A 288358-nucleotide genomic window follows, 5' to 3' on the forward strand; every position below is an offset into this window, starting at 1 on the left:
CTTGATAGGGCGTTGATCTAGGGAACTAGTCTGATTGCCGTATGGAGTCAGGAAGGAATTTTTTTCCCCAATGTGGAGCTTAGTGTTTGCCACATGTTTTTTTTTTGCCTTACTCTGGATCAACATGTTAGGCTATGGGTTGAAATAGATGGACTTAGTCTTCCTTCAACCTTAAAAACTATGTTACTATGTTACTATGTTACTTTGTCGGGCCTGGATCAACTGAAAAAAAATTTGGGCATTGCTACACATGCTTTCCCCCTGTTGAGTCTGTGAAGCTTTGGATCAGACCTCTGATGCCCTGGAATAGAATGTGTGAATAGCTCTGCAGACTCGCCCATCTGTGCTTCCCCACAGTCAGTTGGCCAGTTGGAGAATTGTGACATGGGTTGTGACATGAAAACAAGGGTAATTGGGGTGCCACCTCTGAGGACTGTACTGTGTGTGATGTTAAGGTGGAGGAAGAGGAGCAGAGGCCACTTGATGCAGTGCTTGTCATCTACTGGAGCACATGTTCTTCCTGCCCCTAATCTACAAAGTGTACTGCTGTGCGACTGCCAAAGAAAGGGAGTGGAGTCCAGTAACAGAAGTTTTAATAATGCTGCACAATTGCTCATTGCAGCAAAACAAACCTACTTCTCATCTCTCATATCATACGTGTCTCACAACCCTAAATAGCTATTCAGTACTTTCAAGTCCCTCCTCTGTCCAGCTCTCCCTCCCTCTCCTCTCCTTTCATCTCAGCTGAACACTTAGCCCCATTCTTCAGGCAGAAGGTTGACAACATTGGGCAAAGCTTTTGCTTAAAGTCCCAACAGCCCCTTCTCATAACGACTCAACTCTCCTCCAAAACCAGCTTCTCCGCCATCACAGAAGATCATCTTTACGCTCCAAATCACATCTCATCACCTGTGAACTTGACTTAATACCATCCCACCTCATTCCAAACCGTATCACAGTCTTCATCCCAAGCCTAACCCTCCTCTTCAATCTGTCACTAACAACTGGCGTCTTCTCCTCGTAATTCAAACATACCTCGATCACACCCATCCTCCAAAAGCCCTCCCTCCACTCATCCTATGTTTAGCTATCAACCCATCTCACTTCTCCCCTATGCCTCCAAACTACTGGATCAACACGTCTATTTTGAACTGTCCTCCCACCTCTCCTCCTTCTCCCTCTTTGACCGCTTACAATCTGGCTTCTGACCTCACCATTCCACTGAAACTGCCCTGACTAATGTCACCAATGAATACTAACTGCCAAATCCAAGCAAGACTACTCTGTCCTCCTCCTCCAAGACCTGTCATCTACCTTCAACACAGTAGACCATTCCCTCTTACTACAGACTCTCATTTCTTGGCATCACAGACTTGGCCCTTTCTTGGATCTTTTCATACCTAACCGACAGGACATTCAGTTTCTCCCATTCACACACCACCTCCTTATCTCACCCTCTATGTGTAGGTGTCCCCCAAGGTTCAGTTCTAGGACCCAAGATCTTCTTCTTCTACACCTTCGGCCTGGGATAGCTCATAGTGTCATGGCTTTCAGTATCACCTCTATACTGATGACACACAGATCTACCTCTCTAGACCTGATATCACCTCCTTACTAACCAGAATCCCACAATGTGTATCCTATATTTCATTTTTCTTCTCTGCTAGATTTGTAAAAATTAACATGGATAAAACAGAATGCATCATCCCCCCCATCTGACCTATCCATCAAAGTGAAAGGCTGCCCACTCTCCTCAGTCCCACAAGCTTGTCCTTCAAACGTCAGATCCAAGCCCTTTCCACTTGCTGCTGGCTCCAACTCCAAAGTATCTTTGGGATCCGCACATTCCTCAACCATGAATTTAGAAAAACACCAGTGCACGCCCTCATCATCTCCCACTTTGACTACTACAACTCCTGCTCTGTGGCCTTCCTTTTACCACTCTCGCATAGTGATGAGCAAGCACTAAAATGCTCGGGTACTCGTTGCTCGGGTCAAGCAAATTGGAATACTCGGGTGCTCTACCCGAGCAACGAGCCCAATGTAAGTCTATGGGAAACTCAAGCATTTTTCAGGCGGCTCCCCCTGGCGGTCTGCAGAGGGCTTAAAAATTGCCCAAATCGATGGGAACAGTGCTCAAATGACATGGGAACAGCATGGGGAAGACCCCTGGAAGCATTTCTGACTCCCAGGTCACTGCTGTCAACAATGTTGTCAGAGGTATTATGCCACTTTTACGGACTCACAATAAAACATACCAAAACTAAACCAAAATGGATTCTCCTGGGAAATATGTTAAGGAACATCCATTCCATGACATGTACAATGTACATAAAGCAAAATAAATAACCAAAAACAAAAATACTCCTCCACTCCTTGGGCTATGTTCACACGTAGCGTTTTTCATGCGTTTTTGCACTTTTGCATTGCTTTCAACAAAGACAAATGCATTCACTGGGAAATGTAATTTTAACATTTTACAACCTTATCTGGCCATGTGGTGTGTGATAAATCATCACACAGATGCATACAGTGCTGAAAAGACATGGGAACAGCATGGGGAAGACCTCTGGAAGCATTTCTGACTCCCAGGTCACTGCCTAAAAGCATGCCCATCATAAGTGATCCTTGGCGCATGCAAAGATGCCTCCCACCATGCACCTGTCATTGCAGACTTGCAACAAACACCGTCCACGTCTTTGTCCCAGTGCAGCGTTCAGTTGTCCCGACCTCATTCCTTGGAATGCAAACTCAAGTATGCAGCCAGCCACCCACCCACCCACAGGCTGCAATACTATACTGCCAAATTTTTGACAGCTGCTTTCACTTGAATTGTGGCCTTTTAGGCTCGTGGAGGCGGAAGCTTTTCATAACCACATGCCGGCGACGGCCGGGTGTCCATACTAGGTCCCCAGCCGCCACTGTTTCTCCCGGTGTCGCCTCCATAAGCACGGGTCCCACAATATTACCCGTGCCCTCCCCAGTGCACTTACTGGGAAGGACCTCCTAACCACAAACAATTGGACAGGTGAATGTGGCCAGGGACGGTACGGAGCCAGTCCACAACTTTTTTTTGCTGAGTTGTATTTCACCACAGCCATATTCTTTAGCTTGGTGAAAGGACTTGGGAAACCACATCTCGGTGAAAGGACTGGCATAGAGGGAAACCGTATTTACCCTGCGTGTCATTTCTCCCAGGAAGTCCTCTAATGCAGCTAGTTGCAGAAGCAATGGCAGCCCGTCCAACATCAACTCGCACTTGTCGGTGGTGCTTTGACACACACACATCTTTCTTTGCGCATTTAATTTCTTGAATACAGAGTTGGACAATGGCCTTATCTGTAATGCGGTTTAAGAAATAACATGCATAAGCATGGCCGATCCACATTAAAAAAGCAGCCATAGAGTGTCCGGGAACCTTCCGCCACACTTTTCTTAGCCAGGCCTGTTTCTCGGCAGGGTTAGACGGGCCCACCAGAGAACCGGAGACTCCTCCGGCGGGCCCTGGCTTCTCCTTCAGGAGAGTTCATAGTGCCGAGGTGAGGACATGATGATGATAGAGGCCACCATCTGCTTAGTTTTCTGTTACTTGGAATGCAAGTGCAAGTATGCAGCCAGCCATCCACCCACAAGCCGCAACACTAAACTGCCAGATTTCTGGGCAGCTGTTTGCACTTGAAATATGGCCTTTTAAGCTCGTGGATGCGGAAGCTTTTCACAACCTCATGCCGGCGACGGCCGGGTGTCCATACTTGGTCCCCAGCCGCCACTGTTTCTCCCGGTGTCGCCTCCGCCTTCCACAGGCATGGGTCCCACAACATTACCCGTGCTCTCCCCAGTGCACTTACTGGGAAGGAATGCCTAACCACAAACACGTGGACAGGTAAATGTGGCCAGGGACGGTATGGCGCCAGTCCACATCTTTTTTTGCTGAGAGTTGAATTTAGCTCAGTGAAAGGACTGGCATAGAGGGAAACCGTATCTTCCCTGCGTGTCATTTCTCCTAGGAAGTCCTCTAATGCAGCTTGTTGCAGAAGCAATGGCAGCCCCTCCAACATCAACTCGCACTTGTCGGTGGTGCTTTGACACACACACATCTTTCTTTGCGCATTTAATTTCTTGAATACAGAGTTGGACAATGGCCTGATCTGTAATGCGGTTTAAGAAATAACATGCATAAACATTGCCGATCCACATTAAAAAAGCAGCCATAGAGTGTCCGGGAACCTCCCACCACACTTTTATTAGCCAGGGCTGCTTCTCGGCAGGGTTGGACGGGACCACCAGAGAAGTGGAGACTCCTCCTGCGGGCCCTGGCTTCTCCTTCAAGAGAGTTCATAGTGCCGAGGTGAGGCCATGATGATGATAGAGGCCACCATCTGCTTAGTTTTCTGTTACTTGGAATGCAAGTGCAAGTATGCAGCCAGCCATCCACCCACCCACCCACAGGCCGCAAGACTAAACTGCCAGATTTCTGGGCAGCTGCTTTCACTTGAATATGGCCTATTAAGCTCGTGGAGGCGGAAGCTTTTCACAACCTCATGCTGGCGGCGGCCAGGTGTCCATACTTGGTCCACAGCTGCCATTGTTTCTCCCGGTGTCGCCTCTGCCTTCCACAAGCACGGGTCCCACAACATTACCCGTGCCCTCCACAGTGCACTTACTGGGAAGGACCGCCTAACCACAAACACGTGGACAGGTGAATGTGGCCAGGGATGGTACGGAGCCAGTCCACAACTTTTTTTGCTGAGAGTTGTATTTAGCTCGGTGAAAGGACTGGAGGGAAATCGTATCTACTCCGGCGGTCTTTTCTCCATCACCAAGTCCCGCCCATTGTCACACACGACCATGCCTGGCTGTTTGTTCAGCAGTGAGAGCCACAGATCAGGCTGCTGTGTTACAGCTTTCAACAACTCTGCAGCGCGGTTTGTCAATTAAGCATTAAGCATGTTATCTTCAGCACAGCCTGTTGCCGCTTGGCCAAGTCAGTGCTGCAGTGCTGTCAGCTTGTAACTTATGTGGTCATTTCGGAGACGGAGGAGGAGGTTCATGAGCTGAGAAATGTGATTACATTGAGGTTAAATTGGTGACGCTGTTTTTTAAACTAAAGAAAGATCCTATTGTTTTGGTTTTTTTACGTTATTTTTTAAGACAAATGCATTCACTGGGAAATGTCATTTTAACATTTTACAACCTTATCTGGCAATGTGGTGTGTGACACATCATCAAACACATCCTGTTTTATTTATGATGGAGGGACTCTGAAAGTCATAAAGTCTATTTTTATAGGGACCTCAGGCGGCCCTTACTATTCTTAAAAGGCCAGCAGTCAGCCCTCACTATTGTTAGAGAGCGATCAGCCGGCTATGCTTTGTTGTTCCCATTATTAACAAGTGGGTCTCCTATACTATTATTGCATATACAGTGACTGCAATGGCTGCCAAAAATTTGGACGCAACCCAATACCAACCCTTTGAAGAGACATAGAGGAGGGTCTCAGTAAAAAAAATGTTCCTGTTATAAAGCAGCGGGTCTCCTATAGTGGTAATGCCCATGCTGTGACTGCAAGGGCTGCCAAAATTTGGGAAAAACCCCACTAAGAATTTAAAGACACATAGAGTAGGGCAACAGTAACGAAAAATTCCCATAAGAAAGGAGAGAGTCTGCAATACAGTTATAGGGTATGCAGTGAGTCCAACGGCTGACCAAATTTAGGAAAAACCCCACTAAGAATTTAAAGACACATAGAGCAAGGCCACAGTAACAAGTACGACATGTTCCCATTAGAAAGGAAAGAGTCTGCTATACAGTTATAGGGTATGCAGTGAGTCCAACGGCTGACCAAATTTAGGAAAAACCCCACTAAGAATTTAAAGACACATAGAGCAAGGCCACAGTAATGACAAATTCCCATAAGAAAGGAGAGAGTCTGCTATACAGTTATAGGGTATGCAGTGAGTCCAACGGCTGACCAAATATAGGAAAAACCACACTAAGAATTTAAAGACACATAGAGCAGGGCCACAGTAATGAAAAATTCCCATAAGAAAGGAGAGAGTCTACTATACAGTTATAGGGTATGCAGTGAGTCCAACGGCTGACCAATTTTAGGAAAAACCCCACTAAGAATTTAAAGACACACAAAGCAGGGCCACAGTAACGAGTACGACATGTTCCCATTAGAAAGGAAAGAGTCTGCTATACAGTTATAGGGCATGCAGTGAGTCCAACGGCTGACCAATTTTAGGAAAAACCCCACTAAGAATTTAAAGACACACAGAGCAGGGCCACAGTAACAAGTACGACATGTTCCCATTAGAAAGGAGAGAGTCTGCTATACAGTTATAGGGTATGCAGTGAGTCCAACGGCAGACCAATTTTAGGAAAAACCCCACTAAGAATTTAAAGACACATAGAGCAGGGCCACAGTAATGAGTACGACATGTTCCCATTAGAAAGGAGAGAGTCTGCTATACAGTTATAGGGTATGCATTGAGTCCAACAGCTGACTAATTTTAGGAAAAACCCCACTAAGATTTTAAAGACACACAGAGCAGGACCACAGTAACGACAACTTCCCATTAGAAAGGAGAGAGTCTGCTATACAGTTATAGGGTATGCAGTGAGTCCAACGGCTGACCAAATATAGGAAAAACCCCACTAAGAATTTAAAGACACATAGAGCAGGGCCACAGTAATGACAAATTCCCATAAGAAAGGAGAGAGTCTACTATACAGTTATAGGGTATGCAGTGAGTCCAACGGCTGACCAATTTTAGGAAAAACCCCACTAAGAATTTAAAGACACACAAAGCAGGGCCACAGTAACGAGTACGACATGTTCCCATTAGAAAGGAAAGAGTCTGCTATACAGTTATAGGGCATGCAGTGAGTCCAACGGCTGACCAATTTTAGGAAAAACCCCACTAAGAATTTAAAGACACACAGAGCAAGGCCACAGTAACAAGTACGACATGTTCCCATTAGAAAGGAGAGAGTCTGCTATACAGTTATAGGGTATGCAGTGAGTCCAACGGCAGACCAATTTTAGGAAAAACCCCACTAAGAATTTAAAGACACATAGAGCAGGGCCACAGTAATGAGTACGACATGTTCCCATTAGAAAGGAGAGAGTCTGCTATACAGTTATAGGGTATGCATTGAGTCCAACAGCTGACTAATTTTAGGAAAAACCCCACTAAGATTTTAAAGACACACAGAGCAGGGCCACAGTAATGACAACTTCCCATTAGAAAGGAGAAGTCTCCCATAGTGTTGGCCTATGCTGTTAATGCAAGGGCTGCCAAAAATTTGGAGGCACTTCAATGCCCTTGGAAGAGATGTGGAGGAGGGCCTCCTATACTTTTAATGCACAAGCACTAAATGTATGGGCTGACAAACATTTACCCCTGGAGGGTATACATGAACATACTGTATAAAAAATTTTTTTTACAGGCATCATAAACACCCTTTAAAAAAATTAAGTGGGTGTTTCATCAAGGACCATGGTCACCCTGATGATATGGTGGTGGAGGATGAGGAGATGGAGGAGGACAAGAGCAAATAGCCAAAATCAGGAAGCGTATACCCATGTCTGGATGTGAAAAGGTGCATGGGAATACACCTCCCAAGAAAAGACACTGGATTTGAGTTGATGTTACACTGCTATCATTCGGTGGTGATGAGAAGTCTGGCCCAATCCAGCCCTTGTTCATTTTTATAAGAGTCAGCCTGTCAGCATTTTCAGTTGACAGGCGGATGCGCTTATCAGTTATAATTCCACCAGCGGTGCTAAAAACCCGCTGTGATAAAATGCTGGCGGCAGGGCAGTCCAAGACCTCCAAGGCATAGAGAGCCAGTTCATTCCACTTATCCAGCTTGGATACCCAATAATTATAAGGCACAGAGGAATCACGGAAGACGTTGGTACGGTCGGCAAGGTACTCCCTCAGCATCTTCCAAAATTTTGCACTACTTGTGAGAGTACCCCGCGCCTCAGGGCTTGTGCGATGGGAGGGGCTGAGAAAACTCTCCCAGAACTTTGACAGTGTTCCCCTGTCTCTGCTGGATTGGAGCTGTGTCTCTCTCGCCTGTACTCCTTGGTTTTCTAACGAAGTGTGCCCTCTGCCGCCAGCATTTTCAGATGGGAATTTTTTTAATAGTTTCGCAACAAGGGCCTTCTGGTACAGCCCCATTTTTGTAGACCTGTCCGCCTCAGGAATAAGAGATATAAAGTTCTCCTTGTAGCATGGGTCTAGAAGTGTCACCAACCAGTAATGACTGTCACCCAAAATTTTGAGAATGCGAGGGTCATGGGAAAGGCAGCATAACATAAACTCAGCCATTCGTGCCAGACTACTAAAAGGCAACACTTCCGTGTCCTCACCAAGAGGATGACTGACCATGCTCTCCTCCTCCTCTCTGTCCTCTGGCCATCCACGCTGAACAGATGGACAACTGTGCAGGTAGTACCCTCTATAGTGCATGAAACTAGCTCCTGTCCTTCCTCCTCCTCTTCCTCTTCCTCATAGTCACCCAATCCACGTTGGGATGAGATGAGGCTTGGCTCTGTGTAATCACCCTGTATGGTTCCTTGCTCCATCTCATAGTGCTCCGCCTGCAATGCATCCTCTTTGATTGTGAGCAGAGAGCGTTTCAGAAGACAGAGAAGCGGGATGGTGATGCTAATTATGGCGTCATCGCCGCTCACCATCTTGATGGAGTCCTCAAAGTTTTGGAGGATGGTACATATGTCTGACATCCATGTCCACTCCTGAGGTCTTATGTGTGGAGTCTGAACTGAATACCGACGGCCTTGTTGATGCTGGTACTCCACAACTGCCCTCTTCTGCTCACAAATCCTTCCCAGCATCTGCAGTGTAGAGTTCCAACGCGTGGGGACATCACACACAATTCTGTGAGCCGGAAGCTGCCAATGCTACTGAAACACTGCAAGGGCGGCGGAAGCTGTAGTTGACTTTCTAAAATGGGCACACAGGCGGCGTACTTTAACAAGCAGATCCGGCAGCTCTGGGTAGGATTTGAGAAACCGCTGAACCACAAGGTTAAGCACATGGGCCAGGCATGGTACGTGTGTGAGCTCACCTCGCCTCAGAGCCGCCACCAAGTTCCCGCGATTGTCACACACGACCATGCCTGGCCGTTGTTTCAGCGGTGTGAGCCACAGATCTGCCTGCTCTTTCAGAGCTGTCCACAACTCTTCAGCATTGTGCGGTTTTTCACCTAAGCATATTAGCTTCAGCACAGCCTGTTGCCGCTTGGCCGAGGCAGTGCTGCAGTGCCTCCAGCTTGTGACTGATGTGGTCATTTCAGAGATAGAGGCTGAAGAGGAGGAGGCTAAGGAGGATGAGGTGCAGGAGCTGTAGATCGTGGGGGCAACCTTGATTGACCTAGGGCCAGCAATCCTTGGTGTCGGGAGGACGTGTTCCTTCCCAAGGTCCGACAGGGTCCCGGCTTCCACTATGTTAACCCAGTATGCCGTCAGCAAGATGTACCGTCTCTGCCCACATGCACTTGTCCACGTGTCCGTGGCTAGGTGGACTTTACCGGTAACTGGGTTGTTGAGGGCATGGCTAATGTTTTGGGACACGTGCTTGTATAATGCGGGGACGGCACACTGGGAGAAATAGTGGCAGCTGGGGACCGAGTACCGAGGGACGGCCGCCGCCATCAGGTTGCGGAATGCTTCTGTCTCCACGAGCCTAAAAGGCAACATTTCAAGCGCAAGCAGTCGTGAAATGTGAGAGTTTAGTAGTGTGGCCTGTGGGGCATTGGCTGCATATTTGCTCTTGCGTTCCAAGAACTGGGATATGGACAACTGAACACTGTGCTGGGACAAGGACATGGACATGCTTCCTGATGCTGCTACTTGAGAGTGTGCAACGACAGGTGCAGGGCAGGAGGCATCTTCGCATGCACCATGGACAGGGGATTGGCTTGCATGCACAACAGCGGAAGAAGTAATGGTGCCACCCGCAGACACTGTTCCTGGACCCTGGGGTTCAGCCCACAAAGTCGGGTAATTTGCTGCCATGTGCCTGATCATGCTGGTGGTGGTCAGGCTGGTCGTTTTGCCACCCCTGCTGATGCTGGCCTGGCAGGTGGTGCAAATGGCCTTTTTGGGGTTATCGGCAGAGTCTTTAAAAAACAACCAGACTCGGGAAGACCTAACAGTTGTACTGGCAACTTCCTTCGTGTTGGTGTTACGGGGAACGCTTGTCTGCCTTCTGTCTACGGCCACCACACTGCTTCTTTCTGCCTGTTGGGGTGCTCTGCCTCCCTCCCCCTGTGTGCTGCTGTCCTCGCTCTGCATGTCCTCCTGCCAGGTTGCATCAGTTACTATATCATCCACCACCTCGTCTTCCTCTTCCGCACCCTGGTCCTCCTCCTGACATTCTGGCAATTATGTCTCATCATTGTCCACATCTTGTGACAATTTCCCACCGTCGCCTTCATGTGACCGTTGCTGCTCAAATATTTGGGCATCACTACACGCGATCTCCTCTTGCCCCGCTTCAAGTGGACTGGATGAGAGGCCCAAATCTATAAATGGAAAAGTGAACAGCTCTTCAGAGTGTCCAAGTGTGGGATCAGTTGTCTCTGGGTACTCGGCATGGTGGGAGGAAGGAGGATCAGGGTGAGGAATATGCGGTCCAGACTCAAGGCTACTGAGACTTGACCGTGTGGAAGATAGGGTGGTGGTGGTGGTGGCTAAGTGACTGGAAGCATTATCCGCTTTCCAACCAGCAACCTTTTGACACTGCTCTGGGTTCAATAGTGGTATGCTGCGGTCCCCTAGAAATTGGGACAGGAAGATCAGGCAAGAAGATGTGGATGTTTATTGTGGCACAATTTGGGCTTGCCCACGGCCTTGTCCTCGGCCTCTGCATGCACTATTACCATCACGTCCAGTGACCCGTTCCTTGCCACGTGCCTTGCCCATTTTAAATGGAGGACAGTATCTTCCATGCTCACTACAAATGACTGAGTTTTAAATACCTGGCCTGTAGGCAAGTAATTTGAACAGCAAACTGCTGTGAATTGCTTCACTGACATACTAAAGGAAATTTTTAATGGAGGCCAGAAATGGCAGTATTTTCTGACAACGTATATGTGATCCGTGTGATGAAAAAAACAGAGTTTTAAATACCTGGCCTATAGGTAAGTAGTTTGAACAGCAAACTGCTGTGAATTGCTTCACTGACACACTAAAGGAAATTTTTAATGGAGGCCAGAAATGGCAGTATTTTCTGACAACGTATATGTTATCCGTTTGACGGAAAAAACACAGCTGTAAATAGCTTGATTTCTAGCGCTGTAATATGGAAAGGACCTGGCTGTATTCTGCAGTGCCAACAAGCAAATGGCACAGAAAAACATTGTTCTCTGGATTGCTTTTTAAGCAAATAATGAGGATTAAGATCCAAAGAAAAGTATTCCTGGCCCCTGAGACCTGGGCCTTTGTATAGAAATATCTAACAGCAGCAGAAGGCAGAATTGGAATGGAGCCTCTTGTGCTATATGCACTGCAGTCTGCTATAAACACTGCCTGTCCATACACCCTGCCTGCCTGATATCTCTGCAGATGGATTAGTCCTCAGAAGACTTGTTTGTTAAGATGGATATATGTAATGTATGGTTTTTCTCCCTACACTACCTAATACACAAGCAAATCTCTCCCTGACACAGCAGCAGCTCTCCCTACACTGTCTGATCCGGAGTGACTGTGATGAGCATGGCGGCACCAGGTCTGATATAGACCTGATGACGCTGGGCGGAAAGCCAATCACTGTAATGCCCACAACCAACATGGCTACAGCATTACAGTGCATGGCAGGCAATCCCTGCATTTTCATTGGCTCTCTAAAGAGCGCCAAACATGCAGGGAGGGGACCCGAGTTCCCACCCGAGCAACTAGGAAATACTCGGCGAGCGCCGAGCATCTCGAGCAGTGAGATTCTTGGGCAAGCACCGAGCAGTAGCGAGCATGCTCGCTCATCACTACTCTCGCACCCCTCCAATCTATCTTAAACTGTGCTAGTTGATTAATCCACCTGTCACCCTGCTATTCCCAGGCTTCTCCCCTCTGTCAATCCCTGCGCTGGCTCCCTGTTGCCCAGAGACTCCAGTTGAAAAGCCTAACTTCGGCATACCAAGCCATCGAAAACCTGTCTCCTCCATACATATGTGACCTAGTCTCCCTGTACTAGTTACCTGCGTGCAACCTCCCATCCTTCCAAGATCTCCTTCTCCACTTCCCTCTTATCTCTTCTTGTCACAATCGTATACAAGATTTGTCCCGTGCATTTCACCTACTGTGTAATGCTGAAGACCCACTCCTTGTGACAAACGTACAATCTGCGATAACCCTCGCTCCAGCATACCGCTGCACGACTACCAGTACCCTGACCTACTGTACCTTCACCCATCCCTTGTACATTGTTTGTGCTCCCTCGCGGGCAGGGTCCTCTCTCCTCTTGTACCAGTCGGTGACCCCTTTTCACATGTAACGCACCACAAAATAAATGTTGCTTTAATAATAATTATAGTACTTGTACTCTGGGTCAATTAATGGCACTTTCCTGGTATCTACCCCCTAGTTGATGTGTTTTGGCAGCTTTTGGGCCCGTTTGAAGGTGTTGCATATGCTATTTTTTTGTCCCCCCCATTGAATCCTATTGCGTTCGAAAATGTTCGACGAACATTCGACGAATAAATTTGGTGAATGTCTAAATATTCGGCGAACATTTCCGAACCGAACATTGAAATGTTCTCTCATCTCTACTAGGCATATGGTATATTTGAGGTCTCACAAAAATAGTGATTGCCAGCCACACTATTATACTCATTAATTACCTGTCAGTGTGACAAGTGTGATGTGGATCTACACAACCAGCAAACTCTACAGTAACCGCATGTCCAGACATGGGTTTTGGAGTCGGCAAGAAAGTAGGTACCCAAGCTGTTTACTTTGACGAAAGGGAGTTACAGGATAGATCAAGCAAATCAGGTCCTAAATTAAAGCTCAGACAGGGGAGTCAAACACTACTGCACTATAAGACTACTTTGACTATAAGCTGCGGGGACTCTTCGGCAAGCCTTTTTTTTTGCTAGAAAAAAAGTGCATCTTTTAGTCTGAAAAATACCATAGGACACAAATATGTGAGGTGCTCTTTCACCACAAAATGGCATCGTTTCTTGGGGGCTTCCACTGTACAAATAAGCAATTTAGATACACATATGTGGTATTGCTGTACTGTGAGATATAAAGTAAAGAGGGTGATATTTTCTTTGATATATAATTTGCCCAAAGACGATATATTTTAACCTAAAAATAGATATTACCTAGTATATTCAGTTCTCATTGTCTTTCACTTACATATTCTCATCGACTGAGGAAAGAGATGAGATAGAGCCCGAGTATGTTTGTATGTTAGTATGAGATATAGATCTCATACTAGTATAAGATTTCCTCCACCTATAAACTCAATTATTCTAAGTCCAATAAATCGTGTTGGTATTTTTAAGTTTTGACCATCACAATCTCCTCCCAGTTTTGGAACTTGTTCTCCACTTCACTATTCAATTTAGAGACTAGTTCAGGGGCAAGTTATTTATTTATATCATCATGGACAGTATTAATCTCCTTGTCAATATCCTTCAATGAGGTAATAAGGTATCATTGTATTGAAAAAGGATTTCAAGACATTGCACTATTTGATGCTTTTTGGCAGAAGAGAGATCTTTTTTCCCCCATATTGCTTGAAACCTGTGGCCTGCTTAATAATGTGGAACGTTCTTCTTATGTAGTTTTCCTTTAATTGGGCTCACCTGGCAAACTAATTATCACAAGTGTTTGAGATTGACTTCAGTGATCCAAAGAGCCCTGAGACACAAAACCATCCAGGAGTTTATTTGAAAAATAAAATATCACATCTTTATGACACTTAAATCCATTTTGCATTATAATTTGGAACATGGCATATTAGCAAACTAGCATATATTCTCTTATATTAACTGTTTGCCAGTGTTTTTTTTTTTTTTTTTTTATATCAGGTCTATTAATATGTTTACTATATGTGTAAGAGTGGTGCACTGTATTGTCACGTTCCTACTCCTGAAGACACCACTCGTGTCATGTATATAATGACATGCGTTTTATACATATAATGTATTAAGTGAAATGTGAACTAGGTCGCATGGTTTTAGTAAATATTATGAATAGACTGTGATATGGTAGTGAACAGCATAGGGTAAATATATAGATTAGGATCTAGGACATAATATAAGGGCAATAGTCTTAGTACATACTATTATAAGATAGTAAATGTAGTTAATTGAAGGTATAGGATAAGATACAGTTAATGTTTGAGACTAGCCCACAGTGGGAGGTGATAGTGATAGTGAGAAGCAGACATTGACTGACAGTCAGATACAGAAGTACAGTAACCAAGGTCAAGTTCAAGTGCAGTGAGCTGCTAGCGTCAGCAAGTATCTATCGTTCATGGCAGTGGGAGGCCTTCCTAGAATCCCTTCCAGAAATGGAGACTATGGAGAGTGCCGTATCCTCTGGCCTACAAGAGACAATGGTCGTGGAACCGCGAGAAGGAAAGGTAAAGGATCCCAGGAGGACGGCGGGACTGGTCAAGAAATCCCAGGTGCTGAGGGAGCTAGTGAGCGTGGGGATAGTCCAGGAGGAACGGATAGCGATGCTGAGGGCGTGCTGTACTAAGGAAGCAAGGAATAAAAAAGTGTTATGCCCAATACTGCGTGTTACAATCTGATGAACTTGAACTGTTCAGTAAACTTTTGCTTGTTGAAACAAACTACGTGTCCCCTGAGTTATGCGCGGCGGCTCCGGTAGATGGAGGCCTGCAGCCTACAAGTGAGTGTGTTCCACCCCACACATGATAGCACATTGGGAAGGAGACACGATTTTCCTGTAAATTGACAGGGAGCAGCAGCTCGGCCATGGCTACTTGATCTCTTTACATATGATGCTTATATACAATATTTGATTATCATTAAAGGTATAGCTTCCAACCTTCCCTGTTTATGCAGGACTGTCCCATCACGGATCAGCTGTTTTCCTAGCATCTATTCTTACTAGTGTTGAGCCACCCCCGTAGTGTTCGAGTTCGGTTCGGTTCGTCGAACACCCGTGTGTTCGCCGAACTGTTCGTCGAACACCTGCGAACACCGTTAAAACCAATGGCAGGCAAACAAAAACACATAGAAACACATAGAAAACACCTTCAAAGGTGTCCAAAAGCTGACAAACTGCTCAGAAGACACAACTAACACATGGAAAAGTGACAAGTACATATAGTCATGCGAAAAGAAAAGAGGTGGAGGAGTAAAAGGAGGGGGAGACACAGATATAGGCATGTCATGCCCTTCTAAAATCCAAAAAGTGAGAAGCCGACACGTTCAGTCCGCTCCTGCCCGTGCCACCTCCGTGTCGCCGGGTTTGTGCCAGAGCCGCGGTGAACCCTGACGGCCAGCCCCCTTCTCCCAATACTGGTGCCTGTCCGCTGGTGGGTCGAGCGAGCCCCCCTGTGGTGGAGGCAGCTCTAAGCTTTTTAATTTAAATTGTCTCTCTAATTTGAATAAATACACTTTAAATCCATTTACAAGGATCTATTGGAGGGCAAGTCTCATGCCAGCAGCCGCGTAATTCCAGCTCCAGTAGCGTCCACTAAAGCTGCTGCAGTTAAAAAGCTTTTATAAGGATCGAGCTCGGCTGTCCACCGCAAGGCATCCTACTGCCAGTCCGAGCCCCTATGCCTTGGGGTGCCTCCTGATGCTCTTCACTGAGTATCCCGTGGTCCCGAAGCATTTCCTTTGAAAAAATGAAGTGTCCAAACTACAGGTGGTGTAGCTTGCTTAACAGCCGGGATAATCCACTGACTAGCAGACCCTGCTACTAGGCACAAAGTATTTCCTGGGCTAGATGCAGTTAAAAATTTGTAATTAGATACTCTCGTTGGATGCTGAGAAAGCATTCCATAGAGTCTCCTGGCACGCCATATATGATTCTCTTAAAAAGCTTGGGGTAGGGGTCTAGGGGACCCTTTTATAGCCAAAATCACGGCCCTGTATCGCAATACGTCACCTAGGCTGAAGATAAATGGAACTGTAGCACCCTGAGGGCTCGGTTGCTACAGAGGTATTGCACCTCACCCAGAGGTGTGATATCTCACTCTCAGGTAAGGATGGAATGTGGATCAGGACCCGACACCTGCATGCATTACACCACATTGCCGTGGGGCAGGGCGACCAATATGCCTCTGAGATGGGCACGACAGTCCCTGTCCCTGGCTGGAGTGGGGGGAGGGAACACTGAGGAAGGGGAACCCTGTAGTGCAGGAGCAGGGAGGAAGCAGCTCCTGGGTGCATTGAGAAGGGAGTATAAAAGGTGGGCACCATCTTAGTTCAGTGCAGAGAAGTCTGAGCAGAAGTGGCAGGGAGCAGGGGCTCTGCATGAGCTCTGCTCCGGAGGCGGACCTAGTAACAGAGGCCCAGGCCTGGAAGAGGGAGAAGGAAGGAAGAGGAGCGGAGAAGGCTCCAGGAACGAGGAACGTAGGGATCTCAGGGGTGCGGACGGGCGAGTCGCCACCGCACGCCCGAATCCACCTGCGTGGAGGGGTCAGGCCAAAGGGGGAGACCGGTCCCCGAAACTAGTGGAGGCAGGAAACGACTCTCAGCTAGAAACAGGAGGCTGTGACATTTTATGTGGCGCAGCCCCTCGCTACACCCACTAGGAAGACACCACATAGGGTCAGGGAAACTGGCGCCAAGTTTACCAAGAGGAGGCCCGAGGCAGCCGGACAGAAGGGTTGGTAAGAAAGGCCAGACAAAGGACACACAAAGGGGGTCCTGTGAAGCACTCCAAAGTTATCTGGGAGTTGTCTGAGCCCCTCACCTGGTGAGCACAGTACGACGTGGGCAGCCGTTACCTGCAGACGTGGTCTGGATAATAAGAACTGTGAGTAAAGGCCCTGGACTGCATCACTGACTCTGTGTCATTACTGCTGCTGCCCTGCACCATCACCCCCATCCTCCGCATACACTGCCCTGAGGCTATACTCCTCCCGTGGGGAGTTATGCTACGCTCTGCTGCACCCACAACACCAGCCTCAGCGGTCTGCCCTGGAGCGGCGGTTCACTCTGACCGCAATCCACGGGTGGCATAGTCGGACATTTAAACATCAAAACCACATAAATAGTTCCGCCACTGGTTTGACCGCCCTGAGCCACGGAACCGGGTTGCCGCCACGGAGACTACAACCACCAGCATCCACCAAAAAGGGTCCGGCTCCGGGTGTCCCAAGGCCCAGGGGGCGCGTCAGAACATTTTCTTCACCTTTCACAATCACCAATGGGACAAGGCAGGGATGTTCTCTGTCCCCTCTCTTATACATCCTAGTGACGGAGCACCTGCTCTCATCAATTCGCCATAACCCCAATATTAGGTGGATTGAGGTGGGAGGCACCGAGTACAAGTGCTCTCTATTTGCTGATGATGTCCTAGTATATATCACTCAATCACATATATCCATCCATGCTGTTATGGCTGAAATAGATCACTTTGTTACATGGTCAAATTTTAAAATCAATGCAGCGAAGTCTGAGGCCCTCGATGTCTCCCTCCCCAAATCCATATAGGATTCCATCCAGTCCAACTTTCCCTTTGCCTGGCCCTCACAGGGTATCAAATACTTAGGAATTCCTATTCATAGAGACCTCTCCCATCTATGTTATCTTAATTTTGGGCCCTTTATTGAACAACTCCATACAGACCACGGTTGGCAAGTTAGAACTGTAAGATTCACTACGTGAACCACTGGTGTTTTGTGGAAAAGCACATGTACACTGTGTTCCAAATTATTATGCAAAAAGTGTTTAGGAGTGATAAGGGAAGAATTTGTTTGTTTGTCAGTTAAACTCATTGATGGTGATGTGTGTCAGGGCTCTTTATATCACTGTAAGCAATTGCAGACACCTGTGCTAATTAGTTTGGCAGGTGTGTCCAATGAAAGGCAAGACTACTTAAGAAGGCTGTCTCACATTATTAAGCAGCCTACATTTTCTGCCAAAATGGGAAAGAAAAAGGATGTGTCGGCTGCTGAGAAACAACAAATTGTGGAGTGTTTAGGTCAAGGCATGACTACAATCAACATTGTGCGATGATCAGGATGAAGTGTCTTGGCAATCAAGAAGTATGTAGCTGATTCACAGTACACACGTGTGCGTGCTGATAAGGGCAAATTGAGGACTCTTTCCTACAGGCAATTACGTCAGGTTGAAAGAGCAGCGGCAAAAAAGCCTTGTCATAGCAGCAGACAAGTTTTTGAAGCTGCTGGTGCCTCCAACGTCCCCCGAACAACAAGATGCAGGGTCCTTCAGAGGTTTGCAGCTGTGCATACGCCATCCTGTCGACCTCCTCTATCCACTTCACACAAGCAGAAACGGCTCCAGTGGGCCAAACATTACATGAAGACTGATTTCAAAACTGTTTTGTTCACGGATGAGTGCCATGCAGCGCTCGATGGTCCAGATGGATGGAGTGGAGGATGGCTGGTTGATGGACACCCCACGCAAACACGGCTACAGCGCCAACAAGGAGGAGGTGGAGTAATGTTTTGGGCTGGAATCATGGGGAGAGAGATTGTCGGCCCCTTTAGGATCCCTGAAGACGCTAAAGATGAACTCCATAATGTATGTGGATTTTCTCAAACAGCACTTCCTGCCATGGTTCAAGAAGAAGAACCGTGTATTTCACAGCAAGATCATTTTTTTGCATGATAATGCACCATCTCATGCTGCACATAAAACATCTGCATCTCTGGCTGATATGGGCATAAAAGGGGGCAAACTTATGGTGTGACCCCCATGCTCCCCTGACCTCTACCCCATTCAGAACCTTTGGAGCATCATTAAAAGGAGTGTCTATGATGGCGGGAGGCAGTTCACATCTAAGCAACAGCTCTGGGAGGGTATTCTGTCCTCATGCAAAACAATTGAAGCAGAAACCATCCAAAACCTGACAAATTCAATGGACGAGAGAGTTCAGAAGCTCCTTTCGAACAAGGGGTCCTATGTGAAAATGTAACATCACCTAGAATAAAGTTTTGAGTTGAAAACTGTTTGATTTCAGTTTCTAACAACCTGCTAATGCTTATAATTTCAAAAATGACCATTTTTTTGGTCTTTATTAAAATGAAAAGGTTGATCGAAAAGTTAGGGGGATCTAAGAGTGTGGCAACCCAGTAGTCATGATTACTTCGAATTCTGACAATATGAGGGTCATGCTGCAGGTAGTGCAGCAAGAAGGCACTTATGTGTCTTGCGCATCTCGGAGCCCCAAAATTATTTTCCGGGCTAGATGCAGCTAAAAATTATTATTAATTTTAAATCTGGTGAAGCTTTAGTATAGATGGCCTAATAGGATCAGTGCTGCACACTGCTACAAAGCCCAAATTATTTTCCAGTCAAGATACAGATAAACATGATTAGTAATTTTAAATCTGGTGGAGCTTATTATAGATGGCCTAATAGAATCAGTGCTGCACACTGCTACAAAGCCCAAATTATTTTCCAGCCAAGATACAGATAAACATGATTAGTAATTTGAAAGCTTAAAACGGTTGGTAGGGTGATTTTAACCAATCATCAAGCTTTTACTCTCCCCAGGATGACACAGGGGTAGAAAAGTCGTTTCGGATCCATGATTTGTTCATCTTTATGAACGTGAGTCTGTCTACATTATCAGTGGAGAGCCGCGTGCTCTTATCTGTCAGCACACCACCAGCAGCGCTGAACACACGTTCAGACAGAACGCTGGCTGCGGGGCATGACAAGATCTCCAAGGCGTAAGTGGCTAGCTCCGGCCATTTATCCAGATTGGAAGCCCAAAAAGAGCAAGTGTCTAGTGACACAGTCATGGCTTCAATGTTTACTTGGAGATACTCCTGTACCATCGTCTCTAGGCGTTGACTATGTGTCAGACTTCTTGTCTCCTGTGGCCTTGCAAAGAATGGGCTAAAAAAGTGGTGAAATGATTCCGCAAAATTGATGTTACCAGCAGATACTGTGGTTCTGTTACGGTTTGAGTGCTGAACACTTGACGGTCCCACGGTTGGCAAGTTGGAACTGTGAGATTCACTACGTGCACCACTGGTGTTTTGTGGAAAAGCACATGTAAGATTCTGCAACAGTCTCTGCTGATACTCCTGCATGCGTGCATCCCTTTCTATGGCAGGAATAATTTCTGCAAATTTACTTTTGTACCGGGGATCTAACAGTGTGGCAACCCAGTAGTCAGGATTATTTCTAATTCTCACAATTCGAGGGTCATGTTGCAGGTAGTGCAGCAAGAAGGCACTCATGTGTGTTGCGCATCCAGGAGCACCAAGTCCCTGTTGTGTTGGTGGCGAGGTAACAATCATGCTTCCTTCCTCTGTCCTCTCCCCCCAACCTCGCACAACAGAAATGTGATCAAGGTCTCCCTCATCTGATGAGTCTTCCATCAGTTCGTCCTCCACTTCTTCCTGGGCTCCTGCACCTTCCTCACTAGTTTGGCTGCTACCATGCGCCCTGGTAAAACTATCTCCCCCACCCTCACATGCCTGCCGCCTTGGTGCTGCCGACCGTCTGGACCTTGCAGATGTTAGCCCTTCCGCATACAACTCCTCCTCCTCTACTTCCTCCACCTCCTCTTGTGCCACCACCTGACTCCGAATTCTGTTTAACATGTGCTCCAGCATGTAAATCACCGGAATAGTCATGCTGATAATGGCATCGTCAGCACTAAACATCTTCGTCGCCATTTCAAAACTGTGCAGAAGGGTGCATAGGTCCCTGATCTGAGACCACTCCTCCAGCGTGATTTGCCCCACCTCTGGATCTCGTTGGCCCAGGCTATACATCAGAACGTATTGCACCAGGGCTTGTCGGTGCTGCCACAGTCGCTGCAACATGTGCAGAGTTGAATTCCACCGGGTAGGCACATCGCATTTTAGCCAGTGAAGTGGCAGGCCCAACGACTTCTGTAGAGATGTAAGTCACTGAGCTGCGGGATGCGAACGGCGGAAGTGAGCACACAGTGACCGTGCCCTCTGCAGAAGGCCATCTAGTCTGGGATAGTGGGCTAAAAATTGCTGGACAACCAGGTTCAACACGTGAGCCATACAAGGCACGTGTGTGACATTGCCCCGGCGAAGGGCCGCACCCAGGTTTGCAGCATTGTCGCACACGGCCTTCCCTGGTTTCAGGTCCAGTGGAGACAACCATTCATGAAATTGGTTCTCCAGAGCTGACCACAACTCCTCAGCTGTGTGACTCACATTTCCCAGACATTTCAAAGTAAAAACCGCCTGATGACGTTGAGCCCTACTGCCAGCATAGTAAGGAGGTGTGCAGGATCCCTTCTGCGCAGTTAGAAAGCTTGTGGCATGACCAGACAGGCTTTGGGTGCAGGTGGAAGACCGAGAGGAGGTTGAGGAGGCAGAAGCAGTGGAGGAACTTTGACATAAAGAGGATTGACGCACAACTCGTGGGGATGGCAAGACTTGGACAGCAGCCCCTTGTCCTGCTGTCACCATAGTAACCCAGTGCCCAGTCAGCGACATGTAACGCCCCTGTCCATGCCTACTCGTCCAAGTGTCTGTGGTGAAATGCACCCTGTCACACACAGAGTTTCTCAAAGAAGCGGTGATGTTGTGTGCGACATGCTGGTGGAGCGCAGGCACACCTTTCTTTGAGAAGTAGTGCCGACTGGGCATCTGGTACTGGGGCACTGCGACGGACATAAGGTCTCGAAAATCCTCTGTGTCCACCAGGCGGAAAGGCAGCATTTCTGTAGCCAAGAGCTTGCAGATGGTGAAATTCAACCTCTTAGCTTTCTCATGGCTAGGAGGAAATGGTCTTTTACTTGTCCACATCTGAGGGACCGAGGGCTGGCTATTGTGCTTAGACGGGGTTGTTAAGGGTGTCCCCGGCAAACTGCCGGTCTGTGAGGAAGATGCAGGCGGACATGTTAGGTTGCCTTGATCCAAAGGTGGTGCTATCGATGTCGGACAGCGCTCAACACCAGCTAGTGTTACCACCTCTAAAGAAAATGATGACCTGCCAATCACGCTGGCTGTTGCGGGTAAAGAGGTGGCAGGTCTGCGCCCCAAAACAGGTGTGACTGCTGTCCCCCCAGTCACAGAGGATGAAGAGGCCGCGGATGCACAAGATATGGCAGACGGTGGTTGGCCCGGCCGGCTAGGCTGCATTGTAGCACACTGAGCTTCCCACTGCAAATTATGCTTCATGTCCATGTGCCGGTTCATGCATGAAGTACTCAAACTATGTATTTTTTGGCCTCTACTTAGCTTTTGCTGACAAATGTTACAGATAACACGAGTTGGGTCATCTTTATCGATCTGAAAAAATGCCCAGGCTATGCAAGGCTTAGCACCCATGCGACCTGAAGAGCCACCACGACTTGTGGTGAGAGGCAGAGTTGTGTTTGAGGATGCAGTTGTTGACGTGCTTCCAGTACTACGTCTCTGTCCAGGAAGGCGCAACCTGACCTCGTCGTCACTAGCATCTTCCTCCACCTCCTCTGCTGACCTCATCTCTTGGCTGACTGTGGGTTGACAGTAAGTGGGATCTCCAACCTCATCATCATCACCCTGTGCGTTATCACACCCGTCGTCCTCAGAGCCAACCTGTTCCTGCCCTGACAAAAAACTAAAGTTGTCGCTCCAATCAGGTATTTGAGTCTTATCATCGTCTTCCTCATTTTCTGCACCAACAGGAGTTACAGTTTGGGAACGAGGGTCTACATTATGGTCAGAACCTTCTGCGTCTGGTCCTGGATCCGACTCATAAAGATTCTGGGCATCAGTGCAGATCATTTCCTCATCTGGATTCACAGAAGCGCTGGAGTCGACCTCTGATTCCCAGGCTATAGTATGAGTAAACAGCTCTGCAGACTCAACCATCTGTTCTACCTCATACTCAGACGGGCAGCTGGAGATTTGGGAGCTGTGAGGAAGCAAGTGCGATTGGGGTGACACCTTTGAGGACTGGAGTATTTGTGATGTTGAAGTTGATGTGGAGGAGAGCCCACTTAAAGGAGCACTTGATATCCGTTGAAGCACCTGCTGTTTTTGTGCCTCATCTGGAATTTGTAGCGATTGGCGTGGCCGTAAGACAGGGATCTTATCACATTGTCCGCTAAAAGAAGTAGACATTTTAGTTTGGCTGGAAGATGGTCTTTCTTCTGCAGATGTTACTGTTGCTTTAACACCTACCCCACGGACACAACCTTTTTTCCCCTTCCCAACACGCCTATTCCCCTTTCCACCAGCAGCAGGCCTTTTTCCACTCATTTTGGTGGTTAACTAATTCACAACTCTGGAGTTGTTTGCACAAAAAAACAATGGATGGGAACAGAGCAGAGCTGAGTGGCCACACTGTGGTATTAGGCCAAAACTATTGGCTGGGTTAGATGCAGAAAAAAATTATATTCAATTTGCAACCTGATGGAGGTCAGTATAGATGGACTAATAGAACAAGTCCCACACACAGCTAGAAGCCCAAATATTTTTTCAGAGGTAGATGCAGAAAAAAATTGTATTCAGTTTGCAACCTGATGGAGGTCAGTATAGATGGACTAATAGAACAAGTCCTACACACAGCTAGAAGCCCAAATATTTTTTCAGAGGTAGATGCAGAAAAAAAATATATTCAGTTTGCAACCTGATGGAGGTCAGTATAGATGGACTAATAGAGAAAGTCCCACACACTGCTAGAAGGCCAAATATTTTTTCAGAGCTAGATGCAGACAAAAAATTATTTTTAATTTGCAACCTGATGGAGGTCAGTATAGATGGACTAATAGAGAAAGTCCCACACACTGCTAGAAGGCCAAATATTTTTTCAGAGCTAAATGCAGATATAAATTATTTTTAATTTGCAACCTGATGGAGGTCAGTATAGATGGACTAATAGAGAAAGTCCCACACACTGCTAGAAGGCCAAATATTTTTTCAGAGCTAGATGCAGAAAAAAATTATATTCAGTTTGCAACATGATGGAGGTCAGTATAGATGGACTAATAGAACAAGTCCCACACACAGCTAGAAGGCCAAATATTTTTTCAGAGCTAGATGCAGAAAAAAAATTATTTTTAATTTGCAACCTGATGGAGGTCAGTATAGATGGACTAATAGAGAAAGTCCCACACACTGCTAGAAGGCCAAATATTTTTTCAGAGCTAGATGCAGACAAAAAATTATTTTTAATTTGCAACCTGATGGAGGTCAGTATAGATGGACTAATAGAGAAAGTCCCACACACTGCTAGAAGGCCAAATATTTTTTCAGAGCTAGATGCAGATAAAAATTATTTTTAATTTGCAACCTGAAGGAGGTCAGTATAGATGGACTAATAGAGAAAGTCCCACACACTGCTAGAAGGCCAAATATTTTTTCAGAGCTGGATGCAGAAAAAAATTATATTCAGTTTGCAACCTGATGGAGGTCAGTATAGATGGACTAATAGAACAAGTCCCACACACAGCTAGAAGGCCAAATATTTTTTCAGAGGTAGATGCAGATAAAAATTATTTTTAATTTGCAGCCTGATGGAGGTCAGTATAGATGGACTAATAGACAAAGTCCCACACACTGCTAGAAGGCCAAATAGTTTTTCAGAGCTAGATGCAGACAAAAAATTATTTTGAATTTTCAACCTGATGGAGGTCAGTATAGATGGACTAATAGAGAAAGTCCCACACACTGCTAGAAGGCCAAATATTTTTTCAGAGCTAGATGAAGACAAAAAAATATTTTTAATTTGCAACCTGATGGAGGTCAGTATAGATGAACTAATAGAGAAAGTCCCACACACTGCTAGAAGGCCAAATATTTTTTCAGAGCTAGATGCAGATAAAAATTATTTTTAATTTGCAACCTGATGGAGGTCAGTATAGATGGACTAATAGAGAAAGTCCCACACACTGCTAGAAGGCCAAATATTTTTTCAGAGCTAGATGCAGAAAAAAATATGTTCAGTTTGCAACCTGATGGAGGTCAGTATAGATGGACTAATAGAACAAGTCCCACACACAGCTAGAAGGCCAAATATTTTTCAGAGGTAGATGCAGATAAAAATTATTTTTAATTTGCAGCCTGATGGAGGTCAGTATAGATGGACTAATAGAGAAAGTCCCACACACTGCTAGAAGGCCAAATATTTTTTCAGAGCTAGATGCAGACAAAAAATTATTTTTAATTTGCAACCTGATGGAGGTCAGTATAGATGGACTAATAGAGAAAGTCCCACACACTGCTAGAAGGCCAAATATTTTTTCAGAGCTAGATGCAGATAAAATAATTTTTAATTTGCAACCTGATGGAGGTCAGTATAGATGGACTAATAGAGAAAGTCCCACACACTGCTAGAAGGCCAAATATTTTTTCAGAGCTAGATGCAGAAAAAAAATATATTCAGTTTGCAACCTGATGGAGGTCAGTATAGATGGACTAATAGAACAAGTCCCACACAAATCTAGAAGCCCAAATATTTTTTCAGAGGTAGATGCAGAAAATTTTTTTATTCAGTTTGCAACCTGATGGAGGTCTGTATAGATGGATTAATAGAACAAGTCCCACACACAGCTAGAAGCCCAAATATTTTTTCAGAGGTAGATGCAGAAAAAAAATATATTCAGTTTGCAACCTGATGGAGGTCAGTATAGATGGACTAATAGAACAAGTCCCACACACTGCTAGAAGCCCAATATTTTTTCAGAGGTAGATGCAGAAAAAAAATATATTCAGTTTGCAACCTGATGGAGGTCAGTATAGATGGACTAATAGAGAAAGTCCCACACACTGCTAGAAGGCCAAATATTTTTTCAGAGCTAGATGCAGACAAAAAATTATTTTTAATTTGCAACCTGATGGAGGTCAGTATAGATGGACTAATAGAGAAAGTCCCACACACTGCTAGAAGGCCAAATATTTTTTCAGAGCTAGATGCAGATATAAATTATTTTTAATTTGCAACCTGATGGAGGTCAGTATAGATGGACTAATAGAGAAAGTCCCACACACTGCTAGAAGGCCAAATATTTTTTCAGAGCTAGATGCAGAAAAAAATTATATTCAGTTTGCAACCTGATGGCGGTCAGTATAGATGGACTAATAGAACAAGTCCCACACACAGCTAGAAGCCCAAATATTTTTTCAGAGGTAGATGCAGAAAAAAATTATATTCAGTTTGCAACCTGATGGAGGTCTGTATAGATGGATTAATAGAACAAGTCCCACACACAGCTAGAAGCCCAATATTTTTTCAGAGGTAGATGCAGAAAAAAAATATATTCAGTTTGCAACCTGATGGAGGTCAGTATAGATGGACTAATAGAGAAAGTCCCACACACTGCTAGAAGGCCAAATATTTTTTCAGAGCTAGATGCAGACAAAAAATTATTTTTAATTTGCAACCTGATGGAGGTCAGTATAGATGGACTAATAGAGAAAGTCCCACACACTGCTAGAAGGCCAAATATTTTTTCAGAGCTAGATGCAGATATAAATTATTTTTAATTTGCAACCTGATGGAGGTCAGTATAGATGGACTAACAGAGAAAGTCCCACACACTGCTAGAAGGCCAAATATTTTTTCAGAGCTAGATGCAGATAAAAATTATTTTTAATTTGCAACCTGATGGAGGTCAGTATAGATGGACTAATAGAGAATGTCCCACACACTGCTAGAAGGCCAAATATTTTTTCAGAGCTAGATGCAGAAAAAAATTATATTCAGTTTGCAACCTGATGGAGGTCAGTATAGATGGACTAATAGAACAAGTCCCACACACAGCTAGAAGCCCAAATATTTTTTCAGAGGTAGATGCAGATAAAAATTATTTTTAATTTGCAACCTGATGGAGGTCAGTATAGATGGACTAATAGAGAAAGTCCCACACACTGCTAGAAGGCCAAATATTTTTTCAGAGCTAGATGCAGAAAAAAATTATATTCAATTTGCAACCTGATAGAGGTCAGTATAGATGGACTAATAGAATGATGCTATGCCCAAAAGATTTTACTTCACTAGGTGCAGTAAAAAAATTGGTATTCTATACACAGGTGGTATATCTTGCAACACAGATAGGTTACTCCACTGACTAACACAGTCTGCAATAGGCCAAAAAGGATTAGCTTTGCTAGATTCAGCCAAATGCTGTGAAAAAAACTTGCACAGCACTGGCACAGACCTGCCTGGCAAAAACTGATAGGAACTGATGTAACCTAGTCCTGAAAAGGACTGCAATTACAATTAGTCTTTACTCCCACAATCTATCTATTTAAGAGCACAGACCTGCCTGATAAAAGTCGTAGGAAATGCTGTAACCTAGTCCTTAAAAGGACTGCAATCACAGCTATTCCCTACTCCCAAGCTATCTGTAGATTTGTGCGAAAATTGGCTTGAAATTAACAAGGTATAGCGCACACAGCAACAGCGGTGCCGTCTAACACGCAGCTGCAGCAGTGAGAAAATGGTGGCGACGGGGAAAATGGCTTGGTCTTATAGGGCAAGGACATGTGACATACACTGCCAATGACACATGCCCTTGCTTGTGTGAATAAAAGCACTTCGCTCCGTGTGTGCGCTGCTGATAGGCTGACAGATTGCACCTCCCCACTGTAAATGCGGGAAAGAGAAAAAAAAATGGAGATCCTCATTATTCCTGCAGAGATCCATCTCCTGCCCATCCCCCCACCCCGCTATACACTCAAACTGCGTATTAACATTAATTTTCATCATTACTGAGAAAAAATCCAGTTATGATTTTGGTGCACGAACAGTTATCGAACATAACCTCGAACAGCCGAATTTTTCTCAAATCGTTCGTGTTCGCCGAACGGCTCGAACACCGCCCAAAACAGCTCGAATTTGAGATTGGCGAACAGTTCGAGTCGAACAACGCTCATCTCTAATAAACATAAGAGATTTTGGTTATCTTGACTCTACATTTCAATGAGTCCAGTAGCAGAGAATACAGCTCTATAGAAATACATTGTATATATAACAATGTATTTTTATGCTGGCTGTATACTGAGGTGAAGACAAATATTTACCTTGTTCCTATAAGTCTATAAGCCCACGCTCTTTAATGGCAGCGTTTTTGACTCCGCTCACCTGTGCTGCATCCAAAACGCTGCATTCTACAGTACAAGCACAGTGGATGGATTTATAGAAATCCCACGCCCACTGTGCTTCTATTTGACGCTGCGTAAACTCACAAGCGGTGCGGATTTACATAACGCATCACGCCAATTTCTGTTGCGGAGACGCTGGTATCCACTATGAAATTTCCACAATAGAATCATATTAGATGCGGTAACTCCACATGGTTCAGTGAACACATGGGGATTTACCAGCGTGATAACAACGCAGCGAGAATTCACTGGAAAGACGCTGCACGTGTCAATTTCCGCGGGTGTATGGACACGCATAGTAGGCATGGGATTTCTAGAAAACCATCCACTAAGCTGTAACATCGGACGCTGCAGGTTTGACGCTGCATAAATACACATTATGATTATAGCGTCTTTGCTGAATTTCTTTTATGCATTTTCCCGCTTATTTGATGCGATTTTGGATTAGATATGAAGCCGAGTTTTTAACACTTTTTAACAGTACAGATAAAATATTGTTGCATTGTTAACCCGCCTAGGTGATTACTTACAACCCACAACCGCACATCTTTACACCATGCATTCCAGGATGGGGATGAGGGCCACGTATACCAAGATGGGATGGGGGCCATGTATACCAGGGAGGAGGGGCCATACATACCAGGATGAAGGATATTAAAAGAATTGGAGGACATTACCCCAATACCAGTGTCAGCAGCAGACTCCCTCCCCTATAACAGGGCATCATGACTACATCTTTTGCTTAAATATTTTTTTTCCTATTTTCTCCTCTAAAACCTAGGTGCGTCTTATGGTCCGGTGTGTCTTATAGTCCGAAAAATACGGTAATTATGGATCATTATTACTATCCTTTTTTCCTGATGTATGTTTTTAGTCTGACCTCTCCCTAATATTTAATATTTATTTGTATTTGCTTACAAATAAACTTTATTTATTCAATTATTATATCTTTATCTGCACAAATTTGTCTCTATTTCCTTTCGTGGGCATATTGTTTATTGCTATTGTCCCAATTGGAAAATTAGTTTTGGTTTCATATTGTCAGTTTAGGGTATTTATTTAATGATGGAGATTTTGTATAGATCAGTAATAGTTATGAGCGAGCATGCTCGCTACTGCTCGTTGCTCGCCCGAGCATCTCACTGCTTGAGATGCTCGGCGCTTTCCGAGTATTTCCGGGGTTGCTCGGCGGGAGCTCGGATCTCCTCAATCCATGTTTGGTGCTCTTTACAGAGCCAATGAACATGCAGGGATTGCCTGCCACTCACTGTAATGCCGTAGCCATGTTGGTTGTGTTGGCAGTCACTCCGGAATCAGACAGTGTAGGGAGAGGTGCTGCTGAGCTAGGGAGAGATTTTCTTGTTTCTAGTTAGTGTAGGTGTACCAAACTATATTAGAGACACATATCCATCTTAACAATCAGTCCTTCTGACGACTAATCCATCTGCAGAGATATACATAGGACGGCAGGCAGGGTATATAGCAGACTACAGTGCACATAGCACAAGAGACTCCATTCCAGTTTTGTCTGCTGCTGCTGTTAGATATTTCTAGAAATAGGTCCAGGTCTCAGGGGCCAGGAATATTTTTTTTTGGATCTTAATCCTCATTATTTGCTTAAAAAGCAATCCAGAGAACACTGTTGTTCTGTGCCATTTGCATGTTGGCACTGCAGAATACAGCCAGGTTCTTTCCATATTACAGCACTAAAAATCCAGCTATATTAAACTGGTTTGTCCGTCACATGGATCACATATAATTGCGCTGAAAATACTGCCATTTCTTGCCTCCATTAAAAATTTGTTTCAATGTGTCAGTGAAGCAAATGACACCAGTTTGCTGTTCAAAATAGTTCCCTACCGGCCAGGTATTTAAAAACATGTTTTCTCTGTCACACGGATCACATATACGTTTTCAGAAAATACTGCCATTTATGACCTCTATTAAAAATTTCTTTCAGTGTGTCAGTGAAGCAATTGACACCAGTTTGCTGTTCAAAATAGTTACCTACAGGCCAGGTATTTAAAACTGTGTTTTCTCCGTTACACGGATCACATATATGTTGTCAGAAAATACTGCCATTTCTGGCCTCCATTAAACTTTTTTTTCAGTGTGTCAGTGAAGCATTTGACAACAGTTTGCTGTTTAAAATAGCTACCTACAGGCCAGCTATTTAAAACCGTGTTTTCTCCGTCACACGGATCACATATACGTTTTCAGAAAATACTGCCATTTCTGAAATCCATTAAAGTTTTTTTCAGTGTGTCAGTGAAGCAATTGACACCAGTTTGCTGTTCAAAATAGTTACCTACAGGCCAGGCATTTAAAACTGTTAAAACTGTGGTTTGTCCATCACACGGATCACATATACGTTTTCAGAAAATACTGCCATTTCTGACTTCCATTAAAAAATTGTTTCAGTGTGTCAGTGAAGCTATTGACACCAGATTGCTGTTCAAAATAGTTACCTACAGGCCAGGTATTTAAAACTGTGGTTCGTCCGTCACACGGATCCCATATACGTTGTCAGAAAATACTGCTATTGCTGACCTCCATTTAAAAGTTGTTTCAGTGTGTCAGTGACGCAATTGACACCAGTTTGCTGTTCAAAATAGTTCCCTACCGGACAGGTATTTGAAAACATGTTTTCTCTGTCACACGGATCACATATACGTTGTCAGAAAATACTGCCATTTCTGACCTCCATTAAAAATTTCTTTCAGTGTGTCAGTGAAGCAATTGACACCAGTTTGCTGTTGAAAATAGTTACCTACAGGCCAGCTATTTAAAACCGTGTTTACTCCGTCACACGGATCACATATACGTTTTCAGAAAATACTGCCATTTCTGGCCTCCATTAAATTTTTTTTCAGTGTGTCAGTGAAGCAATTGCCACCAGTTTGCTGTTCAAAATAGTTACCTACAGGCCAGGAATTTAAAAATATTTTTTCTTCGTCACACGGATCACATATAAGTTCGCTCCAAGTTCAGTCATTTGTAGTGAGCGTGGAAAATATTGTCCTCCATTTAAAATGGGCAAGGCACGTGGCAAGGGACAGGGAACTGGACTTGATGGTGATGGTGCATGCAGATGCCGAGACCGTGGGCTAGCTGAAATTGTGCCACAACAAACACCCACATCTTCTCGCTCGACCTTCCTGTCCCAATTAACAGGGGACCACAGAACACCACTATTGAACACAGAGCAGTGTGAAAAGGTTATTGGTTGGATAGCAGGTAATGCCTCCAGTCACTTAACCACCACCACCACCTTGTCTTCCACACGGTCAAGTCTCAGTAGCTGTGAGTCTGGACTGCATATTCCTCACCCTGAACCTACTTCCTCCCACCATGCCGAGTGCCCGGAGACAATTGATCCCAAACTTGGACACTCAGAAGAGCTGTTCAGTTTTCCATTTATAGATTCGGGTCTCTTGCCCGGTCCACTTGAAGCGGGGCAAGAGGAGATCGCATGTAGCGATGCCCAAATATTTGAGCAACCACGGTCACACGAAGGCGACGGTGGGAAAGTGTCACACGAGGTGGACGATGAGGAGACACAATTGCCAGAAATTCAGGAGGAGAACCAGAGTGCAGAAGTGGAAGACGAGGTGGTGGATGATATAGTAATTGACCTTACCTGGCAGGAGGACATGCAGAGCGAGGAGAACAGCACACAGGGGGAGGGGGACAGAGCACCCCAACAGGCAGGAAGAAGCAGTGTTGAGGCCACAGAAAGAAGGCAGGCAAGCATTCCCCGTAACACCAACATGAAGGAAGTTGCCAATACAACTGTTAGGTCTTCCCGAGTCTGGTTGTTTTTTAAAGACTCTGCCGATAAGCCCAAAAAGGCTATTTGCACCACCTGCCAGGCCAGCATCAGCAAGGGTGGCAAAATGACCAGCCTGACCACCACCAGCATGATCAGGCACATGGCAGAAAAGCACCCGACTTTGTGGGCCGAACCCAGGGTCCAGGAACAGTGTCTGCGGTTGGCACCACTGCTTCTTCCGCTGTTGTGCATGCAAGCCAATCCCCTGTCCATGGTGCATGCAAAGATGCCTCCTGCCCTGCACCTGTCATTGCACACTCTCAAGTAGCAGCATCAGGAAGCACGTCCACGTCGTTGTCCCAGTGCAGAGTTCAGTTGTCCATACCCCAGTCCTTGGTACGCAAGCACAAATACGCAGCCAACGCCCCACAGGCCACACTACTAAATTTCCACATTTCAAGACTGCTTGCACTAGAAATGTTGCCTTTTAGCCTAGTGGAGATGGAAGCATTCCGCAACCTGATGGCGCTGGCCATTCCTCGGTACTCGGTCCCCAGCCGCCACTATTTCTCCTGGTTTGCGGTCCCCGCATTTCACAAGCACGTGTCCCAAAACATTAGCTATGCCCCCAACAACGCAGTTACCGGGAAAGTTCACCTAACCCTGGACACATGGACAAGTGCTTGTGGGCAGGGACGGTACATCTCGCTGACGGCATACTGGGTTAACATAGAGGAAGCCGGGACCCAGTCGGACCTTGGGACGAAACACGTCCTCCCGATGCCAAGGATCACAGGCCCTAGGTCAATTAGGGTTGCCCCCACAGTCTACAGCTCCTGTACCTCATCCTCCTCAGCCTCCTCCTCCTCTTCAGCCTCCATCTCCGAAATGACCACATCAGTCACAAGCTGGAATCACTGCAGCACAGCCTCAGCCAAGCGGCAACAGGCTGTGTTGAAGCTAATATGTTTAGGTGACAAACCGCACAATGCTGAAGAGTTGTGGACAGCTCTGAAAGAGCAGGCAGATCTGTGGCTCAAACCGCTGAACCTACAGCCAGGCATGGTCGTGTGTGACAATAACCGGAACCTGGTGGCGGCTCTGAGGAGAAGCGAGCTCACACATGTACCATGCCTGGCCCATGTGCTTAACCTCGTGGTTCAGCGATTTCTCAAATCCTACCCGGAGCTGCCAGATCTGCTTGTCAAAGTACGCCACCTGTGTGCCCATTTTAGAAAGTCAACTACAGCTTACACCGCCCTTGCCATGCTTCAGCAGCGTTTGCAGCTTCTGGCTCAAAGACTGGTGTGTGATGTCTCCACGCTTTGGAACTCTACACTGCAGATGTTGGGAAGGATTTGTGAGCAGAAGAGGGCAGTTGTTGAGTACCAGCATCAACAAGGCTGCGGTATTCAGTTCATACTCCACACATAAGACCTCAGGAGTGGACATGGATGTCGGACATATATACCATCCTCCAAAACTTTGAGGACTCCACCAAGATGGTGAGCGGCGATGACGCCATAATTAGCATCACCATCCCGCTTCTCTGTCTTCTGAAACGCTCTCTGCTCACAATCAAAGAGGATGCATTGCAGGCGGAGCACGATGAGATGGAGCAAGGAACTATACAGGGTGATTACACACAGCCTAGCCTCATCTCATCCCAATGTGGATTGGGTGACAATGAGGAAGAGGAGTAGGAGGAGGTGGAAGAACAGGAACTAGTTTCATGCGCTATAGACGGTACTACCTGCACAACTGTCATGCCGTCTGTTCAGCGTGGATCCCCTGAGGAGAGGGAGGAGGAGAGTATGGTCTCTCGTCCTCATGGTGAGGAAACGGAAGTCTTGCCTGTTAGCACTCTGACATGCATGGGTGAGTTTATGTTACACTGCCTTTCCCATGACCCTCGTGTTCTCAAAATTTTGGGTTACAGTCATTACTAGTTGGTGACACTTCTAGACCCACGCTACAAGGAGAAATGTATATATTTTATTCCTGAGGCGGACAGGTCTACAAAAATGGGGCAGTACCAGAAGGACCGTGTTGCGGAACTATTAAAAAAATTCCCATCTGAAAATTCTATCGGCAGAGGTCATAGTTCATTGGACAACCAAGGACTACAGGCGAGAGAGACACAACTCCAATCCAGCAGAGGCAGGGGAACACTGTCAAAGTTCTGTGAGAATTTTCTCATCCCCTCCCATCGCACAAACCCTGAGGCACGGGGTACTCTCACAAGGAGTGCAAAGTTTAGGAAGATGCTGAGAGAGTACCTTGTCGACCGTACCAACATCCTCCATGATTCCTCTGTGCCTTATAATTATTGGGTATCCAAGGTGGATACGTGGAATGAACTGGCTCTCTATGCCTTGGAGGTCCTGGCCTGCCCTGCCGCCAGTGTTTTATCAGAGTGGGTTTTTAGTGCCGCTGGTGGAATTATAACTGATAAGTGCATCTGCCTGTCAACTGAAAATGCTGACAGGCTGACTCTTATAAAAATGAACAAGGGCTGGATTGGACCAGACTTCTCAACACCACCGAATTATAGCAGCGTAACATCAACTCATATCCAGTGTCTTTTTTTGGGAGGTATATTCCCGTGCACCTTTTCACACCCACACATGGGTATACTCTTCCTGATTTTGGCTATTTGCTCTTGTCCTCCTCCTACTCCTCATCCTCATCCTCCACTTCCATATCACCAGGGTGACCGTGGTCCGTGATGCAACACCCACATAATTTTTTTAAAGGGTGTTTATGATGCCCGTAAAAATTTTTTTTTATACAGTATGTTCATGTATACCCTCCAGGGGTAAATGTTTGTCAGCCCATACACTTAGTGCATGGGCATTACAAGTATAGGAGAACCAATCCTTTCTAATGGGAACATTTTTTTATGAGGCCCTCTAAGTCTCTTCCAAGGGGCATTGGAGTGCCTCCCAAATTTTGGCAACCCCTGCATTGACAGCATAGGCCAACACTATGGAAGACCCACTTCGTAATAATGGGAACATTTTTTCATGAGGCCCTGTACTTCTCTTCCATGGGGCATTGGAGTGCCTCCCAATTTTTGGCAGCCCTTGCATTCACTGCATAGGCCAACACTATGGGAGACCCTCTTCTTTCTAATGGGAATTTGTCATTACTGTGGCCCTGCTCTATGTGTCTTTAAATTCTTAGTAGGGTTTTTCCTAAATTTGGTTAGCCGTTGGACTCACTGCATACCCTATAACTGTATAGCAGACTCTCTCCTTTCTTATGGGAACATGTCATACTCATTACTGTGGCCCTGCTCTATGTGTCTTTAAATTCTTAGTGGGGTTTTCCAAAAATTTTGGCAGACCTTGCAGTCATGGTCATTACCACTATAGGAGACCCGCTAAATGAAACAGGATGTGTCTGATGATGTGTCACCCACCACATTGCCAGATAAGGTTGTAAAATGTTAAAATGACATTTCCCAGTGAATGCATTTGTACTAAAAAAATAACGTAAAATAAAAAACAGTAGGATCTTTCTTTAGTATAAAAAACATAGTTGCCAATGTAACCTCAATGTAATCACATTGTTCAGCTCCTGCACCTCCTCCTCCATCTCCGAAATGACCACATCAGTCACAAGCTGAAAGCACTGCAGCACTTCCTTGGCCAAATGACAACAGGCTGTGCAGAAGATAACATGCTTAATGCTTAGGTGACAAACCGTCCAGCGCTGCAGAGTTGTTGAAAGCTGTAACACAGCAGCCTGATCTGTTGCTCTCACCGCTGAACATACAGCCAGGCATGGTCATGTGTGACAATGGGTGGAACCTGGTAATGGAGAAATGACAGCTGGAGTAGATACGGTTTCCCTCTATGCCAGTCCTTTCACCGAGCTAAAGAATATGGCTGTGGTAAAATACAACTCCCACTGAGAAGCTGTTTCAGATTGAAAAACATTGGGCCCACCAGAGGATTTGATTCTGAGGGCTCACCTTTCTCCCCCACTCAAGGGCCCCATAGCAGCTGCAAAGTTAGCGCTATCATGAACTCTCGTGATGTAGAAGCCAGGGCACACTCTGGTGGGACCGTCCAACCCTGCCGAGAAGCAGTCCTGGCTAAGAAAAGTGTGTGGGATGGTTCCCGGAAACTCTATGGCTGCTTTTTTACTGAGATGGAAACCCACTCAAACACGGGGAGAACATACAAAATCCTTGCAGATGTTGTCCTTGCTGGGATTTGAAACCAGGATCCCAGCGCTGCAAGGCTTCAGTGCTAACCACTGATCCAATGTGTTGCCGTTCACCCTCTGATATCTAACAGGCTGGAGAAACTTGCACCTACTGCCACTCTATCTTCAGCTCCTTTGTGAGAAACTAATGTATTTGGGAAGCCACTCAGTCTACCAAATAAATTTCCTGAAAAGGAAATTGGGGATGGCTTTGCTACTGGTACTGGGGGCAGTGCTAATACCATGGCGTCGTACCATAGTTTACTGAAAATATTTCAGGCTGGTAGGAGGCAAGCAGATTCCCATAGAAAAGTTCCAGCAGTAATGTTCAGGGAACCGCGCTTGTAGAAGGCAGAGACAACACCAGGAGAAATAGTGGCGGCTGGGTACCGAGTATGGACACGAGGCAAGAGGCATGAGGTTGTGAAAAGCTTCCGCCTCCACGAGCCTAAAAGGCCACATTTCAAGTGAAAGCAGCTTTAGAGGACTTCCTGGGAGAAATGACAGCTGAAGTAGATATGGTTTCCCAAGTCCTTTCACCAAGCTAAAGAATATGGCTGTGGTGAAATACAACTCAGCAATAAAAGCTGTGGACTGGCTCCGTACCGTCCCTGGCCACAATAACTTGACCACGTGTTTGTGGGTAGGCGGTCCTTCCCAGTAAGTACACTGGGGAGTGCACAGGTAATGTTGTGAGACCCGTGTTTGTGGAAGGCGGAGATGACACCGGGAGAAATAGTGGCGGCTGGGGACAGAGTATGGACACCCGGCCGCCGCCGGCTTGAGGTTGTGAAAAACTTCCGCCTCCACTAGCCTAAAAGGCCACATTTCAAGTGCAAGCAGCTGACCAGAAATCTGGCAGTTTAGTATGGCGGCCTGTGGGTGGGTGGCTGGCTGGTTGCATACTTACGCTTGCATTCCAAGTAGCAGAAAACTAAGCAGATGGTGGCCTCTATCATCATCATGGCCTCAAATTGGCACTATGAACTCGCCTGAAGGAGAAGTCAGGGCCCACCAGAGGAGTCTCCGGTTTTCTGGTGCGCCTGTCCAACCCTGCCGAGCAGCAGCCCTGGCTAAGAAAAGTGTGGCGAAAAGTTCAAACCGCATTGCAGATCAGGCCATTGCCCAACTCTGTAGTCATGAAATTAAATGCGCAAAGAAAGATGTTTGTGTGTCAAAGCACCACCGACAAGTGCAAGCTGATGTTGGATGAGCTGCCATTGCTTCTGCAACAAGCTGCATTAGAGGACTTTCTGGGAGAAATGACACCCAGAGTAGATATGGTTTCCCTATATGCCAGTCCTTTCGCCGAGCTAAAGAATATGACTGTGGTTAAATACAACTCTCAGCAAAAAAGCTGTGGACTGGCTTCATATCGTCCCTGGCCACATTCACCTGTCCATGTTTTTGTGGTTAGGCGGTCCTTCCCAGTAAGTGCACTGGGTAGGGCACGGGTAATGTTGTGGGACTCATGCTTGTGGAAGGCGGAGACGATACTGGGAGAAATACTGGCGGCTGGTCACCGAGTATGGACACCCGGCCGCCGCCAGCATGAGGTTGTGAAAAGCTTCCGCCTCCATGAGCCTAAAAGGCAACATTTCAAGTGAAACAGGTTTAGAGAACTTCCTGCAAGAAATGAAAGATGGAGTAGATATGGTTTCCCAAGTCCTTTCACCAAGCTAAAGAATATGGCTGTGGTGAAATACAACTCAGCAATAAAAGCTGTGGACTGGCTCCGTACTATCCCTGGGCACATTCACTTGACCATGTGTTTGTGGGTAAGCGGTCCTTCCCTGTAAGTTCACTGGGGAGGGCACGGGTAATGTTGTGGGACTCGTGTTTGTGGAAGGTGGAGACGACACCGGGACAAATAGTGGTGGCTGGGGACCGAGTATGGATACTTAGTTGCTGCCACCATAAGATTGTGAACAGCTTCCGCCTCCACAAGCCTAAAAGGCCACATTTCAAGTGCAAGCAGCTGTCAAAAATTTGGCAGCATAGTATTGCAACCTGTGGGTGGGTGACTGGCTGGCTGCATACTTGCGCTTGCATTCCAAGGAATGGGGTAGGGACAACTGAACGCTGCACTGGGACAAGAACATGGACGGTGATTGTTGCAAGTCTGCAATGACAGGTGCATGGCGGGAGACATCTTTGCATGCGCCAAGGATCACTTATGATGGGCACACTTTTAGGCAGTCACTGGGGAGTCATAAATGCTTCCAGGGGTCTTCCCCATGCTGTTTCCATGTCTTTTCAGGACTGTATGCATGTGTATGATGATGTGTCATACACCACATGGCCAGATAAGGTTGTAAAATGTTAAAATGACATTTCCCAGTAAATGCATTTGTCACGGTTGAAAGCAATGCAAAAGTGCAAAAACGCATCAAAAGCGCTACGTGTGAACATAGCCCAAGGTGTGGAGGAGTATTTTTGGTTTTGGTTATTTATTTTGCCTTATATACAAGTCATTACCTTGGAAAGGATGTTCCTTAACATATTTCCCAGGAAAATCCATTTTGGATTCGTTTTTGTATGTTTTATTGTGAGTCTGTAAAAGTGGCGTAATACCTCTGACAACGTTGTTGACAGCAGTGACCTGGGAGTCAGAAATGCTTCCAGGGGTCTTCCCCAAGCTGTTCCCATGTCATTTGAGCACTGTTCCCATTAATTTGGCCAATTTTTAGGCCCTCTGCAGACCGCCGGGGGAGAGCCGCCTGAAAAATGCTCGAGTTTCCCATAGACTTACATTGGGCCCGTTGCTCGTGTCGATCACCCGAGTATTCCAATTTGCTCGACCCGAGCAACGAGTACCCGAGCATTTTAGTTCTCGCTCATCACTAATCAGTAAGTTAAAAAAGGCAATAATTGATTGTGGATGTCCCAGGGGTCCTAGAGAAGACAGACCAACATCATCTTTGTAAGAGCATACATTACTGGCTTACAAGTTTCTATTTATATTACTCACTTATATACCCCCATTAATTCTGCAGCGCTTTATAGACATAATCATAATTGTCCTCATTGTGGTTCACAATATAAATTCCCTATCATTATGTCTTTGGAGTGTGGGAGGAAACTGCGGAACCCAAAGGAAACCCATGTAGGCTTGTCCTTGCTGAGATTTGAACCAGGGGTATACCGTCCATAGCGACAGCACTGGCAACTGCTATGGGGCCCTTGAGACAGGGGGGCGTTAAGTTTAACAGTATCAGATCCCTCCATATCCCCCTCACAATTTCAACAGTATCTGCATCCTTGGAATGCAGATATAGTTGAAAACAAACAGGCTAGATGAGGACCTCCAGAGGATTCGGTGGCCCGGAGTCAGGTGAAAGATCTACCTCTGATCCTTTGGCTACACTGTGTCAGGCAGAGGATGCCTCACTGCTCTGGAAGTGCAGGAGAGGAGGCTCCTCGCAGCAGCCCCGGGCTCCAGCAGAGTTGCTGCTTACAGCATGGACCCTACTCTCTTGGATGCATCCCCTGTAGTTTACTTCTCCGTTCTCCACGCCTGCCTTCAACCCTGCAATTAAAACAAGAGAGCTCTGCAGTCGAGCCCTGGAGGATAGGAGGCTGCACCAGAGAGAAATGCATCATGTGCTATCATCTGCAGAGAGGGTAAGTCCATGTGTAATGTGTGTGCATATGTGTGTGTGTGCATATGTGTCTATATATGTCTGTGTGCATACGTGTGTATATATGTGTGTGTGCATATATGTGTGTATAATTGTGTGTGTGCATATGTGTGTGTGCATACATGTGTGTATAATTGTGTGTGCATACATGTGTGTATATATGTGTGTGTGTATATATGTGTGTGCGCATACATGTGTGTATATATGTGTGTGTGCACATACATATGTGTAAATATGTGTGTACATACATGTATATATATGTGTGCATACATGTGTACAGTATATATATGTGTGCATACATGTGTATTGTGACACTGGCTAAGAGGACTCTGTTATATTTTCATCTTTTGTTTCCCTGTTAACCCCAAGAGGGACTGTTTATTTTATTGGGACGCTGCTGGAGTTTATGCTGCACAATAAACCTGCAGGAAGCTTACCCAAACTGTGTGTCCTGTGTCTGCCTCCGGAGAGCCGAGGGAGTCGTCTTGCCACAGTTGGTGTGAGAGTGTGAGCAAGATCCCAGGAGCACGTGTGCCTGTTATAAGAAACGATGGATGTCCTGGGTGCAGGCCGCCACCCAGCCAGATAAGGCTGGCAGCATGGAGGAGCTCATTAAGCACCTGGTGCAGAGCCAACAACAGATGCACCAACAGCACTTGCAGAGCCAGCAGCAGCACCAGGAGACAACCAAGCTGTTGCTTCAGCAGGTCCAGTTGCAGCAAAAGGCGCAACAGCAGATACAGCTTCTGGCGGACACCATCCAAGGCAGGGCGACCGCCTCACCTCCAGGGCCGACTGATGATTCCCGCGTCAGAAAGGCGGTAAGACGGGCCATGCAGAAAATGACCCCTGGGGATGATGTAGAAGCATTTTTGACTGTGTTTGAGCGGTTGGCTGATCAGGAGAGACTTCCACCAGAACAGTGGGCAGAGGTTTTGGTGCCATATTTGTCTGGTGAATCCCAAAAGGCATATTACGACTTAGCGCTGCAGGATGCCAAGGAATATGCCAAACTAAAGACAGAGATCTTAGCACGCCTGGGAGTGAATATGGCGGTGAGAGTCCAACGAGTCCATCGCTGGCCGTATGCCAGTGACAAACCCCTTCGCTCGAAGATGTTTGACCTACTGCATCTCGTTCAGAAGTGGTTGTAGCCAGAGTCCCCCACTCTGGCCCAGATGGTTGAGCGGGTGGTGATTGACAGATTCGTGCATTCCCTTCCCAAACCAGTACAGACCTGGGTTGCCCAGGGCGATCCCCAGAGTGCAAATGACTTCATCGGCCTGGTAGAGAGGTACCAGGTGGTTGAGAAATCCCTCGGGAAACAGGATATAGTCATTTCACTATACTGGGATACCCAAAAGGTGGCGGGTTCACCACGGAAGGGGTCTAGAGACACTACTGGAGGGGCGTCCCACTCCCACTGAAGGTGCCACAAGGACTGGGGTTAAGGATATAGTCTGTTGGAGGTGTCACAACCCTGGACACTTAGCCGCCATGTGTCATATGACCCCTGAGCCCATGGACTGCAGCCTAGGCAGATGGGTCTCCTATTATGCATTACTTATGGCCGTATCCATTAATAGAGTTAAAGTGCTTGGACTGTTAGACTCTGTGAGTCTTGTGACATTAATCAGAGCTATCCTTCCCCACCAATTGATCCCTTCCGAAACTCTGGGCGTTCAGTGCATCCATGGAGATGCCAAGGACTATCCCGTGGCCACAGTGACAGTGGGAACAGACTGTGGTGCCCAATCCCACGAAGTCTGGGAGGTTAAGGACCTGATACATCCCATAATACAGGGCCGTGATTTTTCTTTATTTTGGGACTTGTGGGGGAAGGGAACTGGACTCAGTAATGTGGGCAAAAGCCAGATCCCTGGAGAAGAACACCTGATGAAGTCTCAGGTGGATGAGTTCCCACTGTGCGTCCTTGCCGGTGATGAGGGCGAGACGGTGACTGAGGAGGCCGACCTCCCTGAGTTAGATATGTCCGGAGAGAACTTTGGGACTGCTCAAATTCGAGACCTGACCTTACAGGGGGGCGTTTGACCAGGTTACTGTATGTAATGGGGTTGCCCAAGAGCCGGGGGCCGACACCAGGTTCCCCCCACTTTGCAGTGAAGGGGGAGTTGCTATATCGGGTGGCCAAACTAAGGGGCGGTGAGATAATGGAACAGTTGTTAGTGCCAGGGCCATACAGACGGAGGGTACTAGATATGGCCCATTCACATGTTCTGGGGGGACACCTGGGGGTCGAGAAAACTCAGGAGAGGACTGGTGTTGCGGACACTTCACAGGAATATCTACAGCCGGCAAAGGCCTTGCTGGCTGTAAGAGGACTCTGTTTCCCCATTAACCCCAAGAGGGACTGTTTATTTTATTGGGACGCTGCTGGAGTTTATGCTGCACGATAAACCCGCAGGAAGCTTACCCAAACCGTGTGTCCTGTGTCTGCCTCCGGAGAGCCGAGGGAGTCGTCATGCCACAGTATATATATGTGCATACATGTGTATTTATGTGTCTGTTCATACATGTGTATATATGTGGGTGTGCATACGTGTGTGTATATATGTGGGTGTGCATATGTGTGTGTGCATACGTGTGTATATATATGTGTGTGCATGCGCGTGTATATATGTGTATATATGTATGTGTGTGTATAATTGTGTGTGCATTCACACATGTGTGTGTGCATACATGTGCATACATGTGTGTGTGCAGACGCGTGCATATATGTGTGTGTGCATACACGTGTGTATATGTGTGTGCATACGTGTGTATATATATATGTGAGTGTGTATATATGTGTGTGTACATATGCGTATATATATGTGTGTGTGCATACATGTGTATATGTGTGTATGTGTGTGCGCGCATATGTGTGTGCATGTCTAATATGTTACTATATGTGTAATTGTGGCACCCCAGGGGTCTGGTTTCCACAGTAACAGCAATGTTATGTCTGAGAGCAGGTGGGAGGTCTCTTGGTCAGGAATCCTATGCATGCCACACCTCCTGCCCAGTCCTGGGAGGGGAAGAACTTCCCCTATATAAACCTGGGGCTGAGGCAGGGTTAGGGAGTTCAGAGGGAGAGTTAAGCCAGGAGGGCTGACAGGGAGCTGTGGCTCCGGCTGGGCCCAGCTCCTGGGCCATGCCAGAAGTAGAGACAGAGAAGAGAAGCAGCTATGGGAAGAAACAACAGGAGCTCTGTGGGAGCAGTGTTACAAGGAGTCAGGGGCTGGCAGCTGCAGAGCTCGCCCTGACTGAGAAGTTATCACCGGACACGGAGTCCGAGGCTGTGGGGACTAATCCTTACCCAGCAGCAGAAACCGACCGGCAGGGGATTGCAGGTCCTCTGGCCCAGAAACCCGAAGGCACGGTCACACGCATGGGACCAGCACCGCCGTCGTGGAGCGGAAGCTACTAGAAGGCCCCGAGTCACCGGCCATACGGGTGAGCACCACACGGTACACTCAGGGACGTGGGCTACTTATACCCGCCTCTAGCAAGGTAGTCAGAAGAGTACAGTTAGTTTGGGAGGCCTACAACTCCGCCTGGCCAGGGGAGATCCCATCTGCTCAAGGACTGACCAGGCCCCGATCGCTAGCAAGTACTCCGGGAGGGTCTATCTTTGTCACCAGTAAAGACCCTGAACTACACGCATCGTCTCTGAGTGGTTCCTGCTACCCCCATCATCCACGTCGGCTGCCCTGAGGCCATACCCCTCCCGTTGGGGGTTATACCATCTATGCTGCACTATCCTACCACCGGCCTCAGCGGTCTGCCCTGCAGCGGCAGCTCCTTCGCTGCATTCAACGGGTGGCGTAGTCGTCCAACATCTACCGCTAATACAGCGCCACTTAGTCTGACTCCCTGGGCACGGCCCGGGTCACCGCCACGAGACTACAACCCTCAACAGGTCCGGCTCCGGGTAAGTTCCCGCGTGCGCAACGCAGCGCGACACAGGCCCAGGGGTGCGTCAACTTTTGGCGTAGTCGGCAGGATCTCGTGCCCGCAACCACCGGGTACTGCGTGCCTGAAAAAGACTGTTCAAACTTACCTGTGGTGAAGATTCCCGCCATCCGGCGCCATCTTCCGCTTCCTTCCCGCCATCGGTGGAGTTTTCCCGCCATCCGGCGCCATCTTCTGCCTTCTTCCCGCCATCCGTGGAGTTTTCCCGCCGTTGGACGCCATCTTGAAGACGCCGCGCGGGAAGAAGAGGGGCGTGGACTCCGAAAGCGCGCGAGAACTGAAGCCCCGCCTCACGTCCGGACGTTGCGTAAGGTCCTGGAAGGAGCCCAGCAGACGCCGACGTCACAGGAGCGCGACGGAAGGTCCTCAACCCTGACGATCCACTGCGGAGCCGCGGCCTACGGAAGAGGATCATCGCAAGGTAGGCCACGGTCCACTAGGGGGGAGAAGGATGCCGGATACGGAGGAGAGCTTCACCGCTTCAATCCCCGCCAGCGCCACCGCTATTGCGGTCATGCCTTTCACCATGCCCTATATCCCGGGGGCAGCCTGGCTACCCCAGTACTCAGGGGAGTCACATACCCTGCATGACTTTAGAGAAAAGCTGGATAGCCTCTTCCAGGTGTACCCCCTCACAGAGGAGCAAAAAGTGAGCATCCTGGTGGCCCAATTAACCGGGGCAGCCCAAAGGGAGGTAAAGTCCTGGCCACCTGGGAGGAGGACTGTCGCAGAGATACTAACCCAGCTAACCGAGGAGGAGCTGCAGTACTACCAATACGAGGAAAGCCAAGAGGACCCGGACGGGTCTGAGGACTACCCTCAGGAGGGAGCACAAAGAGGACATAGCTACTGAAGGGAAGTAGCGTGAATAAAGAGCTGTAAATAGTTACCCGTAAGGGTACAAGGACTGCTGCTAATTAAAATATGGTCCCCGCTGGGATTAGTGAATTGTTCCCCATGTGCCCCTATCTTAAACCAGGCTGAGGACTGTGAGCAGCCATTCCTTATCCCCACTGGCCGAGGACTGAGAGCGGCCATATCCTGTAAATAATTATGTGTTTCTAGTAATTTATGGGAGTCTTTGGTGGATTTACCGGGAATCCTTTGTACATGGTTGGAGCGTAACCCAGGAATGGACTAAAGACTGTTAAGGACTCGGGGCAGGACAGACCCCTACCTGGTTACGTCTCCCTGTTTTGGTGAAATGGACATCTTGCTTTTCTTCAAAAACTGCACCCGGTTGCGGACACGCCGTGACCATCTTTATATGTTTTTCTTATTGTATTATTATTGTTTATACCTTGTTATGTTTTTCTAAAAATATGTTTAGTCCCGGAGTACTAAATTTCACTAGGGGGGAATGTGGCACCCCAGGGGTCTGGTTTCCACAGTAACAGCAATGTTATGTCTGAGAGCAGGTGGGAGGTCTCTTGGTCAGGAATCCTATGCATGCCACACCTCCTGCCCAGTCCTGGGAGGGGAAGAACTTCCCCTATATAAACCTGGGGCTGAGGCAGGGTTAGGGAGTTCAGAGGGAGAGTTCAGCCAGGAGGGCTGACAGGGAGCTGTGGCTCCGGCTGGGCCCAGCTCCTGGGCCATGCCAGAAGTAGAGACAGAGAAGAGAAGCAGCTATGGGAAGAAACAACAGGAGCTCTGTGGGAGCAGTGTTACAAGGAGTCAGGGGCTGGCAGCTGCAGAGCTCGCCCTGACTGAGAAGTTATCACCGGACACGGAGTCCGAGGCTGTGGGGACTAATCCTTACCCAGCAGCAGAAACCGACCGGCAGGGGATTGCAGGTCCTCTGGCCCAGAAACCCGAAGGCACGGTCACACGCATGGGACCAGCACCGCCGTCGTGGAGCGGAAGCTACTAGAAGGCCCCGAGTCACCGGCCATACGGGTGAGCACCACACGGTACACTCAGGGACGTGGGCTACTTATACCCGCCTCTAGCAAGGTAGCCAGAAGAGTACAGTTAGTTTGGGAGGCCTACAACTCCGCCTGGCCAGGGGAGATCCCATCTGCTCAAGGACTGACCAGGCCCCGATCGCTAGCAAGTACTCCGGGAGGGTCTATCTTTGTCACCAGTAAAGACCCTGAACTACACGCATCGTCTCTGAGTGGTTCCTGCTACCCCCATCATCCACGTCGGCTGCCCTGAGGCCATACCCCTCCCGTTGGGGGTTATACCATCTACGCTGCACTATCCTACCACCGGCCTCAGCGGTCTGCCCTGCAGCGGCAGCTCCTTCGCTGCATTCAACGGGTGGCGTAGTCGTCCAACATCTACCGCTAATACAGCGCCACTTAGTCTGACTCCCTGGGCACGGACCGGGTCACCGCCACGAGACTACAACCCTCAACAGATCCGGCTCCGGGTAAGCTCCCGCGTGCGCAACGCAGCGCGACACAGGCCCAGGGGCGCGTCATAATGTTCATGTATCTGTGTACATATGTGCATGTGATGCCCATATATTTAGTACATTCATATATTCACATATGGTCATATGCGGCATTTCAGCTCCATTACAATGTAAAGTGCCACATATGAACATATAGGTGAATAAATACATTTAAAGTGAACCTGATACATACTGCCAAACTGTGGGCCCCATGTATCCGGCACTGACTGCAGTGTCCCAACCAGGAATGTATGACTCTGAAAAGCTGTGGCATTTCAGAGAAAAATATACTTTTTTAGCAGCCAGGAACGGAACCGCACTGTAGACTAGTCATACAGGCGGGTCCCTGGCTGCTTCTCCCCGGCTGCTGACATTGACTAGCCGCTCTATACCTAAGGCCGATTTCACATGTCCTGATATCTCTGGTACTGTACTGAGCTCGGTGAGTGACACGACACCGCCCATGAGCTCAGCACAGTGCAGGAGCCCACTCGCTGCTGCGAATCATTCTGTGCTTCTTGTTAGGGTGAACACTTTGGTATGTTCACTAGTTGCCTGCTCCTGGCCTAATTGATATGATCAAGTGCATGCAAGAAAGAATAACATCAGACACACACACACAGTCGGATGTAAGCTCTCCTTGATCAGCTATGGCACAGCTCCAAGTGTCTTTATTCAACCCGAACATAGACTTATATAAACACTGTATGTGGGCTCGGTTAGCCCAGAATGTGAGTAACCAGATGTATTGATTGGTTAGTCCAGGGGGCGTGGTCCATGAGGTCATCAGGGGGCGTAGTCCATGAGGTCATCAGGGGGCATGATCCATGAGGCCATCAGGGAGCGAGATCCATGAGGTCATCAGGGGGTGTAGTCCTTGAGGTCATCAGGGGGGCGTAGTCCATGAGGTCATCAGGTGGCGTAGTCCATGAGGTCATCAAGGTGGGTTGGTCCATGAGGTCATCAGGGGGTGTAGTCCATGAGGTCATCAAGGTGGGTTAGTCCTTCTATAGAATGCACCTTCCTCCCAGAACAGAGCATGGTGTGATGAAACAGGAAATGGCAGCCATCTTTTGATCTAAACAACTTTATGTAAGGTGAAATAATACACTTTGTGGGTCATTTCTCTCAATCTCCTATGTCTTGAGGTTAATTAAGTATTTGAGCCTATAGCTCTCCTCAACAGTCCCCCCTAAATACTTTATTAACCTTTTGTCCCTACTGTGGTTCCCTCACCCATCATTGCGTGATCACTCCTCTTGCTTGGGTGATTGCGACCTGTTGTGCTCCTACAAATGAGTATAGAATGGCACAACACACAAAGTAGAGGATATGCAACATTATGTAGAAGGTTCTGATGGAGGCATAAACTTCTTTCAGTGGGAGGCATGTATACACGTCGAAGTAGGAGTTGTCAGGAGCACTTGGTAGGGACCCTCAAATCTCAATTCCAGGGATGTCTTTCTGGTGAACTTCTTTACCAGCACGTAGTCACCAGGTTGGAAAGTGTGAGTACCTTCACTGAAATCTGGATCTGGAATGGATGATAAAACTCGTACATGTGTTACTGACAATTCTTTAGTAAAAGCAATGACATAATTTACAAGAGTATCACTTCCTAAAGCTAGCTGTTGTGGAAAATATTGACCCAACCTTGGAGGCCCCCCAAAAAGAATCTCATATGGTGTAAGTTTAGTGGGACCCCTCAGAGTGTTTCTGACTGACTATAAGGCAATGGGCAAAATGTCTGTCCAAGGAAGTTTGACCTCCTGACTGGCCTTCAGTATTTTGTTTTTCAAGGTGCCATTTAGCCTTTCTACTTTACCACTGCTCTGGGGGTGATATGGAGTATGTAAATCTAAATCGGCCCATACTAATGTCCATAGTTCCTTAGTCAGTGCTGCAATGAATGCGGGTCCTTGGTCACTCTCAATCACCTCTGGGATTCCATATATGCACACTACCTCAGTCATCAGTCTCTTAGCAGTCATTCTGGCAGTCATGTTGGTTACTGGATAGGCTTCAGGCCATCCCGAGAACATGTCAGTCACTACCAGAACATACTCGTACTTCCCTACTTTTGGCATTTGAATATGATCGATTTGAATTCTTTGAAGAGTGGTTTAGCCAAATGTTTCTGAGTAACTTTCTGAGGCGGTGCTGGATTGCATGTTGCACACACAAAGCAGGACTTGCAATATTTTTGGGTGACAGCAGAAATTTCAGGTGCCATATAAGTCTTCCAAATCAAATTATTCATCTGATTCTTGCCTCTATGGGTGATACCGTGTGCCCATTCTGTCACTGAGGGGTACAGATTATGAGGTAGACAAATCTTTTTGTTCTTCCTCCAGACTCCATCTGTTATGATCTGCTACAAGCACTAAGGAAAGACAGGAGATCTGTCCCTACAATAGAACTAAGCTAGATCCCTACGATGTAACGGGGAACCTGATCCTGCGATCAGACCCGCTAAAGTCCTCAACTAGTCTGAACGAAGACCTATAGATGTGAGGGAGGGATCCCTACAAGAACTAGGGACTGGGAGAAAGATGGACACCTCCTAGCAGAAATTGTAGCAGTAAAAAGACAAACAAACAACATAAAACAAAGAGGTCAAAAGACCTAGCTAAACTGACATGTGATAAATCCTAAGAAAGCTTGTAATTGCTTAGGTCCTTTTGGTAGAGGAACGGTCTAAATAGCAGTTTTCCTTTCACCCGTTAGATGTTTCAGGTTTGGAGAGAGATAGTGGCCTAAAAACACAACTTTGGGCTGACACCACTGGATTTTGTTGACGGACACCTTGCAGTTTTGTTGTGCAAGATGAAGAAGAAGACTGAGGCTCGACTCTTCAGCCGTTGCCTGATCCGGACAACATAGTAGGAGGTCATCCACATACTGAAGAAGGACAACTTGATGGTTAGTCTCTCTCCACGGCTGTAAACAAGAGGCAAGGGCCTGAGAGAAATGACTTGGTGAGTTCTGTGCTCCTTGTGGTAAGACCGTCCAGGTGTATTGTGATCCTCTGTAAGTGAAGGCAAACAGTTACCAATCTTCTGTATTTAGTGGTACGCTGAAGAAAGCTTTGGCCAGATCGATGACAGTGAAACATTTTGCATCTGATGGTATTTCTGACAACAATGTATGTGGATTGGGCACAATGGGACTTTCTGGTACAGTTGCAGCATTAACAGCTCGGAGATCTTGAACTATACCGTACTTCTTGGCTTCTCCCTTTAATCTCCTTTTCTTTACTGGAAACAAGGGCGTGTTACAGCAAAAGTTACATTTGACTAATGCCCCATTTTCCAGGAGAGCCCTGATTTGAGTGCCTAAAGACTCTTCCTGGGCAGACTTGAGTGGGTATTGGGGCACCCTAGGGAGTTGACCTCCAGGTTTAAGAATGACCCGTACTGGAGGTACAGCAAGACGTCCAATATCTTCAGGGCTAGTAGACCATAGAGTAGATGGGACCTGTGATATTACTTCAGGCGGAACACTTGGGATGGTCTTAGCAGCTTCGTCCATCATCATGAGCAGAGGTGCGGCTTGAAGTTGACACTCTTCACTTGGATCGAGCGGGTCAGTGATGGTGATGGTGAGACCATCTGATGAATAGGCGATGGTTGCTCTTAACTTTTGAAGAAGCTCTGCTCCGAGAAGGTTAGTAGGACAAGTGGGGGACACCACAAGATGCATAAACACATCTTCGTATGGTCCAACCTGTATTTTGCGGGTGAGCTTGTTAGAAGTAGGCTTGCCATCTACTCCCACGCATGTCACGACTTCAGAGGATATCAGGTCGGGAAAAGGCAGGTCCTGTAATCTGATAACACTTCTGGCTGCACCGGTGTCCACAAGGAATGGTAAGGGTTTGCCTTGAACGTTGATAGTTACTTTTGCTATTGGACCAGATATAGAAGCCAAAGTAGTGGACACGGGCTTGCCCTTGTCCTATTGGATATTTAGATCCATCAGAGCAGCAGTGTGATTGGTATCTGGATGTATCCGAGCTTGTTGTGGTCGTTCGTAGTATTGGTCATTGCGTCGAGGATAGTTGAATCTGCGATTATCCTCATTGCGGTTTCTGAATCGCGTCCTTGAAGAGGGGCCCTACAATCCCGTCTTTGGTGACCCGGATTACCACAATTGAAACAGACATCTTTGGTACGAGATAATGGAGGTTTCTGGGTTTGGTGTTGCACATCAGTCCATAGAATATGGGTCTTTCTGTTTGAGGTTGTCATAGATTTCTCAGGGAGTGTTTTTTCGAATCCCTTAGCTATCGTTAAGACATCCTTAGGATCCAATGTAGCATATTCAGGTCTAATTGCTTGAAATTGCTTCCTCAGAGCTTCTCGAAGGCCCTCAACAAAAGAGGAAACGAGCAGTGTCCGTTGAACTTTTATTTGGTTACTGAAGCCAAGGTCATTAAACATTTGCATTAGACGAGCATGATATCTCTCCACCGATTCCCCTGGTTCTTGCATGACGTCCTTGAAAGATGTTGACTGATCAGCCAATTTATCCGAGGCCCATGTCTTAAGCTGTTGGCAGAACTGAACACCAGAGTCCCATATAGTGTCACTGACAAGTGAGGCATCATTAAATGCAGTGTCCATAACAGGCCAATATGCATCGCCTGCTTTAAGATTTGCCAGGGAAATGAGATCTTGCCATGTGGCTGAGTAATTCCTTTGGATTTGAAGTATGCTTCTATAGAAAGGCATCGGCTGTTTTTCTGGGTCTGGGAGTTGGTTCAGCAGAGTAGCAGCTTGCTGGGGTGTAAACTTGACATAAAGGGTGGGCTCCTCAGACGTGGGCGTTGGTACGGTTGGTGGTGGCACCTGAGGCGGGAGTAGAGATGGCACCAGAAGTACAGGTGTAATTACTTGTGTATGAGGAGCAGGAGGAGGTAACAGTCCTGGAATGAGGGGCTCTATTTGGGCAGCTCCTATATCATGGGGTGGAGTCCAGGTGATGCAGGCAGTCTCAAAAGCTTTAACAGTCCTGTCCTCATTACTAATTAACCTGATTTCAGAGAGGCAGCAAATGCTTGGGGGGCTACACTTGTTCATTATAATTCTAACAATCTCCAATGCACACGCATGAACAGGGAACCCGAAGATGCCAACACCAATGCCAGGAATTGTCAAGATCTCAATCTGCTCACTAATATTCGCATACTCTAAGATACGAGTTATTGCCGCAAGTAGTTGTCGAGCACTGACATCTGGATGAATAGGGTCAAAAGTAGGGATTACAGCGTGTATGATCATTCTACAAGGAAGGTTGCCAGATTTAGTCACTGCTATGTCCCCAACAGCTATCTGACCACGCGACTCAACAATGATTCGACTGTCAGTTTGAATAGTCGCCCCTCCTGCTTCCACTATAGCTCTAGCCACACCTCCATTGTACCCTAACCGAGGGTTGGCAGCATTAACAATAGCGTCCATTTCCATTGTCATTATGTCACTCTTACCCACCACTAACAAGGGTCCCTCATGAAGTTCCTTTTCAAAAATGGGTTGCCAACATTCCCCACACTTCGTGCTTCCTGTGATGTTGGTGTCCCCTCCCCAGATTGAGCCCCTCCTTGGTTCAGTGGCCACCGTTCCATACAGGTGTGCACTTGGCTGCGAGAGGGGCTGTGAGGTACTGGGAATAGAGTCAAGTAGACTGCCTGAGAGTGCTGTTGTAGCGGAAATGTTGGGAGGAGAAGTTGCTGCTTGAAGTAACTCGTGTGGACGTACGGCTGAGTTGCCAGTGGAAGTGACAGTGGAAAGGGTCGATGCTGGGGATGATCCAGGTGGGAGAATACCTGGGCTCACGATGGGAGTGTTAGGTGAAAGGGTCAGTGGCCCACTGGACACCGTTGTGACAGGGAACATGGGTAAAGCCTGTTCACTTCCCGAAGGAGTATAGTACTGGCCATTAGTGGTCATTACTGGGTAAAAAGGATCCGGTCTTGTGGTGTGTAGCATTTGCCTAGTATGTTCACCACTGAAAGTCGTGTGTATATTCCTGGATTGTGCCTCACTCGATTTAGCCAGATCTATGTCAGTTTCATGATGATATGGCTCAGTTTGTATGATCTGAGGCAACGTTCCAAGATGTGCCATCCACAAAATGGCTGCCGCAAGAAACAGCACATTTGCCATCCACAAAATGTCTGCCTCCAGAAACAGCACGTTTGCCATCCACAAAATGGCTGCCGCCAGAAACAGCACATTTTCCATCCACAAAATGGCTGCCGCCAGAAACAGTACATTTGCCATCCGCAAAATGTCTGCCGCCAGAAACAGCACATTTGCCATCCTCAAAATGGTTGCCGCCAGAAGGAGCACATGTGGCATCCACAAAATGGCCACCACCAGAAACAGCACATGGCAATGTGTCACCATCACCACCATTATACGGCGGTGGCCGCTCACAGGATAAATTTTTGTAATACACAACTCAAAACTCTGTCCTTTTTCCTTTCCTCTTCTACCCAATTTTCTCTATACAAACTTTCAGAGACTCTTTCCCATGCCCTGGCAGTAGACAACAATTCATTATCTTCTAAAGACCCTTTTCTTTGTTTTAAACAGTCTTCCACTCCAGGGGCTGTAACCTCCCCCCTTCTGGCATTCCACACAACTTCATAAGCTTTTTACATTGTTTGACATGACTTTTCCCTTCACAAGTCGCAACTAATGCACACGGGTCTAACTTGCCATCTGAATTTGGCTTAGTGCCAATACGACAAAACTTATTTAATTTCTCCATCTTTCTCTATATAGACCAAGATAAACACAAAACAAACAATAAGACTGGGGAGGATGACTCAAACCTGAGATTTTAAAGGAAAACTGAGTCTGCAGCACACACTTTCTATCTGTCTCCGTCCTGCCACGTGGTCCCTGTCTGATTTCCGTGTATATATATATATATATATATATATATATATATATATACAAAATAAATAAATAAAACACCTCGTATTAATCCAATTACCTGGCCCCGTACCGAGTCACTCACTCTAGGCTAAGTGCCGAAACTCAATTTAATAGGCTCTGGGCCGAGTGCCTCACTACAGGCTCCGTGCTGGTACCAGGCCGAGCCAAATCACTCTAGGCCACGCCGAGTCCATCACTCCAGGCTAAGTACCCCTACTTTCTCCACCAGAACAGAAATCGTATCACAGGCGACAAACGTGAACTATACCACAGACAATATCCTTTACTTCTCCAAACACCGCTCAAAAACCCACTTGCTCCCTTTAAATACCACTCAATCTCCCCTCAACATGACACATAACAGGCAGCAGGCAACTGAGCATGTGACGGTTCTTCCTCAATTAAAATGGCCAGCAGCGGAGAGACCCTTCTGCCGTCTTACAGATACCTCGAAAACCGGACACAGTCAGGCAATCTGCACATGATACCCCGAGGAACACAGGAAAAGACTACAGATTATAAAAAATCAGCAGACTTACCGTGTTTGGTTATGGAGGTGATCAGTCTCCTGGCTCGGAGTATTCAGTGCGTCCTGCCATTCCAATCGCCGGTCCTAAAGGTATAGGGCTCTCCATCTGCTGGCTCCACGTTGGGCAGCCAAAAATGTTAGGGTGAACACTTTGGTATGTTCACTAGTTGCCTGCTCCTGGCCTAATGGATATGATCAAGTACATGCAAGAAAGAATAACATCAGACACACACACACAGTCGGATGTAAGCTCTCCATGATCAGCTATGGCACAGCTCCAAGTGTCTTTATTCAACCCGAACATAGACTTATATAAACACTGTATGTGGGCTTGGTTAGCCCTGAATGTGAGTAACCAGATGTATTGATTGGTTAGTCCAGGGGGCATGGTCCATGAGGTCATCAGGGGCGTAGTCCATGAGGTCATGAGGGGGCGTGATCCATGAGGTCATCAGGGGGCGTAGTCCATGAGGTCATCAGGGGGCGTAGTCCATGAGGTCATCAAGGTGGGTTAGTCCTTCTATAGAATGCAGCTTCCTCCCAGAACAGAGCATGGTGTGATGAAACAGGAAAAGGCAGCCATATTTTGATCTAAACAACCTTATGTAAGGTGAAATAATACACTTTGTGGGTCATTTCTCTCAATCTCCTATGTCTTGAGGTTAATTAAGTATTTGAGCCTATAGCTCTCCTCAACACTGCTCAGCATGTGCGGTCAGATGGGTTACAGCGTGGGACACTTAGGACAGGTGAGTATAAGGATTTTTTTTTGTTTTATTCTTATTTTTACAGTTGGACACAGCGGGAGGAGAATGTTACTCTCAACATTGTCCCCTGTTGGTGCTGATCGCAGCGCAAGCAGGGGACAATGATTCAGCACCCGGCGCTCGGGAACAGCGCTAACTGTACTGCTGATTCCAAGGCGTCTGTACGTGTGATCCTGATGTGGCACATGGGTGCCGGTACGTGTCACACAGATGTCATCTATGTGTCATCAGTGTGACATGTTTTCCAGCCAGTGCATTGGATAAAAAAACGAAGATGTCAGTGTGTTTTGCACACAAACATACATGATCCATGGAAACACATTGACATGTGCACAGACCCATTCATTGACCTGTGTCTCCGATACGGGTGGAAACTGTCACCAAACATACTGGAGACACTGACGTGTGAAAGAGCCCTGCATATAGGCAGAGACCTGCCAGTCTCTTGTAGCAGGTGGGAGAAGCCACCAGGGACACTTCTGTCTGACTAGTCTCCCATGTGGATCTTTCCCCGGCGGCCTCTAAAGTATGTTTTTCTCTGAAATGCCGCAGCGTTTTAGAGTTCAACATCCCTGGCTGAGAATTGCAGTCAGTGCCTGATACATGCGGCCTGTGAACCATGGGTATGAGCTGTCAGGTTCCCTTTAACCCCTTCATGACATTATGTATTTTTACGTCATATGTAGTGCCCCTGCCTCTGATGCGGCTTGCACGCTAAGCCCACATCTCTCCCTGCACATAACAGCTGATGTAATCAGCCATCATGTGCCTTAACAGCCATGGGTGTTAACCTGTTAAATCCCAATTGTTAATCTCTGACAGCAGGATTTAACATGTGCCAGCAGGGAGTGCGTCATTCCACGCTCCCATCAGTGCACCCATGACATCCGCAAGCTGCACAGCTGCAACACATGAGGGGAACGTGTCTAGGAAAGTAGTATTTTCCTTTCTTTTATCAGTCAGTACTTATAGGGGGCCATCATGCTCTGTGGTGGTGGGGACCATTGTGGGAGTATTTATACTGTGAGGTGATATGGGGGTCTCATATTGTGTGGACATATTTACTGTGGGGACATCATGTGACATGCAGAAGTAGTGCTGTTGCTTTAAAATCATCCAGCAACTATTAGAAGTAACAGAAGCACAGGAGACAGGAAGAGTTGTGCTCCAGAAGCATCTAGCAACTAGAGGGATTACCATAGTGACAGGAGAAGGGGAGTGTTTTAGCAGAGCCCCAGAGGGATTGTGGGGAAGTTGTTTACTGTCTGGCTGGAGCGAAGAGAAAGGTGGTATGTGTTTTCTGTATCTCACAGAAGCTCCCCTGCAAGTGAAAAGGATTCAAGTCAGGAGTGAAGCTAAGTCAGGTGGAGTTCCTGAACTAGCAGTGCAGAGTATTGTCAAGCAGAAAGATAAGGACTGGAAGAAATGGTGTCACAGGGATCATCTCCCTCAGCAAACTCTCCCCCCTCCTCCATCTCACTGTGCTGTAAGGAATTCTGTGTTCATTAATGTGCCTTTGCATTAGAACTGTGCTGTCCTGTACTACTGGAAAGACTGTGAACTGCTGAGCTGCTAAGGAAACTGTACTGTTAGTCACTGGAGCCTGTTGCTCATAAGACTTAACTTGCACTGGCTGTGCGGCTTCTTATTAAATGCTACTGTTCTACCGTTTGTAAGGACTCTTGTCAAGTGTGTCTGGTCAGCAAGTGAAACAACCTACATGTCTAGTCTGTGCCTGGGGGTCAATACCCCTGTGTGCCTGAGAGAAGCGGCAGCACATGGTCTATTGTCACCCTGAGTAATGGTTTCCCCAGGATTCCAAAGAATTCATGTAACCTGTCTCGCCCCTATCTGAACCTAGCAGTGTGCATGTAACAATCATACTGTTTTGGGGACACTGGGGTCATATTGTGTGTGTGGGGGAATTCACTGCGCTTGGGGGTGTCATGCAATGTGTTTGATGCATTTTTGGAGGCATCAGACTCTGTGGGGCCATAAAAGGGATATAGTAGTGGGAGAGAACAGTTATGGACTTTAATAGCAGCAAAATTATTCTGTATGTGCAGCAATACATGCCCCTCTCCGTTTTTAAATTTATGAGGCATGCCATTCTGTGACTGCTCCATTGCGCCATGACCCCGCCTACTACAACAATAGGGAAGGGGGTGCACAATTAGGACTTTTGCTATGGGGCCCCATGGTTTCTATGTATGCCCCTGATTTGAACCCAGGACCCCAGCTCTGCGGGGCTACAGTGCTAACCACATATGAAAGAAGATTGTATCAAAGGTACACAATTATCTGAAAAGACCTCTGTCGCTATGATATGTGGTCTCCGTGGTAGGTACTACTTTTATTTCTCATCTTTATCTATTCCTTTTAGTAATAATTTTTATTACAAATAAATTTCCCTTTTAGACCGGAATTTTGCTAGGAGTGCAAATTTACATGTCAAGTGTTGGAGAATGTGGGACAAACGTTTGTTTCGCAACTGTCTCATGTGTATGGCCAGCTTTAGGCTACTTTGAGATAACTGTATTAATGAGTAACCAAAATTGGGGACATGACTGTCCGCTGCAGCTCTATGTGTTCATCCGCATCACAAATGGGCACAAACAGGTCTTACTGTGCTTCTTTTGACACAGACCAATGAAAATGCCTAATGTGAACCAGGTCTAGGGGGTAATGTTTCTCCTTGTGGAGAGTGACATATAAATGTTACTCCTTAGACCTCAGTCCAGAGCCTCTCATCTAGCCAAATCAGTTCTCATACTTTGCACTGACAAGGGCCAATAGCCCGAAACACCGAGTCTGCAAACTGAGATTCTGATTTGGCTTTTATCCTAAAGGGTTGATTGTGGCTCGTAGGATTGCTGCTTCCAATAGGTGGCGCTATAGAGTTCAAGTCCTCTTTTTCTCTGAAGAGGCAATTTGCATAATGTGAACCAGTCAACCGTTATACACACCTATAGTACACAGACATTCATCTGCATATATCATAAAAATTAATGTATTCAAATAATAGATTTAATTGACATCTACATTTCAAAAGCCAAGATGAACAATTTTACTCTAGTCTTTGAAGTGTTCCACCTGCTTGTGAGGCTTGTGTTCCTAAGGATACAGCAGCCACTGATACATGCTTTCAGTGCGAGCCATAGTCTGATGCATCACAGTAACATATGGGTAGACAAAGGTGTTGCGGTGATGTATGGGAGTCATGAATCTTCTAAACGAGTCACTGAGATGAGGCACTGCTGGAATGATAGTCTCATCCAGAGATATTAGCAGACATTAAATTCTACACAACCTGATACAAAACAGCAGAGAGGAAAATAATTCAAGAAATAAAAAATCCTGCTACAACGCTTTTTATTCCCTCCTCCCATTTACAAAAGCAACTGACACTTCTTAACCATCACAAAAGGCTGATGGACTGCGACAAGTGTTTAATTAGTTTATAGAAATTTCACTACTAGAGAATAACTGTGTTGTAAAGATTCCAGTTCTTTGGGATAAATACAAGAGTTATGTTATAGAATATATATTCTAAAGTTCTTTGTATTGTACAGTGGGTGAGTTCAGGCTTATTCTGTATACCTTATTTATTAATTGTTATGATCCCTAATTATTTTTATTCTCAACTTTACTTAAATAAACGTTACTTGGCACAAACTGAAAAATAAGTAAATTCAAATCTATTCTATTCTAGTAACTCATACAGTAATATCGTACAATATATAAGCACACTTTGCATATTTACCTTACTACATCAACCTTTGAGGATTTGCCCATTTTGGACCTTTAGGCCAAAGCTATTTTTTTTACATTTTTTCACTGTCATAGTCCAGGAGCCATAGTATTTTTTTCTTTTTTGTTGATGTTGCTGCATGAGGGCTTGTTTTTATTAGGACAAGTTTTATTTGTCAGCATTCACTGTCTATCCAATTGGAGTAAAATACTAAAATATAACCTTTATTGTTAAGATTTTAAAAACACAAAAAGCTCTCAAATCGATAATAGAACAAATACAAAAACTTACAGGGCAGATTGTCAAACAATAGTAGGTAGCGTGAGAGCAGGATTTATTTATTTATCTTGACTCCATTTTGGTTATTCTACATGCATCTCCTCCTTTGTGAAATGGAGTCTAAGCCAGCAGTGGCATAACGACTGCAGTTTCAACGGTCACCGCTACAACCGGGTCAAGCGGGTGACAGGTCCACCGACCACAGCCCTTTCGCTGGATGTGCAGATGCCCTGGAGGCGCACTCCTGTCGCTTGGACGCTGAAGTCAGCTGCCGGCTTCAGACAACAGTGCCGCATGGCGTGGGAGCGAAGGGAAGGTAAATAGGAGTGTTCTTTTTTTTTTTTTTTTTTTTTTTAATGCAATGAACAATAGAGGAGCCAGCAGCATGGGTGAACATTTACCAGAATGGGGGAACATATACAGTTGAAACCAGAAGTTTACATACACTATATAAAAAGACACATATGCATGTTTTTCTCAATATCTGACATGAAATCAGAATAAACCTTTCCTGTTTTAGGTCAGTTAGGATTACCATAATTTTTAATATTTGCCAAATGCCAGAATAATGAGAGAGATAATGTTTAAGGCATTTTTATTACTATACTATTATTGCATATGCAGTGACTGAAAGGGATGCCCAAATTTTGGAAAATAACCAATACCAATTTGAAGACATATAGAGGAGGATCTCAGTTAAAAAAATGTTTCCATTTTAAAGGAGTGGTTCTGCTATACAGTTATTGCATATGCAGTGACATAAAGGGCTGCCTAAAATTTGGAAAAACCCCAATACCAATTTGAAGACACATAGAGGAGGGCCTCAGTAAAAAAAATGTTCCCATTATAAAGGAGTAGTTATGCGATACAGTTATTGCGTATGCAGTGACTGAAAGGACTGACTAAATTTTGGAAAAACCCCAAAACCAATTTGAAGACACATAGAGGAGAGTCTCAGTTAAAAATAATGTTCCCATTGTAATAGTGGGGAAGTGTGTAACCTTCCCCTGGGACTGAAGTAGTTGGAATTACGTATCCCCATAGTTAGGCACTCTCTGAACTGCTATTAGGTCAAGTTACAAGGTTAATTTCAGTGACGCAGTCAATGGAGTAAGAGGGAAACGTAGTGACAGGGATAGACATTGGGCATGTCTAGAGGTTAAATATAATTCCTTGTGGGGCTGCAGTACTTTTTAATAGCCACAAGATGCCACTGCTGGGCACAGTTGTCAGTGAGAAGCAAGGCAGTTGCTAAGCAGATGGCTTAGTGGGTGGAGCCTCTGGGTGTGCTAAAAATAGCTGTAGCCATTATTTTTGAGTTCAGGTGAAGCCCTGTCAGGGATGTGACAGGAACTCTTATGTGCGGACTTCCAGGGAAATTGGCTGCTAGGGTAGACGGGGGCTCTCTACCCTCAGACAGTGAATCCGTAGTGTGAATATCTCCTCATGCAGGAGTCCCATTAGCCGGCCGGAGAAACTCAACGGAGGTATTGAGGACCCCGGGGCAGAGGAAAATAGGACTCTAGGATAAGCAGTGAGGGAGATAAAGGATCTGGGTACACTGTCGCTGGTGAGGAACCGTCTCTTAGGCTAAGAAATAGAAACAGAGAGATGCTTCACCTAAAGAGGGCACCATGGCTGAAGATGATTTTAGCACCTGTATGGCAGACAAGAACTGTTGAGGGAGTAATGACCCTTCACGGTTGACCAAGTGAGTGTCAAATTATTATGTTACAAGGTTGATTGCGCAATCCAACAGAAAACCAGACGGAGGCAAAGCTCTGTATGGGAGGATTCGAGAATCTCTAACCCCGTTTATTTCTACTTAGCATTTTATATTGTTTTGAGTATATCAATATCCAATCACCTACACCCATACTACAAACCAGGGGAGGAGTCCTGAGGAGATAATTTGCATATTCCCACTGCATTTTGGGGTAAGTGAAGAGTCTCCGCGAGCTCAAAGAACACTGGATTTTGGCTGTTGGAGCTGAAAAGAGGACATCGGTAAACCAGGGGAGGAGTCCTGAGGAGATAATTTGCATATTCCCACTGCATTTTGGGGTAAGTGAAGAGTCTCCGCGAGCTCAAAGAACACTGGATTTTGGCTGTTGGAGCTGAAAAGAGGACATCGGTAAACCGCGCGCCTACCGGCGCGCGCATTTTGAAGCTTTTTTTTAAGCTTTTTTCACTGTTTTCAGAACATTAACAATAAGAACATGGAAGAGTCCAGGAGCCATTTGGTGAGCTGCATATCCTGCTACATGTTCACAGACTTGCCAGTGGAAAAGCCAAACTTCACATGCCAGAAATGCAAGCTTGTGTCCCTGTTGGAGGAAAAGTTGCGAAATCTAGAAGAGAGGTTAACTACCTTGAAAATCATTAAGGAAGGTGAAGAGTTCTTAGACAGAGCAGAATTATCTCTTCATGATTCAGAAAGAGAAGAAATTCGAACTGCACCTGACGAAACAGAGGAATGGAAGCATGTGACCCACAGAAGCAGGAGGATCGAGAGGCAGTCAGCACCCATACTGCTCAGGAACCAGTACCAGGCTCTCACGCAGGAGAACCATGAAGAAATACAGCAAAATAAGACTTTGCCAGCAATGAATAACCTTGTAAGCCCTCAGAATCCTCCTGGATGGAGAAAGAAGAATGTTGTGAAGAAAAAACGGAGAGTGGTGGTTATGGGGGATTCCCTGTTAAGAGGAACAGAGGCCGCTATCTGCAGACCAGACATAACCTCAAGAGAAATGTGCTGTCTTCCAGGAGCAAAAATTAAAGATGTGTCTGACAGGATATCAAGACTCTTCAGACCTACAGATCACTACCCATTCCTGCTAATACATGTGGGGACAAATGACACCGCAAGAAAGGACCTGGAAACCATCTGCAGTGACTTTGAAGACTTAGGCAAGAAAGTGAAAGAATTGGGAGCGCAGGTGGTCTTCTCATCCATCCTCCCAGTGGATGGCCATGGAACAATGAGGTGGAAAAAGATTCTACAGGTGAACAACTGGCTACGTCGATGGTGCCGTCAACAAGGATTTGGATTACTGGATCACGGAATGAATTACCTATACGATGGACTACTTGCTAGAGATGGGGTGCACCTTACGAAGACTGGAAAACATGTATTTGGAAGTCGCCTTGCTACACTCATCAGAAGAGCTTTAAACTAGAACAATGTGGGAAGGGAAGCAAAAGGCCAGAAAAAGCCATACAGCTGACAAATACTATTGAGATCTCTGCTACTGGAAGTGGAAAAGAAGAACAAAGACAAAACAATTTAAATAATAAAAATATGGGAGGAAGAGAAACCAATCACAAACTAAAATGTTTTTATACAAATGCACAAAGCATGGGCAACAAACAAGGAGAATTGGAACTACTAATGCAGCAAAAGGAATATGATGTCATTGGAATCACTGAAACTTGGTGGGACGATACACATGATTGGAATAAAAGGCTAAAAGGATACAACTTATTTGCAAGAAACAGACTTGATAAACGAGGAGGAGGTGTTGCATTGTATGTTAGAAAAGCGTATATCTGCACAGAGATTGAAGCTTCAGAGACTGGGAGTTCTGTGGAAACTGTTTGGGTAAGAATACAAGGAGAGAACAACGGAAAGGACACCATTGTAGGCATTTACTACAGGCCACCTGGGCAAGCTGAAGATATGGATGAACTCTTTATGTATCAAATGACCAAGTTCTCCAAAAAATATGACGTAGTGGTCATGGGAGATTTCAACTATCCAGACATTTGTTGGGAATCTCTCTCAAGTAAAACTAACAGGTCAAGCAAATTCTTATCCTCTCTTGCTGACAACTTTATCTTCCAAAAGGTAGGGGAGAAAACAAGGGGATCTGCTACTTTGGATCTAATCCTTATAAACAGGGAGGAAATGGTTGAGGAGGTAAAGGTGGCTGGGACCCTAGGAGGCAGCGATCATGCTATTATAGAATTTTGGATAACTAGAGGAGGAAGACATGTGAAGACTCAAACTTCAAGGTTAGATTTTAGAAAGGCAGATTTTAAGAGACTCAGAAAGAGAATAGGAGGGATCCAATGGCTGGATGTCCTTAAGGACAAAAATGTCCAGGAAGGATGGGAAATTTTTAAAAATGAGATTCTCAAAGCACAATCGTTAACAATCCCGAAAAGTAGGAAGAATGGGAAGCATTTAAGGAAACCAGGATGGATGAACACAGAACTTAAACACATGCTAAAAAGAAAGAAAGAAATGTTTATTAAATGGAAAGAGGGAGGCATATCTAAAGAAGATTATAATGCAGTCTGCAGATCCTGTAGGGCACGTATCAGGTTAGCTAAAGCTGACAATGAATTAAGGCTTGCAAGAGATGTCAAAAGCAATAAAAAAGGATTTTGGGGGTATGTCAAAAGTAAAAGAAAAGTCAAAGATGCTATAGGATTTTTACAGGATGAAAATGGAGAAATGGTAAGAGAGGATGTTGAGAAGGCCGAACTTTTTAATTCCTATTTTGCATCTGTTTTCTCTCAGAAAGAAAATGTAACATCAACTGATCTTCACTGTCCTTTTAAAGGAATAGAGGAATCCAAGTTATCTGTAAACCGAAAGATTGTGAGGGAATATTTAGCTAACATAAATGAGTTCAAGTCTCCAGGTCCAGATGAATTACACCCCAGAGTACTGAAGGAGATCGTAGAAGAAATTTTAGAACCACTCTCCATAATCTTTGAAAATTCTTGGAGAACAGGAGAAGTCCCAGAAGACTGGAGAAGAGCAAATGTTGTTCCTATCTTCAAAAAGGGGAAGAAGGTGGACCCAGGGAACTATAGGCCGGTGAGTCTGACTTCTATACCAGGAAAGATCTTTGAACAAATTATTAAACAACATGTATGTAAGTACATGGATAAGAATGAAGTGATTAACCAGAGTCAGCATGGGTTTGTAACTAACAAGTCATGTCAGACTAACTTAATTTCCTTCTATGACAGAATCACTGACTGGGTGGATCAGGGAAATGCTGTAGATATAGTATATCTTGACTTCAGCAAAGCATTTGACAAAGTATCTCACACCATCCTTATTGAAAAAATGACCAAGTATGCAATGGACCAGGCAACTGTTAGGTGGATTCATAACTGGCTTAGTGATCGGACTCAAAGGGTGGTTGTAAATGGCTTCACATCCAGCTGGATGAATGTCTCAAGTGGGGTACCACAGGGCTCCGTCCTGGGACCTGTATTGTTCAACATCTTTATCAATGATTTAGATGAAGGAATTGAGGGTAAGCTGATTAAATTTGCTGATGACACAAAGCTAGGAGGGATAGCTAATACTAGAGAAGAGAGAGAGAGGATTCAAAAAGACCTAAATAAACTGGAGCAGTGGGCAGCAACCAACAGAATGGTTTTTAACAGGGAAAAATGCAAAGTACTACATCTGGGCAATAAAAATGAAAAAAGCATATACAGAATGGGAGGAATAGAGCTAAGCAACAGTACATGTGAAAAAGACTTAGGTATACTAATAGATCATAGACTGAACATGAGTCAACAGTGTGATGCAGCAGCAAAAAAGGCAAATACAATTCTGGGATGTATTAACAGAAGCATACAGTCTAGATCACGTGAAGTCATTATCGGTCTTTACTCCTCTTTGGTCAGACCTCATCTGGAATACTGTGTACAGTTTTGGGCACCACATTTTAAAAAAGACATAGACAAACTGGAGCAAGTTCAGAGAAGAGCGACCAGAATGGTGACTGGTCTGCAAACCATGTCCTATGAGGAACGGTTGCAGGATTTGGGAATGTTTAGCTTGCAAAAAAGAAGACTGAGAGGAGACTTAATAGCTGTCTACAAATATGTCAAGGGCTGTCACATTGTAGAAGGATCATCTTTATTCTCATTTGCACAAGGAAAGACTAGAAGCAATGGGATGAAACTAAATGGGAGGAGACACAGATTAGATATTAGAAAAAACTTTTTGACAGTTAGGGTGATTAATGAGTGGAACAAGCTGCCACGAGAGGTGGTGAGTTCCCCTTCAATGGACGTCTTCAAACAGAGGCTGGACAGACATCTGTCTGAGATGATTTAGTGAATCCTGCTTTGAGCAGGGGGTTGGACCAGATGACCCAGGAGGTCCCTTCCAACGCTACCATTCTATGATTCTATGATTCTATGATTCTACAAGCTTGAACCAATGTTAGTACAATTATTACGGAAATACACATATGGTAATATTATCGTTAGTTCGGTGGATGATGGAAAGTTACAAAGTTATACATCCCGGCTCAGACTAGCTAGATAACAGGAGCAGGGTATCTCATAGAATGTTCTTGAGAGAAAAGGTTAGTGTGGGAAAGTTGCATGTGAATCAAGAGGAAAGAAGGAAAGAATGTATCTTATGCAAAGAGTATAATAACATGATTTTGAAGCAAGCAGACAAAATGGAGTTGCCATAGCATGAATATCAATATGTCCTTTACAGAACCTGTTGGGCCTTATTCAATCTACCAGACTGTAAATATTGTAATTACTCCTTTCCCCCAAGTAAAACCCCAGTTATGGTTAATAACTTTGTGTCCTCTGAAATTATTACTGCCCTGGTCTCAGAAGAGAAATGTCTGAAGACAGCTGCGACCGGATGGTGTGAAGTAAGTGAAGAATTTCACATGCTCAGCCACACATCAGAGGGAGGACACGAATTGTCTGTAAGGTGCCAAAGCGAGCAGGGGCCACAACTCGCCCACGATTACCTCGCTGGGGCACCTTACACCATTATAAAGAAGCGGTTCTTATATACAGTTATTGCGTATCCAGTGACTGCAACGGCTGCCTAAATTTTGGAAAAACCCCAATAGCAATTTAAAGACACATAGAGGAGGGCCTCAGTTAAAATGTTCCCGTTATAAAGGAGCGGTTCTGCTATACAGTTATTGCATATGCAGTGTCCCATTATAAAGGAGGGGGTCTCCTATATATTTATTACGTATGCAGTGACTGCAAGGGCTGCCAAAAAGTAGGACGCACTCCAATACCCCTTTGAAGAGACATAGAGGAGGGCCTCAGTAAAAAATTTTTCCCATGTTAAAGGAGTGGGTCTCCTATACTGTTATTGCATATGCAGTGACTACAAGGGCTGCCAAAAATTAGGATGCACTCAAATACCTCTTTGAAGAGACATAGAGGAGGGCCTCAGTAAAAAAAAAAGTTCCCATTTTAAAGGACCGGGTCTACTATACTGGTATTGCATATGTAGTGACTGCAAGAGCTGCCAAAAATTGGGACGCACTCCAATACCCCTTTGAAGAGACAAAAAGGAGGGCCTCGGTAAAAAAAATGTTCCCATTATAAAGGAGCGGGTCTCCTATACTGTTATTGCGTATGCAGTGACTGCAAGGGCTGGCAAAAAATTGGACACACTCCAATACCCCTTTGAAGAGACGTAGAGGAGGTCTTCATTAAAAAAAATTGTTACCATTGTTAAAGAATGGGTCTAATATACTGGTAATGCCCATGCAGTGACTGCAAGGGCTGGCAAAAAATTGGATGCACTCCAATACCCCTTTTAAGAGACGTAGAGGAGGTCCTCATTAAAAAAATTGTTATCATTGTTAAGGAATGGGTCTCAAAACTGGTGGAACAAGAAGTCCCAGGATATCAATTGTCCTAAGCACAAAGAACTAACAAGGCAACTTAGCCAGAGAACAAGCGTATCAACACTGATGTCCAGCGAGAAATGGGAGACAGGTGCTGAGTAATAAAGAGTGAGGACATCACTTGACCAAGACACCCAGCACCAGAGGAAAAGACTAGAAGCCAGCAAACCACAAAAAGATGGCCGAAAAGTAAAACAACATAGATTCTAACTACCTCCCCTTTTACGAGGATTCTCTGGATCCTCTAGGCTGAGTCTTACCAGGAAATCTCATGTGAAAAGCCTTAATTAGCCTTGAGGTCGAGACGTCCTTGGCCTTCACCCAGGAATTATCCTCGGGGCCGAAACCTCTCCAGGACACAAGATACTGTAATCTCCCTCTATGCCTCCTGGAATCCAAAATGCAAGAAATCTCAAATTCACTGTCCTCATCAACAGGAGGAACAGTAGGCTTCGACTGCTTATCAAGCGTGTCTGCCTTCTTAAGTAACGACATATGAAACACAGAATTAATCCTCCAGGACGAGGGAATGCCCAACCTCACTGCTGACGAGTTGACAATCTGAACCACTTTGAAAGGACCCACAAATTTAGGCCCCAGTTTTTAGAAGGAATTTTCAAACCATGATTCCTAGAGGACAACCAAACCATGTCCCCAACAGCAAACAAGGACTCCTTTCTTTTGTTGTCAAAATACCTTTTTGATCTCCTGTTAGCCTCTTTAAGATTCAGGCGTACACTGGTCCAAACCCTCTCCAAATCACCTGAAAAATTGTCCTCCACCGGTACTGTGGCGCCCAGCTGCGCTTGGTACCACAGATCCTAGAGGGGTGCATTACCGGATTTCTCCACAAGAGGCCCCCACAGCATACACACACCTCCACCTTCCACCTCAGATCACCAGAGGGAGCCCGATAGGGATATAAATAGGGAAGGTGGAGCTAGGCAGCTCAGTGATTCAGCAGTTCCTGCTCAGGCACAGAAGGAGTCAGTGCAGTCAAGCCAGAGCCTAGCAGTTCCTGTAGAAAGAGTTCAGTATAGTCTGTAGAGTGAGTCCAGACTAGAACTCACAGAGCTCAGGATAGAGAGCTAAGAGTGTGCCGACACTCTGAGAGCGGCGAAGAAGAGCAGCATCCAGGCTGCAGTGTGTGTAGCCTAGTGAGGGCCCGAGCAAGGCCGAAGGCGAGTGGAAAGTGAGTAACATAGGGGGCAGAGGAGCTTAACCAGCTCACCCCGAAGCATATACCAGACACCAGGTCTGACTCTAGGTGGATCTTCATGACCAGTAGAAAACAACCGGAACCCCTGGCGAACTACATGTCCCAGGATCACCAAAAGCTGATACGTACCAGGGTCAGGAATCACGGAGACCCCAAAGAATAGGGAGAGTGATCTCCAACAGAAGGCCCTATCACCAAGTCAGCAGGTGCAGAACAGAAACCAAGTTAGGCCTAGCTCCAGGCAGGTCAGAAACTTACTACAGAGAGGCAAGAAACAGGATGCCCTACACCCGCTCACTGGGGAGAATCCAGACGTGCACCCCTCACCCTACAGTGCTCCGGGACGTGCCTGAATTTCCATCAGTAAAAGTTGTCCGCCCTGGGCCACGGACCGGGCCAGCCACCGTGATATCCCCCAAGCATCTGAGGGCCCGGCTGCCGAGTACCCCACGGCCCCGGGGGCGCGACAGTACAGCAGCCCCAACTTTGGAAAATGGACCAAAAGATGGATGCCTGCCAGTACAACAAAAAAAGGAGAACACCCAGCCGAGGAAGAAGTATGATTATTAAGGGCAAACTCCGCAAGTGGTAGAAATTCTGACCACATTTCCTGATTGTCTGCCACAAAACATCTCAAAAACTGCTCAACATCCTGGTTCTTCCTTTCAGTCTGTCCATTGGACTCTGGATGATACCCCGACGAGCATGACAAATGAATTTTCAATCTGTCACAAAAAGCATGCCAAAAGCGAGCCACAAACTGTGGTCCTCTATCGGAAACAATGTCCGTGGGAACACCATGAAGCCTGACAATCTTCTTCACAAAAGCCTTAGCAAGAGTCTTGGCGCAAGGTAACTTGTTGAAGGGAACCAGATGACACTTTTTACTAAACCGGTCCACAACAACCCAGATGACAGAAAACCCTCCAATACAGGCAGAGCGGTGATAAAATCCATGGCAAGGTGCGTCCATGGACAACTTGGAACTTCCAAGGGGCACAGCAGCCCTGCAGCCGGAGCTTGAGAGGCCTTCAACCTAGCGCACACAGAACACTGGGTGACCCGTCAACTGAGACTCATGACATTCAACAAACAACACTCTCCTTAAGGCTTTAGGCACAAACAATTTACCACAGTGTTAGTTGGTGCCGCACTCTGAGCTCCTAGGATGCTATTCTCCAACTCAGAATGTAATGTGACCACCACCACCCCTCTCTGCAAAATACACTCCTCCCTCTCAGCATTCACCGCTGGAGAGAAACTACGATACAAAGCGTCAGCCTTAACATTCTTTGTCGCTGGGACAAAGGTTACGAAAAAATTGAACCGGGTAAAAAACAGTGCTCACCTAGCCTGACGGGCATTCAAACATTTAGCTGCGTCCAGATAAATCAAATTCTTATGATCAGTGAAAACCTGTATAGGATGTCGAGCCCCTCCAAAAAAATGTCACCAATGCTCGAACATGAGTTTAATAGCCAACAACTCACGATTCCCAACATCATAGTTGAGCTCTTTCTCAGAAATTCTTTTTGAAAAGAAAGCACAGGGATGCACCCCATCCTCTCCCTCCTGGGACAGAACTTCCCCTACGCCTATAGATGAGGCATCCACCTCAACCAAAAATTACTTGGTCTCATCCATCTGGATAAGAACAGGAGCAGAGCTGAACCTCTCCCTGAGATACTCAAAAGCTTCAGTAGCCTCAGTGGACCATTGGACTGTATTAGCACCCTTCTTGGTGAGATCAGTAATGGGTTTATGAATTTATGAATTTCCTGTAATAATTGGCAAACCCTAAAATCCTCTGTACAGACTTCAAACCTTCAGGCCTCGGCCACTCCAGCACAGCCTGAACTTTCACCGGGTCCATCTCAAAACCATCACAAGAGACAAAGTAACCCAAAAAATGAATTTTCTGGACAGCAAACTGACACTTCTCCAATTTAGCAAACAGTGTGTTATCTCTCAGTATCTGAAGAACGTTGCAGACTCTTTGCCAATGAGACTCAAGATCTGATGAATAAATCAAAATGTCATCCAGATAAACAATAACACTCCTACCGATCAAGGGTCTCAGAATGTCATTGATGAAATTTTGAAAAAATGCAGGAGTGTTAGTAAGCCCAAAAGGCATCACCAAACACTCAAAATGACCTTCCGGGGAGTTAAAAGCTGTCTTGAATTCATCTCTGTCCTTCATCCGCAGCAAATTATGTGCCCCACGAAGGTCAATCTTAGAAAACCATTTAGCTCCGGTCAATTGGTTAAACAAATCCGGAATAAGTGGTAACGGGTAAGGATTGCGCACAGTGATTTTATTAATCTCCTGAAAATCCAGACATGGCCTAAGACCCCCATCGTTCTTTTTGACCAAAAAGAACCCAACCGCCACAGGAGACTTAGAGGATCTTATATGACCTGCAGCTAAACTAGTCTCAAGGTATTCTTTCAAAGCCTCCCTCTTGGGAATTGTCAGATTAAACAACCAACTCTTAGGGAGCTTAGCATCAGGGACGAACTCAATAGCACAATCGTAATCTCTATGAGGTGATAAAGCTTTCGACTCCACCTCCGAAAAAAAACTCCAAAAATCCTGAATGGGTTCAGGTAACTCCCCCATCACAACAGCTGCAATGTGAACATTACAACACTTACCATAAAACCCCTGACCCCAGGATCTTATGGAACCAGACGACCAGTCCAGCAAAGGATTACGCACTTTTAAGCAGGGCAACCCCAGGATGACCGGGGAAGGCAATTTAGCAAGTACAAATAAGTCAATCTGCTCCTGATGTTCCATATTCATAGTAAGCGGAAACCCAGTGGCCTTTCGAAGAATGCTCCCATGCTCCAGGGGAGTATTATCAACCGCCACCAAAGGAAAAGGAGACGACAAGGGTTCAGAACTTAACATACTTTTCAAGAAATTGTTGATCAATCAAATTAAGTGCAGAACCACAATCCACCATTACTTTAAACTCAATCGAACGACCCTGACAGGTGGTATTACCAGGAAAAAACACCCCAGCAGAACGTAAAAAAACGCAATGCGAATGGGAGTGTTATTTCTACTGACCATTTTTTTTTCTTTCCTTAAGCAAACCTCGCATTGCTTTAAAAAATGATCAGCATTACCGCAATACAAGCAAAGTACCTCAGAGAAACTCCTGTCCCTCTCCTTGGAACGGGATGACATGGCCCCCACCTGCATAGGTTCACCAGTGTCGGCAGGAATATCGTGAGAAACAGAATCCTGCAATATAGGAAACTTCTCCTCATTCTGTCTGGCCCTCAACCTTCTATCCACATGGATAGCTAACTGCATGGTAACTTGCAAAGCATCAGGTGCAGGGAATGCAATGAGCAAATCTTTAACTCAAGCCTGCCAGAAACTGAAACTTGAGTGCAGGGTCATTCCACCTGACCTCTGCAGACCATCGTCTGAACAGGGTGCAATAAGTCTCAGCATCAAGAGAACCCTGTTTGAGATGACTGAGCTCTGCCTCAGCTGATGTAACCCAATCAGGATTGTCATACAGCAAACCCATGGCATCAAAAAATGCCTCCACAGACCTCAAACAATGATCATCAGGAGACAAGGAAAATGCTCAGATTTGAGGTTCTTTACGCAATAGAGACATAATAATTAGTGTTGAGCCACCCCCGTAGTGTTCGAGTTCGGTTCGGTTCGTCGAACACCCGTGTGTTCGCCGAACTGTTCGTCGAACTGTTCGTCGAACACCTTCGAACACCATTAAAACCAATGGCAGGCAAACAAAAACACATAGAAACACATAGAAAACACCTTCAAAGGTGCCCAAAAGCTGACAAACTGCTCAGAAGACACAACTAACACATGGAAAAGTGACAAGTACATATAGTCATGCGAAAAGAAAAGAGGTGGAGGAGTAAAAGGAGGGGGAGACACAGATATAGGCATGTCATGCCCTTCTAAAATCCAAAAAGTGAGAAGCCGACACGTTCAGTCCGCTCCTGCCCGTGCCACCTCCGTGTCGCCGGGTTTGTGCCAGAGCCGCGGTGAACCCTGACGGCCAGCCCCCCTCTCCCAATACTGGTGCCTGTCCGCTGGTGGGTCGAGCAAGCCCCCCTGTGGTGGAGGCAGCTCTAAGCTTTTTAATTTAAATTGTCTCTCTAATTTGAATGAATACACTTTAAATCCATTTACAAGGATCTATTGGAGGGCAAGTCTCATGCCAGCAGCCGCGTAATTCCAGCTCCAGTAGCGTCCACTAAAGCTGCTGCAGTTAAAAAGCTTTTATAAGGATCGAGCTCGGCTGTCCACCGCAAGGCATCCTACTGCCAGTCCCAGCCCCTATGCCTTGGGGTGCCTCCTGATGCTCTTCACTGAGTATCCCGTGGTCCCGAAGCATTTCCTTTGAAAAAATTAAGTGTCCAAACTACAGGTGGTGTAGCTTGCTTAACAGCCGGGATAATCCGCTGACTAGCAGACACTGCTACTAGGCACAAAGTATTTCCTGGGCTAGATGCAGTTAAAAATTTGTAATTAGATACTCTCGTTGGATGCTGAGAAAGCATTCCATAGAGTCTCCTGGCACGCCATATATGATTCTCTTAAAAAGCTTGGGGTAGGGGTCTAGGGGACCCTTTTATAGCCAAAATCACGGCCCTGTATCACAATACATCACCTAGGCTGAAGATAAATGGAACTGTAGCACCCTGAGGGCTCGGTTGCTACAGACGTATTGCACCTCACCCAGAGGTGTGATATCTCACTCTCAGGTAAGGATGGAGTGTGGATCAGGACCCGACACCTGCATGCATTACACCACATTGCCGTGGGGCAGGGCGAAAAATATGCTTCTGAGATGGGCACGACAGTCCCTGTCCCTGGCTGGAGTGGGGGGAGGGAACACTGAGGAAGGGGAACCCTGTAGTGCAGGAGCAGGGAGGAAGCAGTTCCTGGGTGCATTGAGAAGGGAGTATAAAAGGTGGGCACCATCTTAGTTCAGTGCAGAGAAGTCTGAGCAGAAGTGGCAGGGAGCAGGGGCTCTGCATGAGCTCTGCTCCGGAGGCGGACCTAGTAACAGAGGCCCAGGCCTGGAAGAGGGAGAACGAAGGAAGAGGAGCGGAGAAGGCTCCAGGAACAAGGAATGAAGGGATCCCCGGGGTGCAGACGGGCGAGTCGCCACCGCACGCCCGAATCCACCTGCGTGGAGGGGTCAGGCCAAAGGGGGAGACCGGTCCCCGAAACTAGTGGAGGCAGGAAACGACCCTCAGCTAGAAACCGGAGGCTGTGACATTTTATGTGGCGCAGCCCCTCGCTACACCCGCTAGGAAGGCACCACATAGGGTCAGGGAAACTGGCGCCAAGTTTACCAAGAGGAGGCCCGAGGCAGCCGGACAGAAGGGTTGGTAAGAAAGGCCAGACAAAGGACACACAAAGGGGGTCCTGTGAAGCGCTCCAAAGTTATCTGGGAGTTGTCTGAGCCCCTCACCTGGTGAGCACAGTACGACGTGGGCAGCCGTTACCTGCAGACGTGGTCTGGATAATAAGAACTGTGAGTAAAGGCCCTGGACTGCATCACTGACTCCGTGTCGTTACTGCTGCTGCCCTGCACCATCACCCCCATCCTCCGCATACACTGCCCTGAGGCTATACTCCTCCCGTGGGGAGTTATGCTACGCTCTGCTGCACCCACAACACCAGCCTCAGCGGTCTGCCCTGCAGCGGCGGTTCACTCTGACCGCAATCCACGGGTGGCGTAGTCGGACATTTAAACATCAAAACCACATAAATAGTTCCGCCACTGGTTTGACCGCCCTGAGCCACGGAACCGGGTCGCCGCCATGGAGACTACAACCACCAGCATCCACCAAAAAGGGTCCGGCTCCGGGTGTCCCAAGGCCCAGGGGGCACGTCAGAGCATTTTCATCACCTTTCACAATCACCAATGGGACAAGGCAGGGATGTTCTCTGTCCCCTCTCTTATACATCCTAGTGATGGAGCACCTGCTCTCATCAATTCGCCATAACCCCAATATTAGGTGGATTGAGGTGGGAGGCACCGAGTACAAGTGCTCTCTATTTGCTGATGATGTCCTAGTATATATCACTCAATCACATATATCCATCCATGCTGTTATGGCTGAAATAGATCACTTTGTTACATGGTCAAATTTTAAAATCAATGCAGCGAAGTCTGAGGCCCTCGATGTCTCCCTCCCCAAATCCATATAAGATTCCATCCAGTCCAACTTTCCCTTTGCCTGGCCCTCACAGGGTATCAAATACTTAGGAATTCCTATTCATAGAGACCTCTCCCATCTATGTTATCTTAATTTTGGGCCCTTTATTGAACAACTCCATACAGACCACGGTTGGCAAGTTAGAACTGTAAGATTCACTACGTGAACCACTGGTGTTTTGTGGAAAAGCACATGTACACTGTGTTCCAAATTATTATGCAAAAAGTGTTTAGGAGTGATAAGGGAAGAATTTGTTTGTTTGTCAGTTAAACTCATTGATGGTGATGTGTGTCAGGGCTCTTTATATCACTGTAAGCAATTGCAGACACCTGTGCTAATTAGTTTGGCAGGTGTGTCCAATGAAAGGCAAGACTACTTAAGAAGGCTGTCTCACATTATTAAGCAGCCTACATTTTCTGCCAAAATGGGAAAGAAAAAGGATGTGTCGGCTGCTGAGAAGCAACAAACTGTGGAGTGTTTAGGTCAAGGCATGACTACAATCAACATTGTGCGATGATCAGGATGAAGTGTCTTGGCAATCAAGAAGTATGTAGCTGACTCACAGTACACACGTGTGCATGCTGATAAGGGCAAATTGAGGACTCTTTCCTACAGGCAATTACATCCGGTTGAAAGAGCAGCGGCAAAAAAGCCTTGTCATAGCAGCAGACAAGTTTTTGAAGCTGCTGGTGCCTCCAACGTCCCCCGAACAACAAGATGCAGGGTCCTTCAGAGGTTTGCAGCTTTGCATACGCCATCCTGTCGACCTCCTCTATCCACTTCACACAAGCAGAAACGGCTCCAGTGGGCCAAACATTACATGAAGACTGATTTCAAAACTGTTTTGTTCACGGATGAGTGCAGTGCAGCGCTCGATGGTCCAGATGGATGGAGTGGAGGATGGCTGGTTGATGGACACCCCACGCAAACACGGCTACAGCGCCAACAAGGAGGAGGTGGAGTAATGTTTTGGGCTGGAATCATGGGGAGAGAGATTGTCGGCCCCTTTAGGATCCCTGAAGGCGCTAAAGATGAACTCCATAATGTATGTGGATTTTCTCAAACAGCACTTCCTGCAATGGTTCAAGAAGAAGAACCGTGTATTTCACAGCAAGATCATTTTTTTGCATGATAATGCACCATCTCATGCTGCACATAAAACATCTGCATCTCTGGCTGATATGGGCATAAAAGGGGGCAATAAAAGGGGACAAACTTATGGTGTGACCCCCATGCTCCCCTGACCTCTACCCCATTCAGAACCTCTGGAGCATCATCAAAAGGAGTGTCTATGATGGCGGGAGGCAGTTCACATCTAAGCAACAGCTCTGGGAGGGTATTCTGTCCTCATGCAAAACAATTGAAGCAGAAACCATCCAAAACCTGACAACTTCAATGGACGAGAGAGTTCAGAAGCTCCTTTCGAACAAGGGGTCCTATGTGAAAATGTAACATCATCTAGAATAAAGTTTTGAGTTGAAAACTGTTTGATTTCAGTTTCTAATAACCTGCTAATGCTTATAATTTCAAAAATGACAATTTTTTTGGTCTTTATTAAAATGAAAAGGTTGATTGAAAAGTTTGGAGGATCTAAGAGTGTGGCAACCCAGTAGTCATGATTACTTCGAATTCTGACAATATGAGGGTCATGTTGCAGGTAGTGCAGCAAGAAGGCACTTATGTGTCTTGCGCATCTCGGAGCCCCAAAATTATTTTCCGGGCTAGATGCAGCTAAAAATTATTATTAATTTTAAATCTGGTGGAGCTTAGTATAGATGGCCTAATAGGATCAGTGCTGCACACTGCTACAAAGCCCAAATTATTTTCCAGCCAAGATACAGATAAACATGATTAGTAATTTTAAATCTGGTGGAGCTTATTATAGATGGCCTAATAGAATCAGTGCTGCACACTGCTACAAAGCCCAAATTATTTTCCAGCCAAGATACAGATAAACATGATTAGTAATTTGAAAGCTTAAAACGGTTGGTAGGGTGATTTTAACCAATCATCAAGCTTTTACTCTCCCCAGGATGACACAGGGGTAGAAAAGTCGTTTCGGATCCATGATTTGTTCATCTTTATGAACGTGAGTCTGTCTACATTATCAGTGGAGAGCCGCGTGCGCTTATCTGTCAGCACACCACCAGCAGCGCTGAACACACGTTCAGACAGAACGCTGGCTGCGGGGCATGACAAGATCTCCAAGGCGTAAGTGGCTAGCTCCGGCCATTTATCCAGATTGGAAGCCCAAAAAGAGCAAGGGTCCAGTGACACAGTCATGGCTTCAATGTTTACTTGGAGATACTCCTGTACCATCGTCTCTAGGCGTTGACTATGTGTCAGACTTCTTGTCTCCTGTGGCCTTGCAAAGGATGGGCTAAAAAAGTGGTGAAATGATTCCGCAAAATTGATGTTACCAGCAGATACTGTGGTTCTGTTACGGTTTGAGTGCTGAACACTTGACGGTCCCACGATTGGCAAGTTGGAACTGTGAGATTCACTACGTGCACCACTGGTATTTTGTGGAAAAACACATGTAAGATTCTGCAACAGTCTCTGCTGATACTCCTGCATGCGTGCATCCCTTTCTATGGCAGGAATAATTTCGGCAAATTTACTTTTGTATCGGGGATCTAACAGTGTGGCAACCCAGAAGTCAGGATTATTTCTAATTCTCACAATTCGAGGGTCATGTTGCAGGTAGTGCAGCAAGAAGGCACTCATGTGTGTTGCGCATCCAAGAGCACCAAGTCCCTGTTGTGTTGGTGGCGAGGTAACAATCATGCTTCCTTCCTCTGTCCTCTCCCCCCAACATCGCACAACAGAAATGTGATCAAGGTCTCCCTCATCTGATGAGTCTTCCATCAGTTCGTCCTCCACTTCTTCCTGGGCTCCTGCACCTTCCTCACTAGTTTGGCTGCTACCATGCGCCCTGGTAAAACCATCTCCCCCACCCTCACATGCCTGCCGCCTTGGTGCTGCCGACCGTCTGGACCTTGCAGATGTTAGCCCTTCCGCATACAACTCCTCCTCCTCTACTTCCTCCACCTCCTCTTGTGCCACCACCTGACTCCGAATTCTGTTTAACATGTGCTCCAGCATGTAAATCACCGGAATAGTCATGCTGATAATGGCATCGTCAGCACTAAACATCTTCGTCGCCATTTCAAAACTGTGCAGAAGGGTGCATAGGTCCCTGATCTGAGACCACTCCTCCAGCGTGATTTGCCCCACCTCTGGATCTCGTTGGCCCAGGCTATACGTCAGAACGTATTGCACCAGGGCTTGTCGGTGCTGCCACAGTCGCTGCAACATGTGCAGAGTTGAATTCCACCGGGTAGGCACATCGCATTTTAGCCGGTGAAGTGGCAGGCCCAACGACTTCTGTAGAGATGTAAGTCGCTGAGCTGCGGGATGCGAACGGCGGAAGTGAGCACACAGCGACCGTGCCCTCTGCAGAAGGCCATCTAGTCTGGGATAGTGGGCTAAAAATTGCTGGACAACCAGGTTCAACACGTGAGCCATACAAGGCACGTGTGTGACATTGCCCCGGCGAAGGGCCGCACCCAGGTTTGCAGCATTGTCGCACACGGCCTTCCCTGGTTTCAGGTCCAGTGGAGACAACCATTCATGAAATTGGTTCTCCAGAGCTGACCACAACTCCTCAGCTGTGTGACTCACATTTCCCAGACATTTCAAAGTAAAAACCGCCTGATGACGTTGAGCCCTACTGCCAGCATAGTAAGGAGGTGTGCAGGATCCCTTCTGCGCAGTTAGAAAGCTTGTGGCATGACCAGACAGGCTTTGGGTGCAGGTGGAAGACCGAGAGGAGGTTGAGGAGGCAGAAGCAGTGGAGGAACTTTGACATAAAGAGGATTGACGCACAACTCGTGGGGACCGCAAGACTTGGACAGCAGCCCCTTGTCCTGCTGTCACCATAGTTACCCAGTGCCCAGTCAGCGACATGTAACGCCCCTGTCCATGCCTACTCGTCCAAGTGTCTGTGGTGAAATGCACCCTGTCACACACAGAGTTTCTCAAAGAAGCGGTGATGTTGTGTGCGACATGCTGGTGGAGCGCAGGCACACCTTTCTTTGAGAAGTAGTGCCGACTGGGCATCTGGTACTGGGGCACTGCGACGGACATAAGCTCTTGAAAATCCTCTGTGTCCACCAGGCGGAAAGGCAGCATTTCTGTAGCCAAGAGCTTGCAGATGGTGAAATTCAACCTCTTAGCTTTCTCATGGCTAGGAGGAAATGGTCTTTTACTTGTCCACATCTGAGGGACCGAGGGCTGGCTATTGTGCTTAGACGGGGTTGATAAGGGTGTCCCCGGCAAACTGCCGGTCTGTGAGGAAGATGCAGGCGGACATGTTAGGTTGCCTTGATCCAAAGGTGGTGCTATCGATGTCGGACAGCGCTCAACACCAGCTGGTGTTACCACCTCCAAAGAAAATGATGACCTGCCAATCACGCTGGCTGTTGCGGGTAAAGAGGTGGCAGGTCTGCGCCCCAAAACAGGTGTGACTGCTGTCCCCCCAGTCAGAGAGGATGAAGAGGCCGCGGATGCACAAGATATGGCAGACGGTGGTTGGCCCGGCCGGCTAGGCCGCATTGTAGCACACTGAGCTTCCCACTGCAACTTATGCTTCATGTCCATGTGCCGGTTCATGCATGAAGTACTCAAACTATGTATTTTTTGGCCTCTACTTAGCTTTTGCTGACAAATGTTACAGATAACACGAGTTAGGTCATCTTTATCGATCTGAAAAAATGCCCAGGCTATGCAAGGCTTAGCACCCATGCGACCTGAAGAGCCACCACGACTTGTGGTGAGAGGCAGAGTTGTGTTTGAGGATGCAGTTGTTGACGTGCTTCCAGTACTACGTCTCTGTCCAGGAAGGAGCAACCTAACCTCGTCGTCACTAGCATCTTCCTCCACCTCCTCTGCTGACCTCATCTCTTGGCTGACTGTGGGTTGACAGTAAGTGGGATCTCCAACCTCATCATCATCACCCTGTGCGTTATCACACCCGTCGTCCTCAGAGCCAACCTGTTCCTGCCCTGACAAAAAACTAAAGTTGTCGCTCCAATCAGGTATTTGAGTCTTATCATCGTCTTCCTCATTGTCTCCACCAACAGGAGTTACAGTTTGGGAATGAGGGTCTACATTATGGTCAGAACCTTCTGCGTCTGGTCCTGGATCCGACTCATAAAGATTCTGGGCATCAGTGCAGATCATTTCCTCGTCTGGATTCACAGAAGCGCTGGAGTCGACCTCTGATTCCCAGGCTATAGTATGAGTAAACAGCTCTGCAGACTCAACCATCTGTTCTACCTCATACTCAGATGGGCAGCTGGAGATTTGGGAGCTGTGAGGAAGCAAATGCGATTGGGGTGACACCTTTGAGGACTGGAGTATTTGTGATGTTGAAGTTGATGTGGAGGAGAGCCCACTTAAAGGAGCACTTGATATCCATTGAAGCACCTGCTGTTTTTGTGCCTCATCTGGAATTTGTAGCGATTGGCGTGTCCGTAAGAAAGGGATCTTATCACATTGTCCGCTAAAAGAAGTAGACATTTTAGTTTGGCTGGAAGATGGTCTTTCTTCTGCAGATGTTACTGTTGCTTTAACACCTACCCCACGGACACAACCTTTTTTCCCCTTCCCAACACGCCTATTCCCCTTTCCACCAGCAGCAGGCCTTTTTCCACTCATTTTGGTGGTTAACTAATTCACAACTCTGGAGTTGTTTGCACAAAAAAACAATGGATGGGAACCCAGCAGAGCTGAGTGGCCAAACTGTGGTATTAGGCCAAAACTATTGGCTGGGTTAGATGCAGAAAAAAATTATATTCAATTTGCAACGTGATGGAGGTCAGTATAGATGGACTAATAGAGAAAGTCCCACACACTGCTAGAAGGCCAAATATTTTTTCAGAGCTAGATGCAGATAAAAATTATATTCAATTTGCAACCTGATGGAGGTCAGTATAGATGGACTAATAGAACAAGTTCCACACACAGCTAGAAGTCCAAATATTTTTTCAGAGGTACTGTAGATGCAGATAAAAATTATTTTTAATTTGCAACCTGATGGAGGTCAGTATAGATGGACTAATAGAGAAAGTCCCACACACTGCTAGAAGGCCAAATATTTTTTCAGAGCTAGATGCAGATAAAAATTATATTCAATTTGCAACCTGATGGAGGTCAGTATAGATGGACTAATAGAACAAGTCCCACACACAGCTAGAAGCCCAAATATTTTTTCAGAGGTACTGTAGATGCAGATAAAAAATATTTTTAATTTGCAACCTGATGGAGGTCAGTATAGATGGACTAATAGAGAAAGTCCCACACACTGCTAGAAGGCCAAATATTTTTTCAGAGCTAGATGCAGAAAAAATTATATTCAGTTTGCAACCTGATGGAGGTCAGTATAGATGGACTAATAGAGAAAGTCCTACACACTGCTAGAAGGCCAAATATTTTTTCAGAGCTAGATGCAGATAAAAAATATTTTTAATTTGCAACCTGATGAAGGTCAGTATAGATGGACTTATAGAGAAAGTCCCACACACTGCTAAAAGGCCAAATATTTTTTCAGAACTAGATGCAGATAAAAATTATATTCAATTTGCAACCTGATGGAGGTCAGTATAGATGGACTAATAGAACAAGTCCCACACAGAGCTAGAAGCCCAAATATTTTTTCAGAGGTACTGTAGATGCAGATAAAAATTATTTTTAATTTGCAACCTGATGGAGGTCAGTATAGATGGACTAATAGAGAAAGTCCCACACACTGCTAGAAGGCCAAATATTTTTTCAGAGCTAGATGCAGATAAAAATTATATTCAATTTGCAACCTGATGGAGGTCAGTATAGATGGACTAATAGAACAAGTCCCACACACAGCTAGAAGCCCAAATATTTTTTCAGAGGTACTGTAGATGCAGATAAAAATTATTTTCAATTTGCAACCTGATGGAGGTCAGTATAGATGGACTAATAGAGAAAGTCCCACACACTGCTAGAAGGCCAAATATTTTTTCAGAGCTAGATGCAGAAAAAAATTATATTCAGTTTGCAACCTGATGGAGGTCAGTATATATGGACTAATAGAGAAAGTCCCACACACTGCTAGAAGGCCACATATTTTTTCAGAGGTAGACGCAGAAAAAAATATATTCAGTTTGCAACCTGATGGAGGTCTGTATAAATGGATTAATAGAACAAGTCCCACACACAGCTAGAAGCCCAATATTTTTTCAGAGGTAGATGCAGAAAAAAATATATTCAGTTTGCAACCTGATGGAGGTCAGTATAGATGGACTAATACAACAAGTCCTACACACAGCTAGAAGCCCAATATTTTTTCAGAGGTAGATGCAGAAAAAAATATATTCAGTTTGCAACCTGATGGAGGTCTGTATAGATGGATTAATAGAACACGTCCCACACACAGCTAGAAGCCCAATATTTTTTCAGAGGTAGATGCAGAAAAAAATATATTCAGTTTGCAACCTGATGGAGGTCAGTATAGATGGACTAATACAACAAGTCCCACACACAGCTAGAAGCCCAATATTTTTTCAGAGCTAGATGCAGAAAAAAATTATATTCAATTTGCAACCTGATGGAGGTCAGTATAGATGGACTAATAGAATGATGCTATGCCCAAAAGATTTTACTTCACTAGGTGCAGTAAAAAAATTGGTATTCTATACACAGGTGGTATATCTTGCAACACAGATAGGCTACTCCACTGACTAACACACTCTGCAATAGGCCAAAAAGGATTAGCTTTGCTAGATTCAGCCAAATGCTGTGAAAAAAACTTGCACAGCACTGGCACAGACCTGCCTGGCAAAAACTGATAGGAACTGATGTAACCTAGTCCTGAAAAGGACTGCAATTACAATTAGTCTTTACTCCCACAATCTATCTATTTAAGAGCACAGACCTGCCTGATAAAAGTCGTAGGAAATGCTGTAACCTAGTCCATAAAAGGACTGCAATCACAACTATTCCCTACTCCCAAGCTATCTGTAGATTTGTGCGAAAATTGGCTTGAAATTAACAAGGTATAGCGCACACAGCAACAGCGGTGCCGTCTAACACGCAGCTGCAGCAGTGAGAAAATGGTGGCGATGGGGAAAATGGCTTGGTCTTATAGGGCAAGGACATGTGACATACACTGCCAATGACACATGCCCTTGCTTGTGTGAAAAAAAGCACTTCGCTCCGTGTGTGCGCTGCTGATAGGCTGACAGATTGCACCTCCCCACTGTAAATGCGGGAAAGAGAAAAAAAAATGGAGATCTTCATTGTTCCTGCAGAGATCCATCCCCTGCCCCTCCCCCCACCCCGCTGTACACTCAAACTGCGTATTAACATTAATTTTCATCATTACTGAGAAAAAATCCAGTTATGATTTTGGTGCACGAACAGTTATCGAACATAACCTCGAACAGCCGAATTTTTCTCAAATTGTTCATGTTCGCCGAACGGCTCGAATTTGAGATTGGCGAACAGTTCGAGTAGAACAACGCTCATCTCTAATGGACACCCCACGCAAACACGGCTACAGCGCCAACCAGGACGAGGTGGAGTAATGTTTTGGGCTGGAATCATGGGGAGAGAGATTGTCGGCCCCTTTAGGATCCCTGAAGGCGCTAAAGATGAAATCCATAATGTATGTGGATTTTCTCAAACAGCACTTCCTGCCATGGTTCAAGAAGAAGAACCGTGTATTTCACAGCAAGGTCATTTTTTTGCATGATAATGCACCATCTCATGCTGCACATAAAACATCTGCATCTCTGGCTGATATGGGCATAAAAGGGGACAAACTTATGGTGTGACCCCCATGCTCCCCTGACCTCTACCCCATTCAGAACCTCTGGAGCATCATCAAAAGGAGTGTCTATGATGGCGGGAGGCAGTTCACATCTAAGCAACAGCTCTGGGAGGGTATTCTGTCCTCATGCAAAACAATTGAAGCAGAAACCATCCAAAACCTGACAAATTCAATGGACGAGAGAGTTCAGAAGCTCCTTTCGAACAAGGGGTCCTATGTGAAAATGTAACATCACCTAGAATAAAATTTTGAGTTGAAAACTGTTTGATTTCAGTTTCTAATAACCTGCTAATGCTTATAATTTCAAAAATGACAATTTTTTTGGTCTTTATTAAAATGAAAAGGTTGATCGAAAAGTTTGGAGGATCTAAGAGTGTGGCAACCCAGTAGTCATGATTACTTCGAATTCTGACAATATGAGGGTCATGTTGCAGGTAGTGCAGCAAGAAGGCACTTATGTGTCTTGCGCATCTCGGAGCCCCAAAATTATTTTCCGGGCTAGATGCAGCTAAAAATTATTATTAATTTTAAATCTGGTGGAGCTTAGTATAGATGGCCTAATAGGATCAGTGCTGCACACTGCTACAAAGCCCAAATTATTTTCCAGCCAAGATACAGATAAACATGATTAGTAATTTTAAATCTGGTGGAGCTTATTATAGATGGCCTAATAGAATCAGTGCTGCACACTGCTACAAAGCCCAAATTATTTTCCAGCCAAGATACAGATAAACATGATTAGTAATTTGAAAGCTTAAAACGGTTGGTAGGGTGATTTTAACCAATCATCAAGCTTTTACTCTCCCCAGGATGACACAGGGGTAGAAAAGTCGTTTCGGATCCATGATTTGTTCATCTTTATGAACGTGAGTCTGTCTACATTATCAGTGGAGAGCCGCGTGCGCTTATCTGTCAGCACACCACCAGCAGCGCTGAACACACGTTCAGACAGAACGCTGGCTGCGGGGCATGACAAGATCTCCAAGGCGTAAGTGGCTAGCTCCGGCCATTTATCCAGATTGGAAGCCCAAAAAGAGCAAGGGTCCAGTGACACAGTCATGGCTTCAATGTTTACTTGGAGATACTCCTGTACCATCGTCTCTAGGCGTTGACTATGTGTCAGACTTCTTGTCTCCTGTGGCCTTGCAAAGGATGGGCTAAAAAAGTGGTGAAATGATTCCGCAAAATTGATGTTACCAGCAGATACTGTGGTTCTGTTACGGTTTGAGTGCTGAACACTTGACGGTCCCACGATTGGTAAGTTGGAACTGTGAGATTCACTATGTGCACCACTGGTGTTTTGTGGAAAAGCACATGTAAGATTCTGCAACAGTCTCTGCTGATACTCCTGCATGCGTGCATCCCTTTCTATGGCAGGAATAATTTCGGCAAATTTACTTTTGTACCGGGGATCTAACAGTGTGGCAACCCAGTAGTCAGGATTATTTCTAATTCTCACAATTCGAGGGTCATGTTGCAGGTAGTGCAGCAAGAAGGCACTCATGTGTGTTGCGCATCCAGGAGCACCAAGTCCCTGTTGTGTTGGTGGCGAGGTAACAATCATGCTTCCTTCCTCTGTCCTCTCCCCCCAACCTCGCACAACAGAAATGTGATCAAGGTCTCCCTCATCTGATGAGTCTTCCATCAGTTCGTCCTCCACTCCTTCCTGAGCTCCTGCACCTTCCTCACTAGTTTGGCTGCTACCATGCGCCCTGGTAAAACCATCTCCCCCACCCTCACATGCCTGCCGCCTTGGTGCTGCCGACCGTCTGGACCTTGCAGATCTTAGCCCTTCCGCATACAACTCCTCCTCCTCTACTTCCTCCACCTCCTCTTGTGCCACCACCTGACTCTGAATTCTGTTTATCATGTGCTCCAGCATGTAAATTACCGGAATAGTCATGCTGATAATGGCATCGTCAGCACTAAACATCTTCGTCGCCATTTCAAAACTGTGCAGAAGGGTGCATAGGTCCCTGATCTGAGACCACTCCTCCAGCGTTATTTGCCCCACCTCTGGATCTCGTTGGCCCAGGCTATACGTCAGAACGTATTGCACCAGGGCTTGTCGGTGCTGCCACAGTCGCTGCAACATGTGCAGAGTTGAATTCCACCGGGTAGGCACATCGAATTTTAGCCGGTGAAGTGGCAGGCCCAACGACTTCTGTAGAGATGTAAGTCGCTGAGCTGCGGGATGCGAACGGCGGAAGTGAGCACACAGCGACCGAGCCCTCTGCAGAAGGCCATCTAGTCTGGGATAGTGGGCTAAAAATTGCTGGACAACCAGGTTCAACACGTGAGCCATACAAGGCACGTGTGTGACATTGCCCCGGCGAAGGGCCGCACCCAGGTTTGCAGCATTGTCGCACACGGCGTTCCCTGGTTTCAGGTCCAGTGGAGACAACCATTCATGAAATTGGTTCTCCAGAGCTGACCACAACTCCTCAGCTGTGTGACTCACATTTCCCAGACATTTCAAAGTAAAAACCGCCTGATGACGTTGAGCCCCACTGCCAACATAGTAAGGAGGTGTGCAGGATCCCTTCTGCGCAGTTAGAAAGCTTGTGGCATGACCAGACAGGCTTTGGGTGCAGGTGGAAGACCGAGAGGAGGTTGAGGAGGCAGAAGCAGTGGAGGAACTTTGACATAAAGAGGATTGACGCACAACTCGTGGGGACGGCAAGACTTGGACAGCAGCCCCTTGTCCTGCTGTCACCATAGTTACCCAGTGCCCAGTCAGCGACATGTAACGCCCCTGTCCATGCCTACTCGTCCAAGTGTCTGTGGTGAAATGCACCCTGTCACACACAGAGTTTCTCAAAGAAGCGGTGATGTTGTGTGCGACATGCTGGTGGAGCGCAGGCACACCTTTCTTTGAGAAGTAGTGCCGACTGGGCATCTGGTACAGGGGCACTGCGACGGACATAAGGTCTCGAAAATCCTCTGTGTCCACCAGGCGGAAAGGCAGCATTTCTGTAGCCAAGAGCTTGCAGATGGTGAAATTCAACCTCTTAGCTTTCTCATGGCTAGGAGGAAATGGTCTTTTACTTGTCCACATCTGAGGGACCGAGGGCTGGCTATTGTGCTTAGACGGGGATGATAAGGGTGTCCCCGGCAAACTGCCGGTCTGTGAGGAAGATGCAGGCGGACATGTTAGGTTGCCTTGATCCAAAGGTGGTGCTATCGATGTCGGACAGCGCTCAACACCAGCTGGTGTTACCACCTCCAAAGAAAATGATGACCTGCCAATCACGCTGGCTGTTGCGGGTAAAGAGGTGGCAGGTCTGCGCCCCAAAACAGGTGTGACTGCTGTCCCCCCAGTCACAGAGGATGAAGAGGCCACGGATGCACAAGATATGGCAGACGGCGGTTGGCCCGGCCGGCTAGGCCGCATTGTAGCACCTTGAGCTTCCCACTGCAACTTATGCTTCATGTCCATGTGCCGGTTCATGCATGAAGTACTCAAACTATGTATTTTTTGGCCTCTACTTAGCTTTTGCTGACAAATGTTACAGATAACACGAGTTAGGTCATCTTTATCGATCTGAAAAAATGCCCAGGCTATGTAAGGCTTAGCACCCATGCGACCTGAAGAGCCACCACGACTTGTGGTGAGAGGCAGAGTTGTGTTTGAGGATGCAGTTGTTGACGTGCTTCCAGTACTACGTCTCTGTCCAGGAAGGCGCAACCTGACCTCGTCGTCACTAGCATCTTCCTCCACCTCCTCTACTGACCTCATCTCTTGGCTGACTGTGGGTTGACAGTAAGTGGGATCTCCAACCTCATCATCATCACCCTGTGCGTTATCACACCCGTCGTCCTCAGAGCCAACCTGTTCCTGCCCTGACAAAAAACTAAAGTTCTATGCAAAAAGGTGGGCACTGCTATGAAATAATAAATGTTACGGGGTGCTACAGTAACCTGATATAGCTATATGATATAATAAGGAAGAAAAAAGACTCAGGATATACAACCGTGCACACCCAATATTAGAAAAATGAAAAAGTCTTTATTGCATGATTACACACTGACAACACAAGAAAAAATAAAAACAATTAAAAACAGACAAGGCATAGCAATATTCATGGGGGAGGAATAATAATAGTGTTCCAAAGCAATAAATCCCCCTTAGGCCACAGGTATCATTTTTATTTTTACTATCTCATAATACAATAATGCTTATTGACCAAGCTATGTCGCCCTAGTAAAGGGTAGCACAGCGCCACTAGACCAAATATAGATGATGAACCAAACACCCCCAAGTAATCAAATCATACATCATAATAAATCAAGGAATGAAGGAATGAGTGGGAGTAGTAATCTACTAGAACTAGGGGCCCGTATAATATCAGCGTTTATCAAAACATATCATCCCACCTGATATACGATATAGGATAATGAGTAAAAGCCATGTATGGCAAAGCGGGCACTCCTAAGTGGTCAAGGGAAAAGTCAAAAATAATAAAATGACATAGTTACCTGTTGGCACCAGAGACCCTACGCGTTACGCTGCTAGACCGCAGCTTCGTCAGGGGTATATTATACCCCTGACGAAGCTGCGGTCTAGCAGCGTAACGCGTAGGGTCTCTGGTGCCAACAGGTAACTATGTCATTTTATTATTTTTGACTTTTCCCTTGACCACTTAGGAGTGCCCGCTTTGCCATACAAGGGAAAAGTCAAAAATAATAAAATGACATAGTTACCTGTTGGCACCAGAGACCCTACGCGTTACGCTGCTAGACCGCAGCTTCGTCAGGGGTATATTATACCCCTGACGAAGCTGCGGTCTAGCAGCGTAACGCGTAGGGTCTCTGGTGCCAACAGGTAACTATGTCATTTTATTATTTTTGACTTTTCCCTTGACCACTTAGGAGTGCCCGCTTTGCCATACATGGCTTTTACTCATTATCCTATATCGTATATCAGGTGGGATGATATGTTTTGATAAACGCTGATATTATACGGGCCCCTAGTATGATTTGATAACTTGGGGGTGTTTGGTTCATCATCTATATTTGGTCTAGTGGCGCTGTGCTACCCTTTACTAGGGCGACATAGCTTGGTCAATAAGCATTATTGTATTATGAGATAGTAAAAATAAAAATGATACCTGTGGCCTAAGGGGGATTTATTGCTTTGGAACACTATTATTATTCCTCCCCCATGAATATTGCTATGCCTTGTCTGTTTTTAATTGTTTTTATTTTTTCTTGTGTTGTCAGTGTGTAATCATGCAATAAAGACTTTTTCATTTTTCTAATATTGGGTGTGCACGGTTGTATATCCTGAGTCTTTTTTCTTCCTTATTATATCAAAAAACTAAAGTTGTCGCTCCAATCAGGTATTTGAGTCTCATCATCGTCTTCCTCATTGTCTCCACCAACAGGAGTTACAGTTTGGGAATGAGGGTCTACATTATGGTCAGAACCTTCTGCGTCTGGTCCTGGATCCGACTCATAAAGATTCTGGGCATCAGTGCAGATCATTTCCTCGTCTGGATTCACAGAAGCGCTGGAGTCGACCTCTGATTCCCAGGCTATAGTATGAGTAAACAGCTCTGCAGACTCAACCATCTGTTCTACCTCATACTCAGACGGGCAGCTGGAGATTTGGGAGCTGTGAGGAAGCAAGTGCGATTGGGGTGACACCTTTGAGGACTGGAGTATTTGTGATGTTGAAGTTGATGTGGAGGAGAGCCCACTTAAAGGAGCACTTGATATCCGTTGAAGCACCTGCTGTTTTTGTGCCTCATCTGCAATTTGTAGCGATTGGCGTGGCCGTAAGAAAGGGATCTTATCACATTGTCCGCTAAAAGAAGTAGACATTTTAGTTTGGCTGGAAGATGGTCTTTCTTCTGCAGATGTTACTGTTGCTTTAACACCTACCCCACGGACACAACATTTTTTCCCCTTCCCAACATGCCTATTCCCCTTTCCACCAGCAGCAGGCCTTTTTCCACTCATTTTGGTGGTTAACTAATTCACAACTCTGGAGTTGTTTGCACAAAAAAAACAATGGATGGGAACCGAGCAGAGCTGAGTGGCCAAATTGTGGTATTAGGCCAAAACTATTGGCTGGGTTAGATGCAGAAAAAAATTATATTCGATTTGCAACCTGATGGAGGTCAGTATAGATGGACTAATAGAGAAAGTCCCACACACTGCTAGAAGGCCAAATATTTTTTCAAAGCTAGATGCAGAAAAAAATTATATTCAGTTTGCAACCTGATGGAGGTCAGTATAGATGGACTAATAGAACAAGTCCCACACACAGCTAGAAGCCCAAATATTTTTTCAGAGGTAGATGCAGAAAAAAATTATATTCAGTTTGCAACCTGATGGAGGTCTGTATAGATGGATTAATAGAACAAGTCCCACACACAGCTAGAAGCCCAAATATTTTTTCAGAGCTAGATGCAGATAAAAATTATTTTTAATTTGCAACCTGATGGAGGTCAGTATAGATGGACTAATAGAGAAAGTCCCACACACTGCTAGAAGGCCAAATATTTTTTCAGAGGTAGATGCAGATAAAAATTATTTTTAATTTGCAACCTGATGGAGGTCAGTATAGATGGACTAATCGAGAAAGTCCCACACACTGCTAGAAGGCCAAATATTTCTTCAGAGCTAGATGCAGAAAAAAATTATATTCAGTTTGCAACCTGATGGAGGTCAGTATAGATGGCTAATAGAACAAGTCCCACACACAGCTAGAAGCCTAAATATTTTTTCAGAGGTAGATGCAGAAAAAAATTATATTCAGTTTGCAACCTGATGGAGGTCTGTATAGATGGATTAATAGAACAAGTCCCACACACAGCTAGAAGCCCAATATTTTTTCAGAGGTAGATGCAGAAAAAAAATTATTTTTAATTTGCAACCTGATGGAGGTCAGTATAGATGGACTAATAGAGAAAGTCCCACACACTGCTAGAAGGCCAAATATTTTTTCAGAGCTAGATGCAGAAAAAAATTATATTCAGTTTGCAACCTGATGGAGGTCAGTATAGATGGACTAATAGAACAAGTCCCACACACAGCTAGAAGCCCAAATATTTTTTCAGAGGTAGATGCAGATAAAAATTATTTTTAATTTGCAACCTGATGGTGGTCAGTATAGATGGACTAATAGAGAAAGTCCCACACACTGCTAGAAGGCCAAATATTTTTTCAGAGGTAGATGCAGAAAAAAATTATATTCAGTTTGCAACCTGATGGAGGTCAGTATAGATGGACTAATAGAACAAGTCCCACACACAGCTAGAAGCCCAAATATTTTTTTAGAGCTAGATGCAGATAAAAATTATTTTTAATTTGCAACCTGATGGAGGTCAGTATAGATGGACTAATAGATAAAGTCCCACACACTGCTAGAAGGCCAAATATTTTTTCAGAGCTAGATGCAGATAAAAATTATATTCAGTTTGCAACCTGATGGAGGTCAGTATAGATGGACTAATAGAACAAGTCCCACACACAGCTAGAAGCCCAAATATTTTTTCAGAGGTAGATGCAGATAAAAATTATTTTTAATTTGCAACCTGATGGATGTCAGTATAGATGGACTAATAGAGAAAGTCCCACACACTGCTAGAAGGCCAAATATTTTTTCAGAGCTAGATGCAGAAAAAAATTATATTCAGTTTGCAACCTGATGGAGGTCAGTATAGATGGACTAATAGAACAAGTCCCACACACTGCTAGAAGCCCAAATATTTTTTCATAGCTAGATGCAGAAAAAAATTATATTCAATTTGCAACCTGATGGAGGTCAGTATAGATGGACTAATAGAATGATGCTATGCCCAAAAGATTTTACTTCACTAGGTGCAGTAAAAAAATTGGTATTCTATACACAGGTGGTATATCTTGCAACACAGATAGGCTACTCCACTGACTAACACACTCTGCAATAGGCCAAAAAGGATTAGCTTTGCTAGATTCAGCCAAATGCTGTGAAAAAACTTGCACAGCACTGGCACAGACCTGCCTGGCAAAAACTGATAGGAACTGATGTAACCTAGTCCTGAAAAGGACTGCAATTACAATTAGTCTTTACTCCCACATTCTATCTATTTAAGAGCACAGACCTGCCTGATAAAAGTCGTAGGAAATGCTGTAACCTAGTCCTTAAAAGGACTGCAATCACAACTATTCCCTACTCCCAAGCTATCTGTAGATTTGTGCGAAAATTGGCTTGAAATTAACAAGGTATAGCGCACACAGCAACAGCGGTGCCGTCTAACACGCAGCTGCAGCAGTGAGAAAATGGTGGCGACGGGGAAAATGGCTTGGTCTTATAGGGCAAGGACATGTGACATACACTGCCAATGACACTTGCCCTTGCTTGTGTGAAAAACAGCAGTTCGCTCCGTGTGTGCGCTGCTGATAGGCTGACAGACTGCACCTCCCCACTGCAAATGCGGGAAAGAGAGAAAAAAATGGAGACCTTCATTATTCCTGCAGAGATCCATCCCCTGCCCCTCCCCCCACCCCGCTGTACACTCAAACTGTGTATTAACATTAATTTTCATCATTACTGAGAAAAAATCCAGTTATGATTTTGGTGCACGAACAGTTATTGAACATAACCTCGAACAGCCGAATTTTTCTCAAATCGTTCGTGTTCGCCGAACGGCTCGAACACCGCCCAAAACAGCTCGAATTTGAGATTGGCGAACAGTTCGAGTAGAACAACGCTCATCTCTAATAATAATCCCTACACAATGTAGTTCACTCCCAGAAGATCTAGGTCTGAGCCGAAAATACAACAAACAAGCATTTTTAAATGAAAAAAATCCTGTAGTTTCCCCGAGAAACACTCAGGTAATCCTACCTTAGGTTCTTCATAGTGTTCTGCAGGGTATTTACTCACGTACTGCTGAAGACCGGCAACCTCCAGAGTCAACCCTTGCAAGCATTGAGCAAGCTCCTGGATGGTACTCATATGGAAGAAAACCCAGGAAGAGGAGAGGAGAATTTTTTTTTTTTTTTTTAAACGGGGCTGGACATATTGTTATGTTCTGCAACTAAGAACTAAGGAATAGGAGGGAAAAGCTGTCCCTGCATTGAGACTCAGCTTAAACCCTACGCTGGGATGGGTGCCCTATTCCTTGTGAATAGCCCCAACGACACTCCTGCACTGAACTCAAACGAAGACCTGAAGGAAGGGGAAAGGGTGTCCCTAAAAGATCTATGGACTGGGAGCAGAAACAGAAGACCTCCTAAAAGAAAAGTTAGGTGCAGAAATGAAAATAAAAGGAAACAAAACTGGTGGAACAAGAAGTCCCAGGATATCAATTGTCCTTAGCACAAAGAACTAACAAGGCATCTTAGCCAGAGAACAAGCGTATCAACACTGATGTCCAGGGAGGAATGGGAAACAGGTGCTGAGTAATAAAGAGTGAGGAGATCACGTGACCAAGACACCCAGCACCAGAGGTAAAGACTAGAAGCCAGCAAACCACAAAAAGGTGGCCGAAAAGTAAAACAACATAGATTCTAACAGTGCCACACCACCAAACAGTATACACATTCTTATAAGAAAAAACAATTAGAAGATCCAGAGAACAGATTATTCCACGGCAGTGTGCTTCCTTTGTACCAAACAGTCTTTGGGCCCAAAACAAAAGGTGGAGGGCCCTAAGAAAGAAGGACACACAGTATGCAAAAAGTGTATTACAGGTAACATATGCAATATATCCCAATATATCCAGGCCAATACAATCACAATAGCCCAGTGCTTAATAATTATCAGAGGCCTATGACTCAAATAGGTTTGTCAGTTTAAAATGTAAAGGCAATAGTGCCAAAAACTCCAAGTGGATAGCAAAAAGATAACCTTTGGATCAATAAATAACTCTTAGGGAATGCAAGTGAATAATAACATAATAAGGCAGTATAAAACCTGGTGGTGGGAAGTATGTTACCCCTACACGCATTTTGCATCAGCTTCCTCGGGGGGTAGGTGACATGTAGGTGAGCCTGAAATGCCTCATCTTTAATTGTGAGCACCGAGCATTTCAGAAGACAGAGAAGTGGGATGGTGATGCTAAGTATGGCATCATCGTCTCTCTCTCTTGGTGGAGTCCTCAGAGTTTTGGAGGATGGTACTTATGTCTGACATCCATGCCCACTTCTCAGTTCTTATGTGCAGAGGCTGACCTAAATGCCGACAGGCGTGTTGAAGCTGGTACTCAACAACTGCCCTCTGCTCCTCACAAATCCTTCCCAACATCTGCAAGATTGAATTACAGCATGTGGTGACATCGCACACCAGTCGGTAAGCTGGAAACTGCAAACACTGCTGAAGCACGGCGAGGGTGGCAGAAGTTGTAAGTGACTTTCTGACAGGGGCACAAATGCGGCGTACCTTGACAAGCAGATCAGGCAGATCCGGGTAGGTTTTGACAAACCGCTGAACCACTAGGTTGAGCACAAGGGCCAGGCATGGTACGTGTGTGAGCTCGCCTCACTTCAGAGCCACCACCAGGTTCCGGCCATTGTCACACATGACCATGCCTGGCTGTATGTTCAAATCTGCCTGCTGTGCTACAGCTATCAACAACTCTTTAGAGGTGTGCAGATGGTCCCCTAAGCATATTAGCTTCAGCAGTGCCTGCAGTTCTGCACTGCTTCCAGATTTCGACTGATGTGGTCATTTTGGAGATGGAGGCTGAGGAGGAGGAGGTGTAGGAGCTGTAGAATGTGAGAGCAATCCTGATAAATTCAGAGCCCACAATCTGCAGTGTCGGGAGTATGTGTTCCGTCCTAAGGTCCAACTGGGTCCCGGCTTCCACTATATTAATCCAGTGTGCCGTCAGTGAGATGTACCATCCCTGCTCACAAGCACTTGTCCACATGTCAATGGCTATGTGACCTTCCCAGTAACTGCATTGTTGAGGGCACAGCTAATGTTCTTGGACTCATGCTTGTGTAATGCGGGGACGAGACACCAGGAGAAATAGTGGTGGCTGGGGACTGAGTGCCAAGGGACGGCCGCCACCATCAGGTTGTGGAAAGCTTCCGTCTCCACGAGCCTAAAAGGCAACATTTCAAGCACAAGCATTTGAGAAATGTATCCGTTTAGTAGTGTGGCCTGTGGGGCGTTGGCTGCGTATTTGCACTTGCGTTCCAAGGACTGGGGTAGGGACAACTGAATGCTTCGCTGGGACAAGGACATGGACTTAGTTGCTGATGATGGTAGTTGCAAGTGTGCAAGACAGGTGCAGGGCGGGAGTCATCTTTACATGTGCCATGGATAGGGGATTGGTGTGTACGCACAACAGCAGAACAAGCAGTGGTGTCACCCTCTGACACTGTTTCTGGACCCTGGCGTTCGGCTCAACTAGTGGGGTGCTTTGCTGTCATGTGACTGAGCATGCTGGTGGTGGTCAGGCTGGTAGTTTTTCTGCCCCTGCTGATGCTGGCCTGACAGATGTTGCAAATGACCTTTTTGGGGTTATCTGGACAGTCTTTAAAAAGTTAACAGACTCAGGTAGACCTAACAGTTGTACTGGCAATTTCCGTCGTGTTGGTGTTCCGGGGAACAGTTGCCCGCCTTGTGTCTGTGGCCACCACACTACTTCTTCCTGCCTGCTGTGGTGCTACACCTCCCTCCCCCTGTGTGCTGCTGTCCTCGCTCTGCATGTCACCTTACCAGGTTGGGTCAGTGACTTCATCGTCCACCACCTCATCTTCCACTTACATATCTTGGTCCTCCTCCTGACTTTCCTACCATCGCCTTCATGTGACCGTGGCTACTCAAATATTTGAGCATTGCTACATGCGATCTCCTCTTGCCCTACTTGAAGCTGGCAGGACGAGAGGCCCAAATCTATAAATGGAAAAGTGAACAGCTCTTCGGAGTGGCCAAGTGTGGGATCCATTATCTTTGGGCACTCGGCATGGTGGGAGGAAGGAGGATCAGGATGAGGAATATGTGGTTCAGACTCATGGCTACTGAGACTTGACCATGTGGAAGACATGGTGGTGGTGGCAAAGTTACTGGCATTTGCTATCCAACCAACAACTTGTTCACACTGCTCTAGCTTCAAGGGTGGTGTTCCGCGGCCCCCTAGTAATTGGGACAGGAAGGTAGGTCGACATGAAGTGGGTGTTTGTTGTGCTCCCTCACTTCAGCAGGCACCGTTTCATCTTGCCCACGGCCTCGGCCTCTGCGTGCACCATCACCATCACGTCCACTTCACTGTCCCTTGCTTCACACCTTTACCATTTTAAATGGAGTGTAATATTTGGCACGCTGCACAAAATGTCAGAATTATTGCCGCAGTAATATGCGATGACGTGTGACGACAACGGTTTTAGGCTGTGGTCTTGTAGTATAGTATTGGTCAGCGACCAAGTTTGAATAGGTTTACCAAAAAACAGATGGCTTGCTTTAAATGGAGTGGAATATTTAGCATGTGCCATAAAATGTCTGAATTATTACCGTAGTAATATGTGATGACGTGTGACTACCACGGTTTTAGGCTGTGGCCTTGTAGTATAATATTAGTCAGTGACCAAGTGTAAATAAGTGTATCAAATCACAGATGGCTGACTTTAAATGGAGTGAGATATTTGGCACGCTACACAAAATGCGATCCCATGTGATGTGATGGAAAAGTTTCTCTGCTTACACAATATATTAATGTGAATAAAGTCAAAAACTCTGTCTGTGTTCTGCTAACAAGCAAGTAGAGCAGTAAAATGGAGTACTGTATAACTTTTTGAGCAAATAATCAGGATTAAGAGCAAAAAAATAATAGCCCTGATATGTAGGGCTATGTAGATATGTAACAGCAGCCGAAGACATAACATGTACAGAACGTGCAATGGACCCTATTGTGCTGTATACACTGCCACAAACCCAAACAAATTATATTGCTACAATGTAATTTGTAGCAGGCACAATGTCTCAGAACGTCCCACATTACGTGGTGATGGCAATACCTGGTGCCTGAAAAAGGACACGCTAATTCAAAGGACCGCTTGATCCAAACGTTTTACCACCCCCCCAGACAGACGGACAACTCGGGAAAGCTGCATTAATGATAAATGGACTGTTCTTTGTAAACAGCTGCTTAGTCGCTAGTTAATACAGGAAGCTATCGAGTCACTCAAACAATAGTGGGACCACAATAATCAGTGGTCATTCCCCAAATGAGGGATTGATATCAGATAGTTTGAGTAATAAAGCAATCATATGAATAATCACTATGATTCGTGGTCATTCCATTAAGCAGGGACAACTGACTATATAATGGGCTAACTACCTAACAACCTGGAGACTAAAGCCCCCGTCTCACATAGCGAGATCGCTAGCGAGATCGCTGCTGTGTCACGGTTTTGGTGACGCAGCAGCGACCTCACCAGCGATGCCGCTATGTGTGACACTTTGCAACGATCAGGCCCCTGCTGTGAGGTCGCTGATCGCTGCAAAGTGTCCTGGACCATTTTTTGCTCATTGCTCTCCCGCTGGTCAGCGCACATCGCTGTGTGTGACCAGCGGGAGCAGCGATCAGGCTGGTAACTATGGTAAACATCGGGTTACTAGGGGCACACGCGCACTTAGTAACCTGCTGTTTATCATGGTTACGAGCCTGCTAAAGTGAGCGGTAACCTCCCGCTCACTGTAGCAGAGTGGTAACCATGATAAACAACGGGTTACTAGGAGCGCGTGTGCCCCTAGTAACCCGATGTTTACCATAGTTACCAGCCTGCTCCTGCTTCAGCAGGCTCGTAACCAGGAGCAGGACATTGTGGAAAGATTCTTTCCACGATGTCGCTGCTCCCCTGATTGTTGGTGAGCCTGCCTGTTTGACAGCTCACCAGCGACCACATAGCGACGCAGCAACGATCCCTGACAGGTCGTATCGTTGTTGGGATCGTTGCAGCGTCGCTAAGTGTGACGGGGCCTTTAGCCTCCTTAGCCCATTTTATATCTTACTCTATTAACGAGCGACTAAGCAGCTGTTTACAAAGAACAGTCTATTTATCATTAACCAACTGTTATCAAGTGGCTATATCATTAGTGTCTGCACCAATTGGCTGCCATTATTGTTTATGCCAGGGATAACTATAACTGTAGATAAGAAAAAAAGTATTTCCAGGTCACCTGCAGCAGTGGATCACTGGATAATGTAGGAGCACGGATAAGCGTCCTGACCAGACGTAGATGCAATGGATAGAAGGGGAGAAAAATCCAGCTCGCATAAAAACAATTAGTTTATTAGATTAGGCTCCCACACCGGTATGTCATTAGTAGGGCATTTAATGTCTGCAAGCTAACTGTAAAGCAGGTTTGAAAAAGTACGCCCTTGTTGCGTTCGAAACGCGTTATCTTTATGTCCTCTATTCATCTGTGCCGCTAACACTACTGCATATAGTGTCGGATGAATTTTGCATCTTGTTCTATTACAGATTTTTTTCTTTATACTTTTTTTTTTGGATCTAATAAACTAATTGTTTTTATGTGAGCTACATTTTTTTCCCCTACTATCCATAACTCTATATCTAGTTATCATCAGATAACAACAAAATTCAACTCCAATTATCAATAAAGATAATATAATCTATGTTAGCTGATTGATAGTGGATGAGACAAAATTAGTTTTTGGGGTCACTATCTACGATTATTTGACACTCTAACCTCTGAGTTTTTGTATTTGTTGTACTGTCGATTTGAGAGCTTTTTGTGTTTTTTAAACCTAAACAATAAAGATTATATTTTAGTATTTTACTCCAATTGGATTAGACAGTGAATTATGTATAAATAAGCTTTAAAAATATTTGGAATACCGAGAGACAGTGAATCTCAGAGTTGTATTTTTCAGTGGCAACATTTTTTTGGGTACAAATAAGTATTATTTAACTTTTATTGACTCTTTGTGGGGAGAAATCCAAAAGAAACAGCAGTTCAGTTGTTTTTTGATGTTTTAAAGTTTACACTATTCATGTGTTGCACACATAAGGGATTAACTTTATTCTGTGGGTCAGCACCAAATTGATATTGTTTTATTTATATTTTATTACTATTGTACAATAAACAAATAAAAAAATAATAAATAAAAACAAAATATTTTTCTGCCATCATATACTATACTGAGAGATATAGTTTTTAAAATTTTTCATCACTAGAGTTGTATGAGGGCTTATTTTTGTGTAACAATATGTAGTTTTCAGTGGACTCATTTTCTGCTATATATTTTTTTTACTACTTTTTACACTCTTTTTGGAGGTGGAATGTACAAAACAAGCATTAAAAAGAAACAGTAATTCTGGTATTTTTGTTAAACACTGTTCATTTTTCATTTTAATTGACATGTTTACTGTTAGGGTTTGTGAGATTGCTAATCCTAAGGCTATGTGCCCACGATGCAGAAATGCTGCATATTTTTTGCGCTTCTCCCTGGCAGGAGAAACGCATGCGGTTTTTACATGCGTTTTTCCCACCAGGTAGAAGCGTTTGTCAAGCGTTTTTGCATGCATTTCTGCATGCGGGTTATCAAGCACTTTTCCAAGCGATTTTAGCATCACTTGGTAAAGTGATTGACAACTTGTTCACACTATATAAATCCATGCAACTGGCATGGATTTATAGTAGTGTGACCAAGTTAGTTAAAAAAAAAGAATAAGAATGGTAAAAAAAATGATTATACTCTCCTTCCGATGTCCTCCCTGTGTTTTCTCCGCTGCGTCCGGTGTTTTGGGCGGCTCGTGGTGGTGTGAAGGACCTGCGGTGACGTCATTGAGTCACGTGACAGGTCACATGAATCAATGACGTCATGGCAGGTCCTTCACAACACCGCGACCCATACAGCAAACCAGACGGAGAGGAGAAAACACCGGGAGGACATCGGAAGGTGAGTATAATAATTTTTTTTAATTTTAAATTCTTTTTTTAACAGTTTCTATGGTACCCAGGTCTGGAAGAGAGTCTTCTCTCCTCCAGACCTGGGTACCATCCACACATTGAACCGTGTGATATCTGCATGTACAGATGCAGTGATGCAGATGTTAAGCGGTCCAATGCAAGTCAATGGCGGCGATTACGCTGCGTGTCCACAAAATTAATGGACACGTTGCGTATTTTTCCGCAATGATAACCCGCAGCGGAAATTTCCGCAGCATGTGCACAGCACATGAGGATTATCATTGGGGACCATGGGGTACGTATTACCAAGCGTTTTTTAAGCATTTTCGCTGCGGAAATTCAGTGGCAAAAATGCTTGAAAAACGCATAGTGGGCACGCAGCCTAATAGTTACAGCAGAAGCCTGGACATGTACAGTTGGGCTCCTGAAGCTGATCACATTGATACAGGAGATTTACCATGCGATCAGCATAACATACAGTACATATCCTTCATGGAGCAGTAAGTGACATGTGCTCATAATTAGTGATGAGCGAGCGTGCTAGGGTCCCCGCCCTGCATGTTTGCTCTTTAGGGAGCCAATGAACCTGCATAGATTGTCTGCCACTCACTGTAATGCCGTAGCCATCTTGGTTGTGGCATTACAGTGATTGGCTGGTCGCATAGCATCATCGGGTCTATATAACACCTGGTGACCCTATGCTCGTGACTGTCTATCTCGGAAACAGGCAGAGTAGGGAGAGCTGCTGCTGTGTGAGGGACAGAATTGGTGGTCTAATCATTAGATATAGGTATTCCACAGCAAGATACATATCCATCTGAACAAACAGTTCTTCTGAGGACTAATCCATAGTGTTGAGCGAGCATGCTCGACACTGCTCGGTACTCGCCCAAGGCGAGCACCGAGCATTTCCGGGTTACTCGGGCGGGAGCTCGGGTCACTGACCTGCACGTTTGGCGCTCTTTACAGAGCCAATGAACATGCAGGTATTGCCAGCCAGTCACTGTAATGCCGCAGCCATGTTGTTTGTGGGCATTACAGTGATTGGCTGGCCGCACAGCGGCACGAGCTCGATCCTTATAAAAGCGTTTTAACTGCAGCAGCTTTATTGGACGCTACTGGAGCTGGAATTACGCGGCTGCTGGCATGAGACTTGCCCTCCAATAGATCCTTGTAAATGGATTTAAAGTGTATTCATTCAAATTAGAGAGACAATTTAAATTAAAAAGCTTAGAGCTGCCTCCACCACAGGGGGGCTCGCTCGACCCACCAGCGGACAGGCACCAGTACACCAGTATTGGGAGAGGGGGGCTGGCCGTCAGGGTCCACCGCGGCTCTGGCACAAACCCGGCGACACGGAGGTGGCACGGGCAGGAACGGACTGGCCGTGTTGGCTTCTCACTTAATGGATTTTCGAAGGGCATGACATGCCTATATCTGTGTCTCCCCCTCCTTTTACTCATCCACCTCTTTTCTTTTCGCATGACTATATGTACTTGTCACTTTTCCATGTGTTAGTTATGTCTTCTGAGCAGTTTGTCAGCTTTTGGACACCTTTGAAGGTGTTTTCTATGTATTTCTATGTGTTTTTGTTTGCCTGCCATTGGTTTTAACGGTGTTCGAAGGTGTTCGACGAACAGTTCGACGAACAGTTCGGCGAACACACGGGTGTTCGACGAACCGAACTGAACTCGAACACTACGGGGGTGGCTCAACACTACTTGGGACGGAACACATCCTCCCGACGCCGAGGATTATGGGCCCTGGGTCAATCAGGGTTGCCCCCACGGTCTAAAGCTCCTGCACCTCCTCCTCTTCAGCCTACATCTCCGAAATGACCACATCAGTTGAAATCTGGAAGCACTGCAGCACTGCCTCTGCCAAGTGGCAAAAGGCTGTGCTGAAGCTAATATGCTTCGGTGACAAGCCTCACACTGCTGAAGGGTTGTTGACAGCTCTAAAAGAGCAGGCAGATCTGTGGCTGTCACTGCCAAACCTACAGCCAAGCATGGTTGTGTGCTACTATGGCCAGAACCTGGTGGTGGCTCTGAAGCAAGGCGAGCTCACACGTACCATGCCTGGCCCATGTGCTCAACATTGTGGTTCAGTGGTTTCTCAAAACCTACCTGGATCTGCCAGATCTGCTTGTCAAAGTATGCCGCTTGTGTGCCCATTTTATAAAGTCAGTTACAGCTTCCGCCGCCCCTTGCCGTGCTTCAGCAGCGTTTGCAGCTTCCAGCTCACCAACTGGTGTGCGATATCCCCACTCACTGGAACTCAACATTGCATATGTTGGGAAGGATTTGTGAGCAGCACAGGGCTGTTGTTGAGTACCAGCTTCAAAACGTCCGTCGGTATGCAGGTCAGCCTTCGCACATAAGAGCTCAGGAGTGGGCATGGATGTCAGACATCTGTGCCATCCTCCAAAACTTTGAGGACTCCACCAAGATGGTGAGCGGTGATGACGCCATAATTAGCGTCACCATCCCACTTCTCTGTCTTCTGAAACGCTCGGTGTTCACAATTAAAGATGAGACATTGCAGGCACAGCACAATGAGATGGAGCAAGAAACTATACAAGGTGATGCCACACAGACCAGCCTCATCTCATCCCAACCTGGCCAGCTCCAGGTTTTTGTGGGCCCTGGGCGAAAGAGTCTCAGTGGGCCCCTTTAACACATATCACGATTCATGATGCTCAGACACCGCAGAGAAATATAGACATAGTACAATTCAAAAGATTTCACTTCTTACATTACATAAGTGATATCTATTGTAAATTCTACAATAGCTCACAAACCGGCGAATCCTCACAGCGTACAGTGCAGACCGGACAGTATAGTTTTCCATACTGTATTATGGGCACCACATAGTCCTCCATATAGTATTATGGGCACCACTAAGTCCTCCATACAGTATTATGGGCCCCATATATTGTTCCATACAGAATAATGGACTCTATATAATGCTCCATACAGAATAATGGACCCCATATAATGCTCCATACCAGATACTGGCCCCATAAAATGCCCCATGCAGAATACTGGCCCCCATATAATGCTTCATACAGAATACTGGTCCCCATATAACGCTCCATACAGAATACTGGCCCCCTTAGATTGCTCCATACAGAATACTGGCCCCCATATAATGCTCCATGCAGGCTGTGCCCCCATATAATGCCCCATGCAGGCTGTGCCCCCATATAATGCCCCATGCAGGCTGTGTCCCCATATAATGCCCCATACAGGCTGTGCCCCCATATAATGCTCCACGCAGGCTGTGCCTCCATATAATGCCCCATGCAGGCTGGGCCCCCATATAATGCCGCATGCAGGCTGGGCCCCCATATAATTCCCCATGTAGGCTGGGCCCCGATATAGTGCCCCATGCCTCCAGGGCCCCCAATTAAATGCTCCATGCCTCCTGGGCCCCCATATAATGCCCCATGCATCCTTGGGCCCCCATATAATGCCCCATGCAGGTGCCCCATATAATGCCCCATATAATGCTCCATGCAGGTGCCCCATATAATGCCCCATGCAGGGGCTCTATATAATGCCCCATGCAGGTGCCTCATGCCTCCATAAATAAAAAAAAATAAAAAAATAAAATACTCACCTCACCTCACCTGCTGCCGCTGCTCTCATCGCTGCCGCTGCTCCGGACTCCTCAGCCATGTCGCCGTCTTCCTGCTCTGCGCTGTGACTGCTTAGTAGAGGACGTGGTGGAAAGACGTCATCGCGCCCTCTGACATGAGTCCTCTGCTGGAAGACACTGGACCTGCTGCGGAGGCACGGGGAAAGGTAAGTATTGTGCCAGGGCCCTGAGCAAGCGGGGGGAGGGCGGGTACTGGTATTGCTCTCCTCCGCTCACTGGTCCCACCTGCTCAGGGCCCCGGCACTTGCTGACACCATGCCTGGTCACCATCCCAATTCTCTGTCTTCTGAAATGATCGCTGCTCACAATTAAAGAGGAGGCATTGCAGGCGGAGCACGAAGAGATGGAGCAAGGAACCATACAGGGTGATTCCACACAGCCCAACCTCATCTCATCCCAACGTGGTTTGGATGACAATGAGGAAAAGGAGGAGGAGGAAAAACAGAAGCTAGTTTCCTGCGCTATAGACAGTACTACCCACACAACTGTCATATCGTCTGTTCAGTATGGATGGCCTGAGGAGAGGGAGGAGGATGAGGAGGAGAGCATGGTTAGCCGTCCTCTTGGTGAGGACACGGAAGTATTGCCTCTTTACAGTCTGTCACACATGGCTGAGTTTATGTTACGCTGCCTTTCCCGTGACCCTCACATTCTCCAGATTTTGGGTGACAGTCATTACTGGTTGGTGACACTTCTAGACCCAGGCTACAAGGAGAACTTCCTATCGCTCATTCCCACGGCGCAAAGGTCTACTTAAATGGTGCAGTAACAGAAGGCCCTTGTTGCGGAATTATTAAAAAAATTCCCATCTGAAAACGCTGGCGGCAAAGGTCACAGTTCGTTGGACAACCAAGGAGTACAGACAAGAGAGACACAAATTCAATCCTGCAGAGGCAGGGGAACACTGTCAAAGGTCTGGGAGAGTTTTCTCAAACCCTCACATCACACACACCCTGATGCGCGGGGTACTCTCACAAGGAGGGATAATATTTTGAAGATGCTGAAGGAGTACCTTGCTGTCCGCACCAAAGTCCTCCCTGATTCCTCTGTGCCTTATAATTATTGAGTATCCAAGCTGGACACGTGGCATGAACTGGCTCTCTATGCTTTGGAGGTCCTGGCCTGCCCTGCCACTAGCGTTTTGTCAGAGCGGGTTTTTAGTGCCGCCGCTGGCATTATAACTGATAGGCGCATCCGCCCGCCAACTGAAAATGCTGACAGGCTGACTAAAAATGAACAAGGGCTGGACTGGGCCAGACTTGTCAACACCACGGAATGATAGCAGTGTAACATAAGCTCAAATACAGTGTCTTTTTTTTGGGAAGTCTCTTCCCATGCACCTCTTCACATCCAAACATGAGTATACGCTTCCTGATTTTGTCAATTTTCTGTTGTCCTCCTCCTTATCCTTCTCCTCATCCTCCACTACCATATCACCAGAGTGACCATGATGCAACACCCACATAATTTTTTTAAGGGTGTTTATGATGCTGTAAGAATTTTTTTTAGAGGCCTACCTCTAACATTCTGCATGATATAGTATGTTCATGTTTTTCAGCCCATGCACTTAGTGCAGGGGCATTTCCAGTATAAGGGAGCCACTCCTTAACAATGGTAACATTTTTTTTGAATGAGGACCTCCTCTACATCTCTTTAACCACTTCGCGCCAGAGCCTGTTTTTGCCTTCGTGATAAGGCCAATTTTTTCAATTCTGACCACTGTCACTTTATGAGGTAATTACTCTGGAATGCTTCAACGGAGTCCCCTGATTCTGAGAATGTTTTTTCGTGACATATTGTACTTCATGATAGTGGTAAAATTTCTTCGATATCACTTATTTGTGAAAAAATCGGAAATTTGGCGAAAATTTTGAAAATTTTGCAATTTTCAAACTTTGAATTTTCATGCCCTTAAATCAGGAGATATGTCACACAAAATAGTTAATAAATAACATTTCCCACATGTCTACTTCACATCAGCACAATTTTGGATACCATTTTAAAAACTTCACCCCTCAAGGTGCTCAAAACCACATTCAAGAAGTTTATTAACCCTTCAGGTGCTTCACAGGAATTTTTGGAATGTGGAAGAAAACAATGAACATTTAACTTTTTTTCACAAAACTGCTACTTTAACCTCAAATTTTTAATTTTCACAAGGGCAACCAGAAAAAATGGACCCCAAAATGTGTTGTGCAATTTCTCCTGAGCACGCTGATACCCCATCTGTGGTGCAAAACCACTGTTTGGGCGCACGGCATGGCTTGGAAGGTAAGGAGCGCCATTTGACTTTTGGAATGGAAATTTGACTGGAATCGATAGCGGACGCCATGTTGCATTTGGAGAGCCCCTGAGGTGCCTAAACAGTGGAAACCCCCAACAAGTTACCCCATTTTGGAAACTAGACCCCTCAAGGAACTTATCTAGATGTGTAGTGAGCACCTTGAACCCCCAGGGGCTTCACAGAATTTTATAATGTTGAAGTGTGAAAATAAAAAAACACATTTTTAACACAAAACTACTACTTTAGCCTCAAATTTTTAATTTTCACAAGGGCAGCAAGAAAAAATGGACCCCAAAATGTGTTGTGCAATTTCTCCTGAGCACGCTGATACCCCATATGTGGTGCAAAACCACTGTTTGGGCGCACGGCATGGCTCGGAAGGTAAGGAGTGCCATTTGACTTTTGGAATGGAAATTTGGCTGGAATCATTTTGGAAATGACACCCCTTTGGGAATTCATCTATGGGTTTAGTGACCATTTTAACTCAATGGATGATTTCCAGAAACAAGCACGCAATGGAAGGTTTAGATTCTGGAGAACCCCCCCTGGAAATTAAGTGAGCTCTACTCAAATGTGTCATTCACTAAATGAACCAAATGTTTGAATGACAAATTGGGATACATTTTTACAGTTTAAAAACGTGGTTCTGTGTGGAAGATTTTAAAGCAGTCAGTGACGCATAAGGCTGGCAATGATGGGCATTGTGGGCAATAGTAGCGGGTATCACGCCTCATTCCTCTCTTAGTACATACACGACATCTTTTCTCGGGGTTCCTTCTTGTTTCCGTTGCTGGAATAAGTGCAATAAAATGTCACTCAGTGAGTCTTTTCACATCCTCAGATTCTAATGGATGAGCGGGGCTAACACTTTGAAAGACAAGATTTTCAATTACCTTTTCTTGATAATCAAGAAAAGGATCTGAATTTCCTGCTTTTTTGTACAACACAAAAGAATTGTTTGTGGCCACCTGAAACAAATAAATAACCAACTTTTTATACCAGGTATAGGACTTTCTTGATACCTGGTATGGCTGTAGAACCTGGTCTGCAAGGTCCACATCCCCCATGTGTTTGTTGCAGTCAATGACTGACACAGGTTTTTGCTTCGGAGTGGTGGATCCTAGTTCTACAATGGCCCTTGTGGCATCTGTGTGGATCGAGCTGAGGACAAAAATATCCCTCTTATCCCTATATTTCAGGGCAAGCAGCTCTCCGTTGTGTACAGCCCCTGACTGCCCCTTTTGGAACTTTTGGTTGACCAATGGCTGTGGAAACCCCTGACGGTTTTTACGAATGGTCCCACAAGCCCCGATGTTGTGTTCAACCAGACTTTTAAATAGGGGTATGCTGGTGTAATAATTGTCCACATATAGATTGTAGCCTTTTTGAAAAAATGGACTTATCAGCTCCCAAACAATTTTTCCAGATGTCCCCAGATAAGCAGGGCATCCTGGTGGGTTTAGTTGGCTATCTTTCCCCTCGTATATGCGAAAAGCGGATGTGTATCCGGTTGAATTTTCGCACATTTTATAGATCTTTATTCCAAACCATGCCATTTTAGATGGGATAAATTGCTTGAGGTGCAGTCTTCCTTTGAATTTTACAAGGGACTCATCTATAGAAATATTTTATGTTGGGGTGTAGAGCCTTAAGAATTTTTCTGACAAATTTTCAATGATGGGTCTAATTTTATATAACATGTCATGTTCTGGGGCATTTCTGGGCAGGCATTGACTATTGTCGTTAAAATGCCAAAACCGCATGAGCATTTCATAATGGGTCCTAGGCAGAACGACTGAAAACATAGGGGTGGCTTGAACAGGGTGGTTGGACCAGTAGGATTGAATGCTCGGTTTTTCAACAAGCCCCATGGCAAATGTAAGTCCTAAAATTTTTTTTATTTCCGGGACATTAGTTGGTGTCCATAAATTTGCCCTAGCATAGTAAGATCGGGGATTCTGGCTTATGAATTGGGATGCATATAAATTTGTTTGCACGACAATATGCTCTAGCAAGCTGTCTGTAAAAAACAAATTAAAAAAATGAATTGGTCCAAAATCTTCCACCTCCACATTTATACCAGGAGTGCCATTGAAATCAGGGCTGAATGGAGCAGCCGAATCCGAAGCCTCCCATCTGGGAAATGCTAGATCATGTGGCAAAGCCCCTTGTACACTGGCGTGCGCCAATTCACTAGTAGCAGGGACAGCCCTTGTACTGGGCAGTGTTCCCTGATTTGGAGACGTTTCTCCAGTAGCGCTATTTGCCCCTATTGCTGTACTGGTCCTTGGGCTTGAGGATGGACCAGAATCACTGCTCATTTCTGAGCTCTCAGTGTCACCGCTACTAAAGCCCTCAAAATCCATATCTCCATCTGAGATTGCACTGTCATCACTATCAGAACACAGCAGGGCATACACCTCTTCTGCAGTATAAGTCTGACGGGCCATTTTATTTTTATATTTTTTGACTGGACTGAACGGACCGGACTGAACGGACGGGACCGGACTGGACTGACTGGACTGACTGACTGACAGGACTGACTGACTGACAGGACTGACTGATCTGACAGGACTGACTGACTGGACAGACTGATCTGACAGGACTGACTGATTTGACAGGACTGACTGACAGGACAGACTGATCTGACAGGACTGACTGACTGATCTGACAGGACTGACTGACTGACAGGACTGACTGATCTGACAGGACTGACTGACTAACAGGACTGACTGACTGACTGATCTGACAGGACTGACTGATCTGACAGGACTGACAGGACTGACTGACTGACTGATCTGACAGGACTGACTGATCTGACAGGACTGACTGACTGACAGGACTAACTGATCTGACAGAACTGACTGACTGACTGATCTGACAGGACTGACTGACTGACAGATCTGACAGGACTGACTGATCTGACAGGACTGACTGATCTGACAGGACTGACTAACCCTAACTCTTACTTTCTTTTTTATTTTATTTTTTTCACTTTTACAGTGGCAAGGCTGACAGCTCTTGTCACACTGTTTCTCCTCTGCTCTCTCACTGAGATCGGAGGAGAAACAGTGTTTTATCAGCCAGATCGCCCGGGAAAGTTTGTTGCTAAAACAAACTTCCCTGGTGATCTCTCTGATTGGCTGGTGTGACGCTGACATCATCGAGACCTGAGCAAATCAGGTCTCGATGATGTCAGAGGTCACAGCACCGGGATCCCCACCGCTCCTGAGGTATGTGGGGGGTCCCGATCGCCGACCACCGGCTGTCACTATCTTTTAAATGCCGCAATCGCTATGGATCGCGGCTAGTGTTGAGCCACCCCCGTAGTGTTCGGGTTCGGTTCGTCGAACACCGGGATGTTCGAGGAACTGTTCGTCGAACTTTTCGTCGAACACCTTAGAACACCGTCGAACACCGTTTAAACCAATGGCAGGCAAACAAAAACACATAGAAACACATAGAAAACAACTTCAAAGGTGTCCAAAAGCTGACAAACTGCTCAGAAGACACTCTCTTTAAAAAGCCGGCCGGCAAATTCAGCAGCGGCATACACCAGTACCCGACAATTTAGACAAGAAGGAATAGAGCATCACACATAGATTAGATAGATAGAAACATGTCAGTCACACATATAAAAAGCACAGTGACAGTGTTGGTTACTGCACTTGTCATTTAGTGTAAAGGATTTATTAAAAAAAATATTAGTGCTTTCATGCACCGTCTCTTTAAAAAATCCAGCCGGCAATTCAGCAGCGGTACCCGACAATTTAGAACAGAAAGAATAGAGCTTCACACATAGATTAGATAGATAGAAACATGTCAGTCACATATCTAATAAGTACAGTGACAGTGTTGCTTACTGTACTTGTCATTTAGTGTAAAGGATTTATTTAAAAAAATAATAGTGTTTTCATGCACCGTCTCTTTAATCTTTAAAAAAGCCGGCCGGCAATTCAGCATCTGTACCCGACAATTTAGAACAGAAAGATAGAGCATCACACATAGATTAGATAGATAGAAACATGTCAGTCAGATATATAATAAGTACAGTGATAGTGTTGGTTACTGTACTTGTCATTTAGTGTTAAAATAAAGGATTTATTAAAAAAAAAAATAGCGTGGGGTTCCCCGTAATTTTAGTCTCTAGCGGAGGTTAAGCAGATGGCTGGGGCAGATGTTTGAAGCCTGGGAAGGGGGTAATACCCACGGAGCTTCCCAGGCTACTAATATCAGCCCCCAGCTGAATACCTAGCCTTTACTAGCTATTAAAATGGGGGACCCCCCCAAAAAATGATGTGGGGTCCCCCTTATTTTAATAGCTAGCAAAGGCTAGGCAGACAGCTGGGGGCTGATATTAATAGCTCAGGAAGGGTGCCATGAATATTGGCCCCCTCCCAGGCTAGAAACACCAGCCGTCAGCTGTCCCAGAGATGGCACATCCATAGGATGCACCAATTCTGGCACTTAGCCTCACTCTTCCCACTGCCCTGTAGCGGTGGCAGTGGGGTAATAGGGCTGGGGTTGATGTCAGCTTATAATGCCAGCTGACATCAAGCCCAGGTTAGTAATGGAGAGGCGTCTATAAGACACCCCCATTACTAACCCCAAAGTGAAAGTTAAAAAAAACACAAACACCCAGAATAAAGTCCTTTAATTGAAATAAACACACATTTCTTTATTGTTCTAAATTAAACCATACTTACCGTCACGCCCATTCCAGCTGAAGCCAACGATCTCCTGCAATAAAAATAAAATAATAAACCAACATCATCCTTACCTTTCGATGGTTCCCAGGACAGCTCCAGCTCTGCTACATCGAGATGACAGGCTGGACCGCAGCAGAACACTGCCATCCAGCCTGTCAACCCGCAGACACTGAGAAGAGCAGGCTTGCTTGCGCTCCTCAGTGTCTCGCTGTGACGGCATCCAGATGAGCCGAGGTCATGTCCAATGAACTCGGCTCACCTCATGCACGTCACTGACAGCGTGGGAAAATTCTCCTGCACTCAGCGCTTCAGCGTGGGAGAATTCTCACGCTGAAGCGCTGAGTGCAGGAGAATTTTCCCACGCTGTCAGTGACGTGCATGAGGTGAGCCAAGTTCATTGGACATGACCTCGGCTCATCTGGATGCCGTCACAGCGAGACACTGAGGAGCGCAAGCAAGCCTGCTCTTCTCAGTGTCTGCGGGATGACAGGCTGGATGGCAGCGTTCTGCTGCGGTCCAGCCAGTCATTTCGATGTAGCAGAGCTGAAGCTGTCATGGGAACCATGGAAAGGTAAGGATGATGTTGGTTTATTATTTTTCTTTTATTGCAGGAGATCGTTGGTTTCAGCTGGAATGGGCATGATGGTAAGTATGGTTTAATTTAGAACAATAAAGAATTGTGTGTTTATTTCAATTAAAGGACTTTATTCTGGGTGTTGTGTTTTTTTTAAATACTTTACTAGAAATTCATGGCGGTCATGTCTAATACTGGCGTGACCCCATGAATTTTGGGCTTAGGGCCAGCTGATAATACCAAGCTGGCCCTAACCCCTTTATTACCCAGTGAGCCACCGCACCAGGGCCCTGGATGAGTTGGGTACAGCGCCAGAAGATGGCGCTTCTATGAACGCGCCATTTTCCGGGGTGGCTGCGGACTGCAATTTGCAGCCGGGGGGGGGGGCCCAGAAAGCTTGGGCCTCCCTGCGCTGCAGATTGCAGCCCCCAGCTGCCTAGTTGTACCTGGCTGGACACAAAAATAGGGCGAAGCCCCACGTATTTTTTTTTTAATTATTTCATGAAATTCATGAAATAATTAAGAAAAAAAGGCCTTCCCTATATAGTTGTGTCCGGCCAGGTACAAATAGGCAGCTGGTGGTTGGGGGCAGCCCATTCCTGCCTGCTGTACCTGGCTAGACACAAATATAGTGTGAAGCCCCACTTCAATTTTTTTTAATTATTTCAGGAAATTCATGAAATAATTAAAAAAAAATTGATGTGGGGCTTCGCACTATATTTGTGTCCAGTCAGGTGCAGCAGGCAGGAACGGGCTGCCCCCAACCACCAGCTGCCTATTTGTACCTGGCCGGACACAACAATATAGGGAAGCCCTTTTTTTTTTAAATTATTTCATGAAATAATAAAAAAAAAATTGACGTGGGGCTTCGCACTATATTTGTGTCCAGCCAGGTACAGCAGGCAGGAACGGGCTGCCCCCAACCACCAGCTGCCTATTTGTACCTGGCCGGACACAACAATATAGGGAAGCCCTTTTTTAAAAAAATTATTTCATGAAATAATTTAAAAAAAATTGACGTGGGGCTTCGCACTATATTTGTGTCCAGCCAGGTACAGCAGGCAGGAACGGGCTGCCCCCAACCAACAGCTGCCTATTTGTACCTGGCCGGACACAACAATATAGAGAAGCCCTTTTTTACTTAATTATTTCATGAAATAATTTAAACAAAATTGACGTGGGGCTTCGCCCTGTTTTTGTGTCCAGCCAGGTACAACTAGGCAGCTGGGGGCTGGAATCCGCAGCGCAGGGAGGCCCAAGCTTTCTGGGCCACCCCCGCTGCAAATTGCAGTCCGCAACCACCCCGGAAAATGGCGCGTTCATAGAAGCGTCATCTTCTGGCGCTGTACCCAACTCATCCAGGGCCCTGATGCGGTGGCTCACTGGGTAATAAAGGGGTTAGGGCCAGCTTGGCATTATCAGCTGGCCCTAAGCCCGAAATTCATGGGGTCACGCCAATATTAGACATGACCACCATGAATTTCTAGTAAAGTATTTAAAAAAAACACAACACCCAGAAAAAAGTCCTTTAATTGAAATAAACACACAATTCTTTATTGTTCTAAATTAAACCATACTTACCGTCACGCCCATTCCAGCTGAAGCCAACGATCTCCTGAAATAAAAGAAAAATAATAAAGCAACATCATCCTTACCTTTCCATGGTTCCCATGACAGCTTCAGCTCTGCTACATCGAGATGACAGGCTGGACCGCAGCAGAGCGCTCCACAGTGTCTCTCTGTGAAGACATCCAGATCAGCCGAGTTAATGTCCAATGAACTCGGCTCACCTCATGTACGTCACTGACAGCGTGGGAAAATTCTCCTGCACTCAGCGCTTCAGCGTGGGAGAATTCTCACGCTGAAGCCCTGAGTGCAGGAGAATTTTCCCACACTGTCAGTGACGTGCATGAGGTGAGCTGAGTTCATTGGACATGAGCTCAACTCATGAACGTCACTGACAGAGTGGGAGAATTCTCCTGCACTCAGCGCTTCAGCGTGAGAATTTTCCCACGCTGTCAGTGACGTGCATGAGGTGAGCCGAGTTCATTGGACATGAACTCGGCTCATCTGGATGCCGTCACAGAGAGACGCTGAGGAGCGCAAGCAAGCCTGCGCTTCTCAGTGTCTGCGGGATGACAGGCTGGATGGCAGCTTTCTGCTGCGGTCCAGCCTGTCATCTCGATGTAGCAGAGCTGAAGCTGTCGTGGGAACCATGGAAAGGTAAGGATTATGTTGCTTTATTATTTTTCTTTTATTGCAGGGGATCGTTGGCTTCAGCTGGAATGGGCATGATTGTAAGTATGGTTTAATTTAGAACAATAAAGAATTGTGTCTTTATTTCAATTAAAGGACTTTATTCTGGGTGTTTGTGTTTTTTTTTAACTTTGACTATGGGGTTAGTAATGGGGGTGTCTTACAGACACCTCTCCATTACTAACCTGGGCTTGATGTCAGCTGGCATTATAAGCTGACATCAACCCCAGCCCTATTACCCCACTGCCACCGCTACAGGGCAGTGGGAAGAGCGAGGCTAAGTGCCAGAATTGGCGCATCCTATGGATGTGCCATTTCTGGGGCGGCTGGCGACTGGTGTTTCTAGCCTGGGAGGGGGCCAATATTCATGGCACCCTTCCTGGGCTATTAATATCAGCCCCCAGCTGTCTGCCTAGCCTTTGCTAGCTATTAAAAGGGGGGACCCCACCTCAATTTTTTGGGGGGTCCCCCATTTTTATAGTTAGTAAAGGCTAGGCATTCAGCTGGGGGCTGATATTAGTAGCCTGGGAAGCTCCGTGGGTATTACCCCTTCCCAGGCTTCAAACATCTGCCCCAGCTGTCTGCTTAACCTCCGCTAGAGCCTAAAATTACGGGAAACCCCACGCCAATTTTTTTTAAAATAAATGCTTTATTTTAACACTAAATGACAAGTACATTAATCAACACTGTCACTGTACTTCATATATATGTGACTGACATGTTTCTATCTGTCTAATCTATGTGTGATGCTCTATTCCTTCCATTCTAAATTGTCGGGTACCGCTGCTGAATTGCCGGCCTGCTTTTTTAAAGAGACGGTGCATGAAAACACTAATATTTTTTTTAATAAATCCTTTACACTAAATGGCAAGTACAGTAATCAACACTGTCACTGTACTTCTTATATATGTGACTGACATGTTTATATCTATCTAATCTATGTGTGATTCTCTATTCCTTCTATTCTAAATTGTCGGGTACCGCTGCTGAATTGCCGGCCGGCTTTTTTAAAGAAACGGTGCATGAAAACACTAATATTTTTTTTAATAAATCCTTTACACTAAATGACAAGTACAGTAAGCAACACTGTCACTGTACTTCTTATATATGTGACTGACATGTTTCTATCTATCTAATCTATGTGTGAAGCTCTATTCTTTCGGTTCTTAATTGTCGGGTACCGGTGTACGCCGCTGCTGAATTGCCGGCTTTTCATGTTTCACTGTGAACACAGTTCCCATCGATTTGGGCAATCACTCTAATGCCACAACCACCATGGCTGTGGCATTACAGTGAGTGGCAGACAATCCCTGCATGATTGGTGCTCTAAATAGCGCCAGACATGCAGGACATGCTTTTGGTGCACGAACAGTTATCGAACATAACCACGAACAGCCAAATTTTTTGCAAATCGTTCGGGTTCGTCGAACAACTCGAACACCGCCCAAAACAGCTCGAATTTGAGATTGGCGAACAGTTCTAGTCGAACACCGCTCATCTTTAATCACGGCATCTAGAAGATAGGAACAGGTTAACATCATGGGGACCTGATCCAATCAGGTCCCCATGATGCCACATGTCAGAGCTATCGCTCTGAACTGGTACCGCAGCGCTAGCACCCAGGGTCATGCTAGCGCTGCGGGACCACCCATCGTTTTTAAACGTCGGCGCTGCACAGAGCCCAGCAAGCGCCGACGTTTATGTACAGTGGGCGGTCGGGAACCGGTTAAAGGGGTATTTGAATACGTCCAATTTTTGGCAGTCACTGCATGGGCATTACCACTATAGGAGACCTACTCGTTTATAATGGGAACATTTTTTTTTACTGAAGCCCTCTTCCATGTCTCTTCAAAGGGATATTGAGATGGGTCCAAATTTTTGGCAGCCCTTGCATTCACTCTGTAGGCAGTAACAGTATAGGAGACCCACTTCCTAATAATGGGAACATTTTTATTACTGAGGCCCTCCTCTATGACTCTCCAAAGGGGTATTGGAGTGCGTCCTAATTTTTGACAGCCCTTGCAGTCACTGCATATGCAATACGAGCATAGGAGACCCACTCCTTTATAATGGGAACATTTTTTTTACTGAGGCCCTTCTCTATGACTCTTCAAAGGGGTATTGGAGTGCGTCCTAATTTTTGTCAGCCCTTGCAGTCACTGCATATGCAATAACAGTATAGGAGACCTGCTCCTTTATAATGGGAGCATTTTTTTAACTGAGACCCTCCTCTATGTGTCTTGTAGGGTTTTGTACTCACTCAGCAGCGTTAGAGGTAAGCACAGGACACTGTCTCTTTAAAATGTTGAAGGCTTCATAAACCACACTTTCAAAGGAAACAAAACACAGCCTTCTCCGGCACAAAGTAACAAAACAGGAAAATTAACAGTCGATATAGTACAGTGGGTTCGCCTGCTCACAGTCAGTGTCTTTTAGCACAGACACGCTGGAGTTCTCCACACCTCCAGCCACAGACTCTGAATGAGACACTCGGTCTTTATTTTATAGACACACCCTGGGGTGGGGATATGTGAGCAATCAATCCCACCCTCTCTTATGACTGCCTTGATACGCCCTATTAACCTTCTCAGCACTATGTGTCCTGGAGCATGCTTTCCCGGGTTTACATCACTGATGCTGCCAACCTCAGCGATACATATGTCCCCTCAAGGACATGTCTGGCAGCCATCTTACATACTCCCCCCCATGTGCCCAAAGCCAGGGGGCTTGGCACCTTCCGCTAACATACAGTGGACCCTTGACAATGCGTCAGCATTGCTATGCAGTTTCCCAGGCCTATGCTCTACCTGGAAGCTGAACTCCTGAAGAGCTAGGAACCACCTGGTCACTCGAGCATTGGTCTGACACTAGCCTGAACTTCCTGCCTATGAGGTAGTATCTTAGAGTGTCTAGAGCCCACTTGATGGCCAAACATTCTTTCTCCACTATGGAGTAATTTCTCTCACAAGACGTCAGCTTCAGACTTAAATACATTATTTGGTGCTCTTCGCCGTTCATCTCTTGTGAAAGGACCACACCCAGCCCGACATCTGACGCGTCTGTCTGGACCACAAACTCCTTGGAGAAATCTGGTGCCACCAACACTGGCTGTTTACACAGGGCTTGCTTGAGTTCCTGGAAGACCGTCTCGGTTTCTGAAGACCACTTAGGCATAGACGATTTTGTCCCCTTAAGGAAGTCTGTCAAAGGGGCGGCAGTCATGGCAAAGTTAGGGATGAACCAGCGGTAGTAGCCCACAATGCCCAGGAATGCTCTGACCCGCTTTTTTGTGAGAGGTTGTGGCCAACCCCGGATCGCGTCAATTTTATATATTTGGGGCTTTATCACGCCTCTACCTACGACATAGCCCAAATATCTGGCCTCCTCCATGCCCATGGCACATTTCTTCAGGTTGATGGAAAGCCCCGCCTTCCGTATTGCATCGAATATCGCCTGGTCTTTGCTCAGATGGCTACCCTAATCCTGGCTGTAGATCACAATATCATCCAGGTAGGCTTCTGCAAACTTATTGTGGGGAGATAAAACCTGGTCCATGGCTCTTTGGAAGGTAGCTGTAGCTTCTTGCTATCCAAATGGTATTCTGGTGTATTGGAAACACCCATCTGGCGTTGAAAAGGCTGTCTTCTCCTTGGCCTCTTGGGACAAAGGGATCTGCCAATACCCTTTTGTGAGGTCAAGGGTGGTAATGTACCTGACCGAACCTAGTCTCTCAATTAGTTCATCTACCCTGGGCATTGGGTATGAATCAAACTTAGAGACCTCATTCAGTTTCCTATAGTCATTGCAGAACCGCCATTCTCCATCTGGTTTCGGCACTAAGACTATGGGACTTTACCAGCCACTCTTGGACTCCTCGATGACCCCAGATTCAGCATGCTAATCACCTCCTTCGAGATTACCTCTCGGCAGGCTTCAGGAATCCGATAAGGCTTCATATTCACTCAGACATGAGGCTCTGTAAGTACCTCATGTTCTATGACCTGAGTACGGCCCGGTATATCTGAGAACAGGTCCCTGTTCCGCTGCAGCAACTCTCGGCATTGTTGCTTCTGGGCACGCGACAGTGACTCTGCCACCTTAACTTCCTCCATGTCGGTTTCAGTCTTCGCCATCAGACATGGAGCTTCCACCGGGTCTCTGTCTCCCACGGCTTAATGAGGTTGATGTGGTACACCTGGTAGGGCTTCCTTCTCTCAGGTTGGTGGACCCTATAGTTGATGTCGCCAAGCTTTCCAACCACTCTATAGGGGCCCTGCCACTTGGCCAGGAACTTGCTCTCCACCACAGGTACCAGCACTAGTACTCGATCCCCAGGGTTGAAGTGTCTCACCCTCGCTGATCTATTGTACACCCTCAACTGTGCCTCTTGTGCTTTGAGGAGGTGTTCTTTCACAATGGGCATCACCTCTGCAATCCTCTATTGCATCTGGGCCACATGTTCGATTACACTCCTGTAGGGTGTAGACTCCGCCTCCCAGTTCTCCTTTGCTATGTCCAGGAGCGTTCGAGGTGTCGGCCATATAACAGCTCAAACGGGGAGAACCCAGTAGAGGCCTATGGGACTTCTCTGATGGAGAATAGAAGGTACGGCAGTAGGCAGTCCCAGTCCCGGTCCTCTTTCTCCACGACCTTCTTTAACATGGCCTTCAAGGTTTTATTAAACTTCTCCACTAAGCCATCTGTCTGGGGGTGGTAGAGTGAGGTCCTGAGTTGTGTGATCTCCAGGGTTTTGCACAGCTCCCTAATCACCCATGACATAAATGGGGTCCCTTGGTCCATTAGGATTTCCTTAGGCAACCAAGTTCTAGAGAAGATATGGACCAACTCCCGGGCTATACATTTGGCAGGGAAGTTACGTAGTGACACAGCCTCCGGATACCGCGTAGCATAGTCCAGTACCACCAGGATGCACTGATGTTCTCTGTCGGACTTGACCAGGCGTCCCACTAGATCAATGGCTATGTGATCAATTGGCACCTCAATGATTGGCAATGGCACTAAGGGGTTACAGAAGTGGGCCACCGGGGAGGTCAGCTGGCAGGTGGGACATGACCTTCAAAAATTTATAGCTTCTCGTTGACAACCGGGCCAATAGAACTTCTGGAGTATCCTTTCCTGGGTTTACTCTACCCCCAGATGACCACCCAACACATGTGTATGGGCCATATCTAACACTCTGCGCCTGTAGGGCCCTGGCACCAGTAACTGCTCAATTACCTCCCCTCTGAGCTTGGTGACCTAATATAGTAACTCCCCATTTACAGCAAAGTACGGATATCGAGTGTCAGCCCCCAGCTCTTGAGCAACACCATTCAAGACAGTGACATTATTAATTATTATTTGGGTCTTAGTTAACAGTGGGGTACCACAGGGGTCAGTATTGGGCCCCCTTCCTTTTAACATATTTATTAATGACCGTGTAGGGGGCATACAGAGTAAAATTTCAATATTTGCAGATGACACTAAACTCTACAGGGTAATCAATACAGAGGAGGACAATTTTATATTACAGAAGGATCTATGTAAACTAGAAGCTTGGGCTGATAAATGGCAAATGAGCTTTAATGGTGATAAATGTAAGGTAATGCACTTGGGCAGAGGAAATAAAATGTATAATTATATGCTTAATTGTAAAACACTGGGCAAAACTGTAACTGAAAAAGAACTGGGTGTATTGGTGGACGACAAGCTCACGTTTAGTGGCCAGTGTCAGGCAGCTGCTGCAAAGGCAAATAAAATAATGGGATGCATTAAAAGAGGCATAGATGCTCATGAGGAGAACATAATTTTACCTCTATACAAGTCATTAGTGCGACCACACTTAGAATACTGTGTACAGTTCTGGTCTCTGGTGTATAAGAAAGACATAGCTGAACTAGAGAGGGTGCAGAGAAGAGTGACCAAGGTTATTAGAGGACTGGGGTTCTGCAATACCAAGACAGGTTATTACACTTGGGGTTATTTACTGTGGAAAAAAGAAGGCTTATGAGTGATCTTATTACTATGTACAAGTATATGAGGGGACAGTACAAAGACCTGTCTACTGATCTTTTTACTCTGAGGCCAGAGACGGGGACAAGGGGGCATCTTCTACGTCTGGAGGAAAGAAGGTTTAATCATAATCACAGACGGGGATTCTTTACTGTAAGAGCAGTGAGACTATGGAACTCTCTGCCACATGATGTTGTAATGAGTGATTCACTATTAAAATTTAAGAGGGGCATGGATGCCTTTCTTGAAAAGTATAATATTACAGGTTATATATACTAGATTCCTTGATAGGGCGTTGATCCAGGGAACTAGTGTGATTGTTGTATGGAGTTGGGAAGGAATTTTTTTCCCCAATGTGGAGCTTAGTGTTCGCCACATGTTTTTTTTTTGCCTTCCTCTGGATCAACATGTTAGGCTATGGGTTGAACTAGATGGACTTAGTCTTCCTTCAACCTTAAAAACTATGTAACTATGTTATTATCAAACACCCCTTATAGAGTCAAGTCTCTGAGCTTGGCGGTTCCAAAGTTTCCCTGGGACAACTCCAGCTCAGGGATGTTGGCCTCCAGGGATGCCGCCTCATCCTCATCCCTAACAAGCACACAAAAAGGAAACCCATCGGCTGCGGCCTGTGATGCATTTTTTTCAGGGTTCGGACAACCTGGCTTCTTCCCTTTCTCCCACGAGTCTCAAAGCAAGGCAAAGTACTGCCCTATTATAACAGAGTGTAACAGGTCCTTGACTACGCCTACCTCATGGGACTCGGCGCCAAAGTTTGTGTCTATGACCACTCTAGTCCTTAGCATCCCCATGGATACAGCGGACGCTGACCTTTTTCCCCCGGAACCAGACGATGACTAACTGTGGCCCTCACTAGGGTTACCAAACTCCCTGAGTCTAACAAAGCAGTCACTTGCACTCCATTTACTGATACGAGGCATTCCTGTGGTCCCTTGTCTGGTTGAGGAACAGCACTGCAGGCTGGATATGCAAAGTATGAACAGCGCCATCCTGCGCTGCAGTCCATTGACTCATTGGTCATGGGGCATCGTGCAACTATGTGACCTGGGGTGTGACATTTTCAACATACTATGCTATGGGGCGGGACCTTTGGCAGCAACTCAGACCACTCCTGAGCTCTAGGACACCCCCCAGGTGTGGCTCTAGCTCCCCTCTTTTGGATGTCCGCCCCCTTTTGGGAACCACAGAACGGAGAGGCCATGACCCCTTGTTTCCCCAAGGAACTCTCAAACACTTGGTACCTTTCCACAAACCCAACCAAGTCATTGGCATTACGGGGATCTCCCTGGGCAACCCAGGATTGCACCGACCATGGAAGGGAGTGTATGAACCTGTCTATGATGGCCCTCTCCACCATCTGTGCTGGGGAGGAAAATTCAGGTTGCCATCACTTTTGGACCAGGTGTAGGAGGTCGAACATTTGGGACTGGGGAGGTTTGTCGCTGCAATAGGTTCAGTGGTGCACCCATTGTGTCCTGACAGTCAGAGTCACTCCCAAGCGCACACAAGATCTCCATTTTTAATTTGATATACTATTTTGCGTCCTTCAAACCCAAGTCATAATAGGCTTTCTATGTGTCTTTAAATTGGTTTTGGGGTTTTTCCAAAATTGAGGCAGCCGTTGCAGTCACTGCATATGCAATAACTGTTTAGCAGAACCGCTCCTTTATAATGGGATTATTTTGTTACTGAGGCCCTCCTCTATGTGTCTTCAAAGGGATATTGAGATGCGTCCAAAATTTAGGCAGCCGTTGCAGTCACTGCATACGCAATAACTGTACAGCAGAACTGCTCCTTTATAATGGGAACATTTTGTTACTGAGGCCCTGCTCTATGTGTCTTCAAAGGGGTATTGAGATGCGTCCAAAATTTAGGCAGCCGGTGCAGTCACTGCACATGCAACAACTGTATATCAGAACCGCTCCTTTATAATGGGAACATTTTGTTACTGAGGCCCTCCTCTATGTGTCTTCAAAGGGGTATTGGGGTTTTTCCAAAATTTAGGCAGCCGCTGCATTCACTGCATACTCAATAACTGTATAGCAGAACCGCTCCTTTATAATGGGAAAATTTTGTTACTGAGGCCCTCCTCTATGTGTCTTCAAAGGGGTATTGGGGTTTTTCCAAAATTTAGGCAGCCGTTGCAGTCACTGCATACTCATTAACTGTATAGCAGAACCGCTCCTTTATAATGGGAAAATTTTGATACTGAGGCCCTCCTCTATGTGTCTTCAAAGGGGTATTGGGGTTTTTTCAAAATTTAGGCAGCCGTTGCAGTCACTGCATACTCAATAACTGTATAGCAGAACCTCTCCTTTATAATGGGAACATTTTGTTACTGAGGCCCTCCTCTATGTCTCTTCAAAAGAGTATTCATTTTTGGCAGCCCTTGAAGTCACTGCATATGCTATAACAGTATAGGAGACCCGCTCCTTTATAATGGGAACAACAAAGCATAGCCAGCTGATGGTCCTCTAACAATAGTGAGGGCCGACTGCTGGCCCTTTAACTATAGTAAGGGCAGCCTGATGGCCCTATAAAAATAGGCTTTGTGACTTTCAGAGTACCCTCCTTCATAAATGAAACAGGATGTGTCTGATCATGTCTTGAACACCACATGGAAAGATAAGGTAGTAAAATATTAAAATGACATTTACCAGTAAATGTGTTGTTCACCGTTGGAAGCCATGCAAAAGTGCAAAAGCGCTACATGTGAACATAGCCCAAGTTGTGGAGGAGCATTTTTGTTTTTGGTTATTTATTTCGCTTTATATACAATTCATTATCCTGGAAAGGATGTTCCTTAACATTTTTCTCAGGAAAATTAAGTTTGATTTCATTTTTGTATGTTTGATTGTGAGCCCGTAAAAGTGGCGGAATACTCTGACAACATTGTTCACAGCAGTGATGTGTGAGTCAGAGATGCTTCCAGGGGTCTTCCCCATGCTGTTCCCATGTAATTTCAGCACTGTTCCAATCGTTTTGAGCAATTTTTAGACCCCCTGCAGACCTCCAATGGGGAGAGGGGGCCCGAAAAAATGCTTGAGTTTCCCATAGAGTTACATTGGGCTTGTTGCTCGGGTCGAGCACCCGAGCATTCCAATTTGCTCGACCCGAGCAACGAGCACCCGAGCATTTCAGTGCTCGCTCATCACTATCACTAATCCCTTTAAAATAATTGTTATATATAAAGTGGTTATATCAACCCTGACTGTTTCTGCCTCGTGTCTCTGTGCGTTGCATAACCAAAAACAAAAATTCTCCTCCACACCTTGGGCTATGTTCACGCGTAGCGATTTTGATGCATTTTTGCACTTTTGCATTGCTTTCAATGGTGAAAAATGCATTCACCAGGAAATGTCATTTTAACATTTTACTACCTTATCTGGCCATGTGGTGTGTGAGACATCATCAGACACATCCTATTTGATTTATAAAGGAGGGACTCTGAAAGTCACAAACACTATTTTTATAGGACCATCAGGCGGCCCTTACTATTCTTAAAGGGCCAGCAGTCGGCTATGCTTTGTTGTTCCCATTATTAAAGAGTGGATCTCCTATACTGTTATTGCGTATGTGTGACGCCCCTGCGGGTTCAGTCGCCACAGAGGTACTGCATCTCACCCAGAGGTGAGGTATCCCACTCTCAGGTAAGGATGGAACCATGTAGTGGGTGTGGGTGGAGGAAGCAAAACAGGGGAGCACCTTCAGTAGGAGTATAAGAAGGGAACCATCTTGAAGGAGTCAGTTCAGTCTAAGGAGAGAGTCAGAAGAAAGAGAGAGAGTTGGGAGCAGGAGCTCTGTAAGAGCTCTGCTAAGGAGGAGAGGAGGAAGGAGCGGACCTAGTCTGGTAGGCCCAGGAGAACAGACTGAGAGAGGACAGGAGCAGAGGGAAGACTCCAAGAGGAACAGAGGGGATCCCAGGGGCAGGGGAAGTGAATGAAGCCACCCGTGCGCCCATATCTAGACGGACGTGGAGGGATCAGGCCGCAGAGGGGACCGGCCCCTAACTAGTGGAGAACTACAAGGCTCAGCTAGATAACCGGAGGCTACTGTACTTTCAAGGTGCAGCTACCCAAATCCACAATTACATCACCGAAAAGGTGGCTGCATGGGATTCAGGGGACTGCAGGTCGCCCGACAAGATCCGAGGCTACTGGCTTGGGTCACTGATTGTGAGGCGTAGGGCAGAAGGGTGAGAGCCAGTGCAGGAAGACGACCGAGGAAGGCACATAGAACAGGGTCCCGTTTAAGCACTCCTGAGATACTTGAGAGATTGCTGAACCCCTTCCTTGGTGAACGCAGGACGACTTGGGAGGCTACACATTGGTGCTGGTAACCTGGAGTCTTGAACAGCTGTGTGTAAAACCTTGAAGACTGCACCCCACTGTGTCCTAGAATTATTGCTGCGCCATCACCAGCCCTGCACTACACAGCACCAGCAACATCTACCTCATAACATCACTATATCCTGCCCTGGAGCTATGCTCTGTCTGTGGAGAGCTGAACCAACTCTGCTGCATCACCACCAGCTCCAGAGGATCTGAACCACAGCGGCGGCCCCATATAGCCCCATACCACAGGTGGCGTCACGAACATTATCCCTATAAAAACGTCATTCCCCTTTTACTTTTCCCCTTTTATTGACCGCCCTGGGTCACGGACCGGGTCACCGCCACTGTGACATCCCCCAGCATCGACTAGCCCGGCTACTGAGTACCCCACGGCCCAGGGGGGCGCATCATATGCAGTGATGGCAAGGTTGCCAAAAATTTGGACGCACCCCAATACCCCTTTGAAGAGACATAGAGGAGACATTGTAAAGGAGCAGGTCTCCTATAGTGGTAATGCCCACAGTAACAACATGTTCCCATTAGAAAGGAGCGGGTCTGCTATACATTTAGAGGGTATGCAGTGAGTCCAACGGCTGCAAAAATTTAGGAAATACCCCAATAACAATTTAAAGACACATAGAGCTGGGCCACAGTAATGACATGTTCCCATTAGAAAGGAGTGGGTCTCCCATACTGTTTGCCTATGCAGTGAATGCAATGGCTGCCAAAAATTTGGAGGAACTCCAATGCCCCTTACAAGACACGTAGATATGATGATATGGTAGCTATTGTGCAGATATGGTGGTGGAGGATGAGGAGAAGGAGGAGGACAAGAGCAAATAGACAAAATCAGGAAGCTTATACCCATGTCTGGGTGTAAAGACAGAGGTGCATGCGAATAGAGTTAGACCTCCCTAAAAAAAGGACACTGTATTTGAGTTTATGCTATGCTGCTATCATTCGGTGGTGTTGAGAAGTCTAGCGGCACTAAAAACCCTCTCTGTCAAAACGCTAGCGGTAGGGCAGGCCAGGACCTCCAAGGCACCGAATCTCCAAATGGAAAAATAAACAGCTCTTCGAAGTGTCCAAGTGTGGGATCAGTTGTCTCCGGGCACTCGGCATGGTGGGAGGAAGGAGAATCAGGGTGAGGAATATGCGGTCCAGACTCACGGCTACTGAGACTTGACCGTGTGGAAGAATGGGTGGTAGTGGTGGTGGCAAAGTGACTGAAAGCATTATCTGCTATCCAACCAACAACCTTTTGACATTGCTCTGGGTTCAATAGTGGTGTGCTGTGGTCCCCTAGTGATTAGGACAGGAAGGTTGGGCGACAAGATTTGGGTGTTTGTTGTGGCACAATTTCAGCTTGCCCACGGCTTTGGCCTCGGCCTCTGCATGTACCATCACCAACACGATCACATCCCTGTCCCTTGCCACGCACCTTGCCCATTATAAATGGAGGACAATATTTTCCACGTTTACTAGAAATGGCTGATTTTGGAACGCAGTTATATGTGATACGTCTGACAGAGAACCACGGTTTTAAATAGCAGACCTGTAATTTACTAATATTATTCTTCACAGAGACCTAGTGTGAATAGCTTGACCGCAACACTGCAACAAAATGGAAGGCAGAAATGGCTGATTTTGGAACACTGTTATATGTGATATGTCTGACAGAGAACCACAGTTCTAAATAGCAGGCCTGTAATTTGCTAATACTATTCTTCACAGACACCTAGTATCAATAGCTTGACCGACACATTGCAACAGAATGAAAATGGAAGAAATGTCTGATTTTGGAACAGCCTTATAGGTGATATGTCTGACAGAGAACCGCGGCTTTAAATAGCAGGCCTGTAATTTACTAATACTATTCTTCACAGACACCTAGTGTAAATAGCTTGACCGACACACTGCAACAGAATGGGAAAGGAGGTCAATATTGTTACGGATCCGGGTGGTGGAAGCTCTGTGCTGCGGTGAAAGGAGGGACCAGAGGGGCGTAACTAGGTATCAACTCGGACTGACCAAGGTCGCACGGTGGCTCAATCGACTCCGTGAACCAGGGAAGGACCGAGCAGAGGGACCAGGTGCTACTCTGGACCAGTCCTTGTATGAGAGCAGGTGACTCCCATGGGTCAGAAGGCAGGGACTGACCGGTACAGCAGATGAGCATGGCAGGCAGGCTGACAGGTGATCCGGGTAGACGGACTGGCAGACACCACGGATAACTGGCTGGAGCCTCCAGGTAGGCTGGCTGGTAGGCACGGCAGGTAACTGGTACGTTCTCCAGGTAGGCAGGCAAGCCTGGCCCATAGACAGACTGGTGGGTTTGGACCGTAAGCAGACTGTCGGGCTGGACTGGTAGTCAGGCTGGCGGACTGGACTGGTAGTCAGGCTGGCGGACTGGACTGGTAGTCAGGCTGGCGGACTGGTAGTCAGGCTGGCGGACTGGACTGGTAGTCAGGCTTGCGGACTGGACTAGTTGTCAGGCTGGCGGACTGGACTAGTAGTCAGGCTGGCGGACTGGTAGTCAGGCTAGCAGCGGGACCTGAGGGCTGAAGCAGAATTAGTACACAGAGCTGCAACCTTGCATGGGCACCTCCATTTTGGAGGAAGTGCCTTTTATATGAGATGTCCTCCTAAGGACTCCTTAGGACGGCGCGCGCCCTAAGCACAGTGCCCGGGAAGCTGCGCGCGCCTGCAGCAGCAGCAGGAGAGCCGGAAGAAGCTGAGCCAGGAGCGCGGCGGTAAGGGGGATGGCATCTCTGCCTGTCAGAGGGCAGAGACGCCGTTGCTACAAATATTTTCCACGTACAGTTCAAATTTCTGGATTTTTATCGCTGAAATATGGAACAAATATCTGTAAGAACAGCAGCAGCAGGAACGTGCTATAGACCCTCTTGCACTATATGCACTGCAGTCTGCCACATACACATACACTGCCTGCCTGCCTGCCTAACTCCTGCTATCACCTTCACCATTGAAAATATGCACCTGGATTAGTCCTGAGAAGGACTGTTAGTTCAGATGGATATATAGATATATTTTGTGGAATACCTATACTAACTCTAAACAAGCAAATCTCTCCCTGACTCTGCAGCAGCTCTCCCCACTCTGCTTGATTCCGGGGTAGGCTGTGATGAGCATAGCGGTGTCAGGTCTTATATAAACCTGATTATGCTGTGCGGCCAGCCAATCACTGTAATGCCCACAACCAACATGGCTACGGTATTACAGTGTGTGGCAAGCAATCCCTGCTTGTTCATTGGCTCTCTAAAGAGCACCAAACATGCAGGGCGGGAACCCGAGTTCCCTCCCGAGCAACCCGCTAGGGCGAGTACCGAGCAGTGGCGAGCACGTTCGCTCATCACTAGTTAGTAACACTCAAAATCAACAGTAACTTTAAATAACAAAAATAAGTCTTTCAGTAAGTAACAGTAAAGTTATTTTCTGTAATGCGGTGTACCCAATCGTGGGAGTCACCACGTAAGTTCTCTTTGTCTCTATATGGCCCCAGCGGGGGTCACCGGTTCTTCCCGTTAGGCTGCAAGTCTCTTTTGGATATAAGCAATCAAGTTCCTTTGAGCCTCCCATGCACCAGCCGGCCCCCTCCCAACCTGAAGTCCTAATCCCATCTGTCCTTGGTACCGTAGTTGAAAGTTGGAACTGATGGCCCTGTTCACTTGCGCTGTTCCTCCGCTATCACTGGAGCGCCTCTCCTGTTGCAGTCTGCTTTCAGCTTTTCTTGCCTTGACCGTCGATGGTTGTCTCTCAAGCTAGAGGCAGGGGACCCGGACCTTGGCTCTTGACAGGCGACATCGGATACCGGAAAGTTAATCAGTGCAAAGCGCGGGTCTTGGCTCTCACCAACATGCACAGAACTTGGGGGAACTTCTGTGAGGGGTCTGGAACTTGTCAGGTGGCATCCGACACTTAAGAGACGCGAACCTCCGGCTGAGGCCTGTCACGCTGGGCCCTGCGACACCTCTAGAGCATGTCTACTTGCTCTACAGCTTGGTGCCAAATCTGCCTCCAGTTTGGCATGCAGGGCTTTTATATCCAGAAAATCCCTCCTGTGGGTCACCTGATCAGGTCCGGCATCTGAATTTACTCCCCCTTCAATCTAGCACAATTTGGTTCTGCTTGATTTCGCCTGGCCAGTGAATGAAATTCTTTCCTCACTAATGGCACATCCTGCAAGAGTTCTTCTGAGATTTTACTGTCCCCTATTACATTCCTCTCCCCTATTCACTCGCCAGTTCCCGGGGGAATGGATTCCATGCGGGTTTGACGTTTCTTTACAGGTAATCCAAGTTCAGCCAATAGTTAAGCACACTCCTTGGTTTTCTGCTGTGTCTGAGATCAGACAAACTCATCTTGGGCATACCGGTTAGAAGGAATCCTGGCATTGGCCCTCTCAGTTCTGTGAGGCTCCTCTTGCAGAGGCGCCTCTGTATTCCCCGAAGAGTCGATCACTGGGGATTGTAAATCGCCTCCCGGTTCATTCTCTGTCCCACTCGAGAGGAGCATCGGCTGTTCCAGTGAACCCAATGGCACTGCAGACCATCCTTCCTCATCCTCTATGGCCCCCCTTTGTGGGACTTCAGCCAGTTCTGTTGGGGACTCAGTCCCATTACAGTCCTCCACTTTGGAAGAGCAGTGTCGCAGCATATTTTGGTGCAACACTCTGGGTGCCGCGGCGTCATCTCCCTCGGGTCTGACATCATAGACTGGGTTGTCTGTGTGGTCCTTCCGCACTACTCGGTAAGGTACCACTTGTTTTCAGGCAGCTTGGCCTGCACCATCACATGGATTCCTGGCTGGAGTTGCCCACCTGACATCGGGGACTGACTTAAATGTTCCACTTTCCGAAACTTCTGTTCAACTCTTACTGTCTGAAGTCGGCGTCGGTGCTCCCGGATCCAGTTACTTGGACTACTGCCTGGACAGGGGTCCTCTGAGTCCTGCACCAGTTCAGTGATTTCTCGTCTGTTCTGCCCAAATAGCAGCATGTAGGGAGTGTAACCAGTAGTCACATGGACTCAATTGTTGTAAACCCACACCAACTCAGACACGAATTCGGGCCACTTAATCACCTTGTCCTCTTCCAGAGTTCACAACATTTGTAACAGGGTTCAGTTAATGCGCTCGCAGTCTCCATTCCCCTGAGGATGATACAGCATCATTCGGGATATATTGATTCCATAGATATGATACAGCTCGTCCATCACTTGTCCCTGGAAGCAGGCCCCCTGATCGGAGTGAGTCTGCTTCGGGCACCCATATATTTGGATGAAGTCCTGACAGATAGCCCTGGCTGCAGCTTCGTCTGTCTGGTCTCGGGTAGGGGACACTACTGCAAACGTGGTGAAGTGATCAGTCATCACCAAGTAATATTCGTAGCCATTGTATGAAGTTCCGATCATCAGGAAGCCGATCATCAGGACCTCCAACGGCGCAGAAGTTCGGATAGTTTGAACAGGAGCTCTCTGTTTCGGGGGTTTATTTAGCTCACACTGGCAGCATTTTCGGCAAACTCCTTCAACTTGCTGCTGCAGTTGGGGCCAATGCACCAGCCATTGTAACCACTGAAAGGTCATCTCCACACCAAAGTGGGCACCCCTCTCATGAGCTTCTTTAGCTAGTTGCACTACTAGTGCTTCTGGTGCCACCACTTGCCAGTGTGGCAAGTCGACTCGCTCGGCTCTTCTGGAGGCAGACTCAGGACACACGTTCCCAGGTTTCCTCTCTGCTGGTTTATTATCAGCCATAAACTCATGCAGGTTTCACAGGAAAAACAAACATTGACCCCTCTGGGTTAAACGAAAAAAAACAAAACAAAGTATAACTCAGTCCATAGATGAGCGGGTTCCGCCCGCTCTCGGTAGCATAAACTGCACTGCTAAAGTCCATGTGAAAAGCTCTGCAGCTTCCACAATACTGTCTGGTAGACTTCCCTCTCCAGACTACACTCCAGAGAAAAAAAAAAGGGACTGAGCTTTTACACATTGCTCAGCCACACCCTGAGGGGAGGTAGGGGGAATGGCGTCCCGCCCTCTTTGCCATTCCCATAAAACCGCACACCCTCTAACAGAGTCAGCCTACCAGCATATAACACGCTGGCAGAAAAATAAAGTAGGTCTTAGTTCACACAGGAGAGCATCCTGAGTGACACATACCTCCCCTCACATATAAAACCAGTGACACTGTCACATATTTCCCCCCTCTGCCCAAAGCCGGGGGTTTGGGCACCTTCTGACACCAGGCAGGGAATCCTAGAGAGGTCATCTGCATTCCCATGTAACTTCCCGGGCCTATGCTCCACGTGAAAGTTAAACTCTTGAAGCCCTAGGAACCATCTAGTTACCCTGGCATTTTTACCCCTCTTCTCCCTCAACCATCTCAACGGGGCATGGTCTGATACTAATCTAAACTTTCGGCCTAGTAGGTAATATTTCAGTGTATCCACGGCCCATTTTATGGCTAAACACTCTTTCTCTACTATGGCGTAGTTCTTCTCGCAGGAGGACAGCTTTCGGCTTAGATAGAGAATGGGATGTTCTTCCCCATTTATCTCTTGGGAGAGTACAGCCCCTAGACCAACCTCTGAAGCATCCGTCTGGACCACAAATTCTTTCTTGAAGTCTGGCGCGACCAGGACCGGCTGCTTGCACAATGTTAGCTTCAACTGTTGAAACGCGGTTTCCGTTTCTTCGTCCATTTCACCATGGTTGATTTGGTGCCTTTTAGAAGATCCGTTAGTGGCGCGGCAATCATGGCAAAATTCTGGATAAACAGCCGGTAGTATCCCACCATTCCTAGGAATGCTCTCACCTGCTTCTTCGAGAGTGGTTGCGGCCAGGTTTGAATTGCCTCCACTTTCTTGATTTGCGGCTTTATTTCACCTCTCCCAACAACATAGCCCAGGTACTTGGCCTCCTCCTTCCCGATGGCACACGTTCTTGGATTTATGGTAAATCCTGCTTTTCTTAGCGCGTTCAGAACGGCCTGTAGTTTAGGTAGGTGACTAGCCCAGTCTGGGCTAAAGACCACAATGTCATCGAGGCATACTTCTTATGTGGGGCTAGGATCCGATCCATAGCCCTCTGGAAAGTGGCTGGGGCCCCCTGTAGTCCGAACGGCATCCGCGTGTATTGAAAACACCCATCAGGTGTTGAGAAAGCCGTCTTCTCCTTAGCCATCTGGGACATGGGGATCTGCCAGTAGCCCTTCATCAGGTCGAGAGTGGTGATGTACCTCGCCGGTCCAAGCCTGTCGATGAGTTCGTCGACGCGGGGCATCGGGTACGCGTCACACTTGGATACCTCATTCAGCCGGTGGTAGTCATTACAAAACCTCCACTCTCCATTGGGTTTCGGCACGAGGACGATTGGGCTCGACCACCCACTCTTTGACTCCTCTATTACTCCGAGGTCTAACATCTTCTTCACCTCGGCCGCGATCACCTCCCGGCGTGCTTCCAGAATCCGATACGGCTTCAGATTCACTCGTACGTGCGGCTCTGTCAGCACATCATGCTCTACCACTTGAGTATGCCCCGGCAACTCTGAGAACAGCTCCCGATTCCGCTGTAGTAATTCTCGACACTGTTGCTTCTGGGCCGATGATAGAGTCTCTGCAATAGTGACCTCCTCCACCTTGCCTTCTGGTGCGGCTCCCAGGCAAGGAGTTTCCACAGGTTCACGGTCCCGCCACGGCTTGAGCAAATTTACATGATATATTTGATGCGGCTTTCTTCGGCAAGGCTGGTGGACTTTATAATTAACCTCGCTGACTTTCTCCACCACCTTGTATGGACCCTGCCACTTGGCGAGGAACTTGCTCTCAATGGTAGGGATCAGCACCAAAACACGGTCCCCGGGCTGGAACTGTCTTAGTCTCGACGACCGGTTATAGAACCTCGCCTGGGCTTCCTGCGCCTGGAGGAGGTGTTCCTTCACGATGGGCATCACCTTTGACATTCTCTCCTGTAACTGGGCGACATGTTCAATGATACTCCGGTGTGGTGTGACTTCAGCCTCCCAAGTTTCCTTGGCGATGTCTAGGAGACCTCTTGGATGCCGCCCATATAGAAGCTCAAATGGAGAGAAGCCAGTGGAGGCTTGAGGAACTTCTCTGACCGAGAAAAGCAGGAATGGGAGCAGGTAGTCCCAGTCTCGCCCATCCTTTTAAACAACCTTCTTGAGCATCGCCTTTAAGGTCTTGTTGAAGCGTTCCACTAGGCCGTCCGTCTGTGGATGATAAACCGAGGTCCGAAGCTGAGTTATCTGAAGGACTCTGCAAAGCTCCTTCACCACCTTGCTCATGAAGGGGGTTCCTTGGTCTGTCAGAATCTCTTTTGGTAGACCTGTCCGAGCAAAAATATGGACCAGCTCTCGGGCTATATTTTTACTGGACATGTTCCTTAGGGGAACCGCTTCGGGATACCGAGTCGCATAGTCCATGATGACCAGGATATATTGGTGGCCCTGAGCTGATTTAACTAAGGGGCCCACGAGGTCCATGGCAATTCTCTCAAAGGAAACCTCTATCACAGGTAGTGGGACTAAGGGGCTACGGAAGTGGGAGGAGGGAGAGGTTATTTGGCAGGTGGGGCAGGACCTACAATAGTTTTGAACTTCCCGATAACACCCTGGCCAATAAAACCTTTTCAATATCCTCTCCTGAGTTTTCTCGACCCCTAGGTGTCCCCCCAGGACATGTGAATGGGCCATATCTAGCACCCGCCGTCTGTATGGCCCCGGCACTAACAGCTGTTCCACTATCTCACCACCCCTCAGTTTGGCCACCCGATATAGCAACTCCCCCTGCACTGCAAAGTGGGGGAATCTGGTGTCGGCCCCCGGCTCTTGGGCAACCCCATTACATACAGTAACCAGGTCAAACGCCCCTTTTAAGGTCAGGTCTCGAACTTGAGCAGTCCCAAAGTTCTCTTTGGACATATCTAACGCAGGGAGGTCGGCCTCCTCGGTCACCGTCTCACCCTCATCCCCGACAAGGACGCACAGTGGGAACTCCTCCATCTGAGACTTCGTCGGGGGCTCTTCTTCAAGGACCTGGCTTTTCCCCATACTACTTAGTCCAGTTCCCTTCCCCCACAAGTCCCAGAATAAGGAAAAATCGCGGCCCAATATGACGGGATGTATCAGGTCCTTTACTACCCCGACTTCATGGGACTGGGCACCACAGTCTGTCCCCACTGTTACTGTGGCCACGGGATAGTCCTTGGCGTCACCATGGATGCACTGAACGCCCAGGATTTTGGAAGGGATCAACTTATGGGGAAGGGATGCTCTGATCAAGGTCACCAGACTCCCGGAGTCCAACAGCCCAAGCACTTTTACTCCATAAATGGACACTGCACAAGCCTGCGGCCCCTCGCCGGGTTGACAGTCCACGCTACAGGCTGGATAGGCATAACAGGAGACCCGTCTGCCTAGGCTGCAGTCCATGGGCTCAGGGGATATTTGACACCTGGCGGCTACATGTCCAGGGTTGTGACACCGCCAGCAAACTATATCTTTACCAACTGTTCTAAAGGCACCTTCAGTAGGAGTGGGACGTCCCCCAGTGGTGGCTCTAGACCCTTTCCGTGGTGAACCCGCCCCCTTTTGGGTATCCCAGTAGGGAGAAGTGACTGCATCCGGTTTCCCAAGAGATCTCTCGACTACCTGGTACCTCTCTACCAGGCCGATGAAGTCATCTGCTTTCTGGGGATCACCCTGGGCAACCCAGGTCTGTACTGGCTTGGGAAGGGAATGCATGAACCTGTCAATCACCACCCACTCAACCATCTGGGCCGGAGTGGAGGACTCCGGTTGTAGCCACTTCTGAACAAGATGCAGGAGGTCAATCATCTGCGAGCGAGGGGGTTTGTTGCTAGCATACGCCCAGTGTTGAACTCGCTGGGCTCTTACCGCCATATTTACTCCTAGACGTGCTAAGATCTCTGTCTTTAGTTTGGCATATTCCTTAGCATCTTGCAGCACCAAGTCAAAATACGCCTTCTGGGGGTGCTGCTGCTGTGACTTTTGCTGCAACTGTATCTGCTGAAGCAACAGTTTGGTCGTCTCCTGGTGCTGCTGCTGCATGCTCCGCTGGGCCTGCTGCATACTCTCCTGGTGCTGCTGCTGCATGCTCCGCTGGGCCTGCTGCATACTCTCCTGGTGCTGCTGCTGCATGCTCTGCTGGGCCTGCAGGTGTTGCTGCTGCATGCTCTGCTGAGCCTGGACCAGGTGCTTAATGAGCTCCTCCATGCTGCTGGACTTCTCTGGCTGGCTGGCGGCCTTCACCCAGTACATCCACCGGTCTTTGTAGCAGGTACACGTGTTCCTGGAATCCTGCACGCACTCTCACACCAACTGTGGCAAGTCGACTCGCTCGGCTCTTCTGGAGGCAGACTAAGGACACACGTTCCCAGGTTTCCTCTCTGCTGGTTTATTATCAGCCATAAACTCATGCAGGTTTCACAGGAAAAACAGTTTATGCTACCGCCCGCTCTCGGTAGCATAAACTGCACTGCTAAAGTCCATGTAAAAAGCTCTGCAGCTTCCACAATACTGTCTGGTAGACTTCCCTCTCCAGACTACACTCCAGAGAAAAAAAAAAGGGACTGAGCTTTTACACATTGCTCAGCCACACCCTGAGGGGAGGTAGGGGGAATGGCGTCCCGCCCTCTTTGCTATTTCCATAAAACCGCACTCCCTCTAACAGAGTAAGCCTACCAGCATATAACACGCTGGCAGAAAAATAAAGTAGGTCTTAATTCACACAGGAGAGCATCCTGAGTGACACATACCTCCCCTCACATATAAAACCAGTGACACTGTCACACCAGGTAACATCGAACTCTCGAGGTAGTTGAATCCTTTTGCACAGCAGGCCATCTTTCAGGAAGAGCCTTTCCCACTGACCCAAGATCTGCGGGGTAGTTGGGAGTGAAGCAGCCCTAGCCTTTTGATCTGGCCTTTGTCCCAGGGTGACTCATTTTTTCAGCTTCACTAGCTCTGGGTCGGACTGTTGCAGATGTATCCACTCATCTCTTGAGCGGCCCAGAATCTGGATGGGTCTTGACTCTTCTCCAGACTCCTCAGAGGTTATTACAACCACGGCGAACTGCCTGAAATCTGGGATCTTATCACCTTCAAGCTCTTCGTATTTGTCTCTCTTTGGCCCAGCTTGGGTGACTCGGGAAAGGGCATCCGTATGGGTGTTCAAGGCCTTAGACCAATAGGAGATCTTGTACTTATATTTAGACATCCTTGTGACTAGTGTTGAGCCACCCCCGTAGTGTTCGGGTTCGGTTCGGTTCGTCGAACACCGGGATGTTCGAGGAACTGTTCGTCGAACTGTTCGTCGAACACCTTAGAACACCGTCGAACACCGTTAAAACCAATGGCAGGCAAACAAAAACACATAGAAACACATAGAAAACACCTGCAAAGGTGTCCAAAAGCTGACAAACTGCTCAGAAGACACTCTCTTTAAAAAAGCCGGCCGGCAAATTCAGCAGCGGCATACACCGGTACCCGACAATTTAGACAAGAAGGAATAGAGCATCACACATAGATTAGATAGATAGAAACATGTCAGTCACACATATAAGAAGCACAGTGACAGTGTTGGTTACTGCACTTGTCATTTAGTGTAAAGGATTTATTAAAAAAAATATTAGTGTTTTCATGCACCGTCTCTTTAAAAAAGCCGGCCGGCAATTCAGCATCTGTACCCGACAATTTAGAACAGAAAGAATAGAGCTTCACACATAGATTAGATAGATAGAAACATGTCAGTCACATATATAATAAGTACAGTGATAGTGTTGCTTACTGTACTTGTCATTTAGTGTAAAGGATTTATTTAAAAAAATAATAGTGTTTTCATGCACTGTCTCTTTAAAAAAGCCGGCCGGCAATTCAGCAGCGGTACTCGACAATTTAGAACAGAAAGATAGAGCATCACACATAGATTAGATAGATAGAAACATGTCAGTCACATATATATGAAGTACAGTGATAGTGTTGGTTACTGTACTTGTCATTTAGTATTAAAATAAAGGATTTATTATTAAAAAAATTGGCGTGGGGTTCCCCTTAATTTTAGGCTCTAGCGGAGGTTAAGCAGACGGCTGGGGCAGATGTTTGAAGCCTGGGAAGGGGGTAATACCCACGGAGCTTCCCAGGCTACTAATATCAGCCCCCAGCTGAATACATAGCCTTTACTAGCTATTAAAATGGGGGACCCCCCCAAAAAAATGACGTGGGGTCCCCCCTAATTTAATAGCTAGCAAAGGCTAGGCAGACAGCTGGGGGCTGATATTAATAGCCCAGGAAGGGAGCCATGAATATTGGCCCCCTCCCAGGCTAGAAACACCAGCCGTCAGCCGCCCCAGAAATGGCGCATTCATAGGATGCGCCAATTCTGGCACTTAGCCTCGCTCTTCCACGCTGCCCTGGTGCGGTGGCAGGGGGTAATAGGGTTGGGGTTGATGTCAGCTTATAATGCCAGCTGACATCAAGCCCAGGTTAGTAATGGAGAGGCGTCTATAAGACACCCCCATTACTAACCCCATAGTCAAAGTTAAAAAAAACACAAACACCCAGAATAAAGTCCTTTAATTGAAATAAAGACACAATCCTTTATTGTTCTAAATTAAACCATACTTACCATCACGCCCATTCCAGCTGAAGCCAACGATCTCCTGCAATAAAAGAAAAATAATAAAGCAACCTCATCCTTACCTTTCCATGGTTCCCACGACAGCTTCAGCTCTGCTACATCGAGATGACAGGCTGGACCGCAGCAGAACGCTGCCATCCAGCCTGTCATCCCGCAGACACTGAGAAGCGCAGGCTTGCTTGCGCTGCTCAGCGTCTCTCTGTGACGACATCCAGATGAGCCGAGTTCATGTCCAATGAACTCGGCTCACCTCATGCACGTCACTGACAGCGTGGGAAAATTCTCACGCTGAAGCGGTGATTGCAGGAGAATTTTCCCACGCTGTCAGTGACGTGCAGGAGGTGAGCTGAGTTCATTGGACATGAGCTCACCTCATGCACATCACTGACAGCGTGGGAGAATTCTCCTGCACTCAGCACTTCAGCGTGAGAATTTTCCCATGCTGTCAGTGACGTGCATGAGGTGAGCCGAGTTCATTGGACATGACCTCGGCTCATCTGGATGCCGTCACAGCGAGACAGTGAGGAGCGCAAGCATGCCTGCGCTTCTCAGTGTCTGCGGGATGACAGACTGGATGGCAGCGTTCTGCTGCGGTCCAGCCAGTCATCTCGATGTAGCAGAGCTGAAGCTGTCGTGGGAACCATGGAAAGGTAAGGATGAGGTTGGTTTATTATTTTTCTTTTATTGCAGGAGATCGTTGGCTTCAGCTGGAATGGGTGTGATGGTAAGTATGGTTTAATTTAGAACAATAAAGAATTGTGTCTTTATTTCAATTAAAGGACTTTATTCTGGGTGTTGTGTTTTTTTTAAATACTTTACTAGAAATTCATGGCGGTCATGTCTAATACTGGCGTGACCCCATGAATTTTGGGCTTGGGGCCAGCTGATAATACCAAGCTGGCCCTAACCCCTTCATTACCCAGTGAGCCACCGCACCAGGGCCCTGGATGAGTTGGGTACAGCGCCAGAAGATGGCGCTTCTATGAACGCGCCATTTTCCGGGGTGGCTGCGGACTGCAATTTGTAGCGGGGGGGGGCCCAGAAAGCTTGGGCCTCCCTGCGCTGCAGATTCCAGCCCCCAGCTGCATAGTTGTACCTGGCTGGACACAAAAATAGGGCGAAGCCCCACGTACTTTTTTTTTAATTATTTCATGAAATTCATGAAATAATTAAGAAAAAAAGGCCTTCCCTATATTGTTGTGTCCGGCCAGGTACAAATAGGCAGCTGGTGGATGGGGGCAGCCCATTCCTGCCTGCTGTACCTGGCTGGACACAAATATAGTGCGAAACCCCACTTCAATTTTTTTTAATTATTTCATGAAATTCATGAAATAATTAAGAAAAAAAGGCCTTCCCTATATTGTTGTGTCCGGCCAGGTACAAATAGGCAGCTGGTGGTTGGGGGCAGCCCGTTCCTGCCTGCTGTACCTGGCTGGACACAAATATAGTGCGAAGCCCCACTTCAATTTTTTTAAATTATTTCAGGAAATTCATGAAATAATTAAAAAAAAATTGACGTGGGGCTTCGCACTATATTTGTGTCCAGCCAGGTACAGCAGGCAGGAACGGGCTGCCCCCAACCACCAGCTGCCTATTTGTACCTGGCCGGACACAACAATATAGGGAAGCCCTTTTTTTCTTAATTATTTCATGAAATAATTTAAAGAAAATTGACGTGGGCTTCGCCCTGTTTTTGTGTCCAGCCAGGTACAACTAGGCAGCTGGGGGCTGGAATCCGCAGCGCAGGGAGGCCCAAGCTTTCTGGGCCACCCCCGCTGCAAATTGCAGTCCGCAGCCACCCCGGAAAATGGCGCGTTCATAGAAGCGCCATCTTCTGGCGCTGTACCCAACTCATCCAGGGCCCTGATGCGGTGGCTCACTGGGTAATAAAGGGGTTAGGGCCAGCTTGGCATTATCAGCTGGCCCTAAGCCCGAAATTCATGGGGTCACGCCAATATTAGACATGACCACCATGAATTTCTAGTAAAGTATTTAAAAAAAACACAACACCCAGAAAAAAGTCCTTTAATTGAAATAAACACACAATTCTTTATTGTTCTAAATTAAACCATACTTACCATCACGCCCATTCCAGCTGAAGCCAACGATCTCCTGAAATAAAAGAAAAATAATAAAGCAACATCATCCTTACCTTTCCATGGTTCCCATGACAGCTTCAGCTCTGCTACATCGAGATGACAGGCTGGACCGCAGCAGAACGCTGCCATCCAGCCTGTCATCCCGCAGACACTGAGAAGCGCAGGCTTGCTTGCGCTCCACAGTGTCTCTCTGTGAGGGCATCCAGATGAGCCGAGTTAATGTCCAATGAACTCGGCTCACCTCATGCACGTCACTGACAGCGTGGGAAAATTCTCCTGCACTCAGCGCTTCAGCGTGGGAGAATTCTCACATTGAAGCGCTGAGTGCAGGAGAATTCTCCCACGCTGTCAGTGACGTGCAGGAGGTGAGCTGAGTTCATTGGACATGAGCTCACCTTATGCACGTCACTGACAGCGTGGGAAAATTCTCCTGCACTCAGCGCTTCAGCGGGAGAATTCTCACGCTGAAGCGCTGAGTGCAGGAGAATTCTCCCACGCTGTCAGTGACGTGCAGGAGGTGAGCTGAGTTCATTGGACATGAGCTCACCTGATGCACGTCACTGACAGCGTGGGAGAATTCTCCTGCACTCAGCGCTTCAGCTTGAGAATTTTCCCACGCTGTCAGTGACGTGCATGAGGTGAGCCGAGTTCACTGGACATGAACTCGGCTCATCTGGATGTCGTCACAGAGAGACGCTGAGCAGCGCAAGCAAGCCTGCGCTTCTCAGTGTCTGCGGGATGAGAGGCTGGATGGCAGCGTTCTGCTGCGGTCCAGCCTGTCATCTCGATGTAGCAGAGCTGAAGCTGTCGTGGGAACCATGGAAAGGTAAGGATGAGGTTGCTTTATTATTTTTCTTTTATTGCAGGAGATCGTTGGCTTCAGCTGGAATGGGCGTGACGGTAAGTATGGTTTAATTTAGAACAATAAAGGATTGTGTCTTTATTTCAATTAAAGGACTTTATTCTGGGTGTTTGTGTTTTTTTTAACTTTGACTATGGGGTTAGTAATGGGGGTGTCTTATAGACGCCTCTCCATTACTAACCTGGGCTTGATGTCAGCTGGCATTATAAGCTGACATCAACCCCAACCCTATTACCCCCTGCCACCGCACCAGGGCAGCGTGGAAGAGCGAGGCTAAGTGCCAGAATTGGCGCATCCTATGAATGCGCCATTTCTGGGGCGGCTGACGGCTGGTGTTTCTAGCCTGGGAGGGGGCCAATATTCATGGCTCCCTTCCTGGGCTATTAATATCAGCCCCCAGCTGTCTGCCTAGCCTTTGCTAGCTATTAAATTAGGGGGGACCCCACGTCATTTTTTTGGGGGGGGTCCCCCATTTTAATAGCTAGTAAAGGCTATGTATTCAGCTGGGGGCTGATATTAGTAGCCTGGGAAGCTCCGTGGGTATTACCCCCTTCCCAGGCTTCAAACATCTGCCCCAGCCGTCTGCTTAACCTCCGCTAGAGCCTAAAATTAAGGGGAACCCCACGCCAATTTTTTTAATAATAAATCCTTTATTTTAATACTAAATGACAAGTACAGTAACCAACACTATCACTGTACTTCATATATATGTGACTGACATGTTTCTATCTATCTAATCTATGTGTGAAGCTCTATTCTGTCTGTTATAAATTGTCGGGTACCGCTGCTGAATTGCCGGCCGGCTTTTTTAAAGAGACGGTGCATGAAAACACTAATATTTTTTTTGATAAATCCTTTACGCTAAATGACAAGTACAGTAAGCAACACTGTCACAGTACTTCATATATATGTGACTGACATGTTTCTATCTATCTAATCTATGTGTGAAGCTCTATTCTGTCTGTTATAAATTGTCGGGTACAGATGCTGAATTGCCGGCCGGCTTTTTTAAAGAGACCGTGCATGAAAACACTATTATTTTTTTTGATAAATCCTTTACGCTAAATGACAAGTACAGTAAGCAACACTGTCACTGTACTTCGTATATATGTGGCTGACATGTTTCTATCTAATCTATATATGATGCTCTATTCTGTCTGTTATAAATTGTCGGGTACAGATGCTGAATTGCCGGCCGGCTTTTTTAAAGAGACGGTGCATGAAAACACTATTATTTTTTTTGATAAATCCTTTACGCTAAATGACAAGTACAGTAAGCAGCACTTTCACTGTACTTCGTATATATGTGGCTGACATGTTTATATCTATCTAATCTATGTGTGAAGCTCTATTCTTTCGGTTCTAAATTGTCGGGTACCGGTGTATGCCGCTGCTGAATTGCCGGCTTTTCGTGTTTCACTGTGAGCACAGTTCCCATCGATTTGGGCAATCACTGTAATGCCACAACCACCATGGCTGTGGCATTACAGTGAGTGGCAGACAATCCCTGCATGATTGGTGCTCTAAATAGCACCAGACATGCAGGACACGCTTTTGGTGCACGAACAGTTATCGAACATAACCTCGAACAGCCGAATTTTTTGCAAATCGTTCGGGTTCGTCGAACAACTCGAACACCGCCCAAAACAGCTCGAATTTGAGATTGGCGAACAGTTCTAGTGGAACACCGCTCATCTCTACTTGTGACCCACCGCTGTTCTAGTGCGCCCAGCTTTGCATTTTCTAAGTGGGCCAAGGGGTTATTGTCTGTCAGCACGTGTACTTCTGACCCCAACAAGTACTCCACAAATTTCTTAGTCATGGCCTATACCAGCACCAGCAACTCTAGTTTGAACAAACTGTAGTTGTCTGGATTCTTCTCCATGTCCTGCAGCGACTGACTGGCATATATGATAACCCCCTCTCTTCCTTCTTATACCTGAGCCAATACTGCTCCTAGCCTGTACAAGCACCCATCAATGTACAACACGAAGGACTGTGAAATGTCAGCGTAGGCCAGGATTGGGGCATTCGTCAGTGCCATCTTCAGTGCCTGGAATGCTTCCTCTTGTTGTGGGCCCCACTGAATGGGCTGTCATCTGGCTCCCCCGGCCTTTCCTCTCAACAACTCATTAAGTGGTAACGCAATCTTAGCAAAGTCTTTTATGAATCTGCGGTAGTATTCGGCGAGCCCCATGAATGCCCTCAGTTCTCTCAGGTTGGTAGGTGTGGGCCACTTCTGGACTGCAGCCACTTTCTCTATAGTCGGGTGTGAATACGGTGTGTCCCAGGTATTCAATTTCCCTTTTAAATAGATGGCACTAACAGGGCTGGATTTTTAACCCGTGTCTTTGAAGCCACTCCAGCACTTGCTCCAGCTGCTGGAGGTGATCTTCAAACGTAGCGGAATAAATGATTATGTCATCCAAATATATCAAAGTAGCTTCAAAGTTGAGATCCCCAAGCATCTTTCCATCAATCCCTGAAAGGTACCTGGCACATTGGTCAGTCCAAACGGCATCCGCTTGAACTCGAACAAGCCCATAGGGAGGACAAAGTCTGTTTTCGGACAGTTCTTCTTAGCTATCAGGACTTGCCAGTAGCTACTAACTAGGTCGAGGAAAGACAAGAATTTAGCATTTCCCAATGCAATCAGGGACTCCTTGATTCTGGGTAAGGGATAGGAGTAGAGATGAGCATTGTTCTACTCGAACTGTTCGCCAATCTCAAATTCGAGCTGTTTTGGGCGGTGTTCGAGCCGTTCGGCGAACACGAACAATTTGAGAAAAATTCGGCTGTTCGAGGTTATGTTCGATAACTGTTCGTGCACCAAAGTCATAACTGAATTTTTTCTCAGTAATGATGAAAATTAATGTTAATACGCAGTTTGAGTGTACAGTGGGGTGGGGGGAGGGGCAGGGGATGGATCTCTGCAGGAACAATGAAGATCTCCATTTTTTTTTCTCTTTCCCGCATTTGCAGTGGGGAGGTGCAATCTGTCAGCCTATCAGCAGCGCACACACGGAGCGAAGTACTTTTTTTCACACAAGCAAGGGCATGTGTCATTGGCAGTGTATGTCACATGTCCTTGCCCTATAAGACCAAGCCATTTTCCCCGTCGCCACCATTTTCTCACTGCTGCAGCTGCGTGTTAGACGGCACCGCTGTTGCTGTGTGCGCTATACCTTGTTAATTTCAAGCCAATTTTCGCACAAATCTACAGATAGCTTGGGAGTAGGGAATAGTTGTGATTGCAGTCCTTTTAAGGACTAGGTTACAGCATTTCCTACGACTTTTATCAGGCAGGTCTGTGCTCTTAAATAGATAGATTGTGGGAGTAAAGACTAATTGTAATTGGAGTCCTTTTCAGGACTAGGTTACATCAGTTCCTATCAGTTTTTGCCAGGCAGGTCTGTGCCAGTGCTGTGCAAGTTTTTCTCACAGCATTTGGCTGAATCTAGCAAAGCTAATCCTTTTTGGCCTATCGCAGAGTGTGTTAGTCAGTGGAGTAGCCTATCTGTGTTGCAAGATATACCACCTGTGTATAGAAAACCAATTTTTTTACTGCACCTAGTGAAGTAAAATCTTTTGGGCATAGCATCATTCTATTAGTCCATCTATACTGACCTCCATCAGGTTGCAAATTGAATATAATTTTTTTCTGCATCTAGCTCTGAAAAAATATTGGGCTTCTAGCTGTGTGTGGGACTTGTTGTATTAGTCCATCTATACTGACCTCCATAAGGTTGCAAACTGAATATAATTTTTTTCTGCATCTACCTCTGACAAAATATTTGGCCTTCTAGCTGTGTGTGGGACTTGTTCTATTAGTCCATCTATACTGACCTCCATAAGGTTGCAAACTGAATATAATTTTTTTCTGCATCTACCTCTGAAAAAATATTTGGCCTTCTAGCTGTGTGTGGGACTTGTTCTATTAGTCCATCTATACTGACCTCCATAAGGTTGCAAACTGAATATAATTTTTTTCTGCATCTACCTCTGAAAAAATATTGGGCTTCTAGCTGTGTGTGGGACTTGTTGTACTAGTCCATCTATACTGACCTCCATCAGGTTGCAAACTGCATATATTTTTTGCTTCATTTACCTCTGAAAAAATATTGGGCTTCTAGCTGTGTGTGGGACTTGTTCTATTAATCCATCTATACAGACCTCCATCAGGTTGCAAACTGAATATATTTTTTTCTGCATCTACCTCTGAAAAAATATTGGGCTTCTAGCTGTGTGTGGGACTTGTTGTATTAGTCAATCTATACTGACCTCCATAAGGTTGCAAACTGAATATAATTTTTTTCTGCATCTACCTCTGACAAAATATTTGGCCTTGTAGCTGTGTGTGGGACTTGTTCTATTAGTCCATCTATACTGACCTCCATAAGGTTGCAAACTGAATATAATTTTTTTCTGCATCTACCTCTGAAAAAATATTTGACCTTCTAGCTGTGTGTGGGACTTGTTCTATTAGTCCATCTATACTGACCTCCATAAGGTTGCAAACTGAATATAATTTTTTTCTGCATCTACCTCTGAAAAAATATTTGGCCTTCTAGCTGTGTGTGGGACTTGTTCTATTAGTCCATCTATACTGACCTCCATAAGGTTGCAAACTGAATATATTTTTTTTCTGCATCTACCTCTGAAAAAATATTTGGCCTTCTAGCTGTGTGTGGGACTTGTTCTATTAGTCCATCTATACTGACCTCCATCAGGTTGCAAATTGAATATAATTTTTTTCTGCATCTAGCTCTGAAAAAATATTGGGCTTCTAGCTGTGTGTCGGACTTGTTGTACTAGTCCATCTATACTGACCTCCATCAGGTTGCAAACTGCATATATTTTTTTCTTCATCTACCTCTGAAAAAATATTGGGCTTCTAGCTGTGTGTGGGACTTGTTCTATTAATCCATCTATACAGACCTCCATCAGGTTGCAAACTGAATATATTTTTTTCTGCATCTACCTCTAAAAAAATATTGAGCTTCTAGCTGTGTGTGGGACTTTTTGTATTAGTCCATCTATACTGACCTCCATAAGGTTGCAAACTGAATATAATTTTTTTCTGCATCTACCTCTGACAAAATATTTGGCCTTCTAGCTGTGTGTGGGACTTGTTCTATTAGTCCATCTATACTGACCTCCATAAGGTTGCAAACTGAATATAATTTTTTTCTGCATCTACCTCTGAAAAAATATTTGGCGTTCTAGCTGTGTGTGGGACTTGTTCTATTAGTCCATCTATACTGACCTCCATAAGGTTGCAAACTGAATATAATTTTTTTCTGCATCTACCTCTGAAAAAATATTTGGCCTTCTAGCTGTGTGTGGGACTTGTTCTATTAGTCCATCTATACTGACCTCCATAAGGTTGCAAACTGAATATAATTTTTTTCTGCATCTACCTCTGAAAAAATATTTGGCCTTCTAGCTGTGTGTGGGACTTGTTCTATTAGTCCATCTATACTGACCTCCATAAGGTTGCAAACTGAATATAATTTTTTTCTGCATCTACCTCTGAAAAAATATTTGGCCTCCTAGCTGTGTGTGGGACTTGTTCTATTAGTCCATCTATACTGACCTCCATAAGGTTGCAAACTGAATATAATTTTTTTCTGCATCTACCTCTGAAAAAATATTTGGCCTTCTAGCTGTGTGTGGGACTTGTTCTATTAGTCCATCTATACTGACCTCCATAAGGTTGCAAACTGAATATAATTTTTTTCTGCATCTACCTCTGAAAAAATATTAGGCCTTCTAGCTGTGTGTGGGACTTGTTCTATTAGTCCATCTATACTGACCTCCATAAGGTTGCAAACTGAATATAATTTTTTTCTGCATCTACCTCTGAAAAAATATTTGGCCTTCTAGCTGTGTGTGGGACTTGTTCTATTAGTCCATCTATACTGACCTCCATAAGGTTGCAAACTGAATATAATTTTTTTCTGCATCTACCTCTGAAAAATTATTTGGCCTTCTAGCTGTGTGTGGGACTTGTTCTATTAGTCCATCTATACTGACCTCCATAAGGTTGCAAACTGAATATAATTTTTTTCTGCATCTACCTCTGAAAAAATATTTGGCCTTCTAGCTGTGTGTGGGACTTGTTCTATTAGTCCATCTATACTGACCTCCATAAGGTTGCAAACTGAATATAATTTTTTTCTGCATCTACCTCTGAAAAAATATTTGGCCTTCTAGCTGTGTGTGGGACTTGTTCTATTAGTCCATCTATACTGACCTCCATAAGGTTGCAAACTGAATATAATTTTTTTCTGCATCTACCTCTGAAAAAATATTTGGCCTTCTAGCTGTGTGTGGGACTTGTTCTATTAGTCCATCTATACTGACCTCCATAAGGTTGCAAACTGAATATAATTTTTTTCTGCATCTACCTCTGAAAAAATATTTGGCCTTCTAGCTGTGTGTGGGACTTGTTCTATTAGTCCATCTATACTGACCTCCATAAGGTTGCAAACTGAATATAATTTTTTTCTGCATCTACCTCTGAAAAAATATTTGGCCTTGTAGCTGTGTGTGAGACTTGTTCTATTAGTCCATCTATACTGACCTCCATAAGGTTGCAAACTGAATATAATTTTTTTCTGCATCTACCTCTGAAAAAATATTTGGCCTTCTAGCTGTGTGTGGGACTTGTTCTATTAGTCCATCTATACTGACCTCCATAAGGTTGCAAACTGAATATAATTTTTTTCTGCATCTACCTCTGAAAAAATATTGGGCTTCTAGCTGTGTGTGGGACTTGTTCTATTAATCCATCTATACAGACCTCCATCAGGTTGCAAACTGAATATATTTTTTTCTGCATCTACCTCTGAAAAAATATTGGGCTTCTAGCTGTGTGTGGGACTTGTTGTATTAGTCCATCTATACAGACCTCCATCAGGTTGCAAATTGAATATAATTTTTTTCTGCATCTAACCCAGCCAATAGTTTTGGCCTAATACCACAGTTTGGCCACTCAGCTCTGCTTGGTTCCCATCCATTGTTTTTTTGTGCAAACAACTCCAGAGTTGTGAATTAGTTAACCACCAAAATGAGTTTAAAAAGGCCTGCTGCTGGTGGAAAGGGGAATAGGCGTGTTGGGAAGGGGAAAAAAGGTTGTGTCCGTGGGGTAGGTGTTACAGCAACAGTAACATCTGCAGAAGAAAGACCATCTTCCAGCCAAACTAAAATGTCTACTTCTTTTAGCGGACAATGTGATAAGATCCCTTTCTTACGGCCACGCCAATCGCTACAAATTCCAGATGAGGCACAAAAACAGCAGGTGCTTCAACGGATATCAAGTGCTCCTTTAAGTGGGCTCTCCTCCACATCAACTTCAACATCACAAATACTCCAGTCCTCAAAGGTGTCACCCCAATCGCACTTGCTTCCTCACAGCTCCCAAATCTCCAGCTGCCCGTCTGAGTATTAGGTAGAACAGATGGTTGAGTCTGCAGAGCTGTTTACTCATACTATAGCCTGGGAATCAGAGGTCGACTCCAGTGCTTCTGTGAATCCAGACGAGGAAATGATCCGCACTGATGCCCAGAATCTTTATGAGTCGGATCCAGGACCAGACGCAGAAGGTTCTGACCATAATGTAGACCCTCATTCCCAAACTGTAACTCCTGTTGGTGGAGACAATGAGGAAGACGATGATAAGACTCAAATACCTGATTGGAGCGACAACTTTAGTTTTTTGTCAGGGCAGGAACAGGTTGGCTCTGAGGACGACGGGTGTGATAACGCACAGGGTGATGATGATGAGGTTGGAGATCCCACTTACTGTCAACCCACAGTCAGCCAAGAGATGAGGTCAGCAGAGGAGGTGGAGGAAGATGCTAGTGACGACGAGGTCAGGTTGCGCCTTCCTGGACAGAGACGTAGTACTGGAAGCACGTCAACAACTGCATCCTCAAACACAACTCTGCCTCTCACCACAAGTCGTGGTGGCTCTTCAAGTCGCATGGGTGCTAAGCCTTGCATAGTCTGGGCATTTTTTCAGATCGATAAAGATGACCCAACTCGTGTTATCTGTAACATTTGTCAGCAAAAGCTAAGTAGAGGCCAAAAAATACATAGTTTGAGTACTTCATGCATGAACCGGCACATGGACATGAAGCATAAGTTGCAGTGGGAAGCTCAGTGTGCTACAATGCGGCCTAGCCGGCCGGGCCAACCACCGTCTGCCATATCTTGTGCATCCGCGGCCTCTTCATCCTCTGAGTCTGGGGGGACAGCAGTCACACCTGTTTTGGGGCGCAGACCTGCCACCTCTTTACCCGCAACAGCCAGCGTGATTGGCAGGTCATCATTTTCTTTGGAGGTGGTAACACCAGCTGGTGTTGAGCGCTGTCCGACATCGATAGCACCACCTTTGGATCAAGGCAACCTAACATGTCCGCCTGCATCTTTCTCACAGACCGGCAGTTTGCCGGGGACACCCTTATCAACCCCGTCTAAGCACAATAGCCAGCCCTCGGTCCCTCAGATGTGGACAAGTAAAAGACCATTTTCTCCTAGCCATGAGAAAGCTAAGAGGTTGAATTTCACCATCTGCAAGCTCTTGGCTACAGAAATGCTGCCTTTCCGCCTGGTGGACACAGAGGATTTTCGAGACCTTATGTCCGTCGCAGTGCCCCAGTACCAGATGCCCAGTCGGCACTACTTCTCAAAGAAAGGTGTGCCTGCGCTCCACCAGCATGTCGCACACAACATCACCGCTTCTTTGAGAAACTCTGTGTGTGACAGGGTGCATTTCACCACAGACACTTGGACGAGTAGGCATGGACAGGCGCGTTACATGTCGCTGACTGGGCACTGGGTAACTATGGTGACAGCAGGACAAGGGGCTGCTGTCCAAGTCTTGCCGTCCCCACGAGTTGTGCGTCAATCCTCTTTATGTCAAAGTTCCTCCACTGCTTCTGCCTCCTCAACCTCCTCTCGGTCATCCACCTGCACCAAAAGCCTGTCTGGTCATGCCATAAGCTTTCTAACTGCGCAGAAGTGATCCTGCCCACCTCCTTACTATGCTGGCCGTAGGGCTCAACGTCATCAGGCGGTTTTTACATTGAAATGTCTGGGAAATGTGAGTCACACAGCTGAGGAGTTGTGGTCAGCTCTGGAGAACCAATTTCATGAATGGTTGTCTCCACTGGACCTGAAACCAGGGAAGGCCGTGTGCGACAATGCTGCAAACCTGGGTGCGGCCCTTCGCCGGGGCAATGTCACACACGTGCCTTGTATGGCTCACGTGTTGAACCTGGTTGTCCAGCAATTTTTAGCCCACTATCCCAGACTAGATGGCCTTCTGCAGAGGGCACGGTCGCTGTGTGCTCACTTCCGCCGTTCGCATCCCGCAGCTCAGCGACTTACATCTCTACAGAAGTCGTTGGGCCTGCCACTTCACCGGCTAAAATGCGATGTGCCTACCCGGTGGAATTCAACTCTGCACATGTTGCAGCGACTGTGGCAGCACCGAAAAGCCCTGGTGCAATACGTTCTGACGTATAGCCTGGGCCAACGAGATTCAGAGGTGGTGCAAATCACGCTGGAGGAGTGGTCTCAGATCAGGGACCTATGCACCCTTCTGCACAGTTTTGAAATGGCGACGAAGATGTTTAGTGCTGACGATGCCATTATCAGCATGACTATTCCGGTGATTTACATGCTGGAGCACATGTTAAACAGAATTCGGAGTCAGGTGGTGGCACAAGAGGAGGTGGAGGAAGTAGAGGAGGAGGAGTTGTATGCGGAAGGGCTAACATCTGCAAGGTCCAGACGGTCGGCAGCACCAAGGCGGCAGGCATGTGAGGGTGGGGGAGATGGTTTTACCAGGGCGCATGGTAGCAGCCAAACTAGTGAGGAAGGTGCAGGAGCCCAGGAAGAAGTGGAGGACGAACTGATGGAAGACTCATCAGATGAGGGAGACCTTGATCACATTTCTGTTGTGAGAGGTTGGGGGGAGAGGACAGAGGAAGGAAGCATGATTGTTACCTCGCCACCAACACAACAGGGACTTGGTGCTCCTGGATGCGCAACACACATGAGTGCCTTCTTGCTGCACTACCTGCAACATGACCCTCGAATTGGGAGAATTAGAAATAATCCTGACTACTGGGTTGCCACACTGTTAGATCCCCGGTACAAAAGTAAATTTGCAGAAATTATTCCTGCCATAGAAAGGGATGCACGCATGCAGGAGTATCAGCAGAGACTGTTGCAGAATCTTACATGTGCTTTTCCACAAAATACCAGTGGTGCACGTAGTGAATCTCACAGTTCCAACTTGCCAACCGTGGGACCGTCAAGTGTTCAGCACTCAAACCGTAACAGAACCACAGTATCTGCTGGTAACTTCAATTTTGCGGAATCATTTCACCACTTTTTTAGCCCATCCTTTGCAAGGCCACAGGAGACAAGAAGTCTGACACATAGTCAACGCCTAGAGACGATGGTACAGGAGTATCTCCAAGTAAACATTGAAGCCACGACTGTGTCACTGGACCCTTCTCTTTTTGGGCTTCCAATCTGGATAAATGGCCGGAGCTAGCCACTTACGCCTTGGAGATCTTGTCATGCCCCGCAGCCAGCGTTCTGTCTGAACGTGTGTTCAGCGCTGCTGGTGGTGTGCTGACAGATAAGCGCACGCGGCTCTCCACTGATAATGTAGACAGACTCACGTTCATAAAGATGAACAAATCATGGATCCGAAACGACTTTTCTACCCCTGTGTCATCCTGGGGAGAGTAAAAGCTTGATGATTGGTTAAAATCACCCTACCAACCGTTTTAAGCTTTCAAATTACTAATCATGTTTATCTGTATCTTGGCTGGAAAATAATTTGGGCTTTGTAGCAGTGTGCAGCACTGATTCTATTAGGCCATCTATAATAAGCTCCACCAGATTTAAAATTACTAATCATGTTTATCTGTATCTTGACTGGAAAATAATTTGGGCTTTGTAGCAGTGTGCAGCACTGATCCTATTAGGCCATCTATACTAAAGCTTCACCAGATTTAAAATTAATAATAATTTTTAGCTGCATCTAGCCCGGAAAATAATTTTGGGGCTCCGAGATGCGCAAGACACATAAGTGCCTTCTTGCTGCACTACCTGCAGCATGACCCTCATATTGTCAGAATTCGAAGTAATCATGACTACTGGGTTGCCACACTCTTAGATCCCCCAAACTTTTCGATCAACCTTTTCATTTTAATAAAGACCAAAAAAATGGTCATTTTTGAAATTATAAGCATTAGCAGGTTGTTAGAAACTGAAATCAAACAGTTTTCAACTCAAAACTTTATTCTAGGTGATGTTACATTTTCACATAGGACCCCTTGTTCGAAAGGAGCTTCTGAACTCTCTCGTCCATTGAATTTGTCAGGTTTTGGATGGTTTCTGCTTCAATTGTTTTGCATGAGGACAGAATACCCTCCCAGAGCTGTTGCTTAGATGTGAACTGCCTCCCGCCATCATAGACACTCCTTTTAATGATGCTCCAAAGGTTCTGAATGGGGTACAGGTCAGGGGAGCATGGGGGTCACACCATAAGTTTGTCCCCTTTTATGCCCATATCAGCCAGAGATGCAGATGTTTTATGTGCAGCATGAGATGGTGCATTATCATGCAGAAAAATGATCTTGCTGTGAAATACACGGTTCTTCTTCTTGAACCATGGCAGGAAGTGCTGTTTGAGAAAATCCACATACATTATGGAGTTCATCTTTAGCGCCTTCAGGGATCCTAAAGGGGCCGACAATCTCTCTCCCCATGATTCCAGCCCAAAACATTACTCCACCTCCTCCTTGTTGGCGCTGTAGCCGTGTTTGCGTGGGGTGTCCATCAACCAGCCATCCTCCACTCCATCCATCTGGACCATCGAGCGCTGCACGGCACTCATCCGTGAACAAAACAGTTTTGAAATCAGTCTTCATGTAATGTTTGGCCCACTGGAGCCGTTTCTGCTTGTGTGAAGTGGATAGAGGAGGTCGACAGGATGGCGTATGCACAGCTGCAAACCTCTGAAGGACCCTGCATCTTGTTGTTCGGGGGACGTTGGAGGCACAAGCAGCTTCAAAAACTTGTCTGCTGCTATGACAAGGCTTTTTTGCCGCTGCTCTTTCAACCTGACGTAATTGCCTGTAGGAAAGAGTCCTCAGTTTGCCCTTATCAGCACGCACACGTGTGTACTGTGAATCAGCTACATACTTCTTGATTGCCAAGACACTTCATCCTGATCATCGCACAATGTTGATTGTAGTCATGCCTTGACCTAAACACTCCACAGTTTGTTGCTTCTCAGCAGCCGACACATCCTTTTTCTTTCCCATTTTGGCAGAAAATGTAGGCTGCTTAATAATGTGAGACAGCCTTCTTAAGTAGTCTTGCCTTTCATTGGACACAGCTGCCAAACTAATTAGCACAGGTGTCTGCAATTGCTTACAGTGATATAAAGAGCGCTGACACACATCATCATCAATGAGTTTAACTGACAAACAAACAAATTCTTCCCTTATCACTCCTAAACACTTTTTGCATAATAATTTGGAACGCAGTGTACATGTGCTTTTCCACAAAACACCAGTGGTTCACGTAGTGAATCTTACAGTTCTAACTTGCCAACCGTGGTCTGTATGGAGTTGTTCAATAAAGGGCCCAAAATTAAGATAACATAGATGGGAGAGGTCTCTATGAATAGGACATCATCAGCAAATAGAGAGCACTTGTACTCGGTGCCTCCCACCTCAATCCTCCTAATATTGGGGTTATGGCGAATTGATGAGAGCAGGTGCTCCGTCACTAGGATGTATCAGAGAGGGGACAGAGGACATCCCTGCCTTGTCCCATTGGTGATTGTGAAAGGTGATGAAAATGTTCTGACGCACCCCCTGGGCCTTGGGACACCCGGAGCCGGACCCTTTTTGGTGGATGCTGGTGGTTGTAGTCTTCGTGGCGGCGACCCGGTTCCGTGGCTCAGGGTGGTCAAACCAGTGGCGGAACTATTTATGTGGTTTTGATGTTTAAATGTCCGACTACGCCACCCGTGGATTGCGGTCAGAGTGAACCGCCGCTACAGGGCAGACCGCTGAGGCTGGTGTTGTGGGTGCAGCAGAGCGTAGCATAACTCCCCACGGGAGGAGTATAGCCTCAGGGCAGTGTATGCGGAGGATGGGGGTGATGGTGCAGGGCAGCAGCAGTAACGACACGGAGTCAGTGATGCAGTTCAGGGCCTTTACTCACAGTTCTTATTATCCAGACCACGTCTGCAGGTAACGGCTGCCCACGTCGTACTGTGCTCACCAGGTGAGGGGCTCAGACAACTCCCAGATAACTTTGGAGCGCTTCACAGGACCCCCTTTGTGTGTCCTTTGTCTGGCCTTTCTTACCAACACTTCTGTCCGGCTGCCTCGGGCCTCCTCTTGGTAAACTTGGCGCCAGTTTCCCTGACCCTATGTGGTGCCTTCCTAGCGGGTGTAGCGAGGGGCTGCGCCACATAAAATGTCAGAGCCTCCGGTTTCTAGCTGAGGGTCGTTTCCTGCCTCCACTAGTTCGGGGACCGGTCTCCCCCTTTGGCCTGACCCCTCCACGCAGGTGGATTCGGGCGTGCGGTGGCGACTCGCCCGTCCGCACCCCTGGGATCCCTTCATTCCTCGTTCCTGGAGCCTTCTCCGCTCCTCTTCCTTCCTTCTCCCTCTTGCAGGCCTGGGCCTCTGTTACTAGGCCCGCCTCCGGAGCAGAGCTCATGCAGAGCCCCTGCTCCCTGCCACTTCTGCTCAGACTTCTCTGCACTGAACTAAGATGGTGCCCACCTTTTATACTCCCTTCTCAATGCACCCAGGAACTGCTTCCTCCCTGCTCCTGCACTACAGGGTTCCCCTTCCTCAGTGTTCCCTCCCCCCACTCCAGCCAGGGACAGGGACTGTCGTGCCCATCTCAGGGGCATATTGGTCGCCCTGCCCCACGGCAATGTGGTGTAATGCATGCAGGTGTCGGGTCCTGATCCACACTCCATCCTTACCTGAGAGTGAGATATCACACCTCTGGGTGAGGTGCAATACGTCTGTAGCAACCGAGCCCTCAGGGTGCTACAGTTCCATTTATCTTCAGCCTAGGTGACGTATTGTGATACAGGGCCGTGATTTTGGCTATAAAAGGGTCCCCTAGACCCCTACCCCAAGCTTTTTAAGAGAATCATATATGGCGTGCCAGGAGACTCTATGGAATGCTTTCTCAGCATCCAACGAGAGTATCTACTTACAAATTTTTAACTGCATCTAGCCCAGGAAATACTTTGTGCCTAGTAGCAGTGTCTGCTAGTCAGCGGATTATCCCGGCTGTTAAGCAAGCTACACCACCTGTAGTTTGGACACTTAATTTTTTCAAAGGAAATGCTTCGGGACCACGGGATACTCAGTGAAGAGCATCAGGAGGCACCCCAAGGCATAGGGGCTGGGACTGGCAGTAGGATGCCTTGCGGTGGACAGCCGAGCTCGATCCTTATAAAAGCTTTTTAACTGCAGCAGCTTTAGTGGACGCTACTGGAGCTGGAATTACGCGGCTGCTGGCATGAGACTTGCCCTCCAATAGATCCTTGTAAATGGATTTAAAGTGTATTCATTCAAATTAGAGAGACAATTTAAATTAAAAAACTTAGAGCTGCCTCCACCACAGGGGGGCTCGCTCGACCCACCAGCGGACAGGCACCAGTATTGGGGGGATGGCCGTCAGGGTTCACCGCGGCTCTGGCACAAACCCGGCGACACGGAGGTGGCACGGGCAGGAGCGGACTGAACGTGTCGGCTTCTCACTTTTTGGATTTTAGAAGGGCATGACATGCCTATATCTGTGTCTCCCCCTCCTTTTACTCCTCCACCTCTTTTCTTTTCTCATGACTATATGTACTTGTCACTTTTCCATGTGTTAGTTGTGTCTTCTGAGCAGTTTGTCAGCTTTTGGACACCTTTGAAGGTGTTTTCTATGTGTTTCTATGTGTTTTTGTTTGCCTGCCATTGGTTTTAACGATGTTCGAAGGTGTTCAACGAACAGTTCGACGAACAGTTCGGCGAACACACGGGTGTTCGACGAACCGAACCGAACTCGAACACTACGGGGGTGGCTCAACACTAGATAGGAGTCCCACATAGTACACACGTTAAGCCTCCGGACGTCCACACTGAACCTCAGGGTACCGTCCTTCTTTCAAACCAACACGATAGGGGCCGCCCAGGCACTCTGACTCTCGCGGATCATGCAATTACGTAACATGTGGGCCAACAGTTCTTTCACCTCCTGATACATTTGAGGTGGGATCTGCCGATACCTCTCTCGAATTGGAGCAGTAGTTCCTGTAGGTATTTCATTCTGAATAGCCTGGGTGCACCCAAAGTCGTCTTCATGCTGTGCAAACCTACCCTGATATTGCTGTAGTAATTGTTCATCCTGTCTAACTTGCCTCACGCAAAACTCAGTATTGTTGGCCTCCATCTGTTCCAAGAGGTGACATCCAGCCAGTGGTTTGCTTCCATTATCCTGGCTGTTGAGTTACACCTCTAAGATCCCTTTCACAGGTGTCAATCCTATAGCATCAGCTCTGATGTGGTCTTCCGGCATAATGCAAACTCAAGCCACCTCTTGTCGGGGAAACAACTGTAGACTTGCTCCACTTAGATTGATGCAGTGCACAGGTACTGGCCCCTGTAGCGTGGGTGGCCAGGGTGCGGGCAACCTATAGCTCGGAGAGTGCCTCTTCTCCCTCCATTGGCTAAATCTGGATGTCCACACCCTCTAAAGATACATGTGCCAGTACCGGTGCAGTGAATAGAGTCACTCTGTGTCACTGCCGGCAGTGTCACTGTGGCTTTGGTCAGTATCGATATTTTGCCGAAATACTGGGAGGCAGCAGGTAACTTTTGGATTTGGCTGACTCGCACGAGTTGTTGAAACAGCAACTTACTGGCAGCGTCACGAGTGGCACAGGTCCAGTTGTTTTTATCTGGGTCCTCGGCCAAGAATTGTCCCACTTCTTTTAGCACATTCATACACAGGGTTACAATGGGCCCTCCTCCTCCATTCCCTTTGGTCAGCACTATCCCTTTTTGGCCCAGGTCTTTTCTGCATGCCGGGACAGACATCCACACTACTTCCGCTACTGGAATAGGTAGTTAGTTAGCCACCACCAGCTGGATAGTGTGTTCTTTTCGGAAGCGAGCAGCTTCGGAAAAGTGACTCTGGAAATACACCTCAGGCATAGTGGTCACATGAGACCCCGTGTCCATTAAGCAGTGAATGCGTTGTCCATTGAATTCTGCCCAGATAATGGGTCTCTTGGAGACAATATCCTCAGAATTCTCCCTCCTGCCTTCGGAGGCTAGGAACCCCACGGTATGCTTCACGACCATGGGGCACGTTAATTTAATGGCCGCCCCCATCTTCTCCTTTCTCGACACGGGCAGTCTTTGGAGATATGTCCTCTATTGTCACAGGTCCAACACTCTGGCTCGCGTTCCACTAATGAGTTGTGTATTCGGCGTGGTGGGGTTCGTAAGGACCCCTTTCTCGCTCTGACCTCCTTCTATGTGAATCCGTGCGATCAGCCAGGGGAATGGCAGCAGGGGTCACCTTAATACTGCACAATTCACCTCGAATATCGCAGATCTCTTGACACATCTCCCACACCCAGTCGGGCTCATAGTGGGTTGATTCAGGAGTGACCACTTCATGGCTCTGGACTGTGGCTGTGAGAACAGGGATCTCTCTCTCCAAGACACTAGCTTCGGCCCCGACTAGAGATGAGAGGTGTTCAAATCGAACTGTTCGCCAATCTCAAATTTGAGCTGTTTTGGGCGGTGTTCGAGCCGTACGATTTGAAAAAAATCCGGCTGTTCGAGGTTATGTTCGATAACTGTTCGTGCACCCAAATCGTAACTGGATTTTTTCACAGTAATGCTGATAATCAATGTTAATACACAGTTTGAGTGTACAGAGGGGAGGGGGGAGGGGCATGGGATGGATCTCTGCAGAAATAATGAAGATCTCCATTTTTATTCTCTTTCCCGCATTTACAGTGGGGAGGTGCAGTCTGTCAGCCTATCAGCAGCGCACACACGGAGCTAAGTGCTTTTTTCACACAAGCAAGGGCATGTGTCATTGGCTGTGTATGTCACATGTCCTTGCCCTATAAGACCCAGCCATTTTCCCTGTCGCCACCATTTTCTCACTGCTGCAGCTGAATGTTAGACGGCACTGCTGCTGCTGTTAGCGCTATATTGTGTAACTGAATTGCAAGCAAATTTTCTCTTAAATAGACTGAAAGGTTTAGGGAGTAGGGACTAGTTTGTAATTGCAGCCCTTTTGAGGGCTAGGTTACAGCAGTTCCTAGCGCTTTTAGCAGGCAGGTCTGTGCTCTTAAATCGACAGATATGTTGGGAGTAGTGACTAGTTGTAATTCCAGCCCTTTTGAGGGCTAGGTTACATCAGTACCTAACACTTTTTGCCAGGCAGGTCTGTTTTAGTGCTGTGCAAGTGTTTTTCACAGCATTTGGCTAAATCTAGCTAAGCAAATCCTTCTGGGCCTCTTGCAGTGTGTGTTAGTCAGTGGAGTAGCCTATCTGTGCTGCAAGCTACACCACCTGTGTATGTAATACAAATTTTTTACTGCACCTAGCCAAGTAAAACCTTTTGGGCCTGTAGCAGTGTGTGGTACTCAATCTATTAGGCCATCTATACCAAGCTCCACCAGCTTTGAAATTAATAATAATTTTTAGCTGCATCTTGCCCGGAAAATAATTTTGGGCTTAGTAGCAGTGTGTGGTACTCATTATATTAGGCCATCTATACCAAGCTCCACCAGCTTTGAAATTAATAATAATTTTTAGCTGCATCTTGCCTGTAAAATAATTTTGGGCATATTAGCAGTGTGTAGTACTCATTCTATTAGGCCATCTATACTAAGCTCCACCAGCTTTCAAATTACTAATAATTTTTAGCTGCATCTTGCCTGGAAAATAATTTTGGGCATAGTAGTAGTGTGTGGTACTCATTGTATTAGGCCATCTATACCAAGCTCCACCAGCTTTGAAATTAATAATTTTTAGCTGCATCTAGCCCAGAAAATAATTTTGGGCTTAGTAGCAGTGTGTGGTACTCATTGTATTAGGCCATCTATACCAAGCTCCACCAGCTTTGAAATTAATAATAATTTTTAGCTGCATCTTGCCTGTAAAATAATTTTGGGCATATTAGCAGTGTGTAGTACTCATTCTATTAGGCCATCTATACCAAGCTACACCAGCTTTGAAATTAATAATAATTTTTAGCTGCATCTAGCCCAGAAAAAAATTTTGGGCTTAGTAGCAGTGTGTGGTACTCATTGTATTAGGCCATCTACACCAAGCTCCACCAGCTTTGAAATTAATAATAATTTTTAGCTGCATCTTGCCTGTAAAATAATTTTTTGCATATTAGCAGTGTGTGGTACTCATTCTATTAGGCCATCTATACTAAGCTCCACCAGCTCTCAAATTACTAATAATTTTTAGCTGCATCTTGCCTGGAAAATAATTTTGGGCACAGTAGTAGTGTGTGGTACTCATTGTATTAGGCCATCTATATCAAGCTCCACCAGCTTTGAAATTAATATTAATTTTTAGCTGTATCTAGCCCGAAAAATAATTTTGGGCTTAGTAGCAGTGTGTGGTACTCATTATATTAGGCCATCTATACCAAGCTCCACCAGCTTTGAAATTACTAATAATTTTTAGCTGCATCTTGCCTGTAAAATAATTTTGGGCATATTAGCAGGGTGTGGTACTCATTCTATTAGGCCATCTATACTAAGCTCCACCAGCTTTCAAATTACTAATATTTTTTAGCTGCATCTTGCATGGAAAATAATTTTGGGCATAGTAGCAGTGTGTGGTACTCATTGTATTAGGCCATCTATACCAAGATCCACCAGCTTTGAAATTAATAATAATTTTTAGCTGCATCTAGCCCGGAAAATAATTTTTCTTACCAATAGTGGTAGCAATAGAAATATGGGGCGCGCGCCTAGCTAACAAAAATATACGCTTCATAACAAAAAACACCAACCTAGCGCACTGCATTAATAAGATGGCATCATCGTCTCTCCCAATGCTAGGCCTACTACGCCGGCTAGCATTCCTGTGCCTAAAACACAATGTATGGGTCCGCGCTAGCCACGATGCTGAGGAGTCTAAAGCTGCTGCTAACCCTTTATCACAATTCAATTGGCAGATTTTCACAGAGCTCCTCCCCAACGCCCACCCATCGGGCAACAGTTGCCCACCCTCCCTATGGGATCTAGTGGCGAATAGTTGATGCCATTAATCAGAGTGTCAGTTGCCCCGTCGACGTGGCAAGCATACGGTAAGGCATGGGAAGAGTGGACACGACTAGTGGCAGGCAGACGGGTTCACCAATGTGAACAAGCCAGATTACAAGTCACAATAGAATTTCTCCACCAGCTAATGATGAGGGGCATATCAGGGGCGTCAGCGCAGCGGTGTCTGACCGGAGTTGCATTTCACTTCCAACTACTGAATTGGGGAGATGTGACAAAGAGATTCATCATCAGACAATCCATAAAAGGGTGGAAAAGGGGTCAGCCAAGTCAGGAGTGTAGACGTCCCGTCCCATGTCACTAAAACTGATTTCTCACATCATATCCCTAACACCATTAACATGACACTCACAATTTGAAGCAACACTACTGTCTACTGAACTTGCGATTGCCTTCTTCGGGGCGCTATGCATAAGCGAATTAGTCCCTCAATCCAAAATTACCACCAGTGGAGGCTTACTACACCAGGACGTAGTCATAGCCAATAATGCAATACGTTTACGCATACGCCAATCGAAAACGGTTCCAGTGGGTAGGGGCACTTGGGTACTTCTACAACCCACAAACGGTACACTGAGTCGGGTAACAGTAGTAAAAACATATATAACCATCAGATCACAAAGTAATTTCTTCCTATCACACATTGATGGAATGCCATTATCAAGATACCAGTTCCAAGCTATATTTAATAAATGCATAACATCGGCAGGGAACCACCCCAAAGATTACGGGACCCACTCATTCCGCATAGGCGCGGCCATGGAAGCAGCAAGAGCAGGACTGTCAGAAACCGAAGTTCAGAGGATAGGGAGATGGCGATCCACGTGTTTCCCGAGATATATAAGACCGGACTTGTTATCCTAATGTGGTTTGTTTCTTTTACAGGTGACGCTAAGCCAACAGTGTGGGTGATAGGCTACTCGTATATATATTGGGCAGAAAAAAGGGCGAAAGTCCGCCCAGGTGGGAGGAAATTAGAGTTTCATAACACATATTTCAACTGGAGAGGTATTAGAGGTATTAGAGGCCTGCTGTGGCCACAGGTACTAATGGAGGTAATCAAGGTAATCAAGGTAGGGAGAGAGGCAAGAGGTCCGGTCATCTTAGTTATACAGGCCGGTGGAAATGACCTAGGTCATCACAAGAATGCATAACTAATGGCAATAATGAAACTAGACACTGAGCGCTTCAGAGAATTTTTCACAAAACTAACTATAGTATGGTCAGAGATTGTGCCGATAGAGGTATGGCAAGGTGCGTTAGACATCACGGCCATCGAACGGACAAGGCGAGTAATAAATATTCGGATGGCAAAATTTAGAAGAGACAGAGGCGGTGTAGTGATACAACACCGACAACTGGAAGGAGATAAAGCAGGCCTCATACGGCCCGACGGTGTTCACTTAATGGATATTCCTGTCAGGACTCCAGGACGGAGTGGAACAAGCGTTAAGAGTGATGGATGGGGGTCAGAGTCCTGCATACGAGTATGCAGGATCCTCCGTGGCCTGGAAATAGAAAGGACATGTTGGAGAGTTACACTTGTTGGCCAACTTGCCAGTGTAGAGACCCAGGGCATGCTGCAACAAGCTGAATTATTTTAGAAATAAAATGCCTTTCTAATGGAATGAGTGTAAAGAGTTAATAAAGCTGTGACCGATCCTCACCCATCCAGTTGTAAGAGTTACATTATTGTATTGTCAAGAAAAGGGGGGCGGTAGGGGGGCTGAGAGTCTGGGTTTGGTTGGGGGTCCCCACAGTCTGCCTAGGCTAGATGTATTTAAAAAAATTCTTATTAGATACGCAGGCGGTGCAGCTTGCTTCGCAGCTGGGCTACTACACCCAAAGTATTGCCTAGGCTAGATGCAGTTAAAAATTCTACGCTGACTAGCAGACACTGAAGCTTTGGAGCAGACCTCTGAGTAAACAGCTCTTCAGACTCAACCATCTGTGTTACCCCAAGCCATAGTGTATGTAGTTTCTTACAGTTAAAAGGGGGGGGGGGGAGCGACCCAACCCACCTGGAATTGACGATGCCAACGTCACATAAAACACTGCAAGGTACTCCAAAAAGAGTCTCCATTTTTTCCAAAAATTGTGGCACAGACACCACTTAAGTGGCATCAATTGCCCCAGAGTTGCTTAAAATGGTTGGTGAGGTGATTTTACCAAATCCTCAAGCTTTTAGTCTCACCAGGATGACACAGGGGTAGGAAAGTCCTTGCGGATCCATGATTTGTTCATCTTTATGAACGTGACTCTGTCTACATTCTCAGTGGACAGCCGCGTGCGCTTATCTGTCAGCACACCACCAGCAACACTGAACACACATTCAGAGAGAACGCTGGCTGCAGGGCATGACAAGATCTCCAAGGCGTGAGTGGCGAGCTCCGGACATTTTTCCAGATTGGAATCCCAAAATGAGCAAGGGTCCAGTGACACAGTCATGGCTTCGATGTTCATTTGAAGATACTCCTGTACCATCCTCTCTAGGCGTTGACTATGTGTCAGACTTCTTGTCTCCTGTGGCCTTGCAAAGGATGGTCTAAAAAAGTGGTGAAACGATTCCACAAAATTGCTGTTACCAGCAGACACTGTGTTACTCTTACGGTTTCAGTGATGAAGACTCGACAGTCCCTTGGTTTGCAAGTTAGAACTGTGAGATTCACTACATGCACCACTGGTGTTTTGTGGAAAAGCACATGTAAGATTCTGCAACAGCCTCTGCTGATACTCCTGCATGCGTGAATCCCTTTCTATGGCAGGAATAATTTTGGCAAATTTACTTTTGTACCGGGGATCTAAGAGTGTGGCAACCCAGTAGTCGGGATTACTTTGAATTCTGACAATCCAAGGGTCATGTTGCAGGTAGTGCAGCAAGAAGGCACTCATGTGTCTTGCGCATCCAGGAGGACCAAGTCCTTGTTGCGTTGGTAGCGAGGTAACAATCATGATTCCTTCCTCTGCCCTCTCCCCCCAACCTCAAACAACAGAAATGTGATCATCTGATGAGTCTTCCATGCCCATCGCCAGTTCGTCCTCCACTTCTTCCTCGGCTCCTGCACCTTCCTCAACAGTTTGGCTGCTACCATGCGCCCTGGTTAATCCCTCTCCCCCACCCTCCCATGCCTGCCGCCTTGGTGCTGCCGATCATCTGGACCTTGGAGATGTTATCCCTTCTGCATACGACTCCTCCTCTACTTCCTCCACCTCCTTTCCCACCACCTGACTCTGAATTCTGTTTAACGTGTGCTCCAGCATGTAAATCACAGGAATAGTCATGCTGATAATGGCATCGTCAGCACTAAACATCTTTGTCGTCATTTCAAAACTGTGCAGAAGGGTGTGTGGCGCCCCTGAGGGTTCAGTCGCCACAGAGTTACTGCATCTCACCCAGAGGTGTGGTATCTCATCCTTAGGTAAGGAAGGAGTATGGCTTGGGACCCTAACATCTGCATCCAACACATACCCGCAGTGGGGGTAGGGCGAGATTGCTCCTAAGGCGGAGCACAGTCCCAGGTCCCTAGATGGCGGGACGGTCCTATGTAGTGGGTGTGGGTGGAGAAAGTAGCTTAGGGGAGCACATGACAGGGAGAGTATAAATAGGAAGCCATCTTAGAAAGAGCAAGCCAGTCAGAGGAGGAGAAGTGACAGGAGCAGAGGCTCTGCATGAGCTCTGCTCCAGAGGTGGGCCTAGCCTGGGAGGCCTAGGACTGAAGGAGAGAAGAGAGTAGTGGGAGCAGGAAAGCTCCAGGAACCGAAGGGACCCTAGGGGTACGGGCCATGCAGAAGGCCACCCGTACGCCCGCTGCTACCAGGAGGAAGAGGGGTCAGGCCAGATAAGGGGAACCGGTCCCTCAACTAGCGGAGGAAAAGCAAGGCTGAACTAGAAACCGGAGGATGCAGCATTTCATGTACTGCAGACCAAAGTCCTCACCAGTCTCACTAAGAAGGTAGCAACATAGGACCCAGGGGATGGAACACACGTCACCCGCCAAGGCCCGAGGATACCGGATAGAAGTGTCACTGGGTGTGAGGTGCAGGGAGAAGGCCAGAGAAAGGACACACAGAAAGGAGTCCTGCTAAGTACTCCGGAGCTATCTGGGGGTGGACTGAGCCCCTCACTGAGTACGCACAGCACGACGAGGGAGATTGCTCTGGTACCTGTAATCTGGACTGCAACAACTGTGAGTAAAGATCTTGGGACTCCATCACACGGACTCTGTGTTCATTACTGACTCCCTGCACTACAACCACTGCCCTGAAGCTACACTCTTCCTGTGGGAAGTAATAATACCATTGCTACAAAACCACCAGCTTCAGAGGACTGTTCCGCGGCGGCGGCCCCTTTGGCCGCACTCCACAGGTGGCGTAGTCAGACATTATAAAACCCATATATACAAATTACCCTAGGATTGACCGCCCTGGGTCACGGATTGGGTCACCGCCACAGTGACTACAACGCACAGCGTCTATCGGCCCGGCTCCGGGTACCCCACGGCCCGTCAACTTCATAGGTCCCTGATCTGAGACCACTCCTGCAGCGTGATTTGCCCCACCTCTGGATCTCGTTGGCCCAGGCTATACGTCAGAACGTATTGCACCAGGGCTTGTCGGTGCTGCCACAGTCGCTGCAACATGTGTAGAGTTGAATTCCACCATGTCGGCACATCGCATTTCAGCCGGTGAACTGGCAGGCCCAACGACTTCTGTAGAGATGTAAGTCGTTGAGCTGCGGGATGTGAATGGCGGAAGTGAGCACACAGCGACCGTGCCCTCTGCAGAAGGTCATCTAGTCCGGGATAGTGGGCTAAAAATTGCTGGACAACCAGCTTCAACACGTGAGCCATACAAGGCACGTGTGTGACATTGCCCTGGCAAAGGACCGCACCCAGGTTTGCAGCATTGTCGCACACGGCCTTCCCTGGTTGCCGGTCCAGTGGAGACAACCATTCATGAAACTGGGTCTCCAGAGCTGACCTCAACTCCTCAGCTGTGTGACTCACATTTCCCAGACATTTCAAAGTAAACACCGCCTGATGCCGTTGAGCCCTGCTGCCAGCATAGTAAGGAGTAGTGTTGAGCCACCCCCGTAGTGTTCGAGTTTGGTTGGGTTCGTCGAACACCTTCGAACACCGTTAAAACCAATGGCAGGCAAACAAAAACACATAGAAACACATAGATAACACCTTCAAAGGTGTCCAAAAGCTGACAAACTGCTCTGAAGACACAACTAACACATGGAAAAGTGACAAGTACATATAGTCATGCGAAAAGAAAAGAGGTGGAGGAGTAAAAGGAGGGGGAGACAAAGATATAGGTATGTCATGCCCTTCTAAAATCCAAAAAGTGAGAAGCCGACACGTTCAGTCCGCTCCTGCCCGTGCCACCTCCGTGTCGCCGGGTTTGTGCCAGAGCCGCGGTGAACCCTGACGGCCAGCCCCCCTCTCCCAATACTGGTGCCTGTCCGCTGGTGGGTCGAGCGAGCCCCCCTGTGGTGGAGGCAGCTCTAAGCTTTTTAATTTAAATTGTCTCTCTAATTTGAATGAATACACTTTAAATCCATTTACAAGGATCTATTGGAGGGCAAGTCTCATGCCAGCAGCCGCGTAATTCCAGCTCCAGTAGCGTCCACTAAAGCTGCTGCAGTTAAAAAGCTTTTATAAGGATCGAGCTCGGCTGTCCACCGCAAGGCATCCTACTGCCAGTCCCAGCCCCTATGCCTTGGGGTGCCTCCTGATGCTCTTCACTGAGTATCCCGTGGTCCCGAAGCATTTCCTTTGAAAAAATTAAGTGTCAAAGCTACAGGTGGTGTAGCTTGCTTAACAGCCAGGATAATCCGCTGACTAGCAGACACTGCTACTAGGCACAAAGTATTTCCTGGGCTAGATGCAGTTAAAAATTTGTAATTAGATACTCTCGTTGGATGCTGAGAAGTTGACGCGCCTCCTGGGCCATATTCTTTAGGGGGAATATCCGGAGCCGGATCAGATGGGAGTTGTAGTCTTCCGAGTGGCTGTGACCCGGTCCGTGCCCAGGGTGTCAAACTCAGTTGTATGTGGCAGTCCTACAGATGTTAATAAGTTCTTTATTGTCGACTACGCCACCCGTTGTATTGCGGTCACTATGGCCGCCGCTGCAGCAGGGTCCGCTGAGGCTGATGGTGTTGGTGCAGCTTTGGTGGTATAACCCCCAACGGGTGGGGTATAGCCTCAGGGGGTCAGGTGCAGAGGATGGGGGTTGTGGTGGTGCAGCATAGATGTTAAAGGAAGACAGAGTCGGGTTATGCAGTTAAGGGTATTTACTCACTGCTGATGTTCCGGTCACTCCAGCTTCAAGTGACCTCCCGAGCCGTGCTGCATCCACCAGGTCCTGGATCCAGCCAACCCCCAAGCGAGTCCGGAGCGTGACCCTGAGCTCTCCTTCTGTCCTTTCTCTGGCCGTCCCCACTAGTGATCCACCCAGGTCCAGCTCCCTCGGGCCTTCTGTTGGGAGACCCTTGGCCTTGGGTTCCCTGACCCTCCACGTGGTATGCCTTCGGGGTGGATGTGGTGGGTGGCCGTGGCAGACGCTGCCCACGGCCTCCGGTCTCTGGCTGGGGTGTGTTTTTGCCCCCACCAGCTTGGGTTCCGGTACCCTGATGCCGACTCTTCACCCGTGGATTGGATTTGGGGTCTCAGAGTCCTCTCTTCTGTTTCCCCCTCTGGGTCTCTCTTGCTTTCTCCTCTCTCTCTCTCTGGGGCTGCTCTGCTCCTCTTCCTCTGCTCTGCTCTGACAAAAGGATGACAAACTGACCCTGTTCTTAGTTGGTGCCCACCTTATATACACCCTCTATGTGTGAGCTCAGGTGACCAGCACCCAATGAGCTCCTATCTTTACCCAGGCTGCTCCCCCTATCTGCCCCTACACTACTTGGGATGTACCACCCCCCTCCCACTCCAGCCAGGAACAGACTCGGTCGTACCTGCACATTTCTAAGTGGGAGTACCGTCGGTCTGCTCCTCGGAAATGGGATGTGTGTAGTGCATGCAGCCTACCGAGCTCAGGTCCACACTCCATCCTTACCCGGGAGTGGAATATCACACCTCTGGGTTGAGGTGCAATACCCCTGTAGCAGCCGAATCCTCAGGGTGCTACATTCCCCCCTGGTAAATCACAGCACGTCCTCGGGCTGTAAGACATAAACAACACCAAAACATACAAATTTTTGCATAAACATAGAAAACATATAAAACATTATATATATATATATCAATATAAAACATTCTCGTCGCCTTTGGCTCCTCCTCCGGTCACTGTGCAACATGTGACCGGGTAAAGTGCGACAGTCTCTCTGGAAAACTGGTTTTCCTATAAAACCGGTAGGGGGCGCTCTAGGACGCGCAACTATATACAGGGATTATGGCCGCTCTCAGTCCTCGGCCAGGTATTGGGGAGGAATGACCGCTCTCAGTCCTCGGTCAGTGGGATTAAGGGAAATACGGGTAACAGCTCACACTTGCTGGTCCCAACGGGGACTATATTAGCAACAGTTACAGTTTCAGTTTCAGTTTCAGTTTCACGGTTTCAGTTTACGGTTTCAGTTTACGGTTTCAGTTTACGGTGCCCCGACGGGCAACTATATACAGCTTCTGCTTCGCTGTCCTTAGCGACGGCGTCCTCCTGCTCTTGCTTTATGGTTACCTTTGGCTTCAGACCCGTCCGGGTCCTCTTGCTCTTCCTCCTCACACCGCAGCTCTTCCTCCGTCAGGCGATGCACATGGAGGGTGTAGGGACCTTTGGCACACTTGTGCCGGGTGAAGGTGACCTCGTCCCCGATGTAAAGGTCACGACCTCTGTGTCCCTCCGGTAGGTGGGACTCAACGTCTCTCCTGGTTACGAAGACGTCGCCTAGGGTGTGGTGGTCTCGGATGAAGCCCCACCCATGCTGCAGGTTAAACTTTATCACAGTCCCGGTGGTGCGGGGACTATGCGCTGCACGGGGGTCTCTCCTGGCCCGGCTCTTCTGCTCCGCGCTCTTTACTTGAGCTTGCTGTTCCCGGACCCGCCTCTCTCTCCGCTCCCTCTCGAAGTCCTCGAGCTGTTGGCGGCAGCACTCAGCACGCTCCGCTGCAGCTGCCCGAGTCTCTTGAGTGAATCCCATAAGATCTTCTCCGGTGGGGTCCCACTCAAACTGTGCTTCCGCTAGCGGGGGCGAGATCCTCTTTACGGGCTTTGGAGCCGGGATCAGGGGTTCATCCAGGGGTCTCTCTCTCCGGAGTCGGGGATGGTGGAACTCCGGTGGCCATATAAATGGCTGCCCATCCGGGCACGTATGCTGGGCGTACAGGTTCTCTCCCAGATGCGGCACTCTTGGTCTTATGGGCGCGGTGGTGTTAGCGCCCGGGTTGCCCGGGCCTTGCGGCCAGGCCTGGGGTATCTGGAAGGTAAAGGGCACCGTAAGGACGGCGGCGCCCTGGGCTACTTGGCCCTGCGACCAGGCCGGGGGCTCCGCAGAGGTAGGGGGCGCTGTTGGTATTGCGGCGCCCGGGGGTACTAGGCCTTGCGACCAGGCTGGTGGTACTTCCTGCTTGGTCACGCTCGGGGTCGAGGCGTGTGACGTCACAGGGGTCGCGGCTCCCGTTTGAGGCCTAGTCTGCGGCGGTGACGTTGCAGCGACGGGCACGGCAGGATAGACTTCGGGCTCTGCGACGGGGAGCTGGGGCAGGTACGCGGTTTCCCGGTCTGGGGTATAGACGTCCCCTTTACCTGCCTCCACTCGTTCGGCTCCCTTCTCGGCGCCGTCTCCGGCCTTCAGTCCTCCCGCGCCATCCTCAGAGGCGGTCTGTCTCCTCGTCTCGGGTGGCGTGCTCCGCTGACAGGTCTCGGTCTGCTGGGCCATCTCACGGCTCCACTCCGCCAACGTCTCTCGCTGCACCCGGGCCATCCTCCTTGCGAGGCCCTCCAGAGCGGTCTGTGCACACTCCCGGTCTCGGGGGAGCTGTGCTAGGACCTCCACTAGTCCTAGTGGGGTCGTTGTTTCCAGCAGGCTCCTGACCAGCGGGCCGGTGCTGCTCTGCTCTCCCTCCTCTGTTTCTAGCAGGCTCCTGGCCAACGGGCCGGTGCTGCTCTGCTTTCTCGCCATCTCCGGGCAAGCTCCTCCGATATTCTTCTCCAGGCTTCTTGCCTCCGGGTGCGCTCGCTCTAGACTCCTCCAGGCGGCACCCATCTTTGTTCTCTCCTTTCGTCTCCTCCCCCCTCGAGGGCGGTCCCGGGGCCACTTGGTGACTGTCAGCTCCAGGGGCTGTTCTTTCACGCTGACAGACACCTCTAGCATCACAGTCTCTGTTGGTGGGGGCGGTTTCCACTTTTGGCGCCATTTTCGGTCCTGGCCCACGATGGGAGGCGGCCTCTCACCACCCTCTTGCACGCCCATAATGGCGTCCGCTCTTCCAAGGCGGGAAACCTTTGGAAATGGCGGGAATCGCTTCCCAGTGGCGGGAAACTCTGCAGATGGCGGGAAAACGCTGTTAATGGCGGACAACCGGCTGGAATCGACTGGTGATGGGGTCCGATGGCGGGGACCCTCCGGAACCGGCAGGAGACTTCTTTTTGAGGTAAACTCATTCTTTTCTTCAGGCACGCAGTACCCGGTTGTTGTGGGCACGTAATCCTGCCGACTACGCCAAAGTTGACGCGCCCCCTGGGCCATATTCTTTAGGGGGAATATCCGGAGCCGGATCAGATGGGAGTTGTAGTCTTCCGAGTGGCTGTGACCTGGTCCGTGCCCAGGGTGTCAAACTCAGTTGTATGTGGCAGTCCTACAGATGTTAATAAGTTCTTTATTGTCGACTACGCCACCCGTTGTATTGCGGTCACTATGGCCGCCGCTGCAGCAGGGTCCGCTGAGGCTGATGGTGTTGGTGCAGCTTTGGTGGTATAACCCCCAACGGGTGGGGTATAGCCTCAGGGGGTCAGGTGCAGAGGATGGGGGTTGTGGTGGTGCAGCATAGATGTTAAAGGAAGACAGAGTCGGGTTATGCAGTTAAGGGTATTTACTCACTGCTGATGTTCCGGTCACTCCAGCTTCAAGTGACCTCCCGAGCCGTGCTGCATCCACCAGGTCCTGGATCCAGCCAACCCCCAAGCGAGTCCGGAGCGTGACCCTGAGCTCTCCTTCTGTCCTTTCTCTGGCCGTCCCCACTAGTGATCCACCCAGGTCCAGCTCCCTCGGGCCTTCTGTTGGGAGACCCTTGGCCTTGGGTTCCCTGACCCTCCACGTGGTATGCCTTCGGGGTGGATGTGGTGGGTGGCCGTGGCAGACGCTGCCCACGGCCTTCGGTCTCTGGCTGGGGTGTGTTTTTGCCCCCACCAGCTTGGGTTCCGGTACCCTGATGCCGACTCTTCACCCGTGGATTGGATTTGGGGTCTCAGAGTCCTCTCTTCTGTTTCCCCCTCTGGGTCTCTCTTGCTTTCTCCTCTCTCTCTCTCTGGGGCTGCTCTGCTCCTCTTCCTCTGCTCTGCTCTGACAAAAGGATGACAGACTGACCCTGTTCTTAGTTGGTGCCCACCTTATATACACCCTCTATGTGTGAGCTCAGGTGACCAGCACCCAATGAGCTCCTATCTTTACCCAGGCTGCTCCCCCTATCTGCCCCTACACTACTTGGGATGTACCACCCCCCTCCCACTCCAGCCAGGAACAGACTCGGTCGTACCTGCACATTTCTAAGTGGGAGTACCGTCGGTCTGCTCCTCGGAAATGGGATGTGTGTAGTGCATGCAGCCTACCGAGCTCAGGTCCACACTCCATCCTTACCCGGGAGTGGAATATCACACCTCTGGGTTGAGGTGCAATACCCCTGTAGCAGCCGAATCCTCAGGGTGCTACATTCCCCCCTGGTAAATCACAGCACGTCCTCGGGCTGTAAGACATAAACAACACCAAAACATACAAATTTTTGCATAAACATAGAAAACATATAAAACATTATATATATATATATCAATATAAAACATTCTCGTCGCCTCTGGCTCCTCCTCCGGTCACTGTGCAACATGTGACCGGGTAAAGTGCGACAGTCTCTCTGGAAAACTGGTTTTCCTATAAAACCGGTAGGGGGCGCTCTAGGACGCGCAACTATATACAGGGATTATGGCCGCTCTCAGTCCTCGGCCAGGTATTGGGGAGGAATGACCGCTCTCAGTCCTCGGTCAGTGGGATTAAGGGAAATACGGGTAACAGTTCACACTTGCTGGTCCCAACGGGGACTATATTAGCAACAGTTACAGTTTCAGTTTCAGTTTCAGTTTCACGGTTTCAGTTTACGGTTTCAGTTTACGGTTTCAGTTTACGGTGCCCCGACGGGCAACTATATACAGCTTCTGCTTCGCTGTCCTTAGCGACGGCGTCCTCCTGCTCTTGCTTTATGGTTACCTTTGGCTTCAGACCCGTCCGGGTCCTCTTGCTCTTCCTCCTCACACCGCAGCTCTTCCTCCGTCAGGCGATGCACATGGAGGGCGTAGGGACCTTTGGCACACTTGTGCCGGGTGAAGGTGACCTCGTCCCCGATGTAAAGGTCACGACCTCTGTGTCCCTCCGGTAGGTGGGACTCAACGTCTCTCCTGGTTACGAAGACGTCGCCTAGGGTGTGGTGGTCTCGGATGAAGCCCCACCCATGCTGCAGGTTAAACTTTATCACAGTCCCGGTGGTGCGGGGACTATGCGCTGCACGGGGGTCTCTCCTGGCCCGGCTCTTCTGCTCCGCGCTCTTTACTTGAGCTTGCTGTTCCCGGACCCGCCTCTCTCTCCGCTCCCTCTCGAAGTCCTCGAGCTGTTGGCGGCAGCACTCAGCACGCTCCGCTGCAGCTGCCCGAGTCTCTTGAGTGAATCCCATAAGATCTTCTCCGGTGGGGTCCCACTCAAACTGTGCTTCCGCTAGCGGGGGCGAGATCCTCTTTACGGGCTTTGGAGCTGGGATCAGGGGTTCATCCAGGGGTCTCTCTCTCCGGAGTCGGGGATGGTGGAACTCCGGTGGCCATATAAATGGCTGCCCATCCGGGCACGTATGCTGGGCGTACAGGTTCTCTCCCAGATGCGGCACTCTTGGTCTTATGGGCGCGGTGGTGTTAGCGCCCGGGTTGCCCGGGCCTTGCGGCCAGGCCTGGGGTATCTGGAAGGTAAAGGGCACCGTAAGGACGGCGGCGCCCTGGGCTACTTGGCCCTGCGACCAGGCCGGGGGCTCCGCGGAGGTAGGGGGCGCTGTTGGTATTGCGGCGCCCGGGGGTACTAGGCCTTGCGACCAGGCTGGTGGTACTTCCTGCTTGGTCACGCTCGGGGTCGAGGCGTGTGACGTCACAGGGGTCGCGGCTCCCGTTTGAGGCCTAGTCTGCGGCGGTGACGTTGCAGCGACGGGCACGGCAGGATAGACTTCGGGCTCTGCGACGGGGAGCTGGGGCAGGTACGCGGTTTCCCGGTCTGGGGTATAGACGTCCCCTTTACCTGCCTCCACTCGTTCGGCTCCCTTCTCGGCGCCGTCTCCGGCCTTCAGTCCTCCCGCGCCATCCTCAGAGGCGGTCTGTCTCCTCGTCTCGGGTGGCGTGCTCCGCTGACAGGTCTCGGTCTGCTGGGCCATCTCACGGCTCCACTCCGCCAACGTCTCTCGCTGCACCCGGGCCATCCTCCTTGCGAGGCCCTCCAGAGCGGTCTGTGCACACTCCCGGTCTCGGGGGAGCTGTGCTAGGACCTCCACTAGTCCTAGTGGGGTCGTTGTTTCCAGCAGGCTCCTGACCAGCGGGCCGGTGCTGCTCTGCTCTCCCTCCTCTGTTTCTAGCAGGCTCCTGGCCAACGGGCCGGTGCTGCTCTGCTTTCTCGCCATCTCCGGGCAAGCTCCTCCGATATTCTTCTCCAGGCTTCTTGCCTCCGGGTGCGCTCGCTCTAGACTCCTCCAGGCGGCACCCATCTTTGTTCTCTCCTTTCGTCTCCTCCCCCCTCGAGGGCGGTCCCGGGGCCACTTGGTGACTGTCAGATCCAGGGGCTGTTCTTTCACGCTGACAGACACCTCTAGCATCACAGTCTCTGTTGGTGGGGGCGGTTTCCACTTTTGGCGCCATTTTCGGTCCTGGCCCACGATGGGAGGCGGCCTCTCACCATCCTCTTGCACGCCCATAATGGCGTCCGCTCTTCCAAGGCGGGAAACCTTTGGAAATGGCGGGAATCGCTTCCCAGTGGCGGGAAACTCTGCAGATGGCGGGAAAACGCTGTTAATGGCGGACAACCGGCTGGAATCGACTGGTGATGGGGTCCGATGGCGGGGACCCTCCGGAACCGGCAGGAGACTTCTTTTTGAGGTAATCTCATTCTTTTCTTCAGGCACGCAGTACCCGGTTGTTGTGGGCACGTAATCCTGCCGACTACGCCAAAGTTGACGCGCCCCCTGGGCCATATTCTTTAGGGGGAATATCCGGAGCCGGATCAGATGGGAGTTGTAGTCTTCCGAGTGGCTGTGACCCGGTCCGTGCCCAGGGTGTCAAACTCAGTTGTATGTGGCAGTCCTACAGATGTTAATAAGTTCTTTATTGTCGACTACGCCACCCGTTGTATTGCGGTCACTATGGCCGCCGCTGCAGCAGGGTCCGCTGAGGCTGATGGTGTTGGTGCAGCTTTGGTGGTATAACCCCCAACGGGTGGGGTATAGCCTCAGGGGGTCAGGTGCAGAGGATGGGGGTTGTGGTGGTGCAGCATAGATGTTAAAGGAAGACAGAGTCGGGTTATGCAGTTAAGGGTATTTACTCACTGCTGATGTTCCGGTCACTCCAGCTTCAAGTGACCTCCCGAGCCGTGCTGCATCCACCAGGTCCTGGATCCAGCCAACCCCCAAGCGAGTCCGGAGCGTGACCCTGAGCTCTCCTTCTGTCCTTTCTCTGGCCGTCCCCACTAGTGATCCACCCAGGTCCAGCTCCCTCGGGCCTTCTGTTGGGAGACCCTTGGCCTTGGGTTCCCTGACCCTCCACGTGGTATGCCTTCGGGGTGGATGTGGTGGGTGGCCGTGGCAGACGCTGCCCACGGCCTCCGGTCTCTGGCTGGGGTGTGTTTTTGCCCCCACCAGCTTGGGTTCCGGTACCCTGATGCCGACTCTTCACCCGTGGATTGGATTTGGGGTCTCAGAGTCCTCTCTTCTGTTTCCCCCTCTGGGTCTCTCTTGCTTTCTCCTCTCTCTCTCTCTGGGGCTGCTCTGCTCCTCTTCCTCTGCTCTGCTCTGACAAAAGGATGACAGACTGACCCTGTTCTTAGTTGGTGCCCACCTTATATACACCCTCTATGTGTGAGCTCAGGTGACCAGCACCCAATGAGCTCCTATCTTTACCCAGGCTGCTCCCCCTATCTGCCCCTACACTACTTGGGATGTACCACCCCCCTCCCACTCCAGCCAGGAACAGACTCGGTCGTACCTGCACATTTCTAAGTGGGAGTACCGTCGGTCTGCTCCTCGGAAATGGGATGTGTGTAGTGCATGCAGCCTACCGAGCTCAGGTCCACACTCCATCCTTACCCGGGAGTGGAATATCACACCTCTGGGTTGAGGTGCAATACCCCTGTAGCAGCCGAATCCTCAGGGTGCTACAAAAGCATTCCATAGAGTCTCCTGGCACGCCATATATGATTCTCTTAAAAAGCTTGGGGTAGGGGTATAGGGGATCCTTTTATAGCCAAAATCACGGCCCTGTATCGCAATACGTCATCTAGGCTGAAGATAAATGGAACTGTATTACCCTGAGGGCTCGGTTGCTACAGAGGTATTGCACCTCACCCAGAGGTGTGATATCTCACTCTCAGGTAAGGATGGAGTGTGGATCAGGACCCGACACCTGCATGCATTACACCACATTGCCGTGGGGCAGGGCGACCAATATACCCCTGAGATGGGCACGACAGTCCCTGTCCCTGGCTGGAGTGGGGGGAGGGAACACTGAGGAAGGGGAACCCTGTAGTGCAGGAGCAGGGAGGAAGCAGTTCCTGGGTGCATTGAGAAGGGAGTATAAAAGGTGGGCACCATCTTAGTTCAGTGCAGAGAAGTCTGAGCAGAAGTGGCAGGGAGCAGGGGCTCTGCATGAGCTCTGCTCCGGAGGCGGGCCTAGTAACAGAGGCCCAGGCCTGGAAGAGGGAGAAGGAAGGAAGAGGAGCGGAGAAGGCTTCAGGAACGAGGAACGAAGGGATCCCAGGGGTGCGGACGGGCGAGTCGCCACCGCACGCCCGAATCCACCTGCGTGGAGGGGTCAGGCCAAAGGGGGAGACTGGTCCCCGAAACTAGTGGAGGCAGGAAACGACCCTCAGCTAGAAACAGGAGGCTGTGACATTTTATGTGGCACAGCCCCTCGCTACTCCCGCTAGGAAGGCACCACATAGGGTCAGGTAAACTGGCGCCAAGTTTACCAAGAGGAGGCCCGAGGCAGCCGGACAGAAGGGTTGGTAAGAAAGGCCAGACAAAGGACACACAAAGGAGGTCCTGTGAAGCGCTCCAAACTTATCTGGGAGTTGTCTGAGCCCCTCACCTGGTGAGCACAGTACGACTTGGGCAGCCGTTACCTGCAGACGTGGTCTGGATAATAAGAACTGTGAGTAAAGGCCCTGGACTGCATCACTGACTCCGTGTCATTACTGCTGCTGCCCTGCACCATCACCCCCATCCTCCGCATACACTGCCCTGAGGCTATACTCCTCCCGTGGGGAGTTATGCTACGCTCTGCTGCACCCACAACACCAGCCTCAGCGGTCTGCCCTGGAGCGGCGGTTCACTCTGACCGCAATCCACGGGTGGCGTAGTCGGACATTTAAACATCAAAACCACATAAATAGTTCCGCCACTGGTTTGACCGCCCTGAGCCACGGAACCGGGTCGCCGCCACGGAGACTACAACCACCAGCATCCACCAAAAAGGGTCCGGCTCCGGGTGTCCCAAGGCCCAGGGGGCGCGTCAGAACATTTTCATCACCTTTCACAATCACCAATGGGACAAGGCAGGGATGTTCTCTGTCCCCTCTCTTATACATCCTAGTGATGGAGCACCTGCTCTCATCAATTCGCCATAACCCCAATATTAGGTGGATTGAGGTGGGAGGCACCGAGTACAAGTGCTCTCTATTTGCTGATGATGTCCTAGTATATATCACTCAATCACATATATCCATCCATGCTGTTATGGCTGAAATAGATCACTTTGTTACATGGTCATATTTTAAAATCAATGCAGCGAAGTCTGAGGCCCTCGATGTCTCCCTCCCCAAATCCATATAGGATTCCATCCAGTCCAACTTTCCCTTTGCCTGGCCCTCACAGGGTATCAAATACTTAGGAATTCCTATTCATAGAGACCTCTCCCATCTATGTTATCTTAATTTTGGGCCCTTTATTGAACAACTCCATACAGACCACGGTTGGCAAGTTAGAACTGTAAGATTCACTACGTGAACCACTGGTGTTTTGTGGAAAAGCACGTGTACACTGTGTTCCAAATTATTATGCAAAAAGTGTTTAGGAGTGATAAGGGAAGAATTTGTTTGTTTGTCAGTTAAACTCATTGATGGTGATGTGTGTCAGGGCTCTTTATATCACTGTAAGCAATTGCAGACACCTGTGCTAATTAGTTTGGCTGGTGTGTCCAATGAAAGGCAAGACTACTTAAGAAGGCTGTCTCACATTATTAAGCAGCCTACATTTTTTGCCAAAATGGGAAAAAAAAAGGATGTGTCGGCTGCTGAGAAGCAACAAATTGTGGAGTGTTTAGGTCAAGGCATGACTACAATCAACATTGTGCGATGATCAGGATGAAGTGTCTTGGCAATCAAGAAGTATGCAGCTGATTCACAGTACACACGTGTGCGTGCTGATAAGGGCAAATTGAGGACTCTTTCCTACAGGCAATTACGTCAGGTTAAAAGAGCAGCGGCAAAAAAGCCTTGTCATAGCAGCAGACAAGTTTTTGAAGCTGCTGGTGCCTCCAACGTCCCCCGAACAACAAGATGCAGGGTCCTTCAGAGGTTTGCAGCTGTGCATACGCCATCCTGTCGACCTCCTCTATCCACTTCACACAAGCAGAAACGGCTCCAGTGGGCCAAACATTACATGAAGACTGATTTCAAAACTGTTTTGTTCACGGATGAGTGCCATGCAGCGCTCGATGGTCCAGATGGATGGAGTGGAGTGTAGCGCTGGCGTCCCTGCCCTCTGCTAGGCAGGGACGCTGCTCCCCTCACCGCTCTGCTCCGTGCCCGGCGTCCTCTCCCCGCTCTGCTGTCAGCGCGCGCCCCTTCCCGGCGTCCTCCTCCCGCTCTGCTCTCAGCGCGCGCTCCTTCCCGGCCCCTGTGCTTAGGGCGCGCGCGCGCGCGCTCCCCTCCTCTTAAAGGGGCCGCGCGCGCCGTCCTAAGGAGTCCCCGGCCAATGGCCGGAGGACTTCATCATTTATAAGGCACCTCCTCCAAAATGGAGGTGCCCGAGCAATGTTGTTTGCACCTGTGTCTCACCTGTGCTTCAGCCCTCAGGTCCCGTTGCCAGTTACCTGCCAGTTACCTGCCAGTTTCCTGCCAGTTTCCTGCTAGTTACCTGCCTGATTCCTGCCTGAATACTTGTTACCTGCCTGCCTGCCTGAGGTCCGACGGTCTGCCTTACAACTCCGGTCAGTCTGTCTAAGGACCAACTTGTCCGCTCACCTGGGAGCGCACATCAGCTACCTGCCTGCTTGCCTGAGGTCCGACGGTCTGCCTTACAACTCCGGTCAGTCTGTCTATGGACCAGCTTGCCCCAGCTATCTCAGAGACTCTTGCCCGCTCACCTGGGAGCGCATCTCCGTTACCTGCCTGCTTGCCAGCCCGGAGGTCCCGTTGTCACGTGCGGTGACCACCAGCTATTCCAGAGACTCTTGCCCGCTCACCTGGGAGCGCTTCTCCGTTACCTACCTGCCTGCCAGCCCGGAGGTTCCGCCGTCACGTGCCGTGACCACCTGCTATTCCAGAGACTCTCGCTTGCTCACCTGGGAGCACACATCTACCATCTGCCTGCTAGCCTACCCGGAGGCTCCGCCATCACAGGTCGTACCTACCCCTTACCCAGAGACTGCCCTGATCACTTGCCGTAACTCCCTGTCCGTTCACCCAGAGACTGCCACCCGCTCCCTTACAAGGGCCGCCCCCTTGTATAGTAGCTCAGAGGTTCCGCCTCCCGGACCCGTTACAGTTTGCTCGGGCCATGGAACCCGGTGGCACCCAAGCTCCCTCGCTCTCGGACCTCTGTCTTGAACTGTCCCGTCAGAGGTCCCAACAGGAGGCCATCCTGGGTCACCTGCGGAATGTTAATACTCGCCTGAACACTCTGTCTGATCCACCAACAACCTCCGCCAGTGCCATATCTTGCAATCCGGCAGCTCCGCTGCCCACTAATACTATGGTATCCTACCCCGGACCCCGTCTCTCTGCACCTCCTCGCTTCGGAGGCGACCCCGTCCAGGCTCGGGGCTTCATAAATCAGTGCACCCTGCACTTTGAACTTTTGTCCCATCAGTTTAATTCCGACCGGGCCAAAATTGCCTTTATCATGTCCCATCTCACCGGGGAGGCCCTGGCCTGGCTAAATCCTCTATGGGAGAGAGGAGACCCCCTGGTGTCCAACTTGCCTGCTTTTCTCTCGGCTTTCCGGAAAGTCTTCGACGAACCCGGACGGAAGACCTCATCCGCATCCTCTCTGCTACGCCTCCGTCAGGAGGGTCTCACCGTGGGCCAATATGCCATACGGTTCCGCACCCTTGCCTCGGAGCTGGCCTGGGATAACGACGCTCTGGTATCCGTCTTCTGGGAGGGTCTGTCCGGTCGTATTAAAGATGAACTTGCTGGTCGGGACATTTCTACCTCTCTCGATGATCTAATAACCCTTGCCACCCGGATTGACCTACGGTTCCAGGAGCGTGCCAAAGAGGTCACCCGTGAGAGAAGGATTCCACGTTTAGCTCCTACTTTCCAGAAACCCGTCATTCCCTCCATCTCTCCCCAGGTACACTCTCCTGAGCCTATGCAGGTCGACCAGACCAAGATGGTCAAAACCCGTCAGGACTCACGCCGTGCCGAGGGGAGCTGCTTCTACTGTGGCAGTAAGGAGCACCGGATCCGTGCCTGCCCGGAGAGGTCGGGAAACGCCTGTGTCTAGGTTCGCTCAGAGAGGTCCACCTAGACAAGAATAAATCCTCTCCATCCCTGCTGTTGTCAGTTTCGATCATCTACGGGGAGAACCGTTATTTCGAACTAGCCCAACTTGACTCTGGAGCAGCCGGGAACCTTATTTCACAGTCCCTGGTTGAGAAATACCGCATCCCCACCAAACCTCTGGCTGTACCCTTGTCTGTCGCTGCCGTGGATGGGGGCCTCTTACCTCGCCCCATTCAACTCATCACCGAATCCATTACCCTGCAGGTGGGAATGCTGCATTCTGAAAGTATCTCCTTTCATGTTCTGCCTGGACTCTCTCACGCCCTCTTGCTAGGTCTGCCCTGGCTCCAGAGACATGCACCCGTGCTAGACTGGCAAACCGGAGAGGTCCTTCGCTGGGGACAAGACTGTCATAAAACCTGCCTGGTTCCCGTCCATCCCGTCCGTCCCTCTCCTACCCCAGCTAATCTACCTGGACTTCCGATTCCTTATTGGTCTTATGCAGATGTCTTTAATAAAAAGGAGGCAGAGACATTACCACCACATAGACCATACGACTGTCCCATCGATCTGCTACCCGGTACTACTCCTCCCCGTGGGCGTATCTATCCTTTATCCGCTGCTGAGACCCGGTCAATGTCCGAATATATTGAGGAGAATCTGGCCAGAGGATTCATCCGGAAATCTACCTCCCCGGCGGGAGCAGGCTTCTTTTTCGTCAAAAAGAAGGACGGCTCTCTCCGTCCCTGTATAGACTATAGAGGCCTAAACCTGATCACGGTGAAGAATAAGTACCCCCTTCCGCTCATTCCAGAATTATTTGATCGCCTGAGGGGGGCTAGGATCTTCACCAAACTGGACCTTCGTGGGGCGTACAACCTGGTTCGTATTCGTCAGGGGGATGAATGGAAGACGGCATTCAACACCCGGGACGGCCACTATGAATACCTGGTAATGCCCTTTGGTCTCTGTAACGCTCCTGCCGTCTTTCAAGAGTTGGTCAATGACATCTTCCGGGACCTTCTCTACTCCTGCGTAGTGGTGTACCTGGATGACATCTTGGTCTTCTCTCCGGATCTCCAGACTCACCGGAGGGACGTTCGTCAGGTCCTGCTCAGGCTAAGGCAGAACCATCTCTACGCTAAATTTGAGAAGTGCCTCTTTGAGCAGACCTCGCTTCCGTTTCTGGGCTACATTATCTCTCAGACCGGCCTACAAATGGATCCTGAGAAACTGTCTGCCATCGAGAAATGGCCCCGACCGGAGGGGTTGAAGGCCATTCAGCGATTCCTGGGCTTCGCCAACTACTACCGCCTCTTCATACCACACTTCTCTTCCCGGACGGCCCCAATTTCTGCGCTCACCCGTAAAGGTACTAATCCCAAAGAGTGGCCACCCGAAGCAGAGGAGGCCTTTCTTTCCCTTAAACAGGCCTTCTCTTCCGCCCCGGTGCTGCATCGCCCAGATGGCAACAAACAGTTCTTCCTGGAAGTTGACGCCTCCTCCTCTGGAGCCGGAGCGGTACTTACTCAAAAATCATCTTCCGGGAGGATGGTAACTTGTGGCTTCTTCTCTAAACTCTTCTCCTCCTCTGAGCGCAACTATTCCATAGGAGACCGAGAGTTATTGGCCATCAAACTGGCATTGGAGGAGTGGCGTTACCTGCTCGAGGGGGCTCTTCACCCAGTAATAATTTACACTGACCACAAGAACTTGGCTTACCTCCAGCATGCCCAGAGACTTAACCCGCGCCAAGCCCGGTGGTCCTTGTTTTTTGCTCGTTTTGATTTTGTCCTTCATTTTCGCCCGGCTGACAAAAACGTCAAGGCGGACGCCTTGTCTCGGTCCTTTCTGGTGTCTGATCTCGAGGAGGATCCGAAACATATCATCGATCCCGCCAGAGTAATGCAGGTGGCCCCCGTGAGTCTAAATCGTCTTCCTCCTGGTAAGACGTTCGTACCAGTACCTGATCGGGAGAAGATCTTACACTGGGGTCATTCGTCTAAACTAGCTGGCCACGCCGGTCAGAAAAAGACCCTCCAGCTTATTACCCGGCACTACTGGTGGCCTAACCTGCACAAGGATGTAATAGACTTTGTTTCTGCCTGTGTGTCCTGCGCCCGCAACAAAGTTCCGAGACACCTGCCGGCCGGCCGCCTCCTACCTCTGCCAGTACCTGCTGCCCCCTGGCAGCATATAGCGATGGACTTCATTACTGATCTACCCGTCTCTGCCGGTTGTACGGTCATTTGGGTGGTCGCTGACCGCTTCTCCAAGATGGCTCACTTCATTCCACTGCCAGGTCTTCCGTCTGCACCCGAGCTGGCTAAAGACTTTATCCGCCACATCTTCCGTCTTCATGGCCTGCCCCGTCACATCGTGTCGGATCGTGGGGTACAGTTCACTTCCCGTTTCTGGAGAGCCACTTGTAAATTGCTGGACGTCACCCTGGACTTCTCCTCCGCTTACCACCCACAGTCTAATGGTCAAGTGGAGCGGATCAATCAGAACCTGACCAGTTACCTTCGGCACTTCGTTAATGCCCACCATTCTGACTGGGTGGATCTCCTGCCATGGGCCGAATTCTCGTACAACAATCACGAGAGCGAGTCTTCCTCCAAATCCCCGTTTTTTGTAGTCTACGGTCAGCATCCTCGGATCCCGTTTCCCGTCTCCACCTCGGCGGACAATCCGGCTGCGGAATCTCTTATTAACAAATTTTCCTCCATATGGGAGAGTACCCGGTCCGCACTCCTTCTGTCATCCGAGCGTATGAAAAAACACGCTGACAAAAAACGTCTGGACCCTCCTCAATTCCGCCCTGGGGATAAAGTCTGGCTCTCGTCCAAATATGTCCGGCTCAAGATCCCTTCCTATAAGTTAGGGCCTCGGTTCATCGGCCCACTGGAGGTCATCAGTCAGATCAACCCGGTGGCCTATAAATTGAAACTCCCGGCCAACTTACGGATCCCTAACTCCTTCCATGTGTCTCTCCTCAAACCTGTGGTGCTTAACTCTTTTTCCAAGTCTACAGGTACGCCTCCTGCTCCGGTTTCTGCTGAGGACGAGTTTGAGGTAGAGAACATTCTTGCCACCAAAAGGGTAAGAGGAAAGACCTTTTTTCTGGTAGATTGGAAGGGGTTTGGTCCTGAGGAGAGAACGTGGGAGCCCCGGGAGAACATCCATGCCCCTCTCATCCTAGCTAAATTTCTGTCTGGCCTAAAAAAGGGGGGGCCTAAAGGGGGGGGTACTGTAGCGCTGGCGTCCCTGCCCTCTGCTAGGCAGGGACGCTGCTCCCCTCACCGCTCTGCTCCGTGCCCGGCGTCCTCTCCCCGCTCTGCTGTCAGCGCGCGCTCCTTCCCGGCGTCCTCCTCCCGCTCTGCTCTCAGCGCGCGCTCCTTCCCGGCCCCTGTGCTTAGGGCGCGCGCGCGCGCGCTCCCCTCCTCTTAAAGGGGCCGCGCGCGCCGTCCTAAGGAGTCCCCGGCCAATGGCCGGAGGACTTCATCATTTATAAGGCACCTCCTCCAAAATGGAGGTGCCCGAGCAATGTTGTTTGCACCTGTGTCTCACCTGTGCTTCAGCCCTCAGGTCCCGTTGCCAGTTACCTGCCAGTTACCTGCCAGTTTCCTGCCAGTTTCCTGCTAGTTACCTGCCTGATTCCTGCCTGAATACTTGTTACCTGCCTGCCTGCCTGAGGTCCGACGGTCTGCCTTACAACTCCGGTCAGTCTGTCTAAGGACCAACTTGTCCGCTCACCTGGGAGCGCACATCAGCTACCTGCCTGCTTGCCTGAGGTCCGACGGTCTGCCTTACAACTCCGGTCAGTCTGTCTATGGACCAGCTTGCCCCAGCTATCTCAGAGACTCTTGCCCGCTCACCTGGGAGCGCATCTCCGTTACCTGCCTGCTTGCCAGCCCGGAGGTCCCGTTGTCACGTGCGGTGACCACCAGCTATTCCAGAGACTCTTGCCCGCTCACCTGGGAGCGCTTCTCCGTTACCTACCTGCCTGCCAGCCCGGAGGTTCCGCCGTCACGTGCCGTGACCACCTGCTATTCCAGAGACTCTCGCTTGCTCACCTGGGAGCACACATCTACCATCTGCCTGCTAGCCTACCCGGAGGCTCCGCCATCACAGGTCGTACCTACCCCTTACCCAGAGACTGCCCTGATCACTTGCCGTAACTCCCTGTCCGTTCACCCAGAGACTGCCACCTGCTCCCTTACAAGGGCCGCCCCCTTGTATAGTAGCTCAGAGGTTCCGCCTCCCGGACCCGTTACATGGAGGATGGCTGGTTGATGGACACCCCACGCAAACACGGCTACAGTGCCAACAAGGAGGAGGTGGAGTAATGTTTTGGGCTGGAATCATGGGGAGAGAGATTGTCGGCCCCTTTAGGATCCCTGAAGGCGCTAAAGATGAACTCCATAATGTATGTGGATTCTCTCAAACAGCACTTCCTGCCATGGTTCAAGAAGAAGAACCGTGTATTTCACAGCAAGATCATTTTTTTGTATGATAATGCACCATCTCATGCTGCACATAAAACATCTGCATCTCTGGCTGATATGGGCATAAAAGGGGACAAACTTATGGTGTGACCCCCATGCTCCCCTGACGTCTACCCCATTCAGAACCTCTGGAGCATCATCAAAAGGAGTGTCTATGATGGCGGGAGGCAGTTCACATCTAAGCAACAGCTCTGGGAGGGTATTCTGTCCTCATGCAAAACAATTGAAGCAGAAACCATCCAAAACCTGACAAATTCAATGCACGAGAGAGTTCAGAAGCTCCTTTCGAACAAGGGGTCCTATGTGAAAATGTAACATCACCTAGAATAAAGTTTTGAGTTGAAAACTGTTTGATTTCAGTTTCTAATAGTGTTGAGCCACCCCTGTAGTGTTCGGGTTCGGTTCGTCGAACACCGGGATGTTCGAGGAACTGTTCGTCGAACTGTTCGTCGAACACCTTAGAACACCGTCGAACACCGTTAAAACCAATGGCAGGCAAACAAAAACACATAGAAACACATAGAAAACACGTGCAAAGGTGTCCAAAAGCTGACAAACTGCTCAGAAGACACTCTCTTTAAAAAAGCCGGCCGGCAAATTCAGCAGCGGCATACACCGGTACCCGACAATTTAGACAAGAAGTAATAGAGCATCACACATAGATTAGATAGATAGAAACATGTCAGTCACACATATAAGAAGCACAGTGACAGTGTTGGTTACTGCACTTGTCATTTAGTGTAAAGGATTTATTAAAAAAAATATTAGTGTTTTCATGCACCGTCTCTTTAAAAAAGCCGGCCGGCAATTCAGCATCGGTACCCGACAATTTAGAACAGAAAGAATAGAGCTTCACACATAGATTAGATAGATAGAAACATGTCAGTCACATATATAATAAGTACAGTGATAGTGTTGCTTACTGTACTTGTCATTTAGTGTAAAGGATTTATTTAAAAAAATAATAGTGTTTTCATGCACTGTCTCTTTAAAAAAGCCGGCCGGCAATTCAGCAGCGGTACCCGACAATTTAGAACAGAAAGATAGAGCATCACACATAGATTAGATAGATAGAAACATGTCAGTCACATATATATGAAGTACAGTGATAGTGTTGGTTACTGTACTTGTCATTTAGTATTAAAATAAAGGATTTATTATTAAAAAAATTGGCGTGGGGTTCCCCTTAATTTTAGGCTCTAGCGGACGTTAAGCAGACGGCTGGGGCAGATGTTTGAAGCCTGGGAAGGGGGTAATACCCACGGAGCTTCCCAGGCTACTAATATCAGCCCCCAGCTGAATACATAGCCTTTACTAGCTATTAAAATGGGGGACCCCCCCAAAAAAATGACGTGGGGTCCCCCCTAATTTAATAGCTAGCAAAGGCTAGGCAGACAGCTGGGGGCTGATATTAATAGCCCAGGAAGGGAGCCATGAATATTGGCCCCCTCCGAGGCTAGAAACACCAGCCGTCAGCCGCCCCAGAAATGGCGCATTCATAGGATGCGCCAATTCTGGCACTTAGCCTCGCTCTTCCACGCTGCCCTGGTGCGGTGGCAGGGGGTAATAGGGTTGGGGTTGATGTCAGCTTATAATGCCAGCTGACATCAAGCCCAGGTTAGTAATGGAGAGGCGTCTATAAGACACCCCCATTACTAACCCCATAGTCAAAGTTAAAAAAAACACAAACACCCAGAATAAAGTCCTTTAATTGAAATAAAGACACAATCCTTTATTGTTCTAAATTAAACCATACTTACCATCACGCCCATTCCAGCTGAAGCCAACGATCTCCTGCAATAAAAGAAAAATAATAAAGCAACCTCATCCTTACCTTTCCATGGTTCCCACGACAGCTTCAGCTCTGCTACATCGAGATGACAGGCTGGACCGCAGCAGAACGCTGCCATCCAGCCTGTCATCCCGCAGACACTGAGAAGCGCAGGCTTGCTTGCGCTGCTCAGCGTCTCTCTGTGACGACATCCAGATGAGCCGAGTTCATGTCCAATGAACTCGGCTCACCTCATGCACGTCACTGACAGCGTGGGAAAATTCTCACGCTGAAGCGCTGATTGCAGGAGAATTTTCCCACGCTGTCAGTGACGTGCAGGAGGTGAGCTGAGTTCATTGGACATGAGCTCACCTCATGCACATCACTGACAGCGTGGGAGAATTCTCCTGCACTCAGCACTTCAGCGTGAGAATTTTCCCACGCTGTCAGTGACGTGCATGAGGTGAGCCGAGTTCATTGGACATGACCTCGGCTCATCTGGATGCCGTCACAGCGAGACAGTGAGGAGCGCAAGCATGCCTGCGCTTCTCAGTGTCTGCGGGATGACAGACTGGATGGCAGCGTTCTGCTGCGGTCCAGCCAGTCATCTCGATGTAGCAGAGCTGAAGCTGTCGTGGGAACCATGGAAAGGTAAGGATGAGGTTGGTTTATTATTTTTCTTTTATTGCAGGAGATCGTTGGCTTCAGCTGGAATGGGTGTGATGGTAAGTATGGTTTAATTTAGAACAATAAAGAATTGTGTCTTTATTTCAATTAAAGGACTTTATTCTGGGTGTTGTGTTTTTTTTAAATACTTTACTAGAAATTCATGGCGGTCATGTCTAATACTGGCGTGACCCCATGAATTTTGGGCTTGGGGCCAGCTGATAATACCAAGCTGGCCCTAACCCCTTTATTACCCAGTGAGCCACCGCACCAGGGCCCTGGATGAGTTGGGTACAGCGCCAGAAGATGGCGCTTCTATGAACGCGCCATTTTCCGGGGTGGCTGCGGACTGCAATTTGTAGCGGGGGGGGCCCAGAAAGCTTGGGCCTCCCTGCGCTGCAGATTCCAGCCCCCAGCTGCCTAGTTGTACCTGGCTGGACACAAAAATAGGGCGAAGCCCCACGTACTTTTTTTTTAATTATTTCATGAAATTCATGAAATAATTAAGAAAAAAAGGCCTTCCCTATATTGTTGTGTCCGGCCAGGTACAAATAGGCAGCTGGTGGTTGGGGGCAGCCCGTTCCTGCCTGCTGTACCTGGCTGGACACAAATATAGTGCGAAGCCCCACTTCAATTTTTTTTAATTATTTCATGAAATTCATGAAATAATTAAGAAAAAAAGGGCTTCCCTATATTGTTGTGTCCGGCCAGGTACAAATAGGCAGCTGGTGGATGGGGGCAGCCCATTCCTGCCTGCTGTACCTGGCTGGACACAAATATAGTGCGAAGCCCCACTTCAATTTTTTTAAATTATTTCAGGAAATTCATGAAATAATTTAAAAAAAATTGACGTGGGGCTTCGCACTATATTTGTGTCCAGCCAGGTACAGCAGGCAGGAACGGGCTGCCCCCAACCACCAGCTGCCTATTTGTACCTGGCCGGACACAACAATATAGGGAAGCCCTTTTTTTCTTAATTATTTCATGAAATAATTTAAAGAAAATTGACGTGGGGCTTCGCCCTGTTTTTGTGTCCAGCCAGGTACAACTAGGCAGCTGGGGGCTGGAATCCGCAGCGCAGGGAGGCCCAAGCTTTCTGGGCCACCCCCGCTGCAAATTGCAGTCCGCAGCCACCCCGGAAAATGGCGCGTTCATAGAAGCGCCATCTTCTGGCGCTGTACCCAACTCATCCAGGGCCTTGATGCGGTGGCTCACTGGGTAATAAAGGGGTTAGGGCCAGCTTGGCATTATCAGCTGGCCCTAAGCCCGAAATTCATGGGGTCACGCCAATATTAGACATGACCACCATGAATTTCTAGTAAAGTATTTAAAAAAAACACAACACCCAGAAAAAAGTCCTTTAATTGAAATAAACACACAATTCTTTATTGTTCTAAATTAAACCATACTTACCATCACGCCCATTCCAGCTGAAGCCAACGATCTCCTGAAATAAAAGAAAAATAATAAAGCAACATCATCCTTACCTTTCCATGGTTCCCATGACAGCTTCAGCTCTGCTACATCGAGATGACAGGCTGGACCGCAGCAGAACGCTGCCATCCAGCCTGTCATCCCGCAGACACTGAGAAGCGCAGGCTTGCTTGCACTCCACAGTGTCTCTCTGTGAGGGCATCCAGATGAGCCGAGTTGATGTCCAATGAACTCGGCTCACCTCATGCACATCACTGACAGCGTGGGAAAATTCTCCTGCACTCAGCGCTTCAGCGTGGGAGAATTCTCACACTGAAGCGCTGAGTGCAGGAGAATTCTCCCACGCTGTCAGTGACGTGCAGGAGGTGAGCTGAGTTCATTGGACATGAGCTCACCTTATGCACGTCACTGACAGCGTGGGAAAATTCTCCTGCACTCAGCGCTTCAGCGGGAGAATTCTCACGCTGAAGCGCTGAGTGCAGGAGAATTCTCCCACGCTGTCAGTGACGTGCAGGAGGTGAGCTGAGTTCATTGGACATGAGCTCACCTTATGCACGTCACTGTCAGCGTGGGAAAATTCTCCTGCACTCAGCGCTTCAGCGGGAGAATTCTCACGCTGAAGCGCTGAATGCAGGAGAATTTTCCCACGCTGTCAGTGACGTGCATGAGGTGAGCCGAGTTCATTGGACATGAACTCGGCTCATCTGGATGTCGTCACAGAGAGACGCTGAGCAGCGCAAGCAAGCCTGCGCTTCTCAGTGTCTGCGGGATGAGAGGCTGGATGGCAGCGTTCTGCTGCGGTCCAGCCTGTCATCTCGATGTAGCAGAGCTGAAGCTGTCGTGGGAACCATGGAAAGGTAAGGATGAGGTTGCTTTATTATTTTTCTTTTATTGCAGGAGATCGTTGGCTTCAGCTGGAATGGGCGTGACGGTAAGTATGGTTTAATTTAGAACAATAAAGGATTGTGTCTTTATTTCAATTAAAGGACTTTATTCTGGGTGTTTGTGTTTTTTTTAACTTTGACTATGGGGTTAGTAATGGGGGTGTCTTATAGACGCCTCTCCATTACTAACCTGGGCTTGATGTCAGCTGGCATTATAAGCTGACATCAACCCCAACCCTATTACCCCCTGCCACCGCACCAGGGCAGCGTGGAAGAGCGAGGCTAAGTGCCAGAATTGGCGCATCCTATGAATGCGCCATTTCTGGGGCGGCTGACGGCTGGTGTTTCTAGCCTGGGAGGGGGCCAATATTCATGGCTCCTTTCCTGGGCTATTAATATCAGCCCCCAGCTGTCTGCCTAGCCTTTGCTAGCTATTAAATTAGGAGGGACCCCACGTCATTTTTTTTGGGGAGTCCCCCATTTTAATAGCTAGTAAAGGCTATGTATTCAGCTGGGGGCTGATATTAGTAGCCTGGGAAGCTCCGTGGGTATTACCCCCTTCCCAGGCTTCAAACATCTGCCCCAGCCGTCTGCTTAACCTCCGCTAGAGCCTAAAATTAAGGGGAACCCCACGCCAATTTTTTTAATAATAATTCCTTTATTTTAATACTAAATGACAAGTACAGTAACCAACACTATCACTGTACTTCATATATATGTGACTGACATGTTTCTATCTATCTAATCTATGTGTGAAGCTCTATTCTGTCTGTTATAAATTGTCGGGTACCGCTGCTGAATTGCCGGCCGGCTTTTTTAAAGAGACGGTGCATGAAAACACTATTATTTTTTTTGATAAATCCTTTACGCTAAATGACAAGTACAGTAAGCAACACTGTCACTGTACTTCGTATATATGTGGCTGACATGTTTCTATCTATCTAATCTATGTATGATGCTCTATTCTGTCTGTTATAAATTGTCGGGTACCGGTGCCGCTTTTTTAAAGAGACAGTGCATGAAAACACTATTATTTTTTTAAATAAATCCTTTACACTAAATGACAAGCACAGTAATCAACACTGTCACTGCACTTCTTATATATGTGACTGACATGTTTCTATCTATCTAATCTATGTGTGATTCTCTATTCCTTCTATTCTAAATTGTCGGGTACCGCTGCTGAATTGCCGGCCGGCTTTTTTAAAGAGACGGTGCATGAAAACACTATTATTTTTTTTGATAAATCCTTTACGCTAAATGACAAGTACAGTAAGCAGCACTTTCACTGTACTTCGTATATATGTGGCTGACATGTTTATATCTATCTAATCTATGTGTGAAGCTCTATTCTTTCGGTTCTAAATTGTCGGGTACAGGTGTATGCCGCTGCTGAATTGCCGGCTTTTCATGTTTCACTGTTGGCACTGTTCCCATCGATTTGGGCAATCACTGTAATGCCACAACCACCATGGCTGTGGCATTACAGTGAGTGGCAGATAATCCCTGCATGATTGGTGCTCTAAATAGCGCCAGACATGCAGGACACGCTTTTGGTGCACGAACAGTTATCGAACATAACCTCGAACAGCCGAATTTTTTGCAAATCGTTCGGGTTCGTCGAACAACTCGAACACCGCCCAAAACAGCTCGAATTTGAGATTGGCGAACAGTTCTAGTCGAACACCGCTCATCTCTAGTTTCTAATAACCTGCTAATGCTTATAATTTCAAAAATTACCATTTTTTTGGTCTTTATTAAAATGAAAAGGTTGATCGAAAAGTTTGGGGGATCTAAGAGTGTGGCAACCCAGTAGTCATGATTACTTCGAATTCTGACAATATGAGGGTCATGTTGCAGGTAGTGCAGCAAGAAGGCACTTATGTGTCTTGCGCATCTCGGAGCCCCAAAATTATTTTCCGGGCTAGATGCAGCTAAAAATTATTATTAATTTTAAATCTGGTGGAGCTTAGTATAGATGGCCTAATAGGATCAGTGCTGCACACTGCTACAAAGCCCAAATTATTTTCCAGCCAAGATACAGATAAACATGATTAGTAATTTTAAATCTGGTGGAGCTTATTATAGATGGCCTAATAGAATCAGTGCTGCACACTGCTACAAAGCCCAAATTATTTTCCAGCCAAGATACAGATAAACATGATTAGTAATTTGAAAGCTTAAAACGGTTGGTAGGGTGATTTTAACCAATCATCCATCTTTTACTCTCCCCAGGATGACACAGGGGTAGAAAAGTCGTTTCGAATCCATGATTTGTTCATCTTTATGAACGTGAGTCTGTCTACATTATCAGTGGAGAGCCGCGTGTGCTTATCTGTCAGCACACCACCAGCAGCGCTGAACACACGTTCAGACAGAACGCTGGCTGCGGGGCATGACAAGATCTTCAAGGCGTAAGTGGCTAGCTCCGGCCATTTATCGAGATTGGAAGCCCAAAAAGAGCAAGGGTCCAGTGACACAGTCATGGCTTCAATGTTTACTTGGAGATACTCCTGTACCATCGTCTCTAGGCATTGACTATGTGTCAGACTTCTTGTCTCCTGTGGCCTTGCAAAGGATGGGCTAAAAAAGTGGTGAAATGATTGCGCAAAATTGATGTTACCAGCAGATACTGTGGTTCTGTTATGGTTTGAGTGCTGAACACTTGACGGTCCCACGGTTGGCAAGTTGGAACTGTGAGATTCACTACGTGCACCACTGGTGTTTTGTGGAAAAGCACATGTAAGATTCTGCAACAGTCTCTGCTGATACTCCTGCATGCGTGCATCCCTTTCTATGGCAGGAATAATTTCTGCAAATTTACTTTTGTACCGGGGATCTAACAGTGTGGCAACCCAGTAGTCAGGATTATTTCTAATTCTCCCAATTCGAGGGTCATGTTGCAGGTAGTGCAGCAAGAAGGCACTCATGTGTGTTGCGCATCCAGGAGCACCAAGTCCCTGTTGTGTTGGTGGCGAGGTAACAATCATGCTTCCTTCCTCTGTCCTCTCCCCCCAACCTCGCACAACAGAAATGTGATCAAGGTCTCCCTCATCTGATGAGTCTTCCATCAGTTCGTCCTCCACTTCTTCCTGGGCTCCTGCACCTTCCTCACTAGTTTGGCTGCTACCATGCGCCCTGGTAAAACCATCTCCCCCACCCTCACATGCCTGCCGCATTGGTGCTGCCGACCGTCTGGACCTTGCAGATGTTAGCCCTTCCGCATACAACTCCTCCTCCTCTACTTCCTCCACCTCCTATTGTGCCACCACCTGACTCCGAATTCTGTTTAACATGTGCTCCAGTATATAAATCACCGGAATAGTCATGCTGATAATGGCATCGTTAGCACTAAACATCTTCGTCGCCATTTCAAAACTGTGCAGAAGGGTGCATAGGTCCCTGATCTGAGACCACTCCTCCAGCGTGATTTGCCCCACGTCTGGATCTCGTTGGCCCAGGCTATACGTCAGAACGTATTGCACCAGGGCTTGTTGGTGCTGCCACAGTCGCTGCAACATGTGCAGAGTTGAATTCCACCGGGTAGGCACATCGCATTTAAGCCGGTGAAGTGGCAGGCCCAACGACTTCTGTAGAGATGTAAGTCGCTGAGCATGCGAACGGCGGAAGTGAGCACACAGCGACCGTGCCCTCTGCAGAAGGCCATCTAGTCTGGGATAGTGGGCTAAAAATTGCTGGACAACCAGGTTCAACACGTGAGCCATACAAGGCACGTGTGTGACACTGCCCCGACGAAGGGCCGCACCCAGGTTTGCAGCATTGTCGCACACGGCCTTCCCTGGTTTCAGGTCCAGTGGAGACAACCATTCATGAAATTGGTTCTACAGAGCTGACCACAACTCCTCAGCTGTGTGACTCACATTTCCCAGACATTTCAAAGTAAAAACCGCCTGATGACGTTGAGCCCTACAGCCAGCATAGTAAGGAGGTGTGCAGGATCCCTTCTGCGCAGTTAGAAAGCTTGTGGCATGACCAGACAGGCTTTGCGTGCAGGTGGAAGACCGAGAGGAGGTTGAGGAGGCAGAAGCAGTGGAGGAACTTTGACATAAAGAGGATTGACGCACAACTCGTGGGGACGGCAAGACTTGGACAGCAGCCCCTTGTCCTGCTGTCACCATAGTTACCCAGTGCCCAGTCAGCGACATGTAACGCCCCTGTCCATGCCTACTCGTCCAAGTGTCTGTGGTGAAATGCACCCTGTCACACACAGAGTTTCTCAAAGAAGCGGTGATGTTGTGTGCGACATGCTGGTGGAGTGCAGGCACACCTTTCTTTGAGAAGTAGTGCCGACTGGGCATCTGGTACTGGGGCACTGCGATGGACATAAGGTCTCGAAAATCCTCTGTGTCCACCAGGCGGAAAGGCAGCATTTCTGTAGCCAAGAGCTTGCAGATGGTGAAATTCAACCTCCTAGCTTTCTCATGGCTAGGAGGAAATGGTCTTTTACTTGTCCACATCTGAGGGACCGAGGGCTGGCTATTGTGCTTAGACGGGGTTGATAAGGGTGTCCCCGGCAAACTGCCGGTCTGTGAGGAAGATGCAGGTGGACATGTTAGGTTGCCTTGATCCAAAGTTGGTGCTATCGATGTCGGACAGCGCTCAACACCAGCTGGTGTTACCACCTCCAAAGAAAATGATGATCTGCCAATCACGCTGGCTGTTGCGGGTAAAGAGGTGGCAGGTCTGCGCCTCAAAACAGGTGTAACTGCTGTCCCCCCAGTCACAGAGGATGAAGAGGCTGCGCTTGCACAAGATATGGCAGACGGCGGTTGGCCCGGCCGGCTAGGCCGCATTGTAGCACACTGAGCTTCCCACTGCAACTTATGCTTCATGTCCATGTGCCGGTTCATGCATGAAGTACTCAAACTATGTATTTTTTGGCCTCTACTTAGCTTTTGGTGACAAATGTTACAAATAACACGAGTTGGGTCATCTTTATCGATCTGAAAAAATGCCCCGGCTATGCAAGGCTTAGCACCCATGCGACCTGAAGAGCCACCACGACTTGTGGTGAGAGGCAGAGTTGTGTTTGAGGATGCAGTTGTTGACGTGCTTCCAGTACTACGTCTCTGTCCAGGAAGGCGCAACCTGACCTCGTCGTCACTAGCATCTTCCTCCACCTCCTCTGCTGACCTCATCTCTTGGCTGACTGTGGGTTGACAGTAAGTGGGATCTCCAACCTCATCATCATCACCCTGTGCGTTATCACACCTGTCGTATTCAGAGCCAACCTGTTCCTGCCCTGACAAAAAACTAAAGTTGTCGCTCCAATCAGGTATTTGAGTCTCATCATCGTCTTCCTCATTGTCTCCACCAACAGGAGTTACAGTTTGGGAATGAGGGTCTACATTATGGTCAGAACCTTCTGCGTCTGGTCCTGGATCCGACTCATAAAGATTCTGGGCATCAGTGCAGATCATTTCCTCGTCTGGATTCACAGAAGCGCTGGAGTCGACCTCTGATTCCCAGGCTATAGTATGAGTAAACAGCTCTGCAGACTCAACCATCTGTTCTACCTCATACTCAGACGGGCAGCTGGAGATTTGGGAGCTGTGAGGAAGCAAGTGCGATTGGGGTGACACCTTTGAGGACTGGAGTATTTGTGATGTTGAAGTTGATGTGGAGGAGAGCCCACTTAAAGGAGCACTTGATATCCGTTGAAGCACCTGCTGTTTTTGTGCCTCATCTGGAATTTGTAGCGATTGGCGTGGCCGTAAGAAAGGGATCTTATCACATTGTCCGCTAAAAGAAGTAGACATTTTAGTTTGGCTGGAAGATGGTCTTTCTTCTGCAGATGATACTGTTGCTTTAACACCTACCCCACGGACACAACCTTTTTTCCCCTTCCCAACACGCCTATTCCCCTTTCCACCAGCAGCAGGCCTTTTTCCACTCATTTTGGTGGTTAACTAATTCACAACTCTGGAGATGTTTGCACAAAAAAACAATGGATGGGAACCGAGCAGAGCTGAGTGGCCAAACTGTGGTATTAGGCCAAAACTATTGGCTGGGTTAGATGCAGAAAAAAATTATATTCAATTTGCAACCTGATGGAGGTCAGTATAGATGGACTAATAGAACAAGTCCCACACACAGCTAGAAGCCCAAATATTTTTTCAGAGCTAGATGCACAAAAAAATTATATTCAGTTTGCAACCTGATGGAGGTCTGTATAGATGGATTAATAGAACAAGTCCCACACTCAGCTAGAAGCCCAATATTTTTTCAGAGGTAGATGCAGAAAAAAATATATTCAGTTTGCAACCTGATGGAGGTCAGTATAGATGGACTAATAGAGAAACTCCCACACACTGCTAGAAGGCCAAATATTTTTTCAGAGCTAGATGCAGACAAAAAATTATTTTGAATTTGCAACCTGATGGAGTTCAGTATAGGTGGACTAATAGAACAAGTCCCACACACTGCTAGAAGGCCAAATATTTTTTCAGAGCTAGATGCAGAAAAAAATTATATTCAGTTTGCAACCTGATGGAGGTCAGTATAGATGGCCTAATAGAGAAAGTCCCACACACTGCTAGAAGGCCAAATATTTTTTCAGAGCTAGATGCAGAAAAAAATTATATTCAGTTTGCAACCTGATGGAGGTCTGTATAGATGGATTAATAGAACAAGTCCCACACTCAGCTAGAAGCCCAATATTTTTTCGGAGGTAGATGCAGAAAAAAATATATTCAGTTTGCAACCTGATGGAGGTCAGTATAGATGGACTAATACAACAAGTCCCACACACAGCTAGAAGCCCAATATTTTTTCAGAGCTAGATGCAGAAAAAAATTATATTCAATTTGCAACCTGATGGAGGTCAGTATAGATGGAGTAATAGAACAAGTCCCACACACAGCTAGAAGCCCAAATATTTTTTCAGAGCTAGATGCAGATAAAAATTATTTTTAATTTGCAACCTGATGGAGGTCAGTATAGATGGACTAATAGAGAAAGTCCCACACACTGCTAGAAGGCCAAATATTTTTTCAGAGCTAGATGCAGACAAAAAATTATTTTGAATTTGCAGCGTGATGGAGGTCAGTATAGATGGACTAATAGAACAAGTCCCACACACAGCTAGAAGCCCAAATATTTTTTCAGAGGTAGATGCAGATAAAAATTATTTTTAATTTGCAACCTGATGGAGGTCAGTATAAATGGACTAATAGAGAAAGTCCCACACACTGCTAGAAGGCCAAATATTTTTTCAGAGCTAGATGCAGAAAAAAATTATATTCAGTTTGCAACCTGATGGAGGTCTGTATAGATGGATTAATAGAACAAGTCCCACACACAGATAGAAGCCCAATATTTTTTCAGAGCTAGATGCAGAAAAAAATTATATTCAGTTTGCAACCTGATGGAGGTCTGTATAGATTGATTAATAGAACAAGTCCCACACACAGCTAGAAGCCCAATATTTTTTCAGAGGTAGATGCAGAAAAAAATATATTCAGTTTGCAACCTGATGGAGGTCAGTATAGATGGACTAATACAACAAGTCCCACACACAGCTAGAAGCCCAATACTTTTTCAGAGCTAGATGCAGAAAAAAATTATATTCAATTTGCAACCTGATGGAGGTCAGTATGGATGGAGTAATAGAACAAGTCCCACACACAGCTAGAAGCCCAAATATTTTTTCAGAGCTAGATGCAGATAAAAATTATTTTTAATTTGCAACCTGATGGAGGTCAGTATAGATGGACTAATAGAGAAAGTCCCACACACTGCTAGAAGGCCAAATATTTTTTCAGAGCTAGATGCAGAAAAAAATTATATTCAGTTTGCAACCTGATGGAGGTCTGTATAGATGGATTAATAGAACAAGTCCCACACACAGCTAGAAGCCCAATATTTGTTCAAAGGTAGATGCAGGAAAAAATATATTCAGTTTGCAACCTGATGGAGGTCAGTATAGATGGACTAATACAACAAGTCCCACACACAGCTAGAAGCCCAATATTTTTTCAGAGCTAGATGCAGAAAAAAATTATATTCAATTTGCAACCTGATGGAGGTCAGTATAGATGGACTAATAGAACAAGTCCCACACACAGCTAGAAGCCCAAATATTTTTTCAGAGCTTGATGCAGATAAAAATTATTTTTAATTTGCAACCTGATGGAGGTCAGTATAGATGGACTAATAGAGAAAGTCCCACACACTGCTAGAAGGCCAAATATTTTTTCAGAGCTAGATGCAGAAAAAAAATATATTCAGTTTGCAACCTGATGGAGGTCAGTATAGATGGACCAATAGAGAAAGTCCCACACACTGCTAGAAGGCCAAATATTTTTTCAGAGCTAGATGCAGAAAAAAATTATATTCAATTTGCAACCTGATGGAGGTCAGTATAGATGGACTAATAGAATGATGCTATGGCCAAAAGATTTTACTTCATTAGGTGCAGTAAAAAAATTGGTATTCTATACACAGGTGGTATATCTTGCAACACAGATAGGCTACTCCACTGACTAACACACTCTGCAATAGGCCAAAAAGGATTAGCTTTGCTAGATTTAGCCAAATGCTGTGAAAAAAACTTGCACAGCACTGGCACAGACCTGCCTGGCAAAAACTGATAGGAACTGATGTAACCTAGTCCTGAAAAGGACTTCAATTACAATTAGTCTTTACTCCCACAACCTATCTATTTAAGAGCACAGACCTGCCTGATAAAAGTCGTAGGAAATGCTGTAACCTAGTCCTTAAAAGGACTGCAATCACAACTATTCCCTACTCCCAAGCTATCTGTAGATTTGTGCGAAAATTGGCTTGAAATTTACAAGGTATAGCGCACACAGCAACAGCGGTGCCGTCTAACACGCAGCTGCAGCAGTGAGAAAATGGTGGCGACGGGGAAAATGGCTTGGTCTTATAGGGCAAGGACATGTGACATACACTACCAATGACACATGCCCTTGCTTGTGTGAAAAAAAGCACTTCGCTCCGTGTGTGCGCTGCTGATAGGCTGACAGATTGCACCTCCCCACTGTAAATGCGGGAAAGAGAAAAAAAAATGGAGATCTTTATTATTCCTGCAGAGATCCATCCCCTGCCCCTCCCCCCACCCCGCTATACACTCAAACTGCGTATTAACATTAATTTTCATCATTACTGAGAAAAAAAACAGTTATGATTTTGGTGCACGAACAGTTATCGAACATAACCTCGAACAGCCGAATTTTTCTCAAATCGTTCGTGTTCGCCGAACGGCTCGAACACCGCCCAAAACAGCTCGAATTTGAGATTGGCGAACAGTTCGAGTAGAACAACGCTCATCTCTAGTAAGGAGGTGTGCAGGATTCCTTCTGTGCAGTTAGAAAGCGGGTGGCATTACCAGACAGGCTTTGGGTGCAGTTGGAGGACCGAGAGGAGGTTGAAGAGGCAGAAGCAGTGGAGGAACTTCTAGATAAAGAGGATTGACGCACAACTCGTGGGGACGGCAAGACTTGGACAGCAGCCCCTTGTCCTGCTGTCACCATAGCTACCCAGTGCCCAGTCAGCGACATGTAACGCCCCTGTCCATGCCTACTCGACCAAGTGTCTGTGGTGAAATGCACCCTGTCACACACAGAGTTTCTCAAAGAAGCGGTGATGTTGTGTGCGACATGCTGGTGTAGCATAGGCACACCTTTCTTTGAGAAGTAGTGCCAACTGGGCATCTGGTACTGGGGCACTGCGACGGACATAAGGTCTCGAAAATCCTCTGTGTCCACCAGGCAGAAATGCAGCATTTATGTAGCCAACAGCTTGCAGATGGTGAAATTCAACCTCTTAGCTTTGTCATGGCTAGGAGGAAATGGTATTTTACTTGTCCACATCTGAGGGACCGAGGGCTGGCTGTTGTGCTTAGACTGGGTTGAGTAGGGTGTCCCCGGCAAACTGCCGTTCTGTGAAGAAGATGCAGGCAGAAAAGTTAGGTTGCCTTGATCCAAAGGTGGTGTTCTCGATGTCGGAGAGCGCTCAACACCAACTGGTGTTTCCACTTCCAAATGAAATGATGACCTGCCAATCACGCTGGCTGTTGCGGGTAAAGAGGTGGTAGGTCTGCGTCCAAAAACATGTGTGAGTGCTGTTCCCCCAGTCACAGAAGATGAAGAGGCCGCGGATGCACAAGATGGGGCAGACGGTGGTTGGCCCAGCCCGCTAGGCCGCATTGTAGCACAGTGAGCTTCCCACTGCAACTTATGCTTCATATCCATGTGACGGTTCATGCATGAAGTACTCAAACTATGGATTTTTTGGCCTCTACTTAGCTTTTGGTGACAAATATTACAGATAACACGAGTTGGGTCATCCTTATCGATCTGAAAAAATGCCCAGGCTATGCAAGGCTTAGAGCCCATGCGACCTGAAGAGCCACCACGACTTGTGGTCAGAGGCAGAGTTGCAGTTGAGGATGCAGTTGTTGACGTGCTTCCAGTACTTGGTCTCAGTCCAGGAAGGTGCAACCTAACCTCGTCGTCAATAGCATCCTCCTTCACCTCCTCTGCTGACCTCATCGACTGGATGACTGTGGGTTGACAGTAAGTGGGATCTCCAACCTCGTCATCATCATCATCCTGTGTGTTCTCACACTCGTCGTCCTCAGAGCCAACCTCTTCCTGCCCTGACCGAAAAGTCAAGTTGTCGCTCCAATCAGGTATTTGAGTCTCATCATCGTCTTCATCATTGTCTCCACCAACAGGAGTTACAGTTTGGGAACGAGGGTCTACATTATGCTCAGAACCTTCTTCATCTAGTCCTGGATCCGACTCATAAAGATTCTGGGCATCAGTGCAGATCATTTCCTCGTCTGGATTAACAGAAGCTCTGGAGCAGACCTCCGGTTCCCAGGCTATAGTATGAGTAAACAGCTCTGCAGACTCAACCATCTGTGTTACCCCATACTCAGATGGGCAGCTGGAGACTTGGGAGCTGTGAGAAAGCAAGTGCGATTGGGGTGACACCTCTGAGGACTGGAGTATTTGTGATGTTGAAGTTGAGGTGGAGGAGAGCCCACTTGAAGGAGCACTTGATATCCGTTGAAGCACCTGCTGTTTTTGTGCCTCATCTGGAATTTGTAGCGATGGGCGTGTCCGTAAGAAAGGGATCGTATCAAATTGTCCACGAAAAGAAGTAGACATCTTAGTTTGGCTGGAAGATGGTCTTTCTTCTGCAGATGTTACTCCCCCCCACCGCGAGGGGCTCGACCCACCAGCGGACATGCACCAGTATTGGGAGAAGGGGGCTGGCCATCAGGGTCCACCGCTGCTCTGGCACAAACCCGGCGACACGGAGGTCGCACGGGCAGGAACGGACTGGCCGTGTCGGCTTCGCACTCCAGCGTAGTCCCTCTGCCCGCTCGTGCCCGTAACCTCAAAGGGATGCGCAAGCGGCTTTTCTTCCCAGGGCTGTTCCCAGCCCAGCAGGAATGTGGGGGAGCTCAGGTCGGCCTTCCACAGTACTCCCTTACCTCCCTCGCCCTCTTTCCTCTTTCCTTCTTCCGTTCTCCATCTAACACCTCGGCTCTGTGGTGTCCGCTCTCCCTCCAGCTCTCTCCTTCTCACAGGTGGACTACCGCATGTATTCACACTGTGGCAAATCTTTTGGGCCCAGGCATAAGAAGTTGTTGAGGTAATGGATAATATGTGCCCCCATAGAAACGTCCATTACAACCCATTCGAGGAAGCAACTAAACGCCTCAAATAGTGAGCAGGATCTGGACCACCCCATGGGCAAACAGCGATCTATATAGTATGCTCCTTCCCAGAAGCAGCCCAATAGGTGGACACTATTCAGAGGCACAGGTAGTAAGTAACTGGAACTCCACATCAACGTCTGTTTTGGACATTAGGGTGACCCTTCCCAATTTCTTGATCCGCCTGATTGCCTTGTCAAAGGATGTACAGTATATACTACTGTACTTGGTTCCGCGTCGATGTTGTCGTTTCCTGACCTGCCCCTTGAATATGACAAATGGTGGATTAGTCCGAATGTATTGGGTTCCGTTTTTGGCACAACTCACAACGGGGATACCACTACGTCTTGTAAGGAAAGTGTTCTGAATGGAACCGCCATTCTACCTAAAGATATTTATTTTTTTCATTTTCTTGTCACGACGTCTGGGTGTTGGTAGGCTGATTTTAGATTTTTAATCCAGCCTTTCTTGATTTTAGAAGGGCATGACATGCCTATATCTGTGTCTCCCCCTCCTTTTACTCCTCCACCTCTTTTCTTTTCGCATGACTATACGTACTTGTCACTTTTCCATGTGTTAGTTGTGTCTAGAGATGAGCGTTGTTCTACTCGAACTGTTCGCCAATCTCAAATTCGAGCTGTTTTGGGCGGTGTTCGAGCCGTTCGGCGAACACGAACGATTTGAAAAAAATTCGGCTGTTCGAGGTTTTGTTCGATAACTGTTCGTGCACCAAAATCATAACTGGATTTTTTCTCAGTAATGATGAAAATTAATGTTAATAAGCAGTTTGAGTGTACAGCGGGGCGGGGGGAGGGGCAGGGGATGGATCTCTGCAGGAATAATGAAGATCTCCATTTTTTTTTCTCTTTCCCGCATTTACAGTGGGGAGGTGCAATCTGTCAGCCTATCAGCAGCACACACACGGAGCGAAGTGCTTTTTTTCACACAAGCAAGGGCATGTGTCATTGGCAGTGTATGTCACATGTCCTTGCCCTATAAGACCCAGCCATTTTCCCCGTCGCCACCATTTTCTCACTGCTGCAGCTGCGTGTTAGACAGCACCGCTGTTGCTGTGTGCGCTATACCTTGTTAATTTCAAGCCAATTTTCGCACAAATCTACAGAGAGCTTGGGAGTAGGGAATAGCTGTGATTGCAGTCCTTTTAAGGACTAGGTTACAGCATTTCCTACGACTTTTATCAGGCAAGTCTGTGCTCTTAAATAGATAGGTTGTGGGAGTAAAGACTAATTGTAATTGCAGTCCTTTTCAGGACTAAGTTACATCAGTTCCTATCAGTTTTTGCCAGGCAGGTCTGTGCCAGTGCTGTGCAAGTTTTTTTCAAAGCATTTGGCTAAATCTAGCAAAGCTAATCCTTTTTGGCCTATTGCAGAGTGTGTTAGTCAGTGGAGTAGCCTATCTGTGTTGCAAGCTACACCACCTGTGTATAGAATACCAATTTTTTTACTGCACCTAGTGAAGTAAAACCTTTTGGGCATAGCATCATTCTATTAGTCCATCTATACTGACCTCCATAAGGTTGCAAATTGAATATAATTTTTTTCTGCATCTAGCTCTGAAAAAATATTTGGCCTTCTAGCTGTGTGTGGGACTTGTTCTTTTCGTCCATCTATACTGACCTCCATCAGGTTGCAAATTCAAAATAATTTTTATCTGCATCTAGCTCTGAAAAAATATTTGGCCTTCTAGCAGTGTGTGGGACTTGTTCTATTAGTCCATCTATACTGACCTCCATCAGGTTGCAAATTGAATATAATTTTTTTCTGCATCTAGCTCTGAAAAAATATTTGGTCTTCTAGCAGTGTGTGGGACTTGTTCTATTAGTCCATCTATACTGACCTCCATCAGGTTGCAAATTCAAAATAATTTTTATCTGCATCTAGCTCTGAAAAAATATTTGGCCTTCTAGCAGTGTGTGGGACTTGTTCTATTAGTCCATCTATACTGACCTCCATCAGGTTGCAAATTGAATATAATTTTTTTCTGCATCTAGCTCTGAAAAAATATTTGGCCTTCTAGCAGTGTGTGGGACTTGTTCTATTAGTCCATCTATACTGACCTCCATCACGTTGCAAATTGAATATAATTTTTTTCTGCATCTAGCTCTGAAAAAATATTTGGGCTTCTAGCAGTGTGTGGGACTTGTTCTATTAGTCCATCTAGACTGACCTGCATCAGGTTGCAAATTGAATATAATTTTTTTCTGCATGTAGCTCTGAAAAAATATTTGGTCTCCTAGCAGTGTGTGGGACTTGTTCTATTAGTCCATCTATACTGACCTCCATCAGGTTGCAAACTGAATATAATTTTTTTCTGCATCTAGCTCTGAAAAAATGTTTGGCCTTCTAGCAGTGTGTGGGACTTGTTCTATTAGTCCATCTATACAGACCTCCATCAGGTTGCAAACTGAATATAATTTTTTTCTGCATTTACCTCTGAAAAAATATTTGGGCTTCTAGCAGTGTGTGGGACTTGTTCTATTAGTCCATCTATACTGATCTCCATCAGGTTGCAAACTGAATATAATTTTTTTCTGCATCTAGCTCTGAAAAAATATTTGGCCTTCTAGCAGTGTGTGGGACTTCTTCTATTAGTCCATCTATACTGACCTCCATCAGGTTGCAAACTGAATATAATATTTTTCTGCATCTAGCTCTGAAAAAATATTTGGCCTTCTAGCAGTGTGTGGGACTTGTTCTATTAGTCCATCTATACTGACCTCCATCAGGTTGCAAAGTGAATATAATTTTTTTCTGCATCTAGCTCTGAAAAAATATTTGGCCTTCTAGCAGTGTGTGGGACTTGTTCTATTAGTCCATCTATACTGTCCTCCATCAGGTTGCAAATTGAATATAATTTTTTTCTGCATCTAGCTCTGAAAAAATATTTGGCCTTCTAGCAGTGTGTGGGACTTGTTCTATTAGTCCATCTATACTGACCTCCATCAGGTTGCAAATTGAATATAATTTTTTCTGCATCTAGCTCTGAAAAAATATTTGGCCTTCTAGCAGTGTGTGGGACTTGTTCTATTAGTCCATCTATACTGACCTCCATCAGGTTGCAAATTGAATATAATTTTTTTCTGCATCTAGCTCTGAAAAAATATTTGGCCTTCTAGCAGTGTGTGGGACTTGTTCTATTAGTCCATCTATACTGACCTCCATCAGGTTGCAAATTGAATATAATTTTTTTCTGCATCTAGCTCTGAAAAAATATTTGGCCTTCTAGCAGTGTGTGGGACTTGTTCTATTAGTCCATCTATACTGACCTCCATCAGGTTGCAAACTGAATATAATTTTTTTCTGCATCTAACCCAGACAATAGTTTTGGCCTAATACCACAGTTTGGCCACTCAGCTCTGCTCGGTTCCCATCCATTGTTTTTTTGTGCAAACAACTGCAGAGTTGTGAATCAGTTAACCACCAAAATGAGTGGAAAAAGGCCTGCTGCTGGTGGAAAGGGGAATAGGCATGTTGGGAAGGGGAAAAAAGGTTGTGTCCGTGGAGTAGGTGTTAAAGCAACAGTAACATCTGCAGAAGAAAGACCATCTTCCAGCAAAACTAAAATGTCTACTTCTTTTAGCGGACAATGTGATAAGATCCCTTTCTTACGGCCACGCCAATCACTACAAATTCCAGATGAGGCACAAAAACAGCAGGTGCTTCAACGGATATCAAGTGCTCCTTTAAGTGGGCTCTCCTCCACATCAACTTTAACATCACAAATACTCCAGTCCTCAGAGGTGTCACCCCAATCGCACTTAGTTACATAGTATGTAAAGCCGAATTAAGACTTGCGGCCATCAAGTTCGACCTGTTAGTTCTGTAATTGCTAAAGTTGATCCAGAGGAGGACAAAAACCCCAAATGATTTGGACAATCTTCACCTGAGGAAAAATTCCCTCCCGACTCTGAAACCAGCAGTCAGAATAAATCCCTGTATCAACCTACTATTTTATTTTATTTTTAAGTATACGCTGAAATCTGCCTGGTATCTAGAAATGCATCCAGTCCCCGCTTGAACTGGTGTAGTGAATCCGACATTACCGTCTCCTCACTCAGTGAATTCCATATTCTCACTGCTCTTACCGTAAAGAACCCCTTCCTATGCTGGTGCTGAAACCTTTTCTCTTCCAGTCTTAGTGAATGCCCTCTTGTTACCGTAATATCCCTCCTTTTGAACAAATCCCGGGCAAGATCTCTATACTGTCCCCTAACATATTTGTACACATTTATTATGTCCCCCCTCAACCTTCTCTTTTCCAGGCTGAATAGTCCTAGTTTTGCCAACCTCTCTGAGTATTGCAGTCCCTCCATTCCCTTTATTAATTTTGTTGCCCTCCTTTGTACCATAGGATGAGAACATTGTTCTTCCACTGTACAAAGCACTGGTCAGACCACACTTGGAATACTGTGCTCAGTTATGGGCCCCAATATCCAAGTGTGGTCTGACCAGTGCTTTGTACAGTGGAAGAACAATGTTCTCATCCTTTGCAGCTATACCTCTTCTGATACATCCCATTACCCTGTTTGCCCTTACAGCAGCAGCCTGACTTTGGGCACTCCAATTTAGTTTGCTATCAATCAAGATGCCCAAGTCCTTCTCCATCTCTGAATTCCCCAATGATTTCCCATTCAGTGAGTACTGGTGACTTCCATTTTTCCTTCCCATATGTATGACCTTACATTTCTTCTCGTTAAACCTCATTTGCCATTTAATGCTCCACCTACCCAGCTTATCCAAATCCCTCTGTAGGTCTGCACTGTCCTCTTTTGTATTAATTGATTTACATAACTTTGTGTCATCTGCAAATATTGATATTTTACTATTTATCCCGTTGACTATGTCGTTAATAAAGATATTAAATAACATTGGGCCTAGTACAGACCCCTGTGGTACCCCACTAGTGACGCTTACCCAATCTGAGTATATTCCATTTATAACCACCCTCTGCCTTCTATCCCTTAGCCAGTTTGCTACCCACTTGCAAACATTTTCCCCCAGCCCCATCATTCTCATTTTGTATACCAACCTATTATGTGGCACGCTATCGAACGCTTTTAAGAAGTCGAGATACACGACATCCACGGGTTCCCCCTGATCTACTTGAGAGCTAACCTCCTCGTAGAAGTCAATCAGGTTTGTTTGGCAGGAGCGATTCCTCATCAATCCATGTTGGTTCGGGATTAAAAGATTATTAGCATCAAGATGCTCCGTAATTGCCTCTTTAATGAAGCTTTCAAATATTTTGCCCACAACGGACGTCAGACTCACCGGCCGATAGTTTCCGGCGTCACTTTTTGCTCCCTTTTTGAATATTGGCACTACATTCGTCTGTCGCCAATCAAGTAGTACAGACCCAGTCTCAACAGAGTCCTTAAATATAAGATATAACGGTCTGTCTATCACATTACTTAGTTCCCTTAGTACCCGTGGGTGTATGCCATCAGGTCCTGGTGATTTGTTTATTTTAATATTACTGAGGCGTTTCTGTACCTCAACTTGGGTTAGATTAGTCATACTTAGTGGAGGATTAAGCTTGTCACTTCTCATTTCTCCTGCTAGTTCTATTTCCTTTGTGAAAGTTGTCGAAAAAAAATGATTTAATAGATTAGCTTTATCCTCATCTTTCTCTATGATTTTGCCTTCCTCACTTTTTATCGGTCCAATATTATCCGATTTAATCCTTTTACTATTTATATACGTAAAGAACAGTTTGGGATTTGATCTACTTTACCTAGCAATACGTTTCTCTGTTTACTCCTTCGCTATTTTTATTTGTTTTTTACAGGTTCTCGTTTTTTCCTTGTAACACATTAGTGCCTCCTTACTGTTTTCCTGTTTTAATCTCTTGAATGCCTCTTTTTTGCTATTTAACGCCCCTTTTACGTTCTTATTCAACCATATTGGTTTCCTCTTATTTCTGGCCCTTTTATTCCCATACGGTATATACCTCTCGCACTGAGTATTCAGAATTCTTTTGAAGGTTTCCCGTATTCCTATGATTAAGAACTTTGTCCCAGTCAAAAAGTTGAAGGCTTTCTTTCAGCTGATCAAACTTCGCCCTCCTAAAGTTTAATGTTTTTGTTGTTCCCTTATTGATAACCCTACTGAAGGGCATTTTGAAGTCGATAATATTATGATCGCTATTACCTAGGTGCCCCCCTATCTGTACCTCAGTTATTCTATCAGGCCTATTAGTCAATATTAAGTCCAACACGGCCTTCCCTCTCATTGGTTCCTGCACTAGTTGGGAGAGATAATTATCCTTAATATTTGTCAAGAACCTTTTTCCTTTCTGAGATCTACAGGTTTCTGTTTCCCAGTCAATATCCGGGTAGTTGAAATCCCCCATTACAATCACTTCATTATGTTTTGCTACTTTGTCTATTTGTCCTAATAGCAGATTCTCATTCACCTCTGTTATATTTGGTGGCTTATAGCAGACCCCCAGTAATATTTTATTATTATTTTTAGTTCCCTCTATCTCTACCCACATGGACTCGACCCCCTCTTCTCCCTCTCCTATATCTTCCCTTAGCCTGGGCTTTAGACATGACTTTACATATAAGCAGACTCCTTCGCCTTTCCCCTGTTTCCAGTCCCTTCTAAATAAACTATAATCTAATAAATTTACCGCCCAGTCGTAGCTATTGTCTAACCAAGTCTCTGTTATACCTACGATGTCATACCTCTCCTCCGATATAAGCGCCTGCAGCTCATCCGCCTTATTGGTCAGGCTTCTTGCGTTGGTCAGCATGCAAGATAAAACTTTGTGGTTATTTAGCATCCTATTCTTCTCTAACGATCTAACTGTACTATCCCCACCCCCCTCTCCACCCTCATTATATTCACTTCTCCCCTTCCCCCTTACTTGCCTCACATCCCACCTATCTCCTTGGTTCCCCCCCCGTCTCTAGTTTAAAAACTCCTCCAACCTATTAGCCATCTTCTTCCCCAGCACCGCTGCACCCTCCCCATTGAGGTGCAGCCCGTCCCTATGGTAGAGCCTGTAGCCGACCGCGAAGTCGGCCCAGTTCTCCAGGAACCCAAACCCTTCTGCCTTGCACCAACTCTTTAGCCACTTATTCACCTCCCTAACTTCCCGTTGGCGCTCCTGTGTGGCTCGCGGGATTGGTAGTATTTCTGAGAAAACTATCTTGGAGGTCCTTGCCCTAAGCTTCCTACCTAGGTCCCTGAAATCATTTTTAAGGACCCTCCATCTACCACTCACTTTGTCATTGGTGCCGATGTGGACCATGACCGCTGGGTCTTCGCCAGCCCCACCCAGTAACCTGTCAACCCGATCCGCGATGTGCCGGACTCGAGCGCCAGGGAGGCAGCACACCGTTCGGCGATCCCGGTCTTTGTGACAGATTGCCCTGTCTGTCCCCCTAATAATAGTGTCACCCACTACCAGGACATGTCTTGCCTGCCATACACTTCCCCCCTCCCCCTCATTACTGGAGCATACACTCCCCCGGCGGTCAGAGGATCTGTCGTGCTCCAATAATGCCGGTTCTGAACCAGCCTTCCTATACTTCTTCCCTCTATCCCTCCTAACTGTTATCCAGCTCCCTGCCTGTTCAGCCTGCACTTCCCCTCTATGCTCCACCCCCAGTATTGACCCATTGAGTGTCTGCTTGGTGAGCAGCAAACTCCGTTCCATGTTGTCGATGCTCCTCAGTACCGCTATCTGAGCACTTAGATCCAGAATTTGGGCTTCCAAGTGCATGATATGCTCACATCTCTCGCAGCAGTATGGATCCTCGAGCGGTTGCTCACGGAATGCATACATTGCGCAAGATGTACACTGCACGGCTCCGGCCAACATGGACGTCATTCTAAATATGTGGATACAGTCAGTATATATATACAAGTACAAAACACAATTATTTATATATAGGTGTATGGACGGGGATCAATTAGAGATGTGCAAGTGTATCAATTAGATATCGGCGGGGGTTCAGTTAAGTACGGACGGGGGATCAATTAAGTATCAAGTATGGACGGGGGAATCAGCTGAGAAGGTCAGGTGGATTAATTAAGTATGGACGGTGTGTCAATTAACTATGGACTGGGGATCAATAAATATGGACTGGGGAAATAATTAATTGTGGACTGGGGAATGAATCAATTAATTATGGACAGAGGGTTAATTAAATATGGATGGGGATAAGGCAAATAAATAGGGACTGGGATCAGTAAAAGTGGACAGGGGGAATCTATTAAATATGGACAAGGGGGATCAATTGATTTTGGGCTGGGGAGGTCGATCAGTTAAATGTGGTCGGGGGATCAATTTAATATGGACGGGGGTGGTTGGGGGATCAATTAAATGAGGACGGGGGGGTCAATTTAAATGTGGTCAGGGGGATCAGTTAAATATGGACGGGGGTATCAGGGGATCAATTTAAATATGGACGGGGGGTGATCAATTAAATATGGACTGGGGGATCACTAAAGATGGCCGGGGGAGTTGTATTAAATATGGATAGGGGGGAGATCGATCAAGTATGGACAGGGGATTAATTTAAATAAGGCCGGGGGGGAGCACTTAAATATAATACAATTACAATACAAATACAAATACAATACAGTACACACTCGGGTTCAGTAGGGCCGCTTATCGCGGCCTCCTGCCCCTCACTCACCTCCTCTAGGGATGCTGCACGCTATCACAGCGCACTCTCCCCTCAGGTCGCCTCTTACCGGTCCTCCTGGTCACCTCCTGGTCACCACCACTTGGCGCCCTCCGCCGGCCAGCGCTGCACGCTATCACAGCGCTGTCTTGCGCTCGTCCCTCCGGACACCTCCTACTGGTCCACCCGGTCCACTCAGTCACCTCCGCCTGGCTCCCACGCCAGAGGGCCGCGAGCCGAGTCGGACCTCGCCGCACGCCGCTCACCACAGCCACACCACAGCCCACGTGCTCACACCCCACGCGCGCTCTCACTTCCGGTCACGTGCTCTCTCTGTAGCTGGGAAGGGGTCAGATGAAAAAGTCCTGGAGATGTTTTTCCCTCCTTCCCAGCTCCTACAGCAGCACAAACTCCCAGCACCAACAGGCTCCTCCTCACAGCTCCCAAATCTCCAGCTGCCCGTCTGAGTATGAGGTAGAACAGATGGTTGAGTCTGCAGAGCTGTTTACTCATACTATAGCCTGGGAATCAGAGGTCGACTCCAGCGCTTCTGTGAATCCAGATGAGGAAATGATCTGCACTGATGCCCAGAATCTTTATGAGTCGGATCCAGGACCAGACGCAGAAGGTTCTGACCATAATGTAGACCCTCATTCCCAAACTGTAACTCCTGTTGGTGGAGACAATGAGGAAGATGATGATGAGACTCAAATACCTGATTGGAGCGACAACTTTAGTTTTTTGTCAGGGCAGGAACAGGTTGGCTCTGAGGACGACGGGTGTGATAACACACAGGGTGATGATGATGAGGTTGGAGATCCCACTTACTGTCAACCCACAGTCAGCCAAGAGATGAGGTCAGCAGAGGAGGTGGAGGAGGATGCTAGTGACGACGAGGTCAGGTTGCGCCTTCCTGGACAGAGACGTAGTACTGGAAGCACGTCAACAACTGCATCTTCAAACACAACTCTGCCTCTGACCACAAGTCGTGGTGGCTCTTCAGGTCGTATGGGTGCTAAGCCTTGCATAGCCTGGGCATTTTTTCAGATCGATAAAGATGACTCAACTCGTGTTATCTGTAACATTTGTCAAAAAAAGCTAAGTAGAGGCCAAAAAATACATAGTTTGAGTACTTCATGCACGAACCGTCACATGGACATGAAGGATAAGTTGCAGTGGGAAGCTCACTGTGCTACAATGCGGCCTAGCCGGCCGCGCCAACCACCGTCTTCCCCATCTTGTGCATCTGCGGCCTCTTCATCCTCTGTGACTGGGGGGACAGCAGTCACACCTGTTTTGGGATGCAGACCTGCCACCTCTTTACCCGCAACAGCCAGCGTGATTGGCAGGTCATCATTTTCTTTGGAGGTGGTAACACCAGCTGGTGTTGAGCGCTGTCTGACATCGATAGCACCACCTTTGGATCAAGGCAACCTAACATGTCCGCCTGCATCTTCCTCACAGACCGGCAGTTTGCCGGGGACACCCTTATCAACCCTGTCTAAGCACAACAGCCAGCCCTCAGTCCCTCAGATGTGGACAAGTAAAAGACCATTTCCTCCTAGCCATGAGAAAGCTAAGAGGTTGAATTTCACCATCTGCAAGCTCTTGGCTACAGAAATGCTGCATTTCCGCCTGGTGGACACAGAGGATATTTGAGACCTTATGTCCGTCGCAGTGCCCCAGTACCAGATGCCCAGTCGGCACTACTTCTCAAAGAATTGTGTGCCTGCGCTCCACCAGCATGTCGCACACAACATCACCGCTTCTTTGAGAAACTCTGTGTGTGACAGGGTGCATTTCACCACAGACACTTGGACGAGTAGGCATGGACAGGGGCGTTACATGTCGCTGACTGGGCACTGGGTAACTATGGTGACAGCAGGACAAGGGGCTGCTGTCCAAGTCTTGCCATCCCCACAAGTTGTGCGTCAATCCTCTTTATGTCAAAGATCCTCCACTGCTTCTGCCTCCTCAACCTCCTCTCGGTCCTCCACCTGCACCCAAAGCCTGTCTGGTCATGCCACAAGCTTTCTAACTGCGCAGAAGGGATCCTGCACACCTCCTTACTATGCTGGCAGTAGGGCTCAACGTCATCAGGCGGTTTTTACTTTGAAATGTCTGGGAAATGTGAGTCACACAGCTGAGGAGTTGTGGTCAGCTCTGGAGAACCAATTTCATGAATGGTTGTCTCCACTGAACCTGAAAACAGGGAAGGCCGTGTGCGACAATGCTGCAAACCTAGGTGCGGCCCTTCGCCGGGGCAATGTCACACACGTGCCTTGTATGGCTCACGTGTTGAACCTGGTTGTCCAGCAATTTTTAGCCCACTATCCCGGACTAGATGGCCTTCTGCAGAGGGCACGGTCGCTGTGTGCTTATTTCCGCCGTTAGCATTCCGCAGCTCAGCGACTTACATCTCTACAGAAGTCGTTGGGCCTGCCACTTCACCGGCTAAAATGCGGTGTTCCTACCCGGTGGAATTCAACTCTGCACATGTTGCAGCGACTGTGGCAGCACCGACAAGCCCTGGTGCAATACGTTCTGACGTATAGCCTGGGCCAACGAGATCCAGAGGTGGGGCAAATCACGCTGGAGGAGTGGTCTCAGATCAGGGACCTATGCACCCTTCTGCACAGTTTTGAAATGGCGACGAAGATGTTTAGTGCTGACGATGCCATTATCAGCATGACTATTCCGGTGATTTACATGCTGGAGCACATGTTAAACTGAATTCTGAGTCAGGTGGTGGCACAAGAGGAGGTGGAGGAAGTAGAGGAGGAGGAGTTGTATGCGGAAGGGCTAACATCTGCAAGGTCCAGACGGTCGGCAGCACCAAGGCGGCAGGCATGTGAAGGTGGGGGAGATGGTTTTACCAGGGCGCTTGGTAGCAGACAAACTAGTGAGGAAGGTGCAGGAGCCCAGGAAGAAGTGGAGGACGAACTGATGGAAGACTCATCAGATGAGGGAGAACTTGATCACATTTCTGTTGTGCGAGGTTGGGGGGAGAGGACAGAGGAAGGAAGCATGATTGTTACCTCGCCACCAACACAACAGGGACTTGGTGCTCCTGGATGCGCAACACACATGAGTGCCTTCTTGCTGCACTACCTGCAACATGACCCTCGAATTGGGAGAATTAGAAATAATCCTGACTACTGGGTTGCCACACTGTTAGATCCCCGGTACAAAAGTAAATTTGCAGAAATTATTCCTGCCATAGAAAGGGATGCACGCATGCAGGAGTATCAGCAGAGACTGTTGCAGAATCTTACATGTGCTTTTCCACAAAACACCAGTGGTGCACGTAGTGAATCTCACAGTTCCAACTTGCCAACCGTGGGACCGTCGAGTGTTCAGCACTCAAACCGTAACAGAAACACAGTATCTGCTGGTAACATCAATTTTGCGGAATCATTTCACCACTTTTTTTAGCTCATCCTTTGCAAGGCCACAGGAGACAAGAAGTCTGACACATAGTCAACGCCTAGAGACGATGGTACAGGAGTATCTCCAAGTAAACATTGAAGCCATGACTGTGTCACTGGACCCTTGCTCTTTTTGGGCTTCCAATCTGGATAAATGGCCGGAGCTCGCCACTTACGCCTTGGAGATCTTGTCATGCCCCGCAGCCAGCGTTCTGTCTGAACGTGTGTTCAGCGCTGCTGGTGGTGTGCTAACAGATAAGCGCACGCGGCTCCCCACTGATAATGTAGACAGACTCACGTTCATAAAGATGAACAAATCATGGATCCGAAACGACTTTTCTACCCCTGTGTCATCCTGGGGAGAGTAAAAGCTTGATGATTGGTTAAAATCACCTCACCAACCGTTTTAAGCTTTCAAATTACTAATCATGTTTATCTGTATCTTGGCTGGAAAATTATTTGGGCTTTGTAGCAGTGTGCAGCAATGATTCTATTAGGCTATCTTTACTAAGCTCCACCAGATTTAAAATTAATAATAATTTTTAGCTGCATCTAGCCCGGAAAATAATTTTGGGGCTCCGAGATGCGCAAGACACATAAGTGCCTTCTTGCTGCACTACCTGCAACATGACCCTCAGATTGTCAGAATTCGAAGTAATCCTGACTACTGGGTTGCCACACTCTTAGATCCCCCACACTCTTAGATCAACCTTTTCATTTTAATAAAGACCAAAAAATGGTCATTTTTGAAATTATAAGCATTAGCAGGTTATTAGAAACTGAAATCAAACAGTTTTCAACTCAAAACTTTATTCTAGGTGATGTTACATTTGCACATAGGACCCCTTGTTCGAAAGGAGCTTCTGAACTCTCTCGTCCATTGAATTTGTCAGGTTTTGGATGGTTTCTCCTTCAATTGTTTTGCATGAGGACAGAATACCCTCCCAGAGCTGTTGCTTAGATGTGAACTGCCTCCCACCATCATAGACACTCCTTTTGATGATGCTCCAGAGGTTCTGAATGGGGTAGAGGTCAGGGGAGCATGGGGGTCACACCATAAGTTTGTCCCCTTTTATGCCCATATCACCCAGAGATGCAGATGTGTTATGTGCAGCATGAGACGGTGCATTATCATGCATGAAAAAGATCTTGCTGTGGAATAGAGATGAGCGTTGTTCTACTCGAACTGTTCGCCAATCTCAAATTCGAGCTGTTTTGGGCGGTGTTCGAGCCGGTCGGCGAACACGAACAATTTGAGAAAAATTCGGCTGTTCGAGGTTATGTTCGATAACTGTTCGTGCACCAAAATCATAACTGGATTTTTTCTCAGTAATGATGAAAATTAATGTTAATACGCAGTTTGAGTGTACAGCGGGGCGGGGGGAGGGGCAGGGGATGGATCTCTGCAGGAATAATGAAGATCTCCATTTTTTTTTCTCTTTCCCGCATTTGCAGTGGGGAGGTGCAATCTGTCAGCCTATCAGCAGCGCACACACGGAGCGAAGTGCTTTTTTTCACACAAGCAAGGGCATGTGTGATTGGCAGTGTATGTCACATGTCCTTGCCCTATAAGACCAAGCCATTTTCCCCGTCGCCACCATTTTCTCACTGCTGCAGCTGCGTGTTAGACGGCACCGCTGTTGCTGTGTGCGATATACCTTGTTAATTTCAAGCCAATTTTCGCACAAATCTACAGATAGCTTGGGAGTAGGGAATAGTTGTGATTGCAGTCCTTTTAAGGACTAGGTTACAGCATTTCCTACGACTTTTATCAGGCAGGTCTGTGCTCTTAAATAGATAGATTGTGGGAGTAAAGACTAATTGTAATTGGAGTCCTTTTCAGGACTAGGTTACATCAGTTCCTATCAGTTTTTGCCAGGCAGGTCTGTGCCAGTGCTGTGCAAGTTTTTTTCACAGCATTTGGCTGAATCTAGCAAAGCTAATCCTTTTTGGCCTATTGCAGAGTGTGTTAGTCAGTGGAGTAGCCTATCTGTGTTGCAAGATATACCACCTGTGTATAGAATACCAATTTTTTTACTGCACCTAGTGAAGTAAAATCTTTTGGGCATAGCATCATTCTATTAGTCCATCTATACTGACCTCCATCAGGTTGCAAACTGAATATAATTTTTTTCTGCATCTAGCTCTGAAAAAATATTTGGGCTTCTAGCGGTGTGTGGGACTTGGTCTATTAGTCCATCTATACTGACCTCCATCAGGTTGCAAATTAAAAATAATTTTTTTCTGCATCTAGCTCTGAAAAAATATTTGGGCTTCTAGCAGTGTGTGGGACTTGGTCTATTAGTCCATCTATACTGACCTCCATCAGGTTGCAAATTAAAAATAATTTTTTTCTTCATTTATCTCTGAAAAAATATTTGGGCTTCTAGCAGCGTGTGGGACTTGTTCTATTAGTCCATCTATACTGACCTCCATCAGGTTGCAAATTAAAAATAATTTTTTTCTGCATCTAGCTCTGAAAAAATATTTGGGCTTCTAGCAGTGTGTGGGACTTGGTCTATTAGTCCATCTATGCTGACCTCCATCAGGTTGCAAATTAAAAATAATTTTTTTCTGCATCTAGCTCTGAAAAAATATTTGGGCTTCTAGCAGTGTGTGGGACTTGGTCTATTAGTCCATCTATATTGACCTCCATCAGGTTGCAAATTAAAACAAAATACCAGTGGTGCACGTAGTGAATCTCACAGTTCCAACTTGCCAACCGTGGGACCGTCAAGTGTTCAGCACTCAAACCGTAACAGAACCACAGTATCTGCTGGTAACATCAATTTTGCGGAATCATTTCACCACTTTTTTAGCCCATCCTTTGCAAGGCCACAGGAGACAAGAAGTCTGACACATAGTCAACGCCTAGAGACGATGGTACAGGAGTATCTCCAAGTAAACATTGAAGCCACGACTGTGTCACTGGACCCTTGCTCTTTTTGGGCTTCCAATCTGGATAAATGGCCGGAGCTAGCCACTTACGCCTTGGAGATCTTGTCATGCCCCGCAGCCAGCGTTCTGTCTGAACGTGTGTTCAGCGCTGCTGGTGGTGTGCTGACAGATAAGCGCACGCGGCTCTCCACTGATAATGTAGACAGACTCACGTTCATAAAGATGAACAAATCATGGATCCGAAACGACTTTTCTACCCCTGTGTCATCCTGGGGAGAGTAAAAGCTTGATGATTGGTTAAAATCACCCTACCAACCGTTTTAAGCTTTCAAATTACTAATCATGTTTATCTGTATCTTGACTGGAAAATAATTTGGGCTTTGTAGCAGTGTGCAGCACTGATCCTATTAGGCCATCTATAATAAGCTTCACCAGATTTTAAATTAAAAATAATTTTTAGCTGCATCTAGCCCGGAAAATAATTTTGGGGCTCCGAGATGCGCAAGACACATAAGTGCCTTCTTGCTGCACTACCTGCAGCATGACCCTCATATTGTCAGAATTCGAAGTAATCATGACTACTGGGTTGCCACACTCTTAGATCCCCCAAACTTTTCGATCAACCTTTTCATTTTAATAAAGACCAAAAAAATGGTCATTTTTGAAATTATAAGCATTAGCAGGTTGTTAGAAACTGAAATCAAACAGTTTTCAACTCAAAACTTTATTCTAGGTGATGTTACATTTTCACATAGGACCCCTTGTTCGAAAGGAGCTTCTGAACTCTCTCGTCCATTGAATTTGTCAGGTTTTGGATGGTTTCTGCTTCAATTGTTTTGCATGAGGACAGAATACCCTCCCAGAGCTGTTGCTTAGATGTGAACTGCCTCCCGCCATCATAGACACTCCTTTTAATGATGCTCCAAAGGTTCTGAATGGGGTAGAGGTCAGGGGAGCATGGGGGTCACACCATAAGTTTGTCCCCTTTTATGCCCATATCAGCCAGAGATGCAGATGTTTTATGTGCAGCATGAGATGGTGCATTATCATGCAGAAAAATGATCTTGCTGTGAAATACACGGTTCTTCTTCTTGAACCATGGCAGGAAGTGCTGTTTGAGAAAATCCACATACATTATGGAATTCATCTTTAGCGCCTTCAGGGATCCTAAAGGGGCCGACAATCTCTCTCCCCATGATTCCAGCCCAAAACATTACTCCACCTCCTCCTTGTTGGCGCTGTAGCCGTGTTTGCGTGGGGTGTCCATCAACCAGCCATCCTCCACTCCATTCATCTGGACCATCGAGCGCTGCACGGCACTCATCCGTGAACAAAACAGTTTTGAAATCAGTCTTCATGTAATGTTTGGCCCACTGGAGCCGTTTCTGCTTGTGTGAAGTGGATAGAGGAGGTCGACAGGATGGCGTATGCACAGCTGCAAACCTCTGAAGGACCCTGCATCTTGTTGTTCGGGGGACGTTGGAGGCACAAGCAGCTTCAAAAACTTGTCTGCTGCTATGACAAGGCTTTTTTGCCGCTGCTCTTTCAACCTGATGTAATTGCCTGTAGGAAAGAGTCCTCAATTTGCCCTTATCAGCACGCACACGTGTGTACTGTGAATCAGCTACATACTTCTTGATTGCCAAGACACTTCATCCTGATCATCGCACAATGTTGATTGTAGTCATGCCTTGACCTAAACACTCCAGAATTTGTTGCTTCTCAGCAGCCGACACATCCTTTTTCTTTCCCATTTTGGCAGAAAATGTAGGCTGCTTAATAATGTGAGAGAGCCTTCTTAAGTAGTCTTGCCTTTCATTGGACACACCTGCCAAACTAATTAGCACAGGTGTCTGCAATTGCTTACAGTGATATAAAGAGCCCTGACACACATCACCATCAATGAGTTTAACTGACAAACAAACAAATTCTTCCCTTATCACTCCTAAACACTTTTTGCATAATAATTTGGAACGCGGTGTACATGTGCTTTTCCACAAAACACCAGTGGTTCACGTAGTGAATCTTACAGTTCTAACTTGCCAACCGTGGTCTGTATGGAATTGTTCAATAAAGGGCCCAAAATTAAGATAACATAGATGGGAGAGGTCTCTATGAATAGGAATTCCTAAGTATTTGATACCCTGTGAGGGCCAGGCAAAGGGAAAGTTGGACTGGATGGAATCCTATATGGATTTAGGGAGGGAGACATCGAGGGCCTCAGACTTCGCTGCATTGATTTTAAAATTTTACCATGTAACAAAGTGATCTATTTCAGCCATAACAGCAGGGATGGATATATGTGATTGAGTGATATATACTAGGACATCATCAGCAAATAGAGAGCACTTGTACTCGGTGCCTCCCACCTCAATCCACCTAATATTGGGGTTATGGCGAATTGATGAGAGCAGGTGCTCCGTCACTAGGATGTATAAGAGAGGGGACAGAGGACATCCCTGCCTTGTCCCATTGGTGATTGTGAAAGGTGATGAAAATGTTCTGACGCACCCCCTGGGCCTTGGGACACCCGGAGCCGGACCCTTTTTGGTGGATGCTGGTGGTTGTAGTCTTCGTGGCGGCGATCCGGTTCCGTGGCTCAGGGCGGTCAAACCAGTGGCAGAACTATTTATGTGGTTTTGATTTTTAAATGTCCGACTACGCCACCCGTGGATTGCGATCAGAGTGAACTGCCGCTACAGGGCAGACCGCTAAGGCTGGTGTTGTGGGTGCAGCAGAGCGTAGCATAACTCCCCACGGGAGGAGTATAGCCTCAGGGCAGTGTATGCGGAGGATGGGGGTGATGGTGCAGGGCAGCAGCAGTAACGACACGGAGTCAGTGATGCAGTTCAGGGCCTTTACTCACAGTTCTTATTATCCAGACCACGTCTGCAGGTAACGGCTGCCCACGTCGTACTGTGCTCACCAGGTGAGGGGCTCAGACAACTCCCAGATAACTTTGGAGCGCTTCACAGGACCCCTTTGTGTGTCCTTTGTCTGGCCTTTCTTACCAACACTTCTGTCCGGCTGCCTCGGGCCTCCTCTTGGTAAACTTGGCGCCAGTTTCCCTGACCCTATGTGGTGCCTTCCTAGCGGGTGGAGCAAGGGGCTGCGCCACATAAAATGTCAGAGCCTCCGGTTTCTAGCTGAGGGTCGTTTCCTGCCTCCACTAGTTCGGGGACCGGTCTCCCCCTTTGGCCTGACCCCTCCACGCAGGTGGATTCGGGCGTGCGGTGGCGACTCGCCCGTCCGCACCCCTGGGATCCCTTCATTCCTCGTTCCTGGAGCCTTCTCCGCTCCTCTTCCTTCCTTCTCCCTCTTGCAGGCCTGGGCCTCTGTTACTAGGCCCGCCTCCGGAGCAGAGCTCATGCAGAGCCCCTGCTCCCTGCCACTTCTGCTCAGACTTCTCTGCACTGAACTAAGATGGTGCCCACCTTTTATACTCCCTTCTCAATGCACCCAGGAACTGCTTCCTCCCTGCTCCTGCACTGCAGGGTTCCCCTTCCTCAGTGTTCCCTCCCCCCACTCCAGCCAGGGACAGGGACTGTCGTGCCCATCTCAGGGGCATATTGGTCGCCCTGCCCCACGGCAATGTGGTGTAATGCATGCAGGTGTCGGGTCCTGATCCACACTCCATCCTTATCTGAGAGTGAGATATCACACCTCTGGGTGAGGTGCAATACGTCTGTAGCAACCGAGCCCTCGGTGCTACAGTTCCATTTATCTTCAGCCTAGGTGACGTATTGTGATACAGGGCCGTGATTTTGGCTATAAAAGGGTCCCCTAGACCCCTACCCCAAGCTTTTTAAGAGAATCATATATGGCGTGCCAGGAGACTCTATGGAATGCTTTCTCAGCATCCAACGAGAGTATCTACTTACAAATTTTTAACTGCATCTAGCCCAGGAAATACTTTGTGCCTAGTAGCAGTGTCTGCTAGTCAGCGGATTATCCCGGCTGTTAAGCAAGCTACACCACCTGTAGTTTGGACACTTAATTTTTTCAAAGGAAATGCTTCGGGACCACGGGATACTTAGTGAAGAGCATCAGGAGGCACCCCAAGGCATAGGGGCTGGGACTGGCACTAGGATGCCTTGCGGTGGACAGCCGAGCTCGATCCTTATAAAAGCTTTTTAACTGCAGCAGCTTTAGTGGACGCTACTGGAGCTGGAATTACGTGGCTGCTGGCATGAGACTTGCCCTCCAATAGATCCTTGTAAATGGATTTAAAGTGTATTCATTCAAATTAGAGGGACAATTTAAATTAAAAAGCTTAGAGCTGCCTCCACTACAGGGGGGCTCTCTCGACCCACCAGCGGACAGGCACCAGTATTGGGAGAGGGGGGCTGGCCGTCAGGGTTCACCGCGGCTCTGGCACAAACCCGGCGACACGGAGGTGGCACGGGCAGGAGCGGACTGGCCGTCTCGGCTTCTCACTTTTTGGATTTTAGAAGGGCATGACATGCCTATATCTGTGTCTCCCCCTCCTTTTACTCCTCCACCTCTTTTCTTTTCGCATGACTATATGTACTTGTCACTTTTCCATGTGTTAGTTGTGTCTTCTGAGCAGTTTGTCAGCTTTTGGACACCTTTGAAGGTGTTTTCTATGTGTTTCTATGTGTTTTTGTTTGCCTGCCATTGGTTTTAACGGTGTTCGAAGGTGTTCGACGAACAGTTCGACGAACAGTTCGGCGAACACACGGGTGTTCGACGAACCGAACCGAACTCGAACACTACGGGGGTGGCTCAACACTACTGTGGAATACATGGTTCTTCTTCTTGAACCATGGCAGGAAATGCTGTTTGAGAAACTCCACATACATTATGGAGTTCATCTTTAACCCTTCAGGGATCCTAAAGGGGCTGACAATCTCTCTCTCCATGATTCCAGCCCAAAACATTACTCCAATTCCTCCTTGTTGGCGCTGTAGCCGTGTTTGCGTGGGGTGTCCATCAACCAGCCATCCTTCACTCCATCCATCTGGACCATCGAGCGTTGCACGGCACTCATCCGTGAACAAAACAGTTTTGAAATCAGTCTTCATGTAATGTTTGGCCCACTGGAGCCGTTTCTGCTTGTGTGCAGTGGATAGAGTAGGTCGACAGGATGGCACAGCTGCAAACCTCTGAAGGACCCTGCATCTTGTTGTTCGCTGGACGTTGGAGGCACCAGCAGCTTCAAAAACTTGTCTGCTGCTATGACAAGTCTTTTTTGCCGCTGCTCTTTTAACCTGACGTAATTGCCTGTAGGAAAGAGTCCTCAATTTGCCCTTATCAGCACGCACACGTGTGTACTGTGAATCAGCTACATACTTCTTGATTGCCAAGACACTTCATCCTGATCATCGCACAATGTTGATTGTAGTCATGCCTTGACCTAAACACTCCACAATTTGTTGCTTCTCAGCAGCCGACACATCCTTTTTCTTTCCCATTTTGGCAGAAAATGTAGGCTGCTTAATAATGTGGGACAGCCTTTTTAAGTAGTCTTGCCGTTCATTGGACACACCTGCCATTCTAATTAGCACAGGTATCTGCAATTGCTTACAGTGATATAAAGAGCCCTGACACACATCACCATCAATGAGTTTAACTGACAAACAAACAAATTCTTCCCTTATCACTCCTAAACACTTTTTGCATAATAATTTGGAACACAGTGTACATGTGCTTTTCCACAAAACACCAGTGGTTCACGTAGTGAATCTTACAGTTCTAACTTGCCAACCGTGGTCTGTATGGAGTTGTTCAATAAAGGGCCCAAAATTAAAATAACATAGACGGGAGAGGTCTCTATGAATAGGAATTCCTAAGAATTTGATACCCTGTGAGGGCCAGGAAAGGGAAAGTTGGACTGGATGGAATCCTGTATGGATTTGGGGAGGGAGACATCGAGGGCTTCAGACTTCACTGTATTGATTTTAAAATTTGACCATGTAACAAAGTGATCTATTTCAGCCATAACAGCCTGCTGATGGATATATGTGATTGACATCATCAGCAAATGCAGAGCACTTGTACTCGGTGCCTCCCACCTCAATCCACCTAATATTGGGGTTATGGCGAATTGATGAGAGCAGGTGCTCCGTCACTTGGATGTATAAGAGAGGGGACAGAGGACATCCCTGCCTTGTCCCATTGGTGATTATGAAAGGTGATGAAAATGTTCTCACGCGCCCCCTGGGCCTTGGGACATCCGGAGCCGGACCCTTTTTGGTGGATGCTGGTGGTTGTAGTCTCCGTGGCGGCGACCCGGTTCCGTGGCTCAGGGCGGTCAAACCAGTGGCGGAACTATTTATGTGGTTTTGATGTTTAAATGTCTGACTACGCCACCCGTGGATTGCCGTCAGAGTGAACCGCCGCTGCAGGGCAGACCGCTGAGGCTGGTGTTGTGGGTGCAGCAGAGCGTAGCATAACTCCCCACGGGAGGAGTATAGCCTCAGGGCAGTGTATGCGGAGGATGGGGGTGATGGTGCAGGGCAGCAGCAGTAACGACACGGAGTCAGTGATGCAGTCCAGGGCCTTTACTCACAGTTCTTATTATCCAGACCACTTCTGCAGTTAACGGCTGCCCACGTCGCACTGTGCTCACCAGCTGAGGGGCTCAGATAACTCCCAGATAACTTTGGAGCGCTTCACAGGACCCCTTTGTGTGTCCTTTGTCTGGCCTTTCTTACCAACACTTCTGTCCGGCTGCCTCGGGCCTCCTCTTGGTAAACTTGGCGCCAGTTTCCCTGACCCTATGTGGTGCCTTCCTAGCGGGTGGAGCAAGGGGCTGCGCCACATAAAATGTCAGAGCCTCCGGTTTCTAGCTGAGGGTCGTTTCCTGCCTCCACTAGTTCGGGGACCGGTCTCCCCCTTTGGCCTGACCCCTCCACGCAGGTGGATTCGGGCGTGCGGTGGCGACTCGCCTGTCCGCACCCCTGGGATCCCTTCGTTCCTCGTTCCTGGAGCCTTCTCCGCTCCTCATCCTTCCTTCTCCCTCTTCCAGGCCTGGGCCTCTGTTACTAGGCCCGCCTCTGGAACAGAGCTCATGCAGAGCCCCTGCTCCCTGTCACTTCTGCTCAGACTTCTCTGCACTGAACAAAGATGGTGCCCACCTTTTATACTCCCTTCTCAATGCACCCAGGAACTGCTTCCTCCCTGCTCTTGCACTACAGGGTTCCCCTTCCTCAGTGTTCCCTCCCCCCACTCCAGCCAGGGACAGGGACTGTCATGCCCATCTCAGGGGCATATTGGTCGCCCTGCCCCACGGCAATGTGGTGTAATGCATGCAGGTGTCGGGGTCCTGATCCACACTCCATCCTTACCTGAGAGTGAGATATCACACCTCTGGGTGAGGTGCAATACCTCTGCCGCAACCGAGCCCTCGGGGTGCTACAGTTCCATTTATCTTCAGCCTAGGTGACGTATTGCGATACAGGGCCGTGATTTTGGCTATAAAAGGGTCCCCTAGACCCCTACCCCAAGCTTTTTAAGAGAATAATATATGGCGTGCCAGAAGACTCTATGGAATGCTTTCTCAGCATCCAACAAGAGTATCTAATTACAAATTTTTAACTGCATCTAGCCCAGGAAATACTTTGTGCCTAGTAGCAGTGTCTGCTAGTCAGCGGATTATCCCGGCTGTTAAGCATGCTTTTTCAAAGGAAATGCTTCGGGACCACGGAATACTCAGTGAAGAGCATCAGGAGGCACCCCAAGGCATAGGGGCTGGGACAGGCGGTAGGACCCCTTGCGGTGGACAGCCAAGCTCGATCCTTATAAAAGCTTTTTAACTGCAGCAGCTTTAGTGGACCATACTGGAGCTGGAATTACGCGGCTGCTGGCATGAGACTTGCCCTTCAATAGATCCTTGTAAAAGGATTTAAAGTGTATTCATTCAAATTAGAGAGACAATTTAAATTAAAAAGCTTAGAGCTGCCTCCACCACAGGGGGGCTCGCTCGACCCACCAGCGGACAGGCACCATTATTGGGAGAGGGGGGCTGCCCGTCAGGGTCCACCGCGGCTCTGGCACAAACGGAGGTGGCACGGGCAGGAACGGACTGGCCGTGTCGGCTTCTCACTTTTTGGATTTTAGAAGGGCATGACATGCCTATATCTGTGTCTCCCCCTCCTTTTACTCCTCCACCTCTTTTCTTTTCGCATGACTATATGTACTTGTCACTTTTCCATGTGTTAGTTATGTCTTCTGAGCAGTTTGTCAGCTTTTGGACACCTTTGGAGGTGTTTTCTATGTGGTTCTATGTGTTTTTGTTTGCCTGCCATTGGTTTTAACGGTGTTCGAAGGTGTTCGACGAACAGTTCGACGAACAGTTCGGCGAACACACGGGTGTTCGACGAACCGAACTGAACTCGAACACTACGGGGGTGGCTCAACACTACTTGGGAAGGAACACATCCTCCCGACGCCGAGGATTATGGGCCCTGGGTCAATCAGGGTTGCCCCCACGGTCTAAAGCTCCTGCACCTCCTCCTCTTCAGCCTACATCTCCGAAATGACCACATCAGTTTTATGTTATAAATATTTTAACATAACATTCATAATATTTTAATATAGTTTTTTTTATAGTAATATAAAAAAAGCACAAATACAAAAGAAATTAAATTTTTTTACTTTTGTGACTATGCCTAAAACAGAACGCCGCAAAGGTCTTGTTCTATACAGAGGAGTTTCATCTCCTCTATATAAAGTCAATGAATCAGCATCAGTCTATTGCAGTCTATGTCCAAGTGGCTGCCTGTACAGAACAACAAGTCTGAATTTAATACTAGTCCTAGTGGCCAGTGTGAAAATTGCAATATGTTTTACATTATATATACACAGTCATGGCCTAAAGTGTTGGCACCCTTGAAATTGTTCCAAAAAAAAGTATTTCTCCCAGAAAACTATTGCAATTACACATGTTTTGTTATACACATGTTTATTTCTTTTGTGTGTATTGGAATAACACAAAAAATGAGAGACAAATAGGCAAATTGAACATAATTTAACACAAAACACCAAAAATAGGTTGGAGAAAATTGTTGGCACTGTAATGCAGCGGCTTGCTGCATTGCTAAAATGTCCAAAGGGTGTGTTCTGGCTGACCATTTACCTCCTTCTCAGGTGACTGATCACATGAATGTGACATCATCACAGGTCCTGTGTGCATAAAAAGGATATATAAGTCCTGGTGGTTTTTGAAATAGAGACAGAGAGAGGCCTGGAAGGCAGAGGCTGGATCCCTGTGTCTAGGATACCAGCAGTCTTGGAAGGCAAAAGGCCTGGTCCCTGTGTCTTGGACTCCATTAGCCTGGAATGTAGAGGCTGGATCCCTGTGTCTGGGATACCAGTAGCCTTGGAAGGCATGTGGCCTGGAGGCCATATCTGGTGAGCCTTAAACGACAGCTTTGGCAGAGCAGAGCAGAGAGAAGCAGCTAAGACCTGGCTAAGGAAAAAATGCTGCTTGATGTGGACATTGATACTGTTACCTTGCTGAAGGCTGTATCTGGAGCCAAGTGGGCATATCTGTCACTGGAAAGGCTCTTGGATATTATATGTGCAACATGCTGGCGAGCGACTGAGATGGACTATGTTATGAGCGGTTTATGATATGTAATAAACTGCTGGACTGTTAATTACCGGAAAAAGTTGCATGTGTGCTTTAATTGACCCAGTGAAGCGAGTGCCCCTCAGTGTGATGAATAGCGCTACCTTACATGTGGTTGGAGAATGTGGGCAACTGCAGCCTGGTTGCTAGGGGTAACGGCACAGGACGACGAATGTGGATGCAAGCACATTGCTGTGGCTCGGCGGGGTCACGAAGATTAAAGCATCTGGTTGTAACTCGGCGGGGTTACCCAAATTGTCGTTGCACTCAAACTTGGTTTGCTGTGGATTGGTGGGGCCATGAAAATTTTCCGGGGAGAGCGGTGTGAAGTGTCTAGTGTGAACAGTGTACCGCGATGGCTATGAATGGAGCAGCATCCCCAGACGGAATGTAGAAGTGGTTAGATGACCGGCTGCAAACGCTGTTCAGCATAATAGAGTTTTCTGAAGAAATGCAGGAGCAGATAAAGATGGCTGTGAAGGGAGCAGCAGATGAAACTGAAGCTGATGTGCGGTTAAGGTACCTGTTAAAGTAAAAGCAACAGGACATGGTGCAGGAACGGCAGGAGCTGTTGGCACTGTATGGAATGGCGGCAGTGGACCATTCTGTGAGTTCACCTGGTGCGCCGGTATTGTCCCAGAGTGCCCGGAGAGGTGGTAAGAGATGTTGTGAACTGGGTCCTAAGACTATCGCGTGTTTTTTTTTTAAAAATTCCCCTACAGGTGTGGGTGTCCAAACGGGTCGGAGTCTCAAAAGGGGCGGAGTTTCAAAAGAGCGTGGAGTATAGAAAACTAAAATTGGTTACTGGTTGTGGGTTGGTACAGCCTAAAAATGACAATTTGACCGTTGATAACGGGGTAGCTCCAGTAGAAGGAGTTGATGTCAAAGTGGGAGGTGACTTGTTGGTCCACAACACCATGGGGAGTGACACAGATCCCGTAGCTGACGGTGACACTATGAAAGTAGAAAGAGTGTTCAGTCAGGAGGAGCTAGACGAGGTGAGAAAGTCCTCCTCTCGTCATCAACGGCGCAAGAGCCACAAAAATGTTGCTCCGGTAGCCTTTGCTGAAAGGGCAAATAAAGAAAATGCAATGTTGTGTGCCTTTATTCCAAGTGTGGATCCTCCTTTAGAAGCAGAAGAGGAGGTGACGTTGCCAGTAGCAACCTCCGGTACAGTATCAGACAACAATTGGAAGGAAAAGTTCCAGAAAAATAAAGAGGAGGTTTTTCAGTTGGAGCTTGACAAAGCAGAGTTTGAAGATGAACTGTGCGAGATGAAAGATCATTTCTCCCTGGTACAGTTAGAGCTGATGCCGGTGAAGCAAAAGCTGGATGAGGGTCTACACCAGAGGGATAGGGAGCTGTCTGCCTTAAAAGAGGCGCTGCAGGATGAAGTTTCTGGACGTGATCAAAACCTAGAATGACTGAGCGAACAGTTCAACCAGGAGCTGTGTGAATCCAAGAAGGAGTATGGTGAACTCAGTAAGGAACTGCAGCAAATTATGAGAGACTATGAGGATCTCCTCAAGGTTAAGGAAAAACTAGAGGATGATAAGGCGGATGCAGAACACATGCGCCAAGTGATTGAGACCACTCTACAGGACACCTGGGATGAGAATGATGATCTCCGCCGAAAGATCCCAGGACTGGAAGCTCAGGTGAAGGAGCTGCAGACGTTCTGTGGGGATCTCCAGAGGGCAGAGACGTGTCTTAAGGATAGAATCTGCAGGATGGAGGAGTCTATCGGAGAAGGGAGGTATGAAGCAAATGCCTCTTCGAATAATGCGAGCTTGGATGATTCGGTGGATGTAAGAGCCGAGATCAAGGAGCTCAAGGAGACGTTACAAGCCCATTTGAAGCAAGAGAAGCTTGAGAGACTGGCTGTCGAGAGCCGAGTGGGCGCATTGGAGACAGAGAGGTCTGAGAGAGTTCTGCTTATAAAGGAGCAGTTGAAGCTTGAAGAGCTTCAGAGATGGGTTGCTGAGAGGCGAGTAGCTGAGCTAGAGGAAGAAGTTGTCGAGCTCAAAGGTCGCCTGGCAAAGTACCAATCAGTGAACGAGGCCTCCTTGGAGAAGGAGAAGGGCAAACAAATTGCGCTTAATCCTTTAAACCATGAGAAGGTGGACCTGAGGAGAGCTGAGAGAGTGTTAAAAGAAGATAAGTATGAAATGGAAGTGGTCAAGACGTGAATTCTTGAGTTCATAGCTGTGAGTCAGCTCAGGGGAAGCATACAAGGTGAAGAAGCTGAAAGTCAGTTGTCCCTGAAACCTGAGCTGGATGATCGTCTGGAAACCACTGGTGAGACAGAAATGTCTCGGTACAAGTGCCTCATAGATGTACCCCAAGATTTGAGAGAAGAATGCACTAGAGAGTCAGTGCATGAAGAGTTTAAGAAGGCCGTGGGAGCCTGTAAGGTGTACTCGACCTCAGAAGCTAAACAGCTGGTGGTCCTGTCCACAACCGAAGTCACAGTGAAGAGGGTATCTATCCTAAGTGACATGCACTGGCGATGTATTCGCACGAAGCGGTTTGTCCGGTTGAAGAAGGAACAAGCCATTAGACAACTGGAGCTTATGAGAAAAGCTCAAAGTCTGCGGGAAGAGGTCATCCGGGTGCCTCATGCTCTGGTAAGAAAGCTCATTGGGAGAAATGGCAAAGCCATGCAAATGATGGTAAAGAAGTCTGGTGTGATGAAAGTAAGCAGTCCACGTGATCGTCAGGACTGGATACCAGATGAACCTCAAAATAGCGTAGACCAGGCTGACTATGAGAAATTATGTGCCAGGAACACAATATAGTCTACAAGTAAGAACAAGGTTCCGGCACTCATAAATAGATGCTAAGAGTCAATAGATTGAATTGCAAACAAGTCCTTGTTTATTGATTCTCCAATAGAGTAATGCCCAACGTTTCAACCCATCCAGGGTTTTCATCAGGGGCTTCAAATAATATCATAGAAATAAACAGAGACAGGTATAATATTAATATCAGGTAAACAAAAACATGATGGCACAAAAAAAAATGTATCTTTCTAATCAATACAGTGATAACAGTCATAACAACGAAGAAAGAAAAGAAAGTAAGAAGAATATAAAGGCACTAGACTCATCCCTCAAAAGACAAGTTTATAGATTATAATATTGTAAAATACAGTAAAGTATGCTAATGAAAATAGATTCATGAGACATATATCTGCAATAGAACATCCCAAGGAAAATTAAAGCCAAAATAAAGGAATAGATAGAAAAAAAGAGGGAAAATAATATCGATGTGTAGAATACCTCAATGGTAAGTTCCCATCCAGTGTGAATGGAGAATCCTCAAAAAATGAACGAGTGCCCAGGCAGGCAATGCTGTTGCTGCTGGCAGACAAAAAATGCCCATATAAAGCATTGATCTGACAATAAATCTAGTATAATAGAGTAAAAATGTACCTACCTATAGATAAGAGTCTGGATGTATAGGATAAAGTAGGTGTAACACTAGTTGCCAAATAGGAATAGGTAGGAAATAGTGCTTGCCAATCTGAAAAAAGGAAGCAATTCCTGAATACTATCTATTCCTTTAATTTGGCTTTAATTTTCCTTGGGATGTTCTATTGCAGATATACAGTACAGACCAAAAGTTTGGACACACCTTCTCATTTAAAGATTTTTCTGTATTTTCATGACTATGAAACTTGTACATTCACACCGAAGGCATCAAAACTATGAATTAACACATGTGGAATTATATACTTAACAAAAAAGTGTGAAACAACTGAAAATATGTCTTATATTCTAGGTCCTTCAAAGTAGCCACCTTTTGCTTTCATGATATATTTTTTTTTTGTGCCATCACATGTTTTTGTTTGTCTGATATTAATATTATACCTGTCTCTGTTTATTTCTATGATATCATTTGAAGCCCCTGATGAAAACCCTGGATGGGTTGAAACATTGAGCATTACTCTATTTGGAGAATCAATAAACAAGGACTTGTTTGCAATTCAATCTATTGACTCTTAGCATCTATTTATGAGTGCTGGAACCTTGTTCTTACTTGGATAGCAGATGAAGACGGCATGGTGTCATTCTACGCTGTAGGAACGGAAGAAAATCTTGCATATATACACATGCTGATGGAGTACCGAATGACCTACCTGCGAGAGGTAGAATAGTTGAATCTCGCCAGACTTCGATTGGAAAGGCAGCATCGCCTGAGCAACAGAAGGTGGCAGCTGTCTAGAAATTGTGAGACCAGACAGAGAAAGGGCCCTTCAAATAATAGGATGGCTACAGTAAAAGTTAGAGACATTTCAGGATGTCATGAGGATAGTGGGCTGGGCGTGGGTTTAGAGGTAGTGAGACCTCCAGTAACTCAGGTCTGAGAGTCCCATACAAACGACCCAATAGAGTACGGGACAGCACGAAGTCAGACCTGACTTTAGATACAAGGGCAAGTGAGTCACACTGCTGTATTGACCACTGGGAGTGGGGGAGGTCTGACAAGGTTACTACTAGGAAATGTGACTTGATGAAGTTGGAGACAATGACGGATGGTAGGAATGGGCTAATGTTGATGACTAATGTTCCAGGGGCTGAGCAGCATAATTGTCAAGTACATGGTCTCTGTGTGAACCGTGGGTTATAATGTGATTGTGTATATTATGTGTTCAACCCCACAAGTTTGAACAGGGGAGGGGATATGTAATGCAGCGGCTTGCTGCATTGCTAAAAGGTCCAGGGGGTGTGTTCTGGCTGACCATTTACCTCCCCCTCAGGTGACTGATCACATGACTGTGACATCATCACAGGTCCTGTGTGCACAAAAAGGATATATAATTCCTGGTGGTTTTGAAATAGAGAGAGAGAGGCCTGGAAGGCAGAGGCTGGATCCCTGTGTCTAGGATACCAGTAGCCTTGGAAGGCAAGAGGCCTAGTCCCTGTGTCTGGGACTCCATTAGCCTGGAAGGCAGAGGTTGGATCCCTGTGTCTGGGATACCAGTAGCCTTGGAAGGCATGTGGCCTGGAGGCCACATCTGGTGGGCCTTAAATTACCGCTTTGGCAGAACAGAGCTGAGAGAAGCAGCTAAGACCCAGCAAAGGTAAAAATGCTGCTTGATGTGGACATTGATATTGTTACCTTGCTGAAGGCTGTATCTGGAGCCAAGTGGGCATATCTGTCACTGGAAAGGCTCTTGGATATTATATGTGTAGCATGTTGGCGAGCCTCTGAGATGGACTATGTTATGAGCGGTTTATTATATGTTATAAACTGCTGGACTGTGAATTACCGGAAAAACGTTGCATGTGTGCTTTAATTGACCCGGTGAAGCGAGTGCCCCTCAGCGTGATGAATAGCGCTACCTTACTGCACCTTTCCACAATTATGGGTAAACAACTGTGTTTCAAGCATGTGATGATCATTCAAACTCATCTGTGGCAAGAAACGGGTGTGGGCAATATTAAAATCACACCTGAAATCAGGTAAAAAGGGGAGAAATTGACTCAGTCTTTGCTTTGTGTGTCTGTATGTGCCACACTGAGCATGGAGAACAGAAACATGAGAAGAGAACTGACTTGAGAACCAAAATTGTTGAACAATATAAAAAATCTCAAGGTTACAAGTCCATCTCCAGAGATCTTGATGTTCCTTTGTCTACAGTGCGCAACATAATCAAGAAGTTTACAACCCTTGGCACTGTAGCTAATCTACCCAGACTGGGACAACAGAGAAAAATTGCTGAAAGGTTAAAAGACAGAATAGTCCTGATGGTGGATAAGAAGCCAAAATCATATTACAAAGAAATTCAAGCTGTCCTGCAGGCTCAGGGTGCATCAGTGTCAGCGCAAACTATCCATCAACATTTGAATTGAATGAAATGCTCTGGCAGGAGACCCAGGAGGACCCCCCTGCTGATGCAGAGACATACAAAAGCTAGACTGCAGTTTACCAAAATGTACATGAGTAAACCAAAATCCTTCTGGGCAAGCATCTTGTGTACAGATGAGACCAAGATAGAACATTTTGTTAAAGCACATCATTCTACTGTTTACCAAAAATGGAGTGAGAAAAGAACACAGTACCTACAGTTAAATATGGTGGAGGTTGAAAGATCTTTTGGGTTTATTTTGCTGCCTCTGGCACTGGGTGTCTTCACTGTGTGCCAGGCATCATGAAATCTGAAGATTATCAAAGGATTTGGGATAATAATGTAGTGTCCAGTGTCAGAAAGCTGGATTTTCATCCTAGGCCATGGATCTTCCAGCAGGACAATAACCCCAAAAATACTTCAAGAATCACTCAGAAATGGATGGAAATAAAGTGCTGGAGAGTTCTGAAGTGGCCAGCAATGAGTCCGGATCTAAATCTCATTGAATACCTGCGTAGATATCATAAAATTGCAATTGGGGACGGCATCCTTCAATTATGGGAGGCCTGGAGCAGTTTGCAAAAGAAGAGTGGTCCAAAATTCCAGTGAGAAATGTAAGAAGCTTGTTGATGGTTATAGGAAGCGATTAATTGCAGTTATTTATTCCAAAGAGTGTGCATCAAATATTAAGTTGCGTGTGCCAACAATTTTGCCTGGGCTATTTTTGGAGTCTTGTGTGAAATTTTGTCCAATTTGCCTTTTACTCTGTTTTTTGAGTTGTTCCAACACACACAAAGGAAATAAACATGTGTATAACAAAACACGTGTATTTGCAATAATTTTCTGGAAGAAATACCTAATTTTCTGTAACAATTTCAAGGGTGCCAACACTTTCGGCCATGACTATATATGTGGACTGTATAAATGTTACCCCTCCTCTGGCAATTTTGGGAAGAGAACAAAGCAACTGCAAGTCCTTAACAGCCTCATTGATAGTGCAATGAATTTTATTGTTATTAGGTTATAGAAAAAAGTTTTTCTAGCTGGAATTAAGCTTTTCAAATCATCCACCAATCAATAAATCAGATGATCTATAGTTGTCAGAATTAATCTAAAACTGTCAGAATTTCATTGCATTATTGGAATTGTTTCAGTGTAGCCAAAAGTTTTCTGTTAGTAAACACAACCACTATGATGCCATTATACGCGCTACCATAGTTTACATTGTTTATTTTTTGTAAGAGAGACCAGATCAAAGTTTTAGTGTTTGAAAGTCATCAGCAGAAAAGTTCTGTTGTTTTACAACAAAATGGTGAAACTCATAAAACACATGAAAAATGAAAACTGGTTTAATTAAGTAAAATTACTCAGCAGTGCACTTAAGAAGGACCTAATTTATTGGGATCTCTTCCCTCTGTGACTAGGCTGGAAACGGTACAATTAAAAGTTGATAAAATGTGTTTTTATTGATGAGGCACAGACTCAGGGAGCAAAATCTGACGGCACATAAAGTCTGCTTCCATTTAAAACATGATAAATATTTAGTTGAGCAAGCTGTTAAATTAATTAGTCTGTGGTATAATAAGCGGCTTGGGCCAGGAAAAAGAAAGCCACTCAGGCCTCATGAAAGATATAGTCAGAGATGAGGGTAATGATACAGCTCAAACCAGTGGCCTTTGGGAAGAGTTTAAAAAGTTAAAATCATGTCATTGTCAGGTCTGTGGTTTAGTGACAGCCTACCTGTCATAATAAGCTGTTCTGCAATGTTAATTTAGGGGACTACAGTACTTCAGTTTGCCTTTGATTTTATGGAAAGGTGGTGTTTATTTCTGCTCGAATCTACACAAATTCAACTTAAAAAAACTTTATTAGGTATTCTACTGAGGCAGCATTGCTTCTAGAGGAGAATAATTGAAGTATGGTGCTACATAAAGGTACAATATGAGTGAAACCTAGAGCGTTATCACAGATCTGCAACATAGAATCACAGGGACATGTGTCACAACCTCGGAATCTACCATGTGCAAGCCACCTTATATAGTTGATAATAATGAGATTTTTTAAATGTTCCTGCAGAATGTAGTGGAAAATAGAGATGAGCGTTGTTCTACTCGAACTGTTCGCCAATCTCAAATTCGAGCTGTTTTGGGCGGTGTTCAAGCCGTTCGGCGAACACGAACAATTTGAGAAAAATTTGGCTGTTCGAGGTTATGTTCGATAACTGTTCGTGCACCAAAATCATAACTGGATTTTTTCTCAGTAATGATGAAAATTAATGTTAATACGCAGTTTGAGTGTACAGCGGGGTGGGGGGAGGGGCAGGGGATGGATCTCTGCAGGAACAATGAAGATCTCCATTTTTTTTTCTCTTTCCCGCATTTACAGTGGGGAGGTGCAATCTGTCAGCCTATCAGCAGCGCACACACGGAGCGAAGTGCTTTTTTTCACACAAGCAAGGGCATGTGTCATTGGCAGTGTATGTCACATGTCCTTGCCCTATAAGACCAAGCCATTTTCCCCGTCGCCACCATTTTCTCACTGCTGCAGCTGCGTGTTAGACGGCACCGCTGTTGCTGTGTGCGCTATACCTTGTTAATTTCAAGCCAATTTTCGCACAAATCTACAGATAGCTTGGGAGTAGGGAATAGTTGTGATTGCAGTCCTTTTAAGGACTAGGTTACAGCATTTCCTACGACTTTTATCAGGCAGGTCTGTGCTCTTAAATAGATAGATTGTGGGAGTAAAGACTAATTGTAATTGGAGTCCTTTTCAGGACTAGGTTACATCAGTTCCTATCAGTTTTTGCCAGGCAGGTCTGTGCCAGTGCTGTGCAAGTTTTTTTCACAGCATTTGGCTGAATCTAGCAAAGCTAATCCTTTTTGGCTTATTGCAGAGTGTGTTAGTCAGTGGAGTAGCCTATCTGTGTTGCAAGATATACCACCTGTGTATAGAATACCAATTTTTTTACTGCACCTAGTGAAGTAAAATCTTTTGGGCATAGCATCATTCTATTAGTCCATCTATACTGACCTCCATCAGGTTGCAAATTGAATATAATTTTTTTCTGCATCTAGCTCTGAAAAAATATTGGGCTTCTAGCTGTGTGTGGGACTTGTTGTATTAGTCCATCTATACTGACCTCCATCAGGTTGCAAACTGAATATATTTTTTTCTGCATCTACCTCTGAAAAAATATTGGGCTTCTAGCTGTGTGTGGGACTTGTTGTATTAGTCCATCTATACTGACCTCCATCAGGTTGCAAACTGAATATATTTTTTTCTGCATCTACCTCTGAAAAAATATTGGGCTTCTAGCTGTGTGTGGGACCTGTTCTATTAATCCATCTATACTGACCTCCATCAGGTTGCAAACTGAATATATTTTTTTCTGCATCTACCTCTGAAAAAATATTGGGCTTCTAGCTGTGTGTGGGACTTGTTCTATTAATCCATCTATACAGACCTCTATCAGGTTGCAAACTGAATATATTTTTTTCTGCATCTACCTCTGAAAAAATATTGGGCTTCTAGCTGTGTGTGGGACTTGTTGTATTAGACCATCTATACAGACCTCCATCAGGTTGCAAACTGAATATATTTTTTTCTGCATCTACCTCTGAAAAAATATTGGGCTTCTAGCTGTGTGTGGGACTTGTTGTATTAGTCCATCTATACTGACCTCCATCAGGTTGCAAACTGAATATATTTTTTTCTGCATCTACCTCTGAAAAAATATTGGGCTTCTAGCTGTGTGTTGGACTTGTTCTATTAATCCATCAATACAGACCTCCATCAGGTTGCAAACTGAATATATTTTTTTCTGCATCTACCTCTGAAAAAATATGTGGCCTTCTAGCAGTGTGTGGGACTTTCTCTATTAGTCCATCTATACTGACTTCCATCAGGTTGCAAACTGAATATAATTTTTTTCTGCATCTAGCTCTGAAAAAATATTTGGCCTTCTAGCAGTGTGTGGGACTTTCTCTATTAGTCCATCTATACTGACCTCCATCAGGTTGCAAATTAAAAATTATTTTTATCTGCATCTACAGTACCTCTGAAAAAATATTTGGGCTTCTAGCTGTGTGTGGGACTTGTTCTATTAGTCCATCTATACTGACCTCCATCAGGCTGCAAATTGAATATAATTTTTATCTGCATCTAGCTCTGAAAAAATATTTGGCCTTCTAGCAGTGTGTGGGACTTTCTCTATTAGTCCATCTATACTGACCTCCATCAGGTTGCAAATTAAAAATAATTTTTATCTGCATCTACAGTACCTCTGAAAAAATATTTGGGCTTCTAGCTGTGTGTGGGACTTGTTCTATTAGTCCATCTATACTGACTTCCATCAGGTTACAAATTGAATATAATTTTTATCTGCATCTAGCTCTGAAAAAATATTTGGCCTTCTAGCAGTGTGTGGGACTTTTTCTATTAGTCCATCTATACTGACCTCCATCAGGTTGCAAATTAAAAATAATTTTTATCTGCATCTAGCTCTGAATAAATATTTGGCCTTCTAGCAGTGTGTGGGACTTTCTCTATTAGTCCATCTATACTGACCTCCATCAGGTTGCAAATTAAAAATAATTTTTATCTGCATCTAGCTCTGAAAAAATATTTGGCCTTCTAGCAGTGTGTGGGACTTTCTCTATTAGTCCATCTATACTGACCTCCATCAGGTTGCAAACTGAATATAATTTTTTTCTGCATCTAGCTCTGAAAAAATATTTGGCCTTCTAGCAGTGTGTGGGACTTTCTCTATTAGTCCATCTATACTGACCTCCATCAGGTTGCATATTAAAAATAATTTTTATCTGCATCTAGCTCTGAAAAAATATTTGGCCTTCTAGCAGTGTGTGGGACTTTCTCTATTAGTCCATCTATACTGACCTCCATCAGGTTGCAAATTAAAAACAATTTTTATCTGCATCTACAGTACCTCTGAAAAAATATTTGGGCTTCTAGCTGTGTGTGGGACTTGTTCTATTAGTCCATCTATACTGACCTCCATCAGGTTGCAAATTAAAAATAATTTTTATCTGCATCTAGCTCTGAAAAAATATTTGGCCTTCTAGCAGTGTGTGGGACTTTCTCTATTAGTCCATCTATACTGACCTCCATCAGGTTGCAAATTGAATATAATTTTTTTCTGCATCTAACCCAGCCAATAGTTTTGGCCTAATACCACAGTTTGGCAACTCAGCTCTGCTCGGTTCCCATTCATTGTTTTTTTGTGCAAACAACTCCAGAGTTGTGAATTAGTTAACCACCAAAATGAGTGGAAAAAGGCCTGCTGCTGGTGGAAAGGGGAATAGGCGTGTTGGGAAGGGGAAAAAAGGTTGTGTCCGTGGGGTAGGTGTTAAAGCAACAGTAACATCTGCAGAAGAAAGACCATCTTCCAGCCAAACTAAAATGTCTACTTCTTTTAGCGGACAATGTGATAAGATCCCTTTCTTACGGCCACGCCAATCGCTACAAATTCCAGATGAGGCACAAAAACAGCAGGTGCTTCAACGGATATCAAGTGCTCCTTTAAGTGGGCTCTCCTCCACATCAACTTCAACATCACAAATACTCCAGTCCGCAAAGGTGTCACCCCAATCGCACTTGCTTCCTCACAGCTCCCAAATCTCCAGCTGCCCGTCTGAGTATGAGGTAGAACAGATGGTTGAGTCTGCAGAGCTGTTTACTCATACTATAGCCTGGGAATCAGAGGTCGACTCCAGCGCTTCTGTGAATCCAGACGAGGAAATGATCTGCACTGATGCCCAGAATCTTTATGAGTCGGATCCAGGACCAGACGCAGAAGGTTCTGACCATAATGTAGACCCTCATTCCCAAACTGTAACTCCTGTTGGTGGAGACAATGAGGAAGACGATGATAAGACTCAAATACCTGATTGGAGCGACAACTTTAGTTTTTTGTAAGGGCAGGAACAGGTTGGCTCTGAGGACGACGGGTGTGATAACGCACAGGGTGATGATGATGAGGTTGGAGATCCCACTTACTGTCAACCCACAGTCAGCCAAGAGATGAGGTCAGCAGAGGAGGTGGAGGAAGATGCTAGTGACGACGAGATCAGGTTGCGCCTTCCTGGACAGAGACGTAGTACTGGAAGCACGTCAACAACTGCATCCTCAAACACAACTCTGCCTCTCACCACAAGTCGTGGTGGCTCTTCAGGTCGCATGGGTGCTAAGCCTTGCATAGCCTGGGCATTTTTTCAGATCGATAAAGATGACCCAACTGTAACATTTGTCAGCAAAAGCTAAGTAGAGGCCAAAAAATACATAGTTTGAGTACTTCATGCATGAACCGGCACATGGACATGAAGCATAAGTTGCAGTGGGAAGCTCAGTGTGCTACAATGCGGCCTAGCCGGCCGGGCCAACCACCGTCTGCCATATCTTGTGCATCCGCGGCCTCTTCATCCTCTGTGACTGGGGGGACAGCAGTCACACCTGTTTTGGGGCGCAGACCTGCCACCTCTTTACCCGCAACAGCCAGCGTGATTGGCAGGTCATCATTTTCTTTGGAGGTGGTAATACCAGCTGGTGTTGAGCGCTGTCCGACATCGATAGCACCACCTTTGGATCAAGGCAACCTAACATGTCCGCCTGCATCTTCCTCACAGACCGGCAGTTTGCCGGGGACACCCTTATCAACCCCGTCTAAGCACAATAGCCAGCCCTCGGTCCCTCAGATGTGGACAAGTAAAAGACCATTTCCTCCTAGCCATGAGAAAGCTAAGAGGTTGAATTTCACCATCTGCAAGCTCTTGGCTACAGAAATGCTGCCTTTCCGCCTGGTGGACACAGAGGATTTTCGAGACCTTATGTCCGTCGCAGTGCCCCAGTACCAGATGCCCAGTCGGCACTATTTCTCAAAGAAAGGTGTGCCTGCGCTCCACCAGCATGTCGCACACAACATCACCGCTTTTTTGAGAAACTCTGTGTGTGACAGGGTGCATTTCACCACAGACACTTGGACGAGTAGGCATGGACAGGGGCGTTACATGTCGCTGACTGGGCACTGGGTAACTATGGTGACAGCAGGACAAGGGGCTGCTGTCCAAGTCTTGCCGTCCCCACGAGTTGTGCGTCAATCCTCTTTATGTCAAAGTTCCTCCACTGCTTCTGCCTCCTCAACCTCCTCTCGGTCTTCCACCTGCACCCAAAGCCTGTCTGGTCATGCCACAAGCTTTCTAACTGCGCAGAAGGGATCCTGCACACCTCCTTACTATGCTGGCAGTAGGGCCCAACGTCATCAGGCGGTTTTTACATTGAAATGTCTGGGAAATGTGAGTCACACAGCTGAGGAGTTGTGGTCAGCTCTGGAGAACCAATTTCATGAATGGTTGTCTCCACTGGACCTGAAACCAGGGAAGGCCGTGTGCGACAATGCTGCAAACCTGGGTGCGGCCCTTCGCCGGGGCAATGTCACACACGTGCCTTGTATGGCTCACGTGTTGAACCTGGTTGTCCAGCAATTTTTAGCCCACTATCCCAGACTAGATGGCCTTCTGCAGAGGGCACGGTCGCTGTGTGCTCACTTCCGCCGTTCGCATCCCGCAGCTCAGCGACTTACATCTCTACAAAAGTCGTTGGGCCTGCCACTTCACCGGCTAAAATGCGATGTGCCTACCCGGTGGAATTCAACTCTGCACATGTTGCAGCGACTGTGGCAGCACCGACAAGCCCTTGTGCAATACGTTCTGACGTATAGCCTGGGCCAATTAGATCTAGAGGTGGGGCAAATCACGCTGGAGGAGTGGTCTCAGATCAGGGACCTATGCACCCTTCTGCACAGTTCTGAAATGGCGACGAAGATGTTTAGTGCTGACGATGCCATTATCAGCATGACTATTCCGGTGATTTACATGCTGGAGCACATGTTAAACAGAATTCGGAGTCAGGTGGTGGCACAAGAGGAGGTGGAGGAAGTAGAGGAGGAGTTGTATGCGGAAGGGCTAACATCTGCAAGGTCCAGACGGTCGGCAGCACCAAGGCGGCAGGCATGTGAGGGCGCGGGAGATGGTTTTACCATGGTAGCAGCCAAACTAGTGAGGAAGGTGCAGGAGCCCAGGAAGAAGTGGAGGACGAACTGATGGAAGACTCATCAGATGAGGGAGACCTTGAACACATTTCTGTTGTGCGAGGTTGGGGGGAGAGGACAGAGGAAGGAAGCATGATTGTTACCTCGCCACCAACACAACAGGGACTTGGTGCTCCTGGATGCGCAACATACATGAGTGCCTTCTTGCTGCACTACCTGCAACATGACCCTCGAATTGTGAGAATTAGAAATAATCCTGACTACTGGGTTGCCACACTGTTAGATCCCCGGTACAAAAGTAAATTTGCAGAAATTATTCCTGCCATAGAAAGGGATGCACACATGCAGGAGTATCAGCAGAGACTGTTGCAGAACCTTACATGTGCTTTTCCACAAAATACCAGTGGTGCACGTAGTGAATCTCACAGTTCCAACATGCCAACCATGGGACCGTCAAGTGTTCAGCACTCAAACCGTAACAGAACCACAGTATCTGCTGGTAACATCAATTTTGCGGAATCATTTCACCACTTTTTTAGCCCATCCTTTGCAAGGCCACAGGAGACAAGAAGTCTGACACATAGTCAACGCCTAGAGACGATGGTACAGGAGTATCTCCAAGTAAACATTGAAGCCATGACTGTGTCACTGGACCCTTGCTCTTTTTGGGCTTCCAATCTGGATAAATGGCCGGAGCTAGCCACTTACGCCTTGGAGATCTTGTCATGCCCCGCAGCCAGCGTTCTGTCTGAACGTGTGTTCAGCGCTGCTGGTGGTGTGCTGACAGATAAGCGCACGCGGCTCTCCACTGATAATGTAGACAGACTCACGTTCATAAAGATGAACAAATCATGGATCCGAAACGACTTTTCTACCCCTGTGTCATCCTGGGGAGAGTAAAAGCTTGATGATTGGTTAAAATCACCCTACCAACCGTTTTAAGCTTTCAAATTACTAATCATGTTTATCTGTATCTTGGCTGGAAAATAATTTGGGCTTTGTAGCAGTGTGCAGCACTGATTCTATTAGGCCATCTATAATAAGCTCCACCAGATTTAAAATTACTAATCATGTTTATCTGTATCTTGACTGGAAAATAATTTGGGCTTTGTAGCAGTGTGCAGCACTGATCCTATTAGGCCATCTATACCAAAGCTTCACCAGATTTAAAATTAATAATAATTTTTAGCTGCATCTAGCCCGGAAAATAATTTTGGGGCTCCGAGATGCGCAAGACACATAAGTGCCTTCTTGCTACACTACCTGCAGCATGACCCTCATATTGTCAGAATTCGAAGTAATCATGACTACTGGGTTGCCACACTCTTAGATCCCCCAAACTTTTCGATCAACCTTTTCATTTTAATAAAGACCAAAAAAATGGTCATTTTTGAAATTATAAGCATTAGCAGGTTGTTAGAAACTGAAATCAAACAGTTTTCAACTCAAAACTTTATTCTAGGTGATGTTACATTTTCACATAGGACCCCTTGTTCGAAATGAGCTTCTGAACTGTCTCGTCCATTGAATTTGTCAGGTTTTGGATGGTTTCTGCTTCAATTGTTTTGCATGAGGACAGAATACCCTCCCAGATCTTTTGCTTAGATGTGAACTGCCTCCCGCCATCATAGACACTCCTTTTAATGATGCTCCAAAGGTTCTGAATGGGGTAGAGGTCAGGGGAGCATGGTGGTCACACCATAAGTTTGTCCCCTTTTATGCCCATATCAGCCAGAGATGCAGATGTTTTATGTGCAGCATGAGATGGTGCATTATCATGCAAAAAAATGATCTTGCTGTGAAATACACGGTTCTTCTTCTTGAACCATGGCAGGAAGTGCTGTTTGAGAAAATCCACATACATTATGGAGTTCATCTTTAGCGCCTTCAGGGATCCTAAAGGGGCCGACAATCTCTCTCCCCATGATTCCAGCCCAAAACATTACTCCACCTCCTCCTTGTTGGCGCTGTAGCCGTGTTTGCGTGGGGTGTCCATCAACCAGCCATCCTCCACTCCATCCATCTGGACCATCGAGCGCTGCATGGCACTCATCCGTGAACAAAACAGTTTTGAAATCAGTCTTCATGTAATGTTTGGCCCACTGGAGCTGTTTCTGCTTGTGTGAAGTGGATAGAGGAGGTCGACAGGATGGCGTATGCACAGCTGCAAACCTCTGAAGGACCCTGCATCTTGTTGTTCGGGGGACGTTGGAGGCACCAGCAGCTTCAAAAACTTGTCTGCTGCTATGACAAGGCTTTTTTGCCGCTGCTCTTTCATCCTGACGTAATTGCCTGTAGGAAAGAGTCCTCAATTTGCCCTTATCAGCACGCACACGTGTGTACTGTGAATCAGCTACATACTTCTTGATTGCCAAGACACTTCATCCTGATCATCGCACAATGTTGATTGTAGTCATGCCTTGACCTAAACACTCCACAATTTGTTGCTTCTCAGCAGCCGACACATCCTTTTTCTTTCCCATTTTGGCAGAAAATGTAGGCTGCTTAATAATGTGAGACAGCCTTCTTAAGTAGTCTTGCCTTTCATTGGACACACCTGCCAAACTAATTAGCACAGGTGTCTGCAATTGCTTACAGTGATATAAAGAACCCTGACACACATCACCGTCAATGAGTTTAACTGACAAACAAACAAATTCTTCCCTTATCACTCCTAAACACTTTTTGCATAATAATTTGGAACACAGTGTACATGTGCTTTTCCACAAAACACCAGTGGTTCACGTAGTGAATCTTACAGTTCTAACTTGCCAACCGTGGTCTGTATGGAGTTGTTCAATAAAGGGCCCAAAATTAAGATAACATAGATGGGAGAGGTCTCTATGAATAGGATTTCCTAAGTATTTGATACCCTGTGAGGGCCAGGCAAAGGGAAAGTTGGACTGGATGGAATCTTATATGGATTTGGGGAGGGAGACATCGAGGGCCTCAGACTTCACTGCATTGATTTTAAAATTTGACCATGTAACAAAGTGATCTATTTCAGCCATAACAGCATGTATGGATATATGTGATTGAGTGATATATACTAGGACATCATCAGCAAATAGAGAGCACTTGTACTCGGTGCCTCCCACCTCAATCCACCTAATATTGGGGTTATGGCGAATTGATGAGAACAGGTGCTCCGTCACTAGGATGTATAAGAGAGGGGACAGAGAACATCCCTGCCTTGTCCCATTGGTGATTGTGAAAGGTGATGAAAATGTTCTGACGCGCCCCCTGGGCCTTGGGACACCCAGAGCCGGACCCTTTTTGGTGGATGCTGGTGGTTATAGTCTCTGTGGCGGCGACCCGGTTCCGTGGCTCAGGGCGGTCAAACCAGTGGCGGAACTATTTATGTGGTTTTGATGTTTAAATGTCCGACTACGCCACCCGTGGATTGCGGTCAGAGTGAACCGCTGCTCCAGGGCAGACCGCTGAGGCTGGTGTTGTGGGTGCAGCAGAGCGTAGCATAACTCCCCACAGGAGGAGTATAGCCTCAGGGCAGTGTATGCGGAGGATGGGGGTGATGGTGCAGGGCAGCAGCAGTAACGACACGGAGTCAGTGATGCAGTCCAGGGCCTTTTCTCACAGTTCTTATTATCCAGACCACGTCTGCAGGTAACGGCTGCCCACGTCGTACTGTGCTCACCAGCTGAGGGGCTCATACAACTCCCAGATAACTTTGGAGCGCTTCACAGGACCCCCTTTGTGTGTCCTTTGTCTGGCCTTTCTTACCAACCCTTCTGTCCGGCTGCCTCGGGCCTCCTCTTGGTAAACTTGGCGCCAGTTTCCCTGACCCTATGTGGTGCCTTCCTAGCGGATGTAGCGAGGGGCTGCGCCACATAAAATGTCACAGCCTCCTGTTTCTAGCTGAGGGTCGTTTCCTGCCTCCACTAGTTTCGGGGACCGGTCTCCCCCTTTGGCCTGACCCCTCCACGCAGGTGGATTCGGGCGTGCGGTGGCGACTCGCCCGTCCGCACCCCTGGGATCCCTACGTTCCTCGTTCCTGGAGCCTTCTCCGCTCCTCTTCCTTCCTTCTCCCTCTTCCAGGCCTGGGCCTCTGTTACTAGGCCCGCCTCCGGAGCAGAGCTCATGCAGAGCCCCTGCTCCCTGCCACTTCTGCTCAGACTTCTCTGCACTGAACTAAGATGGTGCCCACCTTTTATACTCCCTTCTCAATTCACTCAGGAACTGCTTCCTCCCTGCTCCTGCACTACAGGGTTCCCCTTCCTCAGTGTTCCCTCCCCCCACTCCAGCCAGGGACAGGGACTGTCATGCCCATCTCAGGGGCATATTGGTCGCCCTGCCCCACGGCAATGTGGTGTAATGCATGCAGGTGTCGGGTCCTGATCCACACTACATCCTTACCTGAGAGTGAGATATCACACCTCTGGGTGAGGTGCAATACCTCTGTAGCAACCGAGCCCTCAGGGTGCTACAGTTCCATTTACCTTCAGCCTAGGTGACGTATTGCGATACAGGGCCGTGATTTTGGCTATAAAAGGGTCCCCTAGAGCCCCACCCCAAGCTTTTTAAGAGAATAATATATGGCGTGCCAGGAGACTCTATGGAATGCTTTTCAGCATCCAACGAGAGTATCTAACTGCAAATTTTTAACTGCATCTAGCCCAGGAAATACTTTGTGCCTAGTAGCAGTGTCTGCTAGTCAGCGGATTATCCCGGCTGTTAAGCAAGCTACACCACCTGTAGTTTGGACACTTAATTTTTTCAAAGGAAATGCTTCGGGACCACGGGATACTCAGTGAAGAGCATCAGGAGGCACCCCAAGGCATAGGGGCTGGGACTGACAGTAGGATGCCTTGCGGTGGACAGCCGAGCTCGATCCTTATAAAAGCTTTTTAACTGCAGCAGCTTTAGTGGACGCTACTGGAGCTGGAATTACGCGGCTGCTGGCATGAGACTTGCCCTCCAATAGATCCTTGTAAATGGATTTAAAGTGTATTCATTCAAATTAGAGAGACAATTTAAATTAAAAAGCTTAGAGCTGCCTCCACCACAGGGGGGCTCGCTCGACCCACCAGCGGACAGGCACCAGTATTGGGAGAGGGGGGCTGGCCGTCAGGGTTCACCGCGGCTCTGGCACAAACCCGGCGACACGGAGGTGGCACGGGCAGGAGCGGACTGAACGTGTCGGCTTCTCACTTTTTGGATTTTAGAAGGGCATGACATGCCTATATCTGTGTCTCCCCCTCCTTTTACTCCTCCACCTCTTTTCTTTTCGCATGACTATATGTACTTGTCACTTTTCCATGTGTTAGTTGTGTCTTCTGAGCAGTTTGTCAGCTTTTGGACACCTTTGAAGGTGTTTTCTATGTGTTTCTATGTGTTTTTGTTTGCCTGCCATTGGTTTTAACGGTGTTCGAAGGTGTTCGACGAACAGTTCGACGAACAGTTCGGCGAACACACGGGTGTTCGACGAACCGAACCGAACTCGAACACTACGGGGGTGGCTCAACACTAGTGGCAAAAAACTTCTACAATGGTAACAGCCTGTTCAACAATTAATTTTCCTTACGTGATGATGATATCTTTAGTTTGCAAGTCGTCAACAGTTCTTTTTAAAATCTGATACTCTTAAAGGAGAATCATTAAATAGCATTTAAAACATTTCTAGGACAGTAACTGTAAAATTGTAAATTTGTATTCATAGCTGTCAATTACATAAATCCCTAAGTATACATCTGACAACAGCAAAGAAGGAAACATATGGGGTGATAGTACTGCTGAGTGGGAAGAGACCTCAAGCTAATTCATGAAATATTGAACAGAGGAAGCAGGATCATCTCATGTGGTTAAGTACAGTGGTGGCCATAAGTATTGGCACCCCTGCAATTCTGTCAGATAATACTCAGTTTCTTCCTGAAAATGATTGCAATCACAAATTCTTTGGTATTATTATCTTCATTTAATTTGTCTTCAATGAAAAAACACAAAAAGAATTGTCATAAAGCCAAATTGGATATAATTCCACACCAAACCTAAAAAAGGGGGTGGACAAAAGTATTGGCACTGTTTGAAAAATCATGTGATGCTTCTCTAATTCGTGTAATTAACAGCACCTGTAACTTACCTGTGGCACCTAACAGGTGTTGGCAATAACTAAATCACACTTGCAGCCAGTTAACATGGATTAAAGTTGACTCAACCTCTGTCCTGTGTCCTTGTGTGTACCACATTGAGCATGGAGAAAAGAAAGAAGACCAAAGAACTATCTGAGGACTTGAGAAACCAAATTGTGAGGAAGCATGAGCAATCTCAAAGCTACAAGTCCATCTCCAAAGACCTGAATGTTCCTGCGTCTTCCGTGCGCAGTGTCATCAAGAAGTTTAAAGCCCATGGCACTGTGGCTAACCTCCCTAGATGTGGACAGAAAAGAAAAATTGATGAGAGATTTCAACGCAAGATTGTGCGGATGGTGGATAAAGAATCTCGACTTGCATCCAAACAAGTTCAAGCTGCCCTGCAGTCCGAGGGTACAACAGTGTCAACCCGTACTATCCATTGGCATCTGAATGAAAAGGGACTGTATGGTAGGATACCCAGGAAGACCCCACTTCTTACCCCGAGACATAAAAAAGCCAGGCTGGAGTTTGCCAAAACTTACCTGAGAAAGCCTAAAACGTTTTGGAAAAATGTTCTCTGGTCAGATGAGACAAAGGTAGAGCTTTTTGGCAAAAAGCATCAACATAGAGTGTACAGGAAAAAAAAAGAGGCATACAAAGAAAAGAACACAGTCCCTACAGTCAAGCATGGCGGAGGTTCCCTGATGTTTTGGTGTTGCTTTGCTGCCTCTGGCACTGGACTGCTTGACTGTGTGCATGGCATTATGAAGTCGGAAGACTACCAACAAATTTTGCAGCATAATGTAGGGCCCAGTGTGAGAAAGCTGGGTCTCCCTCAGAGGTCATGGGTCTTCCAGCAGGAAAATGACCCAAAACACACTTCCAAAAGCACTATAAAATGGTTTGAGAGAAAGCACTGGAGACTTTTAAGGTGGCCAGCAATGAGTCCAGACCTGAATCCCATAGAACACCTGTGGAGAGATCTCAAAATGGCAGTTTGGAGAAGGCACCCTTCAAATATCAGGGACCTGGAGCAGTTTCCCAAAGAAGAATGGTCTACAATTCCAGCAGAGCATTGTAAGAAACTCATTGATGGTTACTGGAAGCGGTTGTTCGCAGTTATTTTGGCTAAAGGTTGTGCAACCAAGTATTAGGCTGAGGGTGCTAATACTTTTGTCTGGCCCATTTTTGGAGTTTTGTGTGAAATGATCAATGATTTGATTTTTGCGTCATTCTCTTTTGTGTTTTTTCCTTGCAAGCAAATTAAATGAATATAATAATACCAAAGAATTTGTGATTGCAATCATTTTCAGGAAGAAACTGAGTATTATCTGACAGAATTGCAGGGGTGCCACCACTGTATACAGCCACAACTCAAAGAAAACAGAAATACCACTTGCACAGTGAGCGGCTATAGCTCGACAGCAGAAAGAAAAGACATTGTCTGCACCGCTAATACTTTACAGTAAACTCTTATTGTGAACAATATGGGGAGATGTAATGGCAGGTTACAATTCTCCTTCAGCATGTGTAGCTGTAACACCTGGCTCAGGAGGACACCTGGCTCAGCAGGTGGTCCAGCTACTCCAGCTAGTATCTAGGCTCATACAGGATGACCCCCTATGGAGCCCACACTGTGTGGAGCCCACACTTCAGTCAGATAGGATTTCATAAGGAGATTTAAGGAGATTATGGAGTTATCGTACATCCTAGCCACACACCGGTTACAATTTTTCGAGATCTCTGTAATGGGCCAAACGTCTTCTAGAGTCTCGATCCATTCTAGCACCCCAGGGTGGGGAGATATGCAGGATGGCTAGTAGAAGCCAGGTAGCAAAGCCATGTTTGATCTCCAAGCGTAATAAGGGCCTGCGCGAATCTGATGGCACCAAAACCGCCGCCTTATGACCTTCCGTTGGGAAGTTATGATCCTTCATAGGTTTTGGGAGTTTTAGCTACAAATACCCAGGAGAGGGGGATAAGGACCATCCTAGGGGGGCAGATAAAGGCTTGTGTAACACGACGTGCTCTCCCTCTCTTTGTCATGCTTGCTGGTCACTTCCAAGGGGGGGCATGTCGAGTAACATACTGTAAGGAACTGGAAAAAGCTTGCACCCTATGTTTCCATGCAGTCCAGTTAACATGGTCGAACATAAAACTGGTAACTGACATGTTTCATCTGCGCATACTTTTTGTACTACTACATGTATTTGCATATCTGACCATTGTATATTTGTAACTAGTGTTTTGTCTAGTGTGCCCTTAAGGTGATTAAATATATAATTTAACCTTGGGCTGCTCTTTTATCCTGATCGATGAATCCACACGTCCGTGTTCTCGGTTTTAACTTACATGCTACTGGGGCTGGTTTGTGGCCCGATATAATCCCACTAACAGACCGGGCTTATATCTAACGAGAAACTGGTGGCAGTCCTACCAGGGAGACAACTCAGTATATACGAGACTGTATTTCACAACACAAGTCCCACAAACCTATCAATTTAACAGAAAGAAGCATAGCATTTCCCAATTAAAATTTCAAGTACTGGAACATGTCCCTGCACCTAGACACAGTGGTAATAGGATCAAAATGTCGTGAATCCTTTAGGATCCATAGGTTAGACACCTTAGAACCCAAAGTTTGAATAGAGAATATAAGATACTCAGTTTCATTTGATTACGTTATTAAAAAATTTTCTTGCATTCTATTCACAGACACGTATAGGCTGACTTCCTCATTTTCCCCATGTGTATGGTATCACATAATTATTCTTCCTTTTTCTTTTTTACCTATTTGGGTGTTGCTTCATGTCTTATTTTAGACTATTAGAATGATATCTCTCTCAGTATTTCTATTCATCCCTTATTTATTTACGGTAGTACTAATATCTTTTTAGGACTGCATTTTTCCCTTTATCCCTTGTTCCATATGCTATTTAAAGGGAATCTGTCACCCCTTGGGAGATATGAGACCTCTAATATGGGCATACAGGTTATAGAAAAGTAAATCTTTTTACTTTTCTATATAGTGACTCCCTAGCGCCTGCTCACTAGAACACTGCAGAGACAAACAGGGCTAGGAGGAAAAAAAAGCGCTCCTGATGATAGCGGCGATTTGCGCATGCGCGGGAAGTGAGTGGGACGAGTGCACATCACAGGGCCTTGTGACGTGCAGGGGAGGGGGGGAATATTTAAAATAAACTGATAAGTGGGGATTTCTCGGCTTCCTAATCAGATAGGCGGGAATTTCTTGGCATCCCTCGGGCGCCAAGCATGTGAAAACCAATTTTATAAAAACACATTTCTCTGCAAGCAGACCTCTACTATGGGCCATACAGGTATGTATAGATTTACTTTTCTACAGTATAACCTGTATGCCCATATTAGAGGTTTCATATCTCCCAGGGGGGTGACAGATTCCCTTTAAGAATTATCCTATTTTGGACTAGTTATTAGAGATGAGCGGTGTTCGACTAGAACTGTTCGCCAATCTCAAATTCGAGCTGTTTTGGGCGGTGTTCGAGTTGTTCGACGAACCCGAACGATTTGCAAAAAATTCGGCTGTTCGAGGTTATGTTCGATAACTGTTCGTGCACCAAAAGCGTGTCCTGCATGTCTGGCGCTATTTAGAGCACCAATCATGCAGGGATTGTCTGCCACTCACTGTAATGCCACAGCCATGGTGGTTGTGGCATTACAGTGATTGCCCAAATCGATGGGAACAGTGCTCACAGTGAAACATGGAAAGCCGGCTATTCAGCAGCGGCATACACCTGTACCCGACAATTTAGAACCGAAAGAATAGAGCTTCACACATAGATTAGATAGATATAAACATGTCAGTCACATATATAATAAGTACAGTGAAAGTGCTGCTTACTGTACTTGTCATTTAGCGTAAAGGATTTATCAAAAAAAATAATAGTGTTTTCATGCACCGTTTCTTTAAAAAAGCCGGCCGGCAATTCAGCAGCGGTACCCGACAATTTATAACAGACAGAATAGAGCTTCACACATAGATTAGATAGATAGAAACATGTAAGCCACATATATACGAAGTACAGTGACAGTGTTGCTTACTGTACTTGTCATTTAGCGTAAAGGATTTATCAAAAAAAATAATAGTGTTTTCATGCACCGTCTCTTTAAAAAAGCCGGCCGGCAATTCAGCATCTGTACCCGACAATTTATAACAGACAGAATAGAGCTTCACACATAGATTAGATAAATAGAAACATGTCAGTCACATATATATGAAGTACAGTGATAGTGTTGGTTACTGTACTTGTCATTTAGTATTAAAATAAAGGATTTATTATTAAAAAAATTGGCGTGGGGTTCCCCTTAATTTTAGGCTCTAGCGGAGGTTAAGCAGACGGCTGGGGCAGATGTTTGAAGCCTGGGAAGGGGGTAATACCCACGGAGCTTCCCAGGCTACTAATATCAGCCCCCAGCTGAATACATAGCCTTTACTAGCTATTAAAATGGGGACCCCCCAAAAAAAATGACGTGGGGTCCCCCCTAATTTAATAGCTAGCAAAGGCTAGGCAGACAGCTGGGGGCTGATATTAATAGCCCAGGAAGGGAGCCATGAATATTGGCCCCCTCCCAGGCTAGAAACACCAGCCGTCAGCCGCCCCAGAAATGGCGCATTCATAGGATGCGCCAATTCTGGCACTTAGCCTCGCTCTTCCACGCTGCCCTGGTGCGGTGGCAGGGGGTAATAGGGTTGGGGTTGATGTCAGCTTATAATGCCAGCTGACATCAAGCCCAGGTTATTAATGGAGAGGCGTCTATAAGACACCCCCATTACTAACCCCATAGTCAAAGTTAAAAGAAAACACAAACACCCAGAATAAAGTCCTTTAATTGAAATAAAGACACAATCCTTTATTGTTCTAAATTAAACCATACTTACCGTCACGCCCATTCCAGCTGAAGCCAACGATTTTCTGCAATAAAAGAAAAATAATAAAGCAACCTCATCCTTACCTTTCCATGGTTCCCACGACAGCTTCAGCTCTGCTACATCGAGATGACAGGCTGGACCGCAGCAGAACGCTGCCATCCAGCCTCTCATCCCGCAGACACTGAGAAGCGCAGGCTTGCTTGCGCTGCTCAGCGTCTCTCTGTGACGACATCCAGATGAGCCGAGTTCATGTCCAATGAACTCGGCTCACCTCATGCACGTCACTGACAGCGTGGGAAAATTCTCACGCTGAAGCGGTGAGTGCAGGAGAATTCTCCCGCGCTGTCAGTGACTTGCATAAGGTGAGCTCATGTCCAATGAACTCTGCTCACCTCCTGCACGTCACTGACAGCGTGGGAGAATTCTCCTGCACTCAGCGCTTCAGCGTGAGAATTCTCCCACGCTGAAGCGCTGAGTGCAGGAGAATTTTCCCACGCTGTCAGTGACGTGCATAAGGTGAGCTCATGTCCAATGAACTCAGCTCACCTCCTGCACGTCACTGACAGCGTGGGAGAATTCTCCTGCACTCAGCGCTTCAGTGTGAGAATTCTCCCACGCTGAAGCGCTGAGTGCAGGAGAATTTTCCCACGCTGTCAGTGACGTGCATGAGGTGAGCCGAGTTCATTGGACATTAACTCGGCTCATCTGGATGCCCTCACAGAGAGACACTGTGGAGCGCAAGCAAGCCTGCGCTTCTCAGTGTCTGCGGGATGACAGGCTGGATGGCAGCGTTCTGCTGCGGTCCAGCCTGTCATCTCGATGTAGCAGAGCTGAAGCTGTCATGGGAACCATGGAAAGGTAAGGATGATGTTGCTTTATTATTTTTCTTTTATTTCAGGAGATCGTTGGCTTCAGCTGGAATGGGCGTGATGGTAAGTATGGTTTAATTTAGAACAATAAAGAATTGTGTGTTTATTTCAATTAAAGGACTTTTTTCTGGGTGTTGTGTTTTTTTTAAATACTTTACTAGAAATTCATGGTGGTCATGTCTAATATTGGCGTGACCCCATGAATTTCGGGCTTAGGGCCAGCTGATAATGCCAAGCTGGCCCTAACCCCTTTATTACCCAGTGAGCCACCGCATCAGGGCCCTGGATGAGTTGGGTACAGCGCCAGAAGATGGCGCTTCTATGAACGCGCCATTTTCCGGGGTGGCTGCGGACTGCAATTTGCAGCGGGGGTGGCCCAGAAAGCTTGGGCCTCCCTGCGCTGCGGATTCCAGCCCCCAGCTGCCTAGTTGTACCTGGCTGGACACAAAAACAGGGCGAAGCCCCACGTCAATTTTCTTTAAATTATTTCATGAAATAATTAAGAAAAAAAGGGCTTCCCTATATTGTTGTGTCCGGCCAGGTACAAATAGGCAGCTGGTGGTTGGGGGCAGCCCGTTCCTGCCTGCTGTACCTGGCTGGACACAAATATAGTGCGAAGCCCCACGTCAATTTTTTTTAATTATTTCATGAATTTCCTGAAATAATTTAAAAAAATTGAAGTGGGGCTTCGCACTATATTTGTGTCCAGCCAGGTACAGCAGGCAGGAACGGGCTGCCCCCATCCACCAGCTGCCTATTTGTACCTGGCCGGACACAACAATATAGGGAAGCCCTTTTTTTCTTAATTATTTCATGAATTTCATGAAATAATTAAAAAAAATTGAAGTGGGGCTTCGCACTATATTTGTGTCCAGCCAGGTACAGCAGGCAGGAACGGGCTGCCCCCATCCACCAGCTGCCTATTTGTACCTGGCCGGACACAACAATATAGGGAAGCCCTTTTTTTCTTAATTATTTCATGAATTTCATGAAATAATTAAAAAAAATTGAAGTGGGGCTTCGCACTATATTTGTGTCCAGCCAGGTACAGCAGGCAGGAACGGGCTGCCCCCAACCACCAGCTGCCTATTTGTACCTGGCCGGACACAACAATATAGGGAAGGCCTTTTTTTCTTAATTATTTCATGAATTTCATGAAATAATTAAAAAAAAAGTACGTGGGGCTTCGCCCTATTTTTGTGTCCAGCCAGGTACAACTAGGCAGCTGGGGGCTGGAATCTGCAGCGCAGGGAGGCCCAAGCTTTCTGGGCCCCCCCCGCTACAAATTGCAGTCCGCAGCCACCCCGGAAAATGGCGCGTTCATAGAAGCGCCATCTTCTGGCGCTGTACCCAACTCATCCAGGGCCCTGGTGCGGTGGCTCACTGGGTAATAAAGGGGTTAGGGCCAGCTTGGTATTATCAGCTGGCCCCAAGCCCAAAATTCATGGGGTCACGCCAGTATTAGACATGACCGCCATGAATTTCTAGTAAAGTATTTAAAAAAAACACAACACCCAGAATAAAGTCCTTTAATTGAAATAAAGGCACAATTCTTTATTGTTCTAAATTAAACCATACTTACCATCACACCCATTCCAGCTGAAGCCAACGATCTCCTGCAATAAAAGAAAAATAATAAACCAACCTCATCCTTACCTTTCCATGGTTCCCACGACAGCTTCAGCTCTGCTACATCGAGATGACTGGCTGGACCGCAGCAGAACGCTGCCATCCAGTCTGTCATCCCGCAGACACTGAGAAGCGCAGGCATGCTTGCGCTCCTCACTGTCTCGCTGTGACGGCATCCAGATGAGCCGAGGTCATGTCCAATGAACTCGGCTCACCTCATGCACGTCACTGACAGCGTGGGAAAATTCTCACGCTGAAGTTCTGAGTGCAGGAGAATTCTCCCACGCTGTCAGTGATGTGCATGAGGTGAGCTCATGTCCAATGAACTCAGCTCACCTCCTGCACGTCACTGACAGCGTGGGTAAATTCTCCTGCAATCAGCGCTTCAGCGTGAGAATTTTCCCACGCTGTCAGTGACGTGCATGAGGTGAGCCGAGTTCATTGGACATGAACTCGGCTCATCTGGATGTCGTCACAGAGAGACGCTGAGCAGCGCAAGCAAGCCTGCGCTTCTCAGTGTCTGCGGGATGACAGGCTGGATGGCAGCGTTCTGCTGCGGTCCAGCCTGTCATCTCGATGTAGCAGAGCTGAAGCTGTCGTGGGAACCATGGAAAGGTAAGGATGAGGTTGCTTTATTATTTTTCTTTTATTGCAGGAGATCGTTGGCTTCAGCTGGAATGGGCGTGATGGTAAGTATGGTTTAATTTAGAACAATAAAGGATTGTGTCTTTATTTCAATTAAAGGACTTTATTCTGGGTGTTTGTGTTTTTTTTAACTTTGACTATGGGGTTAGTAATGGGGGGGTGTCTTATAGACGCCTCTCCATTACTAACCTGGGCTTGATGTCAGCTGGCATTATAAGCTGACATCAACCCCAACCCTATTACCCCCTGCCACCGCACCAGGGCAGCGTGGAAGAGCGAGGCTAAGTGCCAGAATTGGCGCATCCTATGAATGCGCCATTTCTGGGGCGGCTGACGGCTGGTGTTTCTAGCCTGGGAGGGGGCCAATATTCATGGCTCCCTTCCTGGGCTATTAATATCAGCCCCCAGCTGTCTGCCTAGCCTTTGCTAGCTATTAAATTAGGGGGGACCCCACGTCATTTTTTTTGGGGGGTCCCCCATTTTAATAGCTAGTAAAGGCTATGTATTCAGCTGGGGGCTGATATTAGTAGCCTGGGAAGCTCCGTGGGTATTACCCCCTTCCCAGGCTTCAAACATCTGCCCCAGCCGTCTGCTTAACCTCCACTAGAGCCTAAAATTAAGGGGAACCCCACGCCAATTTTTTTAATAATAAATCCTTTATTTTAATACTAAATGACAAGTACAGTAACCAACACTATCACTGTACTTCATATATATGTGACTGACATGTTTCTATCTATCTAATCTATGTGTGATGCTCTATCTTTCTGTTCTAAATTGTCGGGTACCGCTGCTGAATTGCCGGCCGGCTTTTTTAAAGAGACAGTGCATGAAAACACTATTATTTTTTTAAATAAATCCTTTACACTAAATGACAAGTATAGTAAGCAACACTATCACTGTACTTATTATATATGTGACTGACATGTTTCTATCTATCTAATCTATGTGTGAAGCTCTATTCTTTCTGTTCTAAATTGTCGGGTACAGATGCTGAATTGCCGGCCGGCTTTTTTAAAGAGACGGTGCATGAAAACACTAATATTTTTTTTAATAAATCCTTTACACTAAATGACAAGTGCAGTAACCAACACTGTCACTGTGCTTCTTATATGTGTGACTGACATGTTTCTATCTATCTAATCTATGTGTGATGCTCTATTCCTTCTTGTCTAAATTGTCGGGTACCGGTGTATGCCGCTGCTGAATTTGCCGGCCGGCTTTTTTAAAGAGAGTGTCTTCTGAGCAGTTTGTCAGCTTTTGGACACCTTTGCAGGTGTTTTCTATGTGTTTCTATGTGTTTTTGTTTGCCTGCCATTGGTTTTAACGGTGCTCGACGGTGTTCTAAGGTGTTCGACGAACAGTTCGACGAACAGTTCCTCGAACATCCCGGTGTTCGACGAACCGAACCGAACCCGAACACTACGGGGGTGGCTCAACACTACTAGTTATCTAACATCCACTTTTTTTCATTCTTTATTGCTTACATACAGTGCTGGCCAAAAGTATTGGCAGCCCTGCAATTCTGTCAGATAGTACTCAGTTTCTTCCTGAAAATGATTGCAATCACAAATTCTTTGGTATTATTCTCTTCATTTAATTTTTCTTCAATGAAAAAAACACAAAAGAGAATGAAGCAAAAATGAAATCATTGATCATTTCACACAAAACTCCAAAAAAGGGCAGGACAAAAGTATTGGCACCCTCAGCCTAATACTTGGTTGCAAAAATCATCAACCTGGTAGTGAGGGACTCAATTATTAGGGGAACAGATAGGGCAATCTGTCACAAAGACAGGGATCGTCAAACAGTATGCTGCCTACCTGGGGCTCAAGTCCGGCACATCGCTGATCAGATTGACAGATTACTGGGAGGGGCTGGAGGGGCTGGTGAGGACCCTGCTGTCATGGTGCACATTGGCACAAATGACAAAGTTAGAGGTAGGTGGAAGGTCCTTAAAGATGATTTCAGGGAATTAAGCTGCAAGCTTAAAGCAAGGACCTCCAAGGTGCTATTCTCTCAAATACTACCTCTACCATGTGCCACGCCAGAGAGGCAACGGGAGATTAGGGAGATAAATAAGTGGCTCAGGAATTGGTGTAGGAAGGAGGGGTTTGGGTTCCTGGAGAACTGGGCCAACTTCTCAGTTGGCTACAGGTTCTACGCTACCCTCCGCTGGGGAGGGTGCAGCTGTGCTGGGGGAGAAAATGGCTAGAAGGTTGGAGGAGTGTTTAAACTAGTGATTGGGGGGGAGGAGGGTATTCATTTTATAGGTGGGGAAGATAGTGCAGATAGCGACCTGGGCACAAATAAAGAAATTGGAGGTGGGTTAGAACAGTCAATATAGTAAGAAGGAATAGAGGTACAGAGAGATACATAAAATGCATGTACACTAATGCCAAAAGCCTCATCAACAAAATGGAGGAATTAGAATTAATTTTGTTGTAAAATAATTATGACATGGTGGGGATATCTGAGACATGGCTGGATGAGAGCCATGACTGGGCAGTTGATTTACAGGGCTATAGTCTGTTCAGAAATGACCGTACAAACAAGCGAGGGGGGTGTGTGTTTATATGTAAAATCATCCTTAAAACCCATCTTGCGTGAGAATATATGTGACTCTAATGAAAATGTAGAGTCCCTGTGGGTGGAGATAAGGGGAGGGGGAAAAAATAATAAATTACTGATAGGGGTTTCTTATAAGTCTCCAAAAATAATGGAAGCAGCGGAGAATAAAGCAAATAGATGAAGCAGCGACTCAAGGAGATGTCATTATTATGGGGGACTTTAACTACCCCGAAATACATTGGGGAACAGAAACCTGTAGTTCAAGCAAAGGTAATAGGTTTTTGACAACTATGAGAGACAATTACCTTTCACATCTGGTTCAGGAAAAGAAGGGGGGCACTGCTAGACCTAATATTAACCAACAGGCCAGACCGAATATCACTTGGGTAATAGTGATCACAAAATAATAAGTTTTCATGTATACTTTAATAAGATGTGTAGTAGAGGGGTTACAAGGACACTAAACTTCAGGAAGGCAAATTTCCAACGGTTGAGAGATGATCTTAGTGCAATAAACTGGGACGATGTCCTGAGACATAAAACTACACAAAGCAAATGGGAAACATTTATTAGCATCCTGAATAGGACCTGTGCACAATATATACCCTATGGGAATAAACATGCTAGAATTAGGAGGAAACCACTATGGCTAAATAGAGCTGTAAGGGGCGCAATAAGTGACAAAAAGAAAGCATTTAGAGAACTAAAGCAAGTAGGTAGTAAGAATACAGAATACAGAAAATTAAATAAATTCTGTAAAAACAAAATCAGGGCAGCAAAGATTGAGACAGAGAGACTGATTGCCAGAGAAAGTAAAAATAACCCCCAAATATTCTTTAACTACACAAATAGTAAAAAACTAAAAAATAATAGTGTTGGCCCCCTTAAAAATAGTGTGGGTGAAATGGTGGATGAGGATGAGGAAAAAGCCAATATTCTAAATGATTTTTTTTCAACAGTATTTACACAAGAAAATCGCATGACAGAAAACATGATGAGTGATAACAAAAATTCTCCTTTAAATGTCTCTTGCTTAACCCAGCAGGAAGTACGGCGGCGTCTAAAAATCACTAAAGTTGACAAACCCCGGGCCCGGACGGGATACACCCGCGAGTACTGCAGGAATTAAGTAACGTCATAGATAGACCATTATTTTTAATCTTTAAAGATTCCATAATAGCAGGGTCTGTACCACAGGACTGGCGTATAGCAAATGTGGTGCTAATATTCAAAAAGGGGAAAAAAAACGAACTTGGAAATTATAGGCCAGTAAGCTTAACCTCTGCTGTGAGTAAAATCCTGGAGGGTTTCCAAAGAGATGCTATACTAGAGTATCTGAAGAAGAATAACCTCATGACCCAATATCAACATGGGCTTACGAGGGACCGTTCCTGTCAAACTAATCTGATCAGCTTTTATGAAGAGTTAAGTTCCCGACTGGACCAAGGAAATGCAGTGGATGTTGTGTACATGGACTTTTCAAAAGCTTTTGATACGGTTCCACACAAAAGGTTGATAAATATATTTTCCCCTATCTCCATTGTTCTCATTTTATGTAAGTGGGTTAAGAACTGTCTCAGTGATAGGAAACAAAGGGTGGTTATTAATGGAACACACTCAGACTGGGTCTCAGTTAACAGTGGAGAACCACAGGGGTCAGTATTGAGCCCCGCTTCTTTTTAACATTTATTAACGACCTTGTAGGGGGGCATAAAGAGTAGTATTTCAATATTTGCAGATGACACTAAACTCTGCAGGGTAATCAATAGAGAGAGGACAATTTTATCTTACAGGAGGATCTATGTAAACTAGAAGCTTGGGCTGATAAATGGCAAATGAGCTTTAATTGGGATAAATGTTAGGTAATGCACTTGGGCAGAGGAAATAAAATGTATAATTATATGCTTAATTGTAAAACACTGGGCAAAACTGTCACTGAAAAAGGCCTGGGTGTATTGGTGGACGACAAGCTCATGTTTGGTGGCCAGTGTCAGGCAGCTGCTGCAAAGGCAAATAAAATAATGGGATGCATTAAAAGAGGCATAGATGCTCATGAGAAGAACATAATTTTATCTCTATACAAGTCACTAGTGCGGCCACACTTAGAATACTGTGTACAGTTCTGGTCTCTGGTGTATAAAAAATACGTATCTGAACTAGAGCAGGTGCAGAGAAGAGCGACCAAGGTTATTAGAGGACTGGGGGGTCTGCAATACCAAGACAGGTTATTACACTTGGGGTTATTTAGTTTGGAAAAACGAAGGCTTAGGGGTGATCTTATTACTATGTACAAGTATATGAGGGGGTAGTATAACGACTTTTCTACTGATCTTTTTACTCTGAGGCCAGAGACGGGGACAAGGGGGCATCTTCTATGTCTAGAGGAAAGAAGGTTTAATCATAATCACAGATGCGGATTCTTTACTGTAAGAGCAGTGAGACTATGGAACTTTCTGCCGCATGATGTTGTAATGAGTGATTCACTACTAAAATTTAAGAAGGGCATGGATGCCTTTCTTGAAAATTATAATATTACAGGTTATATATACTAGATTCCTTGATAGAGTGTTGATCCAGGGAACTAGTCTGATTGTCGTATGGAGTCTGGAAGGAATTTTTTTCCCCAATGTGGAGCTTTGCCACATGGGTTTTCTTTTGCCTTCCTCTGGATCAACATGTTAGGCTATGGGTTGAACTAGATGGACTTAGTCTTCCTTCAACCTTAAAAGCTATGTTACTATGTTAGATAGTGAAATTGCACCCTAGAAAATAATATCGCCACGTGCAAATGCCCGAGGAAACAGTGCCCACATTTTGCCCCCTATAAAGTAATAATGCCCCTAGTGGGCTCATTTGACAGTCACAATACCACATGCGCTTAAAACAATTATGCTTCTATGCCCATTTAACATTTAATAATGTCTCATGAATCCCACCATTTATAGTTCCCCTCTGCACAGCATGCCACCACAGTTTCTGCATGGACAACATGATGGCCCCACAGCTCCCTATACATAGCATGGTGGGCCCTACAGTAGCCCCTCTCCCCTGTATGATGGCCCGCAGTTTCCCCTTGTTATATGACAAACTTTAATAGGCCCCCCCAGTGTATGACATCCCTCAATTGCCAACCCCCACTGTATAACAGCCCTCAGTAACCCCACACACTGTTTGATGGCCCACAGTATCCCCCCACAGTGAAAAGTAGCCCCCCTTGATCACTATTAAAATAAAATAAAAAAAACATTGTATATAGCAGTGTATTTCTATGTACCTGTATTCTAGAGGGAACAGAAATGTAATTTTTTTTCTTTAAATTAATAAAATATAATGTAAAACAATTACAAAAAAGTTAATTTCTTTTCTTAAGATCTGGTCTTCCTGGAAATCAAAGCCACAACCTACATTATTGCAGGCAGTAGCTATAGCTATAAGCAACAGCTTTCTCTGAAAAGAATGGGAGGATTTTATGTGCTTAAAAAGCTGCATTACAGGCTCAGAACACACAGGTATAGTATACTGTTACATAGAAAGATTGTACATCGGTACATAGCAGTATATGTTTATGTCGCTGTATTCTAGAGGACAAATAAAAGAGATTTTTTTTCTTCCTATACGATTACTAAAAAATACTGAAAAACAATTCCAAAAATATTATTTTTAATGTACTTTATAAAAAAACAAACATCACAAATCAGCAAATAACAGACATATTCGGTGTCCCTGTAATCGTAATGACCTGAACAACACAGTTATCACGTTATTTACGGTGGTCAGAAAATAGCTTAAAAAAATGGTGTGATTGATTTTTTCTCAATAAACCCTATACAAATTGCATTAAAAATGTAATGCTGAAGCCGTGTTTACATGTGGCATACATGCAGTGTTTTTTCTACTGCTTTTTTTCTGTAGGTGTCCGCACCACACAACGCAATAAAAAAAAGTTCTGATTATTGCGTATGTACTGCATTTTGTTTATACATTTTCTTTCATGCGTTTTCCCCTTTATTTTGATGCATTTTTGCTGCAGATTGTGATGTTGTTACTACATCTGTGATTGGTTGGCTGTTATCCTTGTTTCAGTTTCTGCCTAGTAACGATGATGTAATGGGGAGGAGGGGACAAGGCAGGAGAAGGGAACGGAAGGAGGAGAATAAAAGTATGGCTGTTTAAACCTACCATCCGGCGTCTCTGTGTGGCCTTCTGGAGTTCCTTTCGTCTGCATAACAACACCACAACTGGCGACGAGGAAGCGTTCATCATCAACTAAAGGTATTTCAGCTCTACAACAATGGCCTGTTTACCTGCCTTGCCTGCTTTTGATGTACATCAGTCCCCAGCTAACCTAGCAGCATGTTGGGAGAAATGGCTGAAGCGTTTTGATATATTCCTACAAGCCATGAACATATCAGATGATACCAGGAAGAAAGCCATGCTATTACATTATGCAGGGGAACAAGTCTATGATATCTTCACTACTCTGCCTAATACTGGAGAAGACAAAGACTATGAGCTCAGCAAGGCCGCATTAAGCAAATACTTCTCCCCACACAGAAATGCGGCATTTGAAATCTTCAAGTTTAGACAATTAAAGCAGTCAGCAACAGAAAATATTGATGAATATCATGTCCGACTACGGCACCTTGCAGCTTACTGTGAATTTGCAGATGTCGACAAAGAGATCCAAATGCAGATTTTACAAGGCTGCATCTCCTCTAAATTACGGAGACAAGCACTCAGAGATCCCACCATGACTTTAGCAAAATTGCTTGAAACAGCACGTGTAAATGATACCGCCGAAAAACAAGCTAAACTCATAGAGAACATTGAGTGCGAGGTGGAAGCACCATCTTGTATATCAAAGCTAACACAGAGACCGCCTGTGCCTCGTACGCAGGGGGCAACTTGCTACAACTGCGGAGGGTCGTATCCTCACCAGAATATCTGCCCAGCAAAAGGGTGGGACCTGCCATAATTGTGGAAAACAAAACCATTTTGCAAAAGTGTGTAGATCCAAGCCACAATCCCCTCATCCCACAGTACAACCCAGATCACAAAAAGTCCAAACGCTCCAGCTTACTGACGAGCCTCACAGTACTTATCTATTCTCAGTAACTGCAGAGGGATCTCAAACACTGCACGCACTTACCAGTCCAAGGCGACTTATCCTGATAAATGGCAGTCCGGTGGAAGCCCTAGTAGACACGGGGGCGTCAGTAAACGTCATCAGCCGTGCAGTCTATAGCCGACTCCCGAACAGACCTGCTCTACAAAGCACTAGCCTAAAGATTTTTCCTTATGGTTCAGCATCGGCACTACCCCTGTGCGGCAAATTTCAGTCAGAACTTGCAGCTGACGGGAAGTCCATCACCGACACTGTATATGTAGTAGAGTGCTCCGCAGACACGCTTCTCAGCTGCAGTACTGCTATATCTCTGGGTCTGGTCAACCTGGTCAATAGCGTCACGGGTCCTTCGGCCCAAAACATCATGCAGAGGTACCCCAATCTCTTTAAAGGTCTCGGTAAGCTAAAAGACGTTCAGATAAAATTGCATATTGACCAGTCAATACAGCCGTCTGTTCAACCTCACAGGCGCATCCCATTTCATGTCCGCAAACTTGTGGAGCAAGAACTGCAAGATCTGGAAGCGTCTGATGTTGTTGAACGAGTTGAAGGCCCGACCCCTTGGGTATCGCCCATTGTTGTTGCACCAAAACCAAAGCAGGCTATGTGTGGATATGTGGCATGCCAGTCTGGCTAATCAAAGAGAAAGGCACATCACGCACACTATTGATGACATTCTCGCAGACCTGAATGGTGCAAAAGTATTCTCTAAAATTGATTTAAAATCAGGTTATCATAAACTTGAGTTGCATCCAGATTCCAGATACATTACAACTTTTAGTACCCACGTGAGTTTACGACGATTCAAGAGGTTGAACTTTGGTATCTCATCTGCGGCAGAAATATTTCAGAACGTTATCAGTCAGGTTCTATCTGGAATAGCAGGAGTCCTAAACGTCAGTGATGACATTCTTATATATGGTACAACCCAAGAGGAGCATGACAGTCACTTAGAGCAAGTGTTTCAGAGGCTGCAAGCCTGCAATCTAACTGTCAATCCGTCAAAATGTGAGTTTAACCAAAAGTCATTAAGCTTCTTTGGATATATCTTTTCTGAGCAAGGAGTTTCAGTAGATCCTCAGAAAATTTCTGCTATAAAGTCAGCTAGCCAACCTCGAAATGTGTCAGAGGTTCGCAGTTTTCTAGGACTAGTCACGTACTGTGGACGATTTATACCTAATCTGGCCACGATCTCCGAACCCCTGCGACTACTCACGAAAAAAGACACTCCTTGGACATGGACTACTGAACACCAAGCAGCATTCGACTCCATGAAGTCCAGTCTAACTGGCAACACCGTCATGGCCTATTTTGACCCTCTAAAGTCCACCGAGCTGATCGTGGACGCAAGTCCGGTGGGCCTGGGTGCAATTCTCACACAAGTGTCCAAAGCAGGCAACGTCTCTACCATTTCCTATGCAAGCAAAGCCTTAACAGAGACAGAACAACGCTATTCACAAACTAAAAGGGAAGCTCTTGCGGTTGTATGGGGATGCCTTCATTTTCATCTGTACCTTATGGGACATAAATTCACAGTGATAATTGACCACAAACCGCTCATTCCGCTTTTCAACAAACATTCTTCAAAGCCTCCCCCACGACTTGAACGCTGGTTGCTCCGCCTACAGAACTACCAGTTTCGGTTGAGATACGAGGCAGGAGCTGGTAATCCGGCAGACTACTTCTCGAGACACCCAACACCACAAACTACCAAGGACGACATCCCAGCAACTATCCTTGCAGAGGAACATATCAATTTTATTGTTGCACATTCTGTGCCAAAAGTCATGACTATGGAGGAAATACAACAAACGGTGGATTCCGATCACCAACTTCAGTTAGTTATAGAGACTGTTCGATCTAAAAATTGGAGCAATTTTCTTGCTGAAGCCCGCCTCCAAACACCAGATCAAACCACCTACTTGACAGCTTTCTTTAATGCACGACATGCTCTCTCCGTGTCTGATTCAAATCTACTGTTGCGTAACAATCGGCTGGTGATACCCCAGAAGCTTCAAAGCAGAGTACTGGATCTGGCCCACGAGGCTCATCAAGGGGTGGTGAAAACAAAGCAATTACTGAGAGAGAAAGTCTGGTTTCCAGGACTAGACAAAAAAGTAGAGGCACTTATTGAAACTTGCATACCTTGCCAAGCAACTACAATTGACCATAGACGCGCACCCTTACAAATGACACCCCTGCCAGAGGGCCCGTGGACTGCTGTTAGTGTTGACTTCTGTGTTTTACCGGATCACTCCTATCTGCTGGTTGTCATGGATGACTATTCGAGATTCCCAGTCATTGAACATGTTTCGACAACCTCTGCCAGGGCTGTTATACCAAAATTAGACAAGATCTTCTCGGCATATGGCATACCGGAAACAGTGAAATCCGACAATGGACCACCTTTTAATAGCACAGATTTTCGATCATTCGCAACCTATCTGGGTTTCACTCACAGGAAAATAACTCCTTACTGGCCTCAGGCCAATGGTGAAGTGGAACGGTTCATGCAATCAATCAACAAAACTTTGAGGATCGCTACCATGGAGCACAAGGATTTACAGCAAGAGCTACACAGATTTCTTAGACAGTACAGAGCTACACCCCATTCTACTACCGGGGTACCACCCGCCACTGCGCTGTTCAACAGGCCTATGCGTGTCAAACTCCCGAGCGTTCCGCTGAGTCCTGTTCAAACACCAATTGCTACTAAGGATGCCATATCCAAACAGAAGATGAAGAGGTATGCAGATAAGAGCAGTCATCGTTGCAAGCCGCTGGAAGTTTTGGTGGGAGATTGGGTCCTTGTAAAAAGACTAAGACCTAGTGACAAGTTTGCATCATGATACTATCCTGAACCCTTTCAGGTCACACAAGTCAAAGGCACCATGGTCACTGCTCAAGATCATGGTCGCCAGGTCACAAGGAACGTAGCACATTTTAAAAAACTTTGTGACTATATCCCAGAAACAGACGAGGCAGATGGCGATGACGTCCTGCCGGGTCCCCAGTGCTCAGCAGTTCCAAGGGAGGATACCTCAGAGGACTCGGAAAGTTCATCTGGGACTGAGATGTCTCACCGCTATCCAGTGAGGGCAAATCGAAGACCGCCAGCCCACCTCTTGGACTATGTTCTGCAGTAAAAAGAAAAAAAAAGAAAAAAAACAAACAAAAACCCTTTGTACTAATGTGAATTTTTGAACCGTTATCCAGTTCTATTGTTGTTTTGTTTTGTGAGAAGAGGAGAGATGTGATGTTGTTACTACATCTGTGATTGGTTGGCTGTTATCCTTGTTTCAGTTTCTGCCTAGTAACGATGATGTAATGGGGAGGAGGGGACAAGGCAGGAGAAGGGAACGGAAGGAGGAGAATAAAAGTATGGATGTTTAAACTTACCATCCGGCGTCTCTGTGTGGCCTTCTGGAATTTCTTTCATCTGCATGACAACAACACACAGATGTGAAGCAATGTTTTTACTGCTTTTGTAATAGTTCAGAAAAACTTCTGCACTTTAAATTGCAACAACATTTTTTTTTCCTCGTGTTTATTTCAGGCTTCACATAGAAGAAACCACAAAGTACAACAGCGTCATTAGTCTCACTGAAGATGCAGTTCTCATGAAACTCTAGTGTTTAAATGTCCGAGCAAAGTGGATGTGATTCAATGAAAACTAAACTCACTGTGCGCCTACAGACGTGACTAAACTGTGTGTGTTTTGTCCTTTTTTTTCTCTAAAGATTTCTATGTACAGCCTGAAAAAATGCATTTTTTTTCATAAAGAAATGGTAACTGGGTGTGGCTAGATGCGTAGTCAAAGTTGCCAAGGCACACTATGTGCGCCGGATGGTTTGTCCCTCATTCTCTCCTGCAAAAGTTGGGAGGTATGTGTCAGTGACAGATTTCATTCTTGAGAGCTGGAAGTAGACCCTCTTTCATCTTGGGCCCTTGTGCAGCAGCACAAGTTGCACCAATGGTATGTCCGCTCCTGGCATTAATGATGCACCTGTCTCTTTCCCTTCGGTGAGCATTTACTCAGGGCCTCATTTGCCCTTAGGCACTTGTAGGCACGTGCCTAGGGTGCCGGAATTCAGGGAGTGCGGCGCCTGAGCGTGTTTTTTTTTGTGTGTGTTTTTTTTGGTTCGTGCCCCGAGCCGGCCGGGTGGCTCCGCCCCCCCCAGTCATCGCACCCATAGTGAGGGCAATCTGGGCTATCGCCCGGGGCCTCGGGCCTCCAGGGGGCCCGGGGCTCCGGGGTGTCTATGGCCGGATTGACCTCATTATATGTGCGGCGCTGCGGCACATACTGGCAGACAGTGGCAGGGGGCCCCCGGACCGCTCCCCCGGCAGCGGCGCATGGCAACTGCTTCTTCTCCGGCTGGGCCAGCACTGCAACAGTTAACTTCCTTGTGTGCTGGCCCGGCCGCGTCACTGCTAGGAGACATGGCCCTGTGCGCGGCCGTGTCTCCTAGCGGTGACATCACGCAATGCGCGCCCGGCCTGCAGTGCTGCACCGGAGAGGACTGGAGCCGATTCGGGGGAAGGTGAGTCTGTGTGTGTCTGTGTGTGTGAGAGTATGCGTGTGTATGAGAGAGTGTGTGTATGAGAGAGTGTGTGTGTGAGAGAGTGTGTATGTGTGAGAGTGAGTGTGTGTATGTGTGATTGAGTGTGTGTGTGTGTGTAGGCAGATATCATTGTGTGATGTCTGTTTATATGTATTTTTGTGTTTCAAATGTGTTTATGCGTGTATGTACAGTACAGACCAAACGTTTTTACACACCTTCTCATTTAAAGATATTTCTGTATTTTCATGACTATGAAAATTGTACATTCACACTGAAGGCATCAAAACTATGAATTAACACATGTGGAATTATATACTTAACAAAAAAGTGTGAAACAACTGAAAATATGTCTTATATTCTAGGTTCTTCAAAGTAGACACCTTTTGCTTTGATGACTGCTTTGCACACTCTTGGCATTCTCTTGATGAGCTTCAAGACGTAGTCACCGGAAATGGTCTTCCAACAATCTTGAAGGAGTTCCCAGAGATGCTTAGCACTTGTTGACCCTTTTGCCTTCACTCTGCGGTCCAGCTCACCCCAAACCATCTCGATTAGGTTCAGGTCTGGTGACTGTGGAGGCCAGGTCATCTGGCGTAGCACCCCATCACTCTCCTTCTTGGTCAAATAGCCCTTACATAGCCTGGAGGTGTGTTTGGGGTCATTGTCCTGTTGAAAAATAAATGATGGTCCAACTAAACGCAAACCGGATGGAATAGCATGCCGCTGCAAGATGCTGTGGTAGCCATGCTGGTTCAGTATGCCTTCAATTTTGAATAAATCTCCAACAGTGTCACCAGCAAAGCACCCCCACACCATCACACCTCCTCCTCCATGCTTCACAGTGGGAACCAGGCATGTAGAGTCCATCCGTTCACCTTTTCTGCGTCGCACAAAGACATGGTGGTTGGAACCAAAGATCTCAAATTTGGACTCATCAGACCAAAGCACAGATTTCCACTGATCTAATCTAATGTCCATTCCTTGTGTTCTTTAGCCCAAACAAGTCTATTCTGCTTGTTGCCTGTCCTTAGCAGTGGTTTCCTAGCAGCTATTTTACCATGAAGGCCTGCTGCACAAAGTCTCCTCTTAACCGTTGTAGAGATGTGTCTGCTGCTAGAACTCTGTGTGGCATTGACCTGGTCTCTAATCTGAGCAGCTGTTAACCTGTGATTTCTGAGGCTGGTGACTCGGATAAAATTATCCTCAGAAGCAGAGGTGACTCTTGGTCTTCCTTTCCTGGGGCGGTCCTCATGTGAGCCAGTTTCTTTGTAGCGCTTGATGGTTTTTGCAACTGCACATGGGGACACTTTCAAAGTTTGCCCAATTTTTCGGACTGACTGACCTTCATTTCTTAAAGTAATGATAGCCACTCATTTTTCTTTACTTAGCTGCTTTTTTCTTTCCATATTACAAATTCTAACAGTCTATTCAGTAGGACTATCAGCTGTGTATCCACCTGACTTCTGCACAACACAACTGATGGTCCCAACCCCATTTATAAGGCAAGAAATCCCACTTATTAAACCTGACAGGGCACACCTGTGAAGTGAAAACCATTTCCGGTGACTACCTCTTGAAGCTCATCAAGAGAATGCCAAGAGTGTGCAAAGCAGTCATCAAAGCAAAAGGTGGCAACTTTGAAGAACCTAGAATATCAGACATATTTTCAGTTGTTTCACACTTTTTTGCTAAGTATATAATTCCACATGTGTTAATTCATAGTTTTGATGCCTTCAGTGTGAATGTACAATTTTCATAGTCAGGAAAATACAGAAAAATCTTTAAATGAGTAGGTGTGTCCAAACTTTTGGTCTGTACTGTATATGTCTATATATGTTTGTGTGTACGTGACTGCGTGCGGCCTCCCGCTGTCTCTGGGGGGGCGCCGTTCGGCCTCTCGCTGTGTATAGATGGCGCTGTGCGGCCTCCTGCTGTGTATAGATGGTGCTGTGGGGCCTCCTGCTGTGTATAGATGGCGCTGTGCGGCCTCCCGCTGTGTATAGATGGTGCTGTGTGGCCTCCCACTGCGTATAGATGGCTACGTGTGGCCTCCTGCTGTATATAGATGGCTACGTGCGGCCTCATGCTGTGTATAAATGGCTACGTGCGGCCTCCCGCTGTGTATAGATGGCTACGTGCGGCCTTCCGCTGTGAATAGATGGCGCCGTGCGGCCTCCTGCTGTGTATAGATGGCTACGTGCGGCCTCCTGCTGTGTATAGATGGCTACGTGTGACCTCCTGCTGTGTATAGATGGCTACGTGTGACCTCCTGCTGTGTATAGATGGCTACGTGCGGCCTCTTGCTGTATATAGATGGCTACATGCGGCCTCCCGCTGTGTATAGATGGCTACGTGCGGCCTCCCGCTGTATATAGATGTCTACGTGTGGCCTCCTGCTGTGTATAGATGGCTAAGTGCGGCCTCCTGCTGTGTATAGATGGCTACGTGCGGCCTCCTGCTGTGTATAGATGGCTACATGCGGCCTCCCGCTGTGTATAGATGGCTACATGTGGCCTCCTGCTGTGTGTAGATGGCGCCGTGCGGCCTCCTGCTGTGTATAGATGGTGCCATGCGGCCTCCTGCTGTGTATAGATGGCGCCGTGCAGCCTCCCGCCGTGTATAGATGGCGCCGTGCGGCCTCCCGCCATGTATAGATAGCTACGTGTGCTCAATATTGACTCATACAATTAATGTAAGGCTATGTGCCCACGATGCAGAAATGCTTTGGATTTTTTTTGAGCGCTTCTGCATCTCCCAGGCAGAAAAAACGCATGCGAATTTTACATGCGTTTTTCCTGCCAGGGACATGTGGATGTGAAGCGTTCTTCACTTGCAATTCCGCATGTGGGTTGACAAGCGATTTTAGCATCACTTGGAAAGTGCTTGACAACTTGGTCACACTGTATAAATCCATGCAACTGGCATGGATTTATATAGTGTGACCGTAAAAGAGTGGTAAAAAATAAAAAATAAATATATAATTACCTTCTGATGGCCTGCCAACGTCAGCGGTCGCGTGACCCGTCACATGACTAAATGACGTCACGGCAGATCCTTTTCAGACCACCGTAAGCTGCCGGCAAGCCAGGACGCATCGGATAAAGACACCGGGGGCCATCAGAAGGTAAGTATGATATTTATTTTTTATTTTATTCTTTTTTTTTTTACAGGTACTATGGTACCCGGATCTGGAGGAGAGTCTCCTCTTCTCCAAACCCGGGTACCATCCGCACATTGAAACGCATGGATTCTGCATGTACAGATGCAGTGATGCGAATTACATGCGTTCCAATGCAAGTCAATGGCGGCGAAAACGCCGAGCTTCCGCAAAATAATTGGTAGTGCTGTGGATTTTTCCACAATGATAATGTGGACAATGGAAATTTCCGCAGCATGTGCACAGCACATGCGGATTATCATTGGGGAACTTGGCAGACATTCTACCAAGCGTTTTTTAAGCGTTTCTGGTGCGGAATTGCTTAAAAAAAGCATAGTGGGCACACAGCCTAAAAAAGATTATTATAATTAATATTGTGCCAAATTAATTTCACGTGAACTATCACATGATCTATCACAGGGGATCATGTGACATGTGATCCATCAGGTGTGTGTGTGTGGGAGGGGGGGGCCCGCGCCTTCTAAACTGCCCGGGGCCCTTGCTACTCTTAATCCACCCCTGATCGCGCCCTCTCGTCCTCCTGTCACTCCCACCCACCTCACCTCTCTAGTCTGCTCTGCTGCTGCGATCTGGAAAGAAGAGGAGGAGCCCGGGCACTTGAAGTTCCCGCGGAGGCCCGGGCAGCACATCGCTGGCGGCGGCTCATCTCAGCAGGCAGCGTCGGTAATTGTGTCCTGTTGTGATGTGTCATTGCGCCGACACTGCCACCCGGGCCGTGATGCCGGTGCATGATGCTGGCTGAGGAGCTGCCGCTTCTGCAGACAGTCTGCTCTGCAGCATAATTGATGATGGCGGGCGGCAGACGGTGAGGCGGGCGGCGGGATCATAGTTTAGGCGCAGACGCGCAGTCAGCAGCTGCCGCCGGTACTGTGTTCTGTGCTTTGCACAGCCAGTACAGCCAGCGGGCAGCAGTGCCAGCCTGACAGAGCCCAGACTGACTGAGTCTCTGACTAGTCTCAGACTCTGAGGACCGGGGGGGGCGACCACTGACAGTGCCTAGGGAAGCAGAAACTCCAAATACGGCCCTGCATTTACTAGAGTCATCAAACATAGTGCACTCTCGATGCTAAATGGAAACAATGACACTTTTTTGGCTACATTTCTAAATGCTCAAAAATAGCCTGCCAAGGCTTCATAAATCTGGACTTTAGCCTAAATGCCTTAATTCTTCAGTGTTTTATGCAGAAAACTTTAAATTTGCCTTAATGTACGTATATACACTGCTCAAAAAAATAAAGGGAACACTTAAACAACAGAATATAACTCCAAGTAAATCAAACTTCTGTGAAATCAAACTGTCCACTTAGCAACATTGATTGACAATCAATTTCACATGCTGTTGTGCAAATGGAATAGAAAATAGATGGAAATTATTGGCAATTATCAAGACACACTCAATAAAGGAGTGTTGATGCAGGTGGGGACCACAGACCACATCTCAGTACCAATGCTTTCTGGCTGATGTTTTGGTCACTTTTGAATGTTGGTTGTGCTTTCACACTCGTGGTAGCATGAGACGGACTCTACAACCCACAGAAGTTTCTCAGGTAGTGCAGCTCATCCAGGATGGCACATCAATGCGAACTGTGGCAAGAAGGTTTGCTGTGTCTGTCAGCATAGTGTCCAGAGGCTGGAGTCGCTACCAGGAGACAGGCCAGTACACCAGGAGATGTGAAGGGGGCCGTAGGAGGGTAACAACTAAGCAGCAGGACCGCTTTTGTGCAAGGAGGAACAGGGGGAGCCCTGCCAGAGCCCTGCATTATGACCTCCAGCAGGCCACAAATGTGCATGTGGCTGCACAAACGATTAAAAACTGACTCGATAAGGGTGGTATGAGGGCCTGACATCCACAGATGGGGGTTGTGCTCACAGCCCAACACCGTGCAGGACGCTTGACATTTGCCACAGAACACCAGGATTGGCAAAGTCTCCACTGGCGCCCTGTGCTCTTCACAGATGAAAGCAGGTTCACACTGAGCACATGTGACAGATGTGACAGAGTCTGGAGATGCCGTGGAGAGCGATCTGCTGCCTGCAACATCCTTCAACATGACCGGGTCAGTTATGGTGTGGGGTGACATTTCTTTGGAGGGCCACACAGCCCTCCATGTGCTCGCCAGAGGTAGCCTGACTGCCATTAGGTACCGAGATGAGATCCTCAGACTCCTTATGAGACCATATGCTGGTGCGGTTGGCCCTGGGTTCCTGCTAATGCAGGACAATGCCAGACCTCATGTGGCTGGAGTGTGTCAGCAGTTCCTGCAAGATGAAGGCATTGAAGCTCTGGACTGGCCCGCCCGTTCCCAGACCTGAATCCGACTGAGCACATCTGGGACATCATGTCTCGCTCCATCCACCTACGTCATGTTGCACCACAGACTGTCCAGGAGTTGGCGGATGCTTTAGTCCAGATCTGGAAGGAGATCCCACAGGAGACCATCCGCAACCTCATCAGGAACATTCCCAGGTGTTGTAGGGAGATCATACAAGCACATGGAGGCCACACACAATACTGTGCCTCATTTTGACTATTTTAAGGACATTACATCAAAGTTGGATCAGCCTGTAGTGTGTTTTTCCACTTTAATTTTGGGGGTGACTCCAAATCCAGGCCTCCATTGGTTAATAAATTTGATTTCCATTGATGATTTTTGTGTGATTTTGTTGTCAGCACATTCAGCTTTGTACAGAACAAAGTATTCAATGAAAATATTTCATTCATTCAGATCTAGGATGTGTTATTTGAGTGTTCCCTTTTTTTTTTTGAGCAGTGTATTATCACTATAGCTTTTTAGAATATGAAGTTTCTACTATCAGAAAATTCTTGCTTCTGTCTGTATCCATCTGTCTGCACAATAAGAAGTACATAATGAAGGTGCCTGATATTTTCGATTCTTTGTCCCCCACACAGCTCTGACACAGATTTATTTGTACTTTGCAAGGGTAGAGATCCTTTCAGCTCCCAGCATGTTCCACTAACGAGCCGATGGCAAAATCAATATGCTCAGTGCCAGCAAAGTCACAACAACCTTTGAAGGCCTCAGACAGATCCATACCAACCCGCAACATCTTAATTTCCAATCACCAGTGTTCCAGCCCTTGTGTCACCAGCATGACACCTGAAACAAATAACTAACTCATTCTTTGCTGGAGTCAGAGTCAGGTTATGCTGTCTGCAAACATAGAGCGATGTTCACATATGCATACTATCACAGCAGTAAATATACAGACTGGTTAGATATCATCACCTCGAGGCTCCCTATAACTTACTATTACTGCTATATACAGTAGATGCCTATCGGCCGGTGACTCAACAGTTTTGTGTATTTCAGAACTAAATGTCATTACCATCAAGCTAAGATGTGTTTATGACTAAGGATTTTACATCCAAAACACTTCGGTATAAGGTCACGCTCACACGTTCAGTATTTTCCATCAGTATTTGTAAGCCAAAACCATGAGTGGAGCAATACAGAGGAAAAGTATAATAGAATCACGTCACCACTTCTGCATTTATCACCCCCTCCTGGTTTTTGTTTACAAATACTGAGGTAAAATACTGACCAAATACTGAACGTGTGAATGTGACCTAAAGTGAAGTCTTTTCCTTGTTGTCATTATTATCAACTCATCTATGTAATTGTCCACTGTTTCCCAAGGCTTCAGAAGACAGACCCACAGAGATCATTTGGCCACCATTGTTCCCATATTAAAAAGGTTATTAGTGGTAAGATTTCTAGAAAGATATTTACAAGCACTAAATATGCACAAAAAAGCGCTACTTTCTCTTTAAATGGAATCTGTCTCCAGTGTTTTGGACATTAGACCAATATCATGACACTACAGCTTTTAAATAGTTTTCTAAAGATAGCCATCTATTACAGTGTAGGAAAAAAAACAGTTATACGGTAAATTGGCACACTCTCTATGTAAGGAGTCATCTGGGCGGTGCTGAAAGGATCGGGAGTCGAGGAGTCATGGGGGCACACCTAGCACTTGTGGCGCCCCTGCGGGTCCAGTTGCCACAGAGGTACTGCATCTCAGCCAGAGGTGTGGCACGCCACTCTCAGGTAAGGAGGGAGCACTACCGGGGACCCACACACTCACATCCAACACTACACCACTCCAGTAGGGAAGGTCCAGATTGCTCCTAAGTGAGAACACAGACCCGGTCCCTGTCTGGAAGGTGGAACTAGGTAGAGGAGGTGGATGGAGGAAGTAGTTTAGGGGAGCACTGAAGGAAGGATTGAAGGTAGAGGGGACCACATAGAGTGACAGTTGGTGACATGGGTCACATGACAGAGAATATAAAAGGAAGGGTAGAAACATCTAGAAGGTTCCAGTCCTAGGTCGAGACCCAGTGAGTGAGGACCCGAGTTCACACCGACTGTGAAGAGATCAGGTCGCAGTAGGGGACCAGCCCCAGACTAGTGGAGGACTACAAGACTCAGCTAGCAAACCGGAGGTTGCGGTATCTCTATGTGCCGTAGCCAAAAACCGCACAAATTCACTGAAAAGGTGGCTATATAAGACCAAGGGAACAGAGAGGACGTCGCCCGACAAGGCCCATGGCCACTGGCTCAGGACACTGTGTGTGAGGTGCAGGGCAGGGGGACGAGAGCCAGCGCAGAGAGACGACCCGGGAAGGTACATAAGAAGGGGGTCCCAATCAAGTGCACCCAAGTTATCTGAGTGTTGGCTGGATCACTTCACCGGAAGACACAGGACTTGGTGGGCTGTTATAACCTGCTGGCAGGTTATGGAACACCATAAAAACTGTGAGTAAACACTTGAAGACTGCAACGCGATGTGTCCTAGACTTAATTGCTGCGTCACCTGCCTTGCACTACTACACCAACATCCAAAATTCTCCTATTTAACTGCCCTGGGGCCTAGCTCTACCCATGGAGAGCTGAACCATCTCTGCTGCGTCAGAAACAGCACCAGTGGATCTGAACAGCAGCGGTGGCCACCAATAGCCGCATACCACAGGTGGCGTCACGAAACCTTATCCCCAAAACTTTATTCCCCATCTTTTCTTTATTTTATTGTCCGCCCTGGGCCACGGACCGGGTCACTGCCGCTGTGACTACCCCAAATAGAACCTACCGGCCTGACTTCCGAGTACTCCATGGCCCCAGGGGGCGCATCACACTTACATCACATCCCATGGAATGGTAAAAAAGGAGGCATGTGCTAACAGTTTCAAAATAGGCAAGTCCAAAAAAGGCATGGACAAGCACCACAACATCATGGCATTGGTTTATTGCCCAAAACTTTGGTGAAAGGCTTCTTTTAGCGCACAAAAAAACATGATAATTGTTAATTCACATTTCAGACATGACTTTGTCCTAAAATATAGTTTTGGAAAATGTTTCCAAACCGCACCTGCAGAAAACCTTCTTTTAGTGCCAGAATAAATAAACGGCAAAGTTGAGGTTTCCACTATGGTCACAATTTTTCTCATTGAAATTAATTGGAAAGGCCACCATGAAACCCTGCAAACATTACTACAAATACAGCTTGTTTGTACAAACAAATGGATAAAAAAGAGTTTACAAATTCACAGAAACTGGTCACCAACATGTAACATCTGGCAGAAGATTCTCAAAGTAATTATACTTAAGTAGATTATCGAGGCAAAAAATCCTAAGGGTCACATAGCTGTACGAGGCTTTACCCGGCTACAATCTCACCTAAATTTCCCTTCGTAAGTCACTTTCTGCCCTAAGCTGTATTACATTCACATAGAGGGAGCTGAATGTTAAGAATGACTATTTATACTGCAAAAGTTGTTCTAGGTTGTTCTACTGCCAGAACCTGAGATGTAGTTTCTGCTGACATAAAAGCGCTCCCTCCCTCCCTTTTCGCCTCTCTCACACAGCTCAGTGTCCATTCCGTTGTAATTGGCTCCCGAATTATTTATGACATTAATTGCTGTATTATCGACTGTCTGTCAGCTGCCCTGCCAGTCAGTCCATCGTTCTGAGCTCACGGTGCAGGGTGCAGCCTCCGTCAGACTGACAAGCTAATTAGACCCGTCACACGCCTCTGTGACAAAAGCTGCTCCCTTTGAACAGTTCCCTGAAATAGGCTTCTATTTTCTGGCCCACCTGTCTACCCTACCCCCACCTTTTTTTTTACTTTCACAGTTTGCCAGCCATTGCCAAGAACATCAAAGTGCAATGTAAAAGCAGAAGCAATGTCGGCCAGTATAAGGACTGATTTGAAAGAATAAAATAGACCAAATTGACATCTTGTGACTGCAACATCTGAGTATGATAATGAATGTCCAGCAAAAATGCCTCTGCACGTGGATTATTCCAGATCCAGTGTTCACCTGACTACCTGAAATTATTATATCAGACAGTAAAGATAATTTATGAAGCATGCTAAATATGCAGCGACTATGTTACTGGCGCTACCAATGATGTGTCAATTAGTCTTTGTTTATGGCGAGTCTTCAGAAACTATTCGGAAGGACATATGAAGGACAAATTATCTAGAGCCAAGAAGTTAAAGGGGTTGATTGCCTGCACTACTGAGCTATATATTCTTACATATACAGTACAGACCAAAAGTTTGGACACACCTCATTTAAAGATTTTTCTGTATTTTCATGACTTTGAAAATTGTACATTCACACTGAAGGCATCAAAACTATGAATTAACACGTGTGGAATTATATACTTAACAAAAAAGTGTGAAACAACTGAAAATATGTCTTATTTTCTAGGTTCTTCAAAGTAGACACCTTTTGTTTTGATGACTGCTTTGCACACTCTTGGCATTCTCTTGATGAGCTTCAAGAGGTAGTCACCGGAAATGGTCTTCCAACAATCTTGAAGGAGTTCCCAGAGATGCTTAGCACTTGTTGGCCCTTTTGCCTTCACTCTGCGGTCCAGCTCACCCAAAACCATCTCGATTGGGTTTAGGTCTGGTGACTGTGGAGGCCAGGTCATCTAGCGTAGCACCCCATCACTCTCCTTCTTGGTCAAATAGCCCTTACACAGCCTGGAGGTGTGTTTAGGGTCATTGTCCTGTTGAAAAATAAATGATGGTCCAACTAAACGCAAACTGGATGGAATAGCATGCCGCTGCAAGATGCTGTGGTAGCCATGCTGGTTCAGTATGCCTTCAATTTTGAATAAATCCCCAACAATGTCACCAGCAAAGCACCCCCACACCATCACACCTCCTCCTCCATGCTTCACGGTGGGAACCAGGCATGTAGAGTCCATCCGTTCACCTTTTCTGCGTCGCACAAAGACACGGTGGTTGGAACCAAAGATCTCAAATTTGGACTCATCAGACCAAAGCACAGATTTCCACTGGTCTAATGTCCATTCCTTGTGTTCTTTAGCCCAAACAAGTCTCTTCTGCTTGTTGCCTGTCCTTAGCAGTGGTTTCCTAGCAGCTATTTTATCATGAAGGCCTGCTGCACAAAGTCTCCTCTTAACAATTGTTGAAGAGATGTGTCTGCTGCTAGAACTCTGTGTGGCATTGACCTTGTCTCTAATCTGAGCTGCTGTTAACCTGCGATTTCTGAGGCTGGTGACTCGGATAAACTTATCATCAGAAGCAGAGGTGACTCTTGGTCTTCCTTTCCTGGGGCGGTCCTCATGTGAGCCAGTTTCTTTGTAGCGCTTGATGGTTTTTGCAACTGCACTTGGGGACACTTTCAAAGTTTGCCCAATTTTTCGGACTGACTGACCTTCATTTCTTAAAGTAATGATGGCCACTCGTTTTTCTTTACTTAGCTGCTTTTTTCTTGCCATAATACAAATTCTAACAGTCTATTCAGTAGGACTATCAGCTGTGTATCCACCAGACTTTTGCACAACACAACTGATGGTCCCAACCCTATTTTTAAGGCAAGAAATCCAAGTTATTAAACCTGACAGGGCACACCTGTGAAGTGAAAACCATTTCTGGTGACTACCTCTTGAAGCTCATCAAGAGAATGCCAAGAGTGTGCAAAGCAGTCATCAAAGCAGAAGGTGGCTACTTTGAAGAACCTAGAATATAAAACATATTTTCAGTTGTTTCACACTTTTTTGTTACATATACAATTCCACATGTGTTAATTCATAGTTTTGATGCCTTCAGTGTGAATGTACAATTTTCATAGTCAGGAAAATACAGAAAAATCTTTAAATGAGGTGTGTCCAAACTTTTGGTCTGTACTGTATATACCCCCACCCCTAAGCCCATGCCATAAATCCCCATCCTACATCAGCTTTACAAGTTAGTCACATGTTGGAACAACCAGGAATTGATATGATATGTATACTGTGTAGTGTGTGTCCATGAAATATGGTGTGTGTACGTTGTAATAAAGTCTCTCAAAAACATAAACATGGCCTTTCTGGCAGGAAACAAAAGGGGAAAAAAGGTACAAACAGTCCTTACTTCGGCCTAGGTCCGGCCACTCAGGGTTAGCAAGCAGCACACGGTCCAGTTTAGCACAAACAGAAGCTCCTCTCTCTCAGAAGCTAGCTTCCACACACTGAACACACCTGAGTGTAAAGGCTGGATTGGAGATATGGTGGATGGCTTCCTGCCCTGCACTTCGCAATCCACCTAAAACATGCCCTTGTAAACCTGGCTCATTAACCCTTTCTACACCTAATGTGCAGGAGAAACCTCCATGTTTCACATCATTGAAACTAATAGCCTCAGTGAAACATACCTTCCTTCCAACACTCTGCCAGTGACTTTGTCATAATGTGTATATATACACCGGGCTCAGCAGAACTGAGTACATCTCCTTTGAAAGTAAGATTTTAATCAATATCTCACTGAAAATAAGAACAATTCTCAAAATGTTGACAAGACTGAATTTCATAGAACATTTTTTGAACACATAATATGAAAGTAAGGTTAATAATATAACAATATAACTGTGCACTGACTGTGCCTACAGTGAAACATGGTGGTGGCAGTGTCCTTATGTGGGGCTGCATGAGTGCTCCTGGTGTCAGGGAGCAACATGTCATTGATGGGATCATGAATTCACAGATGATTTGCTCTATAGTGAAAGAAAAGACTCACATCACTCAGTGCCCTTAGTAGACGTGAACTTTTCCAACATGACAATGATCCAAAACACACATCTGTTGCATTTATGAAGGAGAACATGGTGAAAGTGATTCAGTGGCCAAGTGTCTCCTGATCTGAACTCAACAGTAACTCATACAGGATATTCTGCAGAGACAAGTTGTCATCACTCTTCATCCAGCATCCAGGCTCTAAAAGAGTTTATTCTTGAAGAATGGAAAAAGAAAGATGTTGCAATGTGTCGCCAACTTGTTTATTCCATGCCTAGAAGACTTGGTGCTGTCCTTAAAAATCATAGCGATTATACAAACTACTAGATGTTGTAGTTTTTCATGTGGGATGTATAAAACTCAGTCTTGTCAGAATTTTAGAAATGGTTTTTGTGCTCAGTGAGATATTGATTAAAATCTTACTTTTCAAAGGGGGTGTACTCATTTATGCTGAGCACTCAATTCCTGATCTTTCTAACATGTGACTAACATGTAATGCTGCCTTTGATGGGGGTGCATGGCAGGCCCGGCGTCAGCACCCGGCGCACCCGGGCAAGTGCTGGGGCCCTGAGCAGGCGGGGGGGCTCACTCGCCGTCTGGCACCCCGGAGTTCTATGGGACCCGTGAGCGGAGGAGAGCGGTGACAGTGCCCCCCTCCACCCCTGCTTGCTCAGGGCCCCAACACAATACTTACCCCTCCTCATGCCTCCGCAGCAGGGTCGGTGTCTTCTGCGGCTGCAGCACTGTGACGTCTCAGGTCACAGGGCGCGATGACGTCTTTCCACAATGCCCTCTACTGAGCAGTCACAGCGCAGAGTGGGAAGACGCCGGTGACGTGGCTGAGGAGTCCAGAGCTGAGCAGTGGCAGCAGGTGAGGAGAAGTGAGGTGAGTATTTAATTTTTTTTTTAATGTTTGGAGGCATGGGGCATTATACGGGGGGGAGGTGACATCCTGCATGGGTCATTATATGGGGGGTGACATCCTGCATGGGGCATTATATGGGGGGTGAAATCCTGCATGGGGCATTATATGGGGGGTGACATCCTGCATGGGGCATTATATGGGGGGGGTGGCATCCTGCATGGGGCATTATGTGGGGGGCACAGCCTGCATGGGGCATTATGTGGGAGGTTGATCGCTCCTCCATTCAAAAAGTAACTGCTTCTGCCGGTTACATAGTGACATAGTAACGTAAGCTGAATAAAGACCTAGGTTCATCAAGTTCAACCTTTCTCCCCCAATGGTAGTCCCTACACTAACACTATACTAACTTACTGGGACAAGGCCTCACAAATGTATTATTACCATTTTTATTATTGCTGGACTATCACAATTAAAAATTAACCCGTTTATCATTTTTTAAATTAGTTTTATATTTTGTATTACTCTAATGATTCTAATAATGGTATTACTAAAATCCCTATGCCTAAATCTGTTGATCCAGAAGAAGGCAAAAACCCCAAGACTCATTCAGCCAACTTGCATCACCCTGGATCAAACCTAATTATGATACTAGTTATGTAATTACTATTACCGTACTAATGTACTACTATAGGTGTAACATTTTGTCTAATTTAACTATAACCCACAATGTTATGTGTATCGAAGAAATCGTCCAGCCCTTTTTTGAAAGCTGTTATAGTGTCTGCCATTAATACCTCTTGTGGTAAGGCATTCCACAGTCTGACTGGCCTGACTGTAAAGAACTCTTTCCTGTTTAGGTGCCGGAATCGCCTTTCTTCCACCCATAATGATTGCTCCCTGGTCCTCAGTATGGTCTTTGGAAGAAATAAGTCATGTGCTAGTCCTTTGTACTGACCACTAGTGAAGAGCGAATGTGCTCGTCACTGCTCGGTACTCACTGTGCTCGACGAGCTGGGTGCTCGGCAAGTATTTCCAGGTTGCTCTGGCGGGAACTCGGGTCCCCTCCCTGCATGTTTGGCGCTCTTTAGAGAGCCAATGAACATGCAGGGATTGCCGGCCACGCACTGTAATGCCGTAGCCATGTTGGTTGTGGGCATTACAGTGATTTGCTGGCCGTACAGCGTCATCAGGTCTATATAAGACCTGGCGCCGCTATGCTTGTCACAGTGTACACCGGAATCAGGCAGAGTAGGGAGAGGTGCTGCTGAGTCTGGGAGAGATTTGCTTCTTTATAGTTAGTATAGGTATTCCACAACATATATACGGTATATATCCATCTGAACTAACAGTCCTTCTGAGGACTAATGCAGCTGCATATATTCAGTGGTGATAGCAGGAGTTAAGCAGGCAGGCAGTGTATGTGGCAGACTGCAGTGCATATAGTGCAAGAGGGTCCATTGAACGTCCTGTTAGTATAGTTATTTCACCATATACATAAAGTATATATATCCATCTGAACTAACAGTCCTTCTGAGGACTAATCCAGCTGCATATAATCAGTGTTAGGCAGGCAGGCAGTGTATGTAGCAGACTGCAGTGTATGATTCAGCACAAGAGGGTCCATTGAGCGTCCTTTCTGCTGCTGCTGTAATAATTACAGATATTTGTAGACATAGCCCCAGATATCAGGGGCCAGGGCAAAATTTTTTTTTATCCTAATCCTGGTTACTTGCTTACAAAGCAATCCAGAGTACACAATTTTTCTGCTCCATATGCTTGTTCTCACTGCAGAATAAAGCCAGATCTGTTCCATATGCCAGCGATAAAAATCCAGAATTTTAAACTGAACATAGAAAATATTGGACTCCTTTTCCATTCTGTTGCAGTGTGTCAGTCAAGCTATTCACACTAGGTGTCTGTGAAGAATAGTATTAATAAATTACAGGCCTGCTATTTAAAACTGTGGTTCTCTGTCACACATATCACCTATAAGACTGTTCCAAAATCAGACATTTCTTCCATTGTCATTCCGTTGCAATGTGTCGGTCAAGCTATTCACACTAGGTGTCTGTGAAGAATAGTATTAGCAAATTACAGGCCTGCTATTTAGAACCGTAGTTCTCTGTCAGACATAACACCTATAACTGCATTCCGAAATCAGCCATTTCTTCCATTTTCATTTTGTTGCAATGTGTCAGTCAAGCTATGCACGCTAGGTCTCTGTGTAGAATAGTATTAGTAAATTACAGGCCTGCTATTTAAAACCGTGGTTCTCTGTCAGACATATCACCTATAAGACTGTTCCAAAATCAGCCATTTCTTCTATTTTCATTACGTTGCAGTGTGTCGGTCAAGCTATTCACACTAGTTCTTTGTGTAGAATAGTATTAGTAAATTACAGGCCTGCTATTTAAAATTGCTGTTCTCTGTCAGACATATCACATATAACTGCATTCCAAAATCAGCCATTTCTTGTGAACGTGGAAAATATTGTCCTCCATTAAAAATGGGCAAGGTGCGTGGCAAGGGATGGGGAAGTGGATGTGATGGTGATGGTGCATGCAGAGGCCGAAGATGTGGCCGTGGGCAAGCTGAAATTGTGCCACAACAAACACCCACATCTTGTCCCTAGACCTTCCTGTCCCAATTACTATGGGACAGCAGTACACCACTATTGAACCCAGAGCAGTGTCAAAACGTTGTTGCTTGCATAGCAGATAATGCTTTCAGTCACTTTGCCACCACCACCACCACCACCCTGTCTTCCACATGGTCAAGTCTCAGTAGCCGTGAGTCTGGACCGTATATTCCTAACCCTGATCCTCCTTCCTCCCATCATGCCGAGTGCACAGAGACAACTGATCCCACACTTGGACACTCAGAAGAGCTGTTCACTTATCCATTTGTAGATTCGGGCCTCTCGCCCGACCAGCTTCAAGAGAGTCAAGAGGAGAACAGCGATGCCCAAATATTGGAGCAGCCACGGTCACACGAAGGAGATGGTGAGAAAGTGCAATTACTGTCGCAAGAGGTGGATGATGATGATGATGAGACACAATTGCCATTAAGTCAGGAGGAGGACCAGGGTGTGGAAGTGGAAGACGAGGTGGTGGATGATATAGTAAATGACCCAACCAGGTAGGGGGACATACAGAGGGAGGGTAGCAGCACACAGGGGGAGGGAGGCATAGCACCACAACAGACAGGAAGACGCAGTGCTGCAGACACAAGGCGGGAAAGCATTCCTGTTAGGTCTTCCCGAGTCTGGTTATTTTTTAAAGTCTCTGCAGATAACCCCAAAAAGGTCATTTGCACCACCTGCCAGGCCAGCATCAGCAGGGGTAGCAAAACTAGCAGCCTGACCACCACCTGCATGATCAGGCACATGGCAGCAAAGCACCCGACTAAGCGGGCCGAACACCAGGGTCCAGCAACAGTGTCTGCGGGTGACACCACTGCTTGTTCCACTGTTGTGCGTGCACGCCAATCCCCTATCCATGGAGCATGCCAAAATGCCTCCCGCCCTGCGCCTGTCATTGAACACTCTCAACTAGCACCATCAGCAAGCACGTACACATCCTTGTCCAAGCACAGCGTTCAGTTGTCCCTACCCCAGTCCTTGGAATGCAAGCACAAATACGCAGCCAACGCCCCACAGGCCACACTACTAAATTCACACAGTTTGCGAATACTTGCGCTCAAAATGTTGCCTTTTAGGATCGTGGAGGTGGAAGCTTTCTGCAACCTGATGGCAGCAGCCGTCCCTTGGTACTCAGTCCCCAGCCATAACTATTTCTCCCATTGTGTCATCCCCGTATTACACGGGCACGTGTCCCACAGCACTAGACGTTAGTGTTGAGCCACCCCCGTAGTGTTCGAGTTCGGTTCGGTTCGTCGAACACCCGTGTGTTCGCCGAACTGTTCGTCGAACTGTTCGTCGAACACCTTCGAACACCGTTAAAACCAATGGCAGGCAAACAAAAACACATAGAAACACATAGAAAACACCTTCAAAGGTGTCCAAAAGCTGACAAACTGCTCTGAAGACACAAATAACACATGGAAAAGTGACAAGTACATATAGTCATGCGAAAAGAAAAGAGGTGGAGGAGTAAAAGGAGGGGGAGACACAGATATAGGCATGTCATGCCCTTCTAAAATCCAAAAAGTGAGAAGCCGACACGTTCAGTCCGCTCCTGCCCGTGCCACCTCCGTGTCGCCGGGTTTGTGCCAGAGCCGCGGTGAACCCTGACGGCCAGCCCCCCTCTCCCAATACTGGTGCCTGTCCGCTGGTGGGTCGAGCGAGCCCCCCTGTGGTGGAGGCAGCTCTAAGCTTTTTAATTTAAATTGTCTCTCTAATTTGAATGAATACACTTTAAATCCATTTACAAGGATCTATTGGAGGGCAAGTCTCATGCCAGCAGCCGCGTAATTCCAGCTCCAGTAGTGTCCACTAAAGCTGCTGCAGTTAAAAAGCTTTTATAAGGATCGAGCTCGGCTGTCCACCGCAAGGCATCCTACTGCCAGTCCCAGCCCCTATGCCTTGGGGTGCCTCCTGATGCTCTTCACTGAGTATCCCGTGGTCCCGAAGCATTTCCTTTGAAAAAATTAAGTGTCAAAACTACAGGTGGTGTAGCTTGCTTAACAGTCGGGATAATCCGCTGACTAGCAGACACTGCTACTAGGCACAAAGTATTTCCTGGGCTAGATGCAGTTAAAAATTTGTAATTAGATACTCTCGTTGGATGCTGAGAAAGCATTCCATAGAGTCTCCTGGCACGCCATATATGATTCTCTTCAAAAGCTTGGGGTAGGGGTCTAGGGGACCCTTTTATAGCCAAAATCACGGCCCTGTATCGCAATACGTCACCTAGGCTGAAGATAAATGGAACTGTATTACCCTGAGGGCTCGGTTGCTACAGAGGTATTGCAACTCACCCAGAGGTGTGATATCTCACTCTCAGGTAAGGATGGAGTGTGGATCAGGACCCGACACCTGCATGCATTACACCACATTGCCGTGGGGCAGGGCGACCAATATGCCCCTGAGATGGGCACGACAGTCCCTGTCCCTGGCTGGAGTGGGGGGAGGGAACACTGAGGAAGGGGAACCCTGAAGTGCAGGAGCAGGGAGGAAGCAGTTCCTGGGTGCATTGAGAAGGGAGTATAAAAGGTGGGCACCATCTTAGTTCAGTGCAGAGAAGTCTGAGCAGAAGTGGCAAGGAGCAGGGGCTCTGCATGAGCTCAGCTCCGGAGGCGGGCCTAGTAACAGAGGCCCAGGCCTGGAAGAGGGAGAAGGAAGGAAGAGGAGCGGAGAAGGCTCCAGGAACGAGGAACGAAGGGATCCCAGGGGTGCGGACGGGCGAGTCGCCACCGCACGCCCGAATCCACCTGCGTGGAGGGGTCAGGCCAAAGGGGGAGACCGGTCCCCGAAACTAGTGGAGGCAGGAAACGACCCTCAGCTAGAAACAGGAGGCTGTGACATTTTATGTGGCGCAGCCCCTCGCTACACCCTCTAGGAAGGCACCACATAGAGTCAGGGAAACTGGCGCCAAGTTTACCAAGAGGAGGCCCGAGGCAGCCGGACAGAAGGGTTGGTAAGAAAGGCCAGACAAAGGACACACAAAGGGGGTCCTGTGAAGCGCTTCAAAGTTATCTGGGAGTTGTCTGAGCCCCTCACCTGGTGAGCACAGTACGACGTGGGCAGCCGTTACCTGCAGACTTGGTCTGGATAATAACTGTGAGTAAAGGCCCTGGACTGCATCACTGACTCCGTGTCGTTACTGCTGCTGCCCTGCACCATCACCCCCATCCTCCGCATACACTGCCCTGAGGCTATACTCCTCCCGTGGGGAGTTATGCTACGCTCTGCTGCACGCACAACACCAGCCTCAGCGGTCTGCCCTGGAGCGGCGGTTCACTCTGACCGCAATCCACGGGTGGCGTAGTCGGACATTTAAACATCAAAACCACATAAATAGTTCCGCCACTCGTTTGACCGCCCTGAGCCACGGAATCGGGTCGCCGCCACGGAGACTACAACCACCAGCATCCACCAAAAAGGGTCCGGCTCTGGGTGTCCCAAGGCCCAGGGGGCGCGTCAGAACATTTTCATCACCTTTCACAATCACCAATGGGACAAGGCAGGGATGTTCTCTGTCCCCTCTCTTATACATCCTAGTGACGGAGCACCTGCTCTCATCAATTCGCCATAACCCCAATATTAGGTGGATTGAGGTGGGAGGCACCGAGTTCAAGTGCTCTCTATTTGCTGATGATGTCCTAGTATATATCACTCAATCACATATATCTATCCATGCTGTTATGGCTGAAATAGATCACTTTGTTACATGGTCAAATTTTAAAATCAATGCAGCGAAGTCTGAGGCCCTCGATGTCTCCCTCCCCAAATCCATATAGGATTCCATCCAGTCCAACTTTCCCTTTGTCTGGCCCTCACAGGGTATCAAATACTTAGGAATTCCTATTCATAGAGACCTCTCCCATCTATGTTATCTTAATTTTGGGCCCTTTATTGAACAACTCCATACAGACCACGGTTGGCAAGTTAGAACTGTAAGATTCACTACGTGAACCACTGGTGTTTTGTGGAAAAGCACATGTACACTGTGTTCCAAATTATTATGCAAAAAGTGTTTAGGAGTGATAAGGGAAGAATTTGTTTGTTTGTCAGTTAAACTCATTGATGGTGATGTGTGTCAGGGCTCTTTATATCACTGTAAGCAATTGCAGACACCTGTGCTAATTAGTTTGGCAGGTGTGTCCAATGAAAGGCAAGACTACTTAAGAAGGCTCTCTCACATTATTAAGCAGCCTACATTTTCTGCCAAAATGGGAAAGAAAAAGGATGTGTCGGCTGCTGAGAAGCAACAAATTGTGGAGTGTTTAGGTCAAGGCATGACTACAATCAACATTGTGCGATGATCAGGATGAAGTGTCTTGGCAATCAAGAAGTATGTAGCTGATTCACAGTACACACGTGTGCGTGCTGATAAGGGCAAATTGAGGACTCTTTCCTACAGGCAATTACGTCAGGTTAAAAGAGCAGCGGCAAAAAAGCCTTGTCATAGCAGCAGACAAGTTTTTGAAGCTGCTGGTGCCTCCAACGTCCCCCGAACAACAAGATGCAGGGTCCTTCAGAGGTTTGCAGCTGTGCATACGCCATCCTGTCGACCTCCTCTATCCACTTCACACAAGCAGAAACGGCTCCAGTGGGCCAAACATTACATGAAGACTGATTTCAAAACTGTTTTGTTCACGGATGAATGCCGTGCAGCGCTCGATGGTCCAGATGGATGGAGTGGAGGATGGCTGGTTGATGGACACCCCACGCAAACACGGCTACAACGCCAACAAGGAGGAGGTGGAGTAATGTTTTGGGCTGGAATCATGGGGAGAGAGATTGTCGGCCACTTTAGGATCCCTGAAGGCGCTAAAGATGAACTCCATAATGTATGTGGATTTTCTCAAACAGCACTTCCTGCCATGGTTCAAGAAGAAGAACCGTGTATTTCACAGCAAGATCATTTTTTTGCATGATAATGCACCATCTCATGCTGCACATAAAACATCTGCATCTCTGGCTGATATGGGCATAAAAGGGGACAAACTTATGGTGTGACCCCCCATGCTCCCCTGACCTCTATCCCATTCAGAACCTCTGGAGCATCATCAAAAGGAGTGTCTATGATGGCAGGAGGCAGTTCACATCTAAGCAACAGCTCTGGGAGGGTATTCTGTCCTCATGCAAAACAATTGAAGCAGAAACCAGCCAAAACCTGACAAATTCAATGGACGAGAGAGTTCAGAAGCTCCTTTCGAACAAGGGGTCCTATGTGAAAATGTAACATCACCTAGAATAAAGTTTTGAGTTGAAAACTGTTTGATTTCAGTTTCTAACAACCTGCTAATGCTTATAATTTCAAAAATGACCATTTTTTTGGTCTTTATTAAAATGAAAAGGTTGATCGAAAAGTTTGGGGGATCTAAGAGTGTGGCAACCCAGTAGTCATGATTACTTCGAATTCTGACAATATGAGGGTCATGTTTCAGGTAGTGCAGCAAGAAGGCACTTATGTGTCTTGCGCATCTCGGAACCCCAAAATTATTTTCCGGGCTAGATGCAGCTAAAAATTATTATTAATTTTAAATCTGGTGGAGCTTAGTATAGATGGCCTAATAGGATCAGTGCTGCACACTGCTACAAAGCCCAAATTATTTTCCAGCCAAGATACAGATAAACATGATTAGTAATTTTAAATCTGGTGGAGCTTATTATAGATGGCCTAATAGAATCAGTGCTGCACACTGCTACAAAGCCCAAATTATTTTCCAGCCAAGATACAGATAAACATGATTAGTAATTTGAAAGCTTAAAACGGTTGGTAGGGTGATTTTAACCAATCATCCATCTATTACTCTCCCCAGGATGACACAGGGGTAGAAAAGTCGTTTCGGATCCATGATTTGTTCATCTTTATGAACGTGAGTCTGTCTACATTATCAGTGGAGAGCCGCGTGCGCTTATCTGTCAGCACACCACCAGCAGCGCTGAACACACGTTCAGACAGAACGCTGGCTGCGGGGCATGACAAGATCTCCAAGGCGTAAGTGGCTAGCTCCGGCCATTTATCCAGATTGGAAGCCCAAAAAGAGCAAGGGTCCAGTGACACAGTCATGGCTTCAATGTTTACTTGGAGATACTCCTGTACCATCGTCTCTAGGCGTTGACTATGTGTCAGACTTCTTGTCTCCTGTGGCCTTGCAAAGGATGGGCTAAAAAAGTGGTGAAATGATTGCGCAAAATTGATGTTACCAGCAGATACTGTGGTTCTGTTATGGTTTGAGTGCTGAACACTTGATGGTCCCACGGTTGGCAAGTTGGAACTGTGAGATTCACTACGTGCACCACTGGTGTTTTGTGGAAAAGCACATGTAAGATTCTGCAACAGTCTCTGCTGATACTCCTGCATGCGTGCATCCCTTTCTATGGCAGGAATAATTTCTGAAAATTTACTTTTGTACCGGGGATCTAACAGTGTGGCAACCCAGTAGTCAGGATTATTTCTAATTCTCACAATTCGAGGGTCATGTTGCAGGTAGTGCAGCAAGAAGGCACTCATGTGTGTTGCGCATCCAGGAGCACCAAGTCCCTGTTGTGTTGGTGGCGAGGTAACAATCATGCTTCCTTCCTCTGTCCTCTCCCCCCAACCTCGCACAACAGAAATGTGATCAAGGTCTCCCTCATCTGATGAGTCTTCCATCAGTTCGTCCTCCACTTCTTCCTGGGCTCCTGCACCGTCCTCACTAGTTTAGCTGCTACCATGCGCCCTGGTAAAACCATCTCCCCCACCCTCACATGCCTGCCGCCTTGGTGCTGCCGACCGTCTGGACCTTGCAGATGTTAGCCCTTCCGCATACAACTCCTCCTCCTCTACTTCCTCCACCTCCTCTTGTGCCACCACCTGACTCCGAATTCTGTTTAACATGTGCTCCAGCATGTAAATCACCGGAATAGTCATGCTGATAATGGCATCGTCAGCACTAAACATCTTCGTCGCCATTTCAAAACTGTGCAGAAGGGTGCATAGGTCCCTGATCTGAGACCACTCCTCCAGCGTGATTTGCCCCACGTCTGGATCTCATTGGCCCAGGCTATACGTCAGAACGTATTGCACCAGGGCTTGTCGGTGCTGCCACAGTCGCTGCAACATGTGCAGAGTTGAATTCCACCGGGTAGGCACATCGCATTTTAGCCGGTGAAGTGGCAGGCCCAACGACTTCTGTAGAGATGTAAGTCGCTGAGCTGCGGGATGCGAACGGCGGAAGTGAGCACACAGCGACCGTGCCCTCTGCAGAAGGCCATCTAGTCTGGGATAGTGGGCTAAAAATTGCTGGACAACCAGGTTCAACACGTGAGCCATACAAGGCACGTGTGTGACATTGCCCCGGCGAAGGGCCGCACCCAGGTTTGCAGCATTGTCGCACACGGCCTTCCCTGGTTTCAGGTCCAGTGGAGACAACCATTCATGAAATTGGTTCTCCTGAGCTGACCACAACTCCTCAGCTGTGTGACTCACATTTCCCAGACATTTCAAAGTAAAAACCGCCTGATGACGTTGAGCCCTACTGCCAGCATAGTAAGGAGGTGTGCAGGATCCCTTCTGCGCAGTTAGAAAGCTTGTAGCATGACCAGACAGGCTTTGGGTGCAGGTGGAAGACCGAGAGGAGGTTGAGGAGGCAGAAGCAGTGGAGGAACTTTGACATAAAGAGGATTTACGCACAACTCGTGGGGACGGCAAGACTTGGACAGCAGCCCCTTGTCCTGCTGTCACCATAGTTACCCAGTGCCCAGTCAGCGACATGTAACGCCCCTGTCCATGCCTACTCGTCCAAGTGTCTGTGGTGAAATGCACCCTGTCACACACAGAGTTTCTCAAAGAAGCGGTGATGTTGTGTGCGACATGCTGGTGGAGCGCAGGCACACCTTTCTTTGAGAAGTAGTGCCGACTGGGCATCTGGTACTGGGGCACTGCGACGGACATAAGGTCTCGAAAATCCTCTGTGTCCACCAGGCGGAAAGGCAGCATTTCTGTAGCCAAGAGCTTGCAGATGGTGAAATTCAACCTCTTAGCTTTCTCATGGCTAGGAGGAAATGGTCTTTTACTTGTCCACATCTGAGGGACCGAGGGCTGGCTATTGTGCTTAGACGGGGTTGATAAGGGTGTCCCCGGCAAACTGCCGGTCTGTGAGGAAGATGCAGGCGGACATGTTAGGTTGCCTTGATCCAAAGGTGGTGCTATCGATGTCGGACAGCGCTCAACACCAGCTGGTGTTACCACCTCCAAAGAAAATGATGACCTGCCAATCACGCTGGCTGTTGCGGGTAAAGAGGTGGCAGGTCTGCGCCCCAAAACAGGTGTGACTGCTGTCCCCCCAGTCACAGAGGATAAAGAGGCCGCGGATGCACAAGATATGGCAGACGGTGGTTGGCCCGGCCGGCTAGGCCGCATTGTAGCACACTGAGCTTCCCACTGCAACTTATGCTTCATGTCCATGTGCCGGTTCATGCATGAAGTACTCAAACTATGTATTTTTTGGCCTCTACTTAGCTTTTGCTGACAAATGTTACAGATAACACGAGTTGGGTCATCTTTATCGATCTGAAAAAATGCCCAGGCTATGCAAGGCTTAGCACCCATGCGACCTGAAGAGCCACCACGACTTGTGGTGAGAGGCAGAGTTGTGTTTGAGGATGCAGTTGTTGACGTGCTTCCAGTACTACGTCTCTGTCCAGGAAGGCGCAACCTGACCTCGTCGTCACTAGCATCTTCCTCCACCTCCTCTGCTGACCTCATCTCTTGGCTGACTGTGGGTTGACAGTAAGTGAGATCTCCAACCTCATCATCATCACCCTGTGCGTTATCACACCCGTCGTCCTCAGAGCCAACCTGTTCCTGCCCTGACAAAAAACTAAAGTTGTCGCTCCAATCAGGTATTTGAGTCTCATAATCGTCTTCCTCATTGTCTCCACCAACAGGAGTTACAGTTTGGGAATGAGGGTCTACATTATGGTCAGAACCTTCTGCGTCTGGTCTTGGATCCGACTCATAAAGATTCTGGGCATCAGTGCAGATCATTTCCTCGTCTGGATTCACAGAAGCGCTGGAGTCGACCTCTGATTCCCAGGCTATAGTATGAGTAAACAGCTTTGCAGACTCAACCATCTGTTCTACCTCATACTCAGACGGGCAGCTGGAGATTTGGGAGCTGTGAGGAAGCAAGTGCGATTGGGGTGACACCTTTGAGGACTGGAGAATTTGTGATGTTGAAGTTGATGTGGAGTAGAGCCCACTTAAAGGAGCACTTGATATCCGTTGAAGCACCTGCTGTTTTTGTGCCTCATCTGGAATTTGTAGCGATTGGCGTGGCCGTAAGAAAGGGATCTTATCACATTGTCCGCTAAAAGAAGTAGACATTTTAGTTTGGGTGGAAGATGGTCTTTCTTCTGCAGATGTTACTGTTGCTTTAACACCTACCCCACGGACACAACCTTTTTTCCCCTTCCCAACACGCCTATTCCCCTTTCCACCAGCAGCAGGCCTTTTTCCACTCATTTTGGTGGTTAACTAATTCACAACTCTGGAGTTGATTGCACAAAAAAACAATGGATGGGAACCGAGCAGAGCTGAGTGGCCAAACTGTGGTATTAGGCCAAAACTATTGGCTGGGTTAGATGCAGAAAAAAATTATATTCAATTTGCAACCTGATGGAGGTCAGTATAGATGGACTAATAGAACAAGTCCCACACACAGCTAGAAGCCCAAATATTTTTTCAGAGGTAGATGCAGAAAAAAATAAATTCAGTTTGCAACCTGATGGAGGTCAGTATAGATGGACTAATAGAGAAAGTCCCACACACTGCTAGAAGGCCAAATATTTTTTCAGAGCTAGATGCAGACAAAAAATTATTTTGAATTTGCAACCTGATGGAGGTCAGTATAGGTGGACTAATAGAACAAGTCCCACACACTGCTAGAAGGCCAAATATTTTTTCAGAGCTAGATGCAGAAAAAAATTATATTCAGTTTGCAACCTGATGGAGGTCAGTATACATGGACTAATAGAGAAAGTCTCACACACTGCTAGAAGGCCAAATATTTTTTCAGAGCTAGATGCAGAAAAAAATTATATTCAGTTTGCAACCTGATGGAGGTCAGTATAGATGGACTAATAGAGAAAGTCCCACACACTGCTAGAAGGCCAAATATTTTTTCAGAGCTAGATGCAGAAAAAAATTATATTCAGTTTGCAACCTGATGGAGGTCTTTATAGATGGATTAATAGAACATGTCCCACACTCAGCTAGAAGCCCAATATTTTTTCAGGGGTAGATGCAGAAAAAAGTATAT

Source organism: Phyllobates terribilis, unplaced genomic scaffold, assembly GCF_046119375.1.
Source record: "Phyllobates terribilis strain yellow unplaced genomic scaffold, ASM4611937v1 Scaffold_5__5_contigs__length_657084704, whole genome shotgun sequence".
In the NCBI taxonomy this organism is placed as follows: domain Eukaryota; kingdom Metazoa; phylum Chordata; class Amphibia; order Anura; family Dendrobatidae; genus Phyllobates; species Phyllobates terribilis.